Here is a 276,682-nt window from a genome sequence, read left to right as displayed (position 1 = left end):
TATTTACATGAGGCAATTGTTTAAGCCAGTATTATTTCAAGTTTCCCATCACGGAGAGCTAAGGCTCCTTTTACCTAACATAATGAGTGCATGAAAATCCCACTAAACGTCATTGTCATGAAAGAAGAAACTGTGCTTGTTAACTGAAACATCGTCAATGCCTCTTACAATGCCAGAGCATAGAGTGGGTACTCAATTAATATTAGTGAAATGAATAAACAGATAAGAATGAAGATGAAGTTGGGATCTTACAGGAGTGTAACAAAATTTTCCATTCAGCTGAGTGTTTTCTCCTTCAAAGCAGCTACTTTGGCACATTACATTTTTCATTCCAGTGAAGTTGCTCCTCTTTCAAAATATATTCCCTTTCCCCTTTCTGCTTATTAAAATATTGCCCTTTCTTTAAGTGAAACTGTTTCCCTTAAATAAATTATTCACTTTCTTTCTCTCCATGAGCAAACAATAAATTTAACATGCCTTAACATTTTACTCATTTTTCAACATCCCGAGTAGTGTCTAATTCATCTTCTTTTCGTCTATAACAAATATCAAAAGTTTATATAACAGGCACACAGTAAAAATAAAAATCCAGATTTTATGCAAAGCTCGAGAGATTTTGGCTCAAAAAACCATCATATTTCCAGATGTATCACTAAAAGTAATTTTCATTTATTGGACACTGATGGTTGACATTAAGCTCTTGAAACATCATTAAAATATTTCTGCTCAAACCAGTTTGCACAGTCAAGTGACTTTTAAAAAATCATTTGCAACTAAGCTGCTGTTACGGAATTTATTATAAGAACTCAATTTTCTCTACCTGTTTTTCTACTAGGAAACAGTAATCCTGGCTGCCGGCAGAGACCCCTTGGTTACTTTAAGACATTAATCAGTTTTATACCTTGTTTCTGTCAGGGAGCACTTTTTGTATAAACACAGATACCATCCTACATGGACACTGTAATTCTTCACGTAAATAGGGTTGTCTCCTAATGACCATCTGACAATGAAAATATTGGAAGTTAAGGAGAGGAAGTCGAGGGAGATGGGCACAAAAATGTAAGCTAAATAGGATATTGCAAAGAATAAATTCAAAAGGGTCTAAAAGTTTCATTATCTTTATTTTTCCCAATTTCTAACGCTATGCCTGAGATAATTAAGTACTAGTTGAATTTTTGCCTCTGATGTTACTTCTGTCCCCAGGGCCAAGAAAAGTGAAGTAGCTAAGACTTCTAGAGATTGGGTTTCCATCATCCCATCAACTTTGCTTATCCCCATTGCAGATGTCCATATTCCATAATCAGAGTAAATTTCCTTAGCCAGATGGCAAAGAAGGTTTATCTTGAATTGAGCACTATTCTGAACCATGGTAATGGCTGCCTGGAACACTGTGCTGCCAAGGATCAGGAGGCCAATCTAATGCATCAATTAGCAAAGCTCTGGTGAAGGAGAGCAGCTATAATTTCATATTAGATATGTGCAGATTGAGGTGGTTGTAGAACATTCAGGTAAATTTACCCAGTAGTTAGATATGCAGGTCCAAACCTCAATCGAGATATAAATTTTTGAGACTTAAGTATAAAGTTTAAACCTTCACCACTCTCCACTTGTGCTCCTCCACCCCAACTAGCAGACACTGGGAATCAATCAAGTGCATGTTCCTTCTGAGCCCTCACTTGGCCTCAGCATCCTTCTGAGTTCACTGCTCCTCATATCAACCACCAACAGATAGTTGTTGGAACAAGAGATGAGAAGCAATATCCTCAAAAATTGTAGGATTAATCCTGGTTTTGCACTCTGTGGGTTAGTACAACAGAACAGTAACTAAGGAAGTTATTTATGCCAGCGAGGACATCATTCAAGTGCCTGACCATGTTGTCTAGGTTGGGTAAAGAGAAAAAAAATCAAGGATGTACTTAACAATAATTTTTCTTCCTCATCAATCCCAAGAATTGAAAGCGACATAATTCCCCGTCCTTGTGTTAACCAATTCTCGGACCAGGCATACTTTTCTCTCCCTATGTTAATTATTACTGACACCAAACAAAGATAGCCTATCTCTTAGCTCCAAGGAATATCTGCTCCTGGAAAATAAGACTATGAGCCTATTAAACTGCTTGCATTTCAAGGCTGACAACTTCTCATCAAGTGAGTACTTCAAGACTCTCACCTCACTGTACCTTCCAGAAGCATTATGTCATAAACCCTGCCCATTCCAACCAGTCCCTTCTTTTCAAGACTTGGCTTGAAATCCCAGCCTAGGCTCTAAAAACTTCATAAATACCTGTGGAAATAAATGAAAGGGACCCAGATGAGAACAGAAGCTATTTATTCAGAGCTCGCTATAGTAAGAAAGTCAGCCACCATCACTTGCATTTGGCAGAGGCTCAGCACAGGCAGAGGAGTGGTAAAGTTTTATAGCTAAAAAAAAAAGAGAAAGGTTTCAGGTGTGCTCTAGTTGGAAGTTGTCGTGGAGAAGCTAGAGGTGAGCTAACTAGAATCAGCACATCCTATGTGATTGGTCAGAGGAGTATATCTGGCTTTCTCTGGTTGGTCCTGAGTTGAGGGTGGCAAAGTTAGGGGAGCTGGCAGTCAATGACCAAGTCAATTTTGGCCAATTGCTGCAAAGATCTGTACCAGGTCTGGTTGTCCCACTGGGAGATTCTTGAATGTCACAGGCTCCTGGGGTCCAGCTGCCTGGACCCAGCAACCAGTCCTTCCTCTTTGGTGGAGAGACATAAGGCACTCTTCCAAGTCTAACACAAAAGTGCCCCTTTGCCCATATTCTCCATGACTTGTAAACCAGGCAAATGTAGAGGTGTCCTGGGACTGACACCGTGAGAGTACAGAGAATTATCAAATCTGGAAGTTTCCTGGAAATCTGTGTTAAAAGAATAGCAGTGAGTTTTGCTGACAGAGCAAATTCATTCATTTACTAAATATCCACTGAACAAAACATACGTACTACAAGCTGGAAAGACTGTGATGAGCAAAACAAAAATATAGCTGATGCCATGTCTCATTGAGCTTTCAGTCTAGTGAGGGACAAAGTCATTGATCAAATAATCTAACAAGTAAATATGAAATATGAGAGCGTTAACAAGGGAATCTGCGAGGTTTCAGAAGGTATGCTTGAGAGATTAAACACCAAACTTACTTTATCATATAAGATGCGGTGTAGAAAGTATTCATAGCAAGACATTTAAAACTCATCAAAAAAGCATTAGTAGATCTCTGCTTTCAGCTAAGATGGAAAAACAGAGACTGAATTTACCCTCCCACTGAAAACAACCAAAAAATGGACAATATCTGTATGAAACAATGATTTGCAAGATACTGAACAACAGACAAAAAAGGACAGCGATCTCTGAGGGACAGAAAACATTAACCACAATATATTTACTTATTTTCTAGGTTTCTCACTGTTGGGGATGGGAGTTACAAATATGGAAAGAGGAAAGAACAGAATGGATCCTGAGGAAATTAAATAGAATTCGAGGTGTCAATATTAACTCATTTTAAAATTTAGATACAGAAATGATGTGTGTGTGTGTGTGCGCGTGTATATATATATATATATATATATGGTATATATCTATGGTTGTATGTTTGTCTTTATATATAGCTATAGATACAGATATACATATCAATATAGATACAGACTTTTTGCCCTAGTTCTGTTCACTGAGAGTGCCTAGAAGCAGTCACCTCCCAGTCCAGTGAGCACACCTAGCACCAGATCTTGGTTTCTAAATTCCATTCTGCACAAAATTGCCCATGGCTTCTTAGAGAAATGGCTGATTCCTGGGATGGGGCACGGAAAGTACAAGATGAGCCTGGAACATCCTGTTGTGATAGAAATTACAGGAAAGCTCAAAGAATAAGAGGGACATGTCAAAAGGACACAGCAGACAGCTTAAAGGGGCTACCGCTGGCCAAATCTAGGACAATTTGAACACTAAAATAATAATAGAGAGAGATTATAACCACTTGAATAAAATAAGAATAAATCATAAGTAATAATATGTATCTAACTCTATATAAATAATAAAACTAAAAATAAGTAAAGAAGTCTTAGTTCAAGCCTTTAACTCTCCCACCTTGAACTCGGGCAATGAATTTAACATCTCTAAACTTTAATTTCTTCCCCTATAAAAGGGTGCTAGTGACAGTGCATACACCACAGGGTGGTTATAAGGATTTAATGAGACAATAGAGGTGAGAAGTGCTTTGAATCAAAGCACCTAAACATACGTATTTACATGTTATTCCCATGACTTGTATGCAAGACCGGTTTATAGGAGTGTGCTAAGAACACTAAGCTGAGGGTGGGCTGTTGCCAGAGTACTTCACCATAGCCCTGGAGTGAGTGGCTCTACAGTGTGTGTGTGCGCATGCACATTGGTGGTGGGATTGGGGATTGCCATGCCTCAAAAGCAACAATCATAACGAAGAACCCTGAAAGAAAGTGGTAGCTCTGAAAGCTAAAAGCTAAGAGCAAATTAAGAACATGTGCGTTCAGTTGTTCACTGCAGGTAATTTTATAAATCACCTTTCCAACCTATAAACCATATTTGCAACCTACCTGATGGTACTTTGGAGATGGGCTAAATCATCTGAAAGAGATGGCAGCTGTACACCTCTTCTCCACAAAGGCCAAACAAGGTAAATAGACGTGAAGTGTGTCCTCCTCAAACTAGCACCTTCTGTCACCTTTCTCTCCTTCCAATCAGTTTAAAAGGATGACCTCCCTCCTACAGCTAACATCATTTTCTTTTGATATTAAGAAACATGAAGAAAATGTAAAAGAAGGATCTTTTCTACTTGCAACCCCTATACTAACATTTATTTAAAAATTTAAAAAGAAGAAAGTAGAGGAGAAGAAACTACATGAAGTCTCCACATAAGGATCCCCCATGGGAAGTGCTACAAATGTTTCTGTTCCCTGGAGTAGATAACAATAAGGGATCACTACGCATTGAGTAGGAAGGGCTGGGCCACAGGACTGGGTGCTGTGGGTGCCTCTCAGGGGTACACAGGTGGCCTCCGGGACTGGGAAATGCTCATCAAAGGCCCAGAGCTCCTGACTGGCAGGCCCAGTGCCTTTTCATGCCCGTGTCCTCTGATTCCTATATTCTCACGATCCTCCTGTCTGTCTCGCTGGCTGAGCTCACTTCTTCCTCCACTTGCTTCTTGCCTTTCCATCTCAATGGCTTTTTCTGTCTTTGCAATAAAACTTCTACCTCAACTCCATGGAGCTTTATAAGATTTTATGAAATAAAGAAAAAGTTACTTGCCAGATTTTTAGGGGAACCTGCCAGGAGCTATTGCTACTTCTGTGGAAGAGTCTGTAGAAGTGAGGGCACAGACCCCATTTTCCAGGAAGTGTGCACCAGGAAGGGTTACATGTGAGGCTTTTGGAAGTGGGAGAGGGTGAAGAGGAAGCCTTATGAGATCGTCAAAGACTGGGCTGTGTGCGCTGCCAGCTCTCCTTGTGCCACTTCCACATCTCCAGGGATCCCAGGTGTGACAGTTCATCTCATCCTTGCTAACTTTGATGACAACCAGGGAACTTAGTTTAAAAGTCTTGTGTACTTGTGGGTCTTCTCTGCTATTGCCAGTTCATGGGTTTCTACACTGCTTAATGACAGCGAGGTGTGTCTCTAGCTATCAACATGGGGTGGGGGTGGGAGTAGCCCTCTAGCCTTGTCTCCTCTAGAGCCCCCACAATGGGTGTGTGTTGGGGGGTGAATATGGATAGGGCCACCACATAAATAGTAATTCCCAATAATTCCCTACTAAAGGATCAGGTGGCTCACTAGTGAGTTAGTATGCGAAGTTGAAAATTTCACTTTATCAATTCTTGGTCCCACATATGGAAGTACTTTAAGATTTAGCCTTTTAAATGACATGACCCCTATGGAATTCTTCTGTATCTCTCTCTTTAATACCACTCTTTCCCTGAAGCCCCTTAGGAGGAAGAGGAGGTTCAGTTCATAGAATCCTTGTTGTACCCAACAAACCCGAGGGCCTTGGCCTTCTCACAGTAGCTCATTGAGGCTCTCTTTGGTTGAGTCATTGCAGGTTCCTGCTAAAGTATAATTCTCAAAAGTTTAAAAAACAACTCCAGTGCAGCCATAAAATTTATATGTGTCAAAGATCTTATTCAACTCATTAGTTAAAAGGAAGAAATAAGATATGAAAAGTAACCCAAAAAGCATTTGAGAAGTGGGAGCATGTGTGTGTGCATGTGTGTGTGAGTGCACGTGTGCGCACGTGCAATTTAAAAAGAAATACTGGAATGAGATTGCTGCGCACAAAACTGGTGCAGAAACTATAAACTTAAGGGCTATCTCTTCCACTGACAGAAATTATTGTTATTTCTACCGGACAAAAATTTACAAGTTAACATAGGATCTTTAATCAATAACAAAACCTAAGTGCAACTAGGTACATTTCCCTAGATAATCTTTGGGTGGCTTTGTCCCATGTGGCACTGCAAGTGTGGGCTGCCCACCCTCTTCTCTTATTTCCAAGTTTTAGATAATTTTTGTGATGTTTCTTAGGCGAAGGAGATGTGCAGCCGTCCTGTGAGCAATGGGAAGAATGGATGCGTTGATAGTCCAGTCTTCCTGCCAGAGAGAGTCACGGCTGGCTTCCTCAGCCATTCACCCAGGAAGTCAGCACAACTCTCCAAGGTGAGGTTAACTTTCCTCAGAAATAGCACATTCTTAGAACTAGAGTTTAGACCAAGTTTTGCTTATATCCAAGGTGCAGGTAGGAGCCAAGTAATTTGTGGTTGAACGTGTTTTTAAAATTATAATTTGGGAAGAACATAGAGAGAAACAAACTGCTTACTTCATCAATTTGCCTAGGTCACTCAAGGGTTAAATCAATATCTTTACAAACCCAAATGAAAACCCTAATGACCTCAAAGTGAAGCAACTTAAAGGAAAAAAAAAAAAAGAATTTACATTCTAAGGAGATACTAAAAAATACTAAAGTGGCAGATGGATTAAAACAAAAACCATGATGAGGCCTAGAAAAATCCAGAAATTAAAACATCAATTCTTGGAAAAATGACAAGTTGACTGTACTATCTTAAAAGCTCTTCAAATAAGTCATTGTACAGGGACCCAAGACTAGGTACAGAGGCCAATGGAGCAAAGTAGTGAATATTCCAGGTCTTTCTATGAGATCACTCATTCTCTTTTTCTAAACAGACGAAAATCCTTTCCAAAGTGCCTCTTGTTCCATTCACTTTTTTTCTTGCAATATATGCAAAAATAAATTGAAAACAGAGAAGGCAAAAGCATGATAGCTTGTCCCTGCTCCTCTTGGCATCAGCAGGGGCAGCTGGAAGGAGGGCTGGCAACTGGAATCATCTGAAGGCCCGCTCACTCCTCTCCATGGCTGCCCTCTACAACCTGAGCCAGGTCTATAACACCTACACCTGTGGGGCTACTTGCGCCCCCCACAGCATGCTGGCTGACTAACAATGGTGAGCATCCCAAGAGAGAGCCAGGTAGAAGCTCTTTGTGACATATTGTCTTTTGTGACTCAGCTTCAAGAGTCACACAGTGTCACTTTTGCCAAAATTTACGGGTTCAAGGCAAACCACTAGATTCCACCATTTGATGGGAGAAGTGTCAAAGAATTTGAGAACACATTTTAAACCCACCAAAACAATGATGCTTTGTTATTTTTTTTCATTTATTGTATTATAGTATGCTTTGTAACAGTGGTAGTAGTGACGAGAGCTCAATCTGGAAACATGTTTTTCAGTTTGAGGAAATTTTATTGATTTGACATTTTCCTTTTCTCTATTTGCTATGTTATTTCCTTATGGTATGCCTACTAGAATTAGGACCTCCTAAATTTATCCTCTAATTTTCATATCTCTTCTCTCCTATTTTCTCTCTCTCTCTCTCTCTGTTCCAGTTTCAGGGAAATTTCCTCAACTTTATCTTCTAATCCTATCGTATTTTAAAATTTCTGGTAACCTATTTTTCATTTCTAACAGCTCTTTTTAGTCCTCTGATCTGATATTATGGTAGCCAGTTTTTGTTATACAGATACAATATCCCTCATTTCTCTGAGGATATTTATTAATTTAGCTTTTTATTATAAAAAAATTCATACATATAGAAAGTTCCAATAATATGATGAACACCCCTCCCCCTATACTCATCGCCTCGCTTCCCTGACGAGCCAAAAGGTGAGCAAAGACTGTCATGCTGGAAAGAAGGGGTTAAGTGGAAATCTGTATTCTGAAGCTGAGAGCTCAGCCCTTTTTCCTGCTCAGATATCAGAAGCCTAATAGTTTACCCCATACTGATTTCCTAGGGCTTCCAAAATAAAATACTACAATTGAGTGGCTTAAAACAACAGAAACCTATTCTCTCAAAGTTCTGGAGGGCAAGAGTCCAGAATCCAGGCATCTTTCTGGAGCGCTCTGAAAGGAAGTCTCTTTCATGCCTCTCTCCTAACTTCTGGTGGTTGCCATTCCTTGTCTTGTGGATGCATCTCTCTCATCTCCACTTCCATCATCACATGGCATTCTCCTTGTGGGTCTTCTATCTCCTCTGTTTTCTCTTCTTAGGACGGGACACCAGTCATTGGATTAGGGCAGGCCCTAATTGTAACTGATTACAAAAACCCTATTTCCAAATACTGTAAGGTCACATTCTTGGGTTCCAGGGGTCAGGACTTCGACACACCTTTTTCTGGGAAACAGTTCAACCCATAAAGCTGTAACATTCCACATTGCAGGACATCAGGTGGTGGGCTTCACTGAACTCTTGCAAACCCCTTATTTTTCCCATGTCAAGCATCACTGGCTTTCAGACCGTCCCTTTTTAGAATCTAAATCTTCTGGCAAACATATCCAACAGTACTCTTTTCTATAACAGCTCTCACACACGTTAATATATTTCACCTTTGAGTACTAACTTGAAAAAAAAACACATCGAAGCATTTCCTAGTGGGGCTCCCCTAACTCACATGTGTCTTTAAAGTCTGCCAGTCCATTTTAAGTCCATTTTACAGGGATTTAGGAATATAGTAACTTTCTAGTTTGTCTTTATAAGCCCCAGCTGAAACTTGAAAGGAAACCTAAAGTATAAGGATAACCTTCAATTACTTAGCAAATTACATTTTTGTCAAATATCCCTTATTTTCTCACACAGATACATGGACACACATGTCTTATCACGGATTTCTTTAATTATAGCCTTTGCCACTCTAAGCCAGAAATTGCACGTATGAGCATGTGTGGTGGCAGTGGTGGCCTCACACAGATTTCACATCCCTTTCCCCATTTTATAATTAAAATGTAAGTACCACTGGGTGGGTAGAGTTCTGAGTAAATAGCTTTTCAAACATGAGCCAAATTTCTACTATTGTTTTGTGAGTGAGCCCGGTGTCTATTGGGAAGTACTGGGTGGCTAAAATGCTTGACTATATTTCTTCTGCAGATGTCACACCTTGTCACCAGCTACCCCCACCTAGGTGAGAACACCCTACAGGCATTTGTTCCCTTTGAGTAAATGCCACTCTCCAAAAAGCCTTTCTACAGGATAAAACATGCTTCGCACAAAGTCCATTCCTGATTCCACGATGGGCACAAAGAGCATTCTTCTCAGAGGCAAATAAATCATCTAAAGTATAGAGGATACAAAGTTTTGCCTTTTTTTTCCCCACTGGCTGCATCTTATCCAAGCAAAGATTCTTATTACCAAGTCATTAACAACTGATGGTGTGTCTTAGTTAATTTACCCCAGTGAAAAAAAAGGGAGGACAAATAAGTGTTTTGGTCGACAGACACAGGAGCCTTTCCATGCAACAGAGTGAAAAAGCCTGGAAAGAGATGTAATTTTTCTATATTTCTTTACTCTTTGCCTGGGGCGGTGCAGCCCCTGTCTTTGAACAAGGTCAGGCGTATTGTGCAAGCCCACAGTTTGAAGAGCATTGAAAGATTCCTGGAGGGGGTGTATCCCCAATAACAAATCGCTCTGTCGGGGAGGAGAAGGACCTCACACAGGCTGCCTCTTTACTTCCCCAAAGTAGAGGCCCTGCAGGCTCTGAACTAGCTGGGGTGGGTTAACACCTGCTCCAAGAAAAAATGTGCTAGCTCTCTGGTCACAGGTAGCTGACTTGCTGATGGGCAGGGCTGGAGGCCGTTTTCATGGGGAATTTCTCTCTCTCCGTATCACTGGGAAACAGAGAGTAGACAACTGTACAATGCTTTCTAAGTTGAAAAGTCAGTAGGCACGATCAAAGCACGTAGCAAAAAAAGAAAATACCTGAAAATGTCAAATATGTATACATATTTGTACATTGTATTGAGCCGTCCATTTTTGTATTTCAACATTACATTTGGATATATAAGTATTTTTGTTGAGCGTCATTGTGCACTTGATGGAGGAATTAAGGAAATTTGAGATGGGTGGAGTAAATCAATCTGATAATTGATATTTATTGAGGCTTTGTATGCGTGGCTACCAGAGAGTGTGTCATTTGGGGAATATTTTAATGATAAGGCATGGTCCCTGCTTTAAGCAGTTAGCAGATTATCTCAGAGAACCCACATAACATTTCTCACAAATCAATAAGTGCCAACTTGTAAAGCATACCACAAATATTAGTAGAAGACATAAACTCTCAGGCTCTGTCAAATGGAGGAATAAATAGGAGTCCATCATGGTAGAGGATGTGACTCTTACTCCAGAGACTTGGGGTTAGAAGAAATGTCATTTGTCTACCATTTTCAAATGAGTTAATTCAGATTTTTATTATGATCAGAAGGCGGTGAGTTCACTTTTCTGCTCTGAACACATAACAACGACAGATGAAATATTTAAAAGGGAGGAAGAGACAGAGAGAAAGGAAGGAAGGAAGGTAAGGAGGAAGGAAGGAAATCAGGAAGACCCAACTAGGAAGGAAGGGAGGAAACCAGGAAGACCCTACCAGGCTCTGGTACAAGATAAAATCTCTGTGGACCAGGCACAAAAGGAAAACATAAATCCTGGGTTGTCTGGGCTCTGGCAGTAGGCACTGGTGACTGGGAGCTTAATCCCTGTGGGACAAGGAGTTTATAACGTGAATGAGACTTGGAGCAGAGCCAGGCTTCCTGTTTGATGCCAGAGGCAAACAGGACCCTCCACTCTATTGGGTCTGTGGGTTCAGACAAAGCTGCAAGCCTGGAAAGACAAAGGGCAAGAACAAAGTGCTACTCTCAGGACCTGAGCCAACTGCCTACACTCAGCCACCCTCAAAGGCCCTTGAGGGCAGTACATCCCAAGCTCAGCTGTAAAAACTGGTTCTACTCCAGGAGCAGAAGGGCTAGGCGAGGTAGAGACATCCACCAAACTGTCAGGGATGGAAAAATTTGGACAGGATACTTGAAATGAGCTTGCAAACCAACAATCCAAAACACAGGAAGAAGGGCCAGTTTCTCGAAGGACAGCCGAGAAACAAGACTTGGAAGAACAATTCACTCCAAATGAAATTCATTTTAGAGAATAATCTGAAAAGATGTCAGCATAAATTTGAGGTTGTTCGAAGAGATAAATAAAGGCATTTATGATTGAAGAAATAACTTATGGGACAGAAATAGGCAGAAATGAAACAAATTATATCACATCCTGTGTTCTCACTTTGCTAGAAGAGCTGGGAATCCAAACTTGGTGATGATCTGACTTCTTCATCTACTGAGGAAGCGACAATAAATCTCTGAGGCTTCTATAACATTTTAAGATGAATGGAAGATCTCTATCAGTAGTCCATCCTGGTCATTGCTAATATCCTTGTTGTCCAGGCCCTTTAGTCCCCCATGATGACTTGGCTACTTGAGTTACAGGGGGCAGGGACGACCCTGAAGCTGAGAGCCCTCCTGTCTAAGGCTGACCTTCCTAACTTGTTTTGCCTCAGAAGTCGTATCACTGAACAGAATGCCAGGGAAGAAGACACTGGTCCTACCATTCTTAGGACGTTCCTATCACTTCTGTCTTTAAAATTCACAGGTTCTCAGGTTCTACCCAGAAGTTTTGATTCCCTAGATGTGAGTCAGGCCTTAGAAATTAGCGTTTCTAACAAGCTCCCTTATGATTCCTATTCCGCAGGCCCAGCATTTGGTGAACACTGATATTGCTTACAGTTCTTATTTTTCAAGTGATGAAATCAGGCAGGACCAGAGAGAATTATGCTTGCCCAGCTCACACAGCTATTGCCAGAATAAAACCCAATCCTTTCTTCTGCTTATTTTAGGTTTGACTTCCTCTTCCTTTTCTAGTTTCTCAGGTAGAAGCTGATGTCATTGATCTGAGACCTTTCTTCTGCTCTAATACAGAGTCTTAGTGGTATAAATTTCTTCCCAAGCACTGCCTTAGTGGAATGCCACAAATTCTAGTATGTTGTGTTTTCATCTTCATTCAGGTCAAAATACTTTCTAATTTCCTTTTTGAATTCTTCTTTGACCCATGGGTGAGGTAGAAGCATGTTATTGGTTTCCCAAATATTTAGAGATTATCCAGATGTCATCTTGTTATTGCTTTCTATTTTAATTCCTTTGTGGTCAGAGAACACGCCGTGTATGACTTAAATCCTTTCTAATTTATTGAGACTTGATTTATGGCCCAGAATATGGTCTATCTTGGCAAATGTTCTGTGTGCCCTTAAGAAGAATGTGCACTCTGGTATGGAAGGGTAGAATGTTCTATGAATGTCTGTTGGGTCAAGTGGGTTGGGAGTAGTTCTCAAGTTGTCTTGCTGATTTTCTGCCTATTTGATCCATCAAGCATTGAGAGAAGGGTGGGGAAATCTGCAACCACGATTCTGAGTTTGTCTATTTCTCATTGCAGTTCTATCAGTTCTGTCTTTACATATTTTGAAGCTCTGTTGTTAGGTGTATAAATGTTTAGGATTGGTATATTCTCTTGGCGAATTGACTGTTTTATCACTGTGAAACCGATTTTTTTTTAAATCTTTGGTTATATTCCTTGTTAATATCTACTTTTTCTAATATTAATAGAGCCAGTCCAGCTTTCTCTTAATTAACAGTAACATGGCATATCTTTGTCTATCCTTTCACTTTTAACTTATTTATATCATTATATTTGAAGTGGTTTTCTTACAGAAAAGTTGGGTCTTGCTTGTTTTATCCAATCTGATCATTTCTACCTTTTAACTTGAATGTTTAGTTTATTTTTATTTAAGGTGGATTATAGATATGGTTGGCTCTAAAACCTACCATCTTGCTATTTATTTTTTATTTTTCCCTCTTTCTTTTTCTTTTCCTGCCTTCTTTTGATTATTTTTTATGATCCCATTTTATCTCCCATGTTCATTTATTTAGATATAGCTCTTTGTCTCATTGTTTAGAGGTTTCTTTAAGGTTTATAGCATACATCTTTAACTTGTTAGGTCTATCTTGAATTATATAGTATCATTTCCTATATAAGCATAGTTTCATTTTATTCCTTCCCAGGCTTTGTGCTATTGTCATCATCACTGTATGTCTGCCTGTATTAAAGACCCCAAAACTACATTATTTTTTTGTTTAAACAGTCAATTATTTATTAAAGATACATAAAGAAAAAGAAAAAACATTATGTGCTTACCCACATAATTACCATTTCTGGTGCTCATCTTTCCTTTGTGTCAATCTGCATTTCTACCTAATATCATTTTCCTTCTGTCTAAAAGACTTCCTTTAATATTTTTTGTAGTGTGGGATACTGGTGATGAATTCTTTCCACTTTTGTATGTCTGTAAAAAAACGCCTTTATTTTTGAAAGATATTTTTATCCTGTATAGAATTCTAGGCGAACAATTTTTTCTTTTAGTTCTCTAAGGATATCTCTCCACTGTCTTTTCACTGGCATTTTTCCTATGAGAAATTCATTGTCATCCTTATGCCATTCCTCTGTATGTAATGTATCTTTATTCTCTGACTGTTTCTAAGATTTTATCTTTATCACTGGTTTTGAGCATTTGATTATTATGTGTCCTAGTATAGATTTATTTCGGTTTCTTGTGCTTTTGAGTCTCTGAGCTCTTTGCATCTGAAGCTTTATAATTTTCACAAAACTTGGAAAATTTTCAGTCATTATCTGTTCAAATATTTTTTTTTTGTCTCCTCCCCTGTCTCTGCAGGGGCTACAATTACACACTTATTAGACTATTTGAAGTTTTCCCACAACCTACTGAAGCTCTGTTCCTTACTTTAATTCCTTTTTTTCCCTCTATGTTTCATTTAGGATAGTTTCTATTTCTGTCTTCAGGTTCATTAGTCTTTTCTTCTATAATGTCCAATCTGCCATTAATCCTACCCAGTGTATTTTCACCTCAGACATTGTAGTTTTCATCTCTAAGAGTTCAATTTGCATCTTTTTCACATCCTCCACTTCTCTACTAACAACCTTTAGTTCTTCCTCTAATATTTTGAACATATGGAATATAGTTATAATAACCGATTTAATGTCCTTGTCTGCAAATTCTATAGTCTGTGTCAGTTCTAGATCGGTTTTGACTGGTTATTTTTCTTTTTTAATCCTCACTGTGCTTCTTTACATGCCTGGCCTGGCAGTTTTTGATTGGGGACAAGAAATTGGAATTTTACTTTGTAAAGTTTAGTGCTGGATATTTGGGGGATTTTTAAAAATAAATATTCTTGAACTTTGCTCTGGGATGTAGTTAAGTTACCTTGAAATAATTTGATCCCATCTGATTTTGCTCTTAAGCTTTGTTAGGTGACATCAGATAGAGTTTAGTCTAGGGCTCACTTCTCCCACTACTGAGGCAATACCCTTCTGAATACCCAATGCTCTGTGAATTATGAGGCCTGAGTAGTGGGAATAGCACTATTGCTGTTTGTTCCATCTAATACTCTCAGGTGGTTCTTTCCCCAGCCTCAGGTAGTTTCCTCACATGCATGCACTGATCAGTATTCAACTGATTACTGGAGGGAAACCTTCTTCAGATCTCTAGTTTTCTCTCTGCGCTGCTGCTTCGTCTCCAGTACTCTGGCCTCCCTTGACTCCCAACTCCATTTCTTCAACTCAGGGAGACTGCCAGGCTCTGCTGGGGTTCCCCCTCTCTGTATCACATCTGGAAACTCTTTCTAGGCAATAAGATGGGGCAATTGTAGAGTTCACGTTATTTGTTTCCTCTCTCTCAAGTATCACTGGCCTTCATTGCCTGATGTCCAACGTCTTGAAAATGCCTGCTTCATATATTTTTTTCACATATTTAGTTGTTTCAGGTGAGAGGGTAAATTTACTCCCTGTTATTCCAATTGACCAGAAGCAGAAGTCTCCTCAAACATATTTTTAAAGAATGGAATTTATATAAAGAAAAGTATTGTATTATAAAATTATTGGCTTAATGTCATCTGAACATGGCAAAAATCATGAAAGTGCTTTTTAAATGACTGAAGTTAAGAAAATATATCTACTCCAAATCATTCACTGTAAAAGGGAGGTAACTGAGACCTCCGTGGGGTAAGAGATGCAGTGAAGCTCATACAATTCCTTAGTGAGAGAAGTAATACAAAAGTCATTTTCCCTCTTGCTATGTCCGGTATTCTTACCAATATTTCACTGTTTCAAGCTACCTCAAACCTGCCAATTAAAAAGGAAAAATTCCATATTCTTATAAAATATACCTGATCAAATAATAATGGCTTTGTATTGAAAAGACATAAAAAAACAGCCACTGGTTTGATTTATTTATTCTATTATAAGAACTTTTTTTCAATCTTCTTATAGACACATTAGGGACAAGATTGCTCACATTTCTTCCACTGAAAGGAAATACATTTGCATCTGGAAAGGAAATGGTTATGTCATGTTAAGTGACAGACTCTGACACTGGCATAAGTGTCACCTCCCTTTTTAAACTCTGCTGTCGCTATAAGGAGGAGGAGGACAAGTCAGTTGCCATAGAAAGCATACATCTGACCCCTAAGTCTCCATCTGGGCAGGTCCTTTAATCCATCAGTCACCATAGGTACAATCACCTGGGGCCTTCAAGATTTCCAAGGGCCTGTGTAAATATTTGAGATGTGGAAAAAGAAATTGATTGGTTCCAAATATAAAGAAGAAAATCATGGGGCCAGCCTGGTGGCGTAGGAGTTAAGTTTGCACATTCTGCTTTGGCGGCCCAGGGCTCGCCGGTTCGGATCCCAGTTGTGCACCTACATACTGCTTGGCAAGCCATGCTGTGGCAGGCATCCCATGTGTAAAATAGAGGAAGATGGGCAAGGATGTGAGCTCAGGGCCAGTCTTCCTCAGCAAGAAGAGGAGGATTGACAGCAGATGTTAGCTCAGGGCTAATCTTCCTAAACAAAAAAAAGAAAGAAAATCACAAAATTAAAACTAATGTTTTTATTTCTAAAAATGCAACATGGGAACCTGTGATTGCAACTCAACTCTTACATTTCTATATGTGTTTAATTAAAGATGGGTTGTTAGCTCATTTTAACATGCTTAATATGACATGAATAGGAAGTCCACAGGACTGCTCAGGGTCTCTAAAGGTCTTTAAACTGCCCCATATTCAGTTACTCAAATTCTAGAGAAGTATTTAGTGCTGCTGGTCGACTTTGCTTAGAAATAGTGATGAATTCCACTAAATACAAGTTTAGTTAAAGTTTTTCTTTTCACTTTATCAAATGGGAGCATGGCTTAGGTAATTACTAATTGGTTTGCATTTTTACTTGTTAAATTTGCTTTGGCTGTCAAGCCAGTTCTCAAACAAGATCGGAGAAATTCACATCCCAACAGAAGTAGGTCTTTTTGCAGTCATCTCCTGCTGAAGATCTGTGAACAAATCTTAATTGCCCCATGGCTTCTGGAATGCAATAGCATTTATATTTCTTAATTTTTCTCAATAAAATTAAATCTGCTTCCAACACTCTTTCACCAAGTTTGATGATAAGTTTGGTTATCAGAGCTTCATCACCACTTATGTCATCCAGGAAAATGAAGGATAACCTAGTTGGGGTAGAGTCTTTTCCTTATTTCATAAGCCTTTAAAGATAACAAAACAAAACAATATAAAACTGGTACTGTGTATACTCCCTCAAACAAGCCTTCACACCCTCACCAAACTCACCTAAAGGAAATTTGCTGGCACCTCCACGTCTATGCTGCCTGGCTCCTAGTGCTACAGCTCAGTCATTCCCATGTGAGGTTCTGCCTTCTCTAAAATACTGCATTGCGGCCACCTCATCACTTTGCCCCGTTTCAGGAAAACCAACCATGCCCCAGGGTCAGGCTTCTTCCTTCTCCCACCGACAGACCGCCGGAGTCCCCATCTTGTTCTCTTTTAGACAATGCAGCCCATTCTTTCAATAGACCTGGAGCAATGTTTCTCACAGTGTGATCCAAAGCCCGCTGGTGGTTGCTGGCAGCCCATCAGATAATCTGCAGTACTTTAACAGTTTCAGATGAAAAAAAGCATCTAAGCAAATTTGTTCCCATCCAGTTCACAAATTGGTAATGTCAGATTAATTATGACTTTTACAGAAGTGCTGTCAGATCATTTGTAGTAAACCCAAACTTACCAAGAAGCCCCTGATGGAATAGGCACCAAACAGAATGAGGAGACATAGACTAAGAAAAGACTAGTATAAGAGATAAGTCCTGGGGCCGGCCCGGTGGCGCAGTGGTTAAGTGCACATGTTCCACTTTGGTGGCCCGAGTGCGGACATGGCACTGCTTGGCACGCCACGCTGTGGTAGATGTCCACATATAAAGTAGAGGAAGATGGGCACGGATGTTAGGTCAGGGCCAGCCTTCCTCAGCAAAAAGAGGAGGATTGGCAGCAGTTAGCTCAGGGCTAATCGTCCTCAAAAAAAAAAAAAAGAGATAAGTCCTTGGTGGTCTTCTGGTAGCATTGAACATTAAGTAATGTTTGAGAGGGCTGTGACGGTCTCCTGAAGCAATGTCACTCAGATTGCTATCTTTGTTTTCGTCAGTTTTGCTAAACAGCTAGTGTGCTAAACAGCTGAATAGGGATCCTTATTACTCAGAAGGAAATGCTAACACACCTCGGGCTTTGAGCATGTGAAATGAAGATCCCAGCTTTATGCCACTTAAAGTAGTAACATGGCTGATGGTAAATGAAATCCACTCTTCTTACAAGTCCCCACTACTAGTCGTCATGAACATTGTTAGACATTTTAGGAAAAGCTAGGAAACATTTTTAAGAGAGAAGAATGAGTTTAGTCATTGGGATAAAAGCTATCTGGTAAAAGCTTAAATTGGCACCGGTTTTCCCCATGGTAAACCTTCCCACGAAGACTCAAATTCAGCCTAACACATTGTAGAAGTACTAGTATATTCTTTTTCTTCCAAACATTAGAGTAACTAATAGAATCTGCTATTAAGAATTATAACCTACTCTGAGAACAATGCAATACAACCAAGAAAAGGATTTTGTAAATGTTGCTGAAGAGCTGCCTCCTCAGTAGTTGCCTAACAAAGCTGCTCCATAGCTGTCTGTCTGTAACAGCTTCTGCCTTTTAAATCTATTCTGTGCAATTAACACCTCATCCTACCCAACCCTGCTCTCGTACTTGACTTTTTAGCGCTTTGTTCTGTCACTATAAAATACAATTATCACATTGTCTTCTCACTAATTGCTATTTGAGATTATTTTGTTTCCCCAACTGAATTTTAAACTTCTTGTGAACAAAAAGTATTGATACTCTTTGGCATCTTATAACAACTAAACTAGGCCCAAGTACCCAATAGCTACACAATCAGACAATCAATAATTAATTGACTCTTAGGTTTAAACCACATATCAAAAATAAACAAAATGGGGTTATTTCTTAGTTTTTGCCCCCAAAACTGGATATAGCCTCAGAGATATTGCAAAATATTAGATTATTTGTTATGAAATCTTCTTTTTCTTTTAAAAGTCCCTTTTAGAAAACACTGATCAGGAACATACAATACCCCAGAGAGATGGTGACATCATAGAGAGTGGAGCTAAAAGGGACTTTCTCATAGAAATGGAATTGCTTTAGTTCTAATTTGAGTTCTTAAATTGGGTTGATTAGATTAAGAAGGAGAGAACCATTTCTCAGGCTTGTTTGGAGGAGTTAAATTTCGGGCAGGTGGAAGACTAAAAATACAAAGAACAAGCCCCAGGTCAAAGGTCTTCCCAAGAAAGAAGCTTCATCACTCTGCCTGATGAAACCCTAGTGTCTGTCACTACCTTCAAAGCACAGAGTACACAGCCTGGCACAGGCCCCTGGTCCAATCTGCTCTGTAATTAGAGACAAGATCACTGAATTGCAGGCGGATGACCTCAGCCGCTGACTGAATCTGTCGGGCTCACTTTTCATTGTCTTAGTCGCCTCTTGTGAATAACCAGTTTCCTTCCTTGCCTTCCTGTCTGGTTTGCATCACTGACAAATTCTACTTTTCCTCTCTTGAGAAAGACATTCTTCCTTGGCCCTGCCCCTGTGGAAGAGCACATTCCATTTCAAGATGAGCTGGAATGTAGCTTTCATCATAAAACAATTGTAAGTGGTTGAGATAAAGCACCCAATAAAGTAACTGGAAGTAGGAAAAGGCAGAAAGAATGCGTGCCTTCCTATGGAGCAATAGTCCCATCCATCAGATGAAAAGGAAAATCTGGTACGCAGCTTAAAATTTTCATTAAAATGCAATAGGGCATCAGGAGTCATATTTGGACCAACAACAATGAGATATTTTTCTTACAGTTCCTTTCCTCCGAACAGCCTTGCTGTGGGCTTCAAAATTCTCTCTCTGACCAAATTGAGTGAAGTTGCTCTTCCCTCCTCTCTTTGATTGAACCCAGAGCTTTGGGAAGGGCAGTGAAGTAAGCCGAAATGAAATTGCCAAACTTATGGTTCTCAAGTAAATGAGATTTTCTCTAATGCTTACCAACTGTCACCAGGTCAGATGGATTTTTCTGCTTGAGGTCCCTTGATGCATTAATTTCTCCGCTGTCTTATGGTATCCCTCTGAAAGCAACTCCAGCAGCCATAAAAACATAAAAAGAAAATGCATAGCATAACTGGTGCACAGAAGGACAGTAAGAAATAAAAAGTGAGGAGAGGGCAGGAAGTAAGGTCTTTAGACAAGCATGTCATTTGCTTGGTTTTCAACTCAGAGGGCAATTTACACCTCACTGTGCTCAGACCTACCAGAAAATGGCATGATATGCTAGATCTGGGTCGGCTGAACCAGAAGTCCTAAAAGGGAGCTGCATATTCTCTTTTCTTGATTCATCTAGTGCAATGATTTTTTTTAAAAAAACTTTTAAAGCAGTGAAACCACGATAGATAAAGCAGCTGGCAGTGGAGCTGCAGTGGCGGAGTCAGGGTCTCACCAGTAGGGCTTCCTCTCCCCCCAGGAGCAGCCCATCCAAGCCTCCAAGCAGGCAGGGTCGGAGGCGCGAAAGTCACCATTCCAGAGGGTTTTAGTGATCCAGCAAGTAGCAACACAAGGATTTAATTTCTCTGAATACAGATGGCTATCATTTAAGTTCAAGGGCAAGAAGACATTCTCTGCTTCTCTCTAATGTAGTCATTTCTTATTCACTTCAATTTCTCAGGCTAAAAGTTAGTATCATTTTTAATAGATACTGTAAGTCTTGTCACCTACCATCTACCTCATCTTCCTTCCTTCAAAACACATTCCAACAGATGTTTGTTGCATCCCTCTCATGTCCAAGGCACTATCTGGTCATTAAAAGGTATAAATATGGATAGCAGTAGGAGTAGCAGTAATAATAATAGTAAACACTTACATAGCATTCACTAAGTGCCAGGCACTGCTCTAAGCTCTTTATATGTACTAAGTCATTCAATCATCTAAACAACACTCTAGGAAGGATATGATTATTATTTCCAATTTACAGCTGAGGAAACTGGGGCACATAAAGGTTAAGTAATTTGACCAAAGCCACATATCTGAAAAGTGGCAGAACTGAGATTTGAACCCAGGCTGTCTGGCTTCTGAAGCTGTGCTTTTAGCATGCAGTCATGCATTGCTTAACAATGGGGCTACGTTCTGAGAAATGTGTCGTTAGGCAATTTTGTAGTTATGCAACCATCATAGAGTGTACTTACACAAACTTAGATGATAGAGCCTACTACATGCCTAATCACATTCTAATACACATACTAATCTTATAGGACCACTGCTGGACGTGCAGCCCGTCTTTGATCAAAACGTTAATATGCAGGGCATGACTGTATTTGCTTTATGTGCACTGTCTTTGGGGTTAGTCGGTATACTTTCATTCATCTTATTATCTATACTGCAAAAGAGAATTTTCTGCTCCTAGAGCTTTCAAAGTCTCTCTCCCTTTTAGAACTTAATAAAGGACTATGGACGATGTGTACATGAGAAATGCCAATGCCCGCATCTTTCCCTTTCAAATAATTTATTGAATGCCTATGGTTTGTTAGGTGCTTTATGTCATCAGTATCATTAATTAAAAGGAATCTTTCCAGGCAGATTCTTTTAAATTAAGACTTTATTTTTTTAAAGCTGTTTCAGGGTCACAGCAAAATTGAGGAGAAGGTATAGAGATTTCCATATACCCCCTGTCCCCACACAAGCATAGCCTCCAGCGTAAATATTTTAATCAATGAAAAAACTGAGGGTTAGAGGAATTAGTTAATTTGCTCACAGACTGATAACTCATAAGGTTCTGTTATGATCCATTCCCATCTCACTACCAAGCCCATTTTCTTAACACTCCCTATGTTGTTCCTCTTAGTTAAGATTGGGAAGTGGTCAAAGTTGCTCATTAATGACTTTAATTCATGTTATCAATTATGTGAATCCCTTTTTCCAACTTCCTTCACTGGTACTATGTCCCCAAATAATTCTTACACCTGTGTATATATTTTGAAAAGTATATTTATAGCCTTTCATTTATGAACCATCAGTCGTCTTAAGCCTGAAACATAGAAGGGCAGATGCTGCTCTTGCTACTTCATAAGTCATGAAGATGATCCGTGGTGAGGTCAGGGGCTTGTGCCCTCCGTGTCCTGTGGTTTTCCACTGCTGCTCCTGAACCCTGAACTCTGCCCGCTCGGAAGCATCCAAATGTCTGAATATTTATGATCTATTTCACTCATCAAAATGCATCATGGAGCTTTGATGACTTGACTGAAGTCAACAGGAAACGACCAAGCCAGGTCACACCAGAAAGGCTGAGCCAGTTTTGAGGCTGAGCAAGAAGAACGAATCTGCCTCAGTTTAAGTTGGTTTTCACTTCTCTTTCCCACAAAACCAGCAAATAAGAAGTGCAAATAACATACGTGAGATTAAAGAGCAAAGTGAGTGGTTCCTTGTGTGAAAATCAGTAATCCCCCTGGAGTGAGGAATCTGCTGTGTTGGAGGACCTGGACCCACAGGCTTGTAGACTTATACTGCAGTGCCCTAGGGTGGGCCAGGTACATACGAAAGTGTCATTCTATTACCACTTGAGGAATTTCTTGCAGCACCAGTCCTACTTCTGAGTTCTATCACTTACTGTGTCACTGGACCTGCAGCAGGCCTGGCCATGACCTACCGCGCTGTCAGAAAAAATCACTAATGTTATGTGTGTAGGATTAAAAAGTGCTATCCTTCCAGATGTCACTGGGTGTCTTGCCTGGGCTGGGTGTAAGACTGTTTGGGTAGACTGTGAGATTAAATAATGCCACTCCCTAAAAATCTTTTGGATTTTCTATAGAAAGCCTCCTGTTGTAGATGTTCAGTGACTTTCTTAATTATCCTAGCATACTTGAAGATATTTGAAACAGATTCCCACTAATTTCCCTTGATTTTTGTGGAATCCTGGAGACCCACAGCAAACAACTTGAATCCTGTGTACAATTAGGCCTCAGATGCTACAGTCCCATTGGATGGGCTAGGCATCCTCAAAAAGAAGCAATCCATAGGAAATGGAAATAGAACCTTTGCAGAAAAATCACCTTTAGGGAAGAACCCTGTCAAGTGTGGCCAACTGAGCAAGAGGGGCTGACGCTTTGGTTCTGATTAGGAGTTAGGGCTCTGACATGCTCACCCAGATACAACCCATCTTGATTCCAGAAGGCCTGCAATCTCTGTGAGGAGAGAGATGGGGAATAGAGAACCTTGTCTTTAGAGGCCCCACAGCTCTGATATAGAAAGCTTTTCTGAAAGATCTGATCTGAGGAAGCAGAAAGTACTTCCCCAGTGAGTGGTGGGGAAGAGAGGCAATGGTGATTGGTGAGTTAGAGGAAGTCCAGAGCTGTGTGAACAGGAACCTGTGGGCAGTGTGGAAGTTAGTGGTCTCGGGGGCAGGCTGGGCATGGTCAGCAGTATAGTCCTAGCTCCCTGTAGTGGTGTAGATGCAGTCAGTCCAGAGGAAAATTGGCAGCAATATGGGCGGCAGCAAGGGCTATATCCAGGAGTGGCCAAGTGACAACAGAAAGATGAAAGTGGTTGAAGCAGAAGTAGGAGGACCACAAAGGACCTGCTAGAAGTGACCCAGATCATCTGTGAGAGAAATCCCAACCTGGAACTTCTGGAGGAGGAGCAACTCCATTTGGAAACTTTAAATCCTGCAAAAGAAGTAATGAGGGAACTAGGGACAATCAAGTGATGCCTGCAAGCACACCTGGAGAATCTCTACTACTAGAGGAGAGAGGACCATGGGAGCAGATCAGATATCTTGCCCATTAAGTAGGCAGGGGTTTTGGAGCACTGAGATTTGAGATATTCCTACAGCTGTAACACACATAGAGTCATCAGTGTGTAAAGTCTGGGACTTACAAATTACATATATAACATTTGAATTTTAGTCCAAATGGATACGCAGTCTCTGTTATTTGGAAGGGAATGAGGATAGAGTTATGTTTCAGTAGATTGGTGGTTGGGGGCCTCTTTTATTCATACTCTGCCACCTTTCTTAATTTGGCAAACATTTATTGAACACCAATTGTATATCAGGTAGTAGGGGTTGGGAATACAAAAATACAAATACAAAAATAAATATGGTATGGTCTCTGACCTCAATAATCTCACAGTTTAGTGGAGAGCTGACCTATTAAATCATGAACACAATGATAAGTGATGTGTCACAGAAGAGGTAGGGCCATGTGTAGACAGATGGGAAGGAAGGGCTGGGGGGAGGCTAAAGAAGGCAGCATAGGGACACAGGTCCTAACAGGTGACAATGACTTTGCTGGGACAACAAATGGGAGGAAAGACATTGGCTCTGTAGGGCCAAATGGAGAATGCCTAGCATAACCTCCACTGTCCTTCTCTCTGCTCTGTAGCCTGGAAGTTTGATTTCTAGGGACTGCATCTTCCCTTGTTCTCTGTCTTTCAGTTTTGTATTGCTAAGAGGTGGTGCCAGCAGGGGGTCAGAGGTCAGGAGGAGAGAGAAGAGCTTATTCCTCCAGCTCCCTCTCTGCCCAGCCAGGATTCCGCAGTAGCGGTGTTCCTCTATCCAAGACTACAACCGTCCCCCTAAATTCCTGTGAGAGAAGGGAACAGTCACCAGGAGGGGCCAGTTTAGCAGCTTCCTGCTGTTGCTGACCCCGGGGTAATTACCTTCCCTTACTGCTCATACCTGGCAAAGAGTCTCTTGAACTGTCTCCTGTCACCTTTTTGGGGTGCACCATCTGTTCCCCATCGAGACCCTGCATGATGCAGCATTCTAAGCATAGGGGATGGTGTATGCAAAGGAGATGTGAAATGACACAGCTCATTTCAGGAGCTGCCACCAGTTCAAATGACTGGAGGCAGAGCTCAGGGAGCAGAGGCAGGAGCTGCAGTGGGGAGGCTGTCGGGGGCCAGGCTGCGTGGAACCTCATGCGCTGGGAGGAAGAGATCTTATCCCAAAGACTCTGCTAACACCACTGAGCTTTATGTATTTGGCTTTTCTGGTGATTTCCTCAGAATCTCATATTATTCATGGCCTTGGATTAAAGACATTGCCCTCCCACTGAATTACAGAATAAAGCTTTCAAATAACCTGGTCGAGAGGTAATAGAACTCCCTTTTTATTCTACTGGGAAGCCCCATGAATTACACTTAGGATCGAAAACGCAGGACTTAGTTGAAGGAAGTAATTTTTCCCTCTCAATGTGGAAAATCCTTAAACAAATCATCTACTGGTAGATGATCCAGAATTAACTGCTCCCCTAGAATTAAACATAGTTGTTATTCTTCACTTTGTTTTTCCCCTAAACAACCCCTGAAAGACCTTGGGAACATGAGCCAGGTAAGAGTGATTGTGAGCCCGGAGAATAACACGTCTCAGTATATTCCACACTCCGTCTCACACTCAGACCTTCACGCTCGCTGAGACTAGGAGAACCAAGTGAATGAGAAGATAGTTCTTTACTATTGAGCACAGTAACATTTAACATAACAGGATAGTGTTGGTGGACCGATTGCTCTAAAACAGAGATACTTAGATAAACTCTCCAACCAGCCCTGGATGAGACACATATTGAAAGTAGGCTGAGTCAACACCCATTCCCAACCCCTTTATGCCTTCTTGACTTCTATCATGGAGAGTAGGAAAGTTAAATATTCATTTCACCCACTTCCCCTGCAGAATGGATATGTGATGAGACTCCGGTCAATGCAATGTAAGTAGAAGTCTGCTGGAGGATTTCTGGGAAAGCTTTTGCATTTCTGATAAAAAGGGATACTTGGCATCATCTCCTCCTCCTTTCTTCCTGACTTAAACACGGAAAGTCTGTTTGGAGCAACAGTAGCCATCTTGTAAGCAGGAGGCAATAATTGTGAGGACAAAAAAGATACGAAAAGATTGCATCCAAAATAGTGTTGCTGAGCAGTTAAAAGAACAATAGGTCCACCTCTAGCTTTCTTATGTTAGATGCTATTTAGACTACCATTTGTTGAGTAATCTGTTCTTATAGCTAGATCTATTCTTAATACATGGGAATCACAGAAAACCCACAGCTATTCCATCTCTCTCATTTGTCAATTAGAACCAGGGGTGTTTAAAGATAATAGCATATGCTTATATAATGAGCCAGTATTTTTTTTTTTGAGAATAACCTTGCCACGTCTCTTCACAGAACTTAACGCTGTTATCTCAACTGACACACATTTGACGGGAACAATAAGTCCACTTCCATTCTTGTCCAGCTTAGAATCCATGGTCATCATTACAAGCACCTTTGAAAAGACCTTCTCCTTTCTAACTCCCACTCCCACTCTCATACTCAATTGACAAAACTCCAGCAACAGAGAACTCCAACCCTCCCCCTCCTTATGGGCACCAGCTGCCAAAGTTGGCAGACTGGTTTCACATTAAGTTCATAGTTGCAGACTCCAAATGGGCCCTCAGCCTGCCCCCAAATCTACTCACAGTTCTTTAGGGCTTACTTTTCCACTCTCAAAGCTGGCTTTTACGCCCTCTTTTCTCTTTTCAAATTTCCTATTCCAACTTCTCCTCCCTCATTCTCGTAATTTACTAAGAAACTAGGAACTGTAAGGTAGCAGTCCCTCCCTGCCCATCTTCTCTGGCCTCCCTCTTACTACAACTGAAGAAATATCATTTCTTCAATTACAAACATATCTCTTTTTGCTCCACCTTTGCTACTCAAGCAGTCTTTGGACCAGCAGCATCAGCATTACCTGGGAAACTGTTAGAAATGCAGCATCTCAGACCCCACCCTAGACCTGCTGAATCAGCATCTGCCATTTAACAGGCTGCCCGGGGGATTTCCCTGCACTGTGCATGCTAACATTTGAAATGTCCTATTCTTGACTTTATCCCTTTTGAAAACTTTGTTCCCTTTGTCATTCCCATTCTCTTGAGTCCCTCATTTGCTTCTTCTCTACTGATACAATAGTTTATTCCTATCAGTAAACAAATACTGTCTAGTACCTCTTATTTGAAAAATTCAAAATATTCCAGGACCCACATTCTTCTCCAATGACTACTCTCTTTCCCTCCTTGCCTTTCCCAAGTCCCCGAGTTAGTCCCCCACATGTGCTGTCTCCACTTCTCCTCTCCCATTCACTCATCAACCCAATATGATTTCTTTCTCCTCTACGCCATCAGAACAACTGTTATCAAGGTCATCCATGACCTCCATGTAGCAAAACCCAGTGCTCACTTCTCTGATCTTTTCTTCTAGATCTCTCACAGTAGAGTTCTCCTTCTGAAACTGGCCGAGAGTTAGCCATTGATGATTAAGTAGCTAGGAACTAAAGTTTTTTTCCTTTTTGCAATTACTGTTTATAGCTTTTAGCTGTTTAACCCACCCATTGTTAAGTGTGCTGTTTAGGCAATATGTTATCTGACTCCCACTAGGCTCCTATAGATAAGATCTTCCTGGAGCCTGGGCTGCTATGGTAATGGGTGTGTGAGCTACTTCTCAGGAATTAGAACTCCTTATCCACTTCAGGCCAGTCATCAACTGGACCCGCAGAGATGTCCGACAGGCGACCTTTTGATGTCAAGAGGCTAAAAACCCCACTCTCAGATCATGCTAATGCCACCATTTTGTGAACATGGGTCCTATGAAGAGGCATGAAGTCTGACTATGTTTGCACAGATCATCAATTACCTCACCTCTCCTCACCTCCAATCACCTCTCTCCACATTTCAGACCACCTTGCCCCCCATCCCATAAATATCCCTGAGTCCTTATTTTCAGGGAAGCGAATTTGAGGCTCATGCTCTTGCTTCCTCACATGGCTGCCTTGTGAGTAAACTCTCTCTCTGCTGCAATCTTGTCGTCTCGGTGTTTGGCTTTCTGGGAGGTGGGCAAAAATGAACCTGGTTCGGTAACACTTCTTTTGCAGATATTCTTACACTGGCCTTTTTGATTCTGCATTCTCCAGGTTTTCCTCCTTCCTCCTTAGCAGCTCCTCCATAGTATCTTTTGTCAACTTCTTTTCTTTTATCTCACCACTAATTATTGAGGTTCCTAAGGCTTAATCCTAGGCCTCTTCTCTATCTTGTCTTTAGGTGATCTCATCTCATTGCATGGCTTTAAATATCGCCAATATGCTGATGTTTCCTAAATGTATATCTCCAGGCTCTGAATTCCTTCCTGGTATACTCGCCTGCTTATGTGATATCTTCCTTGGAATATCTTGTAAGTATCTCAAAGTTGTCATGTTTAAAACTGAACTCTTGATTCCTACCCCCTCCTCTCAAAAACTTTTCCTTCCCTATTCTCCTCCATCCCAGTAAATAGTACCACCATCTGTCCAATGGAGTAAGCCAGAGACTTAGGAGTCATTCTTGATGCTTCTTTCTCTCACTCCCAACAGCATACTGATCAATAAAACTGTCTGTTTTTCCTCCAAAATACGTGTCAAATCAGTCTCCCTCTCTCTATCTCTGTTTCACTACCCTAGCCAAGCCACCACCATCTTACTCTTGAACCACCAGAAAATCCTTGTAACTGGGCTCCCTTCTTTACAGTCTTGCCTCCTCTAATCTATTCTCCATATGGAAACCAAACTAGTCTTTTAAAAACATAAATCTGATTAAGTATCTGACCTGTGCAGAACTCTTCAATGACATCTCATTGCATTTAGAATAAAACTCAAATGTCTACAAACTGTCTGCATGATTTTACTCCTGCCTGCCTCCCTGCCATTCTCCTTCTCTCCCCTGTACTAGGTTTCTCTTCACTTCCTTGAAATTTGTTGAGTCTTTTGCAAGTATGGAGCCATGTTTTTTTCTCTTCCAGGCTCCTACAAATCCTTCAGGGACCAGCTTAATTTCCTCCTTGGAGAGCCTTTTCCTGACCACCATATTTAAATACTTCCCCACACTCATTCCCTTGACTCTCTACCACTGTACGCTGTTTATTTCATAGCACTTCACATACACATATTTATTTACTTGCCTACCCACCAGACTGCACGCTTTGCGAACACAGAGATGGCACCTCCTTTACTCCCTAACATACATCCAGTGCCTCACATGGTGCTGGGCACAGAGTGGTGCATAATAAACAAGCTCACCCATCAAATCATCTCCATTTTTCTAACAAAAAAGGACTGCTTATCTTGTGTTCTAACATCAACAACAGTTTAAATATAATGGATCAGAGTACCCCAGCAAAAACTTTTGAAACTGGGATGGGTAAAGGTTGGAGAAAATGTCTTAAAAATTGCAAAAAAATTTCTGTTTCTCAAGAGGTAGAAGAGTGCTTTAATCTTTGGTGAAGGCAGTTTTCTTGATTTGGGAGAACTTTTAGAAAGGGCCCTTTACTTATATCATATAAAAAAAAATCAAGTTCTTACCAAGTTTTCTTTGGGTAAACTTTGAAGTCAACATTGACCTAATGTTGTTAGGCAGATGTTTCAGACTGGAGACTAAGTTCTTCAAGTGATCTGAACCACTGAGGATCATCACAGCAGAGCCATGACTTTGCCAACATTGTTGTTCTTCCCTTTCAATGGGTCAGGAAATAATGTTTTATCACACAGAGTCTACACTGCACTTTGCCTGCCCTTGACTCTCGTTCTTTGTAAAGTGTGGTACGTTCTTTGGTAAGTAAAATCTCACTGAGGTATGTGGACCGTAGGAAGTCAAACAGCAGAGGCTACCATTATCATGAACTTACAAGGCAAGCACTGAGCTAAGAACCAATATATATTGTCTCAGTTAATCTTTCGACCTGTCTGTGAGGTGATGTCATTGTCTATGTTTTACATTTGAAGAAAATGAGGCTCAGAGTGGTTAAGTTACTTTCACATGTGATACTACTTCTTGTGATACTAGCTATTTAGCAGCAGAGCCAGAATTTGAATTTAATTCTAGGCAGTATTAAGAGGTATGTGTTAACTAGGCAGCATCAAGCAGCATGGCAGATGTTAAGGGGTGATCTTCACCTCTTTCTGGGAGAAAGTCACTAGAGGAAGCAATTCAATAGGACTGGACTGGTGTTCTCCCATGCAAGGTGTCACTGAAGGCTAGTGTTGGCCAGTACGTGCTGAGTCATTATCCCACTGGGGCCAGTGAGTAAGACCATACACTTGTGGGTGGGGTGGGCTTTTCCTACATGGAGTAAGCATTTCCACTGTCAACTGTCTAGGAAATAGGTTGCTTCTAGAACAAGAGGTAAGGTTTGGAGAGGTGGATCTTAGACTGGAAGAGCTAGAAATTGCATCCTTTCCCCGAGCCTTGGTTCTGAAGGCTGGACACACTTGAAGAACTTGGAGTAGCCTGGCTTCTGCTACATCCAGGCCTGTGTGCTGCAAGTAGAGCCAGTCTAAACACGGTTGTTAAGTTGTGCTCTGACTGCAGCTGTGGTATCCAGATAAAGAGAAGGAGTTTCTCTCAGGTTTGAGAAGGAATGATAAAGGGAAGAGCACTCCCCACCATCTCACAAGGCCAGATTGGTGTTTGATGCAGTGACCTGGGGAGACAGAGTCCTTGGCTTTAAAAAATATCAGAAGCAGTGGTGAGGCAGTATGACAAGGAACAAAAGATGCTAGGGCCCTCTTTGAGGGGCCCAATTGTGAGCACTGGTGAGAAAGCATTCTGTAGGTACTGATATACCTGGAAACATTTTGGTTTCTTGTCCCCATCTTCTGGATGACAGGAATCTAGCCTCTCTCAATCATAATTCATTACTTCATATATGTGAAATTGTAGTTCTAGTCATAGGCTAGTGAGAAATTTTCTTGTTTAAGGTGATATTCCTGACTTATACCTGACATCTTATATTTGTGCTTTAGTCAGAAATCTTTCAGATGCCATGACAGAAACCCAACTCAAACTAGCTTATGCAGAAAACAGGAACTTATTGGCCCATGTACCTGAAAAGTAGTGGCTAGGAGCCTGGGGCTCGACCACGTCTTGGGGACTCAATGCAGCCCTCTCTCTCTCTTGGCTTTGCTTTTCTCTGTTCTGGCTTCATTCTTAAGTAGACTCCTTCATGTTTGGTTGAGATAGTCCTTGCCTGTTCTAAGTTTTATTATCTTTACAGCTAGCAATCCCAAAGGAAGTATAAGAAAGGGCCAATTTCCTGAATGCTTTCACAAAAATCCTAGACAGGACTATGATTGGCTTGGCTTAAGTCACATGCCCACACCTGCACCAATCAAGGTTCAGGCTAAAAGGATGGAGTATTTTGCCAGCCAGAGCTGGGCACCAGAGGAGGTGAGACCATATGATTAGACAGCCTCACCACGTAGGAGAAGGGCAGCTAACTTCTGAAAGGAAGTGATGCTGAACTGACAAAAAGTAACTTATGCGCCTTTCAGTGAACAGTACGTAATCAGCTGATAATTTAACAAAAGGCCTTTACCAGTGGGAAGTAGGGAAGATACACAGATATGCAGATACAAGGGGTGCAGAGGAATGACCAGGAAGAAAGGAAAAATCCTAGGGGTAAAAAAGAAAAGGGATGACAAAAAGCAGAAAAAGGTAAACATATATTGATTCCAAAATAACCAAGTTGCCAAGCACAGAGTTGAAAATATACCATAGACAATAAGTACCCATGGTTTCTGGAAGATATAGAAATGACTCCCAGGGCTCAGGCCCTGGGATATACAACCCAAAACAATGTCAACCCCTTCAGCCCCAAGGGAGAAATGAAGGCTATTCACAGACTGGAATTTGGGATACAAGGAGGGAAGGAGTCCATAAGAAATTCACAGATTTTAGATTTGTCCTCTATCATTTCCTGTAAATTAAATTTCTAGTCAAGGGGCCCATATTTTAAAATATTCATAGGAGTTCTGCAAAAGGGACCTAGGCCAACAGTGGCCACTTTCTCTGAAGCAGGCTACCAGTGAGATCTATATATGATCAAACTGATAGGTGTTATAATAAGTCTTATAAGTGCATGTAATCCCCAGGGTGGCCAAAGACAGAAAGAAAGAATCTGTATGTTGGCGATGATTTTGAGACACAGTCTGGCGAAATCTTACCAAAAGTTTTTAATCAGGTACAAACTCTACTTCTGCCAGTCAGTCTTGGGAACAACAGTCTGGCTGTGGAATCCTAGAATCAACGCAGATTTCATAGACCACAAACCATCCAGAAGCAAGAACATATATGTCTTCACTTTGGAATAAAATAAGAAAAAACATACAGATAGGGAGGGACATACGGAGAATGAGAGAAAGATTTTAGAATATATTGCAGCTGACACCTTATTTTCACAAAGAAACTTGCACTTGCACAACTTAGCATAGTAACGTGTGTTGAATTCCCCACAGTACACGGTAGCCTTTGGACTCTGTTGGCACATGGATCACATGACAGTAGGGTGATCACCATGGCTTTAGCTGAGAGACCAACAGAAAGGTGTCACCTTCAACATTCTCATTCATCATCTTTCCTCCACAATTCCCCATCCCCTTATATACAGCCATCTCACAGTGCTGGGGTTCTCCCTGGTCAGCAACTCTCTCAGCCGACGTGACATCTAGCAATGTGAAAAGAGCAAAAAAATCAAGTCTAGAACAGGTGAGGAGCATCCATGGAACCATGTGAGTGATGGAGAGGAAAAAAGGAGAGCACAGGTGTCTCTCTCTCTCAGTCAGCCCCTCAGGGATGAATCAGTTCCATAACAAATCATCAAAACAACTATTTCATTGCAACTTAAACATCAGCCGTCATCCCTGTGGTATCATTTTTCAGGCGCCACTCATCTGTCGACTTCAAGAGCTAGGACACTATATCACTTGGTCCTGAAAATAAAATACTAATAAACACCACACCTTGCAGATTCATTTTAATCAACCCTATCTTGAAATAGCTGTTTACTAATTTTACATATTATAATTAAATGCCCAAACACTATATTTAAGAAGCATTAAAGGTATCACTTATCCTGATGAGAGTTGGGAAATTCCAAATTTAGAATGTCTACAATGCGTGGTGTTGTGAAAATAAGATTCTCCATGAGGACAGCAAATTGGAATGGGAATTAGAAAGTACAGTTCCCCTTCTATTAAATATTATGATACATGAAAAATACAAAAGACGGAGCTCAGGGAGGATTAGAATCTGTTTCTACATTTCCTCCCTTAGTGACTCCAGTCCACAAAAAGTGAATATGGAATTAGGTTTCAGAAACTTGTAGCTGCAAGGATTTGCAGAAAAATGGAGAGAGATATCAGAAAGCAAGTTCACCACATCTTCCACTTTCTAGACTACCCATTCCTTCTCTGCCTTTTGATGTCTCCCCAACCCCTCCACCACTAGGTTGGAAACCTTGAAGGCATCCTTAATTTCTCCCTCTTCCCTAATGCTTAGCTTTGGCAGTCTCATGTCTGAACATTCCTATCCATTCCATGTAGCCCTTACCCTAGGGAAGCCCTTGTTATTTCATACCTCATCCGGCCTATTACAAGGGTCTCTCAATTTGTCTTCTACCCTCCAATATCATTTTACTCCAGTCTTTGCTATTCATGCTATCTAATTAGCTTCTAAAGTATTGTATGTTTCACTCCTACTACTCAAATCCCACCAATATACCTTAAATTCTTCTTGTTGGAATTCAAATTCCCAGGCCTGTTCTTAATAAGTTTTGAATGCTCCTCTACTCAAATACTCTGTCTAAGTCAAATCGGTCTATTTTTCTCTCCCCTAATGGAGTAGGTAAAGAACCTAGCACAGAGGTTGGTACTCATAAGGCAGAATAAGAATTATTAGTTTAACCTGCTGGGAATAAAATACATGTATTACACTACCACATGCCACTCCTCCTATCTAATACTCTCCTTTCTCTTTGCCACTTGTTAAAATTTGAGCTTTCTTTTAGATCAAGTTCCACATCTTCCATGAAGGCTTGTCTATCCAGCCCATTGTGGTTATTCCTTCTCTAAACTTCCATAGCAATTGCCTGTTGAAAGCAATATTTAGTTCCCTCCCACAGGAGAGGAGGCTGGGGTGTTTATCCACCAACTCCCATGCATCGCTGGTTGAGATCTGTATCCACTCTCTGACATTTTGGCCTGCCCCAGGCATGGGCCAAGAATGTTTTCAGCCAGGAAAAACCCTCAGACAGAAAGCAGCAAGTCATCGATTAGAAAGCTGCAGAATTGTAAGGGAATCTTGAGGGCCCAGGGACACGGAAGGGAACAGCTTTTCATGATGTCACAGTGCAGGAAAGCTTCCTCAGTCAGTCTCTTGTGTTTCAGATACACCTCTCCATGATCCCGTGTTGTAGCAGGAACCCTATCCCCTCAAGACGTCAGCGTCAGTAACTCTAGAAACTCCTTTCTTTACATGCTAGACCACTGGCATGAGGAGCCAAAATAACTAGGCAGCAGCTGATTAGTATGATGTTCTGTAGAATATCAAGATAACTAAGATCCTTTGGGATTATATTCTTTTCGAGAGCTGGACAGCGAACAGAGCCCCAGGCAAGAGTCTGATTGGGTACAGATGCCCATCCCAGGTGCATGGAAACTACTTTTGATTCTTACTTCCTGATGCAGCCTGAAGGGTGTATGTGCTAACCAGTCACGTACGAAGTACAAGAGGCCATGCTTATATGTTCTAGTAAAGATACTGCATCCAGCACAGTTGCTGTGATTGAGGCTACTGCTTGTTTAAGTTTGCAGTGGTCCTTCCTAATTTGCCATGGTCTACCTGGATCTTTCAAAGACTACGTTGATATATTAAAGGCAGAAACCAGTGTAGGATACACACAGAATACCCTGGGTTTATACTCTGTCTGAAGCTTAGCTATAGAATCTTTGAAATCTTAATGGAGAGAGTAAAAATGACAAATGAAGCTCCGTTCACTCAGCAAGAGTTAGAGATGTGGATCCACCTTGACAATTCTGTTGTTTTGTTCTGGGAAAACCACCAGAACTGATCGTTGATTCATGCAAATGATAGGTACTGTTACCAGAAATAAGGGTTTCGAGACTCTCTGGCTATATGTTCCTAAACTGTTAAAAGTTATCTATATGAGAAGCAGAGAGCACTGAAGAGGTATGAGGCTGGGAGCTCGAAGTGTGCAGCGAGAATAGTGCAAGCCTGGGTCCTAATCTCACTGGGGAGGAGTAACAGTGGTTACCCCTGGATCAGCCTGGATAAAGCTTAACCTTGATTGTTTATGTCCTTCACATGGTGTTAAGACTGAATAATTCAGACTTTGGGAAAAATACTCATGGGTTCTGCTATTATTTTTCTGGTGGAGATAAAAAGCCAGGGTTGGGGCTTTCCCTGAGGGATCTGGTTGTTTCCACTCTCAGTCATCCTGGGAAGAGTCAGCTCCTAGGACAAGATAAAAACTAAAGAGACGGGCTTTCAAGGAACTAATACTTTGAGAAGGAGATAAGCATATAAACAAATAATTATTAAAATAAATAGCTATAAGCAAGAACAGGAGAACTAGGTTATTATTATTTTTATCACAAGTTTAGCTGCCCAAACAGGTTTAGCCTGAAATCCTATGAACCAGTTCCACAGAAGGAAAACGCACAATCCCTATCAAGGACCCGCACAAGTAGAAAATAATCATTTAATCCTGCAAAATAATTTCCAGGGTGATGGAAACTATGACAGGAAGAAATGGGCTAAGGTCTAGGATAAAGGAATGAACAAAAGAGATCAAAACAGAAGCAGTGGTTACACGGGGTTTACTCCTTGCAAGATCTTTGATGGAAAAGGCCAACTCTAACTCACGGTGATGTGGTTACATTAATGCTGCTGGAGGCTTCCTGAGGTGCGACACGGCAGGTTACTACCCAACAGCCCTGGATGTTTCTTTGGAGGGATAAGTCTGTGACTGGTGCTCCCCTAGTCATAAGCCCCTTCTACTGCTCATGAAATCCAGTGGGGGCCTCACAAGGCATTAGATTTCCATAGCCCCATCATCAGAATGGGAAGTTTCCTCTCCACATATCTTAGGGAATTTTACTTTGCAACATTATTTGATTTGCTGTGTCCCATATGCCTTGATTTCCAAGGCAAATATACCTACTGAAGCTAGTTAGAAAACCCACAGTTCATGCAGTGACATAATCACCCCTGTCTACACATACGTTCTTTGGACCAAAGGACACTCTTAGTATTTTGCTACCATTGGACAGATCCTAATTATTGCCAAGTCTGTTATAATAAAAAGTAAGTATATTAGTCCCACCTTCATATCACATAAAAAGATGCTAAACATTACACCTGGGGATTTGATACTTTCTTTTCTCAAATGTGTCCCTCATTCCCTTTGTTCACAGTGCTGCCAAATGTTATCCTTTGTCTGAAGCTAATGGATAATGCCCCCACTTCGTCTACTCTCAGCAGCTGTGGCCATCATCTAAATGAATATATGAATTAAATTAATGTGCAGCGAGTGCCTACAGTGTCCTGAACTATATTAAAAATGAGGAGTGATGGCCCCAAGGAATAAGTTCATATTTTCTTTGAAGCTCAGAATCTGTGTGAGGAATAGATTAAAACCATCTAGTATATAGTTCACCTCCCAACTGTGAACTAGAAAGTATTTCACTTTTATTCTGAGATTTATTTTTTTACTAACCTGTACCGGTATGGATGAAATTCTGAGAATTTGTTAAAACTTCCATCAGAAGAACAAAACCATAGTGTAAAGCTCTGACTCCTCCAGAAAGGTGTTCAATTGCCTCTTGGCAGTCCATTCCAGACCAAAGAGGCCATCACTGTAGTAGTCAGGGGCCCACAGAAAACAGAAGGCACGTTCTGATAGGATTCTGGATAGATTGTAACAAAAGAACTCTTTGCAGAGGCTTGGGTGTGATTAAGGAAACCCATAGGCAAACTTGAGGATCACAAGGATAACACCAGGAGAAGTCATTTCCACTCTGAGAACTGGCAGGAGAGGGAGGCAACAGGTTATTGAAGCCCGGGTGAGCTGAAAGCATGGAAGGGGGTCCACTGGGCAGGAGTAATTGTTATGGAGGGATGCAGGCACTGACAGAACTGCAGTGCTGACAGGCAGTGGGGAAGAAATACTCTAACCTCTCTTTCTTCCTGCCCTTTGATCTCTTGCATTGCCTCACACTGCCAAATCCAACCAGAAACCAGAGGTCGATGGCACCCAGATGATGTAGCCTGTAGGGGTCAGGAGAGAGGGAGGTGGAGAATGGATTTGGGGAGGGGCCAAAGGTGAGTGACCAGCGCTTTCAACGTCTACACCAAGATCAAATGCCAACCTCTATTGAATTGTCTTTTTTCAGTCTAAGATAATATTTCTCAAAATATATTTCAGATGAGGGCTGTGGGGGGGCGAGGGGGCAGGTCTGTGCATAAATTCATTTGGGAAACACTGGGTTAACACATTAAACAGGCTTCACTACTCCCGGAATTTTCAAAGCTGCAATATGGTAGGTTCATAATTTTTTTCAATAGCTAATTGTTGAGAGCTCTGATGAGCCAGGCAGTGGGTAGACATTGGGGATTCAATGGTGAACAGGACAGCCACTTATACTTGTGGTACTTACAATCAAGTGGAGGGCAGACAATAAACAGTAAACAAACAACTAATTAATTACAAAGTGGTTATGATGAAGTTCTCAGATGAGGATGAAACATGCAGTGTGTCCCAAACAAAAGATATTTAGCTTCAGAAATCTATGTTTCTGGAAATTTTTTAGAGAGTAAAGGGCTCTCTTTGAGAAAGGCCACTTTAGGTTTTTTTTGACTGTTGGTTATATATTTTTGGTCTGAAATTTACATAACTAAATACGTGATACCTAGTTTTTGATGATAGGTTTTCATCCTGCTGGCCCTAGACAGTCAATCAGAGAGTAAATGTGATATTTATGGAAAATGGGCAATCGGAAGATAACATGAAAAAGGAGAAGCAATATCTTAGTTGTCAAAGCCTTTTAAATCAACTTAGCATTTTTCTTGCACTGTAGACTTTTTCTTGGAATCTACCCTGTAAGGAAAGAAGATAGTGTTACCAAAATGGCCATGGGGTGGATATGAGTGAAGAAGATAAACATACTCACCAGGTTTTATGCAAAGTCTCCAGTGGTTTGACAAAGATGAGACAAAGAACAGAAAGTAACTTTCAGGGAGAATTTGTTCATAATACACGTTTAACTGACTTATTGTTAGAAAAAAAGGCTTTTTATAAGAAAACGTGTGGCCAGTTGTCAGAGACGCTGTTGGTAGCCCACCTTGATGCCTTTACTGGGCTGCTGCATGCCACCCCAGCCACTGTGAGTGTTGCCTGCTAAGGGCTCACGGCTGCCCCTTCTCACACCTCCCCACTCCCTCCACCAAGGGCCAGTGGTTTATACCAGAGACATGAGGTCGAGGCTCAACGCTACCAGAGGTCATATCTTGGCTGACTTTTTCCCCTTCACTCCCTCCCTAATAAATTTTTCCTAAAGAGCACCGATCCCCTGCCTTCATCAAGCATCCCAGGAAACTGGGAATCAGACGGGATTTAGAAGAAATCACACAGCCAGCTAACGACAGAACAGGAAAGACCTCATTAGCCTCTTTGCTACTCTATGCACCGATCTTTCCATTGTGCCTCATTGAGCTCTGGCTACATTAGCTAATTTCATAGTTTTCCATTTTGATTCATTTTCAGAAAGAATATATGTATAGAAAAGCTTCTTGATTTAACTCATTCTGTTATCCACATCCACGAGAAGCTGAGCTATTTAGATAATTAGTCACCATTACCCTGCTATGGACCACTGATCTGAATTGTAGGCATAAATATCTAAGATAATTAAAAACGTGAGCTTCTAACACCAGCACGCCAGTGAGCTCTTTAAAGAAGTAACAAAGATTACAATACTTAAAGAACTTCTGCCACGTGATATTAACTGTTGTTAGAATAACATTTGCATTGCACGTTATGGTTTATAATATATTATCATAAATATTTCATTTATCTTCACAGCAACCCTGTGACCTGAGTAAAATATTGAGATCCCTGTATTATAAATGAAGAAACTGAAGTTCAGAGATATTAAGGGACTTGCTCAGGGTCTAATAGTTATTAAGTTACATAGCAAAGATTTGACAGAGTTATGTTGTTTTTTTATTAGCAAATTTGGAGCATTTCTACTTTATTGCCTGTTTTATCCACTTTATCATGTTTTGTCGTTTCTTAAATTATTAGAGTTTATAACATCAGTTTATGGTTTCATCGTCATAAAATTCTGTAGTACCATTTGCATTTTAAAACACAACACAAATTCTAGACCTTCTAGAATTTCCACAAGGTACAAAAATAGGCCGCATAATTAAACATTCACCCACTTTCTATGAAGTTGATGTGTCAAGATTTTTATTTCTCTCTACTTGTTATAAATTTGACTTGTGGTTCTGTATAATTAACATCCATTGATTTCTCAGAAAACTGTGGTTTCACTACACAGAGGGTTTGGTTTTTAGAAAAACCAAACAGTACATCATTATTGATTATGTATTGCCTTTCCTTAAGAGCTGTTGAGAATGTGAATACTCTCCTAAATGGGTGCTCAGACATAATACTTTATTTAATTCATTTCCCAAACCCAGCTCTCTCCTAGGGAACTATAGCATAGTTTACTTTAGAAATATCAATATATTTTTTTCAGCCAGAAAAAAAAAATGTTAAACAAGAAATATTGCCCCAAGCATTAGCTTTTATACTTGGAGCAAATACATGGTTTCAGGTTAGTGGGAAAGAATAGACACCATCTCTTCTCTGTGGCTTAAAAGAATATACCCTGCATTTGCCTTATCTCCTTGAGTTTGTGCAGTTAAAAGTGACAATGGGAATATTGATGAGCCAGAGAGGGAACACAGAGCTATTGAGCGGCTCAGGCATATCTTGAAAATTATCGTTCCAAATGCCGTGTGTGCTTATTTCTAACTCTGGGCATGCATGAAAGAGCCAAGAACATTTCATGTAATTGCCATACTCTAAAGGCTCCAGAGGGGAATTACTGATGACAATTATTTACTTAAATACAAATGGGAAACCCAAGTAACCTTAGGGTCACACTGAAACAGCTCTGGACTTGGGTTACAACTTCAAAATTAATGGGAAAGAGCAAGCAGTTAGGCCATTGGGGTGCATTGAACAGGCTCACCATAATTAAAGACCCACTTGCAGCCAAATGACATTGCTGGCCGCTCTGGGAAGGGAGGGGATTTGTCCATTCTAGCGAATCTCTAAACATCAGATGGTTGCGAGTTCTTGCCACACGGTTTTATGCCTTTAAGAAGGCAAGCTTCCTTCAGTGTTGTTGATGGAATGATTGTCACGGGCAGTCATTTTAATTACTTTTTAATCCTCAATAATCATTTTATCAAAGGATTTAAATAGCATCCCATGCCTGGCATGGGGTTTCAGGCAGCACACACAGAAGGTATCTGTATACAATAGCTCTAATGAGCATAGAGAGCTTAACTCTGCAAGCTTCAAACATAACTAGCAAGCTGATCAAGTCCCTCAGAGTCAGAGATCGGTTAGATTCTTGGAAGGTACAACTCTCTTTGGAAGGTTGTTATGATAACAAGATGAAGAAAGATTTGGAATGGAACAATTAACACATGTGGAGCTCCAGTTCACAAAACTTTACTACTGCCAATTGGACACTTTCGAGCAATGATTTAAGCCTGCGGATGGCCTGAGATCATTGTCATCGTCTGCCTATGTCGTTATAGCTGGCTTTGGGTCTCTGTGTTGGCTGAGGCTTTCCCCAGGGATGGGTCTTCATGCAAGCAAATGAACAAATCTGCTCTGTGGTCCCCATAAAACTCTACTTTGCCCATTAGTCCTTAAACATGGAGACACTAGAAAGCTTATCTTCATGAAAAATGTAAAGCTAAATAAAGCAGAGAACTGAGGTGATATAGCAAAAATGGAGAAAAAATTTTTCTAAATATTTCCTTTCAAGATATCTGATGAAGGGCTGGCCCCGTGGCCGAGTGGTTAAGTTCGCGCGCTCCGCTGCAGGCGGCCCAGTGTTTCGTCGGTTCGAATCCTGGGCGCGGACATGGCACTGCTCGTCAGACCACGCTGAGGCAGCGTCCCACATGCCACAACTAGAGGAACCCACAACGAAGAATACACAACTATGTACCGGGGGGCTTTGGGGAGAAAAAGGAAAAAATAAAATCTTAAAAAAAAAAAAAAAAAACATTTCTGTAAAAAAAAAAAAAAGATATCTGATGAAATTAGCTGACAGAAATGAAGGGTGTTTTGTTTGTTTGTTTAGCTTTATCTGCATAATTGCTCCTGATTCCGTCTACCAGTGGTGGTGACAGACGTCTGAGGGTCCAGAGGGACCTCATTAGAACCCACAGTTGACACAGCCAGCAGCAACTAGTTCGACCATGACCAAAGCCACACGTTCCCTCAGCTATTCTGGCTGAGGGAATGATAGCAGGACTGTAGGGAGCCATAAAAATAAGAGCTCTCATTTTCACTGCACTTTCCCACAAGACACTTAAAGGCATGACTCTGAGAAGTTGAACAATGGGGAAACTGAGGCAGGGTTTATTTGCCCCAAATCAGAAAACTGATAGAGCCAACTGTCCCAGGTACAGGAGCCCATCCTTGTCAGCAGAAGTGTTGGGATTAGTCACCCACAAAGATGCTCACACTGTTCAATTAACCTGCTTCTCAGCAAACACCTGAAAATAATGACCAATATTTGCAAGTCTGTCTTTCTGCTTCATACTTTTTATTTATACATTATCAAATTGATTACAGATACTTAAAGAATTAGAAATATCTGGAAGATCTGAAATTTTAGCTTCCCATTCCCAAGTATTGATGTCAAATCTATCTCCACAGTATTACTCAATCAGACTAGTAAATAAGACTAGGATCCAAATATCCATATTACTGGCAGACTACAGAAAAATCTGTTTTTTCTAATATAACAAAATATTTTATATTCTTGCTCTCCAGTTATCAGGCATTGTATTAACTTTTTAAAAACTAGAAGTATTTAAAATCTGTTTAAGTGGATTGTTAAATACACAATGCTAGTCTACTTGCTGCTGAGGAGAAAGGAGACTTTAAGGCACCACATTGGTTGGTTAAGCCATGTGTGCGTGAGATAGTGTATGACATACATTCACAAGTCGTTGCCTCAAGCTCAGAGTCTGCAACCACCTCCCTAGGCAGTAGGATCAGAAGCTTCTAATTCCTCTCAAAATCTTCTATGGCTCTTTGAATCAAAGCTCGAAAGTGTATACAAATCAAAGCTACATGCAGAGAGAAGCGTAGAAAGAAGAGAAGTAGGGGACCTACCCTAATATTATTCCAGCAGTCTTGTTGTAAGGAAATCCACTGTATCCTTTTACAGTTTAAAAAAAAAAGGGAAATTACTCATTTCAGAAAAGTAAAGTTAGATCATTTGTATTTGTCTTCATGTGTTCAATGACTGATAGGCAAGTTTTTTTTTTATGACTGTCCTTTTTGTTTTCTGAAATAAATTCATCTGTTCTAAATGTAATAGTTTATTTTCAATTATTCTAAGACCCTAGAGCGTTAATTATCCCAGCAGAAAGTCAAACTAAAACACTGGTTACAGACATTTAAACTTTGACCCTAAGTATTAGTTGCCCTTCAAGATGATTCATTTTATTTTTTCCCTCTAGAGGTCTAATCTTTCAGCCCTTCCCAGACAACCTATAATTCCGCTCCTTTGCCCTCTCTAAAATTACCCAAGTGCTGTCTGCCTTCAAGGGAGATTTACGGCTCTAACGGCAGAAGCAGTGAAGGTCAGCCGAAAACTTCGGGGCTATCTGCCTGGGGACAGGGGATTCCTAAATAATTTCAGCAGTCCCCGAAAATAATGATTGGTTTCAGTAACCCGACGACAGGCGAAACTACTACCCCAGTATAGCAAGGAGGTTTGTTTCTTCACCGGGCAGAATTCATTTGCTGAGTTCCTGGATATAATGATAACTAACTGTGGGGCAGAGTATGCAAGACTGGCTATGTCACACCATAAACAAGCCGTTGAAAACAACAGCTGTGGAGTTTGTGGGGTGGTTGTCATCATCGTTGTCCTTTAAGTGCACACAGTGTTTGGTTCTCTTTCCACATTTTTCGCTTGCTTTCCTCAGGGGCGTGCAATGCAGGCGCCCGTGTTTTATCGTTCATCATGAGGCCTCTTCAGACCTGGCTTCCTAACTTACCTTAAAAAATTTACGAGATGATTTCAGCTAAGTTCTTTTGAGAGTTTGGTCTCAAACTACATTAATATCCATAAACTGTATGAGCTAGAAATTGACTCTGATCGCTAAAGTCAATTCTCTATCACCTGAGAGAAGTTTCCCTGTGGCCACACAGTACTTCCTCCCTGCCTGTGAGTCAGCCCATCAAACATCAGCAGGAAGCCAGCCGCAGGGTGGGACGCGAGTGTGAAGGTACTGGAGGTCAGTGTGGGTGCCTGTGGCTCAGTGGCCTCCCTGTGGCATTACTACAACAGATACTGACAGCCTTCCATTCAATATTTACGAAGTCCATTTATGATTAACTCCTTAGTATTTTCTAGATCTTTTCCCCTACTTTCCCTTGATTGCATGTTTAAACTGTAAAAATAAAAATTGTCTCAAATATGACACTGCATTTGTGAACAAATCTATGGGTATTTGTCTACATAGTGGTCCTCTTAATTAATTTTCCATCTCAAGTGGACAAAAATTAGAAAGAAAAACATACCAATAGCATGGGGCAAGAGTCTGGAATATCAAAGAGCTGAGTTCCTAAGACTTGGCTGAATTTTGTAGTTGACATCATTATTCAAAAAATGCAGAACTGGAATTTCTTCAAATCCATATCATCTCCTTTCAGGTTTCAATTTCTGGAATTCACATCATTCTAAAAGCACCAAATGAACACCCCAAGCACATTACTGATGCATAGTACAGAGACATGATCTACACTCTCAAAGAACACACAATTGGACAATTTTCCATAAAACTGTCTTCAAAAATCATTCTCTTCCATTCCTTCACCCTCGTTTGGCATTCTCAGAGGGTGATGTTGACTTCCTCCCTTGATCCGTATGAAGTCAGAGATTCTGATCTTAGTCTTAAAATGTCTTCAAACAATTGTTCCCTCTTAAATCTCTTTACAGTCTTCACTGTTCCTTTTATGTGCTTCTTCTTTAGTTTTCCACAAACTTTCCAAAGTCATTTGGTATTGTTCCTTCTTTTTTCTCAAGCTGGATTCATGAACAAATTAAATGATACAATCTCTATATATGCATGAGCCACGTTGCTTAGATTTATCTGAGTTTTACCTTAAAACAACTAATAGTTTTATATCATTGTGCTGGTTTGTTGACACCTGGAATACACACAGAAGAAAAGTTATTGGTTTTCTAAACACTAAGCCATTACCTCACTAATTGCTATTCTTGTTTTGAGCCACTTATGCAGGCTTGTAGGACATAATTTAGCCTGGCTTCCTTAAATAAGTTTCTGCCTCATTTTTCTTCCTTTATTTAAACTTGCTTTGTCCCTTTTCATCCTTCAGTTTGATTATTAATCACTTGTTCTTGTTTTCCACCAAACTTAGATTAAATTTCTTAATAAAAATCTCCCAAATGCTAAATCAGCATTTTCTATGCAGCGAAAGACACAATCATTCACATAGTGCCGCGGATTTGCCATCTATCCCCAATAACATCTGCCTCCAAAATCAGAGTCAGACATATTACTTTTGTTGATTTTTATATTTTCATTTTTGGCTTCAGCCGAAGAGCTGGATTTATTGCCCCATTACTATGATTTGGTCCCTTCTTCATCTTTGTGTTGTTGACCCTTCCATCTATTCACTGATACAATTACTTTCCTTCAAAAATGGAAATAAATCTGCTCAAACTTGGGATGGAATTATAATTTATTCCCTCCGTTGACTTCCTTGATTAGTTTCTCACTTTTCTTTAAGAGTTGAGGATGACTTTACACACCATCTTTTTGTCCTTGCTTGTCTACCCTGGAGCAATTCGATCAGAATCAGCATTGGTTACACATACATTTTTCCAACCCCCAATAAAAAATTCTGCACTATTTCCCTCAGGTTTAATCAACACAACCTTTCTAGTACTTGGCTAAGCAAATGAGCCTTTGTCCAAGTTTTTCAAGGAAGGGAACTAGTATTTCCCGAGTGCCTTCCACGCAGCTGTCATTAACACCATGTTAACTCATTTAAGTGCTGCAAACAACCTCATGAATTGTGTACTATTATCCCTATTTTGCAAATAAGAAATCGACCACTTCACAGGTAAAGTGACTTTGCCCAACTTCAAAATAGCTGTTTTGTCTACAATACATTATATCATCCCATCTCTAAACAAAGTCTACTCTTTCAAGAAACAGAAGAACAAGACCTACTAATCCACTCTCTCTCTGAGCCAAAGTAATAAATAAATAAAATTCACACTCTTTGTTAATGGCCCACCATATATTATTCTCAGGCAAGTGGGGGCAAACGAGTCATTCTGTGAGTGTTCATGATAGAAAGGCTTTATACAATCATTTTCTATCTTAAATCTTAAAGTTCATTTAGATATCTATCCAAAGTATCCTTATAATTTAATTGCACCACTAACCAGCTCCTGAATCTAGTCAAAATTTATTAGCTTTTTATTGAACACTGTTGACCCTGAGCATACATAGCATGTTTGCATCTACAAAATAGCCATCAACCATCGGAAAACAACATTTAAAAAATTTGGATGTATAGCTCATCTAACATTTGAGACGTGAGTATATATTTGAGAACATCTGGATTTTCAACTACATGTCTCCATTTTCTCCCCACTGTTTAGCATTGTGACTATAAATGCTGTCTGTCACCGTCTCTTGTTTGTTTTTCCTTCAAAGAATTCCTTGGTTTCACCTCTTTCTGTCCATTCTCATAAACGTAGTCCATGGCTTTTCATTCCTTTGTTGGTCTAAAACCTTCCGCAATGCGGTCTCTCTCCCTCCAATTCATCTGACATACCGTAACAGCCAAACTAATCTTTTTACAGCTTTGCTTTCATCCTTTAACCCCCTTGCACAAGCATTTTCAATGATTCTGCCTATTTCATCAAATGTAAAATTCCTCAGTCTAACTGCTGAGGCTCAGAAATCAAGCCCTGCCCCCATCAGAGTCCTTTCTCAATATTCGCCAGCATGAAACCATCACTCTCATCAGACCGGTTATTTCTTTGGTCTCCACATGAACCTGTGCTTCACAGCCTATGTGCATAGCCTAAGCCTCTGTGCTATGGCTATGGGAGTGCCTCGATCTGGAGCCTTCCCTACATCCTACTTGTGTTCCATAAGTGAATGTGTGTGTGATGGAATGACCTGCTGATGGAAAGCCAGAATCTGAGGACCAAATAGACACCAGGTGACCTGACGAAGGCCCAAGAAAGGTAGTGGGAACTGTGCTGCCATGGGAACTGAGTTTCAGCAACAAACCTAGGAGGGATGAGGAGTGGAAAGAAGGGAAGAAACTGATTGAAAAAAGGGTTCAAGCCATGTTACAGTTACTGGAATAAGAATGAGAGAGAAACTGAGTGTTGGGGGAATAAAGCATGAGCCAATTTCTGGAATTTTGGGAAGAAATTGGAGCTCATCAGAAATCAACGAGCCAACTGGAGCGGTTTCTATTCTCCTCATGTGGAAGCAGAATATGCAGAAATTCTGAAGAGAGGCTTACCCATACCTGTGGGCAAAGTAACTCAAGACTGCAAAGATCAGAAAATGATAATATCAGAGTACCAAATAGAGAACCACAATACTGAAACTCGCAGGAGTGGTTCAGCAGCTTTCAAGAGGACAAGAACATGAGATTAATTCCTCCTTTCACAGAGGGCACATTTGCTCAATCTCACGAGGCCTGGTATCTCTCATTTAACTCCATGAACTATTTCTAGGTTTAAGCACAACTTATCTCTTTGCTATGTGTATGTGTGGTGCGTCATGGGGGGGCGGGGAGGAGTCTTTATTAGAAGTCCTAAAGGTGGCTAGATTAGAACCACATCTTTGGAATTCTTTCCTCTCCTTTGAAACTTATGCATCTTTTCCAACTGTATGCGAGTGTGGAGATCTGTTGGGGGACGAAGCTTCTCATGGGCTCTAGAGTGCCAAGGGGATTTTCCTTCCAGGGTAGTTGGATGGTAGCGAGGTAATCCTAAAGTTGCTATTCATGTTATTAGGCAACATTTTCTCTGGTAGTGGGAAGGTGGGGCCAGAAGTTTGTCAGCAAATTCTAAAGCCCTAACCATAGCCTTAACCAGTCTAGGTCTGGCCACATTCTACCCTGGGACAAGAGGTTTGAAGAGTCCCTTGACTGTGCAGTCAGCATTAGGAATTCAGAGAAAGTTTATTTTCAATGTGATGCTCTTGAAGAAATACATGGGCACAGCTGTCAAATTACTTAACCTCTTTACACTTCAAGTTCCTCAACTCTAAAATGTATCTACTTAGAGTGCCATAGACTGTCTTATAGTATTGTTGTGAGGATTAAATAAGATCATGCAAAGTCCTGAGCATATTGCCTGGCATCTGGTGAGTGTTTTAATATCAGCAGCTATATAACCATATTGATAATGTTTATAATAAATCCTTGTCTGCAGCATTGTTTGGAAATACGATGTATTTTGCTAGTAACTAATGCCTAATTCTGTATTAAACCTTTAAATTTTTTATTATTTTAGTTGAAAATATTTTTCAAATATGCTCTGTACATTCCCGTCGTCTTCTTAATTCCATAGAGTGAGGTAAGTTCTGTTCTAGGAGCAGAGCTCAGGGGCTCTGGAGAAGGATGTGTACTTTCACTTTAATCCCTGGATTTTCGGTTGCTGTATGTTTTTAGAAATTAGACCCCAAAACAACTCTGACAAGGACCGAGAGTCTTAAGATTAATATCAAATTCATTTCAATTGGAGTCTTTATTTCCATACTCCCAAAACACCTTGCAAGCCCTGGAGGGAAGGAATTAATTTGTCCATTAACAAATATCTATTGGGTGTCTACTATGTTCCAGAAATTGCTCTAGATGCTGAGTAAACAGCATGACATGAAATGGACAAAAATCCCTCTTCTCATAGATTTTATATTCTGGTTGGAGTTACATTCAGGCAATAAACAAAAAAATAAGATTTACATAAGATATTAAAAGATGATAAGTGCTGAGGGGATTATGCTTTTAAATAAATGGTCAGGTGAAAGCTCAGTGGTGGAATGTCGTTTTATCAGAGACATGAAGGAAATGAGAGAGGAACTGTGTAGAACTATGGGGAGAGAGATTTCCTGGCAGAGGGAACAGCAGCTGTAAAGGCCCTGAGGTGGGACCTCACCTGCCCTCAGGGAACAGCAGTGGGACAGGGCAGGCTGAGCAAGAGGAAAAGGGAGTGGTAGGAGATAAGGCCAGAAAGGGTTTGGAGGACATGAAGATCATTTTCAAAAGACTTTGGCTTTTCTTCTGTGCAAAGGGAAAGTCCCTGGAGTGTTTTGAGCAGAGGAATGATTTGACTTCAGTTTTCAAAAGTTCTTGAAATTCCAGCTCTTTGAAACTAGGCTCTGTGGGCAAGGGTGGAAGCAGAGATCAATACTGTCATAATGGTGCCTACAGAAGTGGTCAGATTTGGATGTATTTTGAAAGTAGACTTGCACATTTTGGAAGTATAGGGTGCAAGAGAGAGTATCTATCATAACGCCAAGATTTTGGGCCTGAAGGATTAGAAGAATGGAATTACGATAAACTGAGAAGGAGAAGGCCACACGCAGAACAGATTTGAAAGGGAAGAAGGAGTTTGGTTTGGGGATGTGTTGAGCTGGAGATGTCTACTGGACGTCCAAGTGACAATGTCAAGTAAGGCATTTGCATATCTGAGTCTGGAGTTCTGGAGAAAGACCCAGAACGGCCCCTCACATTAACGATCAATTTTTACACAGGCACCAAGATAATTCAACACAGAAATTAAAATGTTTTCAATAAATGCTGCTGGAAGTGGATACCTACGTGGAAGAAAGTAAACCTGGATACCTGATTCACACCATGCCTATACGTTCAACTGAGATGGATCATACATCTAATTGTGAAAATTAAAACTAAAAACTTTTAGAACAAACATGGGAGAATATGTGCACCGCCTTGAAGTAGGCAAAGATTTCTTAGCCTGGACACACACACAAAAACACTAGCTATAGGAAGGAAATTAATAATTTAAACTTCATCAAAATTTTAAAATTCTGTTCCTAAAATAACCATTAAAAAATTTCAAACAAGTCTCAGACTAGCAGAAAATATTTGCAATATATATGATAAATGACATGTGCCCAAAATATATAAAGATCTCTTATAAATAACCAGTAAAATGATAACCCAATTTTTAAAGTGGGCTAAAGTCTTGAATAGTCACTTCATAAAAGAAAATATGGAAATAACCAGTAAGACGCTGAAAATGTGCTCAACATCATTAGTCATGAGGAAAGTGCAATTATAACACCCATGAGATACTACTTCAAACCTACTAGAGTGGCTAAAATTAAATTAAATTTGATAATACCAAATATTGGGAAGGATGTGAAATAACACGAATTCTCACACACTCCTGTTTGGACATGACGATGGTACAACCACTATGGGAAATCATAATGGCAGTTCACACATCTACCCTTTGACCCAGAAATTCTACTTTCAGATATTTACCCAAGAGAAATGAAAATATATGTCCACAAAAAGACATGTATAAAAACATTCATAGCAGCTTTATTAACGATAGCCAAAATCTAGAGAAAACTAAAATATTCACCAACATGTGAACAGACAAAACAATGGTGGCATATTCATACAATGAAATACTACTCAGTAATAAACAGAAAAAAGTTATTGACACATGCAAGCACAGGGATGCATATCAAAAACATTTTTCTGACTGAGAGAAGCCAGACTCCCCCCCAAAGCACATACTAGAATATGATTCCATTTATATGAATTATAAAAATAGGCAAAACTAATCTATGATATTAGAAAATCAGAAGAGCAGTTGGTTTCTAGAGAGAGGGGGTTGACTGGCTAGGACATAGGGAATTCTCTGAGGTGACAGAAATGTTCTGTATTTTGATCTAGGTGTTGGTTACACGGGTATACATATTTCTCAAAACTCATCAAACTATTCACTCAAGATCGGTTTGTTTGGGTTTTTAATTGAAGCATAATTGACATACAATATCCTAATAGTTTTAGATGTACATCATAGTGATTCAATATTTATATACATTATGAAATGTTACCATCTTTCACCATACAAAATTATTACATTAGTATTAACTATATTCCCTATGCTCAAGATTATATCCCCATGACTTATTTATTTTATAACTGGAAATTTGTACCCCTTGAAGGGGTTGGGGGCGGGCGAAATAGGTGAAAGAATACAAAGATCTATACATTTTATGAAATGAAAACTATTTTTCAATTTTAACATAGAACTGTAAAACTGGCCATGGTCGGCCTCCTGCTCTTCTACAAGGACGCCTCAGCTCAGTGTTCTCTCAGCGTCATCACAAGATTCTCTTCACAACAATCAGAAAGGCACACAAGCTGAGTGTCAACCTACCAAACCCCACGAGGTGTTGCTACTACTCTTAGACCTCGCATTGATGCGGGGAGAGAGGGGAGAATTTTTAGAAGAGGTAGAATTAGTCATTATGGACACATCAAAGCTGAGTTATTTATTCCAGGATTCCAGCTGTCCCAGTTGTACCCAAGGTTAAAATAACCTGGTTTAGATAATTATGCATTCTGCAGAGTAATCTTTACAAAATTTGAATGTTCCCACAAGCAGTTTCCAAAGCGAAAAATACACACTTGCCAAATAATTGATTCAACTATTTTGCGAGCTCATTTAAATTTCAATTCCAGTTCATTTCTTCTACATTTTGTACAGATCATAAGTAGGGGCTGAAATCTGTTACATAACATGCAGCTGGCAGAGCGGGGTCTGAGTTTTCTCCATACTTTACATGATTCGGTTCAGCCCAAGAGATTGGCTCCGAATCTACGAATATGTGAATATTTATGTTTTATAACCTGAGTTCTTTATGAATATCAACCACTTAGTAAAAATCTCAGAGGTTTTTAAAGTCTTTAAAGAATTTTGACTTGTATTAAGTAATCGCAAATAACTTTGATTGAGTTTCAAACCAACTTTGTAGTGTTTTCTACCTCCCACTTTTTAGTCAGGCAGATCTCAATCATTTCTTGATGTGCTCATGCTCCCTTTAAGAGCCTTGAGGTTACTTCTTGTAATTTGCTAAAGACCAGGAAACTATAAACCCAGTCCAGTATTGCATAAATAAGAGTAAATTAAGTGCATACCCAACGATAATTGAAACTAGTATACTACTGATGCAGAAATGTCTTGATGAACCACCATAGAAATTGCAGAAGAAATTGTGTAAATCAGAAATTAGAACATTTCAAATAAATGGAAAAGGGGTGGATTTTCACCAAATGGGTGGGTTTAAGGACTAAAAATTTGGGAAAATAAGGAAGTTTCTCTATTTTACACCAAACAGTAAAAGTAACTCCAATTTGATTAAAGTTTTAGAAGTACAAAAACGACACTATAAAAACAATAGAAGAAATATATGTGAGTATTAATGCATTCTTGGGAATGGGGTGTGCTTTCTATCATACTCAAGGCAGAAATAATAAAGAAAAGGATTGATTGATTTTTCTACATAACATTACAATTTTACATGTAAAGGATGAATGAAATTATAATGCAATCAACAGATAGAAAAACAGCTATACATGTATGACAGCCCAAGGATTGATAGGCTGAGTATGTAAAGAGTTCCTGCAAACCAATTTAAAATCACACAAATGAAAAATGGAAAGAACGTGCAAAAGCAATCCATAAAGGAAACGCGTCTGCCACGAGTAAAGTATTAGAGGGACTCTCCCAAATAAAGAGACACATGGACATAGGCTTTATGACTGTTTTTTGGGTAATTTTATGATCTCCCCAGTCCCATTCTTGGTTCTTGAATGGTTAAATTTGTCAGTTAAATGTGCAGGAGTAAAGAAAGATTTTCACTGATGAAATGCGAAATATGATAATGTGATGAAGCCACATTTTCACTGGGCTTCCATTGAGCCAATATTACACTTACAAGTAGCTTGAGCTAAGAATGCAGACCATGAACACAGGATAGGTAAAAGTTCCTTGGCTTTTCCAGCCTGGAATCCATGGCTTTGTCTTCATTTACATAGTTGTCCTAAGTTCTTGAAGTAAGCAGCCACAGACACTGGACATTGTCTTCCATCTCTTTTGACACAGGGATCAGGTGTGTGGAGGCAGGTCAGTGGAGTGGTCAAAGAGGAGGATCTAGACTACTCTAGAATCAGGGCCACCTGACTTGGAATGCTGGCTCACAATTTACAGTCTGAGTTCTTAACCTCTCTGAGCCTTACTTTCCCAATTGTAAAATAGGGATAAGACTAGTACCTACCTTATAAAGTTGCTGTGAATATTTAATATAATTATACCTATGAAGCACTTAGCATTGTGGCTGATACATAGGAACAACTCAGTAATTGTTGGCTATTATCTTCATTATGGGCAAAGAAGTTTAAATCTCTTCCTTCTGGATAAAAATGCCCTCAAATATCAAAGGATGATTTAGTTACCCCTTATGTGGAATTCATGTGCTACCTTGGGAAAAATATAGTTCTTGGCATTAGAAGATCTGATCCTAGTCCCAACTCTGCCTCTAACTAACATCAGCAATCACATCACTACCCTGGGCCTCAGTTTACTGATCTGCTAAATAAAGTAGTTGAATTACCTATTGCTGTACCCCTTTCTGTGCAACATTCTGCCCCAGAGAAATACAAAACAGCACATAAATCATGGTCTTTAAATATAGCTGTGTCTACAGTAGGTAATAATGAGAATCTTTGAGCTAATAGAAGTCATAGTTTTTAAAGCCTAAAGGGAAGTGTGTATTAATTTGCTAAACAGCTGGAATTACATCAATCTATTATACCACTGATTATGGATTATGTCATGTCAATCAGAAGCTCTAATTGGCAGTTAAGTATCTTTGATTAATTTTTTTAGTTACTTAATAAAAGGTGTTCATTTAGTGTGCTACAAATCATAAAGAGCTCTTTAGGTGAAAAGTTTGCAAATCACTAGCCTGTGGGCTTAGTATCAGTGAAGATATCCCAACCACTAACAGCTTCATAGGAAAGCCAAAGTCGACACTAATTTACTCTACAGAGCATGTAACAGTAGTAACAAGGAAGTTACCCAATAGTGTTGGGTATTTATAGTGAGCTGGGAACTTTCCAAATCTATGTGGATTATCTCCTTTAATCCTCACAACCATCTGTTTATTTCCACTTCAAAAATAAGAAAATTGAAACTTCAGAATGGGACCTATTGTCATCTCCAGAATTAGATGAATCTCCAGAATTGCAGTGTTTCAAGAGTAAAGGAATCTACAAAAAATAGTTTGAAAATATTTGAAATTAAACCTCTCCTTTTTTCAGGCAAAGCATTGACAGTGTACAAGCCGTACATATAAAGTCGCTCCTTCCACTGAAATTTAAATATTTAGGAGAGAGCAGGAGTTGGTGAAACGTATAGGTAACATATGCTGGCGCTTAGAAGAATTAACTGGATTACCCACTTAAGAATTATCACTGGAACATTTTTAGTTTACTCTTGATGTCTCCTTGCTGTTCAGTACTCTCTAGGCTTGTAAATTCACATAATTAGTGTGAACACACTAGAAAACATGAATTTTAGTATTAACCGAAACCAAATGTAATTAAGGAAGTAAATCTACAACAGAAAAAAAATCATATAATGCTTTGCAATGTCTAAGAAAATGGCTTTTGGATTATCTGCTATTAGGAAGTATATCATTCATATTCCCTTCTCTCTACTCATTCATTTATTCACTCCATAATTATAGAGAACCTGCTAAATACACAAGAATTAGACCCTGAATTCAGGCAGATCATGGAAAACCGATGATGCTGAATTGACATTGAACAAGTGTTTTCATCATTAACCTGAGGGTCTCCTTCCAGAGGTGTCCTTTGATCTTTAGGAACAGCTGCAAAACATAAAAAACAAAGAGAAAAGTCAACATTGGCCACACTTAGGGCTTTGTCTTTTGGCCAGAGAGTTCAAGGTGGATTTACAGACAAATCTTTCACAACCGGATGCCAATTCTACATCTGAGTCTCACCCGCCATGGGTGTTGTCCTAATCTCCCCCAAAATACAGAGGTCACTTTGAAAGTGCCTCAAACAAACGCTAAATTACCAGGATTACTTGCTGTTTCTTTGAAAATGACTTTCATGTGAAAAAGCTTCAGGAGCATAAAAGTTAATCACCCCCTATCATTACTTGCATTGAGCAGCAGGGTAAAGAGGAAATTAAATTCTTCTTCATTCTTTCCTACAAAATGAATTAGAACCTCCCTCAATCTTTCCAGATTACATGTAGAAATAGAGCACAACCCAATGCTTCTCTCTCTCTTTTTCAGAAAGAAAAAGTTAAGACACAGACCGTTCTAAAACTTTCAAAGTTGGAGAGGAATTCCAGGGAGAGTTATATTTCTACCAGAGGTGGATTGTGAGGTCTGGAAATACAAGTTCAAGACAGGTTTGGTCTCTGGGGCCGGCCCCGTGGCCGAGTGGTTAAGTTTGTGTGCTCCACTTCCATGGCCCAGGGCTTCACCGGTTCAGATCCTGGGCCCAGACATGGCACCACTCGTCAGGCCATGCTGAGGCGGCGTCCCACATAGCACAACCAGGAGGACCTACAGCTAGACTACACAACTATCTAGTGGGGGGTTTGGGGAGAAGAAGAAAAAAAGAACATTGGCAACAGATGTTACCAATCTTAAAAAAAAAGAGAGTGAGGTTAAGTCTCTGGCAAAGGAAACGTACCTTATTGACATATTCAACATAAACCATCGAAGGCTTCATAATACATATGTTACCCTACATATTTTATTGTCAGTGTTCAGCAAATCTTTTGTTCATTTTTTAATGAGGATGCTCAATCCCAAAATTTTCCTTCTATTTCAAACTTTTTCGTAGCCTGGCCTGAGTGTAAAATGGAAACCTTGTGTTTCACTAACTCCAGGGTGCTCAGCTTGAGTTCTGTGAATAAAATATGGCTCTGGTCATTAAAACGTAATAAAAGTCAGTACTTTGAAACCTTAGCCTACACAACCTTGCTTTCTGATCTCAGGGGCAAACTTTAGCTGTTCTCTCCACAGGGCCTCCTCTGTGGAAGCCCAGGACTCACAAAAACCAGTGAAACCTGCTAATCTGAGACATGCACAGCTAAACGCACAGCCAGAGCCATTTCTACAGCGCAATCTCCCGGTGGCTCTCAGTGTCTTGTCATTTTCAGGCTGAAGAGACTTCCTCCTTTCACTCTCCTCCCAGAAAGAGCAACGCAATTAATGCACAGGAGTCAGGCTCAGGTTGTATAGAGGTTGTTTGTGGTTGATTGTCCCTCCAAAAATCTCCTTGCAGGAGGACAGAACAAGGTGACTTTTCAATCAGCTCATTCTTTGAGAGAAGGCTCAGTAAATGTTTACGCAGGTTGGCCGATGGGCTTGAGAGAGAAGACTCTCAAGTAAATATCATGGAAGCAGCATACCTGCAGTCAGACTGTGCTCCTGGAATTTCTTTTTGACTGGTACAAATGTCACCCTCACAACAGTGGTTGGGAAATAGCCCTAAACTGCTGCTCCCGCCAAGAGTCTCCAGAAAGGATGTTTCACACCCGGAGACAGCTCTCATAAGGCCTGTGTTTCTATGCTGGGGTGAAAAGGCCAATTTCAGCTCTCTCTGGAACACGAAGTCACTCTTTGTACGTGAGAAAACATAGTTCAAGATTTCTCTCATACTACCACAGCACAGACAGAAAACAGAACTGCCTGACCAGAGGAAAAAGGTTTCATTGAAGAAAAAGGAAGTAGTAAGTAAACTAAAATTCCTAGGTAGTATGTAACCATTATCAGACCTTTTTTTTGCAATACTTAGTTTTATACTTAAAGTGAATTTGGGACAATCTGGTAAAAAGAGTGATAATGTCCTGGGGGAACAAAAGGACTAAAAGTTTAGATTCAAGATCTCAAAAATCCTAGCGCTGGGGAGGTGTGACCCTATCTGAATGGTGGGTTTTGATTCTACCGAAATACTGATCACTGTAAGTTTTTACTCATTATACATGACTAACAGCAGAGGAAAAAGGTGACTGGCCAAAACCAAATAAACGCATCAAGGCGTGCCGAAATTTGGTTGGGGCCTTTGAACCCCAACCAACCTGTGCTCTAACTCTTCATATATGCTTTTTTCAGATCTGGAACTCTGTTGAGTAAATTTCTGTTTGAGGGATTTGATCAATAGCTTGAATCCTTTAAACAGAGCCTATCATCAGATAAGGTGGGGTCAGGGTGCTGTTTAGACATAATAACGGCCCAAGTTCTATGTTCAACTGAAATGTTTGCGTTAACCTCAGCCCTCTAGTAGGCAGGGTGTCCCAGAAGAGTTATCAATCTAACTTCAAAGTTAAGCTCATGTCTGGGAATTATCTGTAATTTTAACTGAATTTTTCTCTTTCATTTAGGCCAGAGTCAGGGAACATCTGGCCTTCAGACTACATCTATTTCGTGTTCCAGTTTCTTCCAGCCTATGGGATGACAATATTTTGATATACAGCTTGAACCCAGAGAATAAGTCTTCTGTGCTGGGTGTAGTGAAAACCCGATTAAAATAGGCACAATATTCAAAATGTTTGCCAACCAGTCAGCATGACGCCTGGGAGCAGAGATCTGAAGACCTTTGGCTGTTGGATAGTGAGGAGTTGGGGGTGGTCCCTGAAGATGAGGCTGAGGCTTCAGGGAGCAAGGGCAGGGGTACCTCAGGGCTGAGACCATTTGCTAACTCAATGTTATAATCACTGCTACCACCATACTGGTTCATCCTGGCTGAGTGCAAGAAGCGGGTGGCTCACAGATTAAGGATCAGAGGGACAAGAGTTGTGAAAATTGAGGATCTGTAGAATCAAAGTTTTAAGTGTCTTCTTTAATATACCTGACAATTGACCTCCACTAAAGCTCCCTTCAAAATTCCTCTGCCTCTCTTTAACCTCCCTTCCCCTTTCTCTTAATTGTCTCTCATTTTTCTCTATCTTCTATTTAAGGCCCAGACTCTCTCATTACCTCTTCCCTTTTCTCTTAAAAGTACCTTGCTCTCTTGGGGCTGGCCTCGTGGCTGAGTGGTTAGGTTCGCGCGCTCCGCTGCAGGTGGCCCAGTGTTTCGTTGGTTCGAATCCTGGGCGCAGACATGGCACTGCTCATCAAACCACGCTGAGGCAGCATCCCACATGCCAGAACTAGAAGGACCCACAGCGAAGAATATACAACTATGTACCGGGGGGCTTTGGGTAGAAAAAGGAAAAAAAAAAAATCTTTAAAAAAAAAAAAAGTACCTTGCTCTCTCCCTCTACTCTTTTTTTTTCTAGCTGTTTTCCTCTCTTACACTTCTGTACACTCTTTATAATGTCTTAAAAGTATAATGTTGATTTTTGTAGTGTTTTTCTCCAAGTCATTGCGGCTCACTCTATTTAAGGGCTATATGTAAGGAAATATATATATAAATACTTAAAATAAAAATAATCTTTTGTCTTCATTGTGTGCAGAAGAAATCCATTTCAAAATGACTAATAACAAAATTCCTCACCCTGCCCTCCTTGGATGCCTTCAGAAGACACCCTGTTCTTGACGTTCCCAAACCAACAAGCCAGGCTTGCTTCCATAAATTACCTAATTGCATTGTTCAGCCAAGGTCATGAGTTTGGCCATTGGGCTGTTCACTCCTCCATTGTCTTCCATCTGTACCATTTATACTAGTCCCAAAATTTCACAGCCTTGGACAAACCTGAGGACAGTCATGTCCTTTCCAACTGACATCAGCCTAATCCATGAAGCTTAGTCAGCAGATTTCAAGGGGCACTGCCAAGACTAGCAGATGACATGCATGAAAACAGCCAAGATCCTCCAAATAAAGTAGAAAAGGATTGTTGCATCTGTCCCAAGGATACCTCACCTTCCTGGGCCTGTCTGTCTTAGACTGATGCCCTGTCCTTCTCCTACTCTGCTCTGTCTCCCGTGTTCCCAAGTCTGTTGGCTTCTGTCAGGGTTCAGCTGATGGGAGACACTGGTTGGAGGAGGTAGAAGCCAGTGTGTTTCTTCCCTTTCCTTTCTGCTTTGGACTATTATCCCCCTACTTTTCTGCTTCAGACAAGACTCTGGGTGGACAGTCTGTTCCCTGGTTGATTTTTTCAGAGTCTTCCATCTCCTGTGAAACCAATTCCCTGAATTAAATTCTGTCTGTTTTAAATGCTCACAACGGTTTCCATTTTTCTGGTTGGACCTTGACTGATGCATCTCCTTAGGAGCAGCCACCTTTCTAAAAGGCAGCACTACTCCTGCCTGCCCCCTCTCCTAACATCCCCACTCCACACCTGCACACAGTTCAGTGACCACCTACCAAATCTGTGCCTCCCTTTCGGCCACTCTAGTTAAATTCCTGTCACTGCAAGAACTGCAGGTCTAATTTTCTCCCTCTAGAGGAAATACAAGGGCTGGAGATCAGCAGGTCTAGATTCAGCTCACAGAAGACTAGGAGATGTCTCTCCAGGACCCAGCATTTGTCCGTAACCCCAGCAGAGTCATCATAAACTGAACAGTCAAATGACAGAAACTACCCTGGAGCTCCTCAGATAGATGCCAGGGAATCAGAAAACCTCATGAGATGGCATGTGGGATTTTATTTGAATGCATATATGTTTTGTTTTTCTGGGGAGAAAATAAGAGGGCTTGTTGAAAACAAGAGGTCTATTTATTTTATTGATTTCTCAAAGGGAACACAAGCCAAAAACTGGTTAAGGAGAAAGTGACTACATCAAAATTAAAAAATTTTGTGCTTCAAAGGACACAATCAACAGAGTTAAAAGGCAACCTATGGAAGGGGAGAAAATATTTGCAAATCATATATCTGGTAAGGTGTTAATACCCGGAATATATAAAGAACTCTTATAACTCAACAACAAAAAACCAAACAACCCAATTAAAAATTGGCAAAGCATGGGGCCAGCCCCATGGCATAGTGATTAAGTTTGGCACACTCCACTTTGGCAGCCTGGGTTTGCAGGTTCAGATCCCAGGCACAGACCTACACTACTCATTGGCCATGCTGTGGTGACAACCCACATGTAAAGTGGAGGAAGATTGGCACAGATGTTAGCTCAGGGCTAATCTTCCTCAGGAAAAAAAAAAAAGGGCAAAGCACTGGAGTAGACATTTCTCCAAAGAAGATATACAAATGCCAACAAGCACTTGAAAAGATGCTCAGAATCACTAATTATTAGGGAAAAGTAAATCAAAACCACAATAAGATACCATTTCACCTCCATTATCATGGTTACCATTAAGAAAAACTCCCCAAATTGCAAGTATCAGTGAAGATGTGAAGAAATTGGAACACTAGTGCACTGTTGATGGAAATGTAAAATAGTGTAGCTCCTATGGAAAAGTGTGTGATGGTTCCCTAAAAAATTGAAAATGGAATTATCACATGATTCAGCAATTCCACTTCTGATATATACTCAAAGGAAGTGAAAGCAGAGTCTCAAAGAAATATTTGTACACTCATGTTCATAGCAGTATTATTCACAATAGTCAAAGAGTAGAAAGAATCCAAGTGTTCATCAGTAGATAAACGGACAAGCAAACTGTCGTATATACACACAACGGAATACTATTCAGCCTTAAAAAGGAAGGAGATTCTGACACGTGTTACAAGGGATGATCTCTGAGGACATTGCGCTAAGTGAAATAGTCACAAAAAGATGAATACTGTATGATTCCACTTATATGAGGTACCTAGACTAGTCAAATTCATGGAGACAGAAAATACAATGGTGGTTGCCACAAGCTGGGGCAGGGGAGAATGCGGAGATATTGTTTAATGAATACAGAGTTTCAGTTTTACAAAATGAAATGAGTTTTCGAGACTGATTGTGTAATAATGCGAATATACTTAACATTACTGAACTGTACTCTTAAAAATTAAGCTAATAAATGTTATGCGTATTTTACCACAATTAAAAATTTTAAAAACAATTTTTTTAAAAAAGAAGATGAAACCTACTGTACATTCAAGAATTTATTTTATTGCCTAAAAGGATGGATTAAGGAAGATTTCATTCAGGTCTCATTACGTCTTTTTTTTCTCCACGACTTATAGTTTACGGAGTTGGGATTTTGTTTGCTTAGTTTAGAGGTACATAATTGGTCAGAATTTCTTAGGAGGGTTTGGAGATGTGGTTCGGAAGTGTTGATTTGGTTTTAGAGTTTAGTGGACATCACGTGACAAGAGGACTTATTGCTGTGTGGCTAATCCTGGGGGCTTTGCCCTCTGGTGAAAAGAAGGCAACATGTTATGATGAGAGGAACTTTAACCTGGAGTCTGGAAATCTGGGCATGAATCTTTGTCCTATCATTGGTGACCTGGGAGAAGTCAAACAACTTCTTTGAGCCTCAGATGCTTCATCTGTAAAATGGGACAAATAATACCTGTTTTCTATTTCCAAGTGTGTTATGACGCTCAAATAAGAAAATACACACAAATACCCTTTATAAACTGTAAAGTGTGATCCAAAAAAGGTATTTATTGTAATTCCAACTTACAATCCTTGATTTATGTTCTCCTTCAATTATTTTTACATTACTTTTCCAAGTCAACCTGTTATTTATTAGTTCTGTTAACTCAAGCAACTTAGCACACAATGACGAATATAAGAAACGATTAATACCAGCTTTGTGAGAATTATCTTCCAATCTTTATTAATGGGCACACAATTCTGTATTGGAATTAGCTGTTGCGTACCACTTTATGTTCTGTTTTTTTCCACTTAATATCATTCATCGTTCTCAGGTATTCACATGCCAGGGAAAATAACTCTGTTACCACAAACCATCAACATGCTATAGTTTGCAGGGTCGTTCCTGAATAAGCCCTAGTCTAAATTATCGACCAATAAACAGAAGCCTTTAGAGATGAACTTACATAATGGATACGCCCTTGCACAAAAGTGCCAGACTCTAATCTGATAGAATTGGGAACAGAGGGAGCGTCAACCTTCTCGGCTGAGAGAACTCTGAGGCAATACCCCACGGAAGACAGAAATGATGAATGTGGTAAATGATGGTCCTGTGGGAGAGAGAGCTAAAGTCCACCAAGTTATTAAGCAAGAAGCAAGACTAGATTTATCATAAGTGAAAGACCAAAACTGTAGAGAAGGGAACCAAGAGCAGGGAGACAGTATACAAAGTGGCTCACAATTTCAGTAGCAGTCTGCCAAACTTGGGTTTGAGTTCTGATTCTGCCACCAACTGGTGCCACTTACCTATCATTGGGAAAGATACTTAACCTCTGTAACCCTCCATCGTCCAATCCATCAAACAAGATCACAGTAGTATCTAACTCACAGGGCTGCTTAAAAATTGAATGAGATAATATATATAAAGCACTTCGTATGTGCTCAAAAATCACAGACATAAAATTAAATTTGGCAACATGTTTCTATATCTTAAACACTCACAATGTTAAGGCTAAATGAACACTGTGGAGTGCTCAAGGCATAGCAATCTTGTGGAAGTCAGACACCCCCAACTAAGAGGTGCCAACTCAATCTGTTTTAAGGATGTTAAGGATTTTCAAAAAGCAGCACTTCAGTTATATTCAAACAGTCAATAACAAGATGGCATCCATCCCTCCTACTCCAAGGCCTTGACTGACTCCTGGGTGCAGGGTACAGTACTGTAGTCCCTCCTTATCCACAGGGAATACTTTCCAAGATCACCAGTGGCTGGCTGAAACCTTGGATAGTAAGGAACCCTATACCAAACCTGACACCACAACTGAGAGGGCTACTAAGTGACTAAATGAGGGGCAGGTAGCACATACAGTGTGAATACCTTGGACAAAGGGATGACTCACATTCCCCAAGGGAGGAAATGGGAAAGCATGAGATTTCATTACACTACTCAGAATGGGGAGCAACTTAAAACTTCCAAATTGTTTATTTCTGGAATTTTCCATTTAATATTTTAGGACTGCAGTTGATCAGGGGTAATTGAAACCATGGAAAGTGAAACCATGGAAAAGGGAGGGCTTCTATATGTGCTATTTCCAAAAGTCTGATCATCTAGCATTAATAAAGCAGTGTAGGAGCCAACCCTACCTCAATTTTCAGTGAAATTCATCCTTCATTAGGCAGCAGCACCTATTGGCAAAGGAAAATATTGAAATCCACTTCTAGACATTACAAATTCCAGACGAATGGAAACTATTTCTAAAGCTGCTAATGAAAAGTAGGTTATCCAAGTGTGAAAGCAAATCTTGTGGTCTGAGGAAGGTAAGTGGCGTGAAAGCAGCAGCAGATCCAGAGTTACCAAATTCTAAGGGTCAGAAACTGCTCAACATGCCACAACACCTGGCACCTTCAAAACTGTTCCTCTTCTTAGTAGTGATTCAGGAGTAAAAGTTGGCCCCTTGCTTCATTTAGCAGAAAAGTGAGTTTCCAACATGTAGAAAACGTCAAGGAGTCAACGTGGGGAAGAAGGCTGTGCAATTTTCCGGTTTTTTCAAAACCTGACTTTAACAGACATAATCTGTGCCCCAGCAATTCAGCTCCTAGGTGTACGCTCAACAGACAGTCATCCACAAGTGCACCAAAAGCATGTACAAGATAGCAATTGTAGCTTCCCTTATAACAGCCCCAAAGTGGAAACAATCCAAAAGTCCATAATTAATTATTAAAAAATTGTGGTATATTCCTATAAAGGAATAATAATCAGCAACGAAAATGAATAAACTACCACTGCACACAACAATACGAATGAATCTCACAAACATAATTTTAAGTCGAGGAGCCAGAAAGACAAGAATATATACTATATGTCTGTTTTATTAAAAGCTCAAAACCAAGCAAGCCTAATCTACGGTGCTGAAGGCTGCGAGAGAGGTCACCTTTGTCGGGCAAGAAGGGAAAGGCATTCGGGAAAGTGCCCACTGGGGCTTCGGGGATGCTGGTAGTGTTCTATTTCTTGACCTAGGAGGTAGTTACATGAGTGTGTTAACTTTGTGCTAATTCATCAAACTGTCAGTTTGATTTGTGCATTTTTCTATATGCATATTGCACTTCAATTAAAAAATGTATTCAAATAGATCTTTACCAAATTGACTAATAGAAAAAAATGGAGAAATTTCCTTACTGGATCAGACTGATGGACAATTCAGTCTAACTTTCTTAAAATGAAACCACGAGAGATACAGGTTGGAGTTCCTAACTATGGTGTCATCATTAAGTTAAACTTCCTTCTTTTGTCTAAATAACCTGTTCTGAAGCTCTAATCTTATAATCTGTTATTACCTTCTTAAACTTACATATTTTTATTTATTTGATTTAATAAGTTCCATATACGCATTATTGCTATGAAAAATATTTCTTTCTATGTATTAAATGATCTCTTTCAAGCCTCAGGAGGTGTCCCCCCCCATCCTAATAGACCAAAATTTAATCAATAAGTCCACTTTCATATTTCATAATTTTGTCATGTGTTTGGTGTCTCTCCACATTCACATTTCCAGGTTCAAGAGTTCTAAGGCTTTAATCTCTGTTGATAGAAACTCTGCTTTGGAGTTTCTTATTACACATGCCCTTCTAGCTTCCTGAGCATGTTAGTTGCCCTCTCTGGACCTGGTCTGCATTCATTATGTCTTTCCTAAGGTTTCAATGTGCAGTGATTCTACAGGAGATGGCTGAGCTCTGCGTTGCCTAAGGATCCCTCCCCCTCATGCCAGCCTTTCCTGGGCCTTTTCGGCAGCTTTAAGGAAGACAACAACTGCCAGACTGCCTGCCCTGGATCAAAGCTGTGAGTTCACTTTTATATGTGTCATTGAGAAATGCATTGTTTGTATTTGTCACATTGGAGCTCATCCGTCTATCTCACTGTCAAAACACTCACAGAGCCTTCTGTTAACTTTCTAAAATAAATGCTACTAGAGATTCCTAGAGTTTCTTCATTCTCTTTGCAAAGTTGACAACATCCATGTGTACGCCTGCCTTTGAAACAATTATAAAACACTTAAAAATGTGTGGGCCCCACATTGACTCCAACTTGACCCACATTTAGCCTTGCTGATACAGAGAAGTACTCATGTAATTCTTAGTTTACACTTCTCGGCAGTAGTCTAGTTTCTTATCCTTGATACCGTACGTTCCAAAGTCTTTAATAATATATTTTTAAAAGATTTTGACAGGAAACCTAGTCTATAACCTTTTGAAATCCAATACATACATCCAATAGTTGACACTTATTCAAATAACAACTAACATTTGGGAGCTTACAATGTACTGAGGACCGTGCTAAGTGATGATATGCTTTTATCTCTTTTAATCTTTTCAAATATCCCATTAGGTAAGTACTATCACCATGCCAGGTTTCACAACTTAGCTAAGGTCACCTATCTCGCCAATGGCAGAGCCTGGATGTGAATCCAGGCATGCTTGATCTTGTCCACACTCTTAACACATTACTACCCCTTTTCAGCTTACTTAACTTCCTTAAATAATCAAACTTGATACACCATGTTGTGTGAAATATTATGAATCTTAATTATCCCATATTAAAATTAAAGCACGAAAATGCATTTCAAAGCTAAATCTAAGTTATTTTTGGATCAGGAACACTCTTAAATTATCTGCCACCATTAGCACTGGTAATCAAGGTTTGACTGTAAATAGCAACAATTTAAGGAGTAGTTGGAAGAAATACTTGGCTCAAAGTTTTGGTGCAAGGAAAGGAACAGAAAAGAATCCCCCCTTTGGTTTGACTTCACTGCTGCAGGCTAACGTGGTCCTGTTGCTCTGAAGATATTGCTAGTAAATAAATACGTAGGCAGGAGTGTTAGGTATCTTTAATAATGTTTGTTACTTATTTTTTCCTATTATCCTCTATTCTCGAATAAAAAGATAATAGGATTAGTGTGCCAACTACACTTTTGATGTTAACAGTATAAATTGTACTTTAATTTTAAAGGACTATAATAAATGCCTACATACACTCTGCACAGCAATCTCAAGAAAGCAGCAAACTTTCAGAGAAAATGTTAAGGGCCAAGAAGTCGTGGAGAACATTATGCTAATGTATATAAATACATATAAACAGAGTCCACTAAATTGGAAGCTTTGGGCTTCACAGGTAAGATAAGTTAGGGTCACTATGAAAGTGTCCCTCTGAGATTGCTCCTTGAAAACAGGCTCAAATGAGGACAAGGAGACTTTAAATGACTGAGTTTGAAATGAGCTGCAAGAAGTCAGATAGTGAAGAACTGCTGGACAGCATGAATTTCATTTTAGAAGAAATATTTTTATCCTCAACATCATTAGCTCTGAGACTGAATCAAGAAGAACACTTAAAAATTAATTACACATCTATTCAAATATGGAGGTGAGCTAATACACACAGGCCAAGAAAAGTCTCATTAGCTGAGTGTGTTAAGGCAAAAGCTCCGAGGTCGTGTAACACTCGGTGCAAACCTCAGTCCCCTTTAGGAACTGGGGAATGACGAAAGAGGGCTGATGGAACCTGAAAGATATTTATTCATTTCAAGTAGAAGCCAATTTCCCCAAGGTTGAACTATCTCCTTGGAAGTGATAATAAAACACTCACGAAGAATAAGCTTTTCCATGAACAAAAAGAAAAAAATAACCCTAGATTGCCCCAGTGAGTCTGCCTTGTCTTGTCCCAGCTACAGTTGCAAAGGAGGAGGGAGGGAAAGAAGGAGGGAGCATTTCCCAGAAGCCCTGGGAGTTTGGAAGGGGCTCCCCTTCCCTGTGCACATTTCCACCCATGTAGGCTTCTGTTAGCAAGGAAGATGTGGGTTAGCTATTGACTAGGCAACAGACGGTATCTGCCGTCAATCCAGGTCTGTGACAATAAAACTGAATTTCCTCTTCAGGTCTTAGAAATGGAGAAGGAGACCTGCTTTTCTGAAAATAAAGCTGCAGCGAGAGGTAGAGCTGTAATGGTGGTGACCATCCTTCCTCCAGACTTAAATCCTCATAAATCCCATTATTAGACATGAAACTCTCTACTGTAGTATTCTCAAAGTGCATAGAGCAGTGCCCTATACTTGGCACGAGCCTGCAATTGCTTTTTCAATGAATGGGCATTCCTTAGCCCAAAGCGTAGGCATGCACATGCAGGCAAGGATGCTCATGCCAGGAGACATATTTCAGCCTGAGTGTCAGGTTGAATGGCATTTATATTCTCAACGTCGAGAATTCCAGAATAAATACCTTGAGACTTTATTCCAGTTTCATTCTCCAAGTCATAACAATGAAGTATTGCCTCTTATATAGTCTCTAACCATCCCATTTTTTAAATCATTTAATGTACCTTTAAACCAAAATGCCTCAAAGTCCTGAAAGGTTATTCAGAAGGTTGGCAAGTAGTCAAACAGATGTGCAATTAAAATCTTTATTATCCTTTTTTGATAGCATCTGAACTGTCTGAAAACAGAGTCAACATTCTGTTCCAAGATTTTGTTCCTTATGGTGGGAACACGCATGTGACATGCCTGAAAACTGTAGATGCTTGGGGCGCTGACGTAATTCAGTATGTTCACAACCAAAGGGGAAGTACCCATTGTCAGATTTTGACTTGCCTTTACACCTATACAGTATGATGGCTAAGGTCCAAAACCCAAGGCTCTGACTTTCAGCATGAAACAAGACTTTTAAACCCGTATTATATTTCTATTGTTAAATCTTCATTTCTCTTTGGAATAACTGACAATGAAGAGCAGGGACAAAGAGAAGCTTTTTCACATTTGCCTAAGTGTGATGCCTGACTGAAGCTACCGGGGCCAATGGTCTTGTCGAGAGTGTTGGAGGATGTATGTACTTGCACATGCGGATGTTGGGGAAGGATGCTGGTAACTCAGTGAGAATTAGACTCAATCTCCACACCTCCAGGAGCATCATTTCCAAAATCCCCGAGGTCAGCAAATTAACCTATATGTCACCTGCTGACCCTCTCAGCTTGTGAAATATTGAAAACTCCTAATTACGTACAAGTCAATGGAAATCAGATGAGACTTTTGAGTTTTAGCATAATTATAATCTCATTATTCTAAAGTGATGGCTTCCACTCAGTTTTTAGTGTGCATTACAGAGGCACCTCCCTTTCCATAAATGTATAACATGCCCAAGAAATAGAGAGACCCAACTATATTTTAGACTTTGACTCCGGTGACCATTTACTAAGGAGGATTAGTACTCTCATAAATGTGCTTCCTAAATGATAGTGTATATACGGTAATCAATCTAGTCTACTTTAACCAAATCTTTAGCATTTCATTATTATTTTGGTCCACATCACACTGTTCAAAAACAACAAAAAATCAACTCAAACATTAAAAAGTTCAACTCAAACGTTAAATTCTATTCCTCACGTAATGAAGATAAGGGCAGCACTGACTTTATGGTGATCTGCTTTATGACTGACTTTTCTCCTGTGACAACAAAGAAATGATGTCATAGGGAAAGATGTTAATTGGGAACGTGCTTTCCAGGAAAAGTGATTTCCTGGACTTAAATCATTGCTATGAGACCAAAAGAAAAAAGAAAAAAAAAAAAAGCAGCTTTGTACCTGTCAGATAAAAAGGTTTTCATTCAGCACATTACAAAGTGAGTTTGTTACAGTCTCCTGCTAAGGTCTCAGATTGAACTCTAATGTCATCACACAAAATCCACCTTCCGCCTTGGAAAACTTTGTTGATTTCTGTGCTTTGCAGTTCCTCATGCAGAAATCGCATATCAAACGTGTCATCCCAGGAAAGACACAGAGGTGAATACGCAGTCTTAGGATCCTGCCCAAGCATATTAGAGGGTTGACAAACAGTCAAACATACTTGCAGGTAAAATCTTTCTTCCTCAACAATGGTCTCAAAAAGCCATGGGAACATGTTCTGCGTGTGTGTTTTTAACATGTCCCCTTTATCTAAGATAGCCTGAAATTGTATATTGTGAGCCAGCCCTGATGGCCTAGTGGTTAAGGTTCAGCACTCTCACCACTTTGGTAGCCCACGTTCGTTTCACAGTTGCAGAACCACACCACCCATCTGTCAGTTGCCACACTATGGCGGCAGCTCACATAGAAGAACCAGAAGGACATACGACTAGAATATACAACCATGCACTGGGGCTTTGGGGAGAAGAAAACAAATTGTACATTGCTTGGCAAATGGGCATATTATTTCAGTCTGAGGACAAATTTCGCCAGACAATGGATGATCTGCTTCAAGCTTCCCAGGCAGGAGTGAGCTCAATGGGGTTCACAGTAAAAGCATGCCTAACTCAGGAAGGCACCCAAGGAGGAAGGGATTAGAAGATAAAACAATTCAAATAACAAGGTTTTTGTTCCCAAACTGCCTTCACACTCATATTAAAAACTAAATTCTCTAAATAAGTACAGTTGTTCTTACTACACAAGTTCACTCTGTCCTCGTTTGCATATAAATGAAGTCTCTCCCATAGGATTAAAGATGAAACATAGATTGGGGTGCATTGAGCTAGCAATGCCAAAATTTAATTTAGAATCTTCACGGCCAAGTCACCCTTCAAACTTTCAGCTACTGAAATAAAGCTACTCTGCTGCTATGTGACCATTCCGTTCTAGAACTTCAGTTCCTCTTTCACCTCTGCATTAGGAAGTGACATAGAAAGATGCTAAATTTTTTAATTACATGAAAAAATATGATACATAGAAATTAGACTATAAGACAAGTGTAGTTATTTTTGGTTGTACAACCATGGGTAGTATTTATATTTCTCTTTATTTTGCAAATATTTCTATAAGTCTTCAATGTGCATGTTTTTTGCCTAAAGAAGAATAAATGCATAGAAAACTAATAAAGTTGGCCCTCCATATCCGTGGGTTCTGCATCCTAGAATTTGTTGGTAGAATCCGTGGGTGTGGAACCTGCGGACACAGAGGGCCGACCACAAGACTTTGGCACCTATGGATTTTTGTATCTGTGGGGAGTCCTAGAAAGGGGCAACTGTAGTCACAATAACCATATTTTTGATATATTTTCTTTCTAAAATAAAGCTTCTTGGGGCGGGCCCCATGGCATAGCAGTTAAGTTTGTGCACACTGTTTCAGCAGCCTTGGGTTTGCTGGTTCAAATCCTAGGCACAGACCTATGCAGTGCTTATCAAGCCATGCTGTGGCAGGCACCTCACATATAAAATAGAGGAAGATGGGCATGGATGTTAGCTCAGGGCTCCTCAGCAAAAAGAGGAGGATTGGCAGTGGATGTTAGCTCAGGGCTAATCTTCCTCAAAATAAAATGAAATAAAATAAAGCTTCTGGATTTTTCTAAATGCAAATTTTATGCAGTTCCCTTCAGTAGGTCTATTTTCTATTCAACTTCTTATTTCACTTTTTTTTCATTTCTTTAGAATTTCCAGATTTGTTCTATTTTTGGTTGGAAAGGTCAGTCTCCTTGGTCATTTTTAACAGAGCTTTTAGATATTAGTTGAATACAAATAGATTATATATACTGTGTTGTAACATATAAATATCTTCCAAGCATCTACATATTGCTCCTTTACAGAGAAACGCCTTGAGAGTGAGGAAATTACTTGTCTCTGCATTGGGTACAGCTGTAACTATGAGGGCTTAAGTGGGAAAATAATACACCACTTATTCTCTTACCCGAAAGAAAGTTTTATTCATCCATTTTCCATTCAAATGTTCCAAGAACTAATCAGCCGATGCCCCAGAGTCCTGAATGATAAAGTGTAGAAAAGATGTTCTAGATCTGGGAGACTGTGAGGGCAGGGTTTATCAACTTTCTGCCCCTTCCAAAATATAACTTTAATAGTGTTCCAGTAGAACGCTTGATTTATGAGGAAGGCTGAATACCAACGAGCTTGCCAGGCCAGTTAGCTACGAAGTGTACTTTCAGGTCAATCATTTAACCATGCCCTCTGATGCACTCGAAGAGCCCCTTTTAAATATAGTTTCCATGTTGAATTGAAATTTTCCACGCACATGTCTACTACTCTAACATGAGGGCTCCACGAGAACAGACCACTTGCTTCTCCGTCCCACCCAGTCCCTCTCAGAGTGCTTAGGACATAGTTGATATTTATTAAATACTTATTCAGTGACTCACCTAACTGTGTGTTGATTATTTTAACTTTTGGATGAACAAAGCTCTTCAGAAAGTGATTTTTTTTAAAGGCCTGTGTGATAGACACAGGTTAGCAAGGCATGAACTTCAATATCTCCCTCTGCCGGGTCCTGCTTCTACCTCCCTTCCTTTCACAGGTGCTGATCCCTAATTAACATCATACACCCAAAAGTCTGTTTCAGCATCTGCTTCCAGAGAAGCCGACCCATGACTGCCTGGAAGTAAAATATAAGACAAAGCTAACTTCAAGGCTGAACGTCTTAATGACCTCTGTGTAAATGTCACATCCTCAAAGAGGCCTTTCCTGACCCCCTCCCTAAGATAGGTCCCCTCCATCACTCACACCCACTCCACCTCTCTTCCGAACAAATATCTCTTCCCGGATTGTTCACTTGCTTACTGTTGCCCTGTACTAGAAGATAAATTCCATAAAGCAAAGACTTGTTCACTGCTGTGTGCCCAGCACCTGCGAGCACTGCCTGGAAGATAGTAGGCATTCAATAAATATTTATTGAATGAATAAACCATTGCTAGATTTATTATCTTAGAAAAACATCAAGGGAAAACTTAAAAACCAGGTTCTGTATATTGAAATTTTAATAAGAGTTTCTTTCTGTGGTTAAATTAAACAAAAAAAATCATTGAACATACCAAAGAGCCTCAGTAGTTAATTGGATTCAACAGTTATAACTATAAGCCTTTGTGCAATCATGGAAATAATTACTAATTCATAAATCCTGAACACATAAACACCTGAGGCTGACCTGAGAGGATCATCACCCACTTCTCCTCCCTACCCCCTCCCCACCACTGTATTCTGGTTTGGTTTCCATGTAAGTTTTTTTGTGTTTTGTTTTGAGAGAAAACTTCAAGGGCATTTGTTTAGGAAGATCTCATCCTTTCAGAGGCTACAGAGGGAGATCATAATGGAGGGAAAAGGCAATGCAGGAAGAGAAGGATAGAACATTATTCTATCTGGGCTCACTCAGCCTATTCATTAATTCGCTTCAAAAGTCTGTACTGAGTGGCTCCTGTGAGCTGAGCATAATGCCAGACGCCTTACCTCATAGGAGGATGTGCTAGTGGGGAGACAGATAATAGACGGGTAAACAGATCAGCAAACCAAATAATTACAGCTTGTGAAAAACTCTTTTAAGAAAAAAAACAGAGTTCTATGCAGGATAAAGCGTAAACAGGGGCATGGTGGGATTAGTGTTGAGATGCGATGATCACCTTCTCTACGGAGGTGTCCTTTTGGGGGAGACCGGAAGCTCAGGAAGGAAGCACCCCATCGTGATGGGTGGAAGGCAGCTTCCCTGCAGAGGGAAAAGAAGGAGCCAAGATCCTGAGGCAGAAACGAACTTGGTGGTTTGAGCAGGGCGGGGACTAGGGTGAGGCGCTCACCTCACCTCGTTTGCAAAGTTCAAGGTGGTGCCGAAAACCTCTGCAATCAAGGTAATAATATTTTAATGAGATACATTCAACACCAAAATTAATGAAAAAAACACGTGAACGAAATATCAATATTTTCAATGAGACAAATTCAGCATTACTGACTTTTCCTTTTGCCTCAAGCTCCGATAGAGTTTGGCATAACATTGGTACTGATCCTATCTTAGATTTTTGATATTTTGTGAGTTGCTCACCTCACACTCGTCCCAGCCCCGGGAGTGACAAACAAAAGCCAGGCAGTGTGGCTGGAGCGCAGTAAGTGAGAGGAGAGGGAAGCAGGGCTAAATCTTCAGGTGCTTGTAGAAATATGGATTTCATTCCTGGGGTCATGGGAAGTCACTGAGGTGATTTAAGCAAAGGTGTGTCACGCTTCTGCTGGCATTTTTGAAAGATCATTCACACTATGAGGTAACTGGGGAGCAGCTTAGATAGGGATTTCCATAGATAAGTGTGGTGGAGATATATTTAAGAGATAGAAACAAGGCTTATCGATACAATAGATTGGAGAGAATGAGGGAAATGGAGGAAACCACGACAACTCTTCATTTCTGGTTTGAGCTGGGTGGATGGTGGTGTCATTTACTGAGATAGAAAAGACTGAAGAGGAGTGGGTTGGAGGAAAGGGAGTAAATCAAGAATTCCATTTGGGTTTGTTTATGTTTGAAATGCCATTGAGCCATATACTATGTCAAGTACACAACTGTAAATATGAGTTTAGATTTCCGGGGAGAGATCTGAAGTAGAGTTAGAAGTTTGTGATATTGCAACACAGAGATGCCTTTCAAAGCTTTGGAAATAGATCAAAGCATCTAGGAAAGAGTTTAGAACAGTGATTTCCAACTTTGCTCATTAGAGTTAATATTGTATCACTTCACATTTCACCTCTAATACTTCACACTGTTTCATTGTGTTTCCTACTTCACACTCTCATGTCACACTTGACACATCACACTTCCAATGTCCCACTCCCATGTGTAAAACTTTATAACAGTATAGTTCTATTTGTCTGCCCCTTCATTCTTTGTGTCATTGTTGTACCATCTTTTACTTCTACATTCATCATAAAATCCACCTTAAAATGTTATTATTTTTGCTTGGAAGAGTCAAATGACTTTTAAGAAAATGAGAAGGGAAAAACCATATTCTTTTATGTTTACACATTTGCCCTTTTCTGTGCTTCTCATTCCTTTCTATAGATCCAAGTCTCCATATGGTTCATTTCTCTTCAAGCTGAAGCATTTAACTTTTCTCAGGGCACAATTTTTCTGGCTACGTATTTTCTCAGCTGTCATTTACCTGAAAATGTCTTTATTCTACCTACATTTTAAAAGAATATATTCACTAGATATAGAATATGAAGTAGAGAAGTTTGGTTTTTTCTCTCACTTTCAAGATGTTGTTCATTGTCTTTTGGTATCCATTGTCTTTGATAGAGTCCAACCATCATTCATGTCATCATTCTCTGTAATGTGACATTTTTCTCTGGTTGCATATCAAGATTATTGGATTTCAGGAGAGTGACATGGTGGAGTGAGCTGTTCTCTTTGTCTCTCCCCCTTTTGAACTACAACTAAATGGACATTCTCTGACCAATGGAGGAAGCCCACACAGCACAACAAGACGCCAGAGAGACACACACAGCTATACATCTAAGGGTGGACAGACTGGGCCCCCGGGAAGTGGTAGAGATAAGTGAGCATGCCTGGCTCTCCCCTGGCAGCCCGGTACACACACATGAATGCTTTCCAACCTGGGGCAAACACCTGGAACATGCACTCGTGTGATGTAGGAGGAGGCAGCAGTAACCCTTAGCCAGCACTCGTGGTCACTCTCCTGGCAGGGAGGGGGAGCCCACCGTGTTGCTGTGCCATCAAGGAGCAGCCCCAGCTTGAGTCCCAGTGAGGAAACCCTGCCCACCAAGCACAGAGCCCCACGGACCCTGGACCAGATGGTAAACAGAGTCCACAGCAGATCTAAGTGCCAGAACAAATGCCACCTAGGTCTGCACCAGTGGTCACAGTCCTGCTGAGCCCCCAAAGAGTGAACATGTCCTGGGTGGCTGGGGGAAGAGTCAGTGGCAGCTTTTAGCCCACTAGTGATCACTTTCTGGTGGGGAAGGGGAGCTCAGAGTGCCCCTGTGGTGCCAAAGAGTGGCCCTAACCCAGCGAGGAAGACCTGCCTGCCAAGCAAAGTCCACACAAGTGCCTGAATGTTCCCCAGGCCAGGCCAAGCACCCATAATATAATACCCCCACAGGTTCCAACAGATGGGGCAGGGCCAGAAACACTGCTCTTACTCCCACCTAGTTGTAACAGGAGGAATCTGTGTCCTAAGAATAACACAAATTCCCTGACCAAAGAATAGCTCGTCAAGCACCATGAGAAACTGTAGCAACAACTCAGACCAGAAAGAAAATGACAACTCTCCAGAAACCAACATTGAAGACACAGAAATATACAACCTAAATGACAGAGAATTCAAAATAGCCATCATAATGAAACTTAATGACTTACAAGAAAACATGGAAGGACAATTCAAGGAGCTCAGCAATAAAATGAATCTCTTCACCAAAGAGATTGAAACTATAAAAAACAATCAAGGAGAAATTCTGGATATGAAAAACACAATTAATGAAATAAAAAATAATCTAGAATCATTAAGAAATAGAAGTGATCTTATGGAGGAAAGAATCTGTCTTCTTGAGGATAAAAATGTAGAAATTCTACAGGCGGAGGAGAAGAGAGAATTAAGATTTCTAAAAAAATGAAGGAATTCTTCAAGAAATATCCAACTCAATTAGGGAAAGCAGCATAAGGATTATAGGTATTCCAGAGGGAGAAGAGAAGGAGAAAGGAGCAGACAACTTGTTCAAAGAAATAATTTCTGAGAACTTCCCAAACCTGGGGATGGTTTCAGATTTACAGATAAATGAAGTTAATCGCACACCCAACTTTGTCAGTGCTGGAAGAACTTCTCCAAGGCATATAATAGTAAAAATGGCAAAAGTTTGTGATAAAGAAAGAATATTAGGAGCAGCAAGGCAGAAGAAAATAACCTACAAAGGAAATCGTATCAGGCTTTCAGCAGATTTCTCAGCAGAAACCATACAGGCTATGAGAGAATGGAATGATATATTCAAATTACTGAAAGACAAAAACTTTCAGCCAAGAATACTTTATCCAGTGAAACTTTCCTTCAAATACAGTGGAGAAATAAAAGCTTTCACAGATAAACAAAAGCTGAAGGAGTTCATTGCCTTTAGACCTCCCCTACAAGAAACAATTAAAGATGCCATCACAGCAACAACAAAAAGGCACAGGTCTACAAAGCTCTGAGTAAGGATATAAATAGACAGACATGATCAGAAACTTGCAGTTTTCTACCAGAACAGAGAGGCAGAGACTCAATTACAACTTAAAAGTAATTATAAACACTTTAACTTAGCCACAAACTCACAAAATTAAAAACAGAATAATTCGTAACAGCAATTACTCAGAGGGGAGAGGAAAGGGAAGGAACCTATCTAGGTCAATGGAGATAAGAGGCTTTGAGAAGATGGACTATCTCATCTACAAGATCTTTCATACAATCCTCATGGTAATCACTAAACAAAAAATCAGAGCAGAGCAACAAATCACAAAAAGAGAGAAACTGAGAAATACCCCTCAGGAAACCAACAAAATGAAATGGCAGTCAGAAATACAAAGGAAGAGAAACAGTGAAAACATGGAACAACTGGAAAACAAGAGCTAAAATGGCAGCATTAAGCCCTGATATAACAACAATTACTCTAAATGTCAATAGATTGAATTCTCCAATCAAAAGACACAGAGTAGCTGGATGGATTAAAAAACAAGACCCAACATTATGCTGCCTCCAGGAAACGTGCCTCAGCTCCAAAGACAAACATAGATTTAGAGTGAAGGGATGGAAGACAATACTCCAAGCTAATGGCCAACAAAAGAAAGCAGGTGTTGCCATACTTTTGTTAGACAAAGCAGACTTCAAGTTAAAAAAGACAATGAGAGAAAAAGAGGGGCAGTATATAATGATAAAAGGGATATTCCACCAAGAGGAAATAATGCTTATTAAAGTATATGCACCTAACACTGGGGCACCAAAGTACTTAAAGCAATTATTAACAGACCTAAAGGGAGAAACTAGCTGCAACGCAATAATAGTAGGAGAGCTCAACACCCCACTCACTTCAATGGACAGATCATCCAGACAAAAAGTCAACAAGGAAATATTAGACTTAAATGAAACACTTGACCAGATGGACTTAATAGATATAGAGATAGCCTTCCATCCAAAAACAAAAGAATATACATTCTTCTCAAGTGCCCAAGGAACATCCTCTAAGATAGATCATATGCTGGGTAACAAGGCAAGCCTCAATAAATTTAAGAAGATTGACATCATCCCAACCATTTTTTCTGACCACAATGCTATGAAGCTAGAAATCAACCACAAAAACAAAACTGGGAAACTCAGTTGAGTGGAGACTCAACAACATGCTATTGAACAGACACTGGATCATTGAAGAAATCAAGAGGGAAATTAAAACATACCTGGAGACAAACGAAAATGAAAATACAACATAACAACTCTTATGGGATGCAGCAAAAGCAGTCATAAGAGGGAAATTCATAGCAATACAGGCCCACCTCAACAAGAAAGAAAAATCTCAAATAAGTAATCTTAAAAATGCACCTAACAGAGGTAGAAAAAGAAGAACAGACAAAGCCCAATGTCAGCAGAAGAAAGGAAATAATAAAAATCGGAGCAGAAATAAATGAAATAGAGACTGAAAAAAAAGTAGAGAAGATTAATGAAACTAACAGCTGTTTCTTTGAGAAGATAAATAAAATTGACCAACCCTTAGCCAGACTCACCAAGAAAAAAAACGAAAGGTTCAAATAAATAAAATTAGAAATGAAAGAGGAGAAATTACAACAGATACTGCAGAAATTCAAAGGATTATAAGAGAATACTATGAAAAACTATACACCCACAAATTCAATAACCTAGAAGAAATGATGAATTCCTAGACTCATACAGCCTCCCAAAACTGAATCAAGAAGAAATAGAGAATCTGAATAGACCTATCACAGGTACAGAGATTGAAACAGGAATCAAAAACCTCCCAAAAAACAAAAGTCCAGGACCAGATGGCATCTCTGGAGAATTCTACCAAACATTCAAAAGAAGAATTAGCACCTATCTTTCTCAAACTATTCTGAAAAGCTGAAGAAGATGGAACACTTCCTAACACATTCTACGAGGCCAACATTACCTGATACCAAAGCCAGACAAGGACAACACAAAGAAGGAAAACTACAGGCCAATATCACTGATGAACTTACATACAAAAATCCTCAACAGAATATTGGCAAACTGAATATAGTAATACATTAAAATAACTGTACACCACGATCAAGTGGGATTCATTCCAGGGATGCAGAGATGGTTTGACATCTGCAAATCAATCAATGTGATACACCACATTAACAAAAGGAGGAATAAGAATCACAGGATCATCTCAATAGATGCAGAGAAAGCATTTGACAAGATCTGAGATCCATTTACGCTAAAATGTTCAATAAAATGTATATTGAAGGAAAGTACCCCAACATAATAATGGCCATATACAACAAACTGACAGTCAACATCATACTCAATGGTAAAAAACTGAAAGCCATCCCTCTCAGAACAGGAACAAGACAAGGGTGCCCACTCTCACCACTCCTTATTCAACATAGTACTGGAGATATTGGCTGGAGAAATTAGGAAAGAAAAATAAATAAAAGTAATACAAACTGGAAAGGAAGAAGTGAAATTTTTGCTATTTGCATATGATATCATTTTATATATAGAAAACCCTAAAGAATCCACCAGAAAACTATTAGAAATAATCAACAATTATAGCAAAGTTGCAGGGTAAAAAATCAATTTTAAAAAATCAGTTGCATTCTTATACTAACAATGAACTAGCAGAAAAAGAAATCAAGAATACAATTCCATTTACAATCACAACAAAAAGAATAAAATTCCCAGGAATAAACTTAACCAAAGAGGTGAAAGACCTGTACACCAAAAACTACAAGACATTATTGAAAGAAATTGAAGAAGATATAAAGAAATGGAAAGATATTCCACATTCATGGGTCAGAAGAATAACCATAGTTAAAATGTCCATACTACCTAAAGCAATTTACAGATTCAATGCAATCTCAATAAAAATCCCAATGACATTCCTTGCAGAAATAGAACAAAGAATCCAAAAATTTATTTGGAACAAGAAAAGACCCCGAATAGCCAAAGCAATCCTGAGGAAAAAACAAAGCTGGAGGCATCACAATCCCTGACTTCAAAACATGCTACAAAGCCATAGTGATCAAAAAGCATGGTACTGCCATAAAAACAGACAAACAGATCAATGGATCAGAATTGAAAGCTCAGAAATCAAACCACACATCTATGGACAGTTAATCTTTGACAAAGGAGCCAAGAACATACAATGGAGAAAGGAATGTCTCTTCAATAAATGATGTTGGGAAAACTTGGCAGCCACATGCAAAAGAATAAAAATAGACCATAATCTTGTACCATACACAAAAATTAACTCTAAATGGATTAAAGATTTGAATGTAAGAACTGAAACTCTAAAAACCCTAGAAGAAAATATCGGCAGTACACTCTTCGACACTGGTCTTAGCCACATCTTTTTGAATATCACGTCTACTAGAGGGTAAGGGAAACAAAAGAAAAAGTTAACAAATGGGACTACATCAGACAAAAAATCTTCTGCAAAGCAAAGGAAAGTGGGAGAAAATATTCGCAAATCTTTTATCAGAAAAGGGGTTGATATCCAAAGTATATAAAGAACCCACACAAGCCAACAACAACAACAAAAAACAACCTAATCAAAAAATGGGCAGAGGATATGCACAGACATTTTTCAAAGGAAGATATACAGATGGCCAACAGGCACATGAAAAGATGCTCAACATCACTAATCATTAGGGAAATGCAAATCAAAACTACAGTGAGATATCACCTTATACCACTCAGAATGCCTATAATTACCAAGACAAAAAACAACAAGTGTTGGAGAGGATGTAGAGAAAAGGGAACTCTCATACACTGCTGGTGGGAATGCAAACTGGTGGAGCCACTATGGAAAACAGTATGGAGATTCCTCAAAAACTGAAAATAGAAATACCGTATGACCCAGCTATCCCACTACTGGGTATCTACCCAAACAACTTGAAATCAACAATCCAAAGTAACATATGTACCCCTATGTTCATTGCAGCATTATTCACAATACCCAAGACATGGAAACAATCCAAGTGCCCATCATCTGATGATTGGATAAAGAAGATGTGGTGTGTGCATATATATATATATAATGGAATACTACTCAGCTGTAAAAAAAGACAAAATCATTCCATTTGCAACAACATGGATGGATCTGGAGGGTATTATGCTAAGCAAAATAAGCCAGACTGAGAAAGACAAATACCATATGATTTCACTCATATGTGGAATATAACAAACACATGGACAAAGGAAAGAGTTCAGTGGTTACCAGGGGGAGGGGGATAGGGGGAGGGCACAGGGGGTGAAGGAGAGCACTTGTGTGGTGACAGACAAGAAATATGTATAACTGAAATTTCACAACGATGTAAACTATTGTGAACTCAATAAAAAAACAAAAACAAAAGATTATTGAATTTCAGCAGTTTGACCATGCTGTGCCTAAGTGTGATTTTTCTTTGTATTTATCTGCTCGGGGATCACTGAGCTTCTTGAATATCTAAGTTGATGTTTTTCATCAAATTTGAGAAATGTAGATCAGTACTTCTTCAAATTTTTTTCTACCATGTACTCTTGTCTCTTTCTTGGAATCCAATTACACATATACTAGACTATTCGGTGTGCTCTATAGGCCCCCAAGGCTATGTTCATTTTTCTTCTATCTTTTTTCTCCGTCTTCTCCAGATTGAATACCTTTTATTGATCTGTCTTCAGTTTCACTGACTCTCTATTCTACCATCTTCAATCTGCTATTACGTCCACCCAGTGAATTTTTCATTTCAGTTATTGTACTTTCTAGTTCTAGACCCTCAAAACTTACATAATAAAGAAGGAGAGAGGAAAGGTGCACAAGAAAAGGGAAATGGGATCTAGTGAAGAAGAGGAGAGATTTACCTTTAGCAATTCTGTAATGAAAGAGAGGAAAAAGAGAAGACAGATGCAGATGAAGATCAACTTTTAGATTCTATTGTGAGGAAATTTCAGAACTCTTGTTCAATAGCCTCTGATTTGTCAGTGAAATATGAAGCACGTTGCCAAGCAGGGAAAGTAAGGGAGAGGCTTAAGGAGACAGAAAATGGTATTATCTTCAAAAGTAGGAAAGTTTCTTTATTAGGGAAGTGAGCAGGATTTGTTATATGAAGATTGTTTTCATGATTTTCTCACAATATTAAGCTACATGGATGGAGATAATTGAAAGTTTTACAGACGAGTGAGATAGAGGCAAAGAGTGGCAAAGAACTTGAGTGTGCTTGATTTCCAGCATAGGGATGAACTAAAAGACGGAGAGAGAGCAAAGTGAAGATATGAAAGAACTGACTACTTGCGAGAAAGTGCTGGGATCACTAAAGTGAAAGTCATGATGAGTTTGAAGACCTGTGGCAGTGAGAGTAGAGGCACCAGTAAGCCTTGTGTAGAGTTGGGAGTGATCAAAGGATGGGATGTTTAAAACTGAGAATTTAAACTTTGTACAGTTTCTAGTGAAGAAAGATTTAGGCTATGAATAGGAGAGGACTTTGTGGTTGAGGAGGTCGAGGAACTGAAATGTTACAGTGTCAAATGGATAATAGGGCTTGGGGAGGTGAGAAATTCTCTGAGCCAAAAGGTAAACTGGGTACAGAGAAAGGACTTTAGAGGGAGGAGAGAAATTAGGTGTACCAATCAGTACATAGAAAAGAGTCCAGGTGATGATGGATACTTGGAAAACAGAGCAGAACTTTTGGAAGGACCCAAAATAAACAGGGATGAAACATGATAGACTAAGTTTTGAAGGTCCCTTAGAAGGTGAGAACTCAGTTCTAGAGTTATGCACCTGAATATTTAGTTCCTTCCAGCTCAAAAGCATTCCAGCTCTGGCAGCACAATGATTTGTGAAAACTATGAGCAATTCTTCTGAAGGCCTCTGACATAGGCTTGGCTAAGCTGATGATAAACTCTACCTCGATGGCAATATCTAATCTGCCCAAAAAAAGTTTTTTCAACTAATGTCATATATCATGCTTTCAGGTTCTTCAACTGTCCCTACATCAGGTCAACATAATAACTTTAGTAAATGTACAGATGGAGATTTTTTTTTTCAATTCAAAGGAGAAATTAGTCTTAGAACTATTTTCATCAATCAGCATGCATCTGACTTTGTTCAGGAACAAAGCAGCAGCACACATTCAGAGGCTCCTTTGCAATGGGATTATCACAACCAAACTCGTTTACAAACATAGTCTGGAGAGACTTTCTGTGCTCTACATGTTTCAACCAAATGAAGTAATATAGAAGAGGAGCATATATGTTAGAACTTGAACTCAACCTGTCCAGCGCAGCTCCTTAAGCAAGCAACCCAACCTCCTTCATGCATACATGCTGAACAAGCAAACTACCGCATGGTTTTTAAAGAAAAATCTCTTCACTACACGAAGGTTACACAGCAAGATGATCATCTCATATACATTTGCCAAAAAGGACCCTCTGAAAGTGAAGCAAGTCACATTTATAATACGATAGGTGCTCCTTCCACGCGCTCTGACTTTTTGACAATTTGCATTTTGATATCTGTACTCTTTTTGGTCTTCCGTTTTGCTCTTAAAGTAGGATCTGTTCTTACAAAGATCAATAAAACCTTGTTTATGGCCTCAGTGTTTGACATATAACAGGTATTCAGGAAGGATTTGTTGAATGAATGGACGTAGGCAGGCAAAGAAGACAACTCATGTAGTCCGGTAAGGAAATTAAAGTTGTACTCTCTTGAATCCAGGATCTATGACAGAATAACAGCTCATTTTTCCATCTGTTTCTCATGAAAAGCAAGAGTTAAAATAATGCCATGAATAAGAAAAATGGCCAGACTCCTCTTAAAACTAAGTTTTTAATAGCACTTCCCTGAAAAAGAAAGTCTTAATGCTTCCAGGACAACTGAAATGAAGAGAATTTATTGACCCCCCCCCCAAATATGCCAAGGAGTTGACTAGATCAAAAGGTCTTAAAAGTTCTTGCAGCATTCATAGAAAAGTGGAGGCACTTGAAAGCTGGTCTCTGTCTTAGTTCACGCTGCTATAACCAAATGCCATAGACTGGGTGGCTTATAGACAACAGAAATTTATTTCTCACAGTTCTAGAGGCTGGAGGTCTGAGATCAGGGTGCCAGTATGGTCAAGTTTTGGCGATGGCCCTCTTCTTGCTTGCAGACTGCCAGCTTCTCATTGTATCCTCACATGGCAGAAAGAGAGCAAGAGAACTCTCTGGGGTCCCTTTTATAAGGGCACTGATTCTGTTTATGAGGACTCTACCCTCATGACTTAATCACCTCCCAAAGCCCCCACCTCCTAATACCATTACCTTGATGGTTGAGACTTCAACATTTGTGTTTGCAAGGGGGGGACGTGAACACTCAGTTTGCGACAGCCTCTGCTGACACTCAACTGAGCATAGCATGACTTAGCAAATTGTAGTGATTCACTTTAGGGTGACAAATAAAACAGGGATGTTGCAGTTGGTGCTAGCTGCACCATTGGGAGTTTCTCGGTCCAGTCTTCTCCTCGTGGCTGCTATTTCTTTTGGCTGCGAGTACTAACAGCTTTCCAGTTACTTCAACAGAAAACAAAAGAGATAAATTGTAACCCACTTCAAGGAGAAGGAGGAAGCTGGTATATAAAAATACACTTCAAAAGGAAAAAAATATTGTGAATTGGCAATATGTTCAAAATATAGAAGTCACAGCAGCAGAAATCTTAAAGGACAACATCCAGATTTTGCCTCCAAAAGTGATACAGCTGGACTGCCCCAATAGTGGCAATGGTAATATACTTCCTGTGCCCCAACACATCCCTATCATCACTGAGCACTTCTCAGGCCCTCTGCAGCCACAGTACTTTGCACTGATGTATATATTTCCCTTGTGGGCATTAAGATATTTTCACATATATGAGTCCTATTTTCCTCATTATAGCAAAGATTTACAAAAGGAAAGGATGTGCTTCCTCTTTTTCTTATTCTCTTTCTTCTATGTCTCTGCCTTCCCTTCAGTCTGTCTTCCCAGCTTTCTTTCCAAAGGTCTTCTCATTCCGTCTCCAAAGGGATTTTCTCAATTCATATGTCTCTATCTTTATTTACTACTGCATCCTCATCCTCACCCTTAACTCCTTGGCTCTCTCAGAGTCTTAGAACTTTATTGGGTAAAGGGAAAAGCATTCCATGCAGAAGGATCAGCAAAAATTAGTCTTGGGTAGGAGTTTTCTTAAGCCTAACTCTTATTTAGTGCTATCTTCATGAGAAACAAAACTCTCTGAGAAGATGGTGGTTTAGCTTTAAAATAATGTCATTCACCCAGGGGCAGGAAAAGAATGTCAAGACTTGGGAGTGAAAAGCAAACGATGACATCTGATCTCAAGGGTGGGAATATGGAGATGGGAGAAGGGCTCATTCTAGATGTAGCATATAGCCAAGAATAAAAAGTCCTAAGACCCATCTACCTGCTGTGGCACTATAGGAATACCTGGGGGAACGTGTGTTCTTAAAACCCAAAAGAGCTGGTCACTTTGGGAGCCCAGTTCTTGGGAGGCTGAGAATGACTTGAAATGAGCAAAACAATTGAAGATAAAGACTTTTCATCTCTAACCCAAGACCAGTGATATGATCAGTGGCCCTAGATCACCAGAACTCTCTTCTTTTGTGGGCACATACCACCTTAGGCTGCCAGGTTATAGACTTTAGCGTCATGAATGTAGCCACATCACTGCAGAGTTTCCAGCAATGGTTGCCATGGCACCAGGTGGCCTAATCATCAGTGTTTCAACAGCATAGAGGCAGCAACACCTACTCAAAAAATTAGAGGACTATTGGTGGACATAGCAGGTTTCCTGGATTTCTGTCAATAGAAGATTACCAAATTAGGCCCAGATCCCTTGGCAGAGGGAACATTGCTGGAATTCCTGGAGAAATTCCAGGAAGGAAAGCATGAGAGAGAGAAGAACCATATTATTTGTGATAAACTGAATGAGACTCAGTGACATTTAATGTGACTATTAAAAATAATGAGTTGCTGTTCTATGCCCTGAGCTGAAGTTTTCACTGCCTTACCCATAGCCCCTGGTGGACCCAGAGTTCACATACAGGCAATGCCTGTGCATAACAAAGCTTCAGGCATCTGTCTCTGGAAAGAGCTGCAGAACGTTCAGACCATGCACAGGGCAGCCCAGAGGGCCAAGAGCTCACACTCAGGAATTGGTAAGTAAATGCTTCACTTCCTTACTCCTCGAGGAGACAATTCTGAGGGGGGGTCCACACGGTCTTTCACAAGGTCCCATGGGGATTGGGATTACACCTTAGTTGCTCAAAGTGATAACCTGTCCATTCCTGTTCTCCTTAGTGGCTTTGCTTCCTTCCCTGTCCTGCTTCTCCACTCCCTCATAGTGCTTCCTGGGAATAGCTCTCCTCCCCTGAAATAGAGAGAGACAGAAAGAGAGAGAGAGAGAGAAAGACTCACATCCAAATCCTTTGTTCAGAGTCTACTTTGGGGAAACAAAATTAAAACAAGTGTAAACTGTGAAGAGGGATGTATCTGTTTAACCTCTTTACTTCCACTAGACTCAGCTCTCTGGGGGAAGGGAATGTGTTTATATTTCTGGTAACTTCTATATCCTGATACTTTTCAGATTCCTAAATATTTGCTAAATAAATGAATGTGGTACCTGAAAATGTCCATTTAAGCTATCATACTTTCTTATAAATCACATGGCCAGTTTATTGAGTAAAAGCAAATTGGTGAGAACTATTGTAGCCATGAAAAGCGGTACCCACGTCTAAAAAAGATGTCCACTTAGCTTTCAGTGCAACGAGAAGCAAAGCTGACCTCACAGCCTAGGCCTACCGAGAGTTCGCTGAGGGATTATCCATCACACACACATAAACACACACACACACAGTCGCATGACTTCTCCCAGTGCTATACAAGGCAACACCAACACCACACATACTGTGAAGGGATACAACACAGCTAAGGCAAAATGCCTTTTAATTCCACACACACAAAAAAAATTCAGCAAAGCCCACGCAGGTTGATGAAACACACTTTGCACAATCTAGTGGATAATATCTGCCCTCTTAATTGACTACCTACTGCCAGAGTGGCGAAATAAGTGAGACTCAGGGCCAAAAGACAATAAATAGCTCCGAATATAATGTCTATCCCTTCCTTCTCCCCTAATTTTTGCACCTTTCTATTTCTTTCTACCACTCCCCCAAATTAACTATATCTATAATAGAGCAAAGAATGGTCAACACCTCATGCAGCAGCCAGTGCGTGACACTGAGAGAAGGGGAAAAAGGCAGCCCTCTGCAGGAATGCTTGCACTTTCAGAGTTGCCTCTCAGCCTGTGGAAATGCTCCACATCAAGGCAGCTAAGCAATCGTTGGGGTGTCCACACCAAGCCGAGCAGCCCAGGTGGGCAGACAGTGAAAGCAGATCGGGGATGCATGGGATTGTGCATGCAAGAGAAAGCACCTCCCACCTGGCACACCAGCTCAGCCAGTCAGCCAGAACGGGGGACCCCTGCCAGAGCACCTGTACATGCGTATGTAAAATGGCAGTGGCCAGTGGGCAAACACAGATGGGCCTTGTTGGCACAGCTTTCAACGGACAGGCACATCTGCCAGAGGTTGCAGAGGGCTCAGAAAACACAGCTTCTGCTTCCCGCAGTGGTGGCAGGTGGAATGTGCAACCTGATACTACAACTATGCGATTGCAAAAGCCCACCCCATCAAATAGCATGAAGAGGTATATTAGCACTCCAGACGAGAGGGAAAATGACAAGTATCCAGAAATCAACCCTGAAGTTACAGAATTTACAATCTAAATGACAGAGAATTCAAAATAGTTGTCATAAAGAAACTCAACAAGTTAGAAGAAAAACTCAGAAAGACAGTTTAATGATCTCAGGAATAAAAATTAATGAACAGAGGGAATTATTCACAAAAGAGATTGAAACTATTAAAAAAAACCCATCAGAAATGTTGGAGATGAAAAACACAATGAATGAGATAAAGAAAATCTGGAGTCCTTAAATAACAGAGCTGATATTATGGAGGACAGAATCAATAATTTAAAGGACAGAAATATAAAAATGTTGCAGATGGAGGAGGAGAGAGAACTAAGAATAAAAAGAAATGAAGAAATTCTCCAAGAAATATCCAACCCAATTATAGGTATTCCAGATGGAGAAGTGAGAGAGAAAGAAGGAAAGAGCTTGTTCAAAGAAATAATAGCTGAGAACTTCCCAGACCTGGGGAAAGAACTGGAATTACAGGTAAATGAAGCTAATAGAACTCCTAATTACATCAATATAAAAAGATCTTCTCCAAGGCATATGTTAGTAAAACTGACAAAAGTCAATGATAAAAAATATTAAGGGCAGCAAAGCAGGAGAAAATATAAAGGTTCCTACAAAGGAACCCCTATCAGGCTTTCAGCAGATTTCTCAGCAGAAACCTTACAGGCTGGGGGAGAGTGGAATGATATATTCAAAATTCTGAAAGGCAAAAACTTTCAGCCAAGAATACTCTATCCAGTGAAACTACACTTCAGATACAATGGAGAAATAAAAACTCTTCCAAATAAACAAAAGCTGAGGGTGTTCATCACCACAAGATCCTTCCTATAAGAAATGATCAAGAAGGTCCTCATACCTGAAAAAAAAGAAAGGGCTCACAAAGTCTTCAGCAAGGAGATAGACAAACAAAATCAGAGAATTGCAGCTATCAGAACAGATTAGCAAACATTTAATTACAACATTAAAGATAAAAGGAAGGAAAGCATCAAAAATAACTATAATCACTTCATTTTAATCACAAACAGCAAAAAACTGAATAAGGTGTGACAATAATAACTTAGATGGGGAAGAAGAAAGGGATGGAATCTGCTTAGACCAAGGAAATTAAAGGCTATCAGAAAAAGGACTATCTCATCTATGAGATCTTTTTATTTTGGTGAGGAAGATTGGCCTTGAGCTAACATCTGTTGCCAATCTTCCTCTTTTTGTTTGAAGAAGATTATCCCTGAGCTAACATCTGTGCTAATCTTCCTCTATTTTGTATGTGGGATACCACCACAGCATGGCTTGATGAGCAATGTGTAGGTCCGCATCCAGGATCTAACCCATGAACCCCAGGCCACTGAGGCAGAGTGCATGAATTTAACTACTATGCCAGTGGGCTGGCCCCTATGAGATCTTTTACACAAACCTCATGGTAACCACTAAACAAAAAATCAGAACAGAGACAAAAGTGATAAATAAAGAGAAAACTGAGAAAACCATCGTAGAGTAACACCAGACTGAACTGGCAGTCAGAAATACATGGGATGAGAAACAAGGGAAATATACAACAACCAGAAAAGAAGTGATAAAGTGGCAGTATTAAGCCCTCATATATCAATAATTACTGTAAATGTAAATGGATTGAATTCTCCAATCAAAAGACACTGAGTGGTTAGATTAAAAAACAAGGCCCTGTAACAATATGCTGCCTCCAGGAAACACATCTCAGCTCTAAAGACAAACACAGGCTCAGAGTGAAGGGATGGAAGACGATACTCCAAGCTAATGGCAAACAAAAGAAAGCAGGTGTTGCTATACTTATATCAGAAAAAGCAGACTTCAAGATAAAAGAGCCAATGAGAGACAAAGAAGGGCAGTATATAATGATGAAAGGGACACTCCACCAAGAGGGCATAACACTTATAAATATATGTGCCTAAGACAGGAGCACCAAAGTACATAAAACAACTATTAACATACCTAAAAGGAGAAATGGACAGGAACAAAATAAGAGTTGGGGACCTCAACACCCCACTTACATCAGTGGATAGATCATCCAGACAGAAAGTCAACAAGGAAATAATGGAATTAAATAAAAAACTAGACCATATGGATATAATATATATATAGATAGAACACTCCATCCAAAATCAACAGAATACACATTCTTCTCAAGTGCACATGGAACATTCTCAAAAATAGACCATATGTTGGGAAATAAGGCAAGTCTCAACAAATTTAAGAAGATTGAAATCCTATCAAGCATCTTTTCCAATCATAATACTATGAAACTAGAAATCAACTACAAGAAAAAAACTGCAAAAGTGAAAAGTACGTGGAGACTAAACAACATGCTACTGAACAACCAATGGATCATTGAAGAAATTAAAGGAGAAATAAAAAATATCTGGAAACAGGGCTAGCCCAGTGGCAGAGTAGTTATGTTTGCATACTCCACTTTGGCAGCCTGAGGTTCACTGGTTCAGATCCTGGGCATAGACCTACGTACTCCCTATTAAGCCATGCTGTGGCAGGCATCGTACATATAAAATAGATGAAGATGGGCACAGATGTTAGCTCAAGGCCTATCTTCTTTAGCAAAAAGAGGAGGATTGGCAGTGGACGTTAGCTCAGAGCTAATCTTCCTCAACAAAAAAAAAATCTGGAGACAAATGAAAATTAAAATAGACCATACCAACTCATATGAGTTGCAGCCAAAGCAGTCCTAAGGGGAAAACTCATAGCACTACAGGCTTACCTTAACAAATAAGAAAAATCTCAAATAAGTAATCTTAAACTACACTTAACAGAACAAGAAAAGGAAGAACAAACAAGGAACAAAGTCAGAAGAAGGAGGGAAATAATAAAAATTAGAGAAGAAATAAATGAAATAGAAAACAAAAAAACAGTAGAAAAGATCAGTGAAACTAAGAGCCAGTTCTTTGAGAAGATAAACAAAACTGACAAACTCTTAGCCAGACTCAATAAGGAAAAAAGAGAGAAGCCTCAAATAAATAAAATTAGAAATGAAAGAGGAGAAATTACAATGGATACCACAGAAATACAAAGGATTATAAGAGAATACTGTGAAAAACTGTATGCCAGCAAACTGGACAATCTAGGAGCAATGGATAAATTCTTAGACTCATACAACCTCACAAAACTGAATCAAGAAGAAATAGATCATCTGAATAGACCAATCACAAGTACAGAGATTGAAACAGTAATCAAAAACCTTCCAAAACCTAAAAGATGAGGACCAGATGGCTTCTCAGGAGAATTCTACAAAGAAGATTTAATACCCACCCTTCTCAAACTATTCCAAAAAATTGAAGAAGATGGAAAACTTCCTAATTCATTCTATGAGGCCAATGTCACCCTGATCCCAAAGCCAGACAAGGACAGCACAAAGAAGGAAAATTACAGGTCAGTATCACTGATGAACATAGATGCAATAATTCTCAACAAAATATTGGCAAACAAATACAGCAATACATTAAAAGGATCATACACCATGATCAAGTAGGATTTATACCAGGGATGCAGGGATGGTTCAACATCTGCAAACCAATTAATGTAATATACCACATTAACAAAATGAGAAATAAAAAACCAGATGATCACCTCAATAGATGCAGGGAAAGCATCCAACAAGATCCAACATCTGTTTATGCTAAAAACTCTCAATAAAATGGGTATAGAACGGGGCTGGCCTGGTAGCACAGGGGTTAAGTTCACACGCTCTGCTTCAGCAGCCCGTGGTTTACCGGTTCAGATCCGGGCATGGACCTACACACTGCTTATCAAGCCATGCTGTGGCAGGTGTCCCACATATAAAGAAGAGGAAGATGGGCATGGATGTTAGCTCAGGACCAATCTTCCTCAGCAAAAAAGACGAGGATTGGTAGCAGATGTTAGCTCATGGCTGATCTTCCATAATGAAGATAATGAAGACCATATATTACAAACCCACAGGCAACATCATACTCAATGGGGAAAAACTGAAAGGCATCCCTCTGAGAACAGAAACAAGACAAGGGTCCCCACTCTTGCCACTTCTATTCAACACAGTACTGGAGGTTTTCGCCAGAGCAATTAGGCAAGAAAAACAAATAAAAGGAATCCAAATTGGAAATGAAGAAGTAAAACTCTCTCTGTTTGCAGGCAACATGATTCCATATACAGAAAACCCTAAAGAATCCATTAGAAAACTATTAGAAATAGTCAACAACTAAGCAAAGTTGCAGGGTACAAAATGAACTTACAAAAATCAGTTGCATTTCTATACTCTATTAACAAAGTAACAGAAAGAGGACTCAAGAATATAATCTCATTTACAATCACAACAAGAAGAATAAAATATCTAGTAATAAATTTAACCAAGGAGGTGAAAGACCTACGCAACGAAAACTGTATGAAATTATTGAAAGGAATTGATGATGACATAAAGAAATGGAATGATAGTCCATGCACATGGATTGGAAGAATAAACATAGTTAAAATGCCCATACTATCTAAAGCAATCTACAATTTCAACACAATCCCAATCAGAATCCCAATGACATTTTTAACAGAAATAGAACAAGGAATCCTAAAAATCATATGGGTCAAGAAAAGCACCTGAACAGCTAAAGCAATCCTGAGAAAAATGGACAAAGTTGGAGACATCAAAATCCCTGACTTCAAAATATACTACAAAGCTACAGTAATCAAAACAGCATGGAACTGGTACATAAACAGACACACAGATCAATGGTACAGAAGTGAAACTCCAGAAATAAAACCACATTTCTCTGGACAGCTAATCTTCAACAAAGGAGCCAAGAACCTACAATACAGAAAGGAAGGTCTGTTCAATAAACGGTGTTGGAAAAACTCGACAGCCACATGCAAAAGAACGCAAGTAGACCATTATCTTTCACCATACACACAAGTTAACTCAAAATGGATTAAAGACTTAAAGGTAAAATGTGAAACCATAAAACTCCTAGAGGAAAATATAGGCAGTACACTCTTTGACATCGGTGTTAGAAGGATCTTTTTGAATACCACGTCTACTTGGGTAAGGGAAACAAAAGAAAAAAATAAACAAATGGGACTTCATCAGACTAAAGAGCTTTTGCAACGCAAAGGAAACCAGGAACAAAATGAAAAGACAACTCACCAACTGGGAAAAAATATTTGCTAATCATATATCTGACATCCTTGTAATCTCTAAAATATATAACATATGTAAACAACACGTACAATTCAACAACAAAAAAACAAGCAAGGTGGTCAAAAAATGGGCAGAGGATATGAACAGATATTTTTCCAAAGACATGCAGATGGCCAATAGGCACATGAAAAAATGTTCAACATCACTAATCATTAGGGAAATGCAAATCAAAACTACAATGAGATATCACCTTATACTTGTTAGAAAGGCTATAATCACCAAGACAAAAAACAAGTGTTGGAGAGGTTGTGGAGAAAAGGGAACTCTCATACACTACTGGTGGGAAGGTAAACTGGTGCAGCCCCTAGCATGGAAGTTTCTCGAAAAATTAAAAATGGAAATACCATATGACCCAGCTATCCCACTACTGGGTATTTATCCAAAAAAGTTTAAATCAACAATTCAAAGAGACATGCCCCTCTATGTTCATTGCAGCATTATTCACAATAGCTGAGCAACCCAATGTGGAAGCAACCCAAGTGTCTATTGACTGATATGGTATATAGATATACATAAATGGAATACTACTCAGCCATAAAAAGAGACAAAATCATCCCATTTGCAACAACATGGATGGACCTTGAGGATATTATGTTAAGAGAAATAAGCCAGACAGAGAAAGACAAACACAGTATGATTTCACTCATACGTGGAAGATAAACAAACACATGGACAAAGAGAACAGATTGGTGATTACCAGAGGGGAAGGGGGTTGGGGGGCATGCATAAGGGGTAAAGGGGCGCATATATATGGTGACTGAAAAATAATAATGTACAAGTGAAATTTCACAATATTATAAACTATTATCACTTCAATAAAATAATAAGAAATTGAAAAATAAAAAAGAATGGTCCAACATCAGTATATTCTTGGTTTTCCAGTCTTAGCTAGCAGTATTTTTTATATAACTATTTTTGAAGTCAATGTGGACCATAATGCACCGTAAGAGTCAGGATGGGGTCTCTTGAATGAAGTAGATATTTCTATGCAGTCATCCTGAAATGAAGCACCTTCTGGGGCAGGGACGGAGGCCTGGAAGACAGACTGTAAACCAAAAAGGGGAAGAAACATCTTCCTTTCTCTGTGCCAGGTACAGATGGATCCTCAAATAATTAGAGATTAAGATGCCCTGTGGAGTTCTAGTGATTGGGGATGTTGTGGTCAAAGTAGGGAACGGATAGTTGTGATGAGCTGGCTGCTGGCGTGGAGCGGCAGGCCAAGGGTGTGTCAGGGTCCCGTGGAGTGACCCTGTGCAGCCCTGTTGAGCATGAGCAGTAAGTTATTCAGTGTTGTACTTCCTCTCCAAGATCACCTAACCTTTGAGGAAGTTTTTTGCAAACTTGGCAGTATGGTCTTAGCTGCACAGGACTAAGGGGGAGGATTAATGTAGGGGAGGCCATGCCCGGCCCTCTAATTGCCAGGTGGTGCTAAGAGGAGCAGGCAGCAGGAAAGCAGAAGGGAGTCTCAGTAGGAGGGGAAAGATAGAACAGAAGGATTTCACGTACCAGTTTCTACAGAAAACAGCACTTTGGGGGAGTTTTTAGGAATAACTAGAATCATTCTTTGCTTATTGGTCACCAAGTCACCTGAAAGTGGGCATGCTGAGCATTTCTTGGTTGTCTTTGGTTACATGCAGTTACATCTGTTTGTTCTGCAGGGTGATATGGGCATCATTTACCCAGGAGAATCCTGCTGTAGCGAGCCAGCTAGAAGTGTCTGGAGTCTTCATTGAAAATATTGTCCAGATACTTCTCATCTCCCAACTATTTAGCAGGAGAAAACAAATATCATTTATTGATTATGGTGCTGGTTCACTGTAATGACCAAGGTTAATGATTTGTTCATTTAAACTAGCATGATACGTTTATATTAATCGTTAAGGTCCAGGAGCAAAAATTAAGGAATTTGAATTTTCAAACATCTAGTTGAATTTCTCCTTTACCTTAGCATTTGAAAATGCAATTCATCAATCTCCGAATTCTTTACTGTCATTTGGACATCTGTTTGTTGGACTTTGCCTTTTAACCTAAATCTGTAGGGTTTATCAATGGGTGTTAAATTCTAATTCTCTATATTGAATTCTAGAGCCCTTTTCTCCACACCAACCAAAACAAAACCTACACATAGATTACTGAAATGCATTGAAATCTGAATATTGAATGAGACTATGTTTCTGAAGTTTTGATCTTGGGAGTACTTTTCTGAAAAAGCTGTTACATGTTGATGGTCCAAATCTCTTGACCTTCAGGGAACAGAGAGACAACCCTTTAGCCAGCCCTTGGCCTAACTCAGTTGAGTCCCAGAGCTGCCATTATTTATGGAAACATAAGCAGTTGGTTGGATGAATGCCCAGGGGCCTTGGCATTGTAGGTACTTAAATAAATCAAATGATCCAGAAAACTGGTATTATATGAGACCTCCACTTGAACTGCCATCTCCCCCATACCCACTGGTAAATCCAAAGGGCAAAGCGGACCATCATCCATTACAAGGGGGAGCAGAGCCAGGCAGAATGAGGGGAGAGAGCCCAGCCAGGCATGCACAGAGACCTTGTAATATCATGGTGGGAGTAGAAAGAGATCACACCCTCTAGAAACGAGAAATGCTGCTTAGATCGTTTCTGGTACAAACGTGGCTTCTAGAATGCAGGCTATTTCTCAGGACCTTGTCCTGAAGCTTTACTGAAGTACAAACCACAGGGTCAGGCAGAGTCAAGAATCTATCTTTTTAATCAGGTTTTGGTTTTCATTATTTCTGTTTTACTAAACAGCTTTACCTCTGTGGCTTGTTTCTCAAAAATCTGGTAATTTTGCAGTGTCAGATATTTCCCAAAAATTTTCCCCCAGGAAAACGAAATCCTGCTTGAGCATAATAAAGAAATGCAACCCCACCATCTGAAAATTCAGGATAAAGACAAAAAAAGCCTAATGGAATATTGACCAAATAAAGCTATCTGGTTTATTTCTTACTTTAATATTCTTTCTTAAAGGAAAGCTTATCGGTCTGGCCTCTGTTTCTGCTAGACAGACCTACAAGCAAGATCAGTAAGAAAATGGAAATGCTGCATGAAGATATTTAGATAATAATTCTCCAAAAGTGGAACCACATCTGTCTCCTGATTTAGTAATGGGTACTTCGAGAGACCAATGAATGTTATACCAATTACCACAACAGCAACACCAGTAAACATCAGTGAGTTACAGCTCGAATGCATTCAAGATGGACTTCACCTCCGTGAGATTTAATTAAATGCTATGCATATAAATAATCTCATACGTTCTAATTCCCTATCCCAGTCAGAGTAACCTGGACTTGCAGCCTCTTGCTCTCCTGCATGACTAGGTGTTGATTTGAAAACTAAGAGCTACTAATAAACGGTCAGGCCCGAAGGAAAAGCAAGCATTCTGGGCTGTCACCTGTTTCACCTTTGTGTCTCCCTGGATTTGTTCCTTTCATAAACATAGCCCCTACTGTCCACAACATTGGAACACAGAATGTTTCCCACACCACTTAACCTCAAAATTTTAAGCCACTGCAAGTGTGATAGCTGGCAAGTCAGAATCTTTTTCACTGAAATACAAATGCTGATGGAATAAATTTGATGTTGGGGAAGGTTGGGATGTGGAAGTGAGAAGAGAGATGAAGAGAGAAAGGTGTCCCACTATTGTCACATTCAGCTTTAAAAAGACTTTCAAAGGTGTGTCCTCTCATATTATTTTGGCTCCTGACCAATGATAGTACCTAGCCCCCCCATCACCACTTATAAGAGCAACTGCCCCACCCAGCTGCCTGGCAGAGTGGGAGGATCAGGGAGCTATGCTCCCTCACCTGTGAGCCATGCTCCCCCTCCCCACTTTTGGACCACAGTTCCCTGGACCAAGGATAGCCAACCCCTAAGTTGGATAGGGGTACCTGTGTGGGAGCCTGGAGCGGAATTGAGTTCCAAAGCAAGAAAGCACTGAGCAACTCAGATTGTGCAATAGGAAGAAATGCAGAAATGTCGTAGGGTAGAGAAGTGACAAGGGCCCAGAGAGCCAGAATCACAAAGGATTCAAATATCTGAGTAAGCAGAAGCTACACCACAGAGAAAGTCAGAGAGCTAGTTCTTAGGAGGAAAGGCAAAATGAGAAGACACCAAAAAGAGGTATAATTGGAAAGTCACGTTAAAGCCATTGCAGCAAAGAGAAGATCCAAGCTCCTCTGCTTTATGGGGGTCTTGAATCTCCATGGACTTTTAGTTTCAGTCTCAAATAGAACTGGCCAAATCAGGTTCTGTTCTGCCCAGGAGGCCTGCTTCCTCCACTGCCTGGTAGCTGAGAGACTTACTTCCTTTGCTCCACATATAAAAACTGAGACCCAGATAAGCTAGGCTAATGCTTTTCTGGTGGGCATATTCAAGTCTCCTTAGGTGACAAGCATCAAGGACAGTGTAGGAACACTTGAGATGAATTTACTTTTAACTGTCAAGTGCAATAGAACTGTTACCTATCAGCATTTTGAGATGCAGGCAAAAAAAATAAAGGATGATTAAACCCAGCCTTTCCAATAAGCATGGTTGCAAAGGTTACAAAACACTTCAGTGTTGCCAAACTTGGTGAAATCAATTTCCATTTGGTTGCTATGTGTGTCATGCAGAGATTGCTGAAACCAACAAAATGAAAAGCATTAATAATTGGTATTAATAGCTTGTATAAATTAATTTGCTTATTTGCCTAAAAGAAAATTAGCCAAACAATTCATTAAACGGAAGCCCTGCATATTACACAATATATAACATATACTTCCTATTGTTTTCGAAAATGAGGCATTTGAAGTTTGAGGAAATTTAACCAGTTAATGAAAGCTAAAAGAGTCCCTTTATTTGTCAATAAAATGAAGACAATTTAATGGGTGCAGATAGGACATCTATTAGACTTCAAAACCACAGAAAATACAAAGGGTAGCACACAAAACAACTGATTGACTTAAAATAAAATGGAAATAATGGAAATTTGTATTTGTTTGCAGCACTCACTGACTGCCAGTACTTAAGAGTCATTACCTGATTCTTCTGCAATGCTTACAAGGTGGAAGAGGAATAAACAATAAGCACAAACGGGACGTCTAATAGTGGTGAGTTTAAGTACTTTGTGAAAAATATTTCATGGGTTCATTTCAACAGGTATTTACTGTTGGGCAAAGCCGTGGTTTGCCTGCCATTGGCCCTATTGTAGGAATCAACATTGGGCGTAGTGGCAGGTGGTGGGATCAGAGAGTTGAGGAGCCCCTGTGCCCAGTTTTTGTTTATAATCATCTCTTGTATAATCATCACATGCCCAGGACCAATTCAGTTCTTCAAGCGCTAAGTTTTAAGCTTTGAGGATTGTTAGGCTCTAGGCTTCTTTTTCTATTCTTCCTCTTTTCTTGCCTGTTCATTTTATTAAGGATTCTGTTAGAGAGAGGTTTGTTTCTAACTGCTCTCTACAAAGGATGAATACATAAAAGTTGGCTATAATTTCAGAATCTCAGAAATTTATCATAAAAATCAGGCAGGAGTTGAGTCACGTGGAGCAAACAGGGTGAAAAGAAGCTGATTCTCGAATGGGGTAATGTATTAGTTGCAAAGCCATTTCCTACTCCTGTCTTTTAAATATGTCACCTTCACACCTATTGACCCACACATCTTTCACCCAACCCCCCCATCCAAGAGAACCTCAAGGAGGAAAAGCCATCTTCATTCAATGACCTGGTACTGAGTGCTTTTAGGATGTTAGGGCATAAGTCGTTCAAAGCCTGGCTGCTTATAAAGCAAAACTCTCAGAACAGAGCTGCAATGGCCGAAGTTCCCCAACAGTAAGCTGTGAGGTCAGCCTTGACCCCTGGATTTAAGGTACCACTGAACCCCAGCAGAGATTCCAGGAGAGTAAGCTCTGCAAAGCCCCTCCATGCAGTGTGGTTTTCCTACTTTCTCATGCAAACTTCAGATTACACTTCCCCTCAAGACACTGCAGCCTTCTGGAGTAAAAGAATTAAATGCTTTTTAGGATTCTGCACGTGCGCCCTGAGAACGCACCCCACACACCTCGGTGCTGTCCTTGCATCGTTAGCACAAACACTTGTCCACGTTTGACAACAGACATCAAACCACTTCGGGTAATTGCCTGTCCAGAGCAGTAGGTGTTGAAGTGGGGAAGATTTGGCCTTGCCCCTTGCCTTGCTCAAAGAGTAGATAAGATTTAGCATTCTTGCTTTTTGTTTTTTTAAATAATCAGTCAAAAAAGTTTTGCCTCAAACTATTTGACTGTTTTCTCCTTACCCATGAACTCTAAGCTTTTACTAGAGCTTGTTTGTAATATGTGCTTGATTATCTTATTTAATCGTGGATTATCTTTCCACTTGATTAAACTCACTTCTCACTTTGAAACACTGCATTAAAAAGAAAAATAAAGTTGTCATGTACAATTATTTCACTAATCTGTTACATCAGTCAAATAATTGCTCCCTGCCCCCGGGTAGCTAAAGATGAGACATTGTTGCAACTATGATTGAAATCTTTCTCTTGTCTTCCTTCAAATTCCATAATTTTTAAGGCCAGGTAAGTATAAAAGAGCCAGATCCTGAGATCTGAGAAAACATCTTCCAAAATCAACGTTAGACATTTGGATTTCTGATTAGTTACAAACAAAGATCCACCAAAAGAAAGGTGGTGGACAAAACACTCTTCTGTTCCTTTTCTTTACTTTTCAACTTAGGTATATCTTCCTTTTCATTTACTAGATGCAATATAGAAGGACTTGCCTTGAGAATCTGTCCACATCCCTGATAAAGGCATCTTCAGCCCATTCATGAGCTCTAGTCTAAATTCATTAGTTAAAATAAAGATAACTACTTAATATTCAGGACCCATCTCTCATTCAAGATTGATTTCATAATAAATCTAAAAATACTTAGAAATAGAAAATGGCTGACTACTTCAGATAATTCTTCAGAGGGCATGTGAAAGAGAGGAAACGACAAGAAAATACAATCCTCAGAAAACATTGCCTTCCTGATTGGCTTATAGTTGAATCCTAAGGAGCGGTGGGCCCTTCAGACCTTGAGGGAAATGACATGAGTGGGATTAAAATCAGTTTGGGACATTGACTAGGTCAACAAATCTAAGAAAACCAAAATTAAAAAAAAGTATCTGAAGCTGCCCCTTTTAAGGCAGTTTCTAAATTTTCTGCCACTGCTCACCTGAGGATAATGGAAACCGGTCTATATAGGATGGAGCCCAAGATCTTGGAGAAGCGAGTGTTTCTGACAGGTTCAAGTTTCATGCACTCAGCATGCCCTCATCAGGTACCTATGACATATAACTTATTTAGGAGTCAGTGTCTTACTCACCCCTGTGTTCTGCAGCTTTCCCCTCATATTTCTCTATGTTTGCAAAGTGGTGTTGGCTAAAAGAAATGTGTCCCAGGGAACCCAGATGCTCGAGGAAGAAAAGGTTCTCTCGCGGAATAGTTTGAGAAGTGCTGCGTACTCTCTCCACTCCTTGCAGATTTACAATGTATGTTAAAAAAATAGAGAATGTGGTGGGAATGGCAGTAGGCAGGGGAGCTTCTCTGTCTGGGTCTGCTTCCAGCTAGCTGTGTGGTTAGGGCAAGTCTGTACAGCTCTGGGGGGCTCGGCTCGCTTATCTCTAACGTGGTAACATTTTCCCATCCACCTTAATAACTGCCTCCCTGCACAGCCTCAGACTGTATGAACCTGGAGCATACATTTCCAGCTGTCCACCCAGATCCATTTCTTCCTTCCTCCTTTTTAGTTCCTATTTTGTGCAGATACCCAGCCTCTGCCATGTACCATACATGCCTCAGGGGACACTGAGCTCTGTTTAGCTGTAGTAAGCCAAGGGTGACCACATCTTGCTTGTGATTTGCTGGGAACCTTCCTCTCTTCTTGGTGAGTGTCCAGTAGTATTCCTCCATCTCTTCCCCCGGACACTGGGTGGGCAGTGTGGAACAGCCATGGCCACCTCCTCACCAGAGGACATGGGGTTGGTGAGAACCAAAAGAATAGCCGAGAATAGAGCTGGAATCACTGGGTTAAGTTCACCCTCAAACCTCCTCTCTCTCTGGACTTCAAGTTATGTGAGCCAATAAGTTTGCTTATGCCAATTTGATTGGGGCTCTCTGTCATTGGCAGTTGAAGTCATCCTGATGGATACAGCACTCTATAAAAGGTGCCCCCCCTGGGCACCCTCAACAACCTTCTCAGAATCTGTCTCCAGGATCTGTTTGCCTCTGTCACCTCTCCTTTTTTGAAGAATGTTTGCATTGGATCTGGGTTCTAGTCTCTACTTAGCCCCTGTGGACCGGCTCACCTTGCCCTTTGCTTTGCGTTGCTCCTTAAGGCCTCACTCAGCCATCACTTGCAGGGAGTCCAGTCAATGTCAGAACCCTGGACATCCTGCTTGCCTGGAAGAGGCCCCAGGTTTCCTGGAGTTCCCATATGTCCTGGCCTCCCAGGACCACTCCCGAAGGGCAGCTCTGCCAAGCCAGTGTCCTCCAGGTGCCCCCAGCTCCGTAGCTGGAACCAAAAAGTGCATGTAAGGAAGTTTAGGAGTTGTGTGATGCTCTCAGCTTAAGCCTCTACAGCCTTACTGAGGCCTGTGTTGTTTCTTTCTAAAATGATGCCCTTAGACTACCAGAATCAGAATCATCAGTATCATGACCAGCAAGTTTTCCAGACTTACTGAATAATATTCCTGGAATTGAGTTATGAAAACCCTATTTTTCACAGCCTAAACCCTGGTTATTTCACATTCTGGATAACCCCAAAGACAGCTCAGCTTCCAGCCTCAGCATGTGATGAAACAGAGGCCAAGGCAAAGAGGGAGGGACTGGGAAGGAGACAGGATTATGAAGGCGAAGGGAGAAGTGTGATAGAAAGTTGTTAGACTTTTCCGGGTGCGCGGTAGAGGAGCTGTGCCTAGAGGCAGACTTAAATTACAACGGCCATTTGTTTTCCAGTTTTTACAACTTTCACCTTTGTGCATCCGCTACCAGCCTTTGTCTTCTGGCATGATTTGCACCCAGACTTATCCAGCATTGCGATGTAACCCTCCTCAAATCATAGAGTCGATGACAAAGAACGAGGTGAAAAATAAAACATTTAAGATCCAAAGGTCAGAGCAGAGTTTTCTAAGATGGCAGTCTACATGTCACAAAAACTTTGCATAAGAGTAATTTCACAAATGTGAAATACGTTTTCTCAATGCCACACCACACCTCACTCCCCAAGTTCATGCCAGTTCATAATGCTCGTTTCACGCTTTGCACGGCTTCATAAGTTCTTTCTCGGTAAGAAAGAGAAACCGCCCCACCTCCTTCCCTTTTCTTATGAAATATATTTTACACAGTGACTGACATGACTGTGAATGCAGATTGTATGGAAAATAATGCCTGTAATTTCTGACTGCTACCTTCACTCAGAGCTGGATATAGGGAGCGTTTAGACATAGCTGGAAAAAATGTGTTCGGTACTACTTTTTCTTTTTCAGAAAATGGTTGATGGATGGGAATTCAAAGTTTATTCTAGAATGCAGATCTATTCAAAATGGACCTTTGACAGACCATTCCCTCAGACCCTCTTCATATTCACTGCTAATCCCCTTTTCTCTTTTATAACAACAATCATACATATTCTCCTCATTTCCTGCCCCTACTACCTCAATTCTTTTTAGACGTTTTGATGCCAAAGTATTCTTCATTTTCTTGCTCACTAGGAACAAATTAAATCAGTCTGAGGACTGGGATACTTGGCCATTCTAGGTTCCTATGCAATGGATTGAAAAAAAATCCATGTAATGAACTCTGATTGGATTTATTTTTGGATTCTAGTTTTTAAATTATACTGGAGACACCACGAGTCAACTTATTATGACTAGGGCTTTATGTTAGAACTTGAAGGTCAGGGGTTGGAGGCTGTGTCTTCTGGTCACCAACATCACTCCCAACACTTATTCTCTAGTTTAGCGGCTCCCAAAGTGGCGACATACCAGAATCAATTGAGGAGTTAGTTAAAAATAGACTGTCTGATACAACTCAGACATAAAGAATCTGACTTTCTGGAGTTAGGGCCTAGGAGTCTGACTTTCTTTTTTCCTGTTTTGTTTTTGTTTTTCACAAGCTCCCTGAGTGATTCTCATGCAGCCACCAAGGACCCATTTACCCAAGACGTTTGGGAAGTGCTTCTCTGGTCTGGTGGTTCTCAAGCTTGTGTGTGCATCAGAAGCACCTGGAGGCCTTTTGAAATACAGATTGAACCTGTGGAGTTTCTGATTCAACAGGTCTGGAATGGAGCCTGGGAATTTGCATTTCTAACAAGCTTCTAGGTGATGCTGATGCTGCTGGTCTGGGGACCACACTTTGAGAACCACAGCTCTAATCCAGGTTACTTGTGCACATGTTTATTATTCATTCACTAGCATTTCTCTTATGTGGCCAAGGACCGCGGTTCAAAGGAAGGAATAATCCCCTCAGGTCAAGGGTAACACACCTGGCTCAGCATCACAATCACCTGAGAGCTTTTAAAAAAAACATTTAACATTTAATTATTGGGGTTAGGCTTGTGCTTCATCCCAGTCTACTCAATCAACATCTCCAGGAAGCCCTGGGAATTTTTGGAATTTTTTTGTTTTGAAGGTACCCAGAAGGTTCTGATTTATTACAAGGATTTGAAAACATTGCCTTAGATGAGCCAGACTTGTGAGTTCATGAATAACTTATACTAAAATATTATTCGTTATCTGAAATTCAGATTGAATTGGGCAGCCCATATTCCTATTTGTAAATGTGGCACCCCCTACTCCCTAGGCTATCTCTGCCAAGAGTTTCTTTCCTCTCTGCATTCTCACTTTTGCTTAACATAGGCCTATTTTATTTTTATTTTTTTGTGTGAGGAAGATTTGCCCTGAGCTCACATCTCTTGCCAATTCTTCTCTTTTTTTGCTTGAGGAAGATAAGCCCTGAGCTAACATCTGTGCTAGTCTTCCCCTACTTTGTATGTGGGATGCCTCCACAGCATGGCTCATGAGTGGAGTAGGTTCACACCGGGGATCTGAACCCATGAACCTCGGGCCAGGTGCACAGAACTTTAACCACTCAGCCACAGGCTGACCCCAACATAGCCCATTTTAAATGCTTGAGGGAATGGAGGTAAGCAGTGAAATCCATGCAAACATGATATATGGGGTGAAGAAGAGAAAATTAAGATGTTTCCTCAGAAAAGAAAGAAAAAAACACAAAGGAAAATCCATTAATCTAGACAGCAAAAACAAAATCAGAAAAAAAAAACCCAAACCTGTCTGCTAATGGTTTTTTACCAGACAATTTGTCAATTACACAGTCAAAAGAAACCCTGGGGACTAAAAACACAGCAAAGATGCTATTAAAATGTTTCAAGTGAAGCCATATATAATTAATTTCAAACAAGCGTAACCTATGAAAACTCAAATACTTCAAGGTGCTGAGTGAAAGGCAGGATAACTCTACATCAGGCTTCAAAACTGATGCTTCCAGGTGAGTCTATGGTTGGGCCAGAGACAGGGAGATAATGACATCTATCCCCTCCCTGTTTTATTAGAAGCTAAACAGCCTTAAGATGAAATGCTTTCAGTGTGTTAAAGATGAGAAGAAACAAGCATACTGCCCAGCACCTGTAGCACTAACCACAAAGAGACTGAGTCTAATGAGTGGAGCAAACAATCAAAACAGAGAAGAAAAATTCACTGATGCAGAAGACAAAGAAAAAAAGGGAAGTGATCTGGTAAACCATTGCACAGGTGAGTAACCACCATTAGCACGGTGGTACCTGCAAAGCAAGCAGCTTTCTCCCAATGCAGTTTTCCCATTTCATGGGCAAGGGATCAGCAAACTTTTCCTGTAAAGGGCAAGAAAGTAAATCTTTTAGACTGTGTAGGCCATACACTCTCTGCTGCATCTACTTGTCCTTGCTGCTGTAGCCTGAAAGCAGCCATAGACCATATGTAAATGAACAGACATGGCTGTGTTCTAATAAAACTTTATTCACAAAAATAGGTGGTAGCTATGGCCTGCATGTGTCTCCCCAAAATTCATATGCTGAAGCCTAAATCCCCAATGTGATGGTATTTGGAAGTGGGGCCTTTGGGAGATAATTAGTCGTGAAGGTAGAGCCCTCAGGAATGCAATTAGTGCCTTTATAAGGGAATGAAGAGACCAGAGCTCTCTCTCTGCCCTCTGCCCTCTGCCCTGTGAGGATACAAGAAGATGGCGGCCTGCAAACTAGGAAGTAGGACCTCACCAGATACCAGATCTGCTGCACCTTGTTCTTGGACTTCCCACCTCCAGAGCTGTGAAAATTAAATGTTTTTGTTTAAGCCACTCAATAGTATATTTGATACAGCAGTCAGAGCAGACTAAGAGTGGTGGGACATATTTGGCCCATGGGCCATAGTTTGCCAACCCCCATCAGAGGTGAGCCTATGTGGCCAGGATAGCACCATTAATGGATTCTGCAAAACACTCAGCATTCTAATGGTAGAAAAACATAACAACACTCTATTAACTCATCACTATACAGACAAGGGCAGAGTGTTTAAAGATCACCCCAAAGTGTAAAGGTAGGAAATCAGGATTCTAGAAACAGAAAGAAGTTGATCATTAATTCTGAGACTGTGCTATAAAAGAGGAGACAAAGGACAAAACATTTTAGCATGTGTTTAGAAAGGTTCTCTTGGTGGCCCTGACATTCAGAGAGAAGTTGACTATCCTGGTCTCTGACTTTAAGTTGCTACTGCTAAGGGTGCATCATATGATAAGCTGTCATCCTCCTTGATCGGGGCAGTTTCCTGAACTTCTCAATTCACTAATTTTGCATTTAGCATCCTAAGAAGTGTCCTTCCCAAAAAAGGAAATCCAAGACACTTTGGCTTGGAATTTTATACTTTAAGCCAGAATATACCACCCATGGCGCAGCAAAACATAACTTCATTGACCTCCTTTATGACACTGGCAAATGTGCTTCATCTGAGGTCTCCATGTCAGTCAAGAAACACACAGGCAGGCATTTTACATTGTATAATTTAAAACCTTTATTTCCCCCCACAATTCACAAATGAGTTTCATATTAGTTCAACTGAAAGTCTTCTTCCTACAGTTGCCTTTCTCATTGACTACGCTGTTGGTGGGGAAACTACTTTCTTATCGGGGGAAGGGTTAGATTTCATAGAGATGCTCTGAGCTAATCACAGAAACAAGAGGGTCTGACCCAGCAGCCTTGGAAGAAGTCAATGAGGTCAAGGAGTCCTTTCAACTAAAGGCCTGGTCAGGCGGGGACAATATAGGCTATTGCAACCTGCCAGTTGTAGATGCTGGCAGGATCCGCCCTGCCGAAGTGACAGAATGCAGCCCCCTTGACCAGGAAGCCTGGAAACCAGATAATCCCCTCAGTCCCTGCCAAATCCCCTTCCTCAATCCAGCAGCCTCATGCAGAAGCATCGTAGCCAAGCAAACAATGGCTTCTGCTTTGGGGTCCAATGTGCACTCTTCACCAAGTGCAAGATCCATCTTCACTCAGAAATTCACTGATTTCACAGTTTTTAGCTTGTGCTTCAGAGGGCAGGTCTCTGCCTCTCCTTGGTATGGCGGCATCATTGCAACGGAAGCATGAAGACCCAGGCAAGAGCTGGGAGGTAGAGCGTGGGGGCACTGCTGCCAGACGTTCTCTGAGCGTGCATTACAGCGAAGACTGCATTAGTGTGGTTGGTGGGTAATTCTACATTGCAGATCATTCCTTCACAGCAAGACCGACACTCCTGTTACGAAAGGAAGAGGAGAGGGAAAGAGTGAATTCCAGGAAGACGGAAGGGTGAAACAAAGCCAAATGAAAGAAAGGCGTCCCTCAGCTCTATCTGAGGACAGAGAAAATTAGAGTTATTCAGTCTATGAGTCACCTTCCCCCACTGAAAGTAAGGATCATCTTGAGAGTCTTTTCATTTTAGCTGTGATTAATCTGCATCAACCCAAGCATAAGCAAGGGAAAGAAGAGGAAAGGAAACTGAATAAGACTGCTTGATTGGGTCAACAAATCTTCTTGGTGTTTGAAAGGAAAAACACTGAAACAAAAATGAAAGCTAAGAACCTTTAGGATTGGTCATTGATTTTCCTTCTTGGGGCTACTTGTTAGGGGATAATAATGACTCTCTGTTGTCTCTGCTAACACCTGATTCCTATCATTACAGCAGCAACGGTTTGTTAATTATGGGCGCTGAACGGTGAAAAAAACCTTGCACCCTCACAGCACAAGAGGTTTTCAGGGGAAGCAATCTCCTATCATAAGACCTGGTACAATGCTTCACCCTTCCAGGATGGCTAGGGAAGATAAAGTGTCTATATCACTGGTTCTCAATCCTGGCTGCACATCAGAATCACCTTGGGGAACTTAAAAAAAAAAAAAAGATCCTGATGCCCAGGACCCCACCCTGAAGTTCTGCTTCAGTTGGTCTGGGATGCTCTCCTACCACCACCAACATAGCTTGTAAAAGCTCCCCAGGAGATCCTCCTGTGTAGCCAGAGCTAAAAGCCACTGGTGTCCGAACCATTTGCTGTGCATATAGGCCAAATCAAATTCTAAAATCTCTCGAAATTAACATAATTTCAATGATTTTTTTCCCAAACACTTCAGGATTCCAGGCATATGATGATAGAATGAGAAAATTAAAGAGATCAGTTGATCTAAAATGCATCTATAGTTCATTGCATCAAACTGAGGTTAATCTGTCAGGCTCTCACTTCCTCATTGAAGCAGCGGTAGTGAGTGAGACAAGGTTTCCTTAGAAAAAGCTGTCACCATTTTCCTCTTTCCACCTTCCAGCTTCCCTGTGAAGTGTTTTTGGTGATTTCTGGCCATAAGATAAGCGAGCTGGGCTCTGTGTGTCATTCTCTCATGGATGGTTTGCTGTTGGGCTTCCAGAACTGACTTTAGACAATTCGCCCCAAGTCCAAGATCTAGGGTCTAGCTCTGGAGTCTGGGAATTATCATTTGTTTTTAGTAACATCATTTTTTGTTGAAGGACAGAAGGTCTTCAACTTCTCTTTGGTCTCCATTGCATCACTGTAAGGGAGTCTTTCCTCAAAGAATAAACATGTTCAACAACATATTACTTATCCTTCCTGCCTCTCCACGATGTATAACTAACCATCACTAGCAAGAAATCTTAGGACAGTAACTTACACACACACACACACACACTCCTTACTGTATGTTCAGAATCTCGGCTGTGGTGGCAGCCAACTAAATGACATTCACTTCTGGAGGCGCACTTTTTGGTGATGGATGTACTTCTTCCATGACGGGTAAAGTGGTGAACTGTCAAACAGTACTGTGTATCTAGGCAGGAAAAAAAATGGCAACTTCATTTTTTACATTGAAAAAGAGAAAAATCTCAACAATCATCTCAGAAATGACTAAAATTCCAGATGATCTTTAGGTTTCTAGGCAAGATATTTAATGGCGGTGAACTCCAGAGTTTCCAGGTGATATTTTTGAAAAGGCATTAGCTTCTGAAGCACATGTATACTTTGAAAATGAACATAAATGGGCACCTATCCTTTGGTGGCAGCTAACGTTGAGAAAAAAAATAGGACAAGTTTTTCATCCAAACCATAGGTCTGCTCATTTCACATGAAAGTGTCAGTGTCTCTATCTCTGTCCCTCTGAAGCACATGTTCTATAGCTCTAAAGTAAAATGAAAATTGCAAACGTGAAACGCAGTGGGTCAGAACACCTGTTGTTGCATTATTCCACATTTGTTTCTTGTATACTAATAGGCCATGTGGTGAACTGGAACGGAAAGCAGGGGCTACCATCAGGACCACCTTCCTCACTCCTGTAGTTCTTATTCATGCTCTGATCCTCCCAATGTGTTTGACATTTCCTCATCAAAGTATTTCCATTTTTCTCCCCTTCTTTAATTAACTCTTACTCTCTCTACCTCCCCCTTCCCCGTAGCTAACTCATTTCTACACAGAGTTATCCTTACAGCTTTAACCAATCACAATTCATTACTTAGGGTTCTTTCAAGAATGTGATTTCAGTCAATATCCCAGAAAACTCCACTTTAGTTCTGTATCTCTTCTACAGTTCTCTCAGGCCAATGAAGTGCTTCTTAGTTTCAAGGGACTACAGCAGCAGTGTCACGGGATGGGGAAAAAACCCTACTAAAGTTGGGAATACTGGATTTAGGGAACTGCCTCTATCACAAGTGAGCAAGCCACATTAGATCCTTCGAGCTCATTTACTTTTTAGTAAAATGATGATAAGTGCTCTGGCATTGTGAGAGGGTTGTTGTGAGCTTTAAATAATAACAATAGCAAACATGCATTGAGTGAGTGTACCATTAGCCAGGCCTTCTTCTGACATGCAATCACTCATTCAATCCTTACAATAAGCCTTAAAAGAAGTCATATTAATATCCTCATTTTACAGATGAAGAAACCAAGGCTCAGTTTCTTGCCCACAGTCACATAGGTAGAAAGTGCTGGAAGGTAGGACTCTAATCTAGGCAGTTTTCTACAGTTTGTGTTCTTAACCAGAACACTATTCTGCCTCTCGGTACACTTAGCGTGAAACTAGACAGTGCTGTCAAGTGCTCCACAGGAGGAGCTGACTTTGGGATTCAGAGGTAAGGGAGCCACTCAATGTTGTGGAAAGGCATTTCAATTTACACTCCAAACAAAGAAGAATTGAAAACTGGTAGCTGCATGTGTTCATATAGAATGTCACACATGCTAAAGCAGCCCTCAAAAGTCAGAAAAAAAGCCAGGGTCAATAAAATAAAAATGTCATTCTTGTCATATCCTGTTACACACAGAACCTCTTTTAATAACACCTACAGCCACAGAAGTAAGCTGGAAGGTGAAAAGGAAACCTGAGATAACAAAGAACACTAGCTGCAGGCCTGTTTGCCCCAAGATATGGTTGACTATCACTCTCCTAAATAATGACAGACTAAAAAGAAGAAATTGCACCCTCAGGGACCGGCCCCGTGGCCAAATGGTTGAGTTTGTGAGCTCCGCTTGGGGGCCCAGCGTTTGGCTGGTTCGGATCCTGGCTGTGGACCCAGCACCACTCATCAAGCCATGCTGAGGCAGCGTCCCACATAGCAGAACTAGAAGGACCTACAACTATGTACTGGGGGGCTTTGGGGAGAAGAAGGAAAAGAAGACTGGCAACAGATGTTAGCTCAGGGCCAATCTTTAAGGAAAAAAAAAATAAGGAAATTACAGCTTCAGTTAGAATTCCAGATGGTTAGGCTCTTAGGAACTCGACTAGTGTACAGTCAAGATTGTACTGTCATGCATGCTGGAATGTAGGGTCATTCCATATCTCTCCAAAGTCAGGTTCTCAGGGTAGACGTGGAAGAGCTGACCCTCCTCTCTCTTCCCATCTCTGACATTTCCTTGGTGGTGGAAGCCGCAGCTTCCCTCTTTTGTTTGTACATTTCAAGAGAAATGGAATTCTAAAGCCCAGAAATATCCAAGCACATTCCCATTAAAGATGGCTTTGATTAATGAATGACAGATTGGAGCATAATGCACAGACCCAGTAGGAACAGTGTTTGGTACAATTCAAAAGAATACTGCGGTCCACGAAGATGAGGCTCAAGAGGCTGGACGTCGATGCCCCACTTAACGACTGTTCTCACCCTCAACACCCAGTTTTCAGGGGAATTTAAAGCAAATAGTTAAAGGATGATACCCACCCTCTGAAACACCTTAGTAAAGAGAAGCATTAGGGGCTGGCCTGGTGGTGTAGCAATTAAGTGCGCACATTCCACTTTGGTGGCCTGGGGTTTGCCAGTTTGGATCCCGGGGGCGGACATGGCACCGCTTTGTAAGCCATGCTGTGGTAGGCGTCCCACATACAAAGTAGAGGAAGATGGGCACGGATGTTAGCTCAGGGCCAGTCTTCCTCAGTGAAAAGAGGAAGATTGGCAGCAGTTAGCTCAGGGCTAATCTTCCTCAAAAAAAAAAGAGAAGCATTAGCCAACCTCAAAAACTTTGAAATAACCAAGATAAATTTCTGTGAAAAATGTAGAAACAAATCCTCAAAAGCACGCACGCACAAGCATGCACACAATTTAAGGCCGATCACTCAACAGAAATGTAAAAGAACCTCAAAAAAATTCTAATAATTATTCTTGAAAAATGGTAGATGCATGTGTTCATATAGAATATCACACGTTTCAATAATGAAAAATGCTGTCCATGTGGATGTCACAGCCATCTGTGCTAATTTACGGCATAAGATTCTTAGGTTCAATGGAGGTCTCCAGTGTGTACTATTTATTGGCTCCACACGTTGGCTTTATCTGGAAGAGGTAAGGCTATTTCATTGCTATAAATAATGTGATATAGAAACTTCCAAAAGATTCAAGGTAATACTAAACCAAAACTGGTGATCTAACTCTGGAAGAGTTTGTTTTCTTGGCCTTTTGCATCTGCAGACCTAAAAAACAGTGCATCCTAAAATCTGAATTGCCTGATCTCCTTGTAACTCTGAGTTTTGTTATTCCAAATCATCCATCAGCACATCCTGTCTGCTTTATGTCCAGGTTTGTATGTATTAAATCATTCAGGTTCTCGCCCCTTCTATTCCTACCCCCGAGTCCAAGTTCCCATCTTATCCTGCCTGAAGACAATGAAAAACCCCACACCTGGTGTCCCCTTCTACTCTTGTCCCCAACCATCCATTCTCCACACAGCAGCCAGAGCAATATTTTAGGACACAATGACCATCTTGTACTCCCTAGCTTAAAATGCCCTACTGCCTTCCCATCACATTTGCAATAAAATTCAAACTCTTTATCAGAAAAAGAAGATCCTGTATGTCCTGGTCCTTATCTCCATCAGCTCTTTCCTCCATCTCCCACTAAACCTCACTGGACAGCCTTTTTCCTGTTCATGGAAGAGGCCAAATCTTGCCTCTTGCAGCCTTTACATCTGCTGTTCCCTCTTCCTGGGATGCTCTTCCTACAGATCTCCACATGGCTGGCTTGTTTTAGTCATTCAGATCTTAGTTCAAATGTATACTCCTCAGAGAAGCTTTCCCTGAGCTGATCAAAGGCATCCCTTCATCGCATCAGCAAACATTTACTGAGCGCTGAATATGGGCCAGTACCGTATTAGGCACTGGGGATACAGCAGCAAACTAAACAAACTAAACAGATACTCAAATGTTTGTCAAGTGAATGAATGAGCTTCCCAAGCATCAGTGTATCTCAAGAGTACAGAAAGCTTCCTTTGCTTTAGCCAGTAAGTATGATGTTTCTAGAGGTATCATCAAGCATTTCTGAAATTCTTAGACTGTCTCAGTCAACATTGTGGTCTATTTGTTCTCTCTGGTAAATACTATTTAAGAAATTCTGCCTCAAGGCACACACAACTACAGATTGAGGCTGTGCTATCAGTTTTCAAGTACTCTCAAAGTAGTCTGATGTCTAGATAGTCTTGTAAAAGAAATCTCTGATTCCTATAGCACATGGTCTGCCTGTTGGTTTGCTAATCCCATTACCCAAGACGCCTCTGCTCAGGGCAGTCAGGAGAGAGCTAAAGGAGGTGTGATCACAAGAGTCTTCCAAACTCAGCACACTTACCTTCTGGACACCATTTGTCTTCCGCCCATCGATTGCAGTTATAATTATCCCCTGCGTTTTCACAGGTAAAACATTTGAAGCTGTTTGGAAATGGTGTAGCTTTAGAGAAAAACGCAAAGTGAAACAGGTTAAAAAAGACAAAAATTTCACACATCAAATACGGTACAAATTTGGCAACTTTTATTAGATCAAACAAAATTTATAAGCCATCATCCTTACCATTTCCATTTCTAGGGTGCTGGACTTAACTGCCAGACTTTGGGGCATTTTCTTTATTCTCTTTTCTTTAAATATTTCATCTATGAATATTCACTATAGAATAATGAAAATGATTCCACAAAGCAGTTTGAAATATCCATGGTATTGTCCTACTATAATTTATAACTTGGGGATAAGTGAGGGTTGAGTGGGTGGGCAAGTGTGGTGGCAGGATTGGAACCAATAATTTGATATCGTATTGTCCCTGAAAAGACAACCTGAGTTTGAATTTGCCCTTCCCACTAATTAGTTGTGTGATTTTAACTTCTGGAAATAACAATATTTACAATAATAGTAACGATGAAGATCCCCATGACCTGCAGAGGTATAGTGAAGATTACATATTGCCGGAAAAATATCTAGCAGAGTCCCTGGCACATCCAATCCTGCTGGTTTGTATCCGTATGCACCTGCATCATGGCTACATTCAACCTCTAACAAGTAATCTCATTTGATAGGTGTCAATTATCACAACATTGGTCCCAACCCGGAATGTAACACTTAATATAGGATGATAGTCATTCTCAGGCCCTTACGCTCAGGAAAGGAATTATGAGCTGCTGGCAGTCTGAATGGACAGCAACTAGTATGTGTTTTCTGTCTTTATGTTTTATGCTTTTTTTTTTTCTGCCTTTTATCTTGTTATTTTAGTGACCAAGAAGTCAAAAGTATAATAAATTTGACATTTCTCTATAGGCCAGGGTATAAAGCCCTGTATAAAACTTTCAATTCTCCCATTTTTGGAGAATGAAACAGACGAAGATCAAGATCAAGACAAAGATCAAGGTGAACTCCAAATCATCCTAGTAACCTGACCACAAGTTGGGATAATAATTAGAAAGCAGGGGGTATTTCAAATACAGGGAGGATATCTGTCTATGTATAAAACAAGAGGAAAATATTGAAAGCTAAAGTTCAGAGGACATTAAGTATTGCAAATACATTTCAGTTCTGCCCACGCACAAAAGTGAATGAGGTAGGTAAATAAATAAAAAATGAAATAATAAAATCCATTTTCACCTATTAAATCAGTACAGTTAAAAAAATACTAATACTCAATGCTGGTGGGTGTACAGCTAAAATATAAATTGGCACTACCTTTTAGATTTAGCAATTCTAATTCCAAGAGTCTATTCTAAGGTCATTAGCTAATTGAAGAAGAAAACGCATTTAAAAAGATTTTCAATGAAGCATTAACATTTACCTTGCTTGTGATTGTGTGTGTGTGTGTGTGTGTGTATCTGTGGCTAATATAAATTATGGGGAATTAGTTAAACAAACTTTAGTCATATGATTAAAAAATATTTAAATCTAAAAGGCATTAAAATACTTTCAAAGACATGGGAAAATATTCAAAATATAGTGTAATGGGAGAAAAACTACAGCAAAATAAAATTTGTGTGATCTCAGGATGTCACATATTTAAATACACTTACATAGGAAAAACAGTGGAAGGAAACATATTCCAAAATGTAAAGAAGAGCTCACTCTGAATCACGGAATTATGAATAAATTTTAATTGCTCCTGTACCCTTCCTCTTTGGAGTTTTCTATAACAAGCAAATATTACTTTTTTCCTCTTTTTTTTAACAATTTTTTTCTCATCATAAAATTGTATTAGGCTTTAAAAGTTCAAAATCTGTCGATAATTTGGGTTTTATGAAAACTATGTCTGTGCCATGCCATTAAGCTACCAGTAAACAATCATCACTAATTTACAAATGTATAATAAATGACAGTCCAAGGTGTGTGTGTGTGTGGCATACATGTGTATACATATGTGTGTGTGTACACCTTCTGGAAGACAGAAGGCATGGGACATTGCAAACGATTTTGACTATAAATAAAGAGAATCTAAGAGTCTAAAAGTCATTGCTGTGGGCTGAGTCCTGGAGAGACAGAGAGATTGAGAGAGAGACAGAGAGAAGGTGGGGAAAGGGAGAGGAAATAGATTGACTAGAGGAAATAGAAAAATACACAGACATTTGTAAGGATGTGATACTGCTGCATATTTTTCATATATTAATATCCCCAAATACAATTCATCACATATACATACACACAGGTGACTGAATGTCCTAAACAATAAAGAAAACACAAAGTGAAGCACCCTAGTGATACAGGCCTCAGCTGGGAGTAGGATAAAGACAGTGGTTCCCAAACCTGGCTGTGCATCATTAGTGTCAGGAGAGCTTTTTTAAAAAGAAGAGGGGGAAAAAAAGAAAAGAAAAAAATATTCTGTATCCCACCCTCTGACTACTTCATCTCTGGAGAAGGGCCCTGGGCATATATAGCTTTAAAAGCTCCTATCATGATTCTGATACTCTTCCAGGTGTGGGAACCATAGACATTCACATTATATGAAACAATTTCTATCTGTAACAATCTCTCTCTAATAAAGTATATCAGAGAGTGTTTTTTTGGTCTGAAAAGAGAGAAAAGAGGAAAGATACATGTATACAATTACACATATATGTAAAATATATATTACCCGGTAGATAACATACACTATTTCCTTATTTTTAGATTATTAGTGGAAAAGGTGAATTTTATACAGCCTTTGCTAATGGTGACACTGCATAATATTAATGAAAATCCAAGTAGTATTCCCCTCCAAATTTGAAACACACCAAGCTATTTTCAAAATTGTTAATGGCCATTTGTAAGAATTTATATACCATTTATGCAGAATCTTCCTACAGCCGATATGCTTCTCCAACAAAGAGACCATTGAAGAATAGTGAGTTCCCTCTGCTAAGCCATTCTCAGGGACAGTGTTCAAAAAATTATTTTAAACAAGAACCCTTTTGAGACTTCAATAATAAGCCTAACCATTTCAAAGAAATGGAGAAAATTTCCGTCACCATGTATTACCTTTACCCACAGAAGTAGTGAAGACTTTCTGGTTTATTCTAGGTATAAACCAAATGTTCCCAAAAAGGCAAAGTTACTATAGGTAGTAACAGGGACTTCAAATGTGCACCCTGACCCCACAGCATGAGCCACAATGGCAACCATTACTTACGGTCGAGAGGAGGCCTCACGTTATAGAAGTTGATGTTCTTGGCAAATGCCCAGTTTTCCGAAAAGATAAAGATCTGGATAACAGCTACAGCTAGAGCATGACAGAGGAGCAGCATTCTGACCTCGGGTATGGGAAAGTCCACAATTCATATATCTACAATGAAAAGAGAGACTGGTTGACTTTATTTGCCTTTTACACATCACCAGGAGTATGTTTTGCTTCTGTTTTGAAAGCTTGGTTATTCAAATATATTCAACAATCTACTTGTTCTGTAGGGCCAGTACCCATGAGTAAACTGCATTCTTTGATCAGATGAAAGTTAAGCAATTACTGCCTTCTACTGGTCAGCCCTCTGTACTAGCCAGCTGAGTTTTAGCAGGACACCCAATGCCCAGCCTTTCTGGTTCCGGGAGAACAAGCAGCCAGTACTGGCCTGGCTGCACCCCATTTCCTTGCTGCCTGAGGCTAGCCGGTTTACTTCACGCCGAATCACCTGATCTCTTAACACCAATGGTTCGGAAGCACGTTCAGCCGAAGTTACCTACCCACCTATCTGTCCATTCCATTTCCTAAGTAAACGCTTATGTTTGATAAATTTTGCAACTCTTTCAAAACCTGGAATAAACAATAAAAGTTGGAGCAGTAGGCAGGATAGTGGGTCAAAGGAAAATGAGCTTGATAAATAAAGGCTCTGCTGGGTCCCAGAGCACAGAGATACTGAGAAGAGAAACAAGTCACTGTGAAATGCCATCCCCACCTGTTTCTGTCCCATTGGCAGCAAGGAGAAGCTGCCAGAAGGTTCTAGAAGAAATAGAATAAAAGTTGATTGAAAAGCCAAAACCATATAATGCTAGCCCTGGCCCACAAATACTACTCACTGCTTTCATAGACTTAAAGTAGGCAGGGCTGAAACCAATGAAATGACAGACATGCACATAGCACTGAGTAAAAGACAGGCCATCTTAACCCCCATAGGTTCCATTCTCTAGAAGCAGATCTTGGAGTAAGAAAATCTTCAGGAGAGATGGTCTGAACCTGTAATACCACCACTGACGGATTCTCTTTGACAAGGGGGAAGGTGTGGGCAGCAGAAAGTATGGAACTTGGAGTCCAAAGACTGTGGTTCAGATGCTGGCTCTGCTATTTATTAGCTGCCTGACCTTGGGCAAGCTTTTTAAACTCTATTAACCTCAATTTCTTCATCTGTAAGGTGGCTTAATAACAGCCGCCCTGCCCACACGTTTGGGTAATTGTGAGCATCAAATACGGGTTCAGGTAGGATCACATAGGACTGTGTATGTAACAGCACTTGTAATACAAGTTCTCTGAAAAGGTTGGAATCTCAAAGCATATTGGCTGAACTCATTTTCTTCTTGCTGAATCAACTGGCCTCAGAGGGTTTGGGGAGTTTTCCAAAGAAAAAAGGTTTGATCTCCACATATACAAACATAATCCTTCACATGGACGTTTTGTTTGAAGCCAGGGAAATAATGCTTGGATTCTAGGGCTGTTACTGCCCCGTCTTGTGTTGTGAGTAAATTGGTTTTGCATATGTGGCTAATAATGCCTACTGATGGAGATGGAACTGAATATTAGACAAAATGTAGCCACAGCATCATATCATCCCTATAGACGGCTTTTGTCACTGTTAGAACTGAGGAAGAACTCAGTGTAAAACAAACAAACAAAAACAACCTGGTAAGTTTCAAAAAACAGTCTTGCTACACTTTTATACACTGCATTTCAGCTCAGTAAAGAGTCAGACCTAGTGATACATAAATATATATATAATTCTGTCTTGGTTCATTTTAGAAACCAAAATTGACCTTTCACAGTTATCAGATTTCTAATCCCATTCTTACGCTCGTCCTGAAGAAATGGACATTTAGCCAACTATATTACTCCTTAAAGACAAGTAAGGATGAATACTGATGAAATTCTGCTTCTTCTATTTATTTCTCTGAGTTGCGACTGTTCTAAAGTCCTTATGAATTGGTAGCCAAGTTATGGTTACCTGTTCTTTACACCACTGGAGACCCTTTGACTGAGGGACTAATCCTTCTTTCACAAACCTATTTTGTGAAATAAAAAACCATTTCAAAATGACTACATTCCACAAGCAATCCACATGCATTCTTGTAAGATGGAGATGATGCCTAAGGTTTAAGATTTCAGAGGCATACTGTCTACATTCAAGTCCCTTTTCCATCACTCAGCAACTACAGGACCTTAGACAAGCTGCTTAAGCTTTCCACACCTCAGCCTCCCCATCTATAGAACGGGCATAACGACAGTACCTACCTCATGGTGTAGAAGTGAGGACTGAAAGACACCATGCACATGAAGCACTCAGTAGAGTGCTGGGCACCTGGTGAAAGCCGTATTTATGGAGCACTTTCCATTAGGTAGGGAGGAGCACTGGCTGAAATACTTTCTTCCGAACCTACTATCTATGTAGCCTCATGCAAGTTCCTTAACCTCCTGTACCACAATTTTTGCATCTATAAAATGGGAGTGATAATAATACTCGCCTCACAGGTTGTGGGCATTAGATTAGTTAATACACGTAAAGCACTTGAACTATCTAATTAGCTATGTGCCTGGCATTTTGTTAATTCTTACTAAGCAAGCATTTACTATCAGGAACAAATCCCCAAACAGTATGGAATCACAAATCAGAACGCCTGATTTTCCTCATGTAATCTCAGTGTGAGACAAAAGCCCATGCATTCATTCAATATGCCATTATCGACACTTAGTGCATAAATCATTTTTATCACTGGATCCCCAACAAGGTCTTTGCTCTCAGACAGTTTGCATTTTAGAGGGAAAAGACAAGCAACAAATACAGAAAAAAACCACAATTTCAGATAGTCATAAATTCTATGAAAGAAACACAATAAGGTGATATGTTAGTGAATAAGAGGAGCTGCTTTCGGGCCAGCCCTGGTGACCGAGTGGTTAAATTCGGTGCACTCCACTTTGGCAGCCCAGGTTCAGTTCCCAGGCACAGACCCACCCCACTCATCTGTCAGTGGCCATGCGAAAAGAGGAAGATTGGCAATAGATTTTAGCTCAGGGTGAATCTTTCTCAGCAAAGAAAAAAAAAAAGAGAGAGAGAGGAGCTACTTTACATATGTGGTGGGCCCAGTACATCTCTCTGAGTAGGTCACATGTGAACAGGCAAATTAAATGATGAGAAGAAACCATCCAAGCAAAGAATCCAAGGAAAAGAAACCAAGGCCCTAAGATGAGAAGAGGCACGCCCTGTTGAGGGAACTCAGAAAGCAGCCAGTGTGACTGGAGCATGGAGGGTGGGGGGATAGACAGTCAGAGAGTTGGCGGGGCCAGATCGCACAACACTTAGAGGCCATGGCAAGGATTTGGATGTAACAAAATCAAGAAGTTGTTTAATTTTAGATTATCTAGTTTTGAAATATATCAAGAATGCTTTGTCTCTGTAGAGTAATTCCTAGCCTTATTTCTAGCTCCTGGAACAAAGGAATACAAACAATAGTGAATACAGAGGAATACAGAATTCAGATACACCACAAAGGTTTTTCTGAATGTGTATGTGAATGGATGACAGACGACTTAAAACAACTGAAGGAGCAACAAACCCAAGGATTAGACTTGTGTTTTGGTTTCTCCATTCCATAAAACAGCACTGTAGGGAATACAGTATCATTGTTATTGTATAACTGAGGACAGTGAGGGTCAGAGGCAATATGTGCAAAGATCCTCGCACATTGCCTGGAACACAGCATCCCCTCCAAAGAGTTCCTCATAGCTCGTTCCAGCCTACTAAACTGGAAAACAGGTGCAAAGCAAACCAGAAGAATATGGCTACCATATAGACTAGATGTATTCTCATTTCCGTTTTTAACTAAAACAGCATAGCCTTATTCCACCAAAATTTTCCCAAACTGCAAAGCTTTTACCTGTCAAATGAGGAAAGCACTAAATCAAAATGTTTCCTATTTTGCAGAGCATGCTTTATCATCTATTACCATATACTGCTTTCCCCAAGCACCGATATCTATCTATTTTTCAGTGTATAGGTTTGTGTTAACATGACTGTTTGATTTTTGACAACCAAAAGACATTAGGCTAATGAAAAAGAAAATGACTGACTATAGTCTCTGGAAGTTGTTTTACATTGAGAATCATTTCACGGAGACTCTGAACTAAAATCATCTGCTGAGACTTTGCTGAGCTGGCTCTCATTACAGTCTTTGCTGCAGAACAAGGTTACAGTAGAGCTTGTATTTTCCTCCAGGAGGAAAAAAAATCTTTAATACAAGTTAGACTAAACCATTCTGGCACTTTCTCCAGGACCATCACATAGAGTAGAGTTCTTCACATGGGGGAGGGGTGACCTGTGAGCTTCTTCAGGTTATTTGCAAAACCTTTTGTCCATACGTATTTTCCCCCTGAGTTGAGTATCTCAAAGGAATCCGAGACTCACATAATAGTTAAGAATGGCTGCTTGCTGTTTCAGAATATAGCTGTTATAATTCTGCTTCCTGTAACTTAGATATTTTCATGTTTTGTCACTAAGTTCCACATATACATTAGGTATCTGGTCCACACTCCTCAAACTCAAGGGTGGCTCAAAACATTCGTCCCCAGACAGAACTCATACAGTCATCCATCTTTCTCAGATAGTAGGCCTGGTCAGAAACCCCTCACCTATGGCGCTGGTCTTCCATTTATGAGTCCTCGCTTTGGAAAGTATATCAGTTCTTGTTCCAGAACGCAGTGTGCTCTTTTGCAAGGATGGAAGAAATTTCTGTAAGGCATATTTGTAGGGATACAACAGGGATGGGCAACTCTCAGGCAATTCCAGAGAATGACTGGCAGCCAGATTTGTAAATTTAGGAAATCCCACTTGAGACCTTGGCCCACTACTGCCTCAGTAAAGGACCTACATGGCACTTGGTCCAGAAGCAGGACTATCTCCCATGTCTGAGTGATGGTAATCATCTCATCCTATATGTGACATTTTATGCTTTCGTGGAAAGTTGGTGGGGGCCTCGGGAAGTGGTGCATCCTTGACATAATAAACTCTTTTGAGGTAGGAAAATGACCCATATTATTTTTTATATTCCCTAGGCCCATGCTCAGTGCATGGTAGATACTCAGTAAATACTTTTTGGAATAGAACCAACATCATTAGCTATGACCTATAATGAGCGCCTTTCTTAGCAAGTAAGACAAAGGTTGTGGGCAATAAGGAGCTGGCAGGGTGTCCAAAGATGAGAAAGAAATGATGGACTCAAAAGGAGATTTGAAAAAGAAGAGACCAAATAGAGGTGGTAAATACTGGCACTTGCACAATTGCTAAAAATGAGTCAGCAAGCACAAGGCCAACATCAACCGCCAATAAAACAAATAAAATGGATAATTTAAGGTAAGCTGCTCTACTATGTCCAACATGCCTATCAACACTTGCATTCACACCTTCCTGCAAGCATCACTTATCCCACAGTAAGACACTTTAATGACAAATTTTAATAGGCCTGGTTTCCCCTATAAAAACAGTAGAAGGCAAAGAGGAAATTCAAAATGAGTGCTGAAATTTTACTCAGAAAGAGTGGAATAGATGAAAACACTCCTCACAAAAGGAGAAATTTGCCAGAAAACTTTACTATTTACAACAAGGGTGGCACTACTTGCTTCTGGCTATTAGGAGAGGTTGGCCAATGGCGATATTCTGGTTCCCATAAATTCAGGAAGAGTGTTCATGGGATTTACATTGAGACTCTGATCTAGTTCCCTTCCTTGCAGGAAAAGTGAGAATTTAGCTACTCACCTTGCTGGGAATTTGACAGCCCAGCTCCTAAGGCTTCAGCTTCTACCTTCTTTGATAGGTTCTCTCTCTATTTCTGGTACCTGAGTTCTTTTTTTCCCCCTAAGTTTAAATATGAATTTCTTTAATTTTAAAGACATTTAATCCAGCATTTCTATGTGCCTGAAGCAAAATATGAGAGAGAACTTTAGCTTATGCTCAATCCATCATCTTCACCCGAAAATACAAAATCTCCATGGAATACCATGGATTTTACTCTTGGAGAACAACATTCAGCAGGGGAAAATAGAATCATGATTCAGCCTCTCATGACAGCTTGTCCAGATCTTGAAAGTAGCATGACTATAAGTCACGCATTTATACAAGGTACTGTGCTAAACACTTAGTAATTCAATAGTGAATGAGAGACACACAGCCCCTGTGCCTCTCATCCATTATTGGAACCAAAAAGTCAATGTGAGTCACTGGTGAGATGTGACTGCCAAGAGTTAAGACAATCATCCTTGAGGGGAGAAAAACCAACGAGCTCTAGATTCAGACATACCTAGAACAAATTTCTGGTTCTATCTTTACTAATCAGGTGACCACAGAATTAAGAAGTATTGCCTCCATTTGCCAATAAAAAAGATAAATGTTCTAAGTTGTGTGGATTGAGTGCAGTTACACAGGTGAAGCACCTTTTACTTAGATGGGCTTCAAGAAATGTTAGGTGCCTGCTCTTCCTCCCCCTCCCGCCTTCCCTGCTTCTTCAGACATCAGTAGCAGGAGAATAAAGATCAGATTAAGGGATATAATTGCCCAACTCCATTCCATAACAGCTGGACCAAATCCGGTAAACAGAGTTGAGTTTGATGCACTCATTTCTTAAGAGGATTCACAAATTCTCTCTACTGCAACCAAATGGTAAGTTGGAATGAATGACTGCTAAGGTTCCTTCCACTTCTAATATTCTATGACTTTTATAGAAGTATATTAATGAAAAATTCCAGTTATGACATAAAAAGTCATGTGTAATATAGTATTCCCATAATATTTCAGATTCTTCCTGTGCTGTTTTAAAGAATACAAAGTTAAAAAATCTCATCAAGCACAGGATCAAAAACTCAGAACTGAGTATCTCATTTCTAAATAGAAAGCTGTACATTTTGCAGCGCTAAAGATAGAAGCTTTTTCTACTATATGCAACTTGATAAAAAAGAATGTCTAAAACAGTGCTAACATTAAAATAATTTCATTATGCAAATCAATTTTAAATCTATTCATGAATTAATACAGGACCCATAAGTGTGTAATTTAGGTGGAAAAATAGTCTAATCAATTTTAAAGACATCTTTTAAAATGTGATTCACATTTTAAGAAAAAGTTAAAAGACATTTCCAAAGTAATAGCTTTTCAGCTGCATTTTTGTCAAAGATTTTATTTTACATCTTTTTTGAGGAGCCTTTCATGATGCTGGAGAAGTAAGATGGTAAGAACTCCACATGAGCAAGATTAAAAAGCTGAGATGTTTAGGAATTTGAAACTGGACTCCTTTTTAAAAGAAGCAAGATTGGTTTGGCAGGTTTTATTGAACTATTTGGACCAATGGTAGGAACTCAATAAAAATATGTTAATTGATTAAATTTGAGAGTATCCTTCAGATGGGTGGAATAATTTTTACCCCGTTTGCTTCCATAAATGATTTTTAGGAGGCTTATGCCAAGTCACTTTATGCATTAAGGCTCTCAAAACAAGCAGTAAAAACCATACTGGATGAGAGGAGAGCACAGATCCTAACTCCTTCCGTGAACGGTGTTCCTCTGCTGTGTTACCCTTTGCTCTGTACTTCCTAGGAGCCAAGGGAGACACAGGTGGGACACATATTCCCATTATTGGATAAAAGGAAACTCTTCCTGATACTTAATTCTCAAATTAACGGGCCATATGCGTTATCATACAGAGAGCACCAAACAACATATGGATAATGCCTAAAATTTGTTTCAAAGAGCTCCACATGCATCCTTCTTTTGGCCAATTCCTTTAAAAGAGCCAAGGGCATTATATGAAAAGGTATTCTATGCAGATATTTCTGCGGTCAAGGAGGCAAATGAGGGAGATATTTTTCTTTTCCATGGGAGAGGGGTGTCTTTAAATCTGAGAGAAAGATACAATAACTGGACAGAAGTTCTGCAGGAGAGCTGCAGGCACACAGGTGTTTGGTGCTGTTAACAAGCGACTCCACTGGCAGAACCGCACGGATATGAACCCAGTGGCAACACAGCCTGGGCATGGAAGACATTGTTTTATGTTCCACATCCTTGCATGCTTTACTGAACTCATTTCTTTTAATAACCAACCCAAGCTCTCATCATAGAAATCTAGGCTGAAATGTCCGACAGCTGGTTAAGGATCCATTATTCCACATTTGTTGAGTGGAGAGGTGGTTCATCCCAAGGATGCATTCCCTAATGCATGGCATACAGAACTCAACTGAGAAAATTTAGCTTTCAGGGTCACTCGGTGTGTTGGTGATAGCTAGCACTTTTGACTTCATTTAGTCTCAGCCAACATAGAAAAATGACCAGAAAAATAAAGTGTTCACACAGATGTGTCTCTCATTTGAATCTCTCTGTATATTTTCTAATATGAACATATGCATACCCACATACATATATGCATATGTGTATATGTGCATATACACATACATACATTTATTGAATGAATTGAATTGCTTAAGTGCTAACTATATGCCAGCTTGTAAAGTGTCCCTAGAACTCTGTTTAAGAAACTGTATTACTAGAGGTTGGTGGCGTAGTGGTTAAGTCCACACACTCCACTTCGGTGGCCCAGGGTTCACGGGTTCAGATCCCGGGTATGGATCTATACACTGCTCATCAAGTCATGCTGTGGCGGCATCCCACACACAAAACAGAGGAAGATTGTCACAGACGTTAGCTCAGTGATGATCTTCCTCAGCCAAAAGAGGAAGATTGGCAACAGATGTTAGCTCAGGGCCAATCTTCCACACCAAAAAAATTAAAGAAACTGTATTATGAATCATGTCAACTGCTTTCAGCACCTGCATGGTTATCTTTCAATTGGGAGAGCTTTAGGATAAAGAACTGTTACTGTGCATTTGTCCTGTCATCTTTCTTCTGCCCTAGGGTTTTATGTCACTGACCCTTGGTTACAGAGTCTCCATTAGCTCAACTTTATTCTTGATTCTATATCTAAAAACATATTACACAAGTAAAAAGCATGTTCGTGGGTATCATTCTGAACCAGGAGGGCATTTGAAAACCGACAATAAACTACATGCTAGGGCAAAAGAATATCATGCTGACTTTTACATAGTCACAAAATCTAGAGCAGATTATTCAAAGAACTCTCTGGAAGCTGACATGTTTATAAAAAGCAATCCTAATAAAAAATATCCGCGTTCTGCATATATAACAATGTTACAGTGTGTCACTTGCACTATAAATTGTCACTATTGCCACTTGGAGCAGAAGGAAATGTACATATATAAAGATATATAGGTGCATAATTTCATATTCCCAGAGGAAACTGAAAAATTATGTGCATTAAATAGTGTTTTAATTGCAACATGAAAAACTACATTTAAGCAACAGTTCAGGATCCTGCAAGGGTAAAGCCAAGTGTAAATGCTGCTGAGTATAACGGGGAAGAATGGCTTCTGGAGGCACTCAGGCCTGCACGCAAATCCTGATCCTGTCACTTGTTGGATCTACTACCCCTAGTTGACCCCTCTATTGCTCTGAGACTCAGTTTCTCCCATCAGTAAAATAAAGATATTAAATATCTATTTTACAGAGAGTTGTGGGAATTAAAGGAGAATGAATAAGTTCCCACCCACTGCTGTTCTTATTGTCAAATATTAAATCAATCAGAAAGCTAAAAGGAAAGATTTATGCTTCCTCTATGAATGACATACCAGCCAATTTCATTAAGATCAAGCAACAGGTCGAAGATTTAAGACTGAAATTCAATATACATATTTTCAGCTCTCAAATTCTATGCTTATCTGAGCATATATGACAGAAGGATGTAAAATTCCTCTAAAGACCAATTTTAAGAAAACTACTCTAGAATATATGTGGGAACAATATCTAGGCCTCAGTAGAGCACTTTCACTTATCTGCTTTCTGATAAATCTATCTCCTTTGTCCATACTCATAAGTATTGTGCAGCAATTCCTAGAAAGTTTGCTTTAAAAAGCAACAAGCTTTGTGCTCTCACACGTCTCAGGACCTTGTCCTTCCCACTCATATTTAAAGGCCCAGTTCCAGTAGTTCTCATTCATGGAAACTACCTGTGTCTACCCCAGCCCATGGGTTAGTCTCTACCCTGAAAAAAGCTTTGTTTGGGGACGTAAGACTGTTCTTCCTTGCTTAGCACTGGATTGGGCAGAGCAAGTTCCAGTCTGATGGTCACGTGATGGGCCGAAGGTCTCTCAAGGCCTGATACACTTGCAGGTATTATCAATAAAAATAAATTTAAAAAAAAAAAAGCTTTTTCATCTTTTCTACCAACAGAATTTCCATTTCCATTTGGATTGCTCACTTAAATTTTAGGTTAACCATGTGAAGATTCTGAGACTCTATTTTCAGCAACTGAAAGTCTGGCCAATCATGACCTAGTGTATTCACGTGTTGTTCAACACACACTATGTTGGGCTTTAAAAATACTACAACCACACGATCTTCCCAAGCTATCCTAGTAGGGTGAAAGGGGTGTGACACAGCTGGGTTTTCACCTTTTGACCCTCCAGACCCACCCTCTACCCCACCACCCACTGCTCTGTGCCCTGGGAAGCTGAGCTACAAAACCACTCACACAGTTTCCTTTCCCATGACTTCCAGTTTGGTTTGGCCAATGGTGGGCCTGGCAGATTGGAGGGTGGGAAGAGAGTGAGACCAGAGTGTGTATTCTCCTGACTGTCTCCCTGCCAGGTTGTCATCATATCCCTCAGCTCCTGTAAGGTGGCCAACTCCCCAGCTACCATCTCCAGGGGTCTGGTAACCATTTTCTCCCCTCGTCCTTTAGGCCTAAGGATAAAAATGGCTCTTCTCTGTTGCTAAGTCTGGAGTTCAGTACTATCACTTACTGGATTCCCCAAATCTAGCCTACACCCTTGTAGACAGCCCCTTGTCGATTCTCTAAAATAACACTGCTCTGAATATGCCATCTGGTTCCTTCCAGGACCCTGACTAAGCCTTGCATCAAGACTTGAAATACCAGGAAGAGAACCACTCTGGACCAGGATCCTGGCTTGTTATAGCAGAGCTGTTGATAGGAACAGCTACAGTGAATAAACAGTACCTCTTTACTAGGAAAGCAGAAGAGCAATTGTTACCATTGGGTTATAGGACACCAATGATTGGATTTCCAACAATTGATTTATGCCACAAACCAATCAGAGTAAGAATGAAGGTTTTAGAAAGAAAATGAGAATATTAACCGAAGATAAATCTGGCTAAAGAATATTTTATAATCTCCTGTAAATATCAAAACCGCACAAAAATTCACCTTTTGCCCCTCCAGAAAAAGGTCAAACCCCACAAAAATTTTCTGCTCTCACCATCATTGAAAAACATTGTTAAATAAGTAGAGAGACAGCCAAGATAAATGAGCTGAGAAAAAATACCACATATTGTTATGGAAATAGCACGGAAGCCCACTGAAGCTTTAGGATACTCAAGGCTGCACCCTCCTACTGCATTATAGGACCTATAAATATTTGCACAGAGAGATAAGTTTATTTAAATGCAATGAATTCACTAAACACTGAATTAATATTATTGATCATTAATATGGAGTCCCATATTAATGCCATGGTATTTTGGCCTATACTCTCCTTCCTAAAATCTTTTATTTCAAGAAACACTAGCTTTTTGCATGGCAATAGGCTTCTCACTTAAATGAAGAACCTTCTCCTGAACTGCCCTCTGGTTATTCTATGGTTACCTCTTGTCCTCAGCAGTCCAAACCTTCCTACTGGGATAATGTTCTTAGTAGCCTCATTGGCCCAGAGAAGCCCTTTACTTCACCTTCCAAAGTTACTCAAACTACCTTTCTTAATCAATTTTCTTTCTTCCTCCTCCTTTTTCACTCCCTGCTACCCTCACTCAAGGACATCTGAAAGGGGTGAAGAAAAAAAAAGTTCAGCTTGGAATGTACATTGAGATCTCATCCATATTCTGTACCAATTTCCAGACCATAAAACTCCTTATTGGCAAAGAAAGTGTTCTATGATAATGCCTCAAATAGTCCCTTTTACCTTGTGCTTAAAATAAAACACAGCTTGAATGTACTTTTTAAAACAGTGGTATGCAATAGGTCAAAGAGGCCAAAAGAGGGATTCTTCTCTTTTCTATTCCCTTTTTGTTAATGGACACAAAATTCTCCTCACAGAAAGCATCTAAGAGAGACGACTAGCTTAGGGATTTGACAAGGTTGACATCTGGAAAGTGAGACTGAAGAAGTACCAATGACCCTCCTTATTATTCAGAGTATGCCAGAATGTGGAGCCCCACTGTAGTTGACGGCCAGCTCACATCACTGATGGCAAAGAAGACCTCTGGTCCAGGGAGTGGTAATTCTGGGCTATCGTCTTCCATTGTGGGTAAAAACCTCTCCAGCAGCCAGCATAGTGCCTGTACTTCAGGACTTATCATAACTCATTAACCTTCCCCCTAATGCCACCATGGCTGTCCCAGTACTGTTTGTGTTGGATAGATAGTAAGTAATCATTGAACAATCGTTTGAATAAGGTAGACTTCACTTATTCATTCAGTTTGCAAAGTCCATTCCCCTAACTCAGGCAGACTGATTTCCATTTGCTTTGGTGTCTGGGTTTCAGCAGCAGGCACTTACCCCAACTCATGGCTGTGCAGCCTCAAATTAGCACACTCACAGTACCAAATGACTCATCGTCAAAGAACTTTCCCATCTGACACTAATTAATCTTCCCTGCATCCCTCTGAGGTAAGTGTGGTGTGCTCATCGGCAGGTTATAAGGAGGAAACTGGGGATGAGGAGGTTACGGGTTATGCTAAAGGTTATTAAGGGTGTCTTCTGGGCAATGAAGTCAGAATGAAGTAATCTGGGTTCGGTCTCCGTCCACTCCGGAATCCAGGCCTTATCCCCATGCTTGACCACTTTATCATTCTCTGGGCTTTTGTGAAGGTGCGGACAGAGTCTAGCAGATTTGTGCATTTCAAAAGGGGGAAAAATATCATAATTTGCCCCTGCTAAATACTTTAGATGTCTTTCCCACGATAATTCATATTAGAAGTCATCTCTCTCAGATCTGTTCCTGTAAAATTATCTTGTTAGGTAGATTTAGTACTGTCTCCTGGAAAAAGGGCTGAAAATAATACATCTTCATCCCTCTTCCTAGGAAATGCATGGTGAGGTTCACTCTTGCACCTTCAGAGGCACAAGCCAGCACACAGGAGTTCAGGGTTACTGCCTGTCCAGGCCTGTGAATGGCCCAGAGCAGAATGATGGCACGGCCTCCTTGACATACTTCACCCACGCCCTTGCTGCTCTGTAGCATGCTGTCTCTGATCGGTTCCATAGAGCATGCATATAGCAAATACTTCAACCTTCTCTACCATCGGCCTTTATGACTTTGCCAAAGAGAATCAGGATTGGCTATTTGCAAGGGAGAAGCAAGCTTCAATCACCAAAACCATGTCCTTTTTCCTTTCCTGTTCCTCTTCCTCCTCCCCTGTCCTAGATAAGGTCCTGACCCGGGGTTTCCCGCCTTTATGTTATTACTATTTCTTTCCTCAGGAACCATGTTCACTCTCACACAACCAACTCCATTCCTTGTCGATTTCTAAATCACCAGGCCCATCCTTGACCTGAGGAGGCTGGATTGTGAACCATGATTTTCTACCATTTTTATATAGCATGAGTTGGAGTAGATGACTTATTATTTCATTTGGGGAATGACTAGTCCTAATAGACATTAAAACATTCTCTTATGCTACAATAATTAAAACAGTATAGTAATAGCATACGAGTAGATAAGCAAATGGAATAGAATAGAAAGTCCAGAAATAGACTCAAATACACATGAGAATTTGTTACATGGTAAAGGTGGCTTCTCAATCCTGTAAGGTAAGGATATACTTTAAGAAGTTGAGTTGGGACAACTAGGTCAGGAAAAAATAATGTTGGATACATACCTCGAACTATACACACAAAAAACAAAGCCATAAAAGTTTCAGAAGAGACAAGTTTAACACAGAATGTATTAGACAATCTTAAAGAATTATTAGTGTAATAATGATATAGAGGTTATGTTCACAAAAGTCCTTATATGTTATTGACAGATACTGATGCACTTACAAAGAAAATAATATGATATCTGGAGTTTGCTTTAAATATTCTCAAAATGGATGGGACAATAGGAAAAATAAGATTGGTAAAATACTCCCAACTGTTGAAGCTGGACGATGGGTAGTTGAGGTTTATGATACTATTTTCTCTAATTTGTATATGGTTAAAATTTTCCATAATAAAATGGTTTTTTTAAAAGCACCAGAAGAAAATATGAGTGACTTCCTCGGAGTGGGGAGAGGCCTTTCTAACTATGATTCAAAACCCAGAAAGTATAAAATTAAATTTGACAAATTTGATAAATTCAATTACAGTACACAACAATAACTTCTGCATGGCAAAAAAAATACCATAAGCAAAGTCAAGAAGCAAATAATGACCTGGGGAAAATATTTTCAGCTCATACCACAGACAAAACAATGAATAATCTCACTGATAAGGAAAGAGCTGCTAGAAATCAATAAGAAAATTATCAGCAACTCAACAGAAAAACTAGCAAAAAACATTAATAGACATTCCACAGAAAAGTAAATAAGGGGCTAGCCCCGTAGCATAGTGGTTGGGTTTGCGAGCTCCGCCTCAGCAGCCTGGGGTTCTCAGGTTCAGATTCCAGGGGCGGACCTACACACCACTCATCAAGCCATGCTGTGGTGGTGTCCCACATACAAAATATAGGAAGATCGGCACAGATGTTAGCTCAGGGTCACTCTTCCTCAAGCAAAAAGGGGAAGATTGGCAACAGATGTTAGCTCAGGGACAATCTTCCTCACCAAAAATAAATAAATAAGTGCATAAGTAAAATGGCCTTTAAGTGCCTTGAGAAAAGTTAAGCATCTTTTCGAGTAGGAGAAGTATAAAGTAAAAGTATACTTTATAACTTCCAAATTTTCACTAGTCTGATAGATATAAATGTTTTCTGACACTCTCTTTTGAGGAGACCATGGGAAATCAGTCATTTTTATATATTGCTGGTGGGAATGTGACCCTTAAGAAGCAATTTGGTAACATTATTAAAATTTCAAGGGGCTGGCCCAGTGGTGTAGTGGTTAAGTTCGTCTACTCTGCTTTGGCAGCCCGGGGTTGCAGGTTAGGATTCCAGGCCCAGACCTAGCACTACTCTCAAGCCACACTGTGGCGGCATCCCACATAAAATAGAAGATAGGCACAGACGTTAGCTCAGTGATACTCTTTCTCAACCAAAAAGAGGAAGATTGGCAACAGATGTTAGCTCAGGACCAAACTTCTTTACCAAAAAAAAAAAAATTTCAAATGCATTTGCCCTTGACCCAAAATCACACTTCTGGGAATTTTTTCCACATATAGCCTGCATACATGCACAATAATATATTGCCATGATAGTTATTGCAGCACTGTTAGTAATAACAAATGATCAGAAACAACCCAAGTGTCCCTCAAAAAGAGTATATGCATGTGTGTGTGTGTATACATAGATATATATATAGATATATATATAGCCAGCCCTGGTGGTCTAGAGGTTAAGATTTGGCGCTCTCACAACCACAACCCAGGTTCATTTCCATTCAGCGAACCACATCACCCATCTGTTGGTCATTATGCTGCGGTGGTTGCACGTTGCTGTGATGCTGAAAGTTATGCCATCAGGATTTCAAATACCAGCAGGGTCACATGGTGCACAGGTTTCAGCAGAGCTTCCAGACTAAGACATATCAGGAAGGATCTGGCCACCCACTTCCAAAACAATTGGCCATGAAAACTCTGTGAATAGCAGCAGAGTATTGTCTGATATTGTGCCAGAAGGTGAGAGGAAGGCACAAAAAAGACCAGGCAGGGTTCCACTCTGCTGTACACAGGGTCACAAGGAGTCAGAATTGACTGGATGGCACTGATAACAAAAGCACAAATATATACATATACACAATGGAATATGATGCAGCCATTTAAAAAAATGAGGATGATCCCTATATCCTGCTGTGAAAAAAGTTCTAGGAGATATATATATATATCTCTATATATAGATGAATGGAGATAGAAATAGAGATATGACTATCTAATGTCATTTTTTACATTAGAGAATGGAATAAAAACATGATACATATTTACTTATATATGCTTAAATACACTCAGTAACAATACATAGGGAACTAATAGAAGTGATGGCCGTAGGTGGATGGGCAGAAGTAAAAAATATAGTATAAGGGAACAGGTGGAAGGAGACTTCTCAGAATATACCTCATTTCAGTCTTTTGATTTTTGATCCATATGAATGCAGAAGTTATTAAAAACTTAAAGAGCTCAATTGGCTCTGTAGTTTATGATTAAGCATCTACTACATAGTTAAAGCTCTATAGTTCTCTCCAATGGACCAGGGGCCTGAAAATCCAAAGAGCAGATGATACAAAATAGCATTTTTGTTTGGCTTTGAAATGTATCATTTGATTGCAGGGATGAGATTACCAAACAATTTCACCATCCTAATTACATTTTGCTAATTCCTTTGGTAAAGTCCCCTGAGAGTTTAGTAAGAACACAGTCACAGCTGTCTGCAACAAGAGCAGATTATGAATGTAAGGAAGATAAACAGCCAGGAGCACTGGCTTCTTCCAGAACAGAAGCGTTAGATCCATTCAAGATATGGGGATTGTTGACTCTGAGCTACCCATCTCTCTTACACTACAGGCCAAGTGGTTCTACTTTCTTCATCCCCAAGGTCCATTTCTATCTTGCCCCGACTCTAGACCCCAGATTGCATCTTTAGAAGGATTTATCTAAACTAGATGTAGAAGATAGTTACCCATTTTTAAGATTAAAAATGCACAATTGCCATGAAGAGTGTCTGACCCACACAAAATAACAAAACTATTACATTAACATGATAGATAATTTGAACAAATTAAAAAAACTCAGTTTTTATACACTCATAAGCCCACATTGCTTTAGTGCATCTAAATGAACAATTTCTGTTAGGCTCTTTGAAATATGAGAAATCATTCATCTCCCATGCCTGCATTTGAGGTTCTGGGATCCCAGATTTCAGTCTTTGGAGTAGACAAGAGGAGGTGGCCTGGGAAGCCTCTCTCTTAGCCCCTAGCACGAAGGCTTCATGGGTAAGAGGGGGCTATAACCCATTCCCATAGGAAAGGATGCAATGGTGCCTTGTGTACATAGAGTAAGGGGAAATTCCTGCTAGCTAAGTGACAAGCTAAATATTTTGCCATAGCTGGGCTATTTCTTAGCATTTCCGTTTCCTTCCATATGGAATCCAGTGTTAAAAGTTAGTGCTAACATTGCAGAAGTTACTTAACCTCCCTGTGCCTCAGTTTCCTCATTATAAAAAGCAGATAATAAAAAAATAATGACCTCTAGTGAGTGAGTTCACATGTCTCAAGCTTAGAATAATGACTGGAAGGTAATACAAACTCAATAAATTCTAGCTACCCACAGGTAACGTCTTAGAGGTATGTTTAAAACTCTCTTCGGAGCCAGCCTTCCAGGGCTACCTCTTGAGAAGTTACAGAATACGTCCTCTGTCACCATTTTCCTTAGACTAATTAGCTACAGTACAAATGGAAATTATTCACTTCATAATTTCGACTTTACTAGTGTTGAATGATTTACATAAATCCTGGAGTTAGGCAGTCCCAGAACTGCATTCCTTTCTTTGGCAAATTTGTATGTCTTCCTCCAAAGGCAGTCTTTGTTCACCACCTCTTGTCTGGGAAATGACTTCAGGCTGGGGTTAGGCAGAGAATGTCAATCCCTTTCCCCACCCTCTACGCAAGGGCTTGGAACCCGGGGGAGCAGAGGAAGGCAGTGCACACAGACTAGGGCAGAACCAACCAGCCCTGCCTTGATAAGAGACCCTGGGTGGGGCCTATTTACAAATGGGAGAGCAGTAATGCAGTTAGACTCCAGGATCTGGCACCTCTGAGCCTTTATTTCCATCACAAGGGGGTATTAAATTGTCATGATCTGGAAACAAATGGGAGAAAAGAGTATTTATAATCAGTAGTTTAAATGTGTGCTTGTCTCTCTCCTACAGTCTCTTCTTAACATTATCCAAACAGGAGAGGAAAAGGAACCAGGAATGCTGCATCCAGGCAGAGACCATCTAGAACTTTATAAAAATGTTCCCCCAAATCACGTGATCTTAGGGAAGCAAACAGAATTAAACTGTGTCCGTGATGGGAAATGAGAGGACATTTTCTTGGCTAATTATTTGAAAAATATACCTTTGCCTCACTCAAAATTTTCACCCAGTATTTCTTTCCTTATACTTTCCTCATTTAAAATGTACATTTTAATTAATTTCATAAGATAATCCAATTTACACACTCTAGATGGACTTAACACAGTTGTTCAGTTATTCAATCAGTATTGATGGACCACCTACTATGTGCCAGGAATTGTTGTGTCCACTGTTACAGCTTCAACCCCTAAAACAAAGTTCCTGCACAGAGATCTGACTTTCCAATGATTTGTTAACGGTTTACTCCATGCACCCCCACACAGAATAACCTCCTTTTTAAGCTAACATTTATTGAGAGCCTGTAGGTGTCAGACACCTAACACCATTAATTCATTTAATTCTCACAACACCCCTGTGAGGTGGGCGCTAATATTATCCCCACTTTACAGGTGAGGAATTTCAGGTTTTAAAGAGAGGAATTTGAACTTTAAGTTTAAATTAACTTACCCAAGGCTACAAAGCTAGTAAATCATGGATAAAATTTAAATTCAGGTCCAATTCCAAGCTCCTCCATCCTAATCCCTATACTATACTGCCTCCCAAACTTCTTAAATGGCAAGCCAGGATGGATATATTTGGTTTATAATAGTCTCTTCTACCTTTTCTTTGGTTTGCTGTGATTCTCATCTTCTGTACAATGCCTTCTGAGCATCTAGAAAATGATCACTTGAAAACAACTGTATCAAGTCATGGGACCATGACAGAGCAGCCTAAGAAATGACAGCCATTTGTACATAAATATTTAAATATATGCACTGCACTCCATTTAGTGCATTATTCAAATTCTGGGCTTATACAAAAAGGTTTCCAGAACTTACCAGCTGCTTCCTTTTGTGATCTCAATGGTTCTCACCCAAACAAGACTCAAAGGACCCATTTTCCAAATCAGCTTCCTTCTATTTACACCTGGTCATTGATGTCATTTGCCTTCATTTCTGCCAACCCCACACTGACTAGGCAGGAGAATCCATTTGAATTCTCTCTCCCTAATTGCTTCCTTTCTTTCTCTCCAAACCTTGCATTTTTTTTCCCCCTAAAATCTCCTAAGCTGAAACCATAGTTCAGTGAAGTGACTGTGATTAAGCAAATCATGAACCTGCTCTGGGCGTCACTGTAATTGCTCTCATCAGGGGCACTTCCCGGCTCTGCTGGTAGGAGGCCTGGCCAGCCTAGAATACCTGCTCCCTGTCCGTGGGTGGAGTGTCAGCGGATGGCAATCAGGCTGCTGTTTTCCCAGGTTAATGTGAGATTGTTCAAATTTGGGGCTTCAGAGCCTAATTATTCTCCTCCATTTCTTTAATCAGTTCACTGAGAAAACCTTGCCTTTAATCCCTGGATGCCCCAGAAGCCCATGCAACTGTTCAGGCTGTGGTGCCAGATTCTCCAATGGGAAGAAGAAATGTGAGCAAAGGGAGGTACCCGTCTCCCCTCTCACCATATTCAAGCTCCCTGAGGGCAGGAGGAGTCTTTTATCTCCAGCAATGGGTTTGGCACAGAGCGGGGCCCAAATGTTGGCTGAATATTGTGGAATGAAGAAAGGAGGTATGAAAGTAAAATCACGTTTTCTTTTAAGGAACAATTTATGGGACAATGGATTTAATAAGAAGAACAAACACTAGCATAGGGGATGTGCATACTGCATGCTAAAATGAGAAGGCAGGAAAGACAGGGACTTGTGAGTGCTAAGTCACATGGCTAGTGCTCAGTACCTATCTTACAGCAAAGATTATCTGACTTCTCACCATTAACTCAAAACACTTAAAGGTTGCAAATCTGTATGAGAAAGAGATAGAGACTGAAGTACAGAAGTATCAAACTGACACGGAATCAGGAGCTTTCCTCAGGAATACAGCAGCAGCTGTAATAAGCAACATCCTAACAAGCCCGATTTGGTTATGAAATCCTTCAAGGAAAATTCCAGAACCTCAGGAATTTAACACTTTAATGAGACCTACCAGGTAGTTATATAAAAAAACAGAGCCACCCCTGCTTAGGCTTTTAGTTAACTTCCTATACCTTACGGCAGTGGCAGCTTATGAAGGAAAGTAGAGAGTGAGGGTTCCCTGGACCCCGCAGGAGGACAGCCCTAAGAAAACTGGGTGACGTTCTGCAGCTGCGGCATGGCCACCCATCACATTTGGCTTCCTTTTGCGTGGGTAATTCCATTGAGCCTGGATTGGAAGTGTCATGTTTCGGCATCATCAATCCAAATTTATCTCTGGAGTTCTTCTTAGCTGAGAAAGTACTAATCAAATAAACTTTTAAAATTGAAAATGCATATACATAAATATATATACACATATCCCATATATTTGTGTGTATGTGTGTATATATATATATATATTCCTTGTCTAGTTCTTCAGTAAACATTCTTGAGTACCTACTGTGCACTGTATGAGGAACTAGAAATAAAAATTTAAGTAAGACATGGTCCATGCCCTAAACTGATCTGAATGTAGCGATGAAGGCAATCCAGGTACAAACGGCCAACATGTGGCAGCTGCTATAAGGACAGTGGATTATGAAGCATGACTAACTCTATTTCCTTTTCTAAAAATGAGGTAACTTTTGTAGGTAGTGAAGCATATTATTAATGCTGAAACCATGCAGGGAAGCTCCCAGAAATAAGCAAATTCTGCGAAGAACACATCTGCAGATGTTTAGTTTGGCCAAGGAGAGGAACTGTCTCAAGAAAAAATTTTTTTCTTTAGACAAAAAAAGGAAGCATGCAGGCTGAGCCTTTGCTTAGACATCGCCGGAGGGAACGAATGGGTGCAGACAGGCACTTGGATCTGCACACTGACCAGGCATTGTGTGGGGGCTCAGTCTACACAACCTAAACCAGGACTTGGGTATCCTGGTACTTCGAGGATTTTCAGCACACTCCATAGCTCCCTTGTCCCCATTCTTGGCTCCAAAATGTCACTCTTCCAACACAGTTCAATTCTTCCAGAAGCATAAGCTACACTAGATATATCAAGCTTGGGAGGGGGGACATCAATTTTTACTGATCACCAGCTTCCCCATCACAAATTAAACCTCCAGTGCAGTAAGTGGTACCTAGCATACCCCTCCCCTCCCCATAGAGGTTACTGCAACACGTTCACCTTATTTTCCTGAAGGCATTCTAGTTATCTAAAAACAATGGTATATTTCCCTGTGATACAAAATGAAATAATCGTCCCATACATGAACAAGTATTTGCCACCCCTTTATGAAGCCCTAAGAGCATTCACTCTTACAATGGACATAACTTAATACAAGAACTTATTTTCAGGGCATATAATTGACTAGGAACAAGTTGAATGCAAAGTCATGTGGACTGGTAAAATACATAATCTCCTGAAGCCTGCAAAGGGCTGTTTTGCTGTTTTGGATTGAAGCGGTTGACTCAGTGAATCCCGACGTAAGTTATGATAGTCTGGGGGGCATCCTCACTGGAACTTTCTCCCTGTTGGTTGTGAGTACCTACAGAGTTTTAAAAAGGTTACACTGACTTGGGGACTGACTGCCAAACTCTTTCCAACTGGGCTTAGAACGGAGTTCACCTTGAGTTAGTTTTCAAGAGAGTATCATACCCAAACAACTTATTTACCCAGCTTCTAAGGTCTTCCACATCCATTTCAAATCCTTAGAATTTCAATCTTGCTTTGGGAGGATATAGAATTTCAAGTATCCTTCTGATAATTAAAGGACTTCTACTGCCAGCATACCAAAAATAGTAGGTACTTGAATAGAATAGTAGTAGAATATCATAGATCAAAGTTCTATTAAACAAATCCATAAGAGGTACCTGCTGTGTGGTCAGCAGTTTGATAACCACTGTGGAGTTTTAAAATATAAGATTTTATAGATGAGGAAACTGTGACCCAAAGAGGTCAAGGGGCTTAGCCAAGGACACCTTGCAAATAAGTGGCAGAATTCCAGGACAGTAGTCCTAGTGTTGTCTCTCTGTTCTGTAATTTTGCTGTCACATCACGCAGCCTCCTTGCTAAGTACCACGAGAGGGAGAAGACAGAGCATGGAAGGACCTGAGAGTGAGCTGTCAGGGATATTGGTAGGTGACAAAAAGGATGGAGCGTCTTCATGGGGAAAAGATAGAGAGACGGACAAAGAGCATGACCATGGGGTTGGAGGCAGAAAATAGGGAGACTATGACTTACTGAAATGGGATGTGTATTAGTAGGAAGTGGGAATAGAGTTTGAAGGGAAAACTAAATAATCAAGGAAGTTTCAGAAAGTCAGAGTCATGAGTTGAGTTTTGGTTTTCAAACAATGAGACTACTTTTTGAAGGAGACTGACATACAGAGTTTAAGAAAGTTGACATGGTGTTTGTGTGGTAGAGAGGTTAAAGGGGTAGGAGGTGGGGGGCAAAGAGTATAGGTTTTGGAATTCAGGAGGGGGTGGCGAAGGGGCTGGCATTGTTCAAGGTGTTGAGATGGGTATGCTTTGCAGAATTCATCACCCACATTCATTTGCACATCGTTGTGCAACAGCAAAATACTCTAAAATGACAGTAAAAATACTCTGGTTACCAGGAATAGAGCATATAAAAGAGAATGAAAATTGGTATTTACAAATTTATGATGGATTATCATTTTAGGTTGGTCGACTTAAAACTTGTGAGATACGCTGTCTCCAGGCTTCAGGATTGACAAAGGTAAAATTACCTGGCCCTGGTTTAGTGGAACTTCCTGCTCTTAGCCACCCTGTCATCAGGTTGGACTGGAAGTAGCCCACAGGCCTGCTGGGGTTCCAACAGATGAAGGGGATCTGGGTGGGGTGGGGGTACTCTGGGTCCCTCATCCAGAATTAAATGAGAATGAGCCTAATTTTATAAAATTACTTTTATTAGGATATTTTTTAAAATTTCATTTCAGTAAAGGGTTCCATAGCTTAAAACATTTGAAGAGCACTGATCTAGTCCAGTGTCAGGCACAGACAAGCAGGACAGACAGGTGTAGGGCCTGGTCCAAGATCAGAGAGTGGGTGAGGCCACCTGAGGGGCATTTTCAACTGCTTTAATTTGGGAACTGACACAGATTTTGAACAGCAAAGGGAATAATCAACAAACTGAAAAGGCAACCTATGGAATGGGAGAAAATGTTTGCAAATCAATATCTTATAAGGGGTTAATATCCAAAATATATAAAGAACTCATATAACTCAATAGCAAAAAAACAATCTGATTAAAAATGAGCAAAGGACCTGAATAGACATTTTTCCAAAGAAGACATACAAATGGCCAACAGGTACATGAAAAGGTATACAGCATCACTAATCATCAGGGAAATGCAAATCAAAACCACAATGAGATATCATCTGTTAGGATATTATCAAAAAGACAGGAGATGACAAATGTTGGCAAGGATGTGGAGAAAAGGGAACCCTTGTGCACTGTTGGTGGGAATGTAAACTGGTGCAGCCACTATGAAATACGGTACAGCAGTTCCTCAAAAAATTAACAGTAGAATTCCCATATGATCCAGCAATCTTACTTCTGGGTATATAATTGAAAGAAATGAAATCAGTATCTCCAAGAGACAGCTGCTCTCCCACGTTCACTGCAGCATTATTCACAATAGCCAAGATATAGGAACAACCTAAATGTCAACAGATGAATGAATGAAAAAAAGTGTGGTATATATTTTCTTGGTATATGTGTGTAGAATATTATCAGCCATAAAAAAGAAAGAAATCCTGCCACTGGCGACAACAGACACGGACCTTGAGGGCATTATGCTAAGTGAAATAAGCCAGACAGACAAAGGCAAATACAGGATGATCTCACTTAGATGTGGAACCTGAAAAAGTCGAAATCATAGAACAGAGAGGAGAATGGTGGTTGCCAGGGGCTGGGGAGTGAGGCAAATGGGGATATGCTGGTCAAAGGGTATAAACTTTCAGTTCTAAGTTCTGAGGATCTATGCACAGCATGGTGACTACAGGTAATAATACTGTATTGTACACTTGAAATTTGCTAAGAGAGCAGATTTTAAGCGTTCTTGCCATAGGAAAAATGTAGCTTTGCAAGGTGATGGATGTGTTAATTAACTTGATTGTGGTCATCATTTCACAATGTATACATATATCAACTCGTCGTGTTGTACATCGTAACACAATTTTATTCATCAATTTTATATACACTTTTATTTGTAACTTTTACCTCAGTAAAGCTGGGGTTGGGGGGAGTGAGATTTGGGCAACTAGGAAGTCAGAAAACAAAAATCATTTAATGTCCTCTGAAGCCTCTGGGCCAAGATTCCTTTCAGGGCCTTTACCGTGCCTGTGGCAGAGCCAGTGCCCCGAAGCCCTAGGAAGACCAACACGGGCGGTGGTACAAGGATCAGGACACAGCCCCTGCATACACCCAGCCAGGCTGGGCTCAGAGCAGTAGGCACAGTGCACACCCAGAGCTTACTTCAGTGTTAGGCTTCCTGCCAACAAATAAAACTTAGGGTGCTTCCAATAAGAAAAGGGCCTGGTTAATACTTTTCTCCAACTCATTCATTTTTCAACACTTATTTGTTTCTTTTCCGCCTCACTTTAGACTCCTTTTAGAGACTAAGATAATTCCCCCCCATCCCCAAAAAAGAAAAACACCACCACCAACAAAAAAGCCACCTTGGGGCTGTCCCCATGGCCAAGTGGTTAAGTTTGCGGGCTCCGCTTTGGTGGCCCAGGTTTTCACCAGCTGGGATCCTGGGTGCGGACACGACACCACTCACAAGGCCATAGCAAGGCAGCGTCCCATATAGCAGAGCCAGAAAGATCTACAACTAGAATATACAACTATGTACTGGGGGGCTCTGGGGAGAAGAAGAAGAAGAAGAAGAAGAAGAAGAAGAAGAAAAGATTGGCAACAGATGTTAGCTCAGGTGCCAATCTTAAAAAAGAAAAAAAAACCTACCTTAAGAAAAGGGATGTGTGCACCCTGGGGGATATAAAAAAGTGCTGCAGGTTTGGAATTCTCACTGTTACCAAAGAATTATGACCCCAGAAGCGGAGAATCATTAAATTGGCTGGTTTCACTTGTACAACAGCACATAACATTGTACTTGCTACTGCATGGCCCACTGAATTAGGAAGTTTAGGGGAAAAAAGCGCAGCAGAGCCCCTATTAAATCTGTCTTTTTGTATTCCATTCATAAAAAAGTATTCCCCTCCCTCTTCACCCAGGGCCTACCGTCACCCTAACCGTATTTATCGAGACAGACAGTGTCTTTGCTGAAGCAAAAGCGTTTCTCTTCTCTGACAGCAAACACTGACTACATCTTCCCAGAGAAAAGAAAACCAGAACCCACCTTCTTGCCAGTTACAAAGGGACAGACTCTCCAATTCTGGTCTTTCCTTTCCTTTTCTCATTGTCAAGAAAAATAAACAAAAGCGATAAAATTTTGTAGAAAATTTCGACTGAAGCTATAGCTGTTTCCATTTTAACTTAGGTTGAAAATTTCCTACCAGTTTTGTGAATTATCTAATCTAAATAAAAGAACTCCTAAACTAACTATGCTGCCGAGGATAAATTTAGGAAAACCGGGCTGAATACAGATGATATACAGACAAACAGAGCAAGACAAGCTTTCCCCTGGCAGGAAAGCACATGACCATTGCAGGACGGAGAATGCTGAGGGGTTGTGACTTTGCTTGCAATGACATTAGTGGCAAGAGTCATTTCCAAAAGACACTGTACGTTATGAATTCACAGCAACTCTCTGTGCTGATTAACTCCTCAACATCCAGAATGCTCAGTTTAAAAAATAATAAATCAAAATGACCTTTCAGGCACTTCCCAACACGGCAAACAGAAATATATCCCAGTTAGAAATCCGGGGGAAAAATTATGTTTGTGGCACATGTGCTGATCTGAGCAATAGAACCCGTTTTTTTAATCACCCAGTCAGGAATATAAAATCTCCTTAAAATAAGTTACGCAGCTCTCTGTGCTTCATAAGCAAGTCAACATGGATGCTCCAGATTTTACCATAGTTATCGTCTCTGTCAGCTAGCTGCTGAGAGTTATGGAGATGGGTGGACTCGGTTTGAGACATGAAACATCTTGGGTTGCCTTTGAAAGTCATCTGCATAATTGCAGAGCTTTCTAATCCCCATCGAAGACCCATAATTATGCCAGGAGAAATTGAGGGTCTCTTATCCCCGGTCTGATAACTTGATGCACAAACTTCCCTTTTGATTCTTCCTAAACCATGTCACTTAAGCATCGCTGGGAAAGGAAAGCAGGCCTCCCAGCATGCACTTCTCTCTTTCCTGCCACTAGTCAGTGACTCTAAAATCACTGGGCATAGCTGGAACTTTCTTTCCTAACTCCCAAACTTGGAAATTTACAAATTGGCTAATGAAGAAACGATTAATCTCCCAATCATTGGAGCAGCCAGACAAGAATGAAAATGGATAGATGTACACTTTTAGTCTTGAGCTGGATAAGAAAAATAATTTCCATCCCACCAAGCTCCACAGGGCTGCCTTTCATCCCATCGGGAAGGCAGAAAGCATGCTTTGTGCAGACTGGCCTGGCCTCTGACGGATTTATTGACAAGACCTACTGGCTGAAGCAAGCACAGGGATACACCCTTGTTGAGAGAGAGGACTATATACCACCGACAGGTTTCCAGGACCTCATAAAACAGTTGTTTGCCTTAGAACATCATGTCTACAATGCATTAGTATCCGGAAGAAAGCATTAAAGACATTTCTCAAGTTTAAAGGAAAACAAAATTTCAAAAGCAAGGTGAGTTAGCTGCCAGCGTCTGCCTGAAGTCACTGGAGATGCAGCTCTGAACTCGGACAGGCTCTGCTCTATGAACAGGGCACATCTCCTGCATAGCTTCCATCACTTTGGTTGTTTGTTGTGGGCTAAAAGGACAGGACCTACAGGCAGCACTGCTCACTCTCATTTGGGAGGGGGGGAGATGGTAAAATGATAGAAAACTGAGTTAATTTTGCACAGACTGCTAGACCGCAGTGGTGACAAGATGCTGTCTTTATTTTACATTTTCAATAGATGAAAAATAAATATTAAAGCTCTGACATTATCAGATGGCAATAACAGAAAGAACAAGGAACCATTGCCTATGTGTTGCATTCTATCTAAAAAGGCTGTGCTAATTGCTGCTCAGCCCGAGTATTGAAATCTCCAGCCTCCAGTGGAGCACTTGTTATTCTCAAGCTTAGGGCATCCTGGATTTAGCCAGTCAGGAAGACCTGGTCCGGATCCCAAACTTAGGCTCTGCTCGTCACTGGTAGGAACCATTTAACCTCAGCAAGTTGCTTAACTTGCTCGTCTCAGTTTCCTCATCTATAAATCAGCACAATAAAATTTCCATTTCATGGCTGTGGTGAGAAGTAAATGATAAGAAACAGTGAGAATTAAGTGAACTAACAATAATATGTTTCACAATGCCTGGCCTACAGTAAATGCTCTAATAAATGTTAGTGTCCTTCCAGTCTCTTTTTTACTTTCAATTGTGGCAAAGAAACTCTTGGGGGAAGGAGACAGTGCCAGGCCGTGTAAGAAGTTGACACTGTGTGAGCCTTCTTGTTGAGCAGTAAATTTAGCTGAATCACTATCAGTTCTGTCAGCAGGCTCTGCGTGCTGTCTGCTGAAGTTGCTCATTGCAGGGAAGGTGTCATGAGGGCCCAATAGGCGTGAGATTTGTTGACGGAGCATTAGCCATTTGTTCCAACCCCTTGCAGATCCCACAGCACAGCATCCCGCTCTTGACTCCCAAAATGCCCGCCCTCTAAGCCAAAAAGCAATGCATGAGTTGTCTCATTGCCCTTGGTCACTTACATCCATTTTCTGTACAAAACCCAACACTACTGGCTCCCAAAGCACAAGGTGAAAGGACTAAGAGGCAGGAGGAAATGGTCAGTTGGAAGAATAGCTAAGGTACCCCCAATTACAATAAACATCTCTCTTTCCTGCCAGGATGCTAAAAGCAGGATCCCAGCCAGCTTTTCAAGTTACTATCTTAGTCAGTTGGCCACACATTTGATGGAAACAGAAGTCCAACAATGGAAAAAGAAAAGCTTTTCCCCACCAAATGAGGAGTGCTTTGAAATGCATTTGAAGAAAACTGCCATAGTCGTGTTCCAAGTTTACTCTCTCCATGCAGTGCTGATGGAATTTACCCAGTTCACGTGCTTGGGAGCCGTTTCTCTAACTACTGACGCTGCCAATTCCACCTGCAATCTAAAATACCAGGCTGTTCATTTCATTCCTCATCTCTCCACATGTAATAACTGAAACACCATTTTTCATGCTCTAGAAAATGCAAACGCAGCTGAATTGATCAGCTTCAAATCTTCCCAAATGATTCAACTAAGGATGAAAGCAGATGAGACATTTCAAAGTAAAGATAGTTGGATGTGTTAGGGCCTGGGGATAGAGAGTGTGTGTTTGGGGGACGGTCTCTTTTTAGTAGAATTGTTATTGGTTTAAAGTATAGGTGCTACCCTAACTTTAAAGTCCATCAGATATGCATCCCAGATGGCTGCGTATGGCATCCTTTAGATCAAATACCACTGTCTTAGAATCTGTCTGTAGAATCTGTGGGGTAACTAGGATGTAGGTGCCTACAAACAGGACCTGTCAACGGCCTGTAGTCACCTGATTAGCCTGCATGGCCCAACAAAGCCAAAAATCAGACACAGTTTGGAAGTCTACCAGTCAAATAGTTAAGGTAAGGGTGAGAAAGTCAGTAGTTAACATGACCAAGTGCAAGCCACAGGTCTGGGAGTCAGGAGGTCATGGGGGCAGGCAGAACTGCCTGGGTCATCCAGGGTCTGGAATCCAGGCACAGGCCACTTATCAACAGAGGCTTTATTCCCTTCTGTGAATGCCCTTCCATCCTTTCTAAAACTAATCATCAACTCCTTGCCCTGCAAGGCCCAGCTCAAATTCTACTTGTCCTAGATCTCACCACCAGGCAGCTGTCTGCTCTCTTGGACACACATTTACTGGGTATTATTTATTATACGGTAGAAAGTAATATAAACACACACCCAACTATATGTGTATATTATCAACAAAGTATAATAATTATATATCTCTTTCCTTCTCTAGACTATAAACTTTTTTGAAGACAGGAACCATATGCCATATATTGAGTACTGTATTAGACACAGAAGATTCACAAATAAACGTCTCTTTGAATTTTAATGAATGAAGGAGAAGATTAGTAAGCAGTTGCTTTGCGAGCAAGTAGAAAAGAAACAGGTGATTAGTAAGGTCGAGGACAGGTAAACGAAGGTAGAGTATAGGCAAACAAATCTCCCTTCCTTTGTGACATGGTTACCAGGCTACTAAATCAATGGAATTCCACACACAACCTGGATTTTGGCAAGGCAATACATAAAATTTTTTATCACTGTGGAAATGATGGCAAATTATGAGGTAGCAAATAATGTTTTTCAACAGATGAGCTTTAACCCTAAATGTTCTAGCAGTATACCGTAGAACTTTGTCTTTATTGGAGCTGTTTAATATTTTTATCAACTACTTAAACAAAGATAAGATTTCCTATCAAACCTACTGAAGGCACAAAGCCAGGAAAGACAGCTATTATGTTTCATAACACAATCAGGATCTGAAAAAAGAGCTGATAGATGACAGCATCAAGCTGAAACCAACACGATGTTAAATAAAAAGTTATGCATTTTGGTTCAAGTTATCAACAGCATAGGCACAGAATAACCAAGACCTTGGTAGACAGAAATTAGTTTATGTGAATTTTCTAGTAATTAAAAACACCCTGTCATATACAGGAATAGTGCTGCTGCTTAAAGAAGCTAATGCACAGCAGAGCCTCATCTTCAGATTACAACATCTGGACCAAGCAAATTCCTCTCCACGAGTCTGACCACCTTTGGAATACAACGTCCACTTCTAATTAGAAGGCTACAGATACCCCGGGTGGAGAGGAGTCTAAAACCTCTGCCTTAATTAGAATATTTGAGAGACCTCCACTTGCTTGCCCAGAGAAATGAAAACTTCAGTGCAACGAAGGGGAAATTGAGAGTTAAATTTCAACTGGTAACTTTTCAAATAGTTGGAGAAGAGAAAGTTACTTCAGAAGATGACTTCACAAAAGCTTCAGGGAGATCGATTTGGGGTCAAGTTTTGAAATGCTCAACAAGGGAATGGGCTGCCTGAAAGCAAGGAGCTTCCCACCAATGGAATAATTCCAGTAGAGGAGGAACGAGCAACCGCCAACAGAGATGCTGTCAAATGGATTTCTGCACGGGGAGATCAGGATCCCTGAAGGAAAGGACCTGAAGTCCCTTTCAATTCTGTGGTCTTCAGTGGAGAGGAGAGACCAGAGGGACTGGAGATCGACATCTCAAATCACTTGAAACAATCGCATGCTGGGTCAACTCAGACTTGAAATCACCTATCTGAGAAAAGCTTTGCCCTCACAAATCCACACATGTGGTAAAGTAGCTTTTATGGCTCATGATGACTGGTCTGAGTATCCTGCTGTTGACACCTTAATGTAAAGACGCATATGGAAAATGAGTGAGAAATGAGCAAAAGGGGAAAAAGAGAAAAAAAGAGCCTGCAAGCTGCAAAGCATGGAGCTTGGGGTGAAGACATACAATTCAGAATGGAGAGGGGTAATCACAATGCTGTGGGTTCTCATAGAGATTAGTGGTTTTTATTGTAAATCCTGGGAAAGAAACCACAGAGCAAATTTCAGTCGTAGAGTATTTTCCTCTTAAACCAGCACAACCACTTCTCCTTCAGCACCAATAGCTCCAATGTTCTTATAGTTCCAAATAGTGGAGAATAGCACTGAAAAAATATTTGTCTCTTATTCAAAACCTTTCCCTCTGATCATGTGTTACTGAAAACATCTGGCCTTTCTTGAGTTCTCCTTTCCCTATCCTCCTGCACTCCCACCCCCAACCACAGCAACAACAGGCTGGGGATTTGGACTAAAAAAAATTGAACTAAAAAAAGCTCTCATGTAAAGAATGAGAAAAACAGAATTCCTATCCTTGGGTTATAAAAACTGAAAGGTAAGGGGAATTTTATAGACCCAGAAAGTGATGAACTGAAGAGAAAGACATCAAGTCTACCCAAAAGGTGATAAAATATTTTATTTGTTTTTTGGTTGTGAAAAAGAAAATAAATCATTAAAATGACTGTCGGAATGCCTCAAGGATAAGGGCATCGCATAGGACTTGGCTATAAATGTTGTAGAGAGTAATAAAAGAGTTGGTTGTGTTTCCTTAGCATTTGTCTGGGCTGAGTCCTCCTATTTCAACACAGGAATCATGGGCAATGGTGAAGTCAATGTGCCACAGGGCATGCATCATTGCCTTTCCATGCAGGCCGTGACCAAGAATCCCAGAGCAGCTGCCCCCGCCTATACCCAGGTTTCCTTCTAACACTGACCCTGTAGGACACGCCTTCCAACTGCCAGGGCTTCAGGATCACAATTTATTTTCACAGTTACTAATTATTTCATACATACCTGCTTAGAAAACAAGTATTTTTTTAGTCATTATTTTTCTTAGTCCTAGGAATTCAAGATGAAGAAGGCAAGGTTCCTGCCCCAAGGAACTCAGTCTACCGGCTAAAGGGCCTTGGATTAATTCTGATGTTGTTCAATGATGTATTTCAAGTGCCTGAAGATAGAGAAAGGTGACAGAGTAGGTGTTATAAAAGCAACTGTTGATTTTATTTAAACCCAGGAAGGATTAGTTAAGAATCTGTAAAAGAGGTCGGATTTTCAACTAACCCACAAACTTACATTTTGTCTTGAATATTTTTTTTTTCCACATGTCAAGCTCTTCCATGAACATGTGATTGCTCAACTAAGTCTCAATAGATAGCTCCACTCAAAACTAAGTTTCTCTAGATCTGCAATGAAGACAAATATTAAGAATTTGGAAACAAACTGAATTTTGGAATGAACTGAAACCAAACACATGTGCCAATCAATATGGATCTCTACAACTACTCATACATCCAAATTTGATCTAGGATAATTCAATTTCTTATTTGTCATGCAAATTATATACAATAGGACTTAAGAATAGTACTGAGAACAGTGACATTATAGGGGATGGTAGCATTTGCCAAATGGAAATGACTCTAGCTACCTTTCAGTAGTCCTCATCTATGATGGCACAGGTCTTCTTAAGTGTCAAGGCTCTCTCAGCACCATCACAAGGACAGGGCCTTATGGGGCTTTACTAAGATCCCCACCGAATACTCAGTGATCAACCAGCAGCACTACTCAGAAGAGATAGGCAAGAAGTTCCCCCACCACCATTCATTTTCATATCTTTGCCCTATAGATCAACAACAGGCCAGCTGGAATGTCTGGTCACTCATGTAATCATTCTACATTGACCATTAAGGTGGCCACTTTTGACTATACTGGACAATATAATTTCTCAAACAGACACATAGCTGAAAACCCGGACCTACAAAGTATCTTACCAGAATGAACCATGGCTCCACGTCCGGGGCACATTTATATCATTCATATGACTAAACCGGAAGCTTGGCCCTAGAGTCCGCTGCCTGGAGATTCTTATTCAATTGAAACTGGATGACTCAGGGGGAACGGTAATGATGGGGTGAGTAATCGTTCTCTTGAAGTCCCTAGTTGGGAGAAAGGCAGTTGTTCATTACCTGACAGGACAGGTTTCTCAGGCTGGCCGAGAACAGAACAAATAAATCAATGTCACTTCCTCCCTAACATCTTAAAACTCTATATTTAAAGTCAGCATTTCAGCTCACAATTCAAGGAAAGCTATCCACAGAACTACCTGTTTGGCCTCTGGTGAGAACAGGGATCAACGAGATAGGGGAGAAATGGCAGAGAGGACATTTGTAACCTCAGCAGAGAGAAATCCTACAGGAACACCACCCGGCTCTCTGCTCTTGGTCACTGCCTCGGTGAGTCTAGGAATGCTTTCTATCAAACTAACACTAGGTCTTATTCTAACAGGGTAAACACACATGCTGACAAGTGAAAGTAAAGCCTCTAATATGGCAGTTCATCTTAAAGACTTGAAAATTGAAAACATTTTCCTTTCAGAGTCTTAACCAATCTCAGGAGCAAATCCATGAATGCATTAGGGATTTTCATTTCCCAGTTAATCTGAATCTCCCCACTTTTTGCCATATTGCATTACTCTAATTTACCCTTTTCAGAGAGATATGCTAAAATTCTGTCCACTTGCAACTAGTAGACAAGTAAGTCCTGGAGAGCTAATGCACAGCATAGTGAATACAAACAACAATATTGTGTTATAATCATCAAACTCACTAAGAGACTAGATCTTGATTATTCCCACCACAAAAAAGAAGTGACAACTCTGTGATATGACTGAGGTGTTAACTACCACTACAGCAGCAACCCTATTACAACACAAATGTATCAAATCAACACACTGTACACCTTCATTTTACGCCATGCTTTATGTCAATATAGTTCAATAAAAAATTTTTTTAAATACTGCTTAATTACAAAGGAAGTGCTACTAAAAAATATAGAAAATAAACTGATTTAATAGATGGCAAGTAACCATCTACATTACTGCCTTGTATTAGAGTCTGCTGGATAATACCTAAATAGGTTTGCACCATGTGTGATTTTAGCAACAATCTGATTGGATATACTGCTAAGATTTGAAAGAAAACCTAACTAAAAAGGCTTGACCACACGCCTGATCAAAGCATAAAGTTTAAACACACAAGAGAAGCCAGGGCCCTATGATCAGAGTGTGTGCTGCAGCTGACATTATCCTCCAAACACATTTATTCACCGTCCTTCTGGTGGTGCCACACTGGCTGGTTAACACAGATCTGCCACCTCTGAGTAAGCACCCTTGCCCTGATCATCCTAACATGGATCCACATTTGGAGAACGGTGGGGGGAAACACAGCTAATAACAGGACTCCATGTTCACAGGTTAAGAGTGGAAAGTGACTGTGGTGAGAACAGGAGAATCGTGCATGGGCTTGTCATGTTTACACACAGAAGTTGTTTTCATCTCTATTCCAGAAAGACTTCCTGAAGATGAAATTTCAAGAGCTGCGTAAGGTTAAATTTGAAATGCTGTGCTTTGGTTGGATTGCTGATAACAACCTTTCAAGAAAGAGCCACTGGATTATAAAAGGATTATAAGAAAGTTGCTAAAGTGCCTGTTACTGTGGACTAGAAGTTGATGGCTGCACGTGCAGATGTGTGAATATGCATTCTAACCATCTTCTCCCGCTCAGCCTTCCTTGCCAAGAGCCAGCCTAGAGCAAAGTTCTTTTTTTTGTTTTTAATTCCCTTCCTGCGTTTGTTGTTATGCAACCATCTTTACTGCTAGAGAGAAGAAAAAAAAACAGGAGGGGCATACCCAAACTTTCAGGTATTGTCTTCCTACAACTCGGGTCATAAAACCAACAAGAAATGGGAACAATGAAACCCAACAAACCTAGGGCAAGTCAAAACTGCAGCAAATTCAAGAAAATACCACGTCTGAACCATCCTCTGGGGATAAGGTGACTAAACCTCGTCTTCAGGAGGCATGAAGGGACTTTTGTGTGCACTCGAGGACCTTGTGGTAAACCAGTGTTCTAAGCGCACTAACTCATCCTGCTCGCCACTGTCCCAGGAGGCCGAGCTGCCTCTCACCTACCTCCCCCCACACACACACCCTTCTCCTGGGCACCGCCAGTCCCCTCAAATAGGCGATGTTAGTCAAAGCCAAAGGCAAACTAACATTAATCAGTGGAGCCTACTGAGAAACAAAGGCGCAGGCTTTGGTAGTGCTGGTTGATCAAACAGAAGGGAGCTAAAGAAGTACTGGTCTGTTGGCCCGATCCATCAGAGGAAGCAATTCCGTTTATAGTGAGGAAAGAACAGCCCCAAAGGCCTTGGAAACGAAAGAAGCTTCCTGCCTGTGTTCTGTTCTCTCATTTGTCCTAAAGGCAGGCTGAGCTATTCAGCTGCAACCACCAGGAAAGCACTGTTTGGAGAGTCTCTGCTGTAGAGACCTGCCCATCAGGTTTTCATCTCTGTGCAGCGGGGGATAAACTGTCCCAGCTGGTTTGAATAAGAATCAAACGATGCAAGCATCCACAAAGGAAAAAGTGCTTAATGCCAGACAGGATTATAAACTCTTCAAGATGAGCTGAAGGAAAAGATTATAAAGGTGACAGGGTTTCCACTGGTATGCCGAAAGCAGCCCTAGGCTTTCTTGCTTACAATCAAGAAATCTGGCCCTCAGGGAGTTTCCTGGTGAGGGAAGGGAGAGACGATGGAAGGGGAGGGGCAGCCAGCAACACAGGTCTCCCTAGTCCCTATCCCACCTTCTGCCTTCTCTGGTGGGGCTGTGCATGTCCTGATTGCCTACCTTCCAGCTCAGATTCTGGCTGGAGTCTAGGGTGAACACACACATATGCAGAAGTTGTGGCAAACACTCCCAGCAGCCAGAACAGTCGGTGATGCTAACCTGAGTCAACACAGGAGGACGAGGACATCAGAAGCAGGAGGCTTTTTGTGGGGTCAAGAGATAACAAGATTTGATGGAGAGAAGATGCTAGATGGATAGAATAACTGCCTTTAGGTCTTGGACTGGTGGTCTCTTCCCCATCCTAGTGCTAAATGCAAAGTCCTAGCTCCTAAACGTGCTCCACACCCTCAAACTGAGGAAGGGGTTGCAGGCCCATTAATAAGATATGGGTGCCATGGGCCGAGTCATCCACAGCTGCGAGGGTGACCTTATAAATGTCAGCAAAACTTGTCACATTCTTAGATAAACTCCCTGGTACTACCTGGAGTTTGGACTGAATTTAGTTCCACAAATATTGTATAAAATAGAGACTGTCAACCCACCTTTTGCCTGGGGTAGTCCTCAAACAAAAAGCTAAATAAACACAGCATTCCTGTTTTGGAGCTGAGCCTTTCTGAATACCTGAAGCCAAGAACAAGAGGCTACCCAAAAGGCCAGGGAGGGCTTTATGAAATATTCTCATTCTGCAAATGCTTCCCCAGCAAACAAACAGTGACACCATGACCTTGACCACCACCATCCCCAGACATCCCCTCCACATACACACCCAGGAGAATTACTCTCTGTTCCCTGGGATTATGAATGTCTTTATTATCTCCAATTACGGTCTCCTACCATGTGACTGGACCCATGTTGGGGCACACAGGTGTACCCAGAAAGGCTTAGTGTCCCTCGCCAATCCTCCTGCTTCTAGAAAAACGACATGGTCTAACATAGAACTCTGCTAAAAGTCAGGTAGATTTAGTTTCCATTAACTTGACAGGCATTTGGGGTTAATGCATGGAATGTGGAGCCAGTCTGCCTGGGTGGACCCAGTTCTGCCACTCAGTAGCTTTATGACATTGGGGGAAGTTACTCAATCTCTCTGTACCTCAGTTTTCTCACCTATAAAATGGGGATAAAAATAGTACTTATAAGATTTTGTAATGACCAAATGCATTATGACATGTAAAGGACTTAAAACAGTGCTTGGCATATAGAAGGAACAACATTAATATTTGCTATTATTATTACTATCTTTATTATTATACTCTTGGGTATGTTACAGAAGACCTCTGTTTTCTAGACTTATCTCAGATGGGCTGACAACACCATCCCTACTCCAGGATGGTTTAAGGCAAAATAAAATAATTTTAAATAAACTAATTTCAAAGTGCTTTCATATCAAAGTTAAGAGCTGATAAATTTTAAATGGCTATGAATTCTTTGCAGCTATTCCATTAAGAGGTGGAGTCTATTTTCAACTCCCTCCCCTATGGGCTGGCCCTACAACCTTCTTTGACAATAGAACATGCAACTTCCACTCCTGTCTTCTTGCTGGTCAGTTCTGTCATGTGAAGGAGTCTTAGCTAGTGGAAACCACATGACAGAGATGAGCCATCCCAGCTGAGGTCCTCTAGATCAAGGACTTCCCAGGCACCACCTGAGTATGCTGGCATGAGTGACCCCAGGTGAGACTAACAGAGCCCAGCCCAAATGGCTGACCCACAGAATCAGAAGCCAATGAAATGGTTGTTGTTTTAAGCCACTAAGTTTGGGGTGGTTTATTATTATGCACTAGATAACTGATACAGAGCCCTAAACAAATGAGGCTTTATTATCAATAGCATTTCAAACACAAACACACACAAGAAACCAGGCCACTTGACTATTTGCCAGCAGATTTACCAACCACCACATGGTGCTTCCAAGCTCTCATCCCACCCACCTACAGCCAGTGAGGCCTCCACAGTCAGCAAATTAACTTGGGAAAAGCTAAGAACAATTAATGATCAAATCTGGGGAGATGGAGTCAAGCTTTCTGCATCAAGATAGGTGCCAAATTAGGTCTGTGCAGAGGGGGTAGTGGGACCACATGATTTTGTTCCTTTTGTCTGTGAGAGAATTAGGGCAGGAAATGACAAGATTTGGCTTCCTTGGAAGTAGCTTTATACCATGAAGTAGTTAGATACCTTCAAGGAGTGAGCAACCAATTCAAGGTCAGCGTCACCAGGGGAGAATCAGGGGGAGCTCCTCAGAACCAACCACGTAATATGCATGGTCCAGACACGTGGTTCCAAGAACGCAGGAAGCCCCGAACACCTTCATTTTTTCTGCTGGTCGCAGCAAAAGAACGATTACATTCTAAGCTTTGATTTTGCTGTGACCTAAGCAAAACCCTGTCTCACTCCACAATACGGGGGGGGGGGGGGATCTCAAGTTCCGTAGATAAGCATTTTCTCATCTGTAACATGTAGGAAAACCTGATAATCTATTTTGTAAGAAAATCACTCTGAAATATGTTATAGGAGACTTCTGAAGCTAAAGTCCCTGTTATAAACAAAGCCACCACATCTAAATGAAACAATCTTACCCATTAATTTGATAAGTTGGATCAGCCACAGTGCTAAAGGTTCTTAGGTGGAGGCCAGGAGCATTTGTCTGTGCATATATTTGTTTGTTCATCTCATTTCTTGAGCACATACTTTATACTATCTGTTCTGTGAGTGTGTGAACATGGGGAGAAGGTTGGTGGGGGACACAGAAGTGGGGATGGCAAGAATTACGTCAAGTAGCTAAGCCATTTCATCTTCCAAGAGCTTACAGGTCTGGTCATCTCAAAAATCAAAATTACCTGCTTGAAGCAGCTCAGAGTAACCCAGCTGAGTCCTATCAAATTATGCATTGATTGGCGCTAATCAAGTTCTAAATCAGGAGAGTTCAGAAAACTTCTGATTTCATGGAGTTTCAGAGCTGACTAGATGTACGTGGTCCACAGATGAAGGTGGTAAAATGAAGTAATTTACCCAAGGACTTGCAGCTAATTTCCATGCAGAGTCAAATCTGGGTCTCCTGGGCTCCAGGCCAGCAGGACTCCTGCCGCACTCCATAGAGACCCCTTGCAAGATACAAGATGTTCACAATGTGAGGGGGCACGGACACCCCACAATTCCAACCCAGCTGTCAGCAGACAGAAATTGGCTTTCCAATGTGATGACAGAAGCTCTGCACCTGTCACATGGCAGCAACTGAAGGATACAACTTCTTGTGGAATAGACTTAAAGGTCCTCTAATCATATACACTTAATAGAGTGCTCAGTAGCCATTAAAATAGGCTGATGAGAGCAAAGCCACAAGAAAATGCTATGTCAAATTTAAAATTCAAAACTTAGACTTATAGTAACTATGTGAACCAACTATACACAAGGGGAAAAGCAACAGCAAAACAGAAGAAAGTGTTCATGACCATCGAGTTGGCATCTTTTAAAACTGGGTGATTTTTAGTCTTCATTATTTCTGCTGTTCTCCATGGGCCAAACATTCTTTAAAAATCATGAACCACTTATATATGTTTGAATGTTTTGGCTACCTCAATACAGGAGAGAAGAATGTCAATGGTAGGTGGTGGGCAAAGGGCATGTGGGCAGAGGCAAGTGTGAAAGTCAACCGGTGCGCCAGCCATAAATACCTGCATGTGGGTCGAAGCTGCAGCCCGGGTCTGTGCTGTTCAGTTCATCCCTGTTCTGCCACTTTTTGGCTTGGCTGTCTACCTTTCGACAACTTACTTAATCTCTTTAAACCTCAGTTTCCTCGACTATAAAAGGCTGATATTAACAGGACCTTCTTCAAGGGAATGCTGTGCAGATTGAGAGAGAATAATGCAAATAAAATGCTTAGTCTGGTGCCTGGTAGAAAGTAAGAGCCAATAAATGTTAGCTGTCATGGTGGTGGTAATAGACATGGTTAATATTAGAGGTATTATTTTTATTACCATTGTTATCATTATTATTATGGTTACCATTATGATGATGATGATGTTCCTAACACTGTGTTGAATACCATAACTAAAAAGGCATTAAGTTTCCTTGCTTTGGAAGATAACCCAATGATCTCCATACAGCTCAATGTTGGACCGTCACTTCTCTGATCTCTATATTCTTTGGTTTATTAACAGCAGACTCTGGTCTTTTTTTTCTTTTTTGAAGATTGGCACCTGAGCTAACATCTGTTGCCAATCTTTTTTTTTTCTTTCTTACTCTCTCCAAAGTCCCCCAGTACATAGTTGTATATTCTAGTTGTAGCTCCTTCTGGTTGTGCTACGTGGGGCACTGCCTCAGCATGGCTTGATGAGCAGTGCCAGGTCCTTGCTCAGGATCTGAACAAGCGAAACGCTGGGCCAGTGAAATGGAGCACGTGAACTTAACCACTTGGTCACGGGGCAGGCCCCCAACAGCAGACTCTTAAGCAGAGGAACAGCTCCCACACCACCCAACATGCCCTAAGGGAAACAGTGATGATAATATACAGATTTCTACTTGTTTTCTTGGGCCTAATTAGGGAAGTACAATGTCATCCTTTTAAAAAGGCAAAGAGTAAAGCATCTTAGTAGATATTCGACTGAATTCCCCTTTGTACTTGAAACATACCATTATCATTAACAAACACGGGTGCTAATGATTCTATCTGCTTTTTAGACAAGAAACAGGAAGGTAAACATGGCCCTGGCCCCATCAGCTCACAATCTCAGAAGACTTCCCTTGGAGGTCTTCTCCCTCTCGCCCCATCAGAGGCAAGGTGGGAGGTCTGTTTGGAGGCAGAAGGCCTCTGGGCTGGGAGCCGATGGCCCACGATGGCCCACGCCAGGGAGGAGATTACTCAGCAGACCAGGCTCACGTCCCTGAAGCCTGAAAAAGACATTCCTTGGCCTTGGGAGCCTCACCTCAGAAAACTAGACGTTAGAGTCAGTTTTTCACTGGGAAAACGGAGACAGGTACAACAATTGAGCCAGGTCAGCCCATGTATTAAGCACCACACTAAAACCAAAAGGGCAAAGTGAATGAAGTAAAAAGCCACCATCAGTAAATACACAACTTTAAATGTGCCTACATGGATGCTGTTGCCTCTTCTCTACTGGGTACGACTCTCATTTTAGATCAGGAAATATTTTCTAATCTTAACATCTAAATGTCCTATAATTACAGATACTCAATAGTCAGTGCACACACTTACTAAGTAGAGTTAACAACGTATTTCACTTGACCTAGATACCTTTGAGCATCACCCTCCGCACACACACACACACATATTCCTACCCACTGTGACTGGGATGGTTACTCTGGAAGGTTCTCTTTTAATAGACCAAATTACCATGTTATGTAGGAAGCAGAGAAATCTTTGATCCACTAACCATTCCCAGGGCATGGGGACTTCGTCCTTGGGTTCACCAGAAATGTATCTTAAGCCAAAACCAGGCTTTCAAATCCCAGGACCGCAGTGAGCAGCGAAGGGTTAGGATGGGATAGGAAACCTGGCAAACTGCCCAGGAGATGGGCAAAAGCAGAGTCCCAGGATGTTCAGGAGTCCATGTGGACCCCTGACGATCTAACCCAGAGCTCCCAAATGAAAAGCTGAGAGCTGTCCCTAATGACTTCGATTCTTACCTTGCCAGGCTCCTGTCCCTCTTGAACAGTGAAGAGGTCTGCGCCCAAACAAAGTAACCAGCCTAGCAAAGACGAAAAGATGAGGTAAGAGCTATTGTGGACGATGAGTTACATTCCTGAACAACTGGAATGTTTTCTAACAAAAAAAAACAGGTCTCCGGCTGTTTGAAGGCCTTTCAGAAGAGAACAGCAGCAATGTAATCAATTGAACAGTAACAAATGCATGAATTCCCTGGAATCAAGTCAGGTTGGGCTGTTCAGTTTACAGAGAGAGTGAGCTAACGTTTTATTAACACACACCTGGGCCCCGTCTAATTGGGAATGGTAATAATTGGTGAAATCATACACCTCATCACGTCCCTCCACAAAAATGGCTGTTTACCAAGAAGCTGGCAGAACTTTGTAGAACACTGACATACATCAGGGTATGTTGGCAGGTCAGAGCATTCATACCTTCACACATTCAACACATCCACACACAATGAGGACTCTATGCCATTTAACCAACCCTGCTTTGGAAGACAGCCCTACCAGCTGATGAAATAATGACAACATGAGACTTGAACCTAGATGAGGAGGTGGGAGGGAAATGGAGTCTTTCCCTACATGCACTCAAAGAAGTAAATGTAAGACAAAAATTATGGCTGATTTTAAGGAAATTCTATTATATATTTACGTCCTTATCTATTATGGTTAATTTTACATGTTGAATCCACTTGGCTGGTCTATGGTACCCAGTTGTTTGGTCAAACACCAGTCTACATATTGCTGTAAAGGTGTTTTTAGATGTGACTACCATTTAAATCAGTAGACTTTGAGTAAAGCAGATGACCCTCCATAATGTGGGTGGGTCTCATCTAATCAGCTGAGGTCTTAAAAGAAAAGACTGAGGTTCTCCCCAGGAAGAAGGACTTTTGCCCCTAGACAGCCTTCAGACTCAAGACTGTGACATCATTTCTTCCCTGGGTCTCCAGCCTGCTGGACTCCCCTGCAGATTTTGGACTTGCCACCCTCCATAATCATGTCAGTCAATTCCTTAAAATCAATCAGTCAATCTGTGTGTGTGTGTGTGTGTACACTAATGTACCATCTAATGTTAAAAAAGGATGAGTTAACTTATAAGAAGAACACATAAAAAGAGGCTAGAAAAGCATGAGGAAAAATTAGTCCACAGAAATATATGTTGTAAAGTACTAAACTATTACTTGATGTGGCTCATAAATTAGGTTCTGAGCATCCTAGTGGCCAAAGCAAAGAAGAAAACAGACACAAGATAATCACACTGACTCTCAGATAAAATATAATGTACACAGTTCTCAAGAGTGTTAGCTTTTTCTTGTCATCAAGAAATTTCTACCAAGGTATTAACCTTCCCTCCTTTGGGTAAATTCTTAAATTTACCCCAGAATTGGTCCTTTATGTTCCATCCTGGAGGGTCAGAAGAAAAGCAATTAATTAACAGTGCCTCTAAGTATATACAGTAGGCAATCCCCTATAATGCTTCTTACTGTATACCTCAAGGCGAGCTATGATGCCAAAGCACAATTCACTGAAGTCATTTAACAAGGCCAAAAAGGAGGACAAGCACACAGCAATCTGATCATCTGGCTTGATCCAGGGATAAAAATTAGAATTTCTGGAAGAATTAATAGACTTATATCCTTTGTGATATTTCCTAGAAATATTATTATTTCACCCAACAAAAGCTGCGTAGGAATGAGGCTACAAACGTCTAAGGCTGTGGTCTCTGGCAACAGCCTGGAGTAAAGGTTTCCTCTATCGCTGATTAGGGGCAGATCCACAAAAAACTGCCCTCAGTCAGGTTTACAAGCTCAGGTAATATATGTCTAAGAAATATGAGGTTTAATTTTTACATTTTTGCATTTTTAGAAGTCCTTTCCTACAATGGAATCAATTAAAAAAAATTTATTATGCTAAAATATACATAAAACTTACCATTTTAACCATTTTTAAGTGTGCACTTCAGTGGCATTTAGTACACACACAATGTTGTACAACCATCACCACTATCCATTTCCAGAACTTCTGCATCACCCCAAATAGAATCTCTGTACCCACTAAACAGTAAGGCCCCAATACCCCCTTCCCCCAGGCCCTGGAAACCACTGTTCTACTTTCTGTCTCTATGAGTTCGCCTATTCAAGGTGCCTCATATAAGGGGAATCATACAATATTTGTCCTTTTGTGTCTGTATTTCACTTAGCATAATGTTTTCAAGGGCCATCCATGTTGTAGCACGTCTCAGAATTCCAACCCTTTTTTACAGCTGAGAACTATTCCATTGCAAGTATATACCACATTTTGTTTATCCTGGAATCAAGTTTTACATGACTAATTCAACAAGTAATTATTGAATATTCACAATGTGAAAAGTTTTATTCTTAAAATATTAACTTTATCCTAAGAACACTGTATAAGAGGCAGAAGAGCTACTCCACAAGGAACCAATTAATTGCATAAATCCTAGTTTCAGAATCAGTAGCAGCAGCCAGAAAACAAAAGTCTGTTAAATAGTTTTTCTTCCCTGAGGGTTAGGCAAATCTCCCTGACAATCTTAATTAATATTCTTCATACTTAAAGGTGGAGTGAGACGAGAATATCCCCACTATGTGGCCAGCGTACACTGTAACTCTTCATGTCACGGTGCCTGAAGCTCACAACGTGTCATTCTAGACCCCTGACCAGTGATAACAAGCTTCTGTCAAAACAGCTGATGTCAAGAAGTCAGAGAAGCTGCAGTTCCGTGAAGCACTGCTTTCTATGTCTGCAGATAAAACATTCTGATGAAATCAACCAGAAAAGCACTTCTTCCCCTAACCTGCTTGCCATCCATAAGTTTTTCATTTCCAGGTCATACAAATAAGGTAACCAGTCTTCTGCATGGAAACGTGGGTCCTAAGAAGAACACAGCTCCTCCCCAGCAAGACAGTTTAATAGCTGAAAGGTAAGGCAAGAAGCTGCACTCCACTCCGGTTTTCACGTTCAGAGTTTATAAAAGAGCAGATGGCAGAGAGGAGGGAGCCCACTGCACACCTGAATTCACAAAAGTGGCCCAGTGTGAGTCATCAAAAGACGTCTGCAGGAAGTTAACAAAATACAATGATTTTTGCACACTGGCAAGGGAATCGCGAGCAAAAGCAAGAGCCATAGAGGATTCAGGGCACTTTGCTCAGCATAAACTTCTCAGCTGGGAGGATGTGCTGTCATCCCAGATTGTTAGCACTCGGCTGAGCTGAAGTTCATTCACCGCTTCCGCACTCGGTTATCTGGGAACACGTCATTTAAACACAAAAGCTGTTTTAAAAAATTATAAAGAATTCAGCCTTCAGTTATTCCTGTATGTTTTTTAAGGCTGACTTTGAGAGAAAGGGTTTTTTTTAGCTAAAAACAAAATGAGGGCTCTTAAGATTGTTCTTTTTAGTATATAGGTAAAGAATCCATTGCCTCTGAAAAAGGAGACCCTTCCATGGGTTGTAAAAGCCAGCCTTCAACAGGCTGAAACTAGGATGCCAATACAAAGGATCTCTAATTAGCCTAATCAGGAAACTCCCGAATAAGAAGGCACTCAGTTCTCTGTCCTAAGTAATTACTCAACCCTTCTTCTCGGGGCATCAGTAATGAACATTCTGGAAGCAGATGAGGAGCTTACCTTGAGTACTAAAATTTTATCTGTGACAATCATTTCGACCCTCCAAGTTGTAAGTACATTCAAGCCTTTCTGAAGAACACACACCACCTCAAAAAATTTCCCATGGCCTGGATCCATTCTCAAAGATAAAAAGCCCAACAAGGGAATCAGGGTTCATCAGTAGTCATAAGATTAAACTGGAACTTGGTAGAATGCCGATTCCCTTTTGTAATGGGCTGAATTATGTCCTTTTCCCTCCAAAATTCATATGTTGATGTCATAACTCCCAGAATCTCAGTATGTGACAGTATTTAGAGACAGGGTCTTAAAGGGGTGATTAAATTAAGATGAGGTCCTCCGGGTGGACCCTAGTCCAATATGATTGCTGTTCTTCTAAGAGCAAATTTGGACACAGACATGTACAAAAGGAAGACCATGTGAAGACACGGGAAGAAGACAGCCGTCTGCAAGCCAAGGAGAGAGACCTCAGAAGAAATCAACCCTGCCAACATCTTAATCTCAGACTTCAAGCCTCTGGAACTGTGAGAAAATAAATTTCTGTTGTTTAAACTACATAGTCAGTGGTACTTGTTATGGCAGCCCTAGATAACTAACGCCCCTTCCCTTTTTCTTTCTCCTCTGAATGCCAGGATTCCCGGGGAGGAGTCTGTAAAACTCACGGGGACACTCTCCTGCCCTTCTCAAGGGCTTCATTCATTTCCTTATCCCCAGCCAGAGTAATCTCTAAATCCAAAGAAAATGACAAGCAGGAATACCTCAAATACCCTGACAACCCCTACTCCAAAACAGGGGACCACTGCTTGCCTCAAGGCCACTGACCTCCACACTGTAGGAACTTTCTCTGCCTTTCCCAAATGCTCTGTGCTAACTAGAAGTCACCCTGCAAACAGCATCTTTAGGATACTGTTCCCAGAAACTGTGTCCTCATTTCTCTTGCCTCAATAGCCAGGACTGGTTCAGGTGCCTTAACCAACCTCAGTTCCCTCTCTTCCTTTTGCCAGATGTAATTAAGGAAGAATTGGAATGTGCCTTGCACATGACAGAGGCAAGTCCACAGCAAGAGATTATCAGGGATGAAAGGACTCCCAGTGGCCTCAAGACTTGATTCCTAAGTAATTACTTTCTCCTTCACTGGAAAAGTTCATACAGGAGAGCTGACACTATCAGTCCTTTCTTAGTACTGGGAGCCATGAACACCATACTTTAATTTCTACACTCTCCATAGATAATGTTTGGCCCATAGCATAGGTGGGCATTAGGTCTGGCTCCAGATGCTACAGCTTAAAGGGGACTGTGCTGGATTCAGAGGGGGACCATAACAAGAAGGACTATTGGAGGTAAGTCACAAGTGACAGTGGTAGCACAAGGGATCATTTAGCTTCTCCTGATGCCACAGTTCCATTAGTCTCCTCAAGCTCTTCAGTCTTGCTCAGGCCACCTCCCCAAAGGCAATATAAGCTTAGCATGGCTTTGCCTAGAAGTATCCAGAAGCAAATGTGAAATCTCTGATTATTAGAAGTAATGCCCTCAAGCACCCCTGGGGTCAGTAAACAAGGCCCCTGGGTCCTCTCTCTGCTGCAGTGACGGGCTGGGTGTTCTTGTCCAGGGCACATTCCAGCAGCAGGGGACTGTTAACACTCACGCCTGCCAAGTCCCAGCCCGTGGAAGAAAAAGGAGAGCAGACTGATGCAATTAGCCAGGCAAAAGGGAACTTGTCAAACCATTTAGATAAGACAGTACTTGAATTTATTCAGTTCCCGTTACCGGAGGGTGACTGTGCTTCCAAACCCCTGCTGATTCCGCAGGCTGCACAGCATTCTCCTAGCAAGGAAGTTAGAAAAAAAAAGGATGAGTTCTCAGCCTACAAACTCCAGGGCTCTGCTGTTAAATCAGTGCACATACTGCCTCAAGCCAAGGGGTAATTCGACCTTAATGGAATCACAGGACATACCCTGTTGAGTGACTTTGTCACAGAATCTGAACCTCAGTGATGAAATCTGAAAAAATTCAAGTATCCAGTTAATAAACAAAAAAACTAAGGTTTCTTATCCAGTTCAATCTTCCTTATACCTCTTACCAATTGATTACATACTAGCCTTGCTAGTGGTTTTGTTTCAATTATTGAGTTGTGAGTACCTCAAGAATCCATATGGAATCTTTTTACATCCCTTTTGGTGCCTAGCATAGTGTTGGACACAAAACAGAAACTCAGCAAAGGTTCAATTACTGGTCGTTTCTTGCTTTTGAAATAGTTTTCCCTGTAGGGAAGCAAATCCACTCCACCTGCCTCATCTAATCAACAGCACAGCTCCCTCCTCACCCTCGCCCCACCCCCTCACCAAACTAACATCAGCAACAGGATCTTCACAGTGAGTGTCCATTGTGAATGCAGTGGATCATACAAAACAAAGTTACAGATGGAGCTTCAAGGTTGGTAAATTCTTGTCCTCTGTTTTAAAATCTGAGCATGTCTGAATGTTTCCTAGGACTGTCGTAACAAATGACCACAAATTTAGTGGCTTAACATAATAGACATTTCTTCTGTCACAGTTCTGAAGGCCAGAAGTCCGAAATCAAGGTCTCAGCAGAGCTGATGCCCTAGGGAGGGTCTGAGAGAATCTGTTCCATGCCTGTCTCCTCCTAGTTTCTGGTGGCTGCTGGCAATCCTTGGTGTTTCTTGGCTTGTAGCTACATAGCTCTATTCTCTGCCTCGTCTTCACATGCTCTTCCCCCGTGTCTCTGTGTCAAATCTCCCTCTCCTTTCTCTTATAAGGACACCAGTCATTGGATCTAAGGCTCACCCTAAATCCAATATGAGCCCATCCCGAGATCCTTAGCTTAATTACGTCTGCAAAGACCCTATTTCTAAATAAGGTCACATTCACAGGTACTGGGGGTTAGGACTTAGATATATGTAGTTTGGGGGATACTATTCAATCCACTACAATATCGAAAATCAGAACACATCATCTTTACCACAAAACCCCATCCTCTCCCCAGTGCTCTTCTTCATGTTAATAGACTCATTTCCTAGTCAGGATGCAGGCTGAACTCTCTGAGTTGTCTTCAAGGGCTCTCACTCACTTGCTCCCCAAAGCAATCAGCTCCACAATACACAGTAATGAAGTACTGTTAAATCAATTCTCCCTTCCCAAAGTGCTCATGCCTGTCCCCTCTTTTCCATGCCTGCTGCCTGACCACCCTGGCCCCAGCTTGGATCATCTGTCTCAGAGCAGGTCATGACTTCTTCCTACCTGCTCGGCCAGTCTCCTTTACTGACCATACCACATGCTGCTGCTTTAAACAGAGCCCGATCACGCCATCCTGTCCACAAACTTTCAGTGGCATCTAAGCAAATGAAGCCCAGTCTCTGTCTAGCCTGGCGTCTGGGTCCATTAGAATGAGTCCCAAACCCTCTCTCAATCTTATTTTCCACTGCTCCCCTCCACTTGGTCCAGGCTTCGGTCAAAGTAAATTATTGACTATTCTTAAATAGATCCTCAAAGGCCTCCAAGACTTTCAGGTCCCTCTGCCTGGGATTTATTCATTAATTCAACAAGCTTCTATCTTGACTATGTCCCCTTGTCAGTATATTACACAGAACAGCCCAATTCAAAAGACAGCTCATCCATAAGTCTTTGTCCAGTTTCATCAATCACACTGGATTCCTCCTCCTTTTAAAATTTCACAGCCTGGCAGACAGATAAGGCATTCTTGTTCTCTCCTCCCCTTAGAGACTTGAGCACTTGTCATAAACCTCATGACAAAATCTGCTTTCCTGATACACATCTCTCCCATAATCTAGCACAGTGCCTTACATAGAACATGTACTCAGAAATATTTGATCAATAAAAGATACATTGAGTAAGTGAATAATATAGTCCTTGCCTTCAAGCAGCTTACATTTGGGGCCAGAGGAGGATGGGATAAGTAGAAAAGTGAATAACAATGACCCATATCATAATATTGTAAGTGTGATAAGTTTAAATAAAATTCTTTGGTGAGCACAGAAAAGGAAGCTTTTGAAAGGGGTGCAAGTTTCCTAGAAAGGTAGAACTTAAGATAGATCTGGAAGGATAAAGAATATTCTGATGAGCAAAAGGTGGGGAGTCAGGAAAGAGAATTAAATAAGGAAGAAACACCATCTGCAAAAGACACAGAGCTAAGTGAAAGCATCTCAAATGCCATGCCAAGGAACTTGAAATTGAGTCTGAAGGAGACAGGAGTCATGGAAGACCTTCAGACAGGTGTGATGTGGTCACATCTGCATTTTCAGGTGATCACTTACATGGTATTGCAGAACTTAAACCTGGGTATGCATCAGAATCATCTGGAGACTTTCCAAATTGCTTAATGTAGAGAGAAAATACAAATAACAATATAACAATTCTCCATTCATAATAAAATCATGTTTTGCCATTTGGGGTTTAAAATTTTTAAGAGGAATGAACCATACCTGTCCTTGGGCTCCCTTTTGTTCTCTTCCCCAGAAATAATACCTCCCCTCAGTGAGTATCCTTCTAGTCCATGTTTATACAGAGAAAGAAATATACAGATATATGCATATATCCATAAAAACTACATGGCATTGCTTTTTTGTATTAAAATGATATAAATGACACATTTGGTAAATATTGTTCTAAATTTGCTTTACTCACTGTGAAGCATCTTTAAAAATTCAGATTCCTGCATCCCACTCAGATCTAATTAATCACAATCACTGAGTGGAGGTATCCAGAAATATGCAGTTTTTTAAAATCCCATTTTAAAATTCATTTCGATGTTGCTAGATCTGCATTTGGGAGTCACTGGTGTAGAAGATGAGTTAGAGAGAAGATAAAGTACAGGTAGGAAGAGCGGTAAGAACATTTTGCGATAATTCAAGCAAGAGGTGATGTGGTCCTAAGCAAGGGCAGTGATCAGGGAAAAGAAAGACAAGGAACAGATTCTGAGGCCCTGTGTGCATCAAAGCAACAGGACTTTGTAACTAACTAGATTCTGGGGCGAGAAAAAGTAGTAGCTAGAAAATGGCCCTAAGGATTTTAACTTGAAGGAACTAGAGGACAGTGACACCATTAACAAAAATGGAAAACACAGGAGGAAGAACAGGCTACAGGAGATAAAATTGATTTAGTTTTAGTTGTGTGAATTTGAGGTTTCTGCAGGACCCTGTGTAAGTATCTCCAAGAGGCATTTATACATGCTGGACTAGATCAAGGGAGAAGGTGGGTGCCCACGATGCAGATCCAGGAGTCCCTACATAAAGGTACCAGTTGTGCACATGGAAATGGATATGTTTGCTTCAGAAGTGAGCCTCGGGCAGGTCTTTACGGGGTGCATATATTTAGGGGAGAGCAGCTGAAGAAGAGCAAGCTCGCGAAACTGAGGATTGGCCAGAAGCAGACGGGCAGCTTGGGATCAGGAAGCCACAGGAAGGATCAAAGGTCAAGAATTCACAGTGATCAAAGCATGGGACTGAAGAGGAGGACTGAGAGAGAACATTAAATTGGCGAATCAGTGACCTTTCAAAGAATAGTAGCAATCACAGGGGGAGAAGTCAGAGTGTGACATGAGTTAAAAATACCCAAAGCAGAGGCTGGCCAGTGGTGTAGCAGTTAACTTTCGCGCTCTGCTTTGGCAATCTTGGGCTCGCAGGTTCAGATCCTGGGTGCGGACCTATGCACTGCTTGTTAAGCCATGCTGTGGCAGGTGTCCCAAATATAAAATAGAGGAAGATGTGCACAGATATTAGCTCAGGGACAATCTTCCTCAGCAAAAAGAGGAGGATTGGTGGCAGATGTTAGCTCAGGGCTAATCTTCCTTAAAAAAAATACCCAAAGCACCAATGTTAAGCTACTCTTTAGTGTTCAAACTTGAGGTCAAAAAGAATCATTGAGGGATAATTATTTTAGTGTTTAGAACTTGAGATTTGACTCTGTAGAATGTGAGAAAGAAACCAGTGGTAAATAAACTGTGAAAAGATGAGAAAATAAAGATGAACACAGTCCTGAAGACATAAGAGGGAACTGGATCAGGAAACAGGAGGATGTCCTGTTAAAAATGGCAGACCGATAATACACATTTCTGTCCTTCCTTTCCCAGATTCCCACTAAAAAAATGTTAGTTAACACTATTAAATTTTCCTTTACTAAAATAAAGAGAACTAGAAGGAGCCAACTGCAGAAGAGAGATTTTGGAAAATAGAAAGCAGAAGGGCAAATGGTAACTAACAGCTTATGATATTCTTTGCCCCGCCAACAGCTTGCCAAGTAGGAAACCAACAAGAAGCAAATGAACTTGTTCTGTGGACTCCCTGAGGGTTCAGCACCCAAAGACACCACGTAGCAAGAGGGCAGGGGTGGATCTGAGGTTGAAAACAGAGATTATTTAAAAGCAGACAGACCAATTTAGACCTCCAGAGCCTCTCTCCAGCTCCAGCATGGCATCTAACCCAACAGAAGACTAGGGCTTCATCCTTTGGAGAAACTAACAGGAGGATTCTCTGGATTCAAAGGCATCAGGCATAGTGGAGCAGTGGGTGAGGTGTAAAACTGAAAAGTGGGGCATTGGCAATCATCAGTGTACTGGACCTTCCACTGCCATCAGAGCAGCATCCAGCTACGGAACACATACCTTCTCCCTCCTCTCCCCCTCCATATCCCATCTCACTCCTCCCTCCCTTGGGAGACTGGACAACACTTCTCTGGAAAAACTAAGTCCCCCAGAGAAACATCCATATATATTCATCACCCATCCCCTACAGGAAAGCCCCACTCATTCACACTGAATTTACAGCCAAGGATCACCAGATATTTAAGGAAAGCCTTCAGCTTGAAAAAGTAGAGCCAAACCAAACAGATAAACAAGTAACAAGGCGGGCAGAGACAATAAAGAAGATGAAGATTTTATGGCAATCTAGAAGCTATAATGGCCCAGGGAGGTATTTAATTTAGCCAATATGGTTTTTCAAAAAATGGGAAAATTTACATTAAAAATCTGTATTTCTAACTTGTCCCGAAAATCAAAAGGTCTGGCAGTTCTGGACTCAGATGGTCACCCCCCATGTTTGGAGCCAAGAGCAAGAGCAAGAGATAGACGAGCCAAGAGTGTGTGAGCCTGGGCCTTCTTCTGAGGAGAGGTTCAGAGCTATTAGTGGATTTGCAAAAGGGTCCATGATCCAAAAAGAGGTTAAGAGCCTTGAAGCAGTACCCCTTCCTTTCCCAACATTTTATCACTTTCTAAGTGTCTTGCCCTCTGCTCCTCCCACACCTGTAGCTTGGCCAAGATCCGCATTTCACTCCTTTAATCTCTTTTCAGTCACTCCCTCCAGCCCTTAATCACTTTTATGACTCTTTTCTAAGTTCCTCCAATTTGTCCAAATCCAACTGTGAAGTCACACATTTCTTTTCCCTGGGAAGATGTAACACAGTCTAGAAATACTAAGCAAGAGTCTCTGCAAAGCTTTTAGAAGGAGTATCCCAGAGTTGACATGTTAAATCAACTTCTCACATGCAGCTGCCCAGTTCAGAAACGAAAACGCAGAGCACTCCAGGGAATGCAAGGGATTGAAGCCTTGCATACGGATATTCCCTGATCATTTCTTGTGCATTGAAACTGCACAGATAAGTGGATCAAGAGAGGTCTGCTCTTGCAGCCATCTTGAAACATCCTGAAGAAAAGAGGAAGAATCGAAACTACCCACAGCTCAGAACACATGACTACTACCATCTCTGACTTGATTAGGAAAAAATAATAATATGTACACACACAAACACACACACACGGGCTCATGTGCATAAATCTGTAATCAGCCAAGCCAGCTCCACCCAATCTCAAGGCTTCTTCAGTCACCCTAAAGCAACCAACAATTTGCTCTGACTGGAGGCAATCACAATACATAAGTAAATTCCTGCCAAATGAGAATTAATTTAAATTCCTCTCAAAGCTTTTCAAGAGAGAATAGCTTGCCCTTCAGAGACACCTTCTCCTGGGTTAATGAGTTGAATTATGGTGTTTATCACAAGCCAAAGGTAACCTGGTAGTTGGACTGATAAAGCTCTTTCTCAAATTGCTTCACTGTGGGGTTTCTGCTTTGTTCTTTGTTTTGTTTTGAATGTGTAGTGTTCTGGGCCACACAACTATCCCCAAAGCTCCTGGAAGCAGAGTAAGTGTTGGGGCCTTGGGCATGGTAAGGCTCAAAGAGAATTTGAGTCAATGCTCCTGTAGTACCACTGAGAATGGAGGATTGCACACCCCTCTGTGCAGAGTCCTGCATAGAAGTCCTGGCCCAGGACTGTGGGGGAGGAGCCCTTCACCTGACCATCACCCAGCATTATCACTCACTGGTGGGATGGGGCCTCAGGAGCAGGTCTGTATTCTAGATTCAGTTCTAGAACTTTCCATGTGGGCACTTTGAGTTTCTTGCCCCATCTGACAGTGTTGCTAGCAAATCTGAAGAGATAATAGTCTAGAAAAAGCTCTGCAGCATTTGAAAAATGTTCCTAGGGCCAGCAGGTAAGTATGAGGGCCTCCCATAGCTACTAGCCCAAAAGACTCTAATGCCCATTTGTTTGTTACTTCAGGTATTTTCCTGGAGTTGCTTTTCCTTCACATATCCTTGTGGTTGTTAATATTTGAGGTTTCCCAGGAATGGCTCCAATAGTCATAGTTCTGTCATGACAGTCAGATGGTCTTCAATATCTGGGGGTCTTCTTGTGTGGACCTTCCAAATTATCTCTAACATAATTAAAACACTTCTCTACTTATATCCCATGAAAATTTTCCACTGTTCCTCAGAAAAAGGTGAAACTCCTTTAACACAGCCTGGCCTGGCCCCATAAGCCCACCTCCTCTCCCACCGTTCTCCCTCCCACATGCTCTATCTACTCTGCTCACATTGGCCTTCTTTCTGACGTTCATATTTGCCATGTTCCATCCTACTACAGAGCCTTTGGACATGGTATCCCCTAACGTGGAGAGCTCTCCCCTCCCTTCCTCTTGCCCTTAACTCTTACCCGTCCTTCCCATTTCAGTTCACGAGCACTCTGCCCAGAAAGCCTTCTCTGACCTCTCTCACTGTGTTTAACTTCATCTAATAAAGAATCTTAGAGCAGTTTACTTTTCATTCTCCCAGCAGGGCTTAACACAGTTGCAATTTTACATTTGCTGGTATGATTATGTGATTAATATCTGTCTCCTGCACTGGATTTTAAGCTCTCTGAGAGAAGAGACTATGTCTGTTTTGGTTCACGCATTCTTGTGCCATTGGCACAGACTAGAGGCTTACTAAATCTCAGATGCATGAATAGAAGGAGGATGAACACACAATCTCAATAGGATTGTCTTCTTCGCCACCCTATTCTCTCTCGTTGTCACCTTTGGTCATGTGTTTCCTTTGCTGAGAAGGTCCTGCCCCCTCATTACACTTACTTCTTCAAAGGTCTGCCTCCCCACTATTGGAAACAAACCTTGTACACCTTCTAAGATTCCTTAAAGCACTTCCCTAATTTCTCTTTCTTGTGATTGTCATCCCCACTTTCGCTGGGTCACCCCTCCTCATTTGCATTGACTAGACGATCACACCGTGGAGCGTGGGACCTAGCTTCCTGAGCAGTCCTTGAGGGGTGGAAGGTGCCAACTTGAAGTGAGGTAGAGTTAGTGTCTCATGGAATAAAGCTTGACCAATGGGACAAGGAGATGGGAGTGAGGCTGGCAGATACGTCCACCCTCCTTTCTCTCTCCTATGGACTGTTTCAAGGTATGGCCCCTCCTTGCAGCCCTCCTGGAGAGCTGAGCCAAGTGAACGAGCTGCTGAGACACAGAGGTGGTTCTTCACGGCTCGCTGAAACGTGTCAGCAGCGCAGGAGTACAGCACATCTTCCCTTGTCCCGCTTCTCTTCTCCCTCACCCTCCCCACCCTGGGCTTGCATCTTCCAAATAAATTGTTGGCACCTTAATCCTTCTCTCAGACCCTGCTTTCTTGAGCTTCCAGGCTGATATCCTCTGATATTCCTTATATCCTCTAAAGAGAAAAAGAGTACCTATTGCCCAAGCACATAGTATTTGAGAGGAGCTTCTCACTAAACGTTGAATGAGTGAACAAAGCTATGGAATCTTGGCCTGGACTAACAGAAGGGAATTCCGAATCCCTCTGCTTAATCCTGCACTGGTCAGAACCCACCATCACCAGGACGGATTTCAGTTTTGAGAAACCCAGTTTAAAACTGTTTCTCAAAATTTTTGGATGATGGACCTCTTGGAGAATCTGATGAAAGCCATGAACCCCCTCCCAGAAAAATACACACGTGCATCAGTTTGCTTTCAGTTTAGGGGGTTCTGGGAACCCCTGAAGCCCCATCCATAGGTTTCATGTTAAGAAACGCTGCTTTAGAGAATCCAAGACAAAGAGGAACATGATCAATGGACAGTGACAAGCAGAGCAACCGAAGCCGTGCTTTACAAGGAGCAGGGGAATGAAGAACTAAATCTTAAAAGAAAAAAAATCAAGGAAGGACAATATGAAAGCAGGTGTATTTGAAGGCATATCAAGTGGAGGAAGAATGAGATGTTTGTTCCTAGAGTATCTCCTCTTCTGTGGGGGTGACTTCTCTGATTTCCCCAGTCAGATGTAACTGTCCCCTCTTTGTGTTCATCTAGCCCCAAGAGTATGCTGTGATTCCAATCCATGAATCCCTAGACCTTTACCTAAAGGGCCAGATAGGGACTCCACTCTCTGGATCCAAAAAAAGTAGTGCTGGGAGACTCCATACCCATCCCTGTTTCCTCTTTGCTTTGTAAAAATCATTCTCAGATCATGGGTAATAGAGGTGGCAGGTGGCAAGCTGGCTTTGGCCGCAGGCCATAGTTTGCCATCCCCTGTAGGAGCCTGCAACCAATGATCAGTCCATCTCCCCCACCACGCTATGAGCTCCCCAAGGCAAAAGTCATGACTTAGTTCACCCTGGGGTCCCAGCTCTAACACAGTGATGGGTACACAGGTGAAGCTTAATATAGGCATGTTGAGTGAAAGAATCCCGTGCATCTTTCAAGACTGAGCTCATACGACACCTCTGCAAAGACTTCCCTCATCCTCCAGTTTGAACTGATCTCGCCTCATCTGGTGGTACCCACTGACCACTTGTAGGCACCTAGTTATGCCATGCATTGTGGTTGTCCACCAGCTGAAGTGACCTCCGATGAGTAGCTCAGGCAGGAAAACCAGAGAATTCATTTCTTGCCAGTTTTCAGGTTGGTTTTTCACTTCCTTATGTGAAATATAAAATAACCACTTACTATGTATTTCCATAAGCTAGCCTTTTTCAAAGTCATATCAAAAGTGGGGATGGCTCCAAGAAATCTGTTAAATATTCTTGTGCAGCTGTTCACATATTAGCATGTAATTAGTTATAATTGCAATTTAAAAAACAATTAAACTCTGTGGGTGTTATTTACTGCATCTCATGATGATTCTGTCTTTATCCTCCTCAAAAGAGAGACAATTAGATGGAGATATCTGGGTCTAGAAACTACTGAGACAGAAATGACAAGTTTTTGTTACCCGCAGTTAATTTTCTTTACTGTTCTTTTGGGGTGAGGGTGGGGTGATTTGAGAAAACACCATTTTGCAATTTCAGAAGACAAATTTCTAAAATCATCAAATGGGATAGCCAAAACTTGGTGGTGTAGACTGGTGATGTCCTCAGCACAGGAAGACCAAGAACAGCCATTTCCCATTGACTGTCCCTGCCCTGATGATAAACCCAATGGCATTTATATTCCTAAAAACAAGTTAGACCAAAATTTACATAATATTAGCTGAGAAGCTGAGATTGGAAAAACAAAGAGGAATTAAAGTGTGTTAATGTTTTTGTCTTATATGGAAGAAAACTACCAATTAACGTAAACTTTGCTGGAAAATAGATGGATTTATGAATATTTAAAAAAAATAAAGGATAGTCCATAAATGTAACGTGGTATCCTAGATGGGATCCTGGGACAGATAAAAGGCATTAGGTAAAAACTACGGAAATATGAATAAATATGGAATTTTATTATAATGTATCATTATTGGCTCATTATTTGTGACAAATATACCACACTAACATAAGATGGTAAGAATAGTGGAAACTGGGTGTGGGGTGTATGGGAACTCTGCCCTCTAACTTCCCTCTCACTCCTAACTTTTTTCACTCATATCTCAGGAAGCTTATCAGTGATCTGTGATTAGATCACCCAATTAAGAAATATTAACTGAGGGGCCGGCCCTGTGGCTGAGTGGTTAAGTTCGCACGCTCCACTTTGGCAGCCCAGGGTTTCACGTGGACATGGCACCGCTCGTCAGGCCACGTTGAGGTGGCGTCCCACATGCCACAACTAGAAGGACCCACAACTAAAATAAAAAGAACTATGTACTAGGGAGATTTGGGGAGCACAAAAAAAAGAGAAATATTAACTGAGCCCCAGGTATAAGACCTCAGTAAATTCTATGTGACCACATTCCCAGGAAAAGCATGGACCTTTCCTCAGCTTCCTCAGGTCCTGTGCTTCCCCAGACCTATCACAGGACCTACAGACTGTAGGTGCTTAATAAACATTTGTAGAGATTGGCTGGATGATGAACTCACCTGGAGAGCTCTTAAGAAAGACCAATGCCCAGAGCCACACTAACAGAGATTCTAATTTAATTGGTCTTGGGTGGTGGCCAAACCACCAGTATTTTTTAAAAAGCTCCCCAGGAGGTTCTACCATGCAGCAGGGTCAAATATATAGGATGAGTGTGTAAGATGAACTAGAGCAGACCAAGCCTGGATGTTAGGAAATCAGTTAACTATTTATTACAAGAGTACAGGCATGAGAATTTCAAATCATTACTATTTTCTCTTCTTCCAGCCCCTATAATTCAGCGTACTTGTCTCCAGCAGCTGAAATGTGTAGAGTGTCTGCTTTTAAGAGTTAAAAATGTTGGGGCCAGCCTCGTGGCCAAGTGGTTAAGTTCACATACTTGGCTTCGGTGGCCTGGGGTTCACTGGTTCAGATCCTGGGCACAGACCTACACATCACTCATGAAGCCATGCTGTGGCAGCATCCTACATAGAAGAACTAGAATGACCTACAACTAGGATACACAACCATGTACTGGGACTTTGGAGAGGAAAAAAAAGAGGAAGACTGACAACAGATGTTAGCTCAGGACCAATCTTAAAAAAAAAAGAGTTAAAGATGTAAGGCGGGGACAGTGGGGTCAACATCACCCCCATGGTCTATTGGATGGTCAGATAAGAAACGTTTCTTATGAATTCAGAAAAGATTTTAGTCCTCAAAGAAGAAGGATGTATTTTGGGGAGAAATAACTTTAAAAAGTGCATTGATTCTCTCTCAACAATTGATAGAACAACTAGACAGAATATCAGCTAGGAAACAGAAGAATATAAAAGAACAATACCATCAACCAAAAGAATCTAACAGACATTTATAGAACGCTCCACCCCAAAACAGCAGAATACACATTCTTTTCAAATGCCCATGGAGTACACACCAAAAGAGACCATATCATGGGCTATAAAACAAACCTCCACAAATTTATAAGAATTTACATCAGCCAGTGTATTCTCCAACCACAATGAATCAAACTAGAAATCAATAACAGAAAGATAATAGGAAAATCTCCAAACACTTGGAAACTAAACAATATATTTCTAAATAATCCATGGGTCAAAGACAAAGCCTTAAAAGAAATTTTACAATATGTTTAACTGAATGAAAATACAATATATCAAAATATGTGGAACACAGTTAAAGCACTGCTGAGAGGAAAATTTATAGCACTAAATGCGAACATTAAAAAAGAAATGTCTCAATAAATAATCTAAGCTCCCAGCTCAAGAATCTAGAAAAAGAAGAACAAGATAAACACAAGGCAAGCAGAAAGAAGGAAATAAAAACTAAGAGCAGAAATCACACAGAGACCCTGGGAGAATATCACGTGACCAGGAAGGCAGGGCTTGAGTGATGCAGCTGCAAAGCAAGGAACAAGGAACGCCCAAGGTTGCCAGCAAACCACCAGAGGCAGGTTTCAGAGGGAGCATGGCTCTGCCAAGACCTTGATTTCAGGTTTCCAGCCTCCAGAACAGTGAGAGAATAACTTTCCGTGGTTTTGAGCCACCCAGTTGGTGGCACTTTGTGACAGCAGCCCCAGAAAACTAAATCAGCTTCCAAGCAGGTAGAAGAGAAAAAGGAAGAAGACGAGAAAATTTGATTAATCCAACAGAAGGCAGCAACTATTTTTTTAAATAGAAAAAAGGTTTTCTATAACAAATAGAAAATAGAATAGCAGAAATTCAAATATATCAGTAATTCAAAAATTATGGACATATTAAACTTATTTATTAGAATACAAAATGCTGAATGGTTATATAAATCTGATTCATTTATATAGTTTTCAAATGACATTTCTAGAACAATAGAACAAAATGATAGAAAATGTACAAAGAATAAAGAAAAATATACACCAATGCCACCTGAAAAGAGAAAAAGCTAGTGTAGTAATATCCATATCAAAGTTAAAAAGAAACAATTCATGCTCACAACCCACCAAGAAGAAATAATGAAAATGTTCCTAAACAACTCGGCCAACAAAAACACCAAGGGAAAGCCAACAACTACAAGGGCAAATGGAAAGCCCCACAGAGCGGTAGATGTTCTCTTCTGAAAGCAGTGATCTGAGACAAGACGCAGGAAAAAAATCAGAGCTAGAGACAAGGTGAACAATTGAACCAGCCAGATTAATCTAAAAATATGCTTAAAACCTTATTCCCAACGAACAGAATTCATATTCTTTTTTTTTTTAAGCACATGGGAGCATTTATAAACTTATCCACGTACTAGGTTTCCAAGAAGTCTCACCAAATTTCCAAGAATCACGGTCATATAGACAACATTCCTCACTCAAAACACAATATTATTTATCTCCGAATTCAACTTCACTCTAAGAGAAATGCAAGCAGCATTTTTCACTTATATTGCAAACACAAAGGAAGGGTAATACGAGAGTTGGTTAGGATGTGGGAAAATGTGGACTCTTGGCCAGGATGTGAGCATAAAATTGATATAACTTGGCAATATCTATCAAAATTGAAAAAACACATTTCCCCTTTGCCCACCAATCATTCCTAGGAATTTTTTCCTCCAGATACACTTACAAATGTGCAAAAAGAAGAGTGAAGTATTTTCATTACAGTATTGATCATTATAGCAAAAGATACAAAAACCCTAATGGCCATCAATGTGGGAATGATTAAATTGTGGTCTTCTCAAATAACTGAATATTAAGAATGAGGTGGGACCATGAGGAAGAGCTCCAGGATCTGCAAGATGTGAAACAATGTGTATAGTGATGATCATTAATTTTTATTAGATAGAGGAAGGGTATTTACACTCTAGAGACACACCCTGCTAACAGAATCTGCTAACAGTACTTGCTTCTGGAAGCACTGGGAGATAGGAAAGACTCATTTTCACTAAAAGATAATATCCGCATTTTTTACCATGTTCATGTATTACAATTCAAACAATAAATAGGCAAGACACCTCTAGTCGTTTGATTTAGTCATTTAAAATACAGCGTCTAACTAAAATGAAGTCTCTAGTGATAAGCCTAATAAATGGCAGAAATTCCACATTCCTTTGCACATTCCCTTTAAATTCCTTCATTGATGAACTGTCAGGACTAACGTGTCTATGCAATTAAACCAGCAAACATGTTCAACAAGATTTTAAGAGGTTCATTACCTGACTGCTCTATGCACAGGTGCTCAGTCAAAAACTGCAGGGCAGACCATTACAAACAAAAGGAAGACAGCTTCCCTTCATGGCAAGCCAACTTGATGAATCCTGGCTATCTCTCTCTGCTCTCTCACTCCACCCTACATCCAAAGGTCACAACAAGCACATTCTGGTCCTGCCTCAGGACCTTTGCACGTGCTATTGCTCTTTCCTGGAATGGTCCCACTGCCCAATATCTCAACATACCTCCTACACACACTCCCAGGCAGTCACATGATTCACTCAGATCTCTGCTCAAATACCACTTGTTCAGAAAGGCCTCTCCTGACCAGCTTATCTAAAACAGTACTACCTTCCCAGACCCTCTCTACTTTCTTACCCTATTTTATTTCTTTTTTTGTCACTTATCACTATCTGACATGATTTTCACTGCTTATTTATTTGCTTCCCACACTAAAAGGTGAGCCCCATGAGGGCAGGGTTACTGCTATTCACCAGTACCCAGTAGCATACAGTAGATACTAAATGAATGTTTGTCACATAAATTAAACAAAATTTGCAGATGGGAAATCTATAGCACAGTTTTACGTTTTGGCCAAACCCCATCTCACGTAAGTTTATTTTTTCAAACTGCAGCTCTTTCTCATCTTTAATGCCTAGCCAACGATCAAAGAAAGGGGAAAGAGAGAAAAGTTGTTCCTGGAGAAAGAGCAGACTCCAGAATGGGAAAAGAACTTGTACCATGATGCTAGATTTTGTTGAACATCACCAGGCTAACACGTGATGGGTTCAGAATCAGTATTTATCTTCTTGGTCATCCCATCAGAAAAGTTAGGGGAAACCTTTTCAAAAGTATGGGGAATAAAAACCCAATGCTACAGAAGTATTCTAAAAGCAAGGATGAGTTTAAGGAAGTTGTCTGAATCGAATCGTATGGGAGGGAGTTGGTCCTCACGGCCCAGCAAGTGAGTCAGATCTAGTCCCTGAGGGTCAAGGATTCAAGGGCCTGTTCCCCGGAGGGACACCCCGACCCCTATCAAATTCAGCGCTCTATTAGACTTCTCCCTTCTCTGGGCCTCTCTTATCAGAGAAATGGCACTAACCTACATCAGAGAATCACAAGAACAGAAAGAAGTCTCCCCACCTTGCCACTTTCAGACAGTTCTGCTCTGAAGGTGCCCCTCTCTGGTTCTTTAAGGGAGCCCCACGTCCTGTTCAGCACTGAGTCACAAGCTCAACCCTCACCCTAGTCTCCCAGCTCTGACCCAAAGAGAAGACAGTGTTAGCTCTATGGCACTGAGCCACACAGTCCACTGTCCACAGCCCTTCCCCCCCACATCCTCATAAGGCACTACACATAGAACGACCCTCCAATTCCCGTCACATCCTCATAAGGCACTACACATAGAACGACCCGTCCAATTCCCGTCACATCCGCAGGGTTCTCTGGAGGCAGGTTATATACTTTTGTGAGTTAGCACACAGCGTGGTATCAACCCCCCAAAACAGTTTCTGGAATCCAATTCCAGTAAAGAAAATAACTGTCTACTATCGAAAGACCAAAAAGACCCACATAGGTGAGTCTACTCCGCTCCCCACCCATGGGCTTTTCCAGGCTCTATTCAGCAAGTTCTTCTTATAGTCTAACCTAATTCTTCCTTGAATCAATATAAGACTTCTATTTCTCCGTTTTCACTGGAAAAGGAGAAGAGTTGAACTATTGTCCATCTTATATATCTTCAAATACTTAAGGGTCCCTTTCTGCCTTCTCTTCTCTAGAATTAACGAGCTCTCTCCTGTAAGTCTATGGCAATCATCCAAATTATTTCATTGTCCCCTTGACCTTGAAAAACTGCAAGTTCGAATCAGAGATAAAAACAGTTACATTGCTGCAGGTTCTGCTTCTCTAATATTTCAACCTGCCCAATTATGATATCTCTTTGCTTATTGTATTTTAAATGCAGTGGAGAATGACAGAACAACTGCTTTTTTGAGCATCTGTTGCCACTGACCCTGGGTTGCCTCTACAGTGTATGCTTACAGCATTTACCCAAGATTATTAAGTGCTCTGGTGACATTATTACAAGAAGGGGCAGGAACAGTGTCAACCTAATGAGGCGGCAGATTATATCTGATGGTCTCCACCAGAATATCAGCACAGGCCAGGCTGTGTGCTAATCAAGTCACCAAAGGCCCTTCACTCTGGGACAACAGCAGGCTTTGTCCACACCTGAGAGGAAAATGAGCTGCCTCTTTTCTAGTGCTAATAAGTTTAGTGGAGACGGGTTATGTTGCATGGGAAAAGCTGGGCTCGCCCCTTCCAGGGCAAGCATCCAAAGCCAGGGGCTTGAGGAGGCAAGAAGCCATTCCTTCCCGAGTTGGAACTTGAACCCCTTTGCTGGAAGGCTGATACCGTGTCCCTGAGCTCAGAATCACCAGCACTTTTCATGGTGCTTGACATGTAATGGGGGCACCATGTATGGTTACTGAAGAAATGAATGAATGAGTGATTAAGATTTACCTTTGGTTCTGAACTTGCTGGTAACTGAAGCAAAAAGAGGAATATACTGGTTTACACAGTTTTCATGTGTGAATATGAGAGAAGAGAACATGACTTCAGAAGATATAGTACTGCTGACATTGTTCTGGAGAATGTCGAGTGCATGCTTCTGTGAGTTCTTTAAAATCCTCTGCTGAAAACCCACGCAAAAGGCCAGCAATAAGTCAGTGCTCTTTACATTATTTGCTAGGTGGAAAGATCTGTTGGTCACACATGAATTTTCCCATCCTCACTGCCTTTGGGGCAAAAATCAAGGTCAGTCAGTAGCTTCTTCTCTGGTTCCTTAACAGCCAACATGAACATACTTTGGAGTCTCATTCACTCACACTGAATGGATGGGGTGGAACAAGAGACCACACATCCCCAATGGCAGATCATTTCCAGACGGTTAGATTAGGTTTAGAAATGAATCTATGGTTTCTCAGCAACAGGTCAGATCCCACTTGCTAATGATATACAACTAATTCTAGACTTATTTTTTCTCCCTCGGCACACAGTTACCAGAGTCTGAATATTCAAACAGGGCACAGAGAGTAACAAGGAGAACATAACTTGGGTTTAAAAAAAAACTAATTTCATTGAATAATATCATCACACATACACTCTTAACCCAGGCGGAAAGAAGCCACACTATATTGTCCTAGCTTCTAAAAGGATAAATAGAAACTTAGAGGAAGCAATAAGCCTTCCAAATTTTGGAATTTAATGATACATTAAAAGAGCAAAAAGCCTGATAACTCCTAATCTCAGCCAAGTTGAGGTGAAACAGATACTGTTCCATGTTATTAGAGGTGGTGTCACTGATAGATTGTGCCAAACTGCCCACAGAAAGCTTGTATCAGGATCTTAAAAATGTACTCCTTTGACCTAGCATTCCACTTCCAGGAATCTATGATAATGAAATAAAAGAATATTTCTTTATCAAGTGAAAAGATGTATGTATAAGGACTTATTTGTAGCATGTATAAGTATTGCTTATGAAAGAAAAAAATGGAAACAATCTAAATGTCTATTAACAGAAAGTTGAATAAATAACGCATGGCCTATTGGAAGAACTGCAAAGATCCTTTCAGCCCTGCATGCACAAATACTTATTGAGCATCTGCTATGCTGAGCTTGGTTCTAGGCACTTGAGCTATATTACCAAAGTACAAAAAATCCCTGGTCCTGTTGAGTTTATGTTCTACATGTAACGCTTTTAAATAAATTTTTAATGGGAAATTCCAAAAAGACTACATATTTTTGAAATACAGACATACATATATCTGTAAGACATATATTTTTGTATATACAGATAATGCCAGATGTGCCCTTAAAGGAAGCCCTTGAAATAGCTCTGATGCCCCTGTGGGTCCCTTACATACAAATGAGAAGCCAGTGGGGCACTTTTAAAATAAAAACATACCACCAGTCTGAGCTTTGGAACACACTCAAGTGGATATGATCCTGGCTTTAATATATACACTAACTGCATGATCTTAACAATTCACTTAACTTCGCTAATCCAGTTTCCCCTTCTCTGACTCACAGAATTACCATAAGAGTTCAGAGGAAAAGAAAAATATCTAAAACTCTCTACAAGACGTCTGGAAAATAGTAGATGTTCAATAAGTATCTGTTTCCTGCCCTTTCTCCTTAGAATGCCTTGAGATTAACCACTCAATGCCTTCTCTACTAATTGATTATCCAACTTAAAAGAAAACGTATCCTTTAAAAACATTTCAATAAATAATTATCAATGCTAGGTCAAAGGGTTTTTAATTATCCTCTCTCGCCTGTCTCTCTCAGCCCATATACATACAACAAAAATCAACCAATCTTCTTTCCTTCAGCAACTACAGCTTCATACTTCTTAGCACTATTCCCTCTTCACAGAAGAAGCTGGTTAAAAAATGTTTTTTAATTAAGCAGATATCCATTAGCTTATTCTCACCTGTATTTGATATCCATATCTATCTCCACAAAATAGTCCTTTTCTCATAAAGCCTATAACTCAGCAAGAGTAAGTTTTTCTGGGGGATATGGAGGACCCACACCCCACCAGAACGCGCTGCAAGTCCTGAATTGACTACAGCATCTCCACAATTGGTTTTCTATTGGATGTTTTCCCTTAATTCACACACTTCACTTAATGCCTCAGCCTGCAAGCACAATAAAATCTTTTAGTAGAATATCTACTAGATAGTGAAATTCAGTGGCATAAAATAAGCTGTCTCGTGGACCCACTGCCATCTGGGAAAGTGATGTTCTAAGAGGGAATCTGCTAAGAAGCTAATAGACCCACATTCTCCAGGTGCTGTAGTTGGCCTCCGGCAATAAGGCTCTACCAAAAGCCACATTAATTCTTTCATTTAGTCCAGGACAAGAGTAGTTTATTGAGTATTGAAAATAACTTTTCTTGAAATCCACTGCCTTTATACCATATTTCATCAGATAAATACTTTCAGGAACTTAGCAGCAACAACAACAAAAATTGTGTCTTCTGAAGGAATGCTCTGTTTAATCTTATATGCCTATGAGAACCATGGAAAACAATATATTTTTCTTTTTGCTTTGGTTACCAGGAAGTTCAGAACTAGATTTAAATCCTAATAACTCAGTCATTTATTCATCTATTCAATAAACATACATGGGGCCCTTATTACTTGTCAAACATCATGTAAATTGCTGGTGACTCAGCTCAAGGACACAGAATCAGCTTTCCAGAAAGCCTTGGACAGATACTGAATTAACAAGTGGCCATTAACTATGATTGAGCTACACATAGGGTACTCTGAGAGCTCAGAGGAAGAGCATCTCAGGCAGCCCTGGGGGAGAGAGGGGCAGGATGGGAGATGGCAGAGAGAATCAAGGAAGGTGCCCCCTAAAAATAATATATCAGTTCTGGTTCCTGGTAAATTATCTCTCATTTGATTTCTGATGCTTCTGATTCTTTAAAATTGTTTAAACTTTCATAGAAATAGATTGAAAAAATATATATTTAGTCATATATATGCATATTTAAATAAACACACTAAACAATATCCTTCTACCCTAAAGAAACCCTCAAAATTTACAAAATTCAGTTTATAATGGGATATTACAAGGGACCCTGGAAAAATCAGACATAACTAGGAGTAATATGCTTTGAAGAGTTGATTCTTGTCATGAATATTTTCCATGGCTCCAAAATAACTTTGGTTTAAAAATATTAAGGTGCCCTTTTATTAATTTAGCATATTCTTAACCTTGTCTGCTTCACTATTGTTTATTTCAGCATGACAACCCAAAGATCTTGATCCAGTTGCTCTGGGCTGGTAGATAGTAATTGACAACCCAGATTAACTACATGAATCCTGGCTTACTTCCAGATTTGGACAATGCGAAACCAACGCATTCCTTTGCCTCCTGCTATACCAGCTTTTGCCTCTGTCACATCGTACGCTGAGAGAATGGGGTTGCTGGCATAATTTCAAGTTATATCATTGATTCAAATCTATCCCCAAGAAAACCTGCTTTGATTTCAGATGAACACTCTCTAGTGATCTGAATTGCAGGGGCAGTAAAACAATTCTACATTTATGTAACATTCCCATCCCCAAAGGAATAGTTTTCTATGCCTACAAATACGTTAGAAGCAATAAGGAGTTTGGTGGGTTGGAGTCTTTTTTGTGGCTTTCTAAAAAATCAGAATTCTATCTGGCAGAAATATCATGAATTTGGTGCTCAATAACAACAACTGCTATAATAAAGCATATTATATGCATAATCCTCATTTAATAGTAACTACTTCATAAACATATGGTAACAATGATAATATCCAACTTATAAATCAGAATTGGCAAGGAAAGTAAGTTGTGCTTTCAGGGAAGAGCTGAAGGGGAGGGCTGACCCCATCCTCAAGGTTCCCTCTGCCCAGATCATTCTCCAGCAGCTATCCACGCGGCTTACTCCCTCCCCTCCTTCAGCTCTCTGCTTAAATGTCCCCTATCAGAAAGGCCTTTCCTGACCACACTTCTTCAAAACAGCAACCCCAGCATTCCCTAGCCCCCTCCCCTGCCTACTCTTCATTCTTTCTTTCCATTTATTGTTTGTTTATTTTTGAATAACACTACCACCAGAAACAAGTGTGTTAGTTTTCCTTCTTCTTTCAATGTGAATGTGCCCTAGGGAGCAAGGGCTGTGTTTTGTTTAATACTGTATGTCTAATATCTAGCACCAAGTAGCCATTCAATAAACATTTGATAAATGTAAGTATATGCAAACACATACCTTTCCTTTTTTTTTTTTTTTTGAGGAAGATTAGCCCTGAGCTAACATCTGCCACCAATCCTCCTCTTTTTGCTGAGGAAGACTGGCCCTTAGCTAACATCCATGCTCCTCTTCCTCTACTTTATAGATGGGACACCTGCCACAGCATGGCTTGATAAGCAGTGCATAGGTCCACACCCAGGATTCAAACTGGTGAACCCTGACCACCGAAGCAGAGTGCATGAACTTAACTGCTGCGCCACCAGGCTGGCCCAATATCTGATAAATGAATGGTTTTTTTTTTTACTCATTTATCTCACTCACATTCCATCCGTGCATCTTGATACTGAAACCAAGGCATAGGTAGAAAGGACATTTTCCCAACATCCTCCTCTCCTTATTTTTGCAAAGAGCAGCACCCTACAAAAATTCAAAGTGGATTGGAACAAATGCCCCAAGAAGTCCTTTAATCTTGCAGCGATACATCTAGAACTATACCTTACAGACCAACAACTGAATGTATTTTGACTCAGTGGGTCTGACTCTGCCCATTCTTCATGGTTCCCAAAAATACTCTCTGGGAGTTTGTTTCTCAAAGGGAAGAGAAATCAATCAACATCTAGTTATGACCTTAAAATAAAACAGATTGATGCTGACTACACTGACACTCTTTCCAGCATCTAAAGTTAAAAGGGGTGGAAAAGGTACTAAGAGCAGTAATTATCAATGACACTGTGCATTCATGACTGTCATTAAATAGACCACACAGCCCAGTTTACCAAGGCTAATTTGTACTTCAGAATCTCTTCAGCCAAAAACATTCACCTCCCTGACTGTGAGTCCATAAGACCCTTGAAGTCTTATTAAGTTTAGCTAAAGAGGATGCAATCCAGATATGCAAAGAAATGAGAGGGTGTGAGTCACTTAAATCACAGGAGATGTAGAAGCCAGTAAAAGGACAACCACAAAATATAACTAAATAAATAGCAAAGTATCTGACTCATAATTGCTCTTGCTTCTGTCACTAGAAGGGAACATACCATAGAAAAAATTTTAAGAATGAGTAAATAAATAAAAGCATCAGTCCACAGAAGCTAAGGGGCTTTGAGCAGAACATAATTCTAAGTCTCAATATTCTGTCTTGATGTTTGCTACCAAAGTGTTCTCCTAAACTGCCTGCCAAGGAGCAATGAAGCACAGCCCTAGCAATTCTCTCAACAAGCCACCGAGAGTGGAAGGCTAATTTAATGGGGCAGGGCCAAGTGCCGTTAACAAACTGCACATCTGTAAGATGGAAGTATGCTGTCCCCATCTTTAGCAGTAACTCTCTTCTCTAACTAGCTCTAAGAGATTTTTGAAGCCTTTCTCCGTCTTTGGGTGTAGCTGCCAACGAGTTCACTTCTATCTGCGGAAAGAAGAGGCAGCCAAAATGTGGGCCTTTGCCCAGCAGCCCCTGCAGCTGCCACGGAAGGAGAAATTCGAGCTGCAGCTGACCCCTTCCTGGAGAAAGAACATATGGAATCATGTTCTCCGCATTATTAACCTACGTACCTTTTCAAGTCCTAAGTCCCTCTTCTCAGAGAAGAGAGAAGCAGCACTGACCAGCCACACAGGCCCACACCCATACTTTCTTTTGGGGGCCTGTAGAGGGGCCCTTTCTAACTCTTGGCTTATAAACTATTACACAGGAGACTTGCAGCCCTGAAGTAATTAGTGGCTTTTTGTACCTTCCAAAAATGTTTTTCCCTTGTCTCCCATCTCTTTATCTTTCTCATACTTTCTTAATCTTTCCGTTTTTTTCCTTCCCTCTTTCTCATCTTTTCTCACTTGATCCTGCCAGCACAACTAAGGGGGTTATTTAAACCCACTGGTAACTCACAGGAAAATAAAATAAGAGATTGCCGCTTATCTTCAGTGACCAGAACCACAAGATTAGGACGGAAAGCTATTTGAAGCACATTCATGTTGACAACATTAAGAAAGCTATAACATAAAAGCATATGAGATGAAATGAATCCAGGATCACAAATTAAGATCAACAACTACCTTTACGTGGAAACATTCTAAGGCACAGCTTGTGTCAGAAGTTCTTTCACAAAATGTCGATATGATTAGGCGAAGATACAGAAACCACAGTATTTAACCGATGTGCAAGCAGCATAATCCCTGAGATTAATGAAACTCCAGATCACAACTGTTTAATATATTTTTGCTAAGCAAGAGTAGCTCGTGTGGTGAGGATTTGTAGTTCAATCAAAATATCTTCACTACATCCATTTGTGAACATAATACTCACAACATCCATGTGATTAACAAAAGCAGCCTAGTCCAGGAGGGTTGCCAACGGCAGGCAGAAGTGTGGCATATCTAAACAAATGAACATGGAAAGGTATCATTATGACTGATGTTGTAGACATTTGGGATAAAAGGCTTTTAAAGTAAGTAGGAGGCTTTAGGCAGGGGACAAGTCTTAAAAAGGCCCTTAGGCTTGATAACCTTTCCCAAACCCCAACCAGGTACAAGAAAGACCCAGACAACATGCAGCATCCTCTTGTCCCCAGGTAGACAGATCTGGTGGGAGGTAGAAAGAGTGGATGCAAATTTACAATGGCGGAAGGAATAGGGAAGAAGAGTACAGTCGATGCTCCTCTCCCCATTCTCAAGAATCACTTAATCCGGCCCTCCTAGAAATCAGTGGGACCAGACCTAACTTCCCTCTTTCAGAGGAGGAAACCATTGGTTTTTGAACAAGCACCTTGAATTTTAGCTCTAAGGGTAAAAACAGAATTTGCCAGGTATCTACAATGGATGACTAACTTCTGTCCCTCCTTGATTAATCACTCTGTGGATGTTTGCCTAAATAAAGACTCATTATAGAACGGCTACAGGACATGAGCCAAACCACTCTGATGTCCAAATTAAAACACTTGACATCTCCCCCTTCTCCTCTGCTTCAAAGGCATTTAAAGCTTTTCTCCTAGAACAACATGAACACAATACATCTGGAAATTTGCCATTTTGGTAGCGGGGGCTGGAGAACAGATCAACAGAGGGGCACAAACTATGTCCTCAGCAAGAGCCTCTTGGGTGCAACGAAGCTCCTGGCTGTGTCTTGGGCCAATCCAAAGCAGAGAAGGGCAAGCCTTCCCCAAGCTGTGGAGGGAGAAGAGCTGCTCTTTGGACCTCGTCCAAGAGGCCTCCCAAGGGCATACAGAGAAGAGGTGGATGCATCACTATTTGAGCACCAGACCAACAGTACTCACGCTTCTGGACCAAAGGTGAGGGCCCAGGATGGAACAGAAGCAGAAGTCTGGGGCAATAAGATGAAACAAAAACAAAAAGCCTCTTTCTTCACAAAAGGAAAAATGGTATCAAGAAGGACTGGGACCATGGTCAAAGAAAGAGTGAAACAACGTTGGGTTCAGCATGCCAGCCCTCTGTGTCGGGTACCTGTCTGTATTCTTCCTTCTTTCTCCTTCCCAGATGCCCCAGCCCTGTTCTCAGGGCCTGAGCAGATATCTATTCAACAGTCAATATTTATAGAGTTCCTATCTTATACCAGGCACTGAATTAGAAATGAAGAATGCACAGAAGAATTCTACTGCTCCTCTGCTCTGAAGTTACAAAGCCCCATCAAAAAAGCTGGATAGAGTCCACCATGAGTCTCGTCTATCTCATCATGAGCAACACCAGCTGTGGATGCTGCCAACATCACAGGAGAAGCCTTGTGACTCTATAAAGCACTTAGCACTTCCCACTCCTTCTTCAAAAGGTAACTTCCCCCACCTAGGAGATAGACAGACTTACTATTACATTCCCTTGGGGCTACATTCCCTTCTCTGAAAGATTATCTCTAGCTAAAAACCAGGAGGAGGAAACTCATGAACCTTATTAGTCATTTATGACTCTGTATGAAAGTTAGTTGCATCCACCCCAAAGAGAAGATTTTCAGATAGAGAGTTTGAGGGTTGGCTGCCTAAAAGAAGTACAGAGTAGAAGTATACGCAGAGAGCAGCCCAGGCCTGGTGCCTGTCCTAACTCCTTCAGGCCACACTCCCAAGAAACATCCTGCTTGCTGTATTTTGCATATTCTCAAGCTTAGAAAAGTCACTCATGCTCTAAGTAATTTCACATGCTAAAACTCTTCGATCTTTTTTCTTTTCTTATTAGGGTCTTAGAAGTCAGAGGAGATGGCTTTTTCAAGAACCTTCCTCAACATACAGATTTGGGTCATTCTTGCCTCGCATGTCCCCAGCAAATAACCAGCAGAGGACCTCCTTGTGTTTTTGAAGTACATCCCCTATATGCTGAGTTTTAGGAAGCAAGCAATGGACCCAAAAGTCCTATATGCCCTTTCCTATGCACCCATTCAGCACTACATTTCAGACAATCAGGAATTATTCATCATTTTTAATCAGAAAAGAGATGAGATTCCCCAGGTGAGTTCTCTCTTCCTCTCATTTGTGAGTTAAGGCAGGTGGCCTACATAAATCTCACTAGATTTTCTTCTGGTACACAATCAAGGAGATTAGAACACCAGGCAAGATTAAAAATAGAGCAATCTCTCTAGAAAATAAAAGGTAGGTGATATGCTCTTCACTGGTGGGTCCTTAAGCATCTGAGCAATGAACAGATACATAACCTTCTATAACACATCCTGTTGCTATTTTGTTGATACAAACGGTTCTGTAATTGCCTTAAGAAATTCTTACATGTCTTGAAAGCTTATTTTTGAAAAGAGAAAATTTAGAAATATTTCACATTCAAAGACCCTCTTACCACTATTCATTGAGAACACTGAGTACTTTACACATTTTTTTTCAAAGGTCTACACAGACGAGGCAAAAACACTAAAGACTGCCTTGATTAAGACCAAATAAAATCCAGCTCATCTCCACTTTCCATCCTTGTGAGACTCTCTAGTGTAATTACAGCAGCTGCTCATCAGTAGAGTGAAGGGAGATGTGGTACCAATGATTAGAACCAGGACACGGAATCAATTTTCAGAAAATATCCCTGAAGTCCATGATTTGAATCTGTAACTTGAACCAAATAACTTGCTCTACTAATTAAGACTGGCCTATCAGGAGACTTCAAATGCTATCTGAAGGTACATCCCCAAATGCCATACCCAGATCTCTGTCAAGCCATCTGGAAAAATGCAATTCAATTCCAGACAAGCTTATCATGTGGTAGGTGTATAAAAAGAAAATGTATAAAAAGAAAAATAAGACAGAAACCTAATTTTCAAGAAGCAAATGATGGCACTATTATATCCAAGTGGAAAGAGCCACTTGAATAATGGATTATGTTTTTTCTTCTAAAGAAAGAAATCGGTTGAATGACATACGTCAGCTGAAAATATATCTTTTAATATAATTAAATACACAAATATGGGATCCAATTTTTTTCCTTAAAAAAACAGTCATTTGCCTGTGCAGTACTGTATTTTGAAGACACAATTCTGGCCAATGACCTCCGAGTAATCAGTAAAATAGACTGTACGGTAGTATGTGAAATGCTGGATGATGAGGGCACCATTATACCCCATAAACCAAAAGTAATTCCAGGCTCAGCCTACAGTCAAGCACAAGTTAGCTGTAACTGAGAGGAGATAAGGAACTAGGGCATCCTCTAATGAGATCAGTTGAATTTTCTGCTTCTAGCCCATATTCTGAGAGGTCCTCTTGCTACAATATAACGAGATCCTGGATAACTAGAATAAACAAACTTTATAATGCATTTCTGACCACCAAAAGAGTAGAGAAAATATTCCAAAGGCACGTATACACACATGCACAGAAAGACAGACAGACAGAAAGAAAGAGCGAGGGAGGGAAGGAGGGGGAAAGAAAGGGAGGGAAGAAAGAAAGAAAAAAATATAAGATAAAATCAAAAAGGTACACGTCAAGCACATACACAAGGCAGGGCTTGTATATGGGAGTAGATGCTCCTAAGACCTCTGGCATCAGAGGTGAAACTCTGGGTCCCTCCCATGGTGGGGTAGCGGAACCTGAGACGTGTGCAGTAAGTCAAGACCCTTGAAGGTTGTTAACATAGTCCTAGGCCAGTCCCATCCCCAGGCTCCAGGACACAAGAAATGCAAATCTTCTCTGGAGGAAAGCTCTCCATCTAAGCCCTTAACATCACTATAAATTAAATTTAATCAAATAAGCTCTCAAAAAAATTCCTCAAAACACAAGAAAACAAAGCAACATGAATGAGTTGCCAAAAACAATAAAAAACAGAATTACACTCTTAATTAGCAAATATTTAGCATGCTCAGATATAGAATAATACTATATAGGAAATATTTCATATAACAAAATATGAAATAAATGAAGAAACAAAAAGAGGCTTTTAAAAAAATGACCAGAAAGATTTGAAAATTAGCCAAAGAGAATCTTTAGAAAGAACAACAACATAAAATCTTTGAAATTAAAAACTTGATGGATGGGTTAAACCACAGATTTACACAGATGAAGACAGAATCACTGAACTGATAAGAGTTCTGAAAAAAAGTAATCAGAATGCAGCAAAGACATAAAGAGAAAATATTAAAAAGATATTAAGAGGCATGGAGCATGGAATAAGAAGGTTGAACACAAGGACAATGGAAGTCTAGAAGGAGAGATGTGAGACTGGAGGGGGGTCAGATTCCAGACATAATGGCCTACGGCTTTCTAGAAATGATGAAAGACATCAATCCAAAGATGCAGAAAACATACTACATACCAAGCCAAATAAGTAAAAAGTATTCACATCTAGATATACTGAAGTGATACCGCAGAATACCCAAATGACAATACTATAAAAGCAGCCACAAAAGAGATCATCAATTAGACTGACAGCAGAATTCTCAACGGTGACAACTAAAGTCAGAAGACACAAATTATCTTCAAAGTGCTAGGAGAAAATAACTGTTAACCAGAACACCCAATGACACTGTTTTTTAAGAATGAGAATGAAATAAATACATTTTCTTATAAACAAAAACAGAGAGTTTATTATCAAAGAATTTCACTAAAGATATGTCTAAAGGATGTACTTTAGGAAGAAGGAAAATGAACCCAGAGGAATATCTGACATGCAAGAAATGGTGAGCAGAGAAGTGGGTAAATATGTAGGTAATTTTATACGGATATTTTTAACTACCTCTGTAAAATAATGATAAAACTAAAGTATACCTAGTGGTGGTAAAAAAAGTCAGAACTAAAATATTAGACAGCAATAGAATACAACTCATGAGAGGGTGGTGAAAGCACTCCAAGGTGCTAGGTTGTTTGGAGACTGCGTAATGATACTAACTACCTTGGTTCACAATGGGGGAAAATGGCGGCACGGCCCTAATCCACCTGGACCACACAAGGACTCACTTACTACTTCCTCTCCCACACTAGACCTGACTCTCCCCAGTTTGTGATCCAGGTTGGAAGAGTTGGGGGGCGGGGAGGAGTTACCAACTCTGATGAGAATGAGATTCCTGGGTGGGTTCTGTAACCCCTGGAGGCAGAGTGGCTTCCCTGAGAGAGGAGGAGCTCTGAGGAAAGAAAAGGCCTGGAGGAGGAGGAAAGGCCGTGTTTTGGCAGTCAAACTTTCAGCTGTGTCTAGAAAGTAACCTACTTATTGTGGCTTTGTTTGTGGAGAGCTTTGTTGGGGCTAGGCACTGTTTGACCTTAGCAAACATGCCTGGAGATGAGTGACTTGTAAAGTCACTGCATGGACTTGTAGGTGCGGATGTGTCTGAGTTCCTGGGTATCACCAATCGAGAGGTTTGGGGTGGTGGAGAAGAGGTGATGCGAAAGGTTTATATTCGACTGGGAAAGCCCAACATCCTCCTGGGATTTTTCTGTTAGATGCAGTCAGACCTCATCAACCCACATCAACTTTCTTCCCAGGAAAATAAAAGTCAGAGTGAAGACCTCCCTTCTTCACAGGTTTCCTAGCAACTTGGTTACTGAGTCTGGGTCTTTCTGAGTACTGGGGTTGGCCTCCAGGAAAATGACCCCAAGAAGCTTCCTGTGGCCATTTCTTCATCACTTTTCATGATGACTTGGACAATGAGGCTGGTATGGGGATAAGGAGGTGGGAAGAGGGATGGGGAAGAGCAGCACTGTAACCAGAATCTTAACTTGTGGAACGCAGGCTCCACTTTATACATAATCCTAAAGCAAACAGTAGAAGGGTCAATTGACAAGGGAGAAACTGCAGGACACATTTCAATGCGAGTTCCTAATTATTTATGAACTATCTATTTTTTGGATGATCTCTCCCACTGATGAACTCCACTCGAAGAACGGGTGAGCAGAGACAATAGTTAATAATTGCCCTGTTACTATAACTTTAGAAGCATTAAAAATGATTCTACTCTAGAGTTGCTAAAAACAAATGGTGTTGCCTAGTTGAGAATACCAGACTACTCCAGCATGCACACCTGTTCATAGTATCATATGATCCCTCACTTACATAACATGTTTTATAACCCCTGCCTAAAGACCAGACCTGTGTATTTAATACCAAACACACCATTACCTGGTTTTCCCACATGCATATAATTGCCCTGAGTGTTGTTATAAATGATCTGCTCTGTGCACAGAGAAGACATTGCCCAATGGAAAAACTGTCACTGATGACAAGGCAGTTTCTCCCAGCCCCCAAAAGGACTATATATTGGGATCCCCCAAGAAGTGTTGCATTCAAAATCCACATTATTGGAGAGGCAGTGCAGTGAGGAATTAAAAGGAAGAGACATTCTTTAATATTTCCAACCAATGAAGTTAATACTTCAGAAAATCAGTCAGCAAACATTTATGAGATTTCACAATGCTACTTGGTCATGGTAGGAAGAGGAAGAACCACCCTTGGATTCCATACGAAAGAGTGCAAACTAGAAAAGCACGGGACAAAGGAGTCAGTGGGATCCTGTTGGCTAATATGATGAGTATTTCCTTAATATGTTCTACTAAATCATCCAAAACTTCACGAATTCTTGGGGTGAAGATTCATAAAGTCTTTTTAGAGCTAAGAGACATTTAAAAAAATTCCTTCCTTCCTCCTTCCTTCCCTCCTCCTTTCTTTCCTGCCTTAATCACTTCACAGAGACTGAGATTACCAGTCGAGTGTTCTTAACTCCACACAGTAATTGTCCAACTTGAATTACATACAGACTTTTTAAAAGAAATATGTTCCCTCAAATCCCCCAGTGTTAACTTTATTGTTTTTAGTGTGTTCCTTAGAAAACAACCAATATGAAACCAGGTACAAAATTCTTAGATGTAGTGCCCTTAATCTATACAAAGCAGATGTATAAATAAACACAACCCAAACTATACAAACAATAGCATTCGAATTCATAACATTAATATAACATACACCAGATGATGTTCTCCTGAAACCACATTGCTGCCCCAGTGAGGATATAAATGGTACTGGTCACTGATTGTTCTAGCATGAGTCGTTTTGAGCTCGACAAGCATTTACTTCCATGTTCTATGTGATGACTGGATTCTCCCACCACTTCCTCTACTGGAAATACTGTGAAACCTTTCTTCATCAGCCTGCTCTGCAGGCATTTGGTCTTTAAATGTAAATAGTGCTTTGGCATCACATTAACTCTACCCTGATTTTTCTTAAAAATGCTCCACATTTTAACTGGTTCTACTTGACGCTAATTTGATCACAAACCTAAATGCAGGTGCAGACACTGAAATCATGCCACAGTGCTGTTATAAGACAGTTATCCAATGATCCAGAATACATCTAGATTAAATATTTATTGTCATCCAAATGAAAGCAACATTTTAAAACTCTTACAGAAGGCTCACAAACCCCCGAAGTCCACAAATGCTCAGAGGCCCTCAGCTCCCAGCGTGAGAAACTGCTCTATGGAATGCTGTCTGTGACTAGGTTCTTACAGATAATCTGCCCTTAGTGTGTCCTTGAAACTAGAAACATACTTGGATCAAAACCTTGAGGGTGAAGTAAGGAGCTGGAGGAGATGTGGAACAGCTTGCACATGGAATAAAATCAGAGCTGACATAGATAACTACAAAGACTGCCAAGGAGCAAACGGAGAACCCAGCAGACATGTGACTTGTTCTCGTCAGTGCTGAGTGGTCTTTCTCTGTCCCCTACTCTTGCATTGTGAACTAGTTTTCAGAACAAAGGAAATGCAAGATTTAAGGCCTTTCTCAGAGACTATATCGTCCAGAGATCTGTGAAATATCATCCAAACTTGAGATTCTGCAAAATAGACCCTGTACTGCCATTGAAATAAACTTCCCATCATCACTGTGCTAGTTCTTTTTGCCATTTGTACCTCACCTCTACCAGCCTGAGATCCACTGTCTGCCCTGCTCTGTGCCCCACGAGGGGGACCCATGTAGGCCGCATCACCCAGGTTCCTGGGCCAGCTGACTTCGAGTTGGGTTTGGCCAATGGCGGCACTGGCAGGAGATTGGAGCGAGGAAGGAAAGGGAGGTTGGGGTGTTTCCTCCCACTCCCCACAGCTCAGTATCACTGGTGGAAGTTGCATCCCTCCACAGCCCCAGCCCCAGCGTGGGGCTCCCTCCATGGCAGCTCTAAGTGCTCACGAAACACTATTTCCTTCCCTGTCCCCTCAGTCCAGGGCTGGCCATGAGCATTCATGAAATGCTTCTTCCTTCTTTTGTCCCCTCAGTGCAGGGCTGGCCATGGCTCTCCAGCATTGTAATCCCTTGTTTGTTCTCACCCTGCACACACTTCTGTGGGCAGCCTTTCACTGAATTCTCTTCATTTGAACTAATGAGGTGAATTCTGTGTTCTGCTAGGACCATTTACTGATACAATCTTCAAATCTGATCAGGCATATCAGTGCTATAAGAACTCCTAGGTGCAGATCACACTCTCAAAAAGTAATACAAAACAGAAGAAAAATCACTCACCATCTATCAGGAAGATAATCACATAAACCATAAAAGTGACCTTGACCCTCTAAGTCTACTCATGAAAAATTTAGCTTAAGAAAATCAAGTTAGGGAAAAAATATATATATATATTCATGAAGAAGTTTATTACATTGTCATCAACAGCAGGGGAAATTCTGAAAACAATCTAGATGTCCAACAGTAAGGGAATAATTAAATTATGACATATAAACTTGATGGGCTATGATGCCAACATGAAATATTATTATTAAGACTTCATAGCAGCAAAAAAATTGTTTATAATAATAATGGTAAGTAGAATGGATATTTGAACAGATATTTTGAACATACATTCAAATTTTAATTAAGTAAAAATAAATATGCATGCACCTAAATGTTAGGTAAAATTTCACAAAAGTAAATCCAATGTTAGAGGACTCAGATTTTAAGTACTATCTATTTCTTTTCTAAAATATCCTTTAAAATAAAACAATGAGTATAATATCCAGAGACCTCATGGTTACCGCTAGTGATAGGAGTGGTGTATTCTTGGAGATGAAGGCTCCTCAAAGTATATCTTACCCTCCAATCGATAAGCAGCCTTAAGTAGGACATTTAACGGCAGTCTTCATTTCTCTCCTCTGCAGTAGGATGACTACTGACTCACTCACAAGAATGTAAAGTTAATGAAACCTAATCGGACTGAAAAATATTTTTTTGCTTTCATATGCCTGCCTCCCTGTATATACTGACTGTACACGCTGACTCTAGCTGGGACGCTTTAAAACGAAAGGATTTTCTGAGACAAATTTTGTGCTGCTGTGCTTGTGAGTTCTGTTTCAGAGACTGAGCACTTTCATTAGAAAGTGGTAAGATGAACATCGTCATTTGGGAGCCTTCATTGGAAGTTTTAAAATATGTTTCTTGCTCCTCCTTAAAGAGATCCTATCTAACAGAGTGATAACAGATTGATGGTCATGACCTTCTTCACATTCTTCTAACTCCTTTTAAAATGAAATCACTGCTCTTGCTGCTGGTGTCTGTGGGCTGGGTGCCAAGGTGCAGTAATGAGGGCTACATACCATCCCCCACCCCAAGACCACCATCTCAGTTCATCGCTAATGTGTTAATACCACCAACAAACATGTTGAAAAAGAGGAAATTCAAGAGAAACATGCTTTCCCCATTCCCAAGTCCTATTTTCTTTAAACAGCGCTTGTCAGAAAGACAATGTCTTTGTCCTGAAGACAAATATGACACCATATCGACATTACAACAAAATGCTTTTATGGACATAAAGCACTTTATGCTTTAATTTTAAACTGATGATTTGATATCTTCCTAAATTATACATTTTAGCAGAGTTTCCTAATCTAAAACATTTATCGGTCTAGAATATATATATTAACTTGAAATATTGCCATTCCTATTTCATAGCCGAGTGGATGATAATTTTCTTTAATTACACATTAACTCCAATGTATTACCTGGATAGGCAGTTATTGTTTTAACAGGATAAGGATTAATGGGCAGGTGTTCTGTGATAGTCTGACTGAAGAAGAAATAGAGGAATTATACATGATTCATTTTCTTATTTCTCTGAGCTGAATAATATTAATAACACTGCCACCTTACATTTATAAAGCACTTTTCATTTTAAGAGTGCTTTTGTATCTGGGATTACATTTTTCTGGATCTTTTACCTTTGACAGATCTTTCCAAATAACACACTCTGCAGTTTTTTTGATGCCCAAACACTTCATGTGTGTATGTGTTTAAATCGATGGGATACAGTGAGAGGCAGTGGGACAACCATGGCCTTTGAAGATAGACAGACCTGGGTTCAAGTCTCAGCTCAACCACTTGCTGCATGACCTTGGACGAATTACTACGAGCATCAGTTTTGTCATATTTAAAAAGAGGATAACACCACCTTCCATCAATGGCTATTGGATGGACTAAATAGGATACAACTTATGAAAAGAGTCTGTTACATATCTGGCACATAGCATGCACTCAATAATAAAAGTTATTGCTATTATTTAACAGCGATTTTACTCTGTCTTAAACATTTTCTTGCCCCTGTCTGATTTATTTTCTTCAAAATATTTAGATTCAGACGAGCATGGAGGAAGTATAAAATCAAGAATAACAATGTTAGTCCCCGAAAGTGTACCAGAGGTACGACATAAGTGCGATCTCAGACACCTTCTGCCTGGAGGGCCTATTCGAGCAAATAGTCTGCAAAAGCTGATCCATCTCTGTTCTACTTGAGTAGAGTGTAAGGTTAACAGTGCTTTGGATAAACCCCAGTACTAATCAGTTGCATTCCTGACTATGGTCGCCAGCCTCCATAGTGGCCCCTGACCATCTCACCTCCCGGTTGTCACACTTTCAGTAGAGCTGTCTCCAAAGCCCAACACACACACTGAAGGAGGGCTGGTCTATTATGCAACCAACGGAATTAGGTGGAAATGATGATGTGTGATTTCTGAGGCTAAGTCATAAAAGACATTGGAGTTTCTGCCTTGGTCTCTTGGATCACTTGCTCTGGGGAAAGCCAAGCATCACATCATTCAAGCAGTGACATGGGACACTCAAGCAGTCCCATGAAGAGGCCCACATGAAAAGGGATCGACTTACCAGCATCAACTGCAAGCCATGTGAGTCACCTTAGATGTCAATCCTCCAGCCCCAGTCAAGCCTTCAGATGATGGCAGCCCTGGTCAACACCTGACTACAACCTCATGAGAAACCCTGATGCAGTATCGCCCAGCCAAGCCACTTCTGAGTTACTGAACCACTGAAACCAAGAGAGACAATAAAGGATTATTGGTGTTTTAAGCAACTACGTTTTGGAGTGCTTTGTTACACAGTAATAGATTATTATTATAGTAACAGGGTAATTTGGCAAGAATACGGATTAAAACATGATCCTTTGCCATATAGCTAATAACCCAAAAAACATGCCCAAACAATTACAGATGAACAACATGGCCCTGCTGTGCAGAGGAAAGTGGCTTTAATGTAGAGACTGCTTTCATATTTTAGGCATCATCACATCTCATGTTAACTAATCCCCCAAATCCCACACTAACTCCAAAAGCCTTTAAAAAAAAGACATATTTGATTATGTAAAAATGTAAAATACCTATATGTAAAAACTATAAAGTAAAAATCTAATGACAAATGAGGAAAATTATCAGCAATGTAGGATAGTCAGAGAGTTAATATTCTCTCTATAAAAGAGAATGTAAAAATCAATAAAAAGAAATCATTCAATAGTAGAACAGAGAGCAGATACGACTGAGAGACTCAAATAAAAGGGAAGAAGTGCAAAGACTGAGCTCTAGGCACTCCAGTATTTAGAGGTCAGGAAGAAGAGGATTCAGCAAAGGAGACCAAGGAGTGACCACTGGGACAGGAGGAGAACTAGAAGATTCTGGTGTCCAGGAAGCCAAGCATCAAAAAGAGTTTCAAGAAAGAGGGAGTGATAAAATGTGCCAAACCCTGCTTGTGAGGTCACATAAGATGAGAATTGAAGGTTGACTACTAGAGTTTGCCACATGAAATCACTGGTAACAGTCACATCATCCAATTTCTCTTCCTATGGTCAATAGATGTTTGTTGAGTACCTATTATATGCTGGATACAGTACTTAGCTCCTTTGATATTGTTACTGGCAGTATGCTATGACTGCTAATACAGTTTGTTCTTTCAGGTTGCACCCAAAAGGACATTAGAGATTCTTGGGGGTGGAGGGAAGGAAAGAGAGTCAAAATAATCAGATGCAAATCCATTAGGTCAGAAAATGGCATACTGGCAAATTAGTGGTAAATACTAGGACGGATCTGGGAGACTCCTGAGTAATAATCGCAGTTTTGTTTTTGTTTTTGTTTTTGGTGAGGAAGAGTGGCTCTGAGCTAACATCTGTTGCCAATCTTCCTCTTTTTGCTTGAGGAAGATTGTCACTGAGCTAAGATCCATGCCAATCTTCCTCTATTTTGTATGTGGCACGGTGCCACAGCATAACTTAATGAGTGGTATGTAGGTGTGTGCCCAGGATCCAAACCCACAAACCCCGGGCCACCAAAGCAGAGCACACAAACTTAACCGCTACGCCACCGGGCTGGCCCACGAATACTTTTGTGACTTCTTTACATCTCAAGCAGCTTGGATAGGCTACATTATGCTGTCATAAGAAACAGCTCTTCAAGCTCAGTGATCTGACACAGTATAAGTCTATTTCTTGGTGACTCAAAGCCCATGGTGGGTCCAGGCACCTCTTCCAGATAACCATCTTCCATATGTCATCTTAGAATTTGAGACAGCTCTAAATGAGGAAACACATTTCCACAATCACCACAGCAGAGGAAAAGAGCCCTAAAGAGTCTCATGCCAGCAATCAAATAGTCTGGCCCAGAAGCGACTCATATTTAATCACAACCCATTGCGCAGAAAGAGTCACATGACCTGCCCAATTGCAAAGGGAGCCAGAGACAAGAATTTTTCCATGAAGATTAACTAGCCATAGGTCAGCACTGTAAGTCTCTACCATAATCAGAGTTCTAGTTTTTCAAAGGATCTGACATCTAATCATCCATCTGACCTTGGAAATATCCCAGTAACATAGAAAAGTTATTAGAATCTCCATTTACAAGTGTGAAAATTGAGGCAACAAAAGTTTAAACAACTTCTCTAATTAAATCTAATCTAAATTAAATCACTGTAGTAAGGACTGCCTCCCAACTCTATGAGCTTTCTGTCCACAAGTCCATGCTGCCATTGGAAAAAAATCATTAGGATCACTGATATTTGTGGTCATTATGATATATATAAAATATACCACAGAATAGAATACTGCATGATTCTCTAAGTACTTTATACAAAACGAGGCCCTTTGAAATAGCTGGAATCAGTCCCTTCAGACATATTCTTGGCAATGGCTTGCTGGCTGATGCCTAAAATAAAGCCAAAAGGGCTTAGGATGGAAGGCTTGGGTTTTCCTAATAACACTTGAGGCTCCTTTCTCTACATCTGTCACTAAAGATTAGCCCTCAGAACAGTATTGTGCGAAGCCCCTTCATGTTAAAGATGAACTTTAAGTTTCAACATCCCCCACGTTCTACTTTGCAGGCTGCTGACAGCCCAGCTTTAATGGGGACCAGCCTTGATGGCTTCTGTGTTCAGGCTTACGGCACAATTTCCTTCTCTCAGATATGTGGGGGTCTTGATGTGGTTTTAGGACAGCAGGGAAGAGCTGTATTGGTTTTTTTTTTTTTTTTATCAGTAGTTACTTAATTGAGCAGCATAAACTGATAATATTTTTCAAAAAGAAATATATATCCAAACCTCGGATTCCTAGATCAAAATGAAATATCACTTGGCATTGAGATAAAAGCATTACTTACAATGATAAGACTTTTCTCTAAAGATTATGTATTCAGAAAAAGAGTTGAAAGCAATTAGCTATAAGCTCTTATTTTTCCTTTCAATCCTTGAATTCCATACTGTAAGCCTTAATTTACAAGTTGGTATGTGAGTAAGGTACTAAGCAAGAGCCTCAAATGGTATCAGGTCAACCCCTTGAAGTTCTTTGACCTGTTCTCTCCACAGCTCTCCTTCTCTTTGCTTTATTAGGCTTTCAGAGGGAAAGAGAAAGGAATGGAATTTCCAGTGTTGAGATAAATGGCACATACTCAAATCTGACAGTAGTCAAGCCACTACTATTCCATTTTGGAAATGGGCAAGGATTTTTCAGTCTACAATTCTTCATCTTCTCAATATCTTATGTAGCAAAGACATCTTATACAGTGAAGATAACTTGGACTCCTGAAAAAGCAACCATGCAGTTCACTCCAGAAAGCCACCTAAACTCACTTTTTGCCCTGGTCAGAAAAAGCCCTACCCTCCCTGGAGAGTGTAAAAAAGGCTCCCAGATATGTGCTATAATGGAAAGAACATCAGGAAATATGGGTTTTACTCGCAGATCAATCAATTACTAGCTATTCCTATATCTACTTTTTAAAAAAACACTAGAGAAAATAATGAGACTCAAATGGAATAATACACACGAAAGTACTTTACATTTGAATAGAACCATACAGTCTGCAACATAGTTTACTTAATATTGCTCCCCCTGGCCTATACGGAGAACCCATACTTACACTGCCCACCCAGCTAGGACAGAAAACTTCACTATGGGGCCTGTCTCCCCAGCCCAAATGTTAATTATCTTTCTCAACTTCATCACAGAATTTAAATCTGGAAGTTGACCTTGATATCCTTTTAATCTCATTGGCCTATCGTTCTGCTCCCCACCCTAACATAAAATCTTTGAGCAAAACCATCCAAGAGCATTACTGAGTCCTGTGAAACTTTTAAGAGCTCCACATCCCTATTTAGGCGGAATCATATAACTTATCATCCACATTAGGACACTTCTGAAAGTGAAAGAGGGCGCCATGAATAATGAAACCAGGACAGGAGCTCAACTGGAAGTGTCCTTACAAGCCGCCCTCCTTACACGCCTCCCAGGCAGAGCTCAACCTAGGCAGCAGACGCAAGCCTTCAAGGCTGTCTATAAATGAAATCACATTTTCATTAACCTACTTTCCGGATGCATTAGATTTTCTCCAGCTGAATTTCCAGATGGTAGTTAGCATCTGAGCTTTCAGTTCCCCTCCGACCACCCCTTTCTATACACCTTCTTCTCTCCTTCAACAAGCCAGTCAGTGCCCCGTGCAGAAAACACAGACCACCTTCTCCTTCTGTGCAAAGGAACTCTTTATTTGTTAGCTTCTTGGTATTAAAAACACAAAGCCTATACTGAATGGAAAATGATCCAGAACCAAACACTGCTAACATTTCAGCAACTGTTGTTCCAGTCCGTTTTCAAGGTTTCTAATTTTCAATTACACTAGTAATATCTGAATATTTTGTCCCTTTTTAAAACATTGGAAAATATGGAAAATTAGAAGGAATAATAATAATGGCCCAAGAACTTACTAATTTCTAAGCACTTAACATATATTATTCCATTTAAGTTTCACACTAACCCTTGATGACGGTAGCATTTTTCTATCCATATTACAAATAAGGAAACCAAGGCTAACAGATTTTAAGTGATTTGTATGGGAGCCAGATTTTAGCCCCAAGTACTCCCAGATTCCAAAGTTCATTCCATTTATACTATATAGTATTATTTTTATACTTTATGCATTTTCTTCTTGTCTTTTCTCTGCATAGCTTTTTGTTTAACCTAATCATACTATGTATACCATATTCCATCTTTAGATGTATTTTTACCTATTAATATAAACTTGTGAGGTTGCTTCTCAATAAGAGCAATGCAGGCTTGGTGGGGAAAACAATCAAACAGTACACAAACTTATAAAGGGGAAAGTAAAATTTTCCTCCACCTCCTCTCTACCAGGTCCACTCAATCTCTCTTTCACAGTAACCAAAGGGAACACTTTCCTGTGTCTCCTTTAAGACATCTAAGCTGGTCAGGCATATGCATCTGCTCACACTCCATCCCTATGTTCCCCTTTGCAACACAACTCCAAAGACCATGCATGCCCACTGTTGCCCCTCTCTCTTCTCCATTCTCTCTTGAACTCACTCCAGTCAGACTTTCATTCCCACTGCTTCAACAAGACTGCACTTGGCAAGGCCACCAATGTCCTCCACATTGCCAAATCCCAAAGTCAATTCTGAGACTTCATTGTTATTAACTTTGAATAGCAATGGACATAGTATATTGCATCCTCTTTCTTGAAACACTTTCTTCTCTTGGCTCCTAGGATGTCACTCTCAAAGATATCATCCTGCCTCTTTGATTGTTCCTTCTTGGTCTCCCTTGATGGCTCTTCCTCATCTTCTTGACCTCTAAATGTTGGATAATCCCAATCCTCAGCCTTCTTTCATTCTCCATCTATACTTATTCCCTAGGTGATCTCATCCAGGCCTATGCTTTAAATGTCTTCTATGTATTGATGCCTCTTAACCCAGGCTTCTCACTTGAACTCTACACTTCTATGTCCAACTGCCTGCTTGACATCTCATAGGGAATCTCAAACTTAACATGTCAAAATTGAACTCCTTTTTTTTTTTTTTTTTTTTGGTGAGGAAGATTGTCCCTGAGCTAACATCTGTTGCCAATTTTCCTCTTTTTGCTTGAGAAAGATTGTCCCTGAGCTAACATCTGTGCCAAGCTTCCTCTATTTTGTATGTGCGATGCTGCCACAGTGTGGCTTGATGAGCAGTGTGTAGGTCCGCATCCAGGATCTGAACCTGCGAACCCCGGGCCGCTGAAGCAGGGCGTGCAAACCTAACCACTACAGCACTGGGCTGGCTCCCAAAACTGAACTCTTGATTCTCCTCCTGCAGTCTTCTCTATCCCAGGAAATGGCAACTTTATTTTTCTTGTTGCTTCAGGGGAAGATGGGACAAAACCCAACCAAAAAAAACACCTTGAAGTCATTCTTAATTTCTCTCTTTTTCACCCTACATCTAACCCATCAGCAAATCCTGCCGGCTCTAATTTCTAAATATATCCTGAATCTGATGATTCTTATCACCTTCACCACTACCTACTCCTTTGGCCCAGATGATTATGACAGTTTTTAATCTGGTCTCCTTGCTGCCACCCTTTACCTACAGTCAATTCTCCACATAGCAACAAGAATAACCCTTTAAAAAGGTAAGTTGAGTCATGCCATTATTACCTTTTTCAAAACCCCTAAATTGTTTCTATCATCTTTAAAATAAAAACCAAACTTCTTACCACACGCAGCCAAGCCTTATAGGATTACCCATCCTCCTAGTGCGCTCTCTCTCTGCCATCACCTCTCTCTTCCTTTCCTCACTTTCTCACGACACTCCAGCCACACTAGCCTCCTTGCTCTTCCTCAAACACACCAAGCCCACTCCTTCTACCTATTATTCCATCTCAGCACTTATTAGTATAAACGTCTGGAACGTCCTTCCCCCAGACAGTCACCTGGCATGCTGCTTCACTTCCTTCTAGTCTCCGCTCAAATGTTACCTTTTCAAAGAGTTATTCCCAGACACCCATATACCACTGCACCCTATCCCACTTTCCACCTCTCTCTCTCTTTACTCTTATTATTCTTCTCCAAGCACATATGACTACCTTACATATTATATAACTACTAGTTTATTATCTCTCTCCAGCCACACAATGAAGACTCCTTGAGAGCAAGGATTTGATTTGCTATTCTACACCTGATATCTACTACATTGTGCGCATTCAAAAAACAATCATTGAATGAATGAGGGAAACATATCTACAATACATGTATATTTTACATTAAAGTTGAATAATATAATACATTATGATCTACAAATTGCCATTTCCGCTAGTTTGATTAAAAAAACCTCATAATTCATGGGGCATAGAGAATAATACTCAGGAGGGTCTTCACTCAATAGCAGAGAATACTTGCTCTAGACTAAATGTTGCCTAGCAAATATTAAAAGAACACCAAAAATGATAAAACTGTTTCCAAGAAGTTTAACTGTATCTTAGAACAAAGTTCAAGAATACTTACAGGAATGCAAAAATATTCAGCACCTAACAAGGTAAAATTCACAATATCTAGCACCCAAAGATTACTCAGCATGATAAGAAACAGGAAAACACAATATCAGTCAAAACCATCCAAAACAGACAAAGATGTTAGAATTAGCAGACAAGGACATTAAAACTACTATTTCTGCATTGTATGTGTTCAAAAAGTGAAATAAAGATATAGAAAAAATTTTAAAGCCCCAAACCAAATTCCTACAAAAGGAAACTACAATGTCTAAGATGAAAAATACACTGGATGGGATTAATGGCTAACTAAACATTGCAGAACAAAAGATTAGGAAACTTCACAACAGTAACAAAATTTATCCAAAATGAAACAAAGGGAGAAAAAATAATTTTAAAAAATGGAAAGAGCATCAGTGAACCGCAAAACAACTTTGTTGCCTAAGATACACGTAATTGGAGTTCCCTTAAGAGAAAAGGGTAGGAGGGGCCATCCCGGTGGCACAGCGGTTGCTTGCACATTCTGCTTCTCGGTGGCCCAGGGTTCGCCAGTTCAGATCTCAGGTGCAGACATGGCACCGCTTGGCATGCCATGCTGTGGTGGGCGTCCCATGTATAAAGTAGAGGAAGATGGGCACGGATGTTAGCTCAGGGCCAGGCTTCCTCAGCAAAAATAGAAGGACTGGCAGTAGTTAGCTCAGGGCTAATCTTCCTCAAAAAAAAAAAAAGAGAAGAGGGTAGGAGACAGAAAAAAAATTTGAAGAAATATAGGCTAAGATTTCTCCAAATCTGACGAAAACTATAAACTTACAGATCTAAGACACTCAATGAACCCCCAAGCACAAAAATTATGAATAAAATTACAGCAAGGCACATAAATGATCAAACTCCACAAATGATTTAAAAAAATCTTAAAAGTAGCCAGAGGAAAAAAAGGCACATTTCTGTACAGAGGAACAAAGATCAGGGGGACAGCAGATTTCTGATCAGGAACAATGCAAGTGAGAAGATGGTTGAACATCTTTAAAGTTCTGAAAGGAAAAAACTGCCAACCTACAATTTTTTACACATAATAAAAATATATTTCAAAACAAAGGTGAAATACACGCTTTTTCATACATACAAAAGCTTTAAAACAGGCACTATAAGAACTATCAAAGGAAGTCTTTCAAACAGAAGGAAAATGATACTAGGTAGAAACATGGATCTACACAAAGGAATGAAAGACACCAGAAATAATAAGCACATGGATAAATACATAAGATTTTTTCTTATTATTTATTTTTTAATTGAAATATGTTTAACATATAGTATTATGTAAATTTAAAGTGTACTACATGTTAAGTTGATACTTTATATAGTGTAACATGATTGCCATTGTGGCGATAATTAGTACCTCTATCAGATATATGTTACATAATTATCATTTCTTTTTAGTGGTAGGAATAATTAAGTTCTAGTCTCTTAGCAAGTTTCATGACTATAACACGATATTGTTGTCTATATTCTTATTATTTAAATCTCTTTAATAAATATTAATATTAACTATTTCATTTAAACAAAAATAATAATGTATTGTGGGGTACATATGTGGGATACATACATCTTACATATGTATGAAAAATTAGCAAAAAGGCTGAGGAGGGAGTAGGAATGAAAGCAGACTACTGTAAAGTGAGTGAAGTAGAATAATATCACTTTAAGGTAGACTATGATACTTTAAAGATGTATACTATAAACTCTAAAGCAACTATTAAAATAAAGCAAACAGATATAGCTATTACATCAACAAAGTAGCTAAAATGGAATCATTAAAAAAACTCAATCCAAAAGAAGCCAGAAAAATAAGGACAGGGGAACAAAGAACAAAAGGAACAGTTAGAAAACAAACAGCAAGATGAAAGGTTTAAATTTAACCATATCAACAATCACATTCAACATAAGTGGTCTAACACCCTGACTGATAGTCAAAGGCTGTCAGTTGGATAAAGAGACAGACCCAACCATATGCTGGTTATAAGAAACATACTTTAGATATAAAGACATAAATAGATTAAAAACAAAATGATGCTGGCACTAGTCAAAAAAAAAAAAACTGGAGTGACAATATTAATATCAGATAGTATGTATTTCAGAGCAAAAAGGTATTTCCAGGAATAAAAGTCATTTCCTCAAGATAAAGTAGTCACTAATCAAGAAGATATGGCAATCCTAAATGTTTATAAACCTATTAACAGAGCTTCAGAATACATAAAATAAAAACTCATTGGGGGCCGGCCCCGTGGCCAAGTGGTTAAGTCTGCGCACTCCGCTTCGGCAGCCCAGGGTTTTGCTGGTTCAAATCCTGGGCTCAAACATGGCACTGCTCATCAGGCCATGCTGAGGCGGCGTCCCACATGCCACAACTAGAAGGACCCACAACTAAAAATACACAACTATGTACCAGGGGGCTTTGGGAGAAAAAGGAAAAATAAAATCTTTAAAAAAAAAAAAAAAACATCGAACTGCAAGGAGAAATAGACAAATCCATAATTATAAGTGGCAATTTCAATACTCGTGTCTCAACAATTGAGAGAATAAGCAGACAGAAAATCAGTAAGGACATATTATCAACTAACGTGACCTAACTGGCAGTTGTAGAACACTCCACCCATTAAAAGTAGAACATAAATTCTTTTTCACATGCACGTGGAACATTTACCAAGATAGAACATATTCTGAGCCATAAAACAAGTCTAAATAGATTAAAAATATTTCAAGATATAGTTCTCTCACTACAATGGATTAAATTAGAAATTAATAATGGAAAGACCTCTGGGAAATCCCCCACATATTTGAAAACTAAACAAATACTTGGAAACTACACAACACTTCTACATAAATCATAGGTCAAAGATGAAGTTAAAAATAAAATTAGAAAGTACTCTGAATTAAGTGGAAATGAAAACACAACATCAGTTTGTGGGATACTTATGAAAAAATTTACAGCACTAAACGCCTATATTAAAATAGAAGAACAACCTCAAATCAATAACCTCAGCTTCCACCTTAAGAAACTAGAAAAAGAGAGTAAATTAACACTCAAAATAAGCAGAAGTTAGGAAATAAAAAAGAAGAAAGCAGAAAAACAATAAAGAATATAAAACTAAAAGCTTGTTCTTTGAGAAGATCAATAATTTCATAACCCTATATATAGACTGATTAGGAAAATAAGAGAAAAAACACAATTATCAATATCAGAAAGGAAAGAGTTGACATCACAACATATTCTACAGATATTAAAATACAATAAGGGAACATTATGAACAACTTCATGGCAATAATTTCAAAAATTCAGATTAAATGGAAAAATCCTTGAAAGACACAAACTACAAAAGCTTACTCAAGAAAAAACGGATAACTTGAATAGCCCTGTATTTATTAAAGAACTTGAATTTGTAGTTAAACACATTCCCACAAACAAAACACAAGACCTAGATGGCATCACTGGTGAATTATACCAAAAATTAAGGCAGAAGTAACAGAAATTCTACACAAACTCTTCCAGAAAATTGAAAAGGAGACAATACTTCCCTACTCACTCCATAAAACCAGCATTACGCTGATACCAAAAGCAGAAAAAGACATTACAAGAAAAAAAAAAAAACCCTGCAAACCAATATCCCTCATGAACACAGATGGAAAAACTAGAAACAAAATTTTTGCAAACTGAATCTAACAATATATAAAATGCTAATACATCATGACCATGTAGGTTTTATTGCAGGAATTCAAAGTTAGTTTAAAATTCCCCCACCCCAAAAAATCAATGTAATTTAGTTTAACAAACTTAAAAAGAAAAACCATATCATCTCAAGAACACAGAAAAATCATTTAACAAACTCCAACATCTATTCCTGATAAAAATTCTCAGCAAACCAGGAATAGAAGGGAACTTCTTGAACCTGATAAAGAATATCTATGAAAAACCTAAAGTTAATATAATACTTAATAGTGAAAGACTGCTTTCCCCTATGAGCAAGAACAGGATGTCTGCTCTCATTCCTTCTGTTCAACATTGTACTAAAAGATCTAGCCAGCACAGTAAGTCAAGACAAAGAAATAAAAGGCATCAAAGTAAAACTATCTGTTTTGGAGGATGCCATGATCACCTACGTAGAAAACCCAATAGAATCCCTTAAAAAGCTACTTGTACTAAGTGACTTTAGTAAGGTTGCAAAATACAAGATCAATATACAAAAATCAATTATATTTCTATATACCAGCAATAAATAATCAAAAATTAAATTTTTTTTAAAAAAATCACTTACCATGCCATTAAAAGGAAACACTGAGGGGGGATGGGCCCATGGCCTAGTGGTTGAGCTCAGCACACTCTGCTTCAGTGGGCTGGGTTCAGTCCCCAGGCATAGACCTACACCACTTATTGGTGGCCATGCTGTGGCAATGACCCACATAAAAAATAGAGGAAGACTGGCACAGATGTTAGCTCAGAAAGAACCTTCCTCCAGCAAACAAAGAGGAGGATTGGCAACAGATGTTAGCTCAGAGCGAATCTTCCTCAGCAAGGAAAAAAAAAACCCAAGGGATAAATCTGACAAAAATGTGAAAGAAGTTTACTGAAAAATACAAAACATTGCTGAACAAAGTAAATAAAAACCTAAATAAATGGAGAGTTATAGCCTTGTTCACAGATTAGAAGACACATATTAAGATGGCAATTCTCCCCTAATCAATCTATAGATTCAACACCATCCAATCAAAATCCTAGCAGGCTTTTTGTAGAAAGTGACAGGCTGATTCTAAAATTGAGATGAAAATGCAAAGGATCCAGGGTAACCAAAACAACTACTTGATTTCAAACTTATTACCTAGTGACAGTAATCAAGACAGGATAGGCACATAGATCAATAAAACAGAATAGAGTTCAGAAACAGACATAAATTGACAAATATATGAACAACTGACTTTTGACAAATGTGCAATGGCAATTCAATGGAGATAAAGACAGACTTTTTTGCAAATGGTACTGAAACAATTAGATATACATGCAAAAAGTTGAACTTTGATCCAGATCCTGCACATACAAGAAAAATGAACTTAACATAGATCATAGACACAAATATAAAAGTTGAAATTACATATTTCTAGGAGAAAACATTTGTGACTTTGGATTTGGCAAAGATTTCTCAGATGTGACACCAAAAACAAAACAAAACAAAAACAAAAGAAAAAGTTAATCAATTCTATTTTATCAAAATTTAAAACTTTAGTTCTTTGAAAGACACTGTTAGAATAAAAAGATAAGACATAGACAAGAAGAAAAAATTTGCAAAGCATACAGCTGATAAAGAACTTGTATCTAGAATATATAAGAATGCTCAAAAATGAGTGAGAAAACAGTACAATTTTTTAAATGGGCAGACACCTCACCAAAGATATACAAATGGTAAACAGCACATACAGGATGCTCAACATCATTACTCAGTTAGGAAATGCTAAGTAAAACCACAATGAGAGAAAATGGCTTACAAACCCAGTGTGGGCAAGGAGGAGGAGGAGCTGAAACGCTCGTATTCTGCTAGTGGGGACATAAAATGGTATAACTTTTTGGAAAACTGTGTGATAGCTTATTAAATATACAACTACCATGTGATCCGGTCATTGCACTCCTATGCGTTTAACCAAGAGAAAGGAAAATACACATCCCTACGAAGACTTATACACAAATGTTCACAGTAGCTTTATTTGTAATAGCCAACAGCCAGAAACAAGCCAAATACAACCCAAATGTCCATGAGCAGGTGAATGGAGAAACAGATGGTGGCATAACCACACAGTGGAATGTTATTCAGCAGTAAAATGGAATGAACTAATGATACACACAATGTATATGATTCTCAAAATAATTATGCTGAGTGAAAAAGCCACACAAAAATGAGTATATAGTATGGCTCTTAACATAAAAATCTAGAAAATACAAATTAATCTATAGTGACAGAAGGCATTTCCCTGCCTGGGAAAGAGGGTGCACAGGGAGGGGTGGGAGATAGGGACTATCAAGGGCACAAGAAAACCTTTGGGGGTGATGAACGTGTTCATTATCTTGATTATGGTGATAGTTTCACAGATATATACATGCCAAAACTTAGCAAACTGTGCACTTTAACTATGTGCAGTTTATGGTTGTAAGTCAATTATATCTCTAAAAAGCAGTTAAAAAACAATAAGATGAGATTGCCTATTTGAGGTTTCTCTTTTGCCAACCTAAATTTTGGCCTCATTGTAAAAATTTTCTTGAAGAGCATTGAGGAACAGACTGACATTGTTAAGCTTAATGCTCTGTGAAATAGTCTAAACTAATTGTTTCAAAGGCCTGTGGCAGCAGTTTTCTGAGATTGTATCAGCCGACACTTTTTTCTTTATGTAAACATAAGCTAATGTTGTCACTGGATACCAAACAGTGCATTTACTGCAGCAATCTCGACCACGTTCATGCCAACAGCTGAATGTGTCATTTCACTAAAAAGGTCTGAGAACAATGCCCTTAGTTCCCTGTATCATATCTGTTACTTTACATGGTGGCTTCTGCAGGGAATTCTCCTACAAGAGAGATGGCAGATTTGAATTACTGGCGGACTGGAGTGTGTGAGTGTGTGTGAGTGTGTGTGTGAGTGTGTGTGTGTGTGTAGATGAAAGACTGAGAGATAGAGAATGAAGGAAAGAGACATGGAGGGACATATGAAGGAAGACTTTGAGTCAAGTATCAATTAACAGATGTGTTCTACTTTGGAACTTTCTGTCTTTAAACATTTCTTCCCTGCAGAAAAAAATGTGGGGTCATTTGCTTGACTTCTAAATAGCTCCAGTCTCTCCTACATCATCTAGTCCCACCCTCAGGAATTCACAGAGTCCACAATTTCTCAGCTTTTGTTTATGGAACAAGTATGCACAACACAGAAGCACACGTGCGCACCTGCACATTTGAACAGACATCCCTCCCACAGCAGTGTAGATGTTTCCTCTCATTCTCTTCTTAGCAGAAGTTATCAGAAACCTGTATTACTGTGAAAGCCTCTGTTCCTCACACTCAAATAATCCCCTTTCACATTTTGTCTCTTTACACTAAATTGGTGTTTCCTAAATTCAGTCCAAGCTAGTGACAACTTAGATTTGACTAAAACAACAAAGAAACCAATTCATTTCTTTTATATATTTATTATACTTTAAAGGTTACTTCAGCTCTTTAAGTAGAAAACCAGTATCTCTTGGCAAAGGTAGAAAATATTCTAAACATAAATACAGTGAATACCAAAGATGTTAGTAAATGCCTACAAGAATTTCCTGCAGAAGCCTCTGGGTCTAGATTCAGCTCTCTCTCTCCAGGGCTGGTGTGGCTAACTAAGGCATCTCATGAACTTGCTGCTAGCCTTTTTAACAAACTGATACCTTCTGCTGGACTAATGAGTAGGACTGCAAGAGAATTAAAAGGGAATAACTTCTTACAAGTGTTGTCATGTGCACCCTGAAATTATTTCATGCCAGGGGAGTTCCTGCCCTCTAGGATCTCTGAGAGCCCGTCTCCTGAGCTGTGAGGTCAAGATGGATTCAGAGTTCACACAGATGTCTGACCTACTGAGGACCTGGGAGAAGCATGAGGACCACCACTAGCCCATATGGAACCTTTATGCAAATTAGGAAAAGCCCACACTGGACAGATGAGCCCTGTGTGTGTGTACATAGCTCGGGGAGAGGACAGTGTCTGTGCATGCATTTGCAAAAGGCCTCCCTTTCTCCAGGCCAACATAGCCTCTGCCAGACAGAGCATGGGTTGGATTTTGGCCCCACTTAAGTCTTTGGCTCAGTGCCCTTGTGCAATGAACAATAGACACAACTATACTTGATGGTTTGCCAAGCATTACCTAAACCCCCCCATTTCCATAGTTACTACTAAATTCAAAATTCAGTGGCTAACTTTCTAGGACTATCTGTAGTAACCCCCTCCACCTCCACCCCATCCCAATTCCTTTTAATTTCCAGGCTTTGGGCTGTGCAGTGGCTCCAGAGTTCTTCCATGGGCATGCAGAAGAGGAATATATTGGAGAACAAGGAAGCACTAACAGTTCCCTTGAGAGTTCCACATTTCCTCTGGATTTGGCTCATCACTACTAGCCCTGTCCCTGTCACCTGCTACATTCGAGGGTGGCTCTGGCAGAGAAGCACCCTTTCACGGAGATGGCTAGGTGCCTTTAAGTCATGCTAATATTGAATAGCTGAGTAATTAGCCAACTTTGGAGGTATGCCTCCTTTGCCAAGGGCACACACTAATGAAGATCAAGTCAAGATAAATTATTGAAAGCAGCAGAACTGACAAGAAGAGGGTCTATTGTTTAAGTAAACGGGTTCTAACTGTCTGGAGACACAGCTCTGCCCTGCAAGATCAGAACACTGACAAGGGTTGGTTCAAGCAACAACAGTGTTGATTAAAAATACCACAAAGAGCTGGGCGGCAGGAGGGGCCTGGGTTAGTGTTAGCCACAGACAAGAAGCAAATTTTCAGTTGTTTTGCTTTTTACACTTCAAATTCTGGCTAACTCACAGCCCAGCCTGCGTGACAATTTTGAAAGGAGGATTCCAAAATGTTAGTAGGTTCAAAGAAGGATTCATTTAACCTTTTACAATAGCTTAAACAAAGCCACCATTTTAAAAGTCCATATAAATAAGACAGACTTGGTTCATAAAGCCCTGTGGGAGAGGGTAGCGAGGAAGAACTGAATTTGTCCAAAAAGAGGACATATTGGTCGTTTAGCTCTCTTTGAAGGTATGTCTCTAAAAAAGTCCGCTAGCCGGGTCCAAGGACCCAATGCCCATTGGTGACAGGGCAGGGGGTCTAAAGGAACAAAACACGTGTTCCTTAATGCCCAACTCCCATTGAGACAGACCAGCCCTCTGCCTGCAGCCTGGCCCTTTTTCTGCCAAGGCCAAAGGACTCCAACCTGAGATCTGCTTTTAAAAGACCCACAGAGCTGCTTTTGAATACAAATGCCTAGAGAAAGAAGTAGAGAAAATAATCCATCTAAACCACAAGTGGTACACGGGCATCAGCTCACGTATCAGTGCCAACTGATGAGCAGTGACTGCTTAGGAGACTGAGTTGAGAAATATTCTGGGGTCACACCCGAGTGCAAAGGAAAAGGGGCTATAACTTTATAATAACTTTAAAATACAGTATGATCCAGTTTAGACTATCACTTAGCCACCACACCCCCTTTCTCCCCAGCAGCCTCAGCAGACATCAATAATCAATCTTCTCCTAACAGGAAATAAGTTGGTATAAAAGGTTCTCTTTGGAAGAAAAATGTGAAATTTCTCATACTGAACATAATGAGGACAAACTGCTCCTTCAGAACAATAATGAAACAATGGAGGAACCGTTCTTCTGAGAACAGTTCTATGCGGCCTGCATGAATCTAGGTAATAACTTCTGACCAAAGCCCCTGGTCGCCTATTTACTAAATACCACGCTGCTGTCTCAATGAGTTTACAAGTGGTCTAACTGCAAGGCTGGGCAATCAGGCGGGGTCTCACCTTGAGCGCTAGTTCTCCTTTCAGTCTTTGGGAAAATAAAGTTTTAAAAGTCCCTGAGTTTAAGACTTGTCTTCCTCAAGACTGGCCACCGTAAAAGGAGGCATTCAATCCTAGACTAGGCATTGCCCCTGGTGCCACACACAGAGCTCTGGAGAACTCTGGAAGCCTGAGATGGGCCTAGCTACATCCTGGTTATCAGGACTCACGTCATTATCCAGAGACGTGCTATTCGAAAGTCTTTGAATTCTACTGGGTTCCAAATTTGAGGGGATCTTGCAACATGAATTGCCTCCTGCTGGCACTGGTGTGATTCTATCATAAGAGAGACATCAGGCAGTTCAGAGACCCACTCTGGTCTCTGAAGAAAGAGATGTTAAGAGAAGTGCTTCTGTCCCTTTGAAGGGCTGTACCTGCCCTTCCTAGTCCAATGGATCACAATAGCAAAGGTTTTTTATAGATTTCACCAAAGTATTGGTAGTGTGCAATGGCCCAGGTGGTCTAGTGGTTAAGATTCAGTGCTCTCATCGCTGCAGCCTGGGGTTCATTTCCCGGTCAGGGAACCGCACCACCCATCTGTAGGCTGTCATACTGTGGCAGTCACGTGTTGCTGTGATGCTGAAAGCTATGCCATTGGTATTGCAAATACTAGCATGGTCAACCACAGTGGACAGGTTTCAGCACATGAAAACCCTATGAATAGCAGCAGAGCATTGTCTGATATTGTGCCGGAAGGTGAGAGGATAGTGCAAAAAGACCGGGCAGTGTTCTGCTCTGCTGTCCACAGGGTCACTAGGAGTTGGAATTGACTCAACGGCACTAATAACAAATAGCCAGTACACCTTCAAAATCTCAGCTCATAACCAGTTGTATTTGGGAGACATTAATGGTCATTGGACATCGGGAAACATTTACTTAAGCAATTGTTTTTGGCAGCCAGTCAAGAACTCAGGAGGCATTCTGAGCCACTGATCATTGCTGTGACAGTTCAATATGTGGGAAAAGCATTTGGAAGCCTTGTAAAAGTGCAGGACGTGGCAGTGCATCAAAGTCCTGTCATCTCACATTCGTCTTAAACTTTCCTCAGTTAAAGCAGTATGATTTAAACAAAAGTCTATATATAATGTGTATCACTCTATATACAGTATGATAAAAAATTCTACACATGTAGATTGACATACATCTATATCTATATGTATCTCAAAGTTCCAGTGTACTCAGACAGTAGATAAGCTTAACTTTCAGAAGCAATGCAAGAAATCAAACCCAATTTTTTCAGTCTCCTTGGTCATGTCCCATACAACTCAAATAGGGAAAATAGATTTTGATAACATAGATCCAAATCAGTTTGAGATCGTAAAAGTTAGGGCAACCTCAGAATACTTAAGTCTCAGGAATTCACAATGAAACTGAGAATGTATAAATGTTGGTACCTACTCACAAAGGAAACAATTCAGGGAGAGCACTGGGGCTGAGTCTCTTAACTCCAGGATTTTCCACCACTCTATGCTAACTCCCTTAAATAGCAAATAAATGGCAAAGTTCTAACAAGTAAGCAATTATTCACAATTTTTATTTGTAGGATCTTGAAAGGAGACTGCCTCAAAGTAATAAAAAATGCAGTATTTGACAATGATTTTTAAAAATTATACTCCCTTCTATTTCCTCATTAAATAAATCTTGTGTCTGTGCATTAAAAATCATGTAGAGTACATGATGGGATGACCAAATAGCCCAAGAAGACTGCTGATGTTGAGATTCAAGCACACTTGTATTTCTCACTGATGGATCAACAGCCATTGACTTTTCCCAAAGTCAGTAAAGCAACCTAATTTATTTAAGAGGCTCGTTTTATTGCCTATTCTAACTTGTATAAATCTCTGATGATATCTGACCCAAAAACTCTGCCTTCTTCCTTTTTTTTTTTTAAGATTGCCACCTGAGCTAACAACTGTTGCCAATCTTTTTTTTTTTTTCTGCTTTATCTCCCCAAACCCTGCCCCCGTACATAGTTGTATATCTTAGTTGTCGCTCCTTCTAGTTGTGGCATGTGGGACACCGCCCCAATGTTACCTGATGAGCAGTGCCATGTCCACGCCCAGGATCCGAACCCTGGGCCACTGTAGCGGAATGCCCGAACTTAACCATTTGGCCACGGGGCCAGCCCCCTGCCTTCTTCCTTTTACAATTATTCCCAGTTACATCTATGCTACCTTCTGGAAGAACGTACAAGGTACCTACGGCAGAGAAACATATCACAGCCCTAGGAACGACAGGCTCAATTAGTGCCTAGCCGAGGTTGTTGGAGTCTAACACTTCCCCAGTGGAGGTGATGCAACCCAGGTTGTCAGTTTAGCAAATAAAAACACAGGATGCTTAGTTAAATTTGACTTTCAGATAAATAATGTTTTATTCATATTTACTTATGTTGTTTATCTGAAATTCAAGTGTAGCTAGATGTCCTGTATTTTATCTGGCAACCCTTCCTCCTACCACAGTGAGTTCCTGTGTACAGCGTACACAAGAGACTCCTTTCTAACATCCCACTGAGATGGCAACTTTCACAGATAGAAAGTTGAAGAATAGTGCCTACATCTACAACGCATCCTTGAAGGCTTCATACTCTAAGACTTTCTAAGTGGTTTTGCTCTGCTCTTCCAGGGAGAGAGGTCCTCGTTTGGGAGGAGGGGGTAGGGAAGCAGGAAGAGCATGGTGCATGGTGCCACCAGAGCCGCATGCCTAGGAGCCTTTCAGGCTCCACTTCTGTAGTAATGCACAGCTGCCATGGCACTTTATAGATGATAATAATAATAATTATGTGTTGCTATTTTTGAGCACCTGTTTACTAAGTGCCAGAAACTGAAATTGGCAAGCATGTTTGGTTGGCTCCCACTGAGAACGGAGATTTAGCTCCACATTTTGAGATCTGGCTCAAAAATACTCCTTTGAAAACAAGTGGAGTTTTAAAGGTTCTATTCAGACTTAAAAAAATAATTCTTTCCTTTGGGCCAGAAGAAAGCAGCTGATCTTTCTTCTTCTTTGTCTTCAGCTCTCAAACATTCTATTCATTCCCTTCTCTCTTGATGGAACCTTTACCTACCTCAACTAACGAATCCCACAGTCAGCAGCAACTCACTCTTTTCCCACCTGCAGAAAGTAAGTTTAGGAAAAAAACAATTAAGAAGAAAAAAATCAACCACCCAGGAATGGCTGAGAGGTTTAATTATTGCCTGGAAAGCAAGACCCTTTCACAGCATCTTTAAAACTAATTTTCATAATTACATACTGATTGAAACTGGGACTTGCAACAGGGTAAACTCATTTCCATATTAATATGAAGCAATGATTAACACAGTTCAGAACCCAAGTTCAGGATCTGAAAGCATGGACTAAGTGGAAATAAAGAAATTTAATCCTAGGGGTAAATTTGCTACTTGTCTCTCAAATGATTTTCCACTCATTAATGGGCATACAATAAACTTACATTTGCTCCACGATAACTCACCAAGAGGGAAGTCAGACAGTTACCAAGGGTCCTAACGGACACGAGACCTCCTCAGACTTGTTGACTCCCTACCTCCCATTTCTCTCTCTCTCCCGTCCCTCCTCTGCTTTTGCTTGTTTTTGCAATTCTCTCTCTATCTCTGTGCCTGTGCATCCATCCATCTGGCTGTCTCTCTGTCCTTCCAACACCCTCTACTGATCACTTCTCACCCTCTTGCTGTCACACTGGCCCCGTCTCCCTTTTATTTGCTTGACATCTCCTGCTCTGTCTTCTGTTCTTTTGTACGGCCCCATTCTTGTTTTTGGTCTCAGTCTCTCTCTCCCACCTCACCTCAGTCTCTCTCCCCGATGGCTTCAACATCAAACAGAGAGCAATAATGAACCAGATTAGCTAAGAGTAAATAATTTTTATTGTTCAACCCAAGTGCATACAAATCACTAAGCACTGCTGTGCTTAACCAAACTCCCATTTGGGGTGAAAAAAGCCCAGCTAGACACACACACTAATTTTCACTGTGAGAACGGAATGTCTTCAACAGTATTTATCTGGGAGCATGGTATCACATGGGACTGCATACCAACCTTTTAAAAAGAGAAATGTCCTTTCAACTTTTGTCTTTCTCTTAGTACACCAGCTATGGTGTCCATGTTATAATCTTCTAAAACAAAAGTTCTTAAACATTAAAAGTCATACAACAAGCCAAAATAATGACAAAATTTTTTTATTCTTTCAATAGCTATTTTTGGGGTTGCTACTTGATACATGTAAAGTCCTCCTTAAAAGTCCTTTGACAAGTGGCTAAGCAATGCCAAGCAAAGGAAGAAACAATATGGTGGTGGTTTGAAGCCCCCTTATTACAACTAAAAAGTTAGGTCTAACTATTGACAAGGATCAGGCATGACAATAGGGATGGCAAATGGTGCTTATGTTCTTATTGTCTGTAAATGTTTCATTTTAAATAATTTAAGTTTAAAGTAAAATCTAATTTTATTCATTCTTCTTTACAAAGAAGAATCCATTGGAGAGTTAATGAATGCTCTCAAGAATTCCAGTCTCACAGGAAATGCATAATTACTCCTACTTTAATAGGCACCATATCTAGAACTTAATCACCAAGTGGTTAACCGCAGGGTAGCAGTCTCCTAACTATTCATTTCCACCTGCCTGAGGTCCAGGAGTATTTTTCAGACAATCCTTTGGATATTTGGTTCAGCAAATCTAATTATGATCTTCACATGAAAAGTATGTCCCCAAGATTATATCACGTCCCTGGCATTCCAGAAGTGAAGTTACAAGGCTTTATTCCATTAATCCTTACGGGAGGCAGAGTCCAATCATTCCTATGTTAAAAGTTCATTCACATTTATTTAGTGAAATTGCATGCTGGTATTCAAATCCTTGCTTGAGCATTTAAAAGGGAAGAAAAAAAGAGTTTTTACTCTACGTACTGTTTATTATTGTCTACTCATTCACACACAGAGATGAAAAATAATTAAATCAGTCCAAAAAATTAAGTAGATAATTATTTTCTTATTTACTGGAGGAAATCTTCTCATTCATTATACATGTTTATTTTACCCATTTATTGTTATACCACTTTATATCAACTCTACAATACCAAAGTAATATTCTACTAGAATACATCAGGGACAAAAAAAAAAGTCAAGAAAACTCTTGTTCTGTTATAATCAGAAAGGCAAAGTTGATGTAAAGGAGTCACAAAGTGATTGATAAGAATCATGGATGAAGGGAAAAAGTCATCACCAAACAAGGGAGCTGGGAGTGTGAGAAAATAATTTAAAGTGACCATCATTAATTGGGAAAAATCAAATTATTTATTGACAAGAACTGAATAAGTAAAACAAAATGGAGATTCCTAACATATGCAAGAAATGTAAAAGAAAATTCTTGAGGAAAGAGAAAAATCACAAATTGTACGAGCCAGGGGTAACGAAAACACGCAAAGTTAAAACATACATGTGGGAAGAGAGAAAAAAGACACCCAGTTCCATCTAGATCATGAAAAGTGAACCATGTACAGCTCAAAATGTCAAATCCAAGGGAAAATACCTGAACTTGATCTTTAAAGAGATGGCCCATGAGCACTTAGAGAAAGAGTAGAGATCATCAGGACCCACCAGAGATTGTCCCAGAAAAACAGATAGTAGACTATCCTTACTTTCTCTGAATACTGTTTCCAGTTTTATTCATGGAAATGCTGATAGGGTATCTGGACCGTCTGTCGTGAGATACTGTTAGCCCAGGGTCTATTCCTGTCCCAGGCTTCAGCACCAACAGACCTTACTTCCAATTGCTATGCTTACCAGACCTCCTACCTATTTGGAGTTGGTTGCATCTGGACCAATCTAAGTTGCATCTGGACCAATACAGACTACATCAAACATTTGCTGGAATCTTTGAGGTCAGCTTCTACGACCATCCCTCACATCCTTGACTTCTTTGATCTCTGCCAAAATGTAAATTCCTACCTATGCATCCCCAAACTCTCTTCCCCATTCTTGCCCTTCTTAGCAGCCATCTCCCTCTGCTCCCTTCCTCTCAAAGCTTTCCACTGTACCTTCCGGCAACCTTGTTTCCAGGTAAAACAGCCCTTCAGCATCCATAAGGTCTTCAGAATACTGTTTCCACTTTCCGACTTAAACTGAAATCTGGCTCTCTCTTAGAGAAATTGCTTCTTCCCTTGTTGATGCCAACTACCCTCTCCTCCTAATCCTGAGCTATGCACAAGACTCATTTGGCTATGAGCAAGAGAACCCCAAGACCCCAAGACAGCAATGGCTTTAGGAGATCAGACATTATATTTCCCTTTCACATGAAAAATATGTAGAGGTGGGCTTCACAAAGTCAGGAGGAACCAAGGTTATTTCTTATCTTACTGCTCCACCACCTTCAGCAGTTTCTTCTGTCTCATAGATTTCATAAAAGAGCACAAACATACTGAAGTTAGCCAGAAGAAAGAAGGCTTCTTTTCTCTCTAAAGAAAGTTTGTGTCAGTTGTAAGCACCACTTCCACTTATATTCTATTGGTCAGAACTTAGTCACACAGCCATACCTAGCTGCAAGGTAGGCTGGGAAATGTAGTCTTACCCTGGACAGCCATGTGCTCAGCTAAAAAATCATGATTATATCATCAAGGAAGAAGGGTTTTAGGGAGCCAACTCACAATCTCTGCCTCAGATGTGACTCTTTGGTTCTAGGGTCACTTCCAAAATTATATGCCTGTCTTGGTTTATAGAGATCACCTAGTCACTTCCACATTCTCAATAACACCTGGCTCATGGTATTCATGACATCCTAAGTCCTACTGTCAGTGACCAAGACAACGTTCATGTACATGCAGATAGCCTACATACCACCCTAGCATCATAATTTTTACTTCCTCAATGCCAATACTTTCATCTTCCCTCCAGTTCTGCCATCCCCTCTCTCATCCACATACTAGATCTTGTCATCACCTTTGACATCTTAAACTCAAAGCCCCACACCAAACCCAAATTCCTATCCTTCCAGCTTTCTTACTTTCCGACTCTGTCACAAATGAAGACCACTAGTCTCCTGAGAGCTGCATTTTTCCCAGTCTGTCAGGCTTTCTCTCTCTCTCTCAATCAATCTCTCTCTTTCTTTTTCTCCCTTCCTCCCTTCCTTCTCTCCTTTAACCAATCTGGACACCACAGTTGCTCATATGAGCTATCAATCTACCTCCCCAGCAAACCACCAACCAGAATCAATTGTCTCTAAAGGAGTAATCCTCAAAATTGCCTTACAATTGTCACATAGTCTTAAAATTGTCCTTTGATACTACTTTCTCCTCTCCTAGATTATAGCCTGTGTCTTCTCTATATTTTAGTTGCAGAAGTGTCACAGTACGTGATTTACAGGAGTCACCTAGCAAATGTTAACTAGTTTATGGGTAGAATGATGGACAGATAAATGACTTGATGATAAGAAAGTAAACTAGACTATAGTATACTTATGTGGATTTGTAGATTTATAACTACTTAAAGAAACAAATAATGCCAATTATGATGAACATAAGCCCAAGGCAAGCTCATGAAAGGCTTAGTTCAAGATTTTATCCTTGGACTTGTCCTGCTCAACAACATGAATGAGGACACGATTATTAAAAATACCGAAGATTGGGGCTGGCCCCGTGGCCGAGTGGTTAAGTTCGCGCACTCCGCTGCAGGCAGCCCAGTGTTTTGTTGGTTCGAGTCCTGGGCGAGAACATGGCACTGCTCATCAAACCACGCTGAGGCAGCGTCCCACATGCCACAACTAGAAGGACCCACAACGAAGAATATACAACTATGTACTGGGGGGCTTTGGGGAGAAAAAGGAAAAAAATAAAATCTTTAAAAATACCAAAGACTTGAAACCAAAAGAGTAAAATAAATATGGTATGCTAGAAACAAGATCCAAAGGATCTTGATAGGCTAGAATGATGGGTCAAATTAATCAAATCATTCTATATGTATGTGTGTGTGTGTGTGTGTGTATATATATATATAGTCTTTTTAATCATTTATTTTTTTTACATAAAGACAAATGCAAAGTCCTTCATTTCATTTATTTCTTTACTTAGATCCCAAACCCCAACTTCACAGATGCAGTGATATAATGCAATAAACAAAACAGTACAAATGAAAATATATATAAGCCTTTATGCTATTGCAAAGCTGTTTGAATGAAGAGTTCTCCCAAAGCGAATGCTACTTCCTTATAGACATAAGGCATCCTACTTTGTAGACATAAGGCATCAAGAACTGAGTCCTAATTTACTCCGTGTGCAATCACAATTCAAGCACTGTGTTTAATGCAGGGCACTCAGATATTTTCAGAATAATCTGGACCAAGCAAAACAAATTCAAAGAAAAGTCACCTCACAAAACTCATGGGAAAGGTCTGCATCTTAACCGTCGTATCTGTTCCCACGCTTAGCACACTGATGCTGCCGAAGGCTATAGTTTTACAGCCTCAGGGTTTCAAAACAATCAATGCCTGTCACAGTAGGCACTCTGTAGAAATCAGTTAAATAATTAAATGAATAAAGACAAACTCTTACTGCTTTTGTATCAAGTTTAAAAATTTAAGACCTCTTCATTTGCTTTATGTAACCAATATTATTGAGTCCCCTGAGTTATCTCCCCTCATGATCTGAGATCACTTTTTTAAGAAATAGGGTATTCTTTAAAAATAACTAAAAGATTTTTATAGTATCTCCATTTACGTAAGCCCTATACATAGAATTTTATTAAGTCTGGTTTAAGATGAAGAAATTAAGAATACTGACAATATTGATAAAGATCATTTCCACTCCTAACATTCTGTGAACAACTCTGATCTCTTGCTTGAGCCAAAAAAAAACCCAAACCAAGTCTAAAATGGAAGGAGTGATCCAGGAGTACTGACTTAACTCTATTATTTAAGTGCACGATGATTTCATTTTGCTATGTAAGTCATTATGATCCACTGGTCAGTTGGAAATTATATCTGAACCATTCTCAGAAAATCAGCCCATTTGCTAACAAGCCTTACAATTACACCTAAGTCCATGTTACATTAATGCCTCGGGCTTGATTTATATCCTTCAAAGGGTGAATTCATATGTCTCTGAACTATAAAGTCTTTTTTCAGGATATCACCTGTTATTATTAATTCAACATCTCATGGTGACACAAAATCCTCACCACACTGGAACAATGGAAATACATGCAGAAAGAACCACAGAATTCCCTGAGCCCTGCAATATACAAATCAATGTGGAGTCACAGGTTTTGGGGTCCCAGAATAGGTCATCTCCATCCTCATCACACATGATTGGGTGCATTTCATAGAGGAAGAAAGTGAGGTAGGATGTGAGCACAAAGGGCCAAGATTTCTACCACAGCTATGAAAAACAAATGCGCTGGGCTGCAGCAAAAGTGTTCCGAACACTCACCCATCCTGCCTCTGCGCAATTAAGTGATTCTGATTTTTTAAATAGATTTACTTGTTTATTGCTTTTTTATTGCACTATTTAAATATTTTGAAATACCTATTTTAAAAGTCTCACAAGCTACAAGACGGGCAAGACTGCACAGCAACAATTAAAACCAACCAACAAACAAAAACACAAGAGTTGTTAATAGGCAGCAGAAGGAGTCAGTAATTTACTTCCTCTACTTATTCAAAATGATGCTTTCCTTAAATTTTCCAGCATACCCACTGAAGTGTATCCAAACCATAAATATAGTGTGGATGAGCATCCAGGGAAAATATCAACACCAGATTAAGTATTTTAATTATCTTACAGAATCATTTCTTTACATCAAGAATAAAATGAACGGAAGAAAATATTACTGGATCAAAGAGCTTAGCTACGAGTTAGAGTAGAGGACTAGCAAGTGCATGGCAGGCATGTCACCACCCTTGTCTCTAGAACCTGAACACTCAGTTAACTCCAGCACATCCCATGGCATCTGGACACAGCCATGCCATCCCAGCCCAGCATGACAATCAGCCCCTTCCAACCTGAAATAAAATATATTAATCAAGTCCAAGTTGGATTCATAAATAGATTTATATACAACTGAAGGTGAACTAATTGCCTAGAATGTTTTCTATCCATGTGTGTTATGCTACATGCCAAACAACTATCTCAATATTAAAAAATAACAATCAAGAATCTTGAACATGCACACAAATGCACTGAAAACATGCCAGGCACTATACTACATGCTTTATTTGTATAATTTCTTTTGATCTTCCTTATGTTAGGTTTTGTTATTATCGTCATTTTAAGGGGAGAAAACTGAGCCTTTGGGTGGTTAAAGAGCTCCTCTAAAGACACCCAGAAAGTATGTGGTAGGTCTGCTCAGCTCTCATTCCTACAACTGTGCTCTTAGCCAACACAGGGTACTGTCCCCCTTTTTCTTTTCAAAGGCTCAAATTGTCTATTTGATACAACTACTTACTTTTAACAGGAGAATTTCACACTCTTCATCCTAGTGTCTTGGCCCTGACAAGTTAATGACTACTGTGAAAATCCTTTAAACTGTCAACTGCACAACACACTGTTTAACCATTGCACGTGTCCTAATGTTAAACAATGAATGTTCAGTTGAAATCTGAATAATATTATTGTATGTACTATCCAAAACGGAACAGTGCTTAGAGGAATTCCTTCACCTAGAAGATAAACTTTTAAAAGGGATGTCAGGGTGGTAGAGCTGCACATAGTGATCATGTTTTTAGGCTTTTTTTTTTTTTTTTGAGGAAGATTAGCCCTGAGCTAACATCTGCTGCCAATCCTCCTCTTTTTGCCAAAGAAGACTGGCCCTGAGCTAACATCCATGCCCATCTGCCTCTACTTTATATGTGGGACGCCTACCAAAGCATGGCGTGCCAAGCGGTGCCATGTCCGTACCCAGAATCTGAACCAGCACACCCCAGGCCGCTGAAGAGGAAGGTGCAAACTTAACTGCTGCGCCACTGGGCTGGCCCCATGTTTTTAGGCTTTTAAAAGTGGAATGAGTTCCACCACTAAGAAGCTGGAGGGAAGGCAATATGGGTGGGATTTGCTCCTGGACATTAGAATTTTCCATGTAATGAATGGTCCAAAGAAGAAATTATCGAACTAAAAAGATAACACGCTCATATAATTAAATTTTAAAACTAAAAGATCAACTTTAGACAAAAGAACATTTATTATACTAATGTATCTGTTCATATTTACTCCCCCTGCCAGGATAACCATGTTCTGGTATGGTATAATCTAGCCTACACTGAACACGGACCACAGGTAATTAGAAAAATGTCCCAAATAACCTTGGTTCTAAGCATTTCAAAGAAAACCTCTGAAAGAGTTATATGGTTAGTCTGTTTCTAAATGTCCTGGAAGGTTCTAGAAGCTACCCACCATCACAGAAAAGCATGAACCAGGAGACACTTGACACTCACAGAAATATAATAATTCCAAAGGCAAAGAGTAGGGGGTTTGGGGGCAAGAAGATAGAAACTCTGTTCTAATGATGGTCAAATATGGAGGGGAGATGAGAGGGACCAGGAACCAAAGCATTAAATTATTTACCTACAAAGAGTGACTTATGAAAAGTGAGATGAATGTTACCACCTTATGGTGGTGCAGAATGGCAAGTCCTGCCAATAGTGCAATAGTTGTCAAATTCTCTTTGCCTGCAAATCTCCTGATGCACGTATTTAAAGTGCAGATTCCTAGGCCCCATTTCCAAAGATGCTGATTCAGTAGATACGGTGTACTATCCACCGATGAGCGTTTTTAAAAGCACCACAGGTGATTCTGATGCAGGTGGTACTAGATTGAGAGGCTACAGGATTTCCTTGGGCACTAAGCCCCAATTCTGACAGCTGCCACGGAGTAACTGTGAGTATCTGTCAGTGGGTGAGCAAGACCCTGGCAAGGCTCTTACACAAAAAATATACAATCTGCTTGTCAGAGAAGTTTAACTATCAAAGAATACTATATATCATAACTGATTTCTCCTTTCCTTACACACCTAAAAATCAAATGTAGAGTAACAGATGCAGAAGAAAAGGAAAGCATCAGTTCAGTATTTTTTCTCACTAAACTCAAACATTAATAGATGATACCTTAACCCTGCTCTTGTTCTTATTTCTGGGTTTGTTTGTTTGTTTGTTTGGTGAGGAAGATTGGCCCTGAGCTAACATCTGTTGCCAATCTTCCTCTTTTTGCTTGGAGAAGATTGTCCATGAGCTAACATCTGTTGCCAATCTTCCTCTATTTTGTATGTGGGATGCCACCACAGCATGGCTCAATGAGCATGTGTGTAGGTCAATGCCCAGGATCTGAACCCACAAACCCCAGGCCGCTGAAGCAGGGTGCACGAACCTAACTACTATGCCACCAGGCCAGCCCCTCTGGTATCTTTTTGTTGGAAGAAGGGAGAAGGGTAAGTTGGACACCAGAGCAGCATTCAGGAAGCTTGCTTTTAAGAGACTAAGTTACAAATATATTAATGACTTTTAATATTCAAATCAAATACTAAGATGTGTTTCTCTATCTGTTACGGGATATAAAATTCATATACATATTCATATGCTGAAGTCCAAACCCCTAGTACCTCACTGTGACTGTATTTGGAAACAAAGTCTTTAAAGGGGGAATTAAGTTAAAATGAGGTAATTGGGGCAGACTTTAATCCAGTATGACTGTTGTCCTTATAAGAAGAGGAAATTTGGACACAGATACAGACAGAAGATAATGTGAAGACAAAGGGAAAAGGCAGCCATCTATAAGCCAAGGAGAGAGGCCTCAGAAGAAAGCAACCCTGTTGACACCTAGATCTTGGACTTCCAGCCTCCAGAACAGTGAGAAAATAAATTTCTGTTGTTTCGTCCACACAGCCTGTGGTACTTCATTATGGCAGCCTGAGCAAACTAATACATCTTCCCATATAAAAAGTGAGGCAATTCTATGTCCTCCGATACCTTCCTCAAGACAGTGCTCCTTGTCCTAGTTCTGAAAGCAGGCCAGCCTTGTTCAGAGTTGATGCTCTGGAGTTAGACTGAGAAAAAGAAGGAGAGAATGAAGCACCAGATTTTAAACTTACCACTCCGTGATGCCTTGAAGCTCATGGCACCACTACTGCTCATTTCCTGTGGCTCCTTTTCCGCTGCTGGGTCTGGAAGAGCAGAGTGGGGACTGGGGAGGTGAGGACTACAAAGAAATAAGTCCAATATTCACAAACCCAAAATCAACTCGTTTTCTCCTTTCTTTTCTTATCAGGGAGAGAACGGATGGGTCCTTTCCATTTTCTAGATGTAGCCTCCTTTGGTTTTATTATTAAATGTACGCAAATATGAGCAGGCTGTTTTACACTGGGGAAGTGTTTATGTGAACAGGGGTGGGGGACTGTATTCTGAAACATTTCATTTTGGAAGGAAAAAATGGGCTACAGTCCACCCCGGTCAAAACACTTCACCTAGGGTGCATCCGTGTATTGAAAAGGCCCAGGCCCTCCACCTGAGAACAGCTTCCTGGCAACGTCCTGGATTTTGATGGAGTTGTTTTTAATGGGCCTTTCTCCTGCTGCCTGCATTAACCAAGAGGCACTGATAGGTTAACTTCCTCTTTGGGGTAATTCCAGTCCTTACTCATTAGCTTCCTGAACAGGGCTACCTTCCTATCCTCTCCCACTAGTCTTTTATCATCCTTCTTCCACATTAGTGACAGAAAAGTTGGAGAAAGGATAATGCTTCAAATCAGAAAAGAACTTACAAAAAGTTACATTAACAGAAAAATTTACTAGATGAACCCCTCCTTGCTTTAGCAATACTCAGCATCAAATCCCTTCTTAGGTTCTACAGTTTTATAACTGCCCCAAACAAAACTGGTTCTTAAAGAGAAATAACCCCCCACAGATACACCCCCAGTGCAGGAACATTCTAAATACTTCTGAATATAAACAGTCTTTAAGCCAGTTGCCTATAGTTAAGAAACTACTTTAAACAGCTCCACTCTCATACAAGCAGAGCTTCTCAGTTAACAAACTCAACTTGCTCATGGCCTTCAGAGTATCAAAAAGAATAATGGTCATGACTGTTTATAATGTATTAAATAAATAAAAATCCATGAATCTATAGTGATACTGAGAAAAAGGGTGAGTAAGGAAAATTCTTTACAGAAGAATGCCAGAAGCTCAATATAGAAGCAATGAAAGAATTACAAAATCTCCATTTTGCAAGTCCAGTGTAATAGCTGATTCAGCCAGGGATCAAAGGAGGCTAAAACTTTTGTTGAAAAGCCATTAGGAAACAGGATATTTGCACTTTGCCAAGAATCACTCCACAAATTCTTACTAACTGCAGAGGGAAAATGTACTTTTACAGTGGAAAGATCTGGCAGTCATCACCTCTGCAACAGTAATACTGAGACAGCAGGACACTATGAGATATGAAATTCACAGCATCACCTATGATGTAGTTTTGGCAAAAATGTTTGCTACGGTCTGAATGTTTGTGTACCCCTAAAATTCATATGTTGAAATCCCACCCCCCAAGGTATTAGCTATTAGGAGGTAAGGACTTGGGAGGTGATTAATTCATGATTGGGGAGCTCTCATGAATGAGATTAGTGCCTTATAAAAAAGACCCCCACAGAGCTCCTTAGTCACCACTTGAGGCTATGAGACATCTGCAACCCAGAAGAGGGCTCTCGCTTGACCATGCTGCAACCCTGATCTCGGACTTCCAGCCTCCAGACCTGTAAGAAATAAATTTCTGTTCTTTATAAACTACCCAGTCTATGGTATTTTTGTTATAGCATTCCAAATGGAATAAGATAGTGTTTAATCTGAATTTACTCACACTTCCATACCTAACTTCCAGTTCACAGGAAATACACATGATAGAGAATAAGTAAATGACACAAGGAAACCATCAAGAAACCCATAATGTGGGACATTCTCCAAGACAACTAGCCTAGACTTTCCAAAAAGTTAAAGAAGAAGGTGTTCAGTCTGCTACATGTTAAAAGAGACCAAGGAATACTTATATCAGAGAAAATACACTTTAAAACAAAAACTGTCATAAGAGACAAAGAAGGACACTAAATAATGATAAAAGGAACAATCCAACAAGAGGATATAACACTTGTAAATATCTATGTACATAACATTGGAGCACTTGAATATATAAAGCAATCATTAACAGACATAAAAAGAGAAATAGCCAGTAACACAATAATAGTAGGGGACTTTAACACTCCACTTACACCAATGGACCACTTACACCAATGGATAGATCAACCAAACAGAAGATCAATAGGAAACATTGGCTTTAAATAGCACATTAGACCACATGGACTTAGTAGATATATACAGAACATTCCAGCCAGAAACCATAAAAAACACATTCTTTTCAAATGCCCATGGAACATTCTCCAGGATAGACTACATATTAGGCCACAAAACAAGTCTCAGTAAATTTAAAAAGACTGAAAAAATACCAAGCATCTTTTCTGACCACAATGGTATGAACCTAGAAATCAACTAAGGAAGAAAATCAGAAAAGCCACAAATATGTGGAGGTTAAACAAAATGTTACTGAACAACGATTGGGTCAATGAAGAAATCAAAGAAGAAAAAAACACCTGGAGACAAATGAAAATACAATATGCCAAAATTTATGGGATACAGCAAAATCAGTTCTATGAGGGAAGTTTATAGCAACACAGACCTACCTCAACAAACAAGAAAAATCTCAAATAAACAATCTAACAATGCATCTAAAGGAAATGGAAAAAGAAGAACAAGCAAAGCCCAAAATCAGTAGAAGGAAGGAAATAATAAAAATCAGAGCAGAAATAAATGAAACAGAGACTAAAAAAAAATAGAAAAAAATCAATGAAACTAAGAGCTGGTTCTTTGAAAAGATAAACAAAATTGACAAACCTTTAGCTAGACCACCAAGAAAAAAAGAGAGAAGGCTCAAATAAATGAAATCAGAAAATGAAAGAGGAGAAGTTACAATGGACACCTCAGAAATACAGAAGATAATAAGAGAAAACTACAAAAAGCTATATGTCAACAAATTGGATAATCTAGAAGAAATGGATAAATTCTTAGAATCATACAACCTTCCAAAACTGAATCAAGAAGAAATAGAGAATTTGAATAAACCAATCACCAGTAAGGAGTTCAAAACAGTAATCAAAAACCTCCCAAAAAATAAAAGTCTAGGACCAGGCAGCTTTCCTGGTGAATTCTACCAAACATTCAAAGAAGACTTAATACCTATCCTCAAACTCTTCCAAAAAATTGAAGAGGAGGGGAAGATTCCTAACTCATTCTACAAGGCCAACATTACCCTGATACCCAAACCAGACATAGACAACACAAAAAATAAAAGCATAGGTCAATATCACTGATCAACACTGATGCAAAAATCCTCAATAACATACTAGCAAATTGAATACAACAATACATTAAAAAGAGCATACAACATGATCAAGTGGGATTTATTCCAGGGATGCAGGGATGGTTCAACATCTGCAAATCAATCAATGTGATACACCACACTAATAAAATGAAGAATAAAAATCATATGATCATCTCCATAGATGCAGAGAAAGCATTTGACAAGATACAGCATCCATTTATGATAAAAACTCTGAATAAAATGAGAAGGAAAGTACCTCAACATAATAAAGGCCACATATGACAAACCCACAGCTAATATCATTCTCAGTGGAGAAAAACTGAAAGCTATCCCTCTAAAAACAGGAACCAGGCAAGGATCACCACTTTCACCACACTTATTTAACATAGTATTGGAAGTCCTAGCCAGAGCAATCAGGCAATAAATAGAAGTAAAAGAGATACAGACTGGAAAGGAAGAAGTGAAACTGTCACTATTTGCAGATGACATGATTTTATATATAGAAAACCCTAAAGAATCTACCAAAAAATTTCTAGAAATAATAAATGAATATGCTAAAATTGCAGGATACAAAGTCAACATACAAAAATCAGTTGTGTTTCTATACACTAAAAATGAGGTAGCAGAAAGAGAAATTAAGACTATAATCCCATCTACAATTGCAACAAAAAGAATAAAATATCTAGGAATAAACTTAACCAAAGAGATGAAATATCTTTACACTGAAAACTATAAAATGTTCTTGAAAGAAATCAAAGAAGACACAAAGAAATGGAAAGATAGTCTGTGCTCTTGGATTGGAAGAATTAACATAGTTAAAATGTCCATACCTCCTAAAGCAATCTATAGATTCAATGCAATCCTTGTCAAAGTTCCAACAACATTTCTCACAGAAATAGAACAAAGAATCCTAAAATGTATATGGTACAACAAAAGACCCCGAATAGCGAAAGGAACCCTGAGAAAAAAAGAACAAAACTGGAGGTATCACACTCTCTGATTTCAAAATATACTACAAAGCCACAGTAACCAAAACAGCATGGTACTGTCACAAAAACAGACACATAGATCAATGAAACAGAATTGATAACCCAGAAGTAAATCCACACATCCATGGACAGCTAATTTTCAACAAGGGAGCCAAGAACATACAGCGGAGTAAAGGAAAGTCTTTTCAATAAGTAGTTCTGGGAAAACTGGACAGCCACATGCAAAAGAATGAAAGCAGAGCATTATCTTAAACCATGCACAAAAGTTAACTCAAAATGGATTAAAGATTTGAATGTAAGACCTGAAACCACTAAACTTCTAGAAGAAAACATAGGCAGTACACTCTTCTACACTGGTCTTAGCAGCATATTTTCAAGGACCATGTCTGACCAGACAAGGGAAACAATAGAAAAAATAAACCAATGAGACTACATCAAACTAAAAAGCTTCTGTACAGCAAAGGAAACCAGCAACAAAACAAAAAGACAACCTAACAATTGGGAGAAGATATTTGCACATCCTATATCTGATAAGGGGTTAATATCCAAAATGTATAAAGAACTCATACATCTCAACAACAGAAAAACTAACAACCCAGTTAAAGAACGGGCAAAAGATCTGAACAGAGATTCAGATGGCCAAGAGTCACGTGAAAAACATTCAACATCACTAACTATCAGGGAAATGCAAATCAAAGCTACAATGATATATTACCTCACTCCCGTCAGAATGGCTGTAATTAACAGGACAGGAAATAATAATTGTTGGAGAGGATGTGGAGAAAAAGGAACCCACATACACTGCTGGTGGAAGCACAAACTGGTGGAGCCACTACGGAAAACAGTATGAAAATTCCTCAAAAAATTAAGAATAGAAATGCCATATGATCCAGCTATTCCACTGCTGAGTATTTATCCAAAGAACATGAAAACACAAATGCATAAAAACACATGCACCCCAGGGCTGGCCCCATGGTCGAGTGGTTAAGTTCGCACGCTCCACTGCAGGCGGCCCAGGGTTTCACCAGTTCGAATCCTGGGCTCGGACGTGGCACTGCTCATCAAACAACGCTGAGGCAGCGTCCCATATGCCACAACTAGAAGGACCCACAACTAAGAATATACAACTATGTACCGGGGGGCTTTGGGGAGAAAAAGGAAATAAATAAATAAATAAAAACACATGCACCCCTATGTTCACTGCAGTGTTATTTATAATAGGCAAGATGTGGAAGCAACCTAGGTGCCCATCAAGGGACAAATGGATAAAGAAGATGTGGTATATATGCACAATGGAATACCACTCAGCCATAAAAAATGATGAAATCTGGCCATTTGTGACAAGATGGATGGACCTTGAGGGTATTATGCTAAACGAAACAAGTTAGAGGGAGAAAGTCAATACAGTATGATCTCAGTCATAAATAGAAGATGAAAACAACAACAAACAATCACATAGAGACAGAGATTGGATTAGTGGTTACCAGAGTGGAAAAGGGAAGGGAGGAGGGCAAAAGGAATGACTAGGCACACGTGTGGTGATGGACTGGAACTAGTCTTTGGGTGGCGAACACGATGTAATCTACACAGAAATCAACATACAATGATGCACACCTGAAATTTATATAATGTTATAAATCAATGTTACCATAATAAAAAAATCTTTTTTAAAAAGAGAGTAAGGAAACATAACGGAATGCAAGGCATGAAACTTGATTAGATCTTAATGTTGAAAAAAAGTATAAGACATTTTTCGAATAAGCAGGGAATTTTCAAAATAGTGGATATTAGATGATAAAACAATCATTGTTAATTTTCTTAGGTGTAAATTGTATTATGGTAATGAAGGAAAAATCTCCTTATTCTTAGGAGATGCATTCTGAAGTATTTACAGGTGAAATGCTCTGAAGTGTGAAACTTAAGAGAGAGAGAAGAGCAGATACAGCAAAATGCTAACTTTGCTGGCGCAGCCTACTGGCGTGGTGCATGAAGTTCTTTCCTTTTGTAATAACTGCTCTGCAGTTATGCCCTACTGTGCCATTTTATTCCCAATCAAGAGTATTTTGTCCAGTGTCTCCAGATTCCAGCCCAGTGTTTCTGCACGGGCTTTGTTATCTAACAGCAGGAGCATCTGCTCTGTGTGCTAGCTTTGGGTTTTCTTTATGGAGGCACACCCAGGAGCACCCAGGCAGGCAATGAGAAAGCTGTTCCACACCCTGAATTCCTTATTTCCTACAGGCAATGAGGTAGAAAGGGAGTCTTGAATTATGGCTGAACCCGGCCAGGTTCAGCTGACAAGCTTTTCCGGCTACCTTAACTACCCGGCAATTATTAACCACACAACGGCGTCCAGACAACCTCTGCTGGCACAAGGAAAATTCCAAATAATTCCAAATAATAACATTGACAACCATAGTTCTTGAGTACTTACTATGCACCAGACACCATTCTAAGTGCCTTACATGTATCCTAATTTATGGATTTCCAGATACAGTTGATCCTGATCATATTAAGTACTACACTCGAGTTCTGATGAAACACTTATTGTAGGCAAAAGCCAAATAATGTGTAATATTATTCACGTGCAGAAGGCTAAGTCATCTTTGCTTAAAAAAATGAGAATTGGAATGGGGGAAGGGGGCAGGGGGAGGGTCACTATTTCTCTCCTAAAAACCATTAATGCAAATCCCCCCTCAAATTCTTGCATGTCTAGGCATCGTAACCATTTATCAGGAGAAAGAATGTATCCCAATCAAAATCAGAGCTTGTGGCCATCAAAGCAAGAGAAGCAATGATATATTACCTTATTCAGTTGTTCCTCTCGGGCCATCCTAATGGGCCACTTGCCATTGCTCTCAGCTCTATTGACACATTAGTGTCAGAAAATTCAAAAGACTAGAGGAGTTGTTTCGCTCCTCAAAGTTACTGCAGACAGTTATTAAGGGGGCTGTTAAGCTTCAAATATCCCATAGGGATGGAATAAAGGGGAAAAAAGACCTTTGAACATCCAGGAAGTTAGGCAGGCATTGGAATCTTGGAGAGCAGCAATGAATTACGTGAACATGTGCAAAAGAAGTGTGGCACACCATTCAGCAAGTGATTCCAATATTTAACCACACAGTAACTATATGGAAGATAGTTACTTTTTACTAATAAACTTTATACTAATAAAACAGGAGAGCTACACTGGAATATCATACAGCAATTGGAATTGAAGGGCAGCAGAATATGCCACCTCAAATGTGACTGTAGGAGCTCAGGACACTGCCCCCTCAAATATGCCACTTTGGTGTATTGATTATTTTGAGCCGTACGCACTTGAAAAAACAGCACATGCAGGGAGAAGCTTTCTCTCAATTCCTCTACCTGCCTAAAGACAGATGTTCCAAAGGAATCAATTGTCATAAATTCCTTCCCTGGGAGTTTCATCAACCAGGGTCGGGGTGGCGGTGGGGGGGGGGGGGGTTGACTCTTAGCTCAGGAGAGGAGACTGGAAGTCGATGCCACACACAGACAAACTTTGTCACAAAATATCATACCTCCACATCTCTTTAAGGGCTCATTCATCCTTCCTAAAAATCATTTACTCTCACCTCAGAGGCCTACATCCCTCTCCCCTTTCCCTATTAAGAGGGATTTAATCCTGAGTTCTAGGACTCCTCAGGGAGTTCCTCATTTTTCCTTGGTGTCTCCCATGTACACATGAGGTATCCATGTTCGTAAACTTCTGTTTGTTTTTCTCTTCTTAATCTGCCTTTTATTTTAGGGGTCTCAGCCAAGAACTGAGAAGGGTAGGGGAAAATTATTTTTCCTCCCTTACAGAATGAATGGACATCACTATAGGCAACCAAATGGATGAAATCTCATGTAACGTTGACCAAAAGAAGCCACTACAAAGTATATACTATGACTATATAAAACTTATCTGTATAAATAATTTATGTAAATTTTTTTAATTAAAAAAATTTTTAATGTATTTTAGAATATGTATATAAAATACGAACCAAGCAAAAATAATTAATGCTGTTAGAATTCAGAATAAAGCTTACTTTTGGAGAGAGGAGTAGTAACTAGGAAGGGGAACAATGGACAGGGAGTGTCCCCAGGTGCTGGTTCCACAGGTATGTTGAGTGTGTGAAAATTCATTGAACTGTATTCTTCTATGTGCACTTTTCTATATGTATGTTATATTTCAATAAAAAATTTAACCAAAAAACATGAAGACAATTTAATACTCCTGCGCCAACAGATCTCTGACCTCTACTTTTGAAACAACCTCAGAAATGGTGGTCTTATACAAAATCATCCACTTAAACAAAGTGAGGGCTCAAGGCAATTAGGAGCCAACATCTAAGTCTGTATGTAAAGCGAAATTAGACACAGGCCCTGCAATAGCCGTACAAATAATTCTGCAGGCACTAGCAAGAATTGCTGGAGGAAGTAATTACAAAGGCCTTTGATCTTCTATTATATCTTCTATCTGGGATCTCAAAGAAGCCAGTAGACAAACAAGGGCCAGCAGTGCTATGACAGGGGCACCTGTGTCTTCATCTGTTCACAGCACCAGGCCCAGATCCTGCACCTTTGCATGGCAACAGCTGAATTCAGCAAAGGACCTAGATGTTACTAATGTCCTGAGATAAAAAACATCATGATTAAACCAAAACTCCACACGAGTTAACTTCTGTCTGGTTGGTCTTTGTAAGCAGCAACCCAGTCACAGAGCAAATCTACATGTCTCAGGTTGCCATTTTTCCTAATATTTTTAAATTCTTAAAAAGGAGGGAAGAACAGAAAATTTGAGGGAAATAGCACAGCCTGCTACTTCAGACCCCGCAATTCTATTTGACCTTCTTGCTTACTGTTATGAATTGAATTGTGTCCCCCTCCAAAACTCATATGTTGAAGTGCTAACCCCTAGTACCTCAGAATGTGACCTTGCTTAGAAATAGGGTCGTTGAAGATGTAATTAGTTAAGATGAGGTCATATTGGTATAGGGTGGGCCCTAACCCAACGTGACTAGTGTCTTTTTACAAAGGGAAAACAGGGGCCGGCCTGGTGGCACAGTGGTCAAGTGCGCACATTCCGTTTCAGTGGCCCAGGGTTCACTGGTTCAGATCCCGGGTGTGGACATGGAACTGAGTGGCAACACATGCTGTGGCAGGTGTCCCACATGTAAATTAGAGGAAGATGGGCACAGAGGTTAGCTCGGGGCCAGTCTTCCTCAGCAAAAAGAGGAGGATTGGCAGTGGATGTTAGCTCAGGGCTAATCTTCCTTAAAAAAAAAAAAAAAAAAGGGAAAACAGGCCCAGACACACACACAAGAAGAACACCACGTAAAGACTAGAGTTGTGCTTCCACAAGCCAAGGAAGAACCAGAAACCAGCGGTGAGGCCTGGAACAGACCCTTCCTTAGCACCTTCAAAGGGAGCATGGCCCTGCCAACACCTCCATCTCAGACTTCCCGCCTCCAGAACCATGAGACAAGACATTTCTGCTGTTTAAGCCACTCTGTTTGTGTTGCTTTGTTATGATAGTCCTAGAAAAGTAATATACATCTACAGAGCCCAGGTCTGGTAATGTCGGCTTACCAGGCAGTTCTATCCTTATCTTGAGATGAAGAAACAAGTACTACAGAGAAATAAAGCAAACTGTTTTAAGCCACAAAGCCCACACTGACTGAGACTGGAATTCAGGAATCAAGAAAAAATCTGCTGCAAAAAATTGAGAGGAGTAAAAGCATGAAAAAAAACGAGAAACTCTCCTTCCTTGGAGATCTGCTAACTGCTCTGCCTGGGATGGCTTAGGATGGTTCTGTCTGAAGAGAAAGGTGGCTAACGTGGATCCCCAAAGCTGCCTCCTAGCCCTAAAACCTAAGCCAACCCAGCACAGCTTCCCCTGAGACTCGAGACTCGTAATTCCCCCTGCTGGATGAATTACTCTTCAAAAGCCTGAATCTGCATAAAAAATGCAGTTATTGAAAATGAGGCAAGAATAAAAGAGAATATGAATAGAAATGGCATTTTAATAAGTAATAAGACTTCAAGGGAGGCTAGTAGTTCAAAAGCACTTCTGAGCTTTAATACAGAATTAATCCACATTGTCTTCCAAAAACATCAGTCCAGCAAAAACCTTGCACATGGTGTCCATTTCAAATGCAGCCACAGAAAATAAAAATGAACCTCTAAAAGCAATCAGCATTAGGGTGAGTGTTATGAATTGATCGCTGGTATGTGCCAGCTATGGCCAAAGTCTAAATGACAGCAAACTTTGGTAATATCTAGATTAAATTTAATTATTAGCTGGAGCAGTACGGCTAGAGTTAAATTTTATGAAATGGAAATCCACTCATATAAGAAATATTAACTGAGCACCTGGTACATGCTAGATAGCAGTCTATGCACTAAAAGTCAAGCTCAGTGGTGAACAAAATAGATACCAGCCCTGCCCTCATGGAGCTTCAAGTTGGGCTCACAAACTGGACTTCAGAGGTAACTCACACGGTGGCAATATTTGCTGTTCTTTAAAGGTAAAAATTTAGTGACAACAATCTTAGAAATTTCTATTTGTTCTCCTGGGTTTTCAAATGAGCCAGATCTCCAGGATCATGGTTGAAATTCGTACCAAAGGCTGGGCTCTGGGCTCCTCTCAGGGACAATGTAGGAGAGGAGCGTTCCCCTTAGTGTGTGCGCCAACCAAGGAAGCAGACCAACGTATAGCTTGAGAAAGTCAAGGTCACTGATTTCATCCCCAAAGGACCAGGCAGCTTCGAGAGATTGCACTTAACCTCCTGGTTGACAGCTTCACATTTCAAATCATTGGTTTACAGACAGGAATTATGTTCTCCAACATACTCAGAGGTGATATGGGCAAAGCATTTTGTGAACAGAGGGAAGCAAAGCGCAACTCAAATGAAGCTCCAGTTACAGCAGGAAACAGGCCTCTGTCCAGGGATCATGGCATTTTCCCGGGGGGAGGCAGGCGTGCATTCCCTCCACCTCTACATACGGGATTCCCTCAGTCCTTCATGGACCTTCCCCTGGCCTGACATTGTGGCACCGTGACCAGACACTGTCAGGTCAACCTACTAGGCAAACTAATAATGTTGACAGTCACATTCCTCGAGTGAATTCTGTTTCCCTTTCCTACTGAGGACCGGGCAGTTCAGAAACAGCCTCTTTAATGAAGTCTGCCCGTCATGAAGCAGCAGCTCTTGCCTCAGAGAGCAACAACGCAGTTTTAGCGCAAAGCTACAACTCTGGGACTTGATGCCCTTCCAACTCACCTCCTTTCTCAGTGACATCAGATCACTTTCGGCCAAATGACAAATTGAAAGTTAGATGCCGGTGTGATTAACTCCTGTTTTTACACTATTAAATTCACAATTTGTCCACTGAAAAGATGCCCAGCACTTTGCAGGATAGAGGCTCACACACGGGGCTAATGGTGTTGATTTTTCACTCTGGGATAGGTGAGCTCAAAAATGGGGCAATGATAATTGCCTGTATTCATGTGGTTATGCTCAGCTCACTGATTTTAAAGAGTAAGACACAGGAAAAAGCAAGGATAAAAACCTTAAAAGCCATCTTCCTTCAGATCACTTTAAAAGAGGGCTCCAGTGAAGAGCTGCTCCAGCGGAGTCCTAGGGAAAATTTTTGAAACTATAGCTGCCACTTCTTACTATGTGTCACATTGTCTTTAAGAAAAATCAAAATGTTATAGAAATACCATGGTTTCCAAATACAAAGGGAACATATTTTTCAGAGTTAATCTATTATGTCCAGATGGCTATTTAAGCTGTGCTAGAAACCGAGAAACTGAAGCCCTCACCTCCCTAGGTGGCTGGAAGGCCAGTACGTTTCGCTGATCCAGAGCTTCCTGCAGACGTTACCGGGGCTGCTTACGCTCCGGGTGCACCGCCAGTTGGATTTTTTGCCTTATCTTTCCAAAGTTGCAAGGGATTTCCTGGGAATTAAAAACGAGCCTTCAAGGCATTCTGTGGCATTTAACGGGACACTGGTCACTAAGTCATCCGTGGCCATCCATTGCAGCCAGCCAGCAGTTTGGCTACATAGCCAGAAGCACAGATCATCATCTCCACAAATTACAAATGCCTCAAGAACATATGGGGTCGGGGACCTGCAAACTATGCATATCCTAGCTTAGGCATGTTTTCACTTCTCCCTCCTAAGGGTTTCCTCCTCCTCTCTCCTTCCTACATAACCAACTCCAACTCCAGCATATCCTAACCTTAACACCACACTGCTAAGGGATTTACAAAAATGCCTTGAATGTCTCAGATTTAAAACATTCATGATGACATCCTCCACTCAATAAAGGCAACCAAGTTCTCTGTCCATTTTCAACTCTTGGTCCTTTTTTTTAATAGAGTGAGGATTTTTGTCTCTACTTTTTAAGGTAATATATCCTCTCTATAGCCCATTTATTAGATCCAGAATGTTTTTTAAAAATCCCATCACATATACACAACCACCATCAATATACCCTTCCTGTCTTTTCTCCAAACAATTTTTATCCTGCTCCATATCTAATTTAGAACATATCATAAATATTAGTTTATCTGTAGAATTTCCCATCCTATGGATACACACAATTTACTCATCCATTCCCTTCTTGTTACACAATTAATTCACTTTCAATTTTTATTACAAATAAAAATTCAAGAATATCTTTATGTAAAAGATTTTTTTTCAATTTGGACATTCCCTTGAAAATAGATTGCTAGAGTTAGAATTACTCCAGGTGTGAATAATTACCCAAAAGGGCAAATAATTTTAAAGTTTTCACTAACACGCTGCCAACAGGACTCTCATTCATTTCAGTGTTAAATCCTGACATTTCACATTCCCATTTTCAAACACCGTTCTTCCCCTAAACCATTCTTCCCCTAAACCATTCTTCTCTGGGATCTTCTCTCCTGAACTGGCCTTGTTCCTCCCTTAAGCCTCCTGCCTCCATCAGCAGAACTGGCCACAACATCCCAGGCTTCACTGTCTCACTTTTAAGAAGGTAGGGTGTTGATATGTATTTGCTTTTGTTTCTGACTCTTTTCATTCATCCTCCAACTCTGCCATAACACACTCAAAAAAGTATTCCATTAGCACTGTTTTTTAAATTATGTAAATTACATATTTATCTCCCCCACTTTCTAGAATGTAAAACCTTCAGTGATTAGAAACATTTATTTTTTAAGTATCTACCAAAAAAAAAAATACTTTATCTAGCCGAATGACCTACTTTCTAATTTCCTTTCTGTAAAATTTTCCACAAGCTCCTAGTCAAACTCACAGTCACATTCAAACTACTTGCACTAGTTTACAGGTTCATCCATCATAGGGCTTTCAACACTTTCTACCCTCTATTCCTCCATTTACACAAAACAAAAAAGTGTCCTTTCTTTTCTCTGCCAGAAGTTTGACAACTTTTAAACAGTTCAAATCTTGGCTTTTTTCCATAATCCCATAAACTATTTAATTGCATCACACTGAGATTTAGCAGATATATATTGTCTAAATTGCTCAGAAATGTGAAATTTAATAAAATGTACATACATACTGCAAAACACAACATAAAACCAAAGCGATAAACATATGTGTCCATCAAAATAGAAGTTGTCAATCTAAATCTGATTGGCTGTTTCTGCATTGTTTTATTAACATCTGTTTACTACTTATTCACTTAGGACCCCATAAGGAAGCAATAGCAGGTGCCAAAAGTTTAAGAACATCCATGAGAAGGGAGGGAGGGCAGGAGGAGTAATATTTCTGATCTCAAAATCAAAATCACAAAATGTTTATAGACCACCTCAACCTGCGGTTGTAAATTAAGAGAAGATCACCTTCATTTTACTTTAATAACAAAACAGAGCCCTTGGAATAACACGAGGAGCAGACCTCTGCTCCTAAGACCATCTCTCCCTTTCTTCATTCCACAGGGACCTCACCGTTACTCTGAGACCTGAGGCCAACGCTGTGAAAATGATACAAAGCAGGGGCTTCTCAAACTTTCATGTGCCTCTGAACCACCTATGAATACAGGAAATGCTCATTCTGATTCAGGAGGTCTGGGGTGGGACCTGAGACTCTTCTAATTCTAACACGTTCCCAGGTGCTGCTAGTCTGAGGACCAAACTCTGAGTAGCAAATATATAGATTTCAGCATCAAGGAATTTTGTAATCACTGGCTTTATACTAAAAGGTTCCAAACTACAGCTATAAATGATTGGCTCACTTTGCTTTATTAAATACAAGGTGCTTAAAGAGAGAAAAGACACTTTGCTTCTCCTTAGTATTATTAACACTGATTGAGCATATGATGTGGTCTGTTGACAATAGATATCAGGAGCTGGTTGCGTAGGTTGCCTGGAGGAAGAAACTGGCCAACTGGAGGAGGAAGGATGGGAGAGAGCATTTTCACTGAATATTCCTTTGCAGCTTTGAAATGTTGAACCACATGAGTGAATTACCTATTCAGAAAATAAATTGTATTTTAAAATTTTAAAGGATTTCATAGGATATTCTGGAAGCTCAATAAATGTTAACTCAAATTAATCCATTTCCCCAGAGAGTAAGTGGTAGGCCCGGGGAGAGCACTTACCTTAAATAAGTTAGCATTTTTCTTCAAAGAGGAAACTTCCCTTAGTTTAACCACCTTCTAGGATCATGCCAACATTATATTTTTACTATAACAACATTTTTCAACTCAATTACTCTTCTCCAGCACTGGAAGGGCCCAACAGCGTACCTTGAGTCACAGTAGATTCAAAAAACCTTCTATGTGCATCCCTAAAAAGTCAGGATCCTGCTGCCGGAAACAGGAGAAAACCACAAAGAACTTTCTATTACCTCAACCCCTGGTCTATAAGATTGATAACTGGCCCAACTTGTGCTATAATTGCTCCTATTAACAGCATTCAAGTTGGTGTTTCAGATCTATGTAGAAGTAACTGCAACTGAAAACAGAAACCAAAGGAGGGAATGGGTGAGAGTGTGTGTGTGTGTGAGCGTGCACACACACACATGGGTGTGTCATCACAGAAGTGACCCTATGGCTGACCCTTAGCGTAAACATTAACTCGACCATCTGATCTGATCTTAACCCATATTGACCTAGCCCCACCTGAACCCTCACAGGGTCTCCACAGCAGACAAATCCTTTTTCACATGACTTGGTCATGACTCAGCTATAAGGCTCTGAAAATACTCATAGCATTTGCAATTTCTGAATTAATATTCATCCGTCAACCTCTAAACGTTTGTTTTGGTTCAGCTTTTTGCTGAGTCACCATAAAGCAGACTGTACCACTTTCTGTGGAGGCTTCCTTCCCCAGATCTCTCACTTCTGCCCTCCTTCTCCACTCACACTGCGGGGATAGGTCTTCATCCTCCACCCCAGGTCCCCATTCTCTCCCTCTCAGTATGGCTGTGCTTATGACTGAGTGGATCAGCTGCATGTAGGCTGAAGATAAAGGATCAGAGACAGGCAAACCCAAATGGAGGGAACCCACACGTCACAGCCCTGCCCCAAGGAGTTTTGTCAACAGTCCAGCACATGCGTCTAAAGAAGCATGGTCAACCATGCCTAATTCCAGTCGCCATGTCTGTTATCCAAGGAGACGTGGCAGTTGGGAGTTAACCAAAAACATTGTGGTGGGGGAAAAGGAGGCCCCAGGAGCAGAGTGGATCTCCCTAATTCTCCACTAAGCACAGAGCCCCAAACAGCTATTGATACAACCCAGAACCAGTGCTGACTCCCAGCAACAAGGGGGTGGGTTTGTCAGGGAGGATGGTAAGAACTAGGCAGATCCAAGGTCCCAGCCAAGAGGGCTGCGGTTCCAGCAGGAATGTCAGTGCCAAGCAGGAAATCAAAGAAGAAACTCAGAAATACAGGCCAAGAAAATATTCAGAAGGTTGATGAAAGGGTGGATTCAGCTCACATGGGTGTTCTCACCCAGGGCTGAGCTGTGTCACTGGTTTCCTACCTGCCAGGAATGGATGTGAAGCTGCCCAAGTGCATTTCCCCATCTCAGCAATGGATCAGGAACTGAGAACCACTGAGCTGGCCCCGCCAGTGAAAAGCAAGAGGAGCTACAGCTGCATAGGGCTGGAGAGAGCAGTTACTGCTGCCAAAGTGCCATTCCACTCACTCAGAAACTCCCAATAACTCCTCCTACTTCATCACCACCACCATCATCACCATCAAAACCAACAGTAACTGGGCATGCGTTGTACCTAAAGACATCACCTCCCACCATTCTCCTCCCCGCTCACTATTCTTCAGCCACTCTGGCCTCCTCGATGTTCCTTGAACAAACCAGGGCTACCCCACGGCCTTTGTACTTGCTGTTCCCTCTGCCTAGAAGGCTCTTCCTATAGGTACCTTTATAGCTCTTTCTATCTCCTCCCCCAATCTTCACTCACTTGTCTCCATTAGCCTTCCCAGGCCACACTATTTAAAATTACAAACCCTCTCCTCTACCACCTCAGCACTCTTTCTTTATCCTGTATTTATTTTTCTTTATAGCACTCATTACACTAACACCCTGTATGTAAGTATGTATATTTGTTTATTGTCCCCTTCACCAGAAGCACATGTGCTAAGGGTCTAGGAAGGGTAAAACAACTTTCAAGAGAGAAATAAGAATGCTACAAGCAAAAACAACAAACACCCCTTTTCCTTCTCCCCAGTACACAGCCATTTGTTTCCCAATCTTTCACATCTAGATTGAAAGACCTCCTATTTAAAATCTTCCTTCATGTCTTTCTGCTTCCCTGGGTTCCCTTTTCTCCAAACTCCAATAACATTGTCTATTCCGCGCAAAACTTCACACTAACCAACAGCAGCTGCCTCACTGGGCTACTGGGAGGATTAAATGAGTTAGGTCATGCTTAGAAAAGCTCTAGAACAGTCCTCAGTCTTGTTAAGTATCCACGGAATCACAGCCCTTATTATTATTTAGTATAGGTATCTTGTCTCACATATACTGATTAAAATATTATTTCCACAGCTAGATTATAAGCAAATTGGGGGCAAAGATCTTATCCTGTATTTTGGAATCTCCAGAGTCCTTAATACAAGTTTTTAGTAATTATTTGTCACCTGGTTGAAACAAAGGAGTCCCACCTTTAAAGATTCCTTTGAAACCCCTTAGAACTTCTATTTAAACAGTGATTCCAATTCTTTACCTCTTTCAGGACCAATTTGGTGTGCAAATACAGCAAATCCCTGAAAATGGCATTTATAATAGGAACCTTGCTATAGCATGAATAGCAAAGCCAAAATACTATATGAAAGATCAAACAAATATTGATTCAAAGAATTCTCCTCAAGGCAACTGTTACAGTCTTATCTTGAATAGAATGTTTGCACAGTTAATTAAGTATTGCTATGGACTCAGCAAAATCCCAGGCAGAACCTGCCAGGCCAAGTTTTACATTCCCACCACCTTATCACTATTTACAAGTCCCGCTCCTCACAGCCCCTCACCTATCTCTACTGCTTATGCTGCGTGTGGGATTAAACGATAAGCAAGTCATACACCTTTTATCCGTGGACAAAAGATAATGGAATCTCAGTGCCAAAGATTCCATTTACCTATCCCACAGCAAATATGCTCTGTCTTCCCCTCCCAGAAATCAATCAGGCCGTATCTGTTACTACCTGTTGACTTCTTGGAAATGTGTGACATAGAAGAACCGTGTGGAGAGAGAGGCGTTTACTGGTTTCACAGAACACGCCTCTATACACCAAGTACAAACAAGAGTTTACTTCCTATGGTTACCGAGTGTGAAGCCTGTCAGGACCCAGAAACCTCAAGATTCACCTCAAAATCACAGACTGTTCTGTGCAGGGAGTGGGGCTAACTGCTAGCTTACACTGGGTTGTCTAAAATATGAAGGAGGTCAGTTATGATAGGCAGAAGTCAACGAGAGTCATTCATAACTGCTCTTCCTTCCCTCCTTCCTTCCAGCCATTATTTATTGAACACTTTATAAGACAACATCATGTTTATATAAAGCTCCAGGCACTATTTCAGGCATGGGAATACAGGAAGGAGTAAACCCTACCATGCCCTCAGGAAGGTTATATTCTAGTGAAAGAGAGCTATCAACAAAATAAATAAGTGAAATTTATATTGTGTTTGCTATTGATAAGTGCTAAGGAGAAGAGAAGAAGAATGAAATAGGGAAGCAGGATGTAAAATGTCAAAGGGCCAAAGGGAGACAGTGAAATTACAGATGGGTAGCCAAGGACATCCTTGGTGAGAAGCTCATTTTTGAGTCTGAAGGGAGTGTCACAGCCAGCTTTGCACATAAATGGGGAAGAGCATTCCAGGCGGAGGAGAGCTGAGTGCGAAGGTCCTATGGCAGAGCACGGCTGGCATGTTGTGGGACGTCAAGGAGGCCAGTGTGGCTACAATCTAACATTCACACGGAGAGATGTAAGAAATAAGATCCCAGGGGAACAGGGAGCAAGACCACAGAAGACCATGCTTCCAAAACACATGCCTTTTTATCAAACACGGAAAAGCCACCCATTTACCAAATTTTCATTTACTCAAAACTCTCCATTGATTATTTTTCCGAAAACTTATATCTCCATATTTCAAGAGAACAACTCACACTCTACAAAAAAAAAAAGAAGAAGAAAGAAAGAAAAAGTTATACAGCAAGCCAACATATTTGCCTGGGGAAAATGCTAAGCTTCCATTAATAATAATGAAAACCGTGGCTTTGAGTGTAAGCTTCTATAAAATTGGGACCAGGCATCACAATGGAGAACACAGCTCAACACCATGGGCAACGGGACTCACAGCGATGCTATAAAAAGATGTCATGCTGGTTAAAAAGAATAACATGCCCAATTACAGGAGACTGAAGTGTTGAAACTTATCACAGGGACACTTTTTAAATGTTGCAATGCCTCAAAGTCTTTGGCAAATTTAAATGCCAAGCTGGCTAATGCAATATCCAGACCACACATCCTTCCTGCCCAACAAGCTTCTCAACATTAATAAGATGCTATCAGCCAAGATCTGTGACACAGTAGGGTTTGGGGGTGGTACCTCAAGATCTGCTATCTTCCAATTCGATTCACTCCTGATCAACCCAGTTTCACACGTCACATAAACAGTTTCCCAAAGAACAAACACTCATAGCAAATTCTAAACAACTCATTGCAGTGACTCCACTATTCTTAAGAACACACAGTCTGAGCTGCCAAGGCAACAAGCATAGACTACAGGGCATACCCTGAAGCCTGTGTAACAAAAACAGCTATTATTATTAATGACTAAGAAGTCGCAATCCTTCCCCATCCGGTTCTGCCGAAATCATGCCCACTGCCCCACCCATGAAATGGACAAATTCCTGTTACTGGGTCATTTTGTGACTCCACTTGGTTGGAAGTTATCAAAAAGAAAACTGAAAGAAGTCAGTGGGGCAATAGGGAACTGCGAGGGAAGAAGTGACGAGAAGTTCAGAAAGGTCTGAACGGAAAGAGTAAAAATGAGTTTGGAGGAGAGGCGATCCGGAACAGTGTGAGGCAGGTGAGAAGGGAGAGAAATTTTAGAGATGTTACTTAGAATTTTTAGAAATATACACTGAATCCTTTTTAATGTTCTCTGAAAGAGGTAAGTAAAGTTTGAAACTTTGGAAATACTTGTAGTTACTTTAGTTTCTGAACTGTGTTTCTCTGAACAGCGTTTATCTGAACAGCAAATTGTATCATCTACTCTTGGAACAACTAGACTTGGGGAAGAAGTCTAGTCCATGGACATAAGAAATTCAGCAAATTCCTCACTTCATCTAGTAAATTCTGCATTATCAAGGACAATAATGTATTCCAGAACAAAGCATGGCAAAGAAGTTACAGGGAAAATCACAACCAGACGCCCCCTGCCCTGCTCAAACATAGAAGCCAGTTATTCTACAGGAGTCAAAAATCACATGCAAATTTCCTTTAAAAAGCAGGGATTTGGGCAAAGATTCAGTCTGGCTTGCATTTTTCTAATCTCAGCAAAAAGCCCAAGTAACAAAAACCAGCTTCCTTGAAGTGGTGTTCTCCAATCATCTAGAAGTTTCTAAGCAGCTGACATTAAAAAAAAAAAGACTTTCTCCAGGGATCATCAATCTAACCAGTCCCTCCCTGTCCCCTCCAGAAGATAACCTATCAGGCAAGTTGAGAGGAGGGTGGTCATGCATCCTTCAAAAGCGAAGCCTTTTCTACCCTCCAGGAAGTTTCTGGTCAAAGACAATTTATATCACAACATAGAATATGCCCCATTGGTGAGGAGTCAATCAAATTTTTCAGTTGCACAAAGAAGAGAAATCCTCTACCCTGACTAGAAAATAACTATTTGAGACACTGATGACTACACCAGGAATTTTTTTAAATTATAATTTAAATAAAAGAAGTAAAGAAACAGGACTAAAGACAAAGATTGCCTGAAAGGATCCTCCAAAACCAAAGGAAAGAAGCAAAGACTGTGAAGTACCACTTTATAACACTGCGTAAACCCTAAAACCTAAATATACAGGATGGCTTCCATTCTCTGTTTTACGCTTTTTCCTAACTTCTTGATTTTCTGCAAGGATCATATATAATGTCTACAATCAGGAAAAAAACACGAAATTTTAAAAATTATACACAGAAAAGAAAGAAAATGTACCATTAAAATGTTATCAATAAGAAGACTTGAGGGGTAGATTGCTCTTTACTTTTCTGCATTTTCTGAAGCTTTTATAATGAGAATGCAGTAACTCATAATGAAAAACAACTTTTAAAAAGATGTTTAAATTATTAAAATGTCAAAGAACTAAAATTTTTATTAAGGGTCATAAATGTATAAATACAAAAGATGATCAGGAAGAAGCATTCACCACCGATCCAGCTACCCTCCACAAACAATTTACATGTTATATACCAGCGCTTCTCAAATTGAGAATGCGTAAGAACCACCTGGAGGGTGTGTTAGAACACACATGATGGGACCAGTGAAGCTTCAATTCTAACAAGCTTAGGTGATATTGATGACGCCAATCAACAGACCTCACTCTGAGGAGCCAGGTTTGACGCAACTGGAAGTGAAGAGAGTCCAGCTTGTGTTCTCCCAGGAAGCATCCAAGCTCATTCTAGCCTGGGCAGAAAAGAAAGTGAACTCAGAACTGCACCTTCTTTCAAAGTTCTAAAACGGGGGCACAGGTTCTTTCTCTAGTCAACTCTTGGTCTTAAATACTTAGTCATGTCCTTAAAAGGGGGCAGGGGTCAATGAGATTAAGACACTCGTGATTCCAGGACATAAAAAGTTTGTTAGAGCATCTGATGCAACCACCTTTTGGCTCCAACTTGGCAGACTATCTCTGTACTCCCTAGAATTCTCCATAAACTTATCAAATCTCTTGGGGTAGTTTTCAAACACCACATTGTTTCCTACAGTGATTTTGTTAGATGCCTAAGAATGGGAGGCAGTCCACAAATCCAATATCTATCACTCATAAGGAGACCAAAAAAGGCAAACGTGTACCCCATGAGCTGACCAAGCCCTTACCAGATGACTTGGAGAATACTGGAGTGCAGGGAAGAAGGGTGAACTTGTAAACAGTCAAAACAGTTCCTGCCCTTTCACTCCCCAGACACCTCGGGCTCCATCAGGAGCTAAGGACAAAAACCACACTCAGAAACTCCATAGAGACTCAGTAAGAGGCTGCAACACTTAAGAAATTACTCAGGCCCACACCTAATATCCTCCACCGCCCAAGCCCATCAAAGTGCTAGAGATGGCTGCGAGCCTTCACGCTAAGGAAGAAGGCACTTGGCTGAGAGGCCTCCAAGTTCTATGCAGTGAGAACCTCAGAAATAAACTAACTTAACCACTCAGAAGAGCACAGAGAATTCCCACCAACCTCAAGGTCCCCAAACACCACATCTGCCATTTATCCCCAATGCTGTCATTTCCTACCTGCAGTGAAGTAATTGCACACAGTGGGAATTCTAGACCTGCCGGTTCCAACATTTATCTGCTGTTAACTTGTTGTCTGACCTCAAAGATATTTCTCTAATGCCTTTATTTCCTCTGCTATAAAAGCAAGATAAGAGAATGACATGCTTGACAAAGTGCCCTAATATAATACCATAGTCGTCCCTATCCTAGAGATGCTCAGAGGGATGGTAATTAACATGTCTCTTTTACTAAGCCCTTTAAAGATAACTGATGACATGTTGTGAAAAGCATGGGATTGCAAGTGATATTTCCTCTTTTGCTAAAACAGGTTTCAGTGACAAAAGCTCCCTAAAAATTGTTGATAAAAACAGTATCAAATGGGGGGCTGGCCCTGTGGCAGAGTGGTTAAGTTGGCACACTCTGCTTCGGTGGCCCAGGGTCTCACCAGTTCAGATCCTGGGCACAGACATGGCACTGCTCATCAAGCCACGCTGAGGCAGCGTCCCAAATGCCACAACTAGAAGAACCCACAACTAAAAATACACAACTATGTACCGGGGGACTTTGGGGAGAAAAAGGAAAAATAAAAATCTTAAAAAAAAAAAGTATCAAATGCACTTCTTTGTAAATCACTCAGTTTCTTTCCATGAGATATATTTTTCCATAACCATAGCTCTAACAACAGATACTTGAAAAATCACCTTAAATCACATTTCCATAACCTTAACACCATGCATTGAAAACTTAGTTAAGTAAAAGCGGGGTGTACTTCCTTACCAGTGAAATACTTTGCCACCACTGAAAAGCACGTTTCAGAGAACTAGTTAATAACATCGTCTGGGCATGTGAGAAAAGCTGGTGACAAAAGATTCTGTATACAAAACAGTCGGTATAATCTGATTTTGTAAATCTATGTGGGCATAGAAAAATATTTGATAAATGGTAGCTATATTTTATATCTCTCTCCTAGGGCCCCAGCCCTTTTCTTATACATTTGAACAGCTATATATTAAAGTTATAACACATGTAAATCATTTATATATCACAAATTTAATACAAATTTTCCTAGTCTGTTGTCTCTTCATTTGTATAAACGTTTTAAATTTTAATATATTCAAATCTGTTCATTTTTTCTTCACTGGTTGCTTCTCTTCCTTTAAAGCCATGAAAATTGTCATTCCTATGCAGACCTAATAAATATTATATTTTCTGCTAGTTTCTCTATAATTTGATTTGCAATATTCAACTCTCTGGAGTTTATTTTTGAGATATGGAATGTTTGGTGGGGTCCAAATTGATATCTTATCATGCCCAAACCATTTATTAAATAATCTATTAAATAATTCTTCCTCGTTGCCTTATTTTGAAAACTTTAGCACATTTGTGTTATATGTAGTTAGGCAATTACTCCAAATCACTTTTTTAATATAAAGTAGAAGAACTTCAAAGAAATAACTCAAATATACATAACAGGTTTGTAAGAAATCTCAGCAAGAGATCATGAACAAATTAAATCATCATCAAGCCATTCATCTTCAGTGAGGCATCAGTCAGCTAAGCAATAATTCCTGTTTAAAATCAGTTCTTCCTATTAGGAGAAGGCTTGGAGAATGTAATTGCAGGGTATATAAGTATATGGTAGCTGAGTCACCAACTACTGTTTGAATTGTCTGCTTATTTTATGGGGAGGGGCTACTTCTTGGGTGGCAAGAAGTAACCACGACACACCTGGAAATAACACCCCTTGGCCTGAAAAAGATAAAAGAAGTCAAAGAATTCATTGTTCAATTTCGTCAAGACTTAGAATCATCATTTCCAATCTATTGATTTTTCTTCCAGATATATTAGAAGCCTACCACACACAACATGTACTATACAAATTTGCACTTGTTTTCTACGTTTCTAATGTCTGCATCCCCTTAAGATATAAGCTCTCAAAAAGCAAAGGCCGTGTTTATTAGAGAACGAAGGAATGAAGGACTCATTTGCAATTCTTATAGCTATCTCTTTGCTGAGCCTTGCCCACAGTGGACACTCAGGAAAAGCTGCCAGTGGACCAACTACTTTAGCATTTCAGCAATACGTGATGCTTAAGGGAAAAAAAAAAAAAAGGAACAACATATATCACTGAACGCTTTCCTCTGAATTCATCTCCCCTACTAAGTAATACGGACAGATTTTTGCCATCAGTTCACATCCTGAAGCACAAACATGATGATCTTTCTTTTCATTTGCATAGCTACGACTTGTCATTATCCAGCCCTATTTTTTGACTCAACAAAATAGAATTGCAACATTAGGATTTCAGCATGTCTATTCTTGCAGTGACTATTTTGAATTGTGCCTTTTAGAAGCAACTACTTTAAGGAAAAAAAAAGTTACTTCTAAGGTATATACTTAGCTTTGTTTTAGAGTCTGAGCTTTTCAGGGTTCATTTTCCTTTGGCTTTTCCATGTAGGGAGGGAATGGCTGAGAGAGGTTCATCGGGAGCAAGGCACCTGATGGCAGTCCTCAGCCTTGTATTCCCTGCTTTTAATCCCCTCCACCAATAAATGGACTAAGTGAGCACTACCATCGTCATTGTCATCATCATCATCATCGTCGTCAATGCCACAATTTACTGAGCATCTTATATATGCCAATCACACTGCTAAATGTTTTACTTGTTATTTCCAGTGCTGTTTTTGTTACCAAAAAAAAATTCTAGAATGTATTTCCCCTCCAACTCTGAAAAAAAATTGCTCAATTTAATATTATACTTAGCTATCACGTGTAATTTTGGAGATCTTGCTTAATTTTTCATCTAATAAATGAGTAGCATGTTGAGAAATTTGATATTTAATTTCATATTATATTCTCATACATAAAATAGAAAAGTCTAACCTATAAAAACGTGCTCCTTGTCCCCGCTTCTCCTTTCTGTTGGAGAAGGGAGAGGTTTGTCACGCAGCACAAAGAGGCCAGGGAAGAGGAGAGAGATTATTTCACACGCTGGCAAAGCAATCGTACTTGACTCCTCCCATCACTGTCCCCATCCTACTCCCAAGCCCGGAGGAGCCTGGGATAAAGAGAGGTAGAGTTACATCCTAATAAATACTAACCAGGCTGCCTCTCCCTCGCCTCTCTCCCAGCATTTGCCTAGGGGTGTTGGAGAGTCAGGCACGCCTCACAGGAGGTTCCCAGGGAGTGGAAAGCAAATGCCAGGGAGCCCAGAAAAAAATGCAGTCCCTTCAACTGTATTGGGAGAGAGGCATCTACAAACACATGTGAACAAACACATATTTTATTCTTGGATTTAAACAGTAAGTCTTATGGCAGCTGCTCACATCTGCTACAAACCGTCTTCAAGAATATGACTGCAGCATGGTAAGTCTGCGAGGGAGGCTACAGAGCATTCCTCTCCAATCTTTCCAGTGAGGCTTATTACAGGGTATTATCCCCATTTCATTCCAAAGAGTCTAGATTCAAAGTCACACCAGTACGTTTTCCCCTAAAATGTGCAGTCTCCCCCAAAGACACTGAGAAGCAGGAGAAAGGCTGCATTTGCAAGGCCTGAAGGTCAGCACTGGGACAAGTGCAGGAAGGTCACTAACTGAAGCCAGACACCTGGAGTTCAGGCTCATCCAAGGTGAGAGTTGACTTTGCCCCTCACGGAAGCTCCTCCTAGAAGTTACAAAGCTGCAGTTGTAGGAGCTGCCAGTACAGGTGGTACCTCACATTGTTGGCCCCAATCCTTCCCGCTTCCTGTGTTCATGCCTTTTGCCAAGTGACATTGCAGCTCCTCCCACTAATGGAGATTAGAATAATCCCCGGCCCCTTGATTCTGGGCTTCCCTGTGACTTGCTTTGGCTGGAGGGAGCCGAGGCCTTAAGAAGCCTTGCAGATTTCCTCAGCCTTTCAGCTCTGCCATTGCCTTGGGAAGTGCTGCCCCAGGCTGGCTAGTGCCCTCAGCTCAGATCCCACATGGAGCAGCCATGAAGCAAACTGCAGGCCCAGCCAGGGCCATAGCTTGAAGCGCAGCTGCTCAGTCAAGCCTCAGCCAACCCACAACTACAAGAGCCATGATAAAAAATTGTTATTCTAAGCCACAGTGTTTTAGAGTGACTTTCACACAGTACTGGTATGCTAATAGCTAACTGATACACAGTCTAAGGAGACTGCTCATAGAAAAAACGACATGCCCTCTTCCCCCCAAAATAACTAAATTTTAATAAGTGCTTACTATGGACCAGTTTTTGTAACAGCTTTAGGGAAATTTACTCACTTATTCTTCAAAAGAACCTCATGAGACAGAAAGGATTTTTAACCCTATTTTAAAGATGAGGCAACAGATACACAGTTAAATAACCTGGCCAGAGCTGGAAGGTGATAGAGGCAGGACTCAAACTCCAGTCACCTGGATCCAGAGCCCTTGCTTATACTGTCATGCTAAACAGCCTTGCAAACCCCCTAGTCCAATCTGCCTAAAATTTTGCTGTACGTTCCCACACGATTGGGGTAAAATCCAAACAGACAAGCACATCAATAAAGTGTTCAAGGCTCTTCACAGCCCCATCCCTGCATATCTGCCCAGGCTCCTGCTCCCTCCTTCTCACCTCATTCTTCCCTCCCCTCCTCTCCCTCAAGATCTGCTCCACCTACACTTTACCAAACCTACCAACCCCCTGGTGCCTTTGACCTGCTGCTCCGTCTACCTGGAATGCCCTCTCCCTGCTTTCTGGACCACCTCTTCGTCCTCCTCTAGGACACAGGCCTGGGGTACCTCCTGCAGGAAATACTTCCTGTCCCCAAACAAGTGCAAATGGCTGCTCATCTTCAGTGTTCCCCCAGCTTCCAGAACCTTCTCTAAAGCTCACTGACCACTTTGGGCTATTAGTGTCTGCTTAGCTCTTTCCTGAGCCCAGCCACCAGCCCCCTGAGGGCAAGGCCTGAGTCTTACTCATCTTTGTCAGCCCAGTGTTTAACAAGGTGACTGGTCTCATCGTGGGAACTCAATAAAAGTTTGCTAAATTAAAAAGCGGGTAAAAAGAACAATGACATGATGGAGAAATTGATATGGAGACAGGCTATTTAAATTTTCATTATTAAATAGCAAGTTTTCATTTCTAATATACATTAATTAAACTGCTCAACACCCCTGGGTCTCCAGATATATATTCTTCAATTAAAAGAGTTCTTTCACGACAGTTTCCTCTGCCAAACCTTTCCTCCCAGGCTTATGTGTTCACCAGTGTCTTGGGACAAGTAACAAAAGGCACTATATTTGCTTGAAACAGCAGGGAAATTGAAGGCCTACTCCCTAAATGTTCACTCCTGGCAACACCAGAGTACATGTACCATGATTTCAAAAGAGATGGAGGAAAGTTTGTGGCAGAGGAAGGCACATTAGCAAGGAGTGAAAGGAAAAGATTGCCAAGACATGGCACAGATAGGTGATGACTTGATATGGAGGAGAAAAGTCCTATTTAACACAACGTAGCAAGTGGCTCTTGAGAGAGGCCCAGCTCTCAGAATCCCAACTGGCAGCTGACAGGTGGTTATTATTGCCTTAGCCTCAGAGACCCCCAGTAAAGGTTCAGGCCTCAGTGAGCTGACAGCACCTGTGGAGAGCTGACTAGGGCCACGAGGTGGAGGCTACAGCTGCCCTCAAAATCACATGGCTCCTGGGCCACTTACAATAGCCGGGTCCCACTCCTTGAGCCAAAGGGGAACTATGTTCAACAGGAGTGAAATGGTCTGTTCTTGGAGTCAGTCACCAATAAGCAGTGTTTCTGATGTTGAAGACACACGTCCCTGGTGTTTCCTGAGAAAGACGGAGAGAGGCCAGAATAATGGGTGTTCCTTGATCGCTCTCACATTCAGCTTGGACTGGATGTCGGAGTTAGAGACATTATAGACTATATATAGAAATGTAAGAACCAGGGGCCGGCCCCGTGGCCAAGTCGTTAAGTTTGCGCGCTCTGCTGCAGGTGGACCAGTGTTTCGTTGGTTCGAATCCTGGGCGAGAACATGGCACTGCTTGTCAAACCACGCTGAGACGGCGTCCCACATGCCACAACTAGAAGGACCCACAATGAAGAATATACAACTATGTACCGGGGGGGCTTTGGGGAGAAAAAGGAAAAAATAAAATCTTTAAAAAAAAGAAAAAAAAAAGAAATGTAAGAACCAGAAGATCTCTGAGATCAGGCCATCTAGTAGTTTTCAAACACTTTTCAGTGGCTGCTTTGTTCAAACAACAGCTTGCAGAAGCATAAATATGGAAGGGGAAAACTGAGGCTGCTCCCTTTGGGAGGCAGGGGCCAGGAACCCCGACTATTGGTACAGCGAAAACCTCTGAGCTGGCTTGATGCAGGCATGGGAATTTGATTTGGAATCACAAACTTAGTCTAAACCTGCATTTTGCAATACGGAAACCAGGGTTCAGAGGGGCAAAGTCACTCATCCAAGGTCACGTGTGGGAAGGCAGAAGGACCAAGAAGAGGACTCAGGTTCCTGACTGCCAGTCCAAACACTCTTTCCTCTACACTCTCCACCCCCTTTTCTAGGAACGGCCCTCCACACCCTTCCAACCCTCCCTCCCCGTTAGCTAGTCCCAGGGCCAGTCTAGGGCTTAGACTGGGGTAAAGAGAAACTTAATGGCAATATGTTTTACTGACGCATTTATCACATATAATAGGGAAAGCTCTGCCATAAACACCAATCCATCCCCTCCTCTCCCCAACCCAAACTGACCCCCAACAAGGGCAAATCATCAGAGGCTTTTCACTGACTGGAACTTGCTCAGGATTCCCTCCCCGTCCCCTTCCTTTTCTGTTGCATTCTTACAGCACCAGGTCAAATGACTGCCTGCAATGCTGCGATTCTTCAATTTGCTGGGTTCGTCCCTACACAGTATTTATATTTGGTTTTAAAATGCTGTTTGCTCCACTTTTTAATTTCATTTTAGAAGGCTGCAAGGAGAGAAGCCAACATTTAATCCTAGGGACTGGAGGGGACTTCACAAACCGCTTACAAGGCATGAATAGAGTAGTTATTTTCCTATTTCCCTTTTGATTGAATTGGCTGTGTATCACAGGCAGTAAACAGCATGAACCAGAAAGCGTTCTGCATCCTTATCTCAGCCCCTCACATAATCAAAAGAAAAAAATGTATTGTAATAAAATAGAGAAAAGGAAACTAGAACTTCATATTTGTTTAGAAGGTAATTAAACTTGAAAGGTTTGTGGTGACAATTCATTTTCTTTTGTAGCCTAAGACCATAAGGTTCACATTCCATTTTACCAGTGGAAAGATAAAAATTAACCTGATGTTATTTTAATCGTAATAATAAATAATATATAATAAAGCTAGAGTAAAGGGTTTCTTTTAAATAACAAAGTAAAAATGGAAACATGTACCACACAATTCTGATTTGACTCATTGAAAAGAACTCTGTAAACTTTTTAAAGGTGTGTTCCTATTTAATTGCTTTTGTTAATACCACTTACATTCTTTTCTGGAAAGATTTTATAGTAAGTACACAGGGATGACTTTATATGCATCCTGGTTAAGCCCCTGAATTGACAAGTTTAAAATGGATGGAGTATGCTCTTTATAAAGAAAGCTGAATGTACAATTAAACAGAACAGGAAGCCCCTCGCAAGCATTCTGGGTAACTCAGATTTGGAGTTGGATAACGTGCCTGTCCTTGTCAGTTCCACATCATAAACACTATTGGAAGGACAATGCTGAGTAGTCTCTGCAGGCAAGGTGAAACAGGAATCCTAGACGAGCCACACTGAAGATGAACACGGGGGCTGGTGTTATATTACCCCAACCAGATACAACAAATGGAACCAGGAAGTGGGCTGATCATGGAGGGCTTCCCTACAGAAAATGTTGCGCGTGTGTGTATATGATAAAATATTTCAGAGAAAGAAGAGTTGCTGATGAGAGAGAACAGGAATTGTTGAATAAGGTAAGAGGTTCCTCCTATTGAAAAATGTAGGGTTGGATAAAAGGATTTCAAAGACTCCAGTTCTAAAATTCTTTGATTCTATGAGGTAGAAAGTTAAGGTTCCATCAGCAAACAGAGACTCAAAAACCAAAGGTGAAGCCCACATCTGTCACTGTTTATTTCAGACAGGTTACTCTTTGATGGGAACCACCTGCCAAAATATTAAACTTCCTGTTTCCTGTTTGTCTCCCCCAAAAGATTTTTCCACGAGCACCCTGAGGACATGGCCTGCATTTAATTCATCTTTGTAATCCCAGCATGGTAGCTGAATCATATAGTGGGCAAGCAAAAATGTGGAAAGGCAGGATGGAAAATAGTAGGGACAGTTTAAGTTTTATTTTTAAATAATGGACATTTATATATTAGAAAATGGTGTTTGAACTCCCTGGCACCTAGATGTTACATGAATAGATTCTGCAATTAAAATATTTTTTTATTACTAACTACTATGCCAAGCCTCCTAATGCACAGGACAAAGAGAACTTTTTTGTTTGACAGTTCCTTCCCCAGGAGAAACCAGACAGAAACTCCTGCTCTATCACTCAGATTCCTGGAGTAAACAACAAAAGTCATAGAAAAATAGCATAAATAATATTGGCCATCTCATTAATCAGGAACATCAGACGGCAACAAAACAAGGATGTTTGCTGTCACCACTTCTGTCAACACTGTACTGCCACTTCTAGCCAAGGCGATTAGGAAAGAAAAAGAAATAAAAGGCATCCATATTGGAAAGAAAGAAGTAAAACTATCTCCACTTGCAGATGACATGATCTTGTATCTAGAAAACCCTAATTAACTCACTAAAAAAATATTAGAGCTAATCAAGTTCAGCAAGGTTTCAGGATACATGATCAAAACACAAGAGTCACTTGTGTTTCTATGTACTACCAACAGACAATCCAAAATTGAAATTAAGATAATTTCATTTACACTGCATTAGAAAGAATAAAATGCTCAGTAATAAATTTAACAAAAGAAGTACAAGACTTGAACACTGAAAACTGCCACACATCATTGAAAGAAATTAAAGAAGACCTAAATAACTGAAAAATCATCCCATGTTCATCATTAGAAGACCTAATATTGTTAAAATGGCAATAACTCTCAAACTGATCTACAGATTCAGTGCAATCCCTACCAAAATCTCAGCTGTTCTTTTTGCAGAAGTTAACAAACTAATCCTAAAATTCATATGGAAATATAAGGCACCCAAAATAGCCAAAACAATCTTGAAAAAGAACAAAGTTGAAAGACTTACACTTGCTGATTTCAAAACTACTACAAAAAACACTTTTGTATGGTACTGGCATAAGGATAGACACACAGATCAATGGAATAGGATTGAGAGTAAATTATATAATTTATGGGTTAATTGATTTTTGACAAAGATGCTATGACAATTAATTGGGGAAAGCATATTCTTTGCAACAAAAGGTGCTGGGACAACCAGATAGCACATGCGAAAGAATAAATTTGGATCCCTAACTCACACCATATATAAAAATTAACACAAAATAGATAAAATCTAAATGGAGATAGGTGTAAACCTTTGTGACCTTGGATTAGGCAATGGTTTCTTAGACATGACACCAAAAGCAAAAGCAAAAAAAGAAAAAGATAAACAGGACGTTATCAAAATTAAAACTCTCATGTTTCAAAGGATACTATGAAGGGAATGAAAATACAACCTATAGAATGAGAGAAAATATTTGCTAATCATACATCTGATAAGGGTCTAGTATCCAGAATACATAAAGAACTCTTACAACTCCATAATAAAAAGACAAATAACCCAATTAAAAATTGGCAATGGATTTGGGGCTGGCCCCGTGGCCGAGTGGTTAAGTTCGCGCGCTCCGCTGCAGGCGGCCCAGTGTTTCGTTGGTTCGAATCCTGGGCGCGGACATGGCACTGCTCATCAGACCACGCTGAGGCAGCGTCCCACATGCCACAGCTAGAAGAACCCACAACGAAGAATATACAACTATGTGCGGGGGGCTTTGGGGAGAAAAAGGAAAAAGTAAAATCTTTAAAAAAAAAAAATTGGCAATGGATTTGAATAGACATTTCTCCAAAGAAGATACACAAATGGCCAATAAGCATAGGAAAGATGCTCAACATCATTAGTTACCAGGAAAATGCAAGTCAAAACCACAAAGAGATACTGTGCCACACCCACTAGGATGGCTATAAGCAAAAAGATGGACAATAAAAAGTGTTGGTGAGGATGTGCAGAAATTGGAACCCTCAGACACTGCTGGTGGGAATGTAATATGGTGCAGCTGCTTTGGAAACAGTTTGGCAGTTCCTCAAAAAAAAAGAAAACCACAGAGTTACCAAACAATCCAGCAATTCCACTCCGAGGTATATATCCAATAGGATGGAAGACATATGTCCACACAAAAACTTGTAAAATGAATGTTCATAGAAGCATTTATTCACAATAGTAAAAAAATGGAAACGACCCAAATCTCCATCAAGATGAATGGATACGCAGAAATGTTGTAGTCATCCAATAGAATATTTTTCAGCCATAAAAAGGAACGAAGTACTAGTTTATGCTATAACCTTGAAGCTATGATGAACCTTAAATCTTAAAAAACCTTATGCTAAATGAAAGAAGCTAGACACAAAAAGCCACATATTGAATGACTTCATTTATATGAAATGTCCAGAACAGGCAAATCCATAGAGAGAAAGTAGATTAGTGGTTGCCAGGGGCTGAGGGAAGGAGGGAATGGGGAGTGATTGCTAGTGAGCATGAGATTTCTTTGTGGAGACATGAAAATGTTCTGGAATTAGATAGTGATGATGTTTGCACAACTTTGTGAATATACTAAAAATCACCAAATTATATACAGATCTTTGGCTTACGATGGGGTTACGCCCAGATAAACCCATCGTAAATTGAAAATATCATAAATCAAAAATGCACTTAACACACCTACCTACAGAATATCACAGCTCAGCCTAGCCTACCTTAAACATGCTCAGAACACTTATATTAGCAAATGTAAGTGTTTATATTTACATGGGCAAAATCATCTCACACAAAGCCTATTTTATAATAAAATGTTCAGCTCATGTAGTTTATTGATTACTGTACTGAAAGTGAAAAACAGAACAGTTGTCTGGGTACAGAATGGTTGTAAGTGTATCAGCTGTTTACCCTCGGGATCGCGGGGCTGACTGGGAGCTGCGGTCACTGTCACTGCCCAGCATCATGAGAGAGGATCGTACTGCACGTCACTAGCCTGGGAAAAGATCAAAATTCAACGTACAGCTTCTACTGAATGCGTATTGCTTTCACACCATCAAAAAATCAAAAAATCGTAAGTCAAACCACAGTAAGTCAGGGACCGTCTGTACTTTAAAAGGGTGAATTTTATGGCATGCATATTTATCTCAATTTTAAAATAACAATAATAATGGTGAGAGAGTTTCATATACCACTGCTGAGAATGTTCACTGGTAGACTGTCTTGGAAGAGAACTTTGCAAATGGGTATCAAATTTCACCCAATAATTCAAATTCTAAGAATTTATCCTCTGTAAATAATTATGAATGTCACAACTTTAGCTATAAAGATTATCTGCAATGTTATCTATAGTATCAAAATATTGGAAATATCCTGAAGCCATGAAAGAGATTCGTTAAACAAATTATGATACATTCATTCAATGGAAAACAAGTCAGCAATTAAAATTATGTTTATGATATATTGTTAACCAGAAAAAGAAGGATACGAAGTACAATATCCAGTATGATCCTATTTTTTTTGTTTGTTTTTTGTTTTTTTCAGGAAGATTAGCCCTGAGCTAACATCTGCTGCCAATCCTCCTCTTTTTGCTGAGGAAGACTGGCCCTGAGCTAACATCTGTGCCCATCTTCCTCTACTTTATACGTGGGACCTGTACCACAGCACGGCTTGCCAAGCAGTGCCATGTCCAAACCTGGGATCCGAGCCTGCAAACCCCAGGCCGCCAAGAAGCGGAACGTGCACACTTAACCTCTGCACCACCAGGCTGGCCCCCTATTTTTGTTTTTTTAAATTACATATGCATGTATCCATGTCTCCATGTTATAGAAATAATAGAACCAAGCTAACACTACAGCCACTAGGCACACATGGATATTTAAATTTAAATTAGTTAGAATTAATAAAAATTAAAAGTTCAGTTTCTTGGTTCCTCACTAGCCACATTTCAAGTGCTCAATAAACACAAGAGGACAGTGGCCACTGTACTGGACAGCACAAAACATTTCTATCACCACAGAAAGTTTTACTGAAATGAGCTGATATAGAAGAACACACCAAGTGGGCTTGAGGTGGTTTTTCTCTTTGTTTATGTTTATTTTTCTATAATAAATATAAGTGTTTATAATAGAAGAGTATTTTTATTTTTTTTAAAGACTCAAAGTAAACTGAAACAGGGGAGACAGAGCTATGGAGAAACAGTCCCTGGTGGCAGGCATCGCCCACCACTGCAAATCCAGGGAGTGCCTTTGATCTCGGCAGCAGAGGGGCTGGCCTCCATCTCTCTTTGCTGAGACAACACCTCTGCAGCCACTGAGCCGGGTGGCGGGGAGAAGGCAGCAGCCCCAGGCAAGAACGCCACAGATTCCACTGTTCTCACCTGAAGTTGAGGTTTTCCAGAATAACACTTCTCAGATTGTGGTACACCTTTGATGGGTTACCAGAGCGATAAAATGGCTGCTTCTGTTCACTTCGTCCAGATTTACAGTCGCCTTCTGGAGGAGATGTGCAGCCTCCTCACCTGGCCACAGCCGGAAGTCCTGCCTCTTCATATAGATTCTAAAAAGTAATCATCTCAATACTGCAGGAGGCTTGGGAAGACGCACTCTCAAACTTTAGGTGATAAAATAGATTAGTTCATCTTTCTGGAGGATGACATGGAAATATATATCTAAAGCCCCAAAAATCGTATAGCCCTCTACTCAGTTATGTCACTTCTAGAAACTCTGTTCTAAGGAAATAATCGTGGATGTGCTCTGAGATTTAGCTACAAGAATGTACATGACAAATTTGTTTATAACAGCAGAAAGCTGAGTTCAAGCTAAAAGTACAACAAGATATATCCTCATGATGAAATATTATACCAGCCACTAAAAATAATGCTATGCGGGGAATATTTAATGACATGGAAAATGTTTATAAAAGTTCAGCTAAAAAAGGAATTTTAATACAGTGTGAAAGGTATCATTTCACTGTATAATACATAATATTATAATATATATAATATATGATATAAGAATATATATACACATATATGCTTAGAAGAAATGAGAATGATTAAAATGTAAACAGTGACTATTTCTGTGTGATAGGAAAATATCTGATTGGGAGGTAATCTATTATTTTCAGTATTTTCTATAATGAACATGTATCCCCATGGTAATAAGAAGAAAATAAAAGTTACTATTGTAAAAAGATGAAATCATGATTTAAGACAGGAAATCTTTGTACACAGAACTTGAAATAAAATTATCACTACAGTTGAGTATTTATACATTTAGCTCTGGGCTTCCTGGCTGCCAAGGCAAAAAGAGAAATATAAAGAATTATACAGGTCTCCATTGTTTGATTTATCAGTTCTTCCCAGGAGATAAACAACCATCCTGGCATTAGATTCTAAAAGAAATGGATGATGTACACTTCTCAGCAACAGTGTGTTGCTATGTGCCACAATATCTATGAATATCTATTATTCAGAGCCCTCATCTTTGTTCTAAATATTCTTCTAGTTGCTTAAGAACTGTGGCCCCCATACCTTGCTGAGGAACAAATAACACACACACAGTGCCTATTATTTTCATAATGTACTTCCACCCCTATTTTCTACCACAGCAAAATAGTCCCAAAATGAATGAGATGTTTTCCATAAGATACCAATGATATATCTGGCTTTTATGCAATATTTTGATGGGTCACTTTCACTATGAACAAGAATACTCGAAGGATTGTCTCACGGATGAAGTGGGCCATGAAGAGTGGTGGCTGCAGCACACTTTAAGAAGGTGTGTTTCTTAATAATACATCTGTTTAAGAGCCCTCAGAGAAACGAAAGTAGAAAAAATTACGTCAAGGCTATGGACGGCTGCTCTAAAACTGGACAGAAGTTGCAAACAAGCAAAGCTAGAGCTCCTAGCTTTGAAACGGCTCCTGGTGAGCTGAAGCCAGCTACAATAAGAAGTGGCTTCCACAACACACACAAACGACACACGTCAGAGTCAGAGTCTCTGTAGGCTCAGACATGGGGGGTGGGGGTGAGGGGAGTTGAGCCTATTACCTTCTGTGGATGTCTATCCTTGCTACAGAAACCAGTTAAATTAGATTTTCCGCTGTACCTTTTTTTCTTTCTTTTTTTTTTTTTCCTTTGGAGGAAGATTAGCCCTGAGCTAACTACTGCCAGTCCTCCTCTTTTTGCTGAGGAAGACTGGCCCTGAGCTAACATCCGTGCCCATCTTCCTCTACTTTATATATGAGACACCTATCACAGCATGGCTTGCCAAGCAGTGCCATGTCCGCACCCGGGATCCAAACCGGCGAACCCCGGGCCACCGAGAAGAAGAATGTGCGAACTTAACCACTGCACCACTGGGCCGGGCCCTCCGCTGTATCTCACCTATGGTTTCTCTCAGATTCTATGGATCCAAGTCACTCCCAGAGAAAGCAGACATATCAGAACTTGGGAGACTACCAAAATAAATTTTTTCTCCTTCCAAATCTTCCCACTCCCAAATACCTTCCTTCTACTCCATATGTCTGATGCTTACCTTCAAGGACCAAATCAAGTCTTTCCAAACCACCTGTGTGACCTTTCTCTCATCTGTGACCTCTAAGAGCACTAACCCACTACACTTCATTGACACTCATCTTGCATGTCATGTGTCCCTAAACAGGACTTAAGTTGTGAAATATTGGTCATCTCATCCAGCACCTGCATGAGTACTCATGCATGAGGACTAAGGTAACAAGTTCATCTAGATTACCCAGTTTGTCTATTGCCCAAAGTAAATACAGGGCTATCAGGTCCTGGGTTGGTAAGTAATAGGTAAGGTTAGTAGCACAATTGTTAGCAAAGCAATGGGGCTAAAAGGCCAAAGTGTTTTGACTGGGAACATAGTTTTCTAAGATTAATTTAACAAATTAATTTTGTTGTGCTGATCCCCCTGGAGAAAAAGAATGAAATATTCTTTTTGACATCTAAGGAGTTTACAGTCTCTTGGAAAATAAATTTGCATATATAGCTAATTAGGATAATGTGTTATTAATATGAAAAAAATGGGAGGACACAAAAAAATGACAAAAGCCATCAACAATGTTTCTCAATGTTCAACGTTTCAACTTATAGCTCACTGAATTTGGGCCACATGACTAGAAATGGTGTCTAGAAAAAGACAAGGAACGCTTCCTCTACCCTTTAGTGATTGCCCACCTGTAGAGACCTGGCCTCTGGACTAGGTCATTCACATGCAGAGGGCACCACACGCTGAAGCCCACCTAGTGCATGACGCAGGCCAGGGCAGTGAGGAAGCTGAAACACAGCTAAGGAACCAGCGTTACACCAGACGCAAGAAAACTTTGAGGTGCCAGGAGAGCTGTCTTGAAACCTTTGAAAGCTTGTCTAGTGGAAGATGGGCTGGATAAGCACTTTTCATACTGCAAAAACCAACCCATTGGTGGGTCATGAAATCAATTTAGAGGTGCAAGACTTATAGTAAGTGCTGTTTCATAAAATGCTTGTCATGGATATGAGAGTTTGTGTACATGTACACACGTGAGAACACGCACCTGCACTGGGTCATGCAAACAGATCTCTTTCAAAACAGTGTGCAAGGCTATGAATTAGACAAATTATTTGCTAGATCATAGGAGGGCACATTTCAATTCAACAGAAAGAAAACACTTCTAACAAGTACAACTATCTCACAAAGGGGTGTATTATTTTGAACAGCAGAGTTTCCAGCCCCTGAAAGACTATAAGCAGCACCAAAGCCCTACATTGTCATGAGGGCATTCCTGCAAGTAATGGAAAGTTAAATAAGAACACTAAGTCTCTTCCCCATTATATGAGACTATCAGTCTAGATCACAGGCAATTAACTACCACTGAAGACACAATTAGCAGGGAAACCATTCCACAAGTCACAAGGGTTAATGTATACCGCCTGAAATTTCATATGGCCATTTATATTGGAATGGCACCTCTGTGAAAGGAAAAGTTGTCAGTGATACTTAGACCAGGGGTTCTCAACCTAGACGTACATCAGAATCACCTGGGGAGCTTTTAAAAGCTACCCATGCCTGGATCCCAATGTACATCAGTTGAAACACTGGGGCCCAAGATTTGCATCAGGTTTAATGTTTCACGGTAAGAGTTGAGAATCACTGATTTATATGTATAAAACACATAAATGACATTTTATAAGGCATAGACAGAAGGAAAACAGTATCAGGATTTTACATGAAGATCACACAAAGAGCGAGCTAGAAAACATCAAATCAAGGCTTTGATTTCTGCTCAGAGTATAAAGAGCTGAAAAGAGGATCTTCCCTTGCTTACAACAAATAAAAAGCCAGATAAACTGCAAGTTCATAACATTCTTCAGTCCATTAGACAACTGAGGTCACAGAGGTGCAAAGCAGCCCAAAATCTAAGAACAAGGCATCTGCAGGAAGAGACAAGACAGGAGCACGTGTTTACCTGAGTTACCTGAGGCAGAGGCACTCAGACATTGGCTAACAAGCATCAAGTAAACAACAATGGAATACTTCTGGGAGAGTTGACAGGACACGGAGATAAGCCACTCTGAGGCACAGTGCAAGAAGACCTAAGGCTGACAATGAAACAGACATTGAGAAAGGCTCTTCAGCAAATCAGTCCCAACTCTAAACTCAAAATATCACAAGAGGAACTTGCATTCTGTGGTGCACTAGGATAACCATACCAACAACAAACCTCAAATCCAGTTCAACTCGTGATTAGGCTGACCAACCAAACACACTAAAGGCCTAGTAGAAATAGAAAGTCATGCCCATTTCCAGGCGTAAAAACTACTTATGTCGGTCCCTAATGTCCTGCACAAGATATCTAGTTCTCAAGAAAACATTACAGGGCATACAAAAAGCAAGAAAAAAACAACACTGTGAAGAGACATAGCAATTAACAGAACCAGACTCAGATATGACACAGATGTTGAAGCTATCAGACACAAAATCTAAAACAATCATAATTAATTATAAAAGACCCTAATAGAAAGGGTGAGCAACATGAAAGATCAAATGAATAACTGTAACAGAGAGATAGAAACTATAAGAGAGAATCAAATGGAAATGCTTGAAAGACTAAACACAGTAATAGAAAGAATGCTTTCAAAAGGCATTCTTCCAATTTGACACAGCCAAGGAAAGAATCAGTGAACTTGAAAAATAGGTCAATAGAAATTACCCAAACTAAAACAACAAAGAAGAATGAAACAAAAAAAGTGCCCAACTGCTGTGGAACAACACCAAAAATTGTAAACTAAGTATAATCAAAATTTCAGAAGGAGAAAAGAAAGAGAATGGGGCAGAAGAAATATTTGAAGAAATAATTGCTGAGAATTTTCTAAAATTAATGACAGATACCAAACCACAGACCCAAGAAGCTCAAGAACACCAAGCAGGATAAACACCAAGCACATGCATGCATGTGTACACACACACACGCACGCACGCACGCACACACCCCTAGGCAGGTCAAATTCAAACAGCTAAAAACCAAAGACAAAAAGAAAATCTTGAATGCAGTGGGAGGAAAATAAAACATTAAATACAAAGGAACAAAGATTAGAATTATAGAAGGCATCTTGTCAGAAGGCATGCAAGTAAGAAGACAATGAAACAACATCTTTGAAGTGCTGAAAGAAAAAAAAAATGTTAACCAGAATTCTATACCCAGTGAAAATATCTTTCAACAATGAAGGAGAAATAAAGTCAGCCATAGCAAACAAAAACTGAGAGAATTCAGTGCCAGGAGACCTAAACTACAAGAAATGCTAAATGAAGTTTTTCAGGCAGCAGGAATACAATGCCAGACAGAAACGTGGATCTGCACAAACAAATGAAGAGTGCTGGAAATGGAATAAATGAAAGTCAAATAAAATTCATCTTTTGCTTATTTTTAATTGCTTTAAAAGATAACTGAGGGGCCAGCCCAGTGGCACAGCAGTTAAGTTCACACGTTCTGCTTCTTGGCAACCCAGGGTTCGCCGGTTCGGATCCCAGGTGCGGACATGGCACTGCTTGGCAAAAACCATGCTGTGGTAGGCATCCCACATATAAAGTAGAGAAGTAGAGGAAGATGGGCATGGATGTTAGCTCAGGGCCAGTCTTCCTCAGCAAAAAGAGGAGGACTGGCAGTAGTTAGCTCAGGGCTAATCTGCCTCAAAAAAAAAGATAACTGAATGCTTAAAGGAAGAGTCAGCAAACTATGGCCTGCAAGCCAAATCCAGCCCATAGTCTGTTTTAGTATGACCCATGAGCTAAGAATGGTTTCTATATTTTTAAAGTGTTGTTTAAAAAAAGAAGCAGCATATGCAACATAGACGATATGTGGTCTCAAAGCCTATAATATTTACTTTCTAACCCTTTACAGAAAAAGTTTGCTGACCCATGGTCTAAAGTAAAAATAGCAGCAATGTTTTGTTTACAGCATATATAAAAGAAAAATGATAATAAAAATAGCACAAAGGATAGAAGAAAAGGACTGGGGACATACTGCTGAAGGGCCTTAGACCACACATGAAACATTCCCTTGAGACATCCTCTTGACCTATATGTTTTCCCTGAAAGTAGATTCTGATTAATACATTAATTTTTATGTTAATATATAAATTACATATTTATATTTAAAAATTATATATTTATAGATATACATTATATATTATATATAAATTATATCTTTATATATATCTATCTCTCACTAAAAAATGCTAAAGAAACATAAATAAGGAGTCCATTTTGAAGATAAAAGGGACTCATAAAAAATGCAAGTAATAAGAAAAAAACAAAAAGAAAAAAGGAACTAATGGAACAAACAGAAAAGAACTAGCAGGATGGCAGATTTTAATTAGGCCAGATCAATATCATAGTAAATGTGAATGATCTAACAACACTAATTAAAAAACAGATATTGTCAGATTGGTTAAAAGAGTAAGACCCAACTATATGAGGTCTACCAAAAAACCCACCTTAAATATAAAGACATAGATAGGTTAAAAGTAAAAGAACAAAAAATATATAGAACGGAAACACTAACTGAAAGAAAGCTGGAGTAGCTGTACTATTAACAAACAAAGTAGATTCCAAAACAAGGAATGCTAACAGGGATAAAGAGGAATATTCTACAACAAGAAATTGATCAGTTCTCCAAGAGGACATAACAATCCTACATGTGCTTGCACTTAAGAACAGATGGTCAAAATACATGAAGCAAAAAGTGCTAAAACAATAGAAAAATCTATAATTGTATCTGGAGACTCTAACATTTCTGTTATTGATAAAATAAATAGACAGAAAACAAGTAAAGACACAGAAGATCTGAACAACGCTATCAAACAACTTGACCTAATATTTCCGAAACATTCTACCCAATGATGGCAGAACACACATCCTTTTCAACTGCACCTTGAACATTTACCAAGATAGACCATGTTCTTGGCCATAAAACAAATGTGAACAAGTTTAAAAGAATAGAAATCATGCAAATTATAGTGTGGGATAATAATAGAATTAAACTAGAAATCAACAACAAAAAGATTTCTGGGAAATTCCCAAATACTTGAAAATGAAATGGCATACTTTGAAATAACACATGGGTCAAGAGGAAGTCTCAAGGGAAATTTTTCAATATTTTAATTTTAAATAAATGAAAATGAAAATACACATATCAAAATTGTGGAATGCAGCTAAATCAGTGGTTGGACAGAAATTTATAGCATTAAGTGCTTATACTAAAACAGAAGAAAAATCTCAGATTGGCAATGTAAGCTTACCCCTTAAGAAAATGGGAGAGAAAATTAAACCCAAAGCAAGGAGGAGGGAAATAATAAAGATAAAAACAGAAATAAATAAAATTGAAAATAGAAAAATAACAGACAAAATTAATGAAACCAAAATCTAGATCTTTGAAAAAAAAAATCAATAAAATTGATGAACTTCTAGACAGACTAAGTAAGAAAAGGATTGCAAATGCAAATGACCAGTATCAGGAAAGAGAGAACATACTACAGACTCCACAGACATGAAACAGATAATATGAGAGTACCACAAACAATGTTATATCCATAAATTTGACAACTTAGGTAAAGTAGACCAATTCTTTGAAAGATATAAACTACCCAAACTTATCAAGAAGAAACAGGTAACCTGAATTATCCTCTATCTATTAAAGGAATTAATTTTGTAGTTAAAAACCTTCCATCAAAGAAAACTCGAGGACCAAATGGTTTCACTGATGAATTCTATCAAATATTGAAGAAATAATACCAATCCTACACTGTCTCTTCCAAAAGTATATCACAACCAAGCAGAAGTTTATCCCACACATATAAGGCAGGTTCAACACTGAAAATCAATCCGTGTAATTCACCATATTAAATATGAAGAAAAAAATCAGTGGATCCTGTCAATAGATGGAGAAAAGGCACTCAACAAAATTCAAAAATCTATCCATAATAAAAACTCTCAGTAAACTAGGAATACACGGGAAATTCCTTAATGTCACAGGGCATCTACAAAAAACCTCAGCTAACATCATACTTAAGAGTGAAAGATTGTTTCCCCCTTATGATAAGAAATAAGGCAAGGATGTTCTCTCCCACCACTCCTATTTAAAATTGTGCTGACGAGCCAGGCCATTGGTGCAGTGGTTAAGTTCGCACATTCTACTTCAGCAGCCCAGGGTTCGCCAGTTCTGATCCTGCGTGTGAACCTACACACCACTTGTCAAGCCAGGCTGTGGCAGCGTCCCACATATAAAACAGAGGAATATGGGCACAGATGTTAGCTCAGTGCCAGTCTTCCTTGGCAAAAAAAAGAGGATTGGTGGCAGATGTTAGCTCAGGGCTAATGTTCCTCAAAAATTAATTAATTAATTAATAATAAATAAAAAATAAAATTGTGCTGAAATTCCTACACAGTGCAATAAGGCAAAAAAGAAAAAGAAATAAAAAGCATCTAGACTGGAAAGGAAGAAATAAAATTGCCTTTATTCACAGATGACATGATTGTCTATGTAAAAAATTCCAAAGAACAAAGAATAAAGCTCCCAGAAAAAATAAATAAGTGGCTTTAGCAAGGCAACAGAATAATATGTCTTTATACAAAAATCAATTGTATTTCTATATACTAGCAACAACAGCAACCCCAAAAACGAAATACTTAAGTCTAAAGCTAACAAAACATGTGCATGATTGATGACAGAAAGATCAAAAAAGACAAATAAATGAAAAGAGAAGATACATCATGTTCATGAATTGGAAGACTCAATATTGTAAATATGTCAGTTCTTCATAAATTAATCTATAGATGCAATGCAATCTCATTCAAAATCCCAGCAGGATTTTTTGTAGGTATTGACAAGCTGAATCTACAATTGATACAGAAAGGAAAAGCAACCAGAAGAGTCATAACAATTCTGAAAAAGAATAAAGTTGGAGGACTTATACTACCTGCTTTCAATACTTATCATATATTCAGAATAATCAAGACAGTGTAGTATTAGCACAAAGCAGACATTTAGATCAATGCAATAAAACTGAGAGTCCAGAAATAGACCCTTATGTTTATGGCCAATTGATTTTCAACAAGAGTAAAGACAATTCAACAGGGAAAGGATAGTCTTTTCAACAAATGGTGCTGGAACAACTGGACTTCCATATGCAAAAACAAAAATTTCCAAGCCAGCCCTGACGGTCTAGTGGTTTAGTTCCCAGGTGCAGAATAACACCTGTCAGTAGCCATGCTGTGGTGGTGGCTCACATAGAAGAACTAGAAGGACCTAGAACTAGAATATACAACTATGCACTGGAGCTTTGAGGAGGGGAAAAAAAAAAGAGGAAGATTGGCAACTGATGTTAGCTTAAGGCGAATCTTTCCCAAAAAACATTTCTTTGACTTGTACATTTATACAAAAATTAACCCAAAATGGATCATAGGTCTAAGTATAAAAACATAAAACTACGAAACTTTTAGAAGAAAACAGAAAATTTTCAAGATTTTTGGTTAGACAAAGAATTATTAGATAAAACAACAAAACTTTGATCCACAAAAAGATTGATAAATTGCTTTATCAAAGTTAAAAAATTTTTTTGCCCTGAGAAAAACACTGTTATGAGAATAAAAAAAAAAATAGAGCACAGACTGGGAGAAATTATTTGCAAATCACATTTCTGACAAAGGACATATATCCAGATTATGTAAAGAACTCTCAAAACTCTACAATAAGAAAACAAACAACCCAATAAAATCAGATAATCAAGATTACCTCTGCATAAAACTTCCATGCTATAAATTTTCATTTGAATTGGTATATTTTTCCCAGTCAGTTACAGGTCCAAACATAACTTTTCTCCAATTTTCATTTGTACCATATTATTTGACCCTGGAATTAGACTTTTGATCTCTGTTAACCTTTGATGCACTTTGTATTGATCTAAAAAGAAAAAAAATTGAGTTTCCTTTGAACTCAGGAGATAAATTTCATATACATGTTTAGTAATGAGACTATCTTTCTTATCAAATAAAATTGGCTCTCTAAACTCTAAAAAAGTTATAACTTCCTGAAGCATCAAAATTTATTTTCTCTCCTTTTAAATAATGAGCCCTGAGCATGACTCACCACGTTTTTAATCATCATACTTCCTTCTTCCCCTGCTACCAAAACTAAACAATTCTGGAACATAATGATGAAAGAAATGACCTTTATTTTCCCTTTGCTCATATTTCTTCCCTATTTCTCATCACCTGTTACCATGTTTTGTAAGTTATTGTAAATCATGTTTGAGAACAATGAGAGGTATAACAAACAAAGAGTCTCTGCATGAAAGAAATCCTTTAAGATCAAGTTATTCAATATGTAACCCTATTCTTCAAGTGAACGGCTGTCTTTTTTTGCCCAATATCATACACGTTCAGGCCATATTTCTCGACTAGAAACTAGAGAGAGGATAAACCTTGAAGATTTCCAGCACTAGGCCCAGCTTGTTTCCAACTACTGCATTTTTCTCTTAACCTATTTTATTTTTCATTATAGTATTTCTCATCACCTGACATATGAGCTAAAACATAAACACGTCTCCTTCCAGTAGATTGTAAGCTCCATGAGAACAGAGACTGTCTTTCTTGTGTCCCAGAAAAGTGTCTGGCACAGAGTAGATGATCAATAAATTTTGTGACTGACTGCCTGCCCAAGGCTTCTAGAGATTCATTCCCTCACACTCTTCCAGCGATCCCGGCCAGCCTGTGGCAGTACTGCTGATGAAAACAAAACATGCGGCCTTCCACTCTCTCCTTTCTTCCAGGATTAGTGACCAGGGCTTTTTGCCAATTTCTGTGCTAACTAGATATTGAGGATGGAGACTGATGAAGAGTAGCATCCCTGGTTGCCCCATCTAGCTCCAAATGTCCACCAGTGTCCATGACATCAAATGGAAAGAGAAAGCAGAACTCACCTCATGCTTTGGATGAAAACAGGCTAAAGGATCTAAAAGCAGCAGACAGCAGAGGCTGGTTTCCTACTAAGAACAGCCACAGAGGATTCACCCACTGCACTTCTTGTCAGCTGAACTGTTTTCTAGTCCAGGATCTACCACTAACTGCATCTTCCCCAAGTCCCAGCCTGTTAGTTTGAAGACGTCATAATACTGAAGTGAAGACAGAACAAGCAAGTGTTCTCAAGATGGGGCATGGGAGAAGATGAAGGGAGGTGCTGGGGACAGGTGGGGCCTGGGAGGCACAGCAGAACCATCTGTGAGGCTTTTGCAAACTACACATGGCCCCTCCCAAACCCCTCCACTCTAATCCCCACCTACAGAATCAACACCATAGAGCGAGCCACTGCTGCTGTTACTAATGGAAAGATGAAAAACTCTGAAAAAGTTTTCCAGGTTTTGAGTGTAAGTTCTCTGAGGAATGAAACCAAGATGGACCCTTCTTAGTGATACCCAGAGTGGTATCTAACACAGGTACTCCTGTCTCTACCACAGCTCCAACCTCAGCTCCTTTCCTCCTCTCAGCCACACCCTGTACTTCTATTGTACTCAGCTCCTCCTGACTGCCCATATAGGCCATGCATTCCATTATCTGTCACCACCTCTGGGAGACACGGTTGACTGCCTACCTAACAGCCAGACAGGCCGTCTCACTTTCTTCCTTGCTAACCGAACTCTGATTTTGTTCAGATATGGGGCTCCATGTGTTCAGGGCAGGTGAGCCCCTCCCCCAGCTCCAGAAGATTGCTTGGCCAAAACAATCAGAGCCACCCTCTTCTCCTTCGCCAGTGTCTGGTTTAGGGTGGGCATGTGACCATTTCGGCCAATGGCACCTGGCCAAATGCACAGGGAATTTCTGGGGAATTTTGTCCTTTGTTATCTAGAGAAACACTGAGAAGCAAGCCCTGTCCCTCCCTTTCTGCTTCGAACATTATCACCCGAAGGTCTGATGGAGCTCGAGACACCCTGTGGCAGGGCAGGGAAAAATCAAAAGAATCTTCCAGAAGTCAACCTAGAGCTGTGACCACTTTGAACCACCTACCTCCAGACTTCTTAAGCAAAATTGTAATGTAAGCTAAATAAAGTTACTTACAACAGAAAGTGCCCTAACTCATATCCTACCACATGGCCTGGGAAGTCCCTTCAACTCTAGTTTTCTCCCAGAGCAGCCCTCCTCACCTCCAATTTAGAGGTCAACTATGGCTTCCTTGGGAAGTCTTCACGACAACCCTAGACAGTTAAGCAGTCCCAGGCACTGTTATCTGCACATCTTCCAAACAGACTGTAAGTTTCGCAAAAGCAAGCATTTTCACCTGGCAGAGGTCCTGCCATACGCTGGGCATTTATTAAGTCTGAGTGAATGAAAGAATGAACATGCAGGATGCCTTCCATGCATTGGATAAAGACTTGATGACTGACAGAGCATGGCACCCAGGCTGTGTACACTCTACTATAGACTTACTTTAGGAGGCTGTGAGAAAAGGCAGAGATAGTGCAAGGGACATGTCCTATTTTTATCTACCCAGAATGCAGACTTCTCATTCAGAGCTGCCCCTCCCCAATCCCCAGCAGCTGGGGTAGGACTGTGTATCACAGTGGTTGAACTGATCCCCCGAGGCATGGTGGCACCTGGGTAAAGTACCCACTCCTATCACAGAAACTCACTCCCTATCCACTGAGATGGCTTGGCCCCACTTTGGTCTAGTATATTGATAAGATTTGCTATAAGGATGGAGGAGATGAAAAAAGAGAAAGACTCTCCCCACCCCATCCCCTCTCTCTGAAAGAGCCGATAAGCCTGAAGGTGCCGGTGCTATTTATCACTCCATACTAAGAAGCAGTCAACACAGAGGAAAAAGGAGCAAAGATGTATGAAAGACAGACAGAGCCCTGCAACTTTATACAAGCCCCCAGATCCAGCTATGCCTGAAGCTAAACCCTCAGCCTTTTCATTTATGTGACCCAATCAATTTCTACATTGCATAAGGCAATTTTCAAGCGACCAAAATCCAACCCAAAGAAAAGAATTCTGACAAACACAGTCAGTACTGATGAGAGCAGGCTGACAACACCCTTTCTGTCTATAGGGCCTGTGCCCCAGCACCTCTCAATCTTGGCTTCTAGAATGGTGCCAGGAACTAAGACAACCTGGAGGAGCCCTAGCCATGAACAAGTCAGAGTGCTAAAGAATGCCCACCCACTGCAGAAAACACACCACCACCACCGCAGTTCCCTCCTAAAGGAGGGTAATCGGAGCCTCCTGGATCTCCCTTCTGTCCAGAAATGTAGGGGGACCTCTCGCAGGCATAAAGTGTTACAGTAACACAGAGGGGGGGAAATGCTGAAAACTTTCATCCAGCATTGTGCTATGTACTTTACAAACCTCTTATAACTTAAGGCTGTTCTAATGATTATAATACCCGTTTGACCTTTGAGGAAACTGAGGATCAGCGAAGTTAAGTAACTTGCTCAAGGTCACACAGCTAGTGACTAGAATTTAGACACCATTCTAGACTTCCTCCACTTTCTCATGCTGATTGCCAGACCCTGGGAGATGGACAGCACCCCTCCACGTTCACCCCCATGACGCCCCAGGGCACACAGCCCTGCAGCCTTACAACCTAAGGACCCTGGAGTCAGGCAGCCTCGCACACTCAGCGTTTCGGCAGCCCCAGGTAACTAACCCATGGGTAGGTCGTTTATTCCTCACCAACACCAAAAGTAAAGAGCCGGGCAGAGGGAGCAGCGGCTCCGGCGCGGGCCCGATGGGAAACGCTGCAGAGGGCGAGGCGGGGGCCCGCTCTCGGCTCCTCCATCGGCCTTGAACCCCCCACCTCAGCTCCGTGCTCGCCCCGGCAGTCCGGCCCCCAGCCTCCCCTCTCCCACCAGCGCCGCCGCACCGGTGCCTCCGCGGCGCTCCGGGCACTCACAGACCGCGCGGCCCCCGCCTGCCCGCCCCCGCCTCCTGCCCCCATGGCCGCAGTCGTTCGCCCCCGGGCGGCCACCGGCCCCCAGCCCCTCCGCCGCGCCGCGGCCCCGCGCCCCCCGCCGCCCCCGGCCGCCCGCTCGCTCACCTGCGCCGCCCGCACCGCCGGGCCTCGCGGTGCTCCTGCCGGCCGGCGCTGGCTGCGGCCGCGCGGGGCGGGGCGGGCGCGGCTCCTCCCCGGCCCGAGCCACCTGGGCGCCCGGGGGGGCCGGGCCGGGGACAGGGCGCCCCTTCCGCCCGCGGGCGGCCCCGGGCCAGGCTCCTCTGCGACACCTCAGGGTCCTCCGCGGGGTTGAAGGGAGCCCGCGCGGCCGCTGCAAGAGGTGACACCTGGGACGGGTCATGCTGGGGAGGCGGCAGGGAGCCAAGCCCGGCCTGTCTGCACCCAACCTGGTCCGCTCAGGAAATGCAACTCGGAGCGAGGGGCGGCGTTCGGCCGAGCGCGAAGACCCGGGGCAGCCAAGCCCTTTCTCTGCGGGATGTAGAAACTGAGGACCGAGCCCTGGGGTGGAAGTGATCCGGCCAAAAGCAAGTTATTCAGGACTGGAGGAACTCAGACAGGCCTTTTCCGACCATTCCACCTCACCTCACCCCACCCCTCTAATAATTCTCGCCCTTTTTTAATAATGGCTTTAAGCTGTAAATAAGATCACTCCAGAGTGAGTCCTCCCCACCTCTAGACGGTAAGCCCCAGGCCCGGCGGAAACCTCACCTGTCCACTGTTGGATCGCCAGAGCCTTGAACAAACTCAGGACAGAGCGGGGGCTCGGTAAATACCCGATGAACAAATGAGGTGTGGGCCAGTCTTTCGAGTCCAGCCTCCTGCTGGTCCTCCCAGGCCAGAGTTGTTCCAGCATCACTCCCACTTCATCAGGGAGAGCTCAGAGTCAAGCTGCCTGGCTTCCAGGCCACCTGTCGTCTCTGTACTGCTTACCTGCCCTCCTGGTGCCAGCCAGTCGGCTGGCCTGTGGAAGGTCTAACTCCCAGGGCACCTTTGTAAGCTATCAAGCAAACCTTTAACTTCTCAAAATGTCACAGGCAGAGGAACTAAGAAATATATCACTGTCCTACCAGCCTTGCGCTGTGGAAACACAGCCCAGAGTACGGGTGATGGACCCAAGATCCCACAGCTGGTAGCAGAGCTGAATCTGGGGCCCTGGAGGTGCTAGTAGGAGCTCTGGCCGGGAAGTCTTGACTGGGGTCAGAACTTCTGCTAAAATGGGACTTGGGTTTGGTCTGAGATCTCTACTCCATGATCTTTCCAGGTCTCTCAGAGGTCACGTGTGACATGAGCCACTTGGATTTACTGAGGCCCTGACAGTTTCAAAAATAGATGTATCAAAATAGAATGGAAAGAATGTGGTATATTTTTTTAAGTGTTCCATTGAACAAATGAATGGCCTTAACACACACACACACACACACACAAGAAGTGTAATGCTGCTACTCACACGTTAATTTTAAGACTTATTAAAGAAACCCATTCCAAGTGCACTACAGGAAATGCTGTACAACTTTAAAGTTATATGGAGAACATTCCTTCTTATAACTATTTCAACACACTTCTATGACTGCATATTAAACTTCAAAGGCCATAATTGGAGGCTGTCTGTTAAGGTGAGGTCAAGGCCAAGTGGCCTGCTCCACCCTCCCCCCAACAACAGGCTCAACACTCTCTAGGCTTGGACCCCCACCGCCCATCATCAGTGCCTCCTGCACAGATGAGTGTTTACGATGTGGTGTTGCCTGGCTGTCTGCTTCACACTGGGCAAGGCCAACCTGGAAAAAAGTTGCAGAGGATGCCCCACCCAGGTGGGCCCTACTCCAGTGCACTCCCTCTATGGCGTATGGGGAGGCTGGTGCCCCAGGGAGGGTCTGTGGAGGGGCCTGCCATTGGAACTGCCACTTGCACCAGCAGGTGGGGCTGAGCTCGGGAGCCCCTCCGGGTCTAACCCACAGAAGTGAGCCCAGCCCTTCTCGTGTGTTGGTTTCAGTCAGTGGAGCATGTGATCTTCTGTGATTTAGGATCCTCCCACTCTGTGTAATCTTGGCTGGGCCAACCTGCTTAGTGATGCCACCCAGACTGGCCTGGGAATCATCAGGAAGACACAAGTTCCGCCCTGGTGTTCAAGTTCTCTCTGTCTGTGTCTGTCTATCTGTCTCTCTCTCCCCTGGGCTTACCGAATAGCCCTGGGCATGTTCCTCAGTTGTGCATTTCTCCCACTTAGGAAACGTGCAGGCATGAAATCAGAAAGGGCTCTGCTTGAAGTTCTCTCCTTGAAAGGGGTATCTGAAATATGCTCTGATACCATTGTGAGGCAAAGGGAAATAATGCACGTGAAGTGCTTGAACGCAGCCCCAGCACAAGGCATCTGCTCAATGACCGGTGCTCTTACCATCATTATTGTGGCTCAGACTGGCAGCACGAAGAGAGCCAGCTGATATCCGATAGACATTAAAGTCCTGAAACTAGGGACAAAACCATTGAGAGACTTCTTAAGAATCTAGAATGAATTAATTAATCCTTGTAAATAACTGTGTGTGTGTCACTATTTTCTGCTGGTCCGTGAAAAAATTATATATATATATATATATATATATATATATATATATAATTTTTCTTTAAGATTGGCATCTGAGCTAACATCCATTGCCAATCTTTTTTTTTTTCTTCTCCCCAAAGACCTCCAGTACATAGCTGTGTATTCTGGTTGCAGGCCCTTCTGGTTGTGTTATGTGGGACGCCACCTCAGCATGGCCCAACAAGCAGTGCCATGTCCTCTCACAGGATCCAAACTGGAGAAACTCCAGGCCACTGAAGCAGAGCGTGTGAGCCCAACCACTCG

The 276,682-nt window shown here is 40.4% G+C and overlaps 1 protein-coding gene across 37 annotated transcripts; it reads right to left on the bottom strand.

Annotated features, from left to right (window-relative positions):
- Window positions 1–104,159: 104,159 nt before the first annotated feature.
- Window positions 104,160–275,121, bottom strand: LYPD6B (LY6/PLAUR domain containing 6B). 37 transcript variants are annotated; one of them, XM_070507688.1, is made up of 12 exons: window positions 273,925–274,005; window positions 246,181–246,268; window positions 224,793–224,864; window positions 195,179–195,338; window positions 155,392–155,453; window positions 146,898–147,062; window positions 146,203–146,312; window positions 145,924–146,077; window positions 114,032–114,184; window positions 110,749–110,847; window positions 106,351–106,481; window positions 104,160–104,907 (listed from the first exon to the last, which is right to left on the bottom strand). In XM_070507688.1, the coding sequence occupies exons 9-12, from the start codon at window positions 114,144–114,146 to the stop codon at window positions 104,743–104,745; spliced, it is 510 nt and encodes a 169-aa protein (XP_070363789.1). In that variant the 5' UTR covers window positions 114,147–114,184; window positions 145,924–146,077; window positions 146,203–146,312; window positions 146,898–147,062; window positions 155,392–155,453; window positions 195,179–195,338; window positions 224,793–224,864; window positions 246,181–246,268; window positions 273,925–274,005; the 3' UTR covers window positions 104,160–104,742. The 37 variants fall into 37 exon arrangements, with proteins under 37 accessions (XP_070363789.1, XP_044624883.1, XP_044624879.1 ...); XM_044768948.2 differs by lacking the exons at window positions 224,793–224,864; window positions 246,181–246,268 and adding an exon at window positions 183,928–183,998 and having other exon boundaries at window positions 273,925–274,060; XM_044768944.2 differs by lacking the exon at window positions 224,793–224,864.
- Between the last annotated feature and the right edge of the window lie 1,561 nt (window positions 275,122–276,682).

Source organism: Equus asinus, chromosome 4 (genome assembly GCF_041296235.1).
Source record: "Equus asinus isolate D_3611 breed Donkey chromosome 4, EquAss-T2T_v2, whole genome shotgun sequence".
Lineage (NCBI taxonomy): Eukaryota > Metazoa > Chordata > Mammalia > Perissodactyla > Equidae > Equus > Equus asinus.
This window is presented reverse-complemented; position numbering and strand designations above follow the sequence as displayed.

Bases quoted from the DNA above. Each gene is read 5' to 3' on its own strand.
- LYPD6B (XM_070507702.1), bottom strand. From the start codon at position 114,146: ATGCTGCTCCTCTGTCATGCTCTAGCTGTAGCTGTTATCCAGATCTTT. The intron at 110,848-114,031 runs GTAAGTAATGGT...TTTTCTCTAAAG, and splicing joins CGTGAGGCCTCCTCTCGACC to CTACACCATTTCCAAACAGC. The intron at 104,908-106,350 runs GTAAGGAGTGTG...CTTTCGTAACAG, and splicing joins GCCGAGATTCTGAACATACA to GAGTGTCGGTCTTGCTGTGA.